This window comes from Melanotaenia boesemani, chromosome 14 (genome assembly GCF_017639745.1).
Source record: "Melanotaenia boesemani isolate fMelBoe1 chromosome 14, fMelBoe1.pri, whole genome shotgun sequence".
In the NCBI taxonomy this organism is placed as follows: Eukaryota; Metazoa; Chordata; class Actinopteri; order Atheriniformes; family Melanotaeniidae; genus Melanotaenia; species Melanotaenia boesemani.
Window position 1 is genome coordinate 27627366 of NC_055695.1, and position 236307 is coordinate 27863672.

The 236307-nt window shown below is 40.3% G+C and overlaps 11 protein-coding genes across 34 annotated transcripts; 4 read left to right on the forward strand and 7 right to left on the reverse strand.

The window, feature by feature from the left end:
* Positions 1-1362: 1362 nt before the first annotated feature.
* LOC121652491 (endochitinase A-like) lies at positions 1363-3342 on the forward strand. The gene is made up of 2 exons (XM_042005250.1): positions 1363-2881; positions 2975-3342. Exons 1-2 carry the CDS (start codon positions 1456-1458, stop codon positions 3088-3090), a joined length of 1542 nt encoding a protein of 513 aa, XP_041861184.1. The 5' UTR covers positions 1363-1455; the 3' UTR covers positions 3091-3342.
* A 1204-nt stretch (positions 3343-4546) lies between these two features.
* Positions 4547-11227, reverse strand: dcun1d4 (DCN1, defective in cullin neddylation 1, domain containing 4 (S. cerevisiae)). Of its 4 annotated transcripts, XR_006012772.1 has the most exons (12): positions 10160-10285; positions 9840-9927; positions 9713-9752; positions 9477-9564; positions 9248-9336; positions 8870-8940; positions 7521-7612; positions 7286-7394; positions 6886-6990; positions 6693-6795; positions 6458-6601; positions 4547-6256 (listed from the first exon to the last, which is right to left on the reverse strand). XR_006012772.1 is itself a non-coding variant. In XM_042006598.1 (11 exons), exons 1-11 carry the CDS (start codon positions 11173-11175, stop codon positions 6546-6548), a joined length of 843 nt encoding a protein of 280 aa, XP_041862532.1. In that variant the 5' UTR covers positions 11176-11227; the 3' UTR covers positions 4547-6545. The 4 variants fall into 4 exon arrangements, 3 of the variants coding, with proteins under 3 accessions (XP_041862532.1, XP_041862531.1, XP_041862533.1); XM_042006598.1 differs by lacking the exon at positions 10160-10285 and adding an exon at positions 11157-11227 and having other exon boundaries at positions 4547-6601; positions 9857-9927; XM_042006597.1 differs by having other exon boundaries at positions 4547-6601.
* A 5234-nt stretch (positions 11228-16461) lies between these two features.
* ociad2 (OCIA domain containing 2) lies at positions 16462-18796 on the forward strand. Its single transcript, XM_042005197.1, has 7 exons — positions 16462-16641; positions 16722-16806; positions 17845-17898; positions 18012-18059; positions 18134-18272; positions 18456-18529; positions 18700-18796. The coding sequence occupies exons 1-6, from the start codon at positions 16546-16548 to the stop codon at positions 18520-18522; spliced, it is 489 nt and encodes a 162-aa protein (XP_041861131.1). The 5' UTR covers positions 16462-16545; the 3' UTR covers positions 18523-18529; positions 18700-18796.
* Positions 18797-24732: 5936 nt separating this feature from the next.
* Positions 24733-99209, forward strand: fryl (furry homolog, like). Of its 11 annotated transcripts, none has more exons than XM_042006478.1 (64): positions 24733-24879; positions 30105-30162; positions 58306-58514; positions 58891-58944; positions 62157-62296; positions 62409-62505; positions 63249-63328; positions 63517-63597; positions 63754-63922; positions 64618-64710; positions 64801-64899; positions 64994-65095; positions 66836-66880; positions 68175-68278; positions 68408-68516; positions 68607-68693; positions 68808-68979; positions 69052-69184; positions 69282-69389; positions 69491-69728; positions 69814-69990; positions 70171-70257; positions 70344-70612; positions 70726-70933; positions 71060-71184; positions 71266-71323; positions 71410-71501; positions 71601-71773; positions 71873-72033; positions 72125-72235; positions 74746-74900; positions 74994-75093; positions 75203-75371; positions 75594-75862; positions 75956-76096; positions 76178-76346; positions 76454-76538; positions 77606-77718; positions 77811-77961; positions 78044-78147; positions 78254-78436; positions 78715-78916; positions 79270-79391; positions 79527-79714; positions 80096-80190; positions 80276-80871; positions 80969-81237; positions 81331-81471; positions 82157-82357; positions 82465-82626; positions 82766-82876; positions 83040-83216; positions 83534-83542; positions 83941-84141; positions 85129-85329; positions 87670-88091; positions 90077-90284; positions 90370-90519; positions 90634-90732; positions 91539-91607; positions 93890-93907; positions 94620-94730; positions 95595-95788; positions 97489-99209. In XM_042006478.1, the coding sequence occupies exons 3-64, from the start codon at positions 58395-58397 to the stop codon at positions 97727-97729; spliced, it is 9318 nt and encodes a 3105-aa protein (XP_041862412.1). In that variant the 5' UTR covers positions 24733-24879; positions 30105-30162; positions 58306-58394; the 3' UTR covers positions 97730-99209. The 11 variants fall into 11 exon arrangements, with proteins under 11 accessions (XP_041862412.1, XP_041862403.1, XP_041862406.1 ...); XM_042006469.1 differs by lacking the exons at positions 24733-24879; positions 30105-30162 and adding exons at positions 40651-41225; positions 45784-45849; XM_042006472.1 differs by lacking the exons at positions 24733-24879; positions 30105-30162 and adding exons at positions 40651-41225; positions 45784-45849 and having other exon boundaries at positions 83941-84102.
* Positions 99210-99349: 140 nt separating this feature from the next.
* zar1 (zygote arrest 1) lies at positions 99350-100873 on the reverse strand. The gene is made up of 4 exons (XM_042006482.1): positions 100153-100873; positions 99880-99972; positions 99727-99801; positions 99350-99648 (listed from the first exon to the last, which is right to left on the reverse strand). Exons 1-4 carry the CDS (start codon positions 100849-100851, stop codon positions 99505-99507), a joined length of 1011 nt encoding a protein of 336 aa, XP_041862416.1. The 5' UTR covers positions 100852-100873; the 3' UTR covers positions 99350-99504.
* Positions 100874-101248: 375 nt separating this feature from the next.
* Positions 101249-104527, reverse strand: slc10a4 (solute carrier family 10 member 4). The gene is made up of 3 exons (XM_042006481.1): positions 104004-104527; positions 103531-103741; positions 101249-101896 (listed from the first exon to the last, which is right to left on the reverse strand). Exons 1-3 carry the CDS (start codon positions 104525-104527, stop codon positions 101372-101374), a joined length of 1260 nt encoding a protein of 419 aa, XP_041862415.1. The 3' UTR covers positions 101249-101371.
* Positions 104528-106857: 2330 nt separating this feature from the next.
* slain2 (SLAIN motif family, member 2) lies at positions 106858-124215 on the reverse strand. 6 transcript variants are annotated; one of them, XM_042006504.1, is made up of 10 exons: positions 123495-124215; positions 121212-121354; positions 114500-114667; positions 114245-114418; positions 113819-114160; positions 113588-113740; positions 112402-112485; positions 110280-110318; positions 108471-108678; positions 106858-108395 (listed from the first exon to the last, which is right to left on the reverse strand). In XM_042006504.1, the coding sequence occupies exons 1-10, from the start codon at positions 123977-123979 to the stop codon at positions 108332-108334; spliced, it is 1860 nt and encodes a 619-aa protein (XP_041862438.1). In that variant the 5' UTR covers positions 123980-124215; the 3' UTR covers positions 106858-108331. The 6 variants fall into 6 exon arrangements, with proteins under 6 accessions (XP_041862438.1, XP_041862437.1, XP_041862442.1 ...); XM_042006503.1 differs by having other exon boundaries at positions 112402-112488; XM_042006508.1 differs by lacking the exon at positions 112402-112485 and having other exon boundaries at positions 123495-124214.
* Positions 124216-125272: 1057 nt separating this feature from the next.
* Positions 125273-134444, reverse strand: anapc4 (anaphase promoting complex subunit 4). Its single transcript, XM_042005682.1, has 28 exons — positions 134190-134444; positions 133521-133636; positions 133316-133421; positions 133105-133237; positions 132926-133000; positions 132770-132796; positions 132630-132674; positions 132443-132527; positions 132093-132200; positions 131829-131999; positions 130049-130113; positions 129849-129891; positions 129675-129751; positions 129489-129589; positions 129363-129414; positions 129221-129276; positions 129047-129093; positions 128208-128264; positions 128046-128102; positions 127861-127954; positions 127663-127760; positions 127493-127554; positions 127353-127391; positions 127160-127261; positions 126989-127066; positions 126722-126889; positions 125656-125779; positions 125273-125539 (listed from the first exon to the last, which is right to left on the reverse strand). Exons 2-28 carry the CDS (start codon positions 133626-133628, stop codon positions 125300-125302), a joined length of 2418 nt encoding a protein of 805 aa, XP_041861616.1. The 5' UTR covers positions 133629-133636; positions 134190-134444; the 3' UTR covers positions 125273-125299.
* Positions 134445-136889: 2445 nt separating this feature from the next.
* palld (palladin, cytoskeletal associated protein) lies at positions 136890-191550 on the forward strand. 5 transcript variants are annotated; one of them, XM_042005677.1, is made up of 23 exons: positions 136890-136995; positions 138621-139613; positions 156347-156522; positions 157774-157834; positions 158444-158561; positions 158642-158704; positions 162478-162619; positions 162733-162756; positions 163317-163436; positions 165042-165525; positions 167172-167207; positions 179601-180281; positions 181380-181524; positions 181816-181917; positions 182709-182747; positions 185339-185560; positions 187166-187315; positions 187610-187698; positions 188434-188566; positions 190213-190420; positions 190502-190667; positions 190754-190887; positions 191270-191550. In XM_042005677.1, exons 2-23 carry the CDS (start codon positions 138622-138624, stop codon positions 191428-191430), a joined length of 4446 nt encoding a protein of 1481 aa, XP_041861611.1. In that variant the 5' UTR covers positions 136890-136995; position 138621; the 3' UTR covers positions 191431-191550. The 5 variants fall into 5 exon arrangements, with proteins under 5 accessions (XP_041861611.1, XP_041861612.1, XP_041861613.1 ...); XM_042005678.1 differs by lacking the exon at positions 167172-167207; XM_042005679.1 differs by lacking the exon at positions 167172-167207 and having other exon boundaries at positions 165045-165525.
* Positions 191551-192085: 535 nt separating this feature from the next.
* Positions 192086-196295, reverse strand: cbr4 (carbonyl reductase 4). The gene is made up of 6 exons (XM_042005683.1): positions 196163-196295; positions 195720-195868; positions 194835-194955; positions 194627-194763; positions 194095-194229; positions 192086-194014 (listed from the first exon to the last, which is right to left on the reverse strand). Exons 2-6 carry the CDS (start codon positions 195862-195864, stop codon positions 193836-193838), a joined length of 717 nt encoding a protein of 238 aa, XP_041861617.1. The 5' UTR covers positions 195865-195868; positions 196163-196295; the 3' UTR covers positions 192086-193835.
* Positions 196296-199193: 2898 nt separating this feature from the next.
* Positions 199194-231631, reverse strand: sh3rf1 (SH3 domain containing ring finger 1). 2 transcript variants are annotated; one of them, XM_042006428.1, is made up of 12 exons: positions 231340-231631; positions 229994-230496; positions 210078-210353; positions 209416-209511; positions 207906-208211; positions 205833-205943; positions 204558-204685; positions 203626-203796; positions 202854-203137; positions 202458-202690; positions 201869-202212; positions 199194-201705 (listed from the first exon to the last, which is right to left on the reverse strand). In XM_042006428.1, exons 2-12 carry the CDS (start codon positions 230372-230374, stop codon positions 201537-201539), a joined length of 2499 nt encoding a protein of 832 aa, XP_041862362.1. In that variant the 5' UTR covers positions 230375-230496; positions 231340-231631; the 3' UTR covers positions 199194-201536. The 2 variants fall into 2 exon arrangements, with proteins under 2 accessions (XP_041862362.1, XP_041862361.1); XM_042006427.1 differs by having other exon boundaries at positions 202458-202777.
* Between the last annotated feature and the right edge of the window lie 4676 nt (positions 231632-236307).

Consider the following 236307-nt stretch of genomic DNA (forward strand, 5'->3'; position numbering starts at 1 on the left):
AAACAGGACTTAGGAGAGTTGTACATCTCAAGACCTCCAGTTAAAGACTCTCAACAGGTCAGTCAAGAGCCTGGAAACCAGTGGCCTGTCATTGATCTGAGGGAAACAACACGAATCAAGAGGCGTCTAGATATCAAAGCACCATCACCATCTTCTGATTCCTCTTCTAGCAGTGACAGTGAGGATGAAACAAAAGGCCACATCAAGAAACATGGACAAGAGCAGTTACACATGTCAAGACCTCCACTTAAAGTATCTCAAACAGTAAACCAAAAGCCTGGAAACCAGTGGCCTGTCATTGATCTGAGGGAAACAACACGAATCAAGAGGCGTCTAGATATCAAAGCACCATCACCATCTTCTGACTCATCTTCTAGTAGTGACAGTGAGGATGAAACAAGAGGCCACATTAAGAAACAGGACTTAGGAGAGTTGTACATCTCAAGACCTCCAGTTAAAGACTCTCAACAGGTCAGTCAAGAGCCTGGAAACCAGTGGCCTGTCATTGATCTGAGGGAAACAACACGAATCAAGAGGCGTCTAGATATCAAAGCACCATCACCATCTTCTGACTCATCTTCTAGTAGTGACAGTGAGGATGAAACAAGAGGCAACATTAAGAAACAGGAATACGAGGAGTTAAACAAGTCCATTCCTCCTGTTAAAGTATCTCAAACAGTAAGTCATGAGCCAGAAAACCAGTGGCCCACCATCGATCTTAAGCATTTTATACTCATAAGGAGACGCCTAGATATCAAAGCACCATTAGCAGATTTCGATTCATTTTCTAGAAGTGGCAGTGAGGATGAAACAGCCACACACATGAAGAAAACTCACAAAGACGAGTTAAACGTGTCAGTGCCTCCAATTAAAGTACCTCAAACCAGTCCTGAGCTGAAAAACCAGTGGCCTGCCATTGATCTTGGACTTGTAACCAACATAAAGAGGCGGCTGGATATCAAAACCCAATTTCCATCCCAAGAGTCAATATTAAGTGGCAGAAAAACAGACCACATGCAGCAAGGAACATTTAAAGAAGCACATAAAATCAGTTCAAGTAGCTCATCAAGTAGTTCAGACGAGGAAGAGGCAATAAAAGATTTCACCAAGCAGCCACTAACATCTGGAGCAGAACCAAGTTCAAAATGGCCAAAAGTGAGCTTTAGCAGCAACCTCAATGTAAAAAGGCGTTTGGATATCAAGGCACATTTACCCTCTCCTGAGTCATCCTCCAGCAGTGATGAGAGTGTTGGTAGGACAGAAGACTTACCTTTGGCAGAGGTGAGGGACAGAACCAATGTGAGGGATATACCCCGGATTAGTAGACGTTTAGATATCAAAGCTCCATCAGTGCAACATCATCCAGATGCCAGCAGCGTGTCTTTGGGTTCCCGACAGTCAGAATCACACTCATCCACAAGTGAGAGCGAGGAAGAGAATAAAGCTAAAGTAAAAATGGAAATAAATCCCCAATCACCATCTTTAGGAAGGAAGTTCAGAAGGCATCCAAATGCTTCTCTGATAAACTTTTCTCACAGTCCAAAGGAGGACACCAACATCAAACTAGAAAAGTACACAGTCATTACTGATGACATGTTGAACAAAGCAACAACTGACACCATCAGCACAACACCAGAGATCAGCCCAGACCTTCAGACAAGGTGGGCTATGATGAAACTTGGCATCTCCCGCACCCGACAGCGCCTTGAAATCACATCACATACCAAAGAATCACCCAGTTTAACAACATCATCACCCTCATCTGACTCCCAGTACTCCTCCAGCAGTGAAGGTGGACAAGGCAGGAGGCCAGGACTAAAGAAAAGGGTGCAAGAAAAAACCCACACAGAAAAAATGGTGAAATATCCAGATGACAAGTACAGAACTACAGTAGAAGTAGAAGAGAGAGTTAAAGAAAACTACAGCTTCCTTCAAAATGAACAAAAGTCAAAGCCAGATCCCATGGTGCTTGATTTTGGCACTTCTCAGACTAAGAGTTACCTGGATATTGGGGTGAGTGAAAAGACTCCTGTTACACCATCACAGCAAAGCTCTCATTCCTCTTCAAGCAGCAGCAGCAGCGATGATGAGACAATAGACCACAGTGTTCCTGACCTGAGAGCTGGCGTCCCTCGCATCAAAAGGCGTCTTAATATAAGAGCACCATCACCAGAGCCAAGTAGTTCCCCATCTTCCTGCAGTGAGAATGAAAGTGATGCAGTAGGATACAAATCAATACAAAGCACACATGCATCAAATATTTTAACAGAAGACAACTCTCTGATCACTTATAAACGTTCAATTATCAAAGCATCTCCGCTTTCTAGCAGCTCTTTCACCACAAGTAGCAGGAGCCAAACAAAACAAACACCTACAGTGGCTGACATGTTAACTGTTGCACAAGAGGGTGCAGGAGACAGACCTCTTGCTCTAGTAAGTGGCTCAAGAATGAGCTTTAGTAATACAATACAGAGCAGGATCGAACAGTCTAGATCCAACACAGATCTGAACCTGCCACGTGAGATAAGGTGGACCGGTGTCGGTCATCGTCTGCCTGACTCTTCAATCTCCAAACCAAGGAGTGCGTATGCCGCATTTATGTCTCTGCCGCAGGCCTCACCTGCACGTGACTTCTCCAGGAGTACAAGTGCTGCTGAAATAATGCAAGACAGTGGGAAATCAGATGTGACACTCACACATAAATACTCGTCACTTGGTGCCACAAGTGTTTCTCCTTTATCCAGTGATGCTAGTGACAAGGGTGGCAGCTCACTGAGCAGAACAAATGAGACATCGGGAGCTGTATCTGAGGACAAGAAGGAAAATAGAGGCCTTGGTGCCATAAAAAACATGGCAATGGACAGAAGAATGTGGGACATGGGTAAGGCTGTGCCTCCTTTATTTGATGACCATACTCCACAAGATGGTCCCCTGTCCCCTGTAACACAATTACGTCTTTCCACTGCTTCGGTAGATGACAGAAGGGCTGGAAGTTTGATGTATGGGATTCCCCGCTACAGGAGGCGTGACATTACACCACCACAGGATGCTCCACCTCCTGTTCCAGACACACCTCTACCGGATTACTGAGCTAGGTTCACAGAGAGGAAACATGAAGGAATCAGTGATGTTCAAATACATATGTCTGTGATGAGAGTTCATTTTTAAATGTGCTGATAACTAACAGATATCCTTAATTTTTCATGTAGAAAACTTAAAATTAAATATGAGCAAATGATTGCAAACAGCAAAGATGAAGAAACCTTGTTTATTGTTCAGATTTGTCTAGTTTCTGTAAATCCTGCATCAAAAGATTCCTTCCAATAAAAAGCTTTACAATGAGAATCCATGAAAATATAAAATCAGAGGTCAATGACAGAAAAATGTTTACTGTTTTTATTGGTATCTAATCTATTTACTAAAATAACTTGTGTTTTTATTCTTTTACGATTAGCCATTTATATCTACTTGCTGTAGGTCCACATACATGACAGCTGCCATTTTTGTGCCACCATTTTTACTGCAGTATCTCTAAATGGACAAGCAACTGTGTGTGTGATACAAGAACCCTCTGAGAATAAAAATTGCAGAACCAGCTTTGTTTGATCACCATTTGGGATAAGTGACACTTTAAAAGGACCATAGAAGAAAACAGTACACTATGTTGAAGTAGTAACCTGTAGTACATGTTTATGTCTGGAAGAGCTTTGGCCACTGGCTGGCACTGTTTAAAGTCATTGCTATGCCCTTCTTTACGACTAGATGTCAGTAACTCTTACACACAGTACCTTTAATAGATGCCATCCATAATCCAGGGATGGAACTCCCATCCTTGAGTGGCACTGTCCTACCGGTTTTGAATGTTTCCCTGCTTCAACACACCTGATTCAAATTAAATAGATACAACAGCTTTTTCTGCACAATGACCTATTAATTTGAATCAGCTGTGTTGAAATAGGGAAACATCTTAACCAGGGGTGTCAAACTCAAACACAAAGCGGGCCAAAATGAAAAAACTGGAACAAGTTGAGGGCTGGACTGGTTATATAGATATCATAGTTCATATTATGGAATCTAATCTGGCTGTCAACCTGAGACGCCACAGTATGGAACTAGATGAGTCATTTTACTGCAGCCTAAACTCTGGTTCACATTGAACATTTTTTTCCCTTAAAAAATGACTGGAGCCTAAAGGGTTGATACCTCTTCTACCATTTGGAGCCTTTGTTTCCCATCCAGTGGCAGTGCATTGTGGGACTTGTAGAATTATAGTGGTGCATGTACTCTATCAGCAGGATCTAATAGTGATTAGATATAATCATGCGGGCCAAAAATAATTAATTCATGAGCTAGATGTGACCCCTCAGGCCTTGAGTTTGACACGTGATCTAAACCCTGCAGGTCAGTGGCCTTGAGGACCAGCATTGTCCATCACCATTGTATACACATATTAAATAGCTGGAATTAAATATTTGGTTAAAGGAAAAAGAAAAGAAAAAAGGACAGCCATTTTATTAAGATAATCTACTCATTGAAGAACCCACAATAAGTTAATAAACCCTTTTATTTATGTGTATAGACATAGGTTATAGTGAAAACAGACATATAGACAGTTTACATACATATGTACAGTTTGGACAAGGCTGTTCATCCTCCTGCATTTTTTATGGAAGAATCTTAAAACACTAATCTCTGCACAGTATTTGGTAAGCTATCCAACAACTACTTCAACCTTAACGGTTTAATGCTGATTTTGATTAACGAGCGTGAAGACCATCTTCACAACTGATTTTAACTGTAGTGCAGTGCACTGCTTTAGTGCACTGTGACGGTGATAATGGGCATAACTGCAAAACAAAGCTTTTGTGTACTTAAATGAATAAACAATCCTCCACATGCTGGCTGCAGCTTGCTGTATAAAGAAAGGTAAAAATGTTGACTCTGTATAAAGACAGTTAAGATGGGATTAATGCAGGAGGGAACTCCTGTTCCGTCATGAGGTTACAGGTGTGTTCCAGGTCTAGGTCGACACAATCATGCTTTTTCATTAAAAAAAATAAAACAGTATGATTGTGTGTGTCAAACTAAGCACAAAAAACATGTGCACAAATTCCTGTACAAAAAAAAAAATGTTTGAAAAATGTTTTCAAAAAATCTCATCCATTCACAAAAGGCTCTGTTGGAGCATGCATGCAAATAGTAAATCTTCTGACAGTTCAGTATCACATCACAGCCAAAGACAAAAATTTATTCATGTGTTACAAGAACATTACAATAGGCAAACAGAACGGCATAGCATCATCACACAGTTCCAAACTTTCAGTGCCCACTGTTTTGATTACGTCCTACAGGTGGTACAGAGAAACCCTTTCAGAAAACCTACCTTACTAGCCTAAAGGACGTCATCCTCAGAAGGTCTCTGGTGTTGCACTGCAGTTATATTAACACTGTCAGTGTTGGGAGAGATGCTACTGGTAAGAGGAGACCTGAAACTACCTGTGGGCTAGGGAAGACAAAACATATGCCACAAACCAAGACAAAATGGACACCATCTAGCTCTATGTCAACTTATAACACAGCCCAAACAGTCTGAATTCATCCTGAAATAATCCCTGACCACTTGTGTGTCTGTGTGCATGTCTTAGATGCATCCTCACTTGTGTATATACATTTGGGTTTGTTGGTATGTGTGTGGGACACACAAAGAGACTTCCATATTTTGAGGCACGATAATACTCTTACCTACACAACGTAGATACATAAATTGGTCATCAAGACCAATAAATGCTGATCAGAGCACTAGTGGCTCCCCGCTGTACTGTAATAAGAGTTAATAAGCAGCAATGCTGATTTGTTTGGTGTTATGAGGTCTGAAGCCTTTGCAGAGGGAGGGAGGGGGGGCAGTAAATGATTAGCATAAGCTAAACAGCAAAATGGAGCAAAACGTAGAGGGAAAGAAATAACTGGCACATACTGAGAGTAAACAGCACAGGCATCAAACACCTGCAATCAACCCTTTGACACAGTGTGCTTCTTGAAGTACTACCAAACTAAAAAAAAATAACAATTAGTGCCACCTGTCCAGAGAAGCTCAAGTTCAAGTTCATTGCACAGGTATATAATACTTAAGTGTGCCCAGGTCCAAATGACCTTGTTTAAGACTCAAACACAAAGCAGGAATGGTCACTTCTGTTGGTTTCTCTGTGCTGAAGAGAAGTGAGAAGTGGCTCTCCACACACACCGTTTAGTTTCCATCCTAACAAAAAGAGCAATATGACATGTCACAGCAGGAATTGCTGCAAACCTATCTACTATGCAACTTCAGTAGGGAGGGTAACTCCACAATGGCAGCCCTCCGCCCCAACAGTCGGGGCAGCTAACACCCATCTCCCACCCTCGCCCACCCATAGCCCGAACCCCTCCTTTACCAGGAAGCACCCACTTGTCACTGCTTTACCATTGTTGTGTTGTTTACGTATTAGTTGTTGATACTCTAGAGTTGTTGTGGTCACAGTTGTAATATTTCTCCCATTTTCCTTCTGTAGCTATGACATCTGTCTTTCCTTGTACCATTCCACAAACTCGTCCAGCAAAACTGGCCCTGGTTTAAAGAGAGGGAAACAAAAGACCTTAATTGGTTTAACAACATAATCTCTGCTGTCATATTTATATATAAATAAGCATTAACTCACAGGCACCGTCCTCATCGTAGTTACTGAGGTCCAGGTTGATTGTCCTGCTGAACTCTAAAACATTGCACCATTGGTCTTTGTTGATGACTTTGTACTTGGATTGCTGGGGAACAAAACATACATGCCACAGATTTATGCTACACCTTGTAGATGCTCCATGTGCAATTGGCTACAACTTTCACCACATGCTTACCTCTAAAAACTGATTAAACACTGGAAACAGAGGCCATGTCTTTCCCAGAAGTAGCCCCAGCATGCACTTGGCTGTGTTCAAGTCCAAACTCCTCTGATCTTTTTCCTGTCCAATCAAAACACCAGAGACGTTAAGAAAATGATGCAAAATGTCAGCCTAGCTAGCAGTCTTTCCATCACTGCAAGCTACATGTGTGTAATGAAAAATAAGCTCATTACAAGTGCTTTTCTAGTCCAAGTCAAACTGGAAAGTGACTGGCTGACCCAAAACATCAAGTTCAGTAATAACATGACCTTACAAGAATTTCATTCTTGTGTAACTGCTTCTGACGGTTAAAATTAATTAACATTGAATGCCAAGTATGTCAGCTTGCTTGTAGAAAATAATTAGCTTGACTCACCCGAGCAAAATCAAAGGCATATCTGTAAATGAGCTTAAAACTGGTACTGTCATTTAGGACAGATCTCAGATAGTCGAGTGAGTTCCTCAGCCGTTCTGTGGAGTCGCACCTGACAACAGCAGAAAAGCATCTCAGACACACCACCACAAGCTCAGATTAAGATGCAGAGAAAAAAAACACAGTCATAAAATGATTTAAAATAAAAAGAAAAAAAAATTGTAGGAGACTGACGTACTGCAGTGAGCCCATGCCTCTAAGCCACTCCTGCAGAGTGAAATATCCCATACTCTGGGCATCCAGCTTCCAAGCAAGAACCAGCATCACCACCTGCACACAAACATAAAACAGCTACAGAAATTCTTCAAATCCAGGTTTTCATCTTATGTCGGTGTTGACTGGGATAAAGACTGACTGTACGGTGCTGCTGTGAACAGCTTTAAATTTTGTAGATTTCTAAATAAAAACCCAAATCAGAAAAAACTGAACCCATGAAATGAAGGAGAAATTTCAGATCACAGAAAAGGATGTGTAACAATCTGCAAGGTCACAAGGGAAACCATGGTTACCTCTGAGCATCTTCACACTGGTAATAACGTTCCTGGGTCCACCATAAGGAGACCACGGAACGATGATGTACGTAACTCCATTACAAGGACAAAAACCTGCTCTCACATCCTTTCACATATGAATTTGATTAATTATCCCTAGGAATAATACATTTTATGTTTAGTCTTTAGCCAAAGTGACTTGGAGTGATAAAGTGCAAAGTAAGTGCGAGTTAAGTGGGTTAGGGTGTCAAGACAGGAAGATTTCTCTGAAGAAATTAGTCCTCAAGACATTCTTCAAACCCTACTCTAATAGCATTTGGTCGCTTTTTCCACCACTGACTGTGGAACAACAAATGAGAACAGAGGTGATACTAAAAGATGGTAGTACCAGATGATGTTTCTGAGAGGAGCACAGTGGTTAAGAAGCATAAGTTTGTATGCATGAGTTTAAATAGATGAGTGCACACACTGAAGTCACTCTATCGGGATGCATGAATGACTTGAATTTGATTTGTGTTTAGTGAGTAATGGAATGACATGTGTCCTTTTTGGCTGATCAAATAGAAGACATGCAGCAGGGTTCTGGACCATTGTATAGGTTATAGAGTGCATGCTGGGAGACCTGCAAAGATAGCACTGCAGTAGTCATAGTGAGAGAAAACAACAGTCTGTACCAACAATTGTGTAGAATATCGAAGCAGCCTGAGGATACTTTTGCCATGTTTAATTTTTTTTTAATCCTCTTTTGGGACCAAAGTGAAAGCAGATTATTTCAAAGGACAAACGTGAATAAATATAAAAAAAAACTCATCTCAGATTTTCTATATTTGTAAACTTCTGTACCTAAATGGTCACCTTGAAGCAGCATAGCTGATTTTTATTTTCTTTTTTTTGTCAAAAGGGTCTTTTAGTATCATTAGAATAACATGACTGACAGCCATGATGAGAAACATTGTAAAACAAGCAAGCTGAGACCACAGAAGCGGACCAGACCGCACACCTTATCCAAGTACGAAATGACAAAAAAAAATCTTACATTCTCTGGCTCGACTCCAATGTCTTCACAAAACTTCTCCATGCCCTCTGGACCCACTACATCGTCACAACCTAGTTTAGACAAGCGTGCAGCATCAGTTTAGAACACGGGTAGGCAAGTTCGGCCCTAGAGAGCTGCAGTCCTGCAGGTTTTACATGTTTTCCAGCTCTAATACACCTGATTCAAATTAAACGGCCCAAATAAGTGGTCAGGTTCTGCTCATTCATTTGAACCATGTATGTTCAAAGAGGGAAATATCTAAAACCTGCTGGATTGTGGCTCTTGAGGACGGGAGTTGCCTACCCCTGGTTTAACACATAACGCTAAGATCATAAAACCCTGATCTGTGTTTGAATGCACAATGTGATGACAGCTCACCTGCGTATTCATAAAACCACTCCAAGCATCTTTTGCTGGAAAATGTCTCCTCCTCTCGAATTTGTGATGTTTCATGTTTTCTGAAAACACTGCAGATGCAAACAGTTTTAGTCCATTGTCCGGCAGAGACACATGTTTTCTTATTTATGCATGGATTTATTTCTACAAGCCAAAAAAAAAAAGCACAAATCAAACTCTGTATTTAGTCTTTAAAAAAGGGATCTCACACCTATCTGGGCGACTTTTTTTGGCCAACATGTCATCTCCAGAAGAAGGTCTCCTCTTTTTCCTAGGAGGCATGGCTCTGGAGCAGCAAGCTGTTGAGATATATATATATATAAATACAAAGAATAGACTCATTTTCAAGAGCAAAACTTTCAACCAGGAACAGACCACCCAGTTTAGGCTACAGCAGGGTAAAGCATCAGCCTAAATAATGACAACAATGGCCAGTTTCATTGTTACCTGATGGGTGGCTATCCTGTCCAACGTCTTCTGTCAGGTTCTACCAAAACAGATGATTGTGAGGATTATATAAAAGTGCACTACACACTTAACACATATGCATGCTAAAATATAATACACAACACACCGATAACATATATTTACCAGCCTGTGCAAGGTGTGATGAATCTTGTGGATGCTGGCTAATGTAGTCAAATGGGAATTCAGCTGAAAATCTGTTAAAAAGAGAGAGCGAGAGAGACTGAATATGACGATGACATCATCATAGCGCCATTAAGAACTTTGGGACTTAAATCCAACCAGGAATCAACAGACAGTACAGTTACATACCACTTTTACGTGCTTTCTAGATCAAGCATTTACGTTTGAGAAAACAGTATAAATTGTGTCACACGACAGAGGGAGTAACTGCCTTCAAACTCGACAATACTCAATCATTCAAACTACCTTGTCACCAAATGTCTTGTGAGCATTTCACTTCGTAGTTGTCACCAAAATACTCTTGCTTTTCATTATTTTTTATAACCTAAATCAAGACAAACACCTCAACACACTGACGAGCTGATAGCACTAGCTGCATACCTAAAATAGCAATGCAGACGCGCAACTTGCACAGAGTTTACAAAGTATCCAGAGACTTGGGCACGTGGGGTTTGTAGTCCTTCTCGGCGACGGAGGCCATTAAAAGCTCGACTAAGTTGGGGATGCCGAACTACAATTCCCAGGCCTGTACAAAACAACTATTGCTTTCAGACCCTTCTACCCCCTTACATTTTACCCTAACTGATTGAATACGTTTTTATGTTGATTAATAAATGTAAAAGTTATAAGGCTGTTGGCGCAAAGGCATTGCGCAGACGTTATGCAGCAGTTCATATAGATGACGCAAAACCCGACAGCACTGCTGCAGTAGGCAACGAAAGATGTTTTACACAACTGCGTCACAATTTTCATTCTCTCTAACTGTCCGCAGTTCGCCAGAAAATTGGCCGATTTACACAGGCATTACATCGATTCCAGGTTTAAGCCGAAACGTGGGGTAAACTGTAAGAAATTATGGATATAAATACCTCAACCCATGGATTACCTTCGAAAACCTTCAAAATTCAAGTAACCTCGGCTGCATTTAACGAAGCACTGCTAAACCAAGACGAAAAAAGAAGTTAAGATGACCTCTGCTTCTTTAATTAAATCGTGCATATCCACAGGAACTAAAATTACACTAGCTATTCTTCCTTTGTTTTCGCCCAAGACAGCACTGGCAAATACAAAGAGACCAGCAAATAACACGGGATTCATGCGCTCTCATCAAACCCCACGGAGCCACAAGACAAAAACGGGCGTAGGAACACAAATAGTCTGTTTGTGTCTCTCTGACACTCGCTGCAGATACCGAAGAGGGTCGCTATATGAATTAGAAAGCGTCTGTAACGTTTCTACTTACTTGCCGCATCAGAGTGCATTTTTATGAAACATACAACTGTCTGTGGGAAGTCCGCAGACCGGCCAATAGGCGGGCCTTGTCAACGTAAAACACGCCTGCAGACGTTGATTGGAAGTCAGCCTGATTAGTCGCCGCCTTTGTTTGCTGCCGATTGGCTAACCAAAGTGTCATGTCAAGAAAAGGCGGAAGAGGTAAATAGACCCCTCCTTAGCAGGAATGTGATTGGCCAGACTTCTCAAATCGGTCGTGGTATGAACACGTCAATCATCGGAATTTCCTCGTGCAAGCTTGAAGCCAGCCCACGATGAAATCTCATTGGCTGTTGCCTTTCTAAAATGACCTCCCATGGTCGCTGCTGGGTGGGTCGTTTAATTTCTACACAGGTTGTTAGAAGTAAGTGATAGTACGCGTGGTAAAGAAAGTTATTTTCAGTTTAAGTACACAATAGCAATAACCTGCCAGCATGACAACACTTACCCACACTGAAATTGCGGTTTCCCTGTGGCTAACCGTTGTCTGAGATCAGTAGAAGTCCACAATGTTTAAAAAAGGTCTTGCCCCAAATCATGTTACAGTTACTGTAAGTGTAGTCACAGTCAGCCCAGTGTCAGGTGACGTTAAATCATCCCTATGAAATAAACCAAATAAGTACAAATGCAGTTACCTTGCTGGCCCCAAAGTGTTTTTTCATGTTGGTAGCATTGATGTGTCTCACGTGACTGTGTAAGTGATCACTGGTAAACTGAAGGCCCACAGCATCTGTGATTGAGTAGTCATCCTGACTAGCCTGTTAAAAACGCCAACGTCTTGAATGTCAAATTTATTGAAAATTTATTTCCTCTCAAGGTGGAGCTAAGAAACTGCTTATTGGGATGAACACTGCAATGGCTCCTGTTCTACTGACTGAACCTATAATTCCTCTGAAGCCTGTATGTGGGTGTCTGCAGGATTGCGAAACTGCCATAATTTGCTGTGTATATTTTGGTTAGCCATAGCTCAGTGGTGGACTGGCAAACATTTTCAATCACTTTTCTAACAATTGAAACCTTTAATGCAATTTTAAAAACACTAACAAAAATCTGAATGTTAAATATCCAGCCAGTGCTTCTAACTGATAGGCCGACAATGGAAAATCTGAGGTCAGCAAGGTGACAGCTCAGATCCAACCCGGGAACCTACTGCAACAGTCAGACATCCATAGTAAATGGATTAAAACTGAGCTGGCACTAAAATAGCAAACTAACATGAAGGGTTATCCATATAGTCTACCATCCAAATTATGCTACTTTCAACACCCTGTTAGGGTCCGAAGGAACTGTTGATCAGAACGGGAAAATATTTTATCGTCAAGATTATTACCACTGATCTCTGACAGTGTTAAAAGAATATACTATAAATATATGATGTAAGAATATATGATGTATTTAAGTACGTATACGTATACTTAGGTACGTAATTGAGTACAATTTTTAACATGCCAAGTCATGTTGCATGTTGTTATTCTGCATCCTTTCTTGTATGGCATGCATTTTATCCTGTGCACTGTATTAGGATGATACCCTGCCCTTTACTTTAGCCCTTATCCTAACTTTTTAGCATGTAATTTCAGCAGCATAAAAAAGAAAGAAAGAAAATATGTCATAGTTTGAAAAAGTCCATAATGTATAAAATCTATTTTCTAAGTCTTGACAGGTTTAAATTTATATTTTCATTTTATTGATGTTTTTACGATTTTTAAAATGTTTTTTTTTTCACCCTATAGTAATGTCTCTACTACAGAAAAGCTGATGATCAGTGGTGAATGTGATGGATTGTGTTACATGGATAAATGGGACCTTGAGGAAGTGTACTGTGAACTGTAGAACTTCTAATGAAGTAACATATTTACTAGCTACAATAGCGTAGCTGGTATTTTTTCACTGTGCATATTTTTTAGTCCCGTTTGGGACTTGAACCTGATTCAACTTTAACCAAACTAACTTCTGGAAACTTGTGTAACTGTGGTAGAAAACTCAAAAAAAAAAAAAAAAAAGTAAAACTTTTCTAAAAATGTTCCTGTTGGCAGAGATGACCTTCTTTAGCTGTTGGTGTTGAAACAGAAACAGATGTGATGATGTGATGCCCTGGACGGCTGCATGGAAATGAATAAAATAAGGATGTGTGTGTGTACTGCAGCAGATACTACCACATGGATAGTTTTGAGAAATTTGCTAGGTGTGTATCTTGCTATCACAGCAACTGTGTGCCAAAAATAGAGCATTACAGAGATCTGCATGAAGGCACAGTTTAAAGACCTCTGGTCCAGTCGTGGTTCAGAGTACTCGTCCAATAATGTTGCATCTATTACTGAGTTCCTGTAGGTCAGAATACCAACTTGTGGTGGCCAGTGTGTTCCCATACCCATACTGTGGTTTGTCTTGCTACTTATACTTATCTGGTAAATAAAACAAGTTACTTTATCATAGTAGCACGTGAGAGCACCCCATAAGGTAATTTGAAAGTTTGCATGTCAGTCCAAGTTTAGAAGTACATGTTGTTTAAAGGGCTTAAATTAGATAAATACAAACTCGCACAAGGAACACGTGACATACACTGTCCGTCCAAAAAACATTACCACCTGGATTTAACTAAGTTAATAGATAAGGGCCTCCCATTGGATAATTACTGCATGGATGATGATGTTTCAGGTTGCAAAAAGTTGTGTAATCCTAACTGATGCACTGAGCAGCTTCTCATTCCTTAAACAACCATGTTGGTGGACACATCCTGTGGTCCTGGGAAAGATCTGTGTCAGAAGAGACAGATTATTGACATTTGCAAAGAAATCATCAAAGGAGAAACTGAAACTACTAAAATTGAGTTAATAGCTGTCCAATGCACTATTAAAACTTGGAAAGATATGAGGAAGAAATGCAGTTGGAAAAACATCTTGAATGTTGGTGATCACTTAAAAATCTGGTGAAAACAAATCTTTAAAAAAAAACACCAGTAGAACTAAGAGCTATGTTTAATAGTGAACGTAAAAACATTTCCACACACACATTGTGAAGGGAACTCAAGGGATTGGGATTGAACAGCTGTGAAACCTTAAGAAAACCACTAATCGATGAGGCTAACCAGAGAAAAATTGGTCATGTGGTCTGATGAGTCCAGATTTAACCTGTTTCAGAGTGAGGGTGAGAAGAGGGGTAGCTATCATGCCTGGTGCCAAGCCTGTAGGGAGCAGTCTATAATCTGGGGTTGCTGCAGTTGGTCAGGTCTAGGTTCAACAACGTTATGTGTCCAAAGAATGAGGTCAGATGATACCTGAATATGCTGAATGTGCAGGTTGTTCCATTTTCCATCACTGCCATATTCTAAGATGATGATACCACGGTTTATTGGGCTCAGATAGTGAAAGAGTGGTTCAGTGAGCAGAAGACATCATTTTAACACATGGACTGGTCACCATGGAGTCCAGACCTGAACCCCATTGAGAATCTTGGGGATGTGCTGGAGAAGAATTTGTGCAGTGGTTGGACTCTCTCATCATCAGTACAAGAGCTTGGAGAAAAATGAGTGCAGCTCTAGACAGAAATCAATGTTGTGACTTGGCAGAAGCTTATTTAAACAATATTACAGTGCGTGTGTGCTGTAATCAAAGCTAAAAGCACTACAATGAAGTATTAGAGTGTTACTTTGTTTTATTATTAATATTTATTTATTTTTGGACAGGCAGTGTATACCACCATTTCATTATTTATTCAACACAAACCACTCACTTTGGTCTTGTCTGTCTGAAGACATTGTTCGAGAAGTCCTGCGGCTTGCTCAGGATCAAACCATTCCAGCTTGTTCAGTCTTTTTCTAATTGTACTCTAACGAACTACACCTCGGACCGAAGAGTCCATATACGATGGGTCATCCCTTGTGTTCATGAGATCCCTTCATCATCATTCATTCATACTGTTTCTGAGATCTATTGCTTCACTTTAGGGTAAAAACTTTGCTCAGAAATCCGTTGTATACAATTTGATACTTGTCTTTTGTCCCTTAGTGGATACATTTTCATCCATCCATCCATTTTCTACCGCTTATCCGGAGTCAGGTCGTGGGGCAGCTGCCTAAGCAGGGAAACCCAGACTTCCCTCTCCACGGCCACATTCACCAGCTCGTCTGGGGGGATCCCGAGGCATTCCAAGGCCAACCTCGTGGGTCTCCTCATGGTGGGATTTGCCTAGAATACCTGGATACATTTTGTACTACTATAATTCTGACATCACACAATAATAAACTGCACAGTACAAATATAGAATAGAATAGAAATACTTTATTAATCCCTTCGGAGAGCCCTCAGGGAAATTTGGGTACCAGCAGCAATACAACACCAACAGTAAAGCAGGACAAGCACAAGACACAATATATACAGGTACAAAGCAAAATAGAGGCAAATAGAATGCAATAAATATAACAATAATAACAATAAGATAAGTTAAATAAAACAATATAAACAAGCATTGCACACAGCAGAGGTGGAACAGATTCCCAGTTCACTATTGCACGTATAAGTTATAGCAACTGTTTGTATGGGTTATTGTGCATGTGTTCTATCAGGCAGACTGCACACCTCCCTCTCCCCCCTCCTTCTCCCCCAATATGATATATAATATAAAATTGTGCATATTTTTTTTTTTTGCTTTTCTTCATATTTTGTTATTGGGCCAAATAGAGCTCCAGATTAGAAAACTGGAATGTTCTTTTTTTTTTTTTTTTTTTTTGATAACAGAAGGGAAAAAAACAGCCTTACATTCTTTTGTACCCTAGAATTAAGGATTAAGGATTAAAAATGGCTGCATCATATTGACATAATAAAGTACTTAACCCGCTCCCTCGCACCGCTCCCCTGTCCTACCTAACCCTCCCAATTTGTTTCTGAGTCTAAATCTTTGTTGGGATAATTGGAGTTATCCCACCCAAAGTTTCAAAAAGTAAAAAAAAAACAGAGCTAAAACAAACAAAATACAACAACCAAACAACACATTTGCTTGTGCACATAAGTAATATAAATTAAAGTATGTTGCGCTTAAAAGATCTGAAGTTTGATCTAAACTGGAACAAAGCAGACTAGAATGAATTCCCTTAATCTCCTCTGACAGTTCTATTATGTAAGTGCATGTCTGATTAGCCTACTGTACTGTTCTATATTGATTAATACTGAGTTAATTATTTATATTGTTTAGAAATGGCTCTGAATGAACAGTGCATGTTGTGTGTTTCTACAAGTGGGGAGGAGGTTCAAAAATAGTCGAGGGAGGAGCCTTTGTAGCCAGTCAGAGAGTAAGGAAGTACAACAGCTGAAAACACTGCGCAGCAGTTAGCTCTGAAAACAACCACCAGAAGCTTCTGCATCATGACTTCTGAAATAAGTGGACAAACTCCAACAGTGAAAACTGAGGAGGCAGCCGCTACTGTTCCTGACTCAGCTGCAGTCAAAGGAGGCTGGAAGGTGAGAGAAAGCAAGTACATGTGGCCTCGCACACATCTATAGGCAGAAACGGTACTTTACCTGTTCTTTGTTTCTTCCAGTGCCCCTTGAGTGATGCTCATGTCCACAGAGAAGATGTGAAAAGGGTTTGGAAAGAGTGCCAGGAGGAAAGCTTCTGGTACAGAGGTAATCCCTTTTAAACATTCACTAAATTTGTGTATGTTTGTCACTGATTTTATCATTGAGAGAACGCGGGAAATGGTTAAAGGTGAGAGTTTGGACCATTCATTTATGTGTGTTGCGCAAGTTTTTCCTTATAGAGGGAGTTGTGTAAGAGCTCATCAATCAATGCCTAGTCCACTTAAATGTGCGTTTACTCGTTCTTTGTTTTTTTTTTTGGCTTTATTTGTGTGTGTGTGTTTGTTTGTGTGCTCCCATTTAGTATTTGTCATTGTTTTTCAGTGAGTTGATCCAATCTCATGAAATCTGGAAAACATCTAAATGACTTTGCAATGACTTAAACTTTGTTTCAGGTTAAGGCTGGGTGGAGCGTGGCTGGGAGTGTCCTCAAGTGCCACAAACCCTACAGACCAGATTGATTCATTAAAAACTAAACAGCCTGCTCCAACAAGAGTGACTAAATTAACAAGTGATTTTAGCAACATGTCACATGTGCATACTCATATAGCTCTAATTCTACTTTAAGAAAAGACTCTACAGGTATCAAAGTAAAAGCAACTCACAAGCTGCATGGAGGGAAACTCTAGAAATACTTTAAGCTGCTGCATCCAGCTTAGCTGACCAGCCATAAAGAGTCCACAAAATGAAAATAATCTGTTTTATGTGACAACACCTCATGGACTCGATCCTCTCTCCCAATGTTTCCACTCATCGCCAGGCGTGCAGCTGCTGTTCACGTTCTCTCACCAGGCAGTAATGTAAACATGAACCGCCAACTATTACTACTTCCTGCACTCGTCCTTTCCCCCTTAAACTAGTTGGAACAATTGAGTGTCGATGCTTCACGGGTCAAAGTTCAGTCTGATTGTGGTCTAAGCGATCAAGGTGTGAGAGAATCGAATTTTGTTTGTTTGTTTGCAGTGACTTTAGATTTTAGTTTAAAAAGGAAACTAGTCTCTGGTCTGATGTTACTGAGATTTTTTTTCTATATTTCCATTGAGCTTTGACTGATCTGACCATCATTTGTCTGATTTCCATATTCAGCTCTTCCCCTCTCACTGGGCAGCATGGCTGCCACCGGGGGTCTCATCTACAATGGTACAAGCATTCAGTCTCCATTCTTCTTTTGTATCATAACAAATAAAACAACCATCTGTAATTATTCCATTTTTAACATAAGCTTTTTTTTTTTTTTTTTTTTCACCATTTAGGTATCTGGAAGTCATCAAAGAGATTTGGACCCTTTCCAAAACTAGCAGGTTTGTGTCATACGTCATATTGGACCGTTTGGATGAGATAATCGACCCCTGACCAAAATCTGCTCCCTTTGTAGTTGCTGGGATCCTCGGGTTTGCAGTGGGAAAAGCTTCCTATGTTGGAACTTGCCGAAGCAAGTTTCAGGAGCTGGGTATTAAAGATGGACCAGGATTTGGACCCTGGTCAAAGAAAGGTCACCTTGATCATGTACACAGGTGGGGAAAACACTGGCTATGCATAACTTATTATCATAATTGGCACAGTTTCTGTGAATAGAAGGATCACACAATCAGAAAAAACTCTGCTCTAACATACATTTAGTTGATATTTAACAAAGATAAAAATTTTATCTTCATATTAGTTCTAATATATCTTTTTAAATTCTGTTTCCTCTACAGACACTGCCATCATGTATGTGAAGAATGTAAGAAAAAAGCTCCAGCAGTGCCGACAGAGCAAGCATGAAGCTCAAGTAAATCAAACCAATACTGAAATGGTTATAAAAGTGAATCTCTAACCATCTCTAAAACTTACAATTGAAATGATTTTTTTTCCACAAGTCAGCTAATCATAAAGAAATGTGATACCTGCATGTTAGAATATTCCAAATGCACCACTAATCTGTTAACTATGGTTTTGCAGCATCACTGTGAATGCAGGAAGGAGAAATTGTCTGCATAGATCCGTCAGTTTCTACATTGTCATTTATCAAAACCCCATAAACACTGCTTAAAACTTTCATTCTGTCTTGTCGTCTGATCTGTCGCATTTCACTAAACATCCACCAGGGGGAGCAATTGTTGTATTAATAGGGTTGTTAAGATAGTGTTTCTGGTTTTAACTGAATAAATACTGCTTGGTGTGCAAGAGTTCAAAGTCTGTCATGGGAACTAAAAGAAGGATAAAGCAGATGTTAAGTTTAGTTATTAATAACAATGGACACATTACCTTAAATATAAAACAAATGAACAAACTAATAGATTTAATGATCTGTGTACTTCAAGAAAACGTGTCTTTTTTAAGGTGTCTTCTTTACTTCTTAAGATTAAAACTATAATTGACTCTAAAAGAACAACATTGCAGTTCATAAACACATACACTCAGCAGCCACTTTATTAGGTCCACCTATCACATGGCAGCAACTGTTTACTCATGTAGACATGGTGAAGACAACTTGCTGAAGTTCAAACTGAGCATCAGAATGAGGAAGAAAGGAGATTTAAGTTACTTTGAACATGGCATGGTTGTTGGTCTGAGTATTTTCTTGAATTTTCACACACAACCATCTCTAGGGTTTCCAGAGAATGGTCTGAGGAAGAGAAAATATCCAGTGAGCAGCAGTTGTCTGGACCAGAATGTTTTGTTGATGTCAGAGGTCAGAGGAGAATGGGCAGACTGGTTGGAGATGATAGAAAGCATCTCTGAACACACAACACGTTCAACCTTGAAGCAGATGGGCTACAGCAGCAGAAGACCACACTGGGTGCCTCCTGTCAGCTAAGAACAGGAAACTGAGGCTACAATTCACACACACTCACCAACACTGGACAACAGAAGATGGAGAAACTTTGCTGGTCTGATGAGTCTCCATTTCAGCTTCACATTCAGATAATAGTCAGAATTTCCATCCTAACTTGGATCAAAATTTCCATCCTGACTTGGATCAACAGTTCAGCTGCTGGTGATGTAATGGTTTGGGGATTGTCTTCTTGGCACACTTTGGGCCCCTAACGTGACCTGGTTTAACCAGCACAGCCTACCTGAGTATTGTTGCTGACCATGTCCATCCCTTTATGACCACAGTGTAGCATCTTCTGATGCTACTTCCAGCAGGATAATGCACCATGTCACAAAGCTCAGATCATCTCCAACTGCTTTCTAGAACATGACAATATGTTCACTGGACTCCAACGGCCTCCACAGTCACCAGATCTCAGTCCAGTAGAGCAGCTTTGGGATGTGGTGGAACGAGAGATTCTCATCATGGATGCAGCCGACAAACCTGCAGCAGCTGTGTGATGCCGTCACGTCAGTATGGAGCAAAATTTCAGGAATGTTTACTGCATTTAAATACCCATTGCATATTTTTTAAATTCTGTCTGACAGTCTATAAAAGGAGTGAAACAGCATTTAATTACCTTGAGTTAAATCAGTTACCACACATCCAAAACATGTCAAGGTTTGGTATGAACTGAGACAGAGAAGCTTCTTCACCCTTTTATGTTTTCATAGTTTGATTATCAAATAAAAAAGGAAAGTTATCAGTATCTTAGCTAATTTAAATGAGTTGAAGTTTCATACTCAGGTTGCCAGAACAGTGACCTAAGAACTTATATATACTATTTCTTTCTTTTTCCTCCCATTGCACTATAATCCTTGATCAGTCTGATTTTCTGTGTGAGTGAGAGTATTTGACGTTTGCTCTAAGTTAGAAATATATCAAATAGAATTTGGGACTATTATAGGTTATGTTGCAATACAGCTGAGTTAAAATGAAGCCAGCAAAGCTCCAGGAACCACCTCTGTTCTGCACAGTTCTCATTCCTCATATAGCAGAAGCCACTCAAAATAATATTTTTGAAATGAGTGTTTTAGACTTATCAATTAGCAGTTTCATAGATAAAACCTCAGACACTGTACATCTAAAAGCCTGAGCCAATCAAAATGAATTTGCAGTCTGGTTAGATTAGATGCTTCTGACTGCTTCTCTCTGCTTGTTCTGCAGTTTATATATGACAGGATGTCTGTTTTGCCTGACCTTTCACATCAAGTATGGTGAACATTTACAAGTAAGTTTGTCACCAGTTTACAGCAGTAAATAATGCACAGGCATCATGTCACTGATGAAAGCTAAAAATAACCAGCATGTACCAATGAATGTGGCAACAGGCTAACATCTAGTTCTTTGTAGTAAGCTGTATAACAGTGCAGTATTGAAGACAAAATAAGGTTTGGATAGCAACAGATCACATGTGATCAAGGTTACATAAATCAGAATGTAGAAATACATGAATGATTACTTAGTTAAATATTGCTTATTAACTTAGCAGAAATAATAAGGAAATCAGTAAGCTGCCAAAAATGTAGAAAGAAGCTAATGTTATACGCAAACCAGGATAGACGGCACAGTTCCGGGAAGCTACAGACCAATTCCCTTTAAGTCTAATGTTTGCAAGATTGTGAGGGGATTGAGAGGAATCATTGATAAAAATTTAAGAAAATAGGTGTTGATGGGAGGCTTTACCAATGAGTGAAGGATTTTTTGATTAGAGGGGTAATATGGATGAGGGTTGGTAAGAACTACTCTGGGAAATATGAGGTTGAAAAGGGTGCACCCCTGGGAAGTATAATCGTTGATTAATTAATATTTTCAAATATGATAAATGATGTTTTTATGGACATGGAGAGTAATGTGGACTTTTCACTTTTTGCAGATGATGGGACAATGTTGAAATGTGGGAGAAATGTAGAGTTTATAGTGGAAAAAGTTGCAAGAGGCCATTCATTAAGTAGAAGAATGATCCTACAAATGGAGCTTTAAGTTTTGTGTTGATAAAGCAAAAACAATGTACAAAAGAAAGAAAATGCCTGAACTGAAACTTAGATTATATAACTAGGTGACTGAAAGAGTAGAGCAGTTTAGGTTTTGGGGTGTATTGTTAGATGAAAAACTTACTTGGGCAGGTCATATTCAGAAGATTGTGGGGAAATGTAAAATAAAATGTAATTAGGTGTTTAGTTGGAAAAGACTGCGGTGTGGACACACAAGCTTTGAAAGCTACAGTATGTATACTGGTCTAATAAGGACTACGATAGATTGTGATTGTGTAGTGTATGGATCAGCTGCTGACACACGTCTAAAAAAGCTATATAAAATTTAGATTCAGGCACGATTAATCTCAGGTGCTGTTAAAACAACTCCAGTGGCAGTATCAGAATCTGAAGTGGGAGACATGCCATTTGAACTTACACCAGTTATCTTTAAATTATTGGGTTAATTTAAAAGGTCACAATTAACAACACCCTATATAAGCCAAATTGCAACCATGTTGAGAAGTGGAGAAGAAGAGACATAAGAGCTTCGGATGGAAAGTGTTGCAAAGAGCAGCTAAATTGGGAATAGACAGAATAAACATCAGCCCAACTGTGCCATTGTCGGTAATTCTGCCATGGATCCTTCCCAGTAGAGAAGTGGACTTTACCTTACTGGAAAAGAAGAACAGGTGCAAGGGAAGGAGTTGTGATTCAGGTTCTGTTCAGGCATATATTGACTATTATTATAGTTACATAAAAGTATATACAGACACAGCCAAGAATTCATTGGGAAGTGCAGAAGTAGTAGTCATTGTGCCAGAGTTCAGAGAGCAAGTAGGCAAGAAATTAAATGATGATTTATCAGTTTACACAGCAGAGATGTTAGCATTGCTATTAGCAGCCCAGTGGGTAGAGGGCACAAAAACCTTAAAATCACATTTCTTGGACTCAAGTTCATCCTTAGCCATTATAAAGAACAGTTATTCAGAAAGCAGACCAGATATACTAATTGAAATCCAGCAAACACTGTACAGAATTCAAATTATGGGACCAGTAGTGGCATTTCTTTGGTGCCAGCTCATATTTACGGTGGTTTTGACAAAAATTCAAAACCATCTGACAAGTTTTTTTAATGGACACAACCCACATGCTTAATTCTGCTTCTCATCCCCTGAATGCACTTTCCTTACAAATGCGACATTGTGTAAAAGTGAAATAAAATGGTTTTTCAACAGTAGATTGAAGAAACATTTTTACAACAAAGAAAAAATCCACTAAAAATAAATTAACTTAATTTTCCTACAGAGTTTATTATTCAAAATATTACAGAAAAACCTGAACTTAAGAGACAGCATGATTCAAGAGGAAAATTAAAGTTGTTAGCAAAGTTTTCATCTTGTCTCACAAGGTGAAATTCCTGGAATGTGGCTTTTGATGGACAGCAAAACCTTTCAGAGTAAACTGCATCTAGAAATATTGTTATCTGATAAAGAAAGATTATTCTCTTTCCATTCTTTTTTGTATCAGGACATGATGAAATCACCAGATTTTGAAATAAAGTATAACGTCAGATGAACTGCAATACGTGAAGATTACACCATTAGTTCTTTATTTATTTAACAAAAACTAAGCCAAAATGCAGAAGCAGTGTGGGAGGAAAAACAGAAGTACATCTCATGAATCAGTAGCTTCTAGAACCATTTTTAGCTAAAGTAATATTTTTTTTTTATATTTTATCTGTTTGTCACATGGTTTTTTGATTAATTTTGGCCTGCACTGAGCGTTGCTTCAGTTGTTTTACATTTGGAACATTTGCTCATGCACTGCTCTCTTAAGATCCTGCCAGAACATTTCAGTCAGGTTGAGGTCTGGACTTTACCTGGATCAGTGCAACATTTTGACTCTTTGACACTGCATTCTTCACATTGATCCAAACATCGTTGCAAACATAAGCTGTGCTGACATTTTCATTTATTTATTTATTTATTTTTTTTAGAGAGAGAGAGAAAGGACTTGGCGACCTTTTCAACCTAGACATACTTGTTCAGTATTTTTCTAACTATACTGTCATGAATTTTAACATTTAATAGGTGGCGTGTGAGATCTACCTCTTAGGTTTTCTGCCGCATTTCATGCTCTGATCTTGGGTTTAACTTCATGGGACATCAATTTTTTCTATCTCATCAGAGGCTTTATTTACCTAATTGAAAGACTTGTTAAAGGCTTCAACACCAGAGAATCAAAAAATAAAGTGTAGTTTTTCCGTATAGCTCACCTGTATTTCCTTTTATTTGTTTCTGTTCAATATCTGATCAATATTTTCATTTGCCAGAATATGTTCTGAGAATTATTTTGTCAAGTTTTAAATATTTGTAATTCAAAAGTAATACGATTATATTAAATTTAAAAGGAATCTGATGCACTCTTGACTTGGCATTCCATGTATTTATCAGACATTTTAATTTACAATAAAGTTATTTCAAACATGTACAACCAGATGTTGGACAATTTATAAACATGTAAAACAGCTGTTATTATAATTAACGAGATTGCAAAGATGCTTATTGGATGAAGCAGTTGTTAACAATAGGCATGGAAAATGCTTTTTTTCCCACTTATAATTACACAATAGAACCTTACTAGGCAGTTTTAAGAAAAGACTATTTATCTTGCAACGAGGAAATTTGTGTGTTACTACAGCTCAACTACAGAAAAACAGATAAACAAAAGCAGATTGAGAAAATATAAAATATAAATATTAAATACGAATACAATAAAATAAACTATATACCAAGCATACACAGTATGCTTGTACATAAATCATAATTCATATAAAATTCGGATATAAAAAAAAACAAAAAAAAACATATAATAGATACAGATTTGACAATGCCAAGTTTTCCTTACTGTATCTGCATTTCTAACAAATGCGTCCACGTTGATGCAACCTCAAAAAGACGTCATCCAATCAACAGGTCATATTCTGTAGCGGATTGTTGATTGACAGTCGAATAAACAAATAGAAAACAATAATCATGTAGGCGTACACCATCTCAGCCAATCGCAGTTAAGAAGGCAGGACAAACACGCTGTCGTCTGTTCTGACAGTGGACCCCTTCCAACGCAGTCACGGACTGCGAAAAAAAAAAAAAAAAAAAAAAAAAATCACACCACTACGCAAATCCTTCCAATGGAGGAGGGCCAGTACGTTGAAGCTTGTTCGGCAAATGAAAAGAACCTCTGCAAGCTAGCGACCTAGCTCAGTTAAAGGGAGAAGAAGCAAAAGTTGTGAGTAACGTCACCATTATGAACACTAGTGTAAATGAAGACATATGGTATTTGATATTTGATGTAGTTACGTTGACTTAAGCCAAGTTTCGTTGTTAACTTTGCCGTTGAGATTAACGTTAGCTCACCAACTATGGTACCAGAATTGGCTGTCTGTAGCATGCTAAAGAAGGAGTTTGGTTTTTCTGCTAGTGTGAATTAATCGCTTTCTTACCTTGCTAAATTGATGCTAAACACCGTTCACGTTCCTAATGACATTAGTTTAGTCGTTGCCATGAAGCTAACTTGACAGTTAATATAGAATTATGTTTGGATGTAGATTGTTAACTTAACGTTTACAACGGACTGATCAGCTAAAGCAAGTTGCTGCTGCTAGCTAGCTTCTTGCTCAACATAAGCAGTTTCTGCAAAAACCTGGCTAGCTGCTAACTGAAGGCTACCATGAACATTAGTTTGTTTTGCGTAGCCAGTTCTCTTTTAGGCTACAATCTCGTCTTCACTGCAAACGAAACGCCATAGCACAAAATCAACTAACGCGTTATGTATGTTTACTTGCAGCAGCCAAAATAGTCACGCACCTAGAATTTACCCAATGATTTTCAATGTGCTGCCTTTCGTTTGCAAACAAAGCTGCAGAATAACGGTGTTCTGTTTAGTTGATGGCTAAGAAAACTTTTTGGTCTGTGTAAGGTTAGTTGGTATGTTTGAAGGGGCTAAACTGTAACATGAACGAGCATGGTGGGTCTTTTGCACTGGCATAACAGTGAGCAAAATGTCAGCTTTGCTTACATCATTTGCACTGTGGATTTCATGTTTCATCGCCAGACTGCATCTGACTTCAGAATCACATGGATACAGACAGAGAGGAATCTGGTCAGTCTGATGTGTGGCTGAAATGAGAGATGGGGAACTATTTGAGAGGAAGGCGCAGTGACAAGAAAAGCTGGTTTGTGTGTGCTCCTGAGCCAAATCAGTATAGATGAGTGTTGGGAATTTCGTTGTGCATTTAAAAGTTAGATTAAAACATACACATGTAATATTTTAGTTGGAAGTAACACCAAATATTGGTTATTGTCACCTCACTTTTTAATCATGGGTTCTGTTATGAACTTTCCACGATGTGACTCTTCTTAGATTAAGGATTTTACACAAGATTTTGCAGGGTTGCACTAACACTGGACTAAAAGGCTATTGGTAAGGCAACTGGTTGACAACCACCCCTCCAACCCCCCTGTTCCCTGCCAGGATAAGCTTTTGATGGCAGTGCAGATGTGTGGTTTATTCTCCTGTTCATGCACCAGCTAGACAGAATCCCCCTAGATTGCAGATAGACATCTATCTGTGATTATCTAGGGCAAAATTCCAATGAATTGGTATTTATCTTAATCTGGTAAGACATTAATGGCATTGAAGAGTATAGGGATGGAAAAACCAAGCCATGTAAAACACCCCCATAGTGGCCTCTCACTAAGCTGCCCCCTGCAAGGATTAACTGTTAACTCAGCATTTCAGAGATGACTGCAAAAATAATGTACAACAAAAAACTAAACTGGTTTTCTCAGTTAAGTCTGCAACAGTGATCCGTTGCTTCCAGTTTTGAAGTGTCATAGCTAGTTAAATCTTTATAGCTTTCCCATCTCCCCGCTTGTCTCATTTAATTTTTTTAAAGATTTTTTTTTCTCCTATTTCTACTCAGCTTTCTTAGTGATTGGCATCTGGAGATAAGCCTAAAACGTCATAAGTGTCATGGCCAGTTGATTTATTTTATTTAATTATTGCTTTCTGTGCTGAGGCGGCATGGCTCAGTGGGTAGAGTGATCGTCCTGTAACCCAAGGGTTGCCGGCTCATGTCGAGGTGTCCCTGAGCAAAACATCGAACCCCTAATTGCACCTGATGGGTCGTGGTTGAGTGCCTTGCATGGCAGCATCCGCCATCAGTGTGTGAATGTGTGTGAATGGGTGAATGTGATGTATATGTAAAGCGCTTTGGGTAAAAGCGCTATATAAGCACAGACCATTTATGCCAGATGACTTCTCATATTTGCCGTAGTAAATCCTGTTGCAGCTTCTTTAAAAGTCCTAGGTTTCATTTGGCCTGATTACTCAATATGATCTCTTATCCAAAGTGAGCCTGTTTGCTAGATCCACAGATATGCATGTGTTTGACTCTGTACATGGCTAGATAATAAATAATTAGACAACTAGACAAATAACATGCTTAGGAACTGCATACATGCATGATTTAAAACCTTGCTATTTGCTTAAATACTTGATGCAAGCAGCCGACTTTGTGAGCACTTTGCCCTGTGCAATGCAAATGATATTTCCAGAGTACTTGAGGTTGAATAGATTTACTGTGCTCTGTCATTCTGTATTTAAAAAAAGTTCATACATGAAGTTCACGAAGGCTTCCTGTGACACGGAGAGGATGTTCACCAGTCTTTTAAAGAACAAAAGTAAAAAAAAACAAAACAAAAAAAAAAATAACAGCCCCAGAAGACCCACTCTTTAAAAGTGGTGTTGTTTTTTTATTTTGGATGAATAAAACATGTTATAGATTGTATAGATTGATTGTTTTGAAGCAGTTTGGATGTAAGAACTTCATCTCTATCTCTCTGATCTTCATTGAGCTAACTTCCAAAGGTCTTTTCCTAGTGCAGCGTAGATTAACACACATTATTACTAACTCTTGAGTTAGGCATTCTTTTCTTTTATTCCATTGGAAGACTTGGCATAATGTTGTGCACGATGATGACTGAGTCTAGCTAGAAATAACCTATAATTGAGCCCTGCTGAGGAAGATTATCCTTGGCCTTGGGAAAGAGGGTTTGAAGCATAATTGATGTTTGGGTCTGCCTTTGCCAAAGAAACCACCTCGTCTTTGCCCTCAAGATGGCCTCAGCTAAGTTCTCTGTTTTTCTGACATGTTGATGGTACAATAATGCTACATTTTGTGGCTGTATATATGTTCTTTGGAGGAAGATGGAAACAAGAGACTTGTCTTACGAATCTTGCAAAGACATTTGTTTATTTGCTTCCCTTCCCAGTCGGAAGAAGCCAGTAATGTTTCAGGGTAAGAGGTAGTGATTACAGCAGGCCAGGCCTGTCATTTAGTGTTGGAGGTAGCCAGATATAGCACCCCCCCTTTTTTGTCCAATTAACTGTAGCTCACTGCCTGTTTCTGAGTATGATCTGGTCCAGTTTTGGAAGGCAAGTATAATGCGTTAGACTCTCTGTAGCTGGTTCTCTAAACTAGTTGTTTGACAATAATTAATTTAAATGGGGAAATCAGCTTTATGGAAATGCTTCTGGCTACTGGAAGCTGATATGTGGTGGAATGGAAAAGGGAGCAGAGCACATTAGGACAGGACAATGTTGTCTTTGTTGGAGTTATCTCCTATTTCCTAAACGGTCTATCAGCCTCCTACTTGCAGCATCCTCCCTGTGTGCTGGACTCAGAATGTTGCAGGGCAACACTAACAGATGAACTTGAGTTAAACATTGATCTGGTCTGTGTGGTTCCACTGACCTTTAGCTCTTCTCAGAAGACACAAAAATCAGAATCTACATGTTTAAACCTAAATACAGAAGTGGGGAGCTGTACTTATTTACCATAAAAATAAAGACTTTTTGCTGAAACAGAGGGGATGATTTGGTACTTGTAGACAAAAGCATCTTTGGGTGCTTAAATATAGCGCAGAAGCTTAAGATTGTGGCTTGATATCTGCTACGGCACAGGACGTGCACATGGTTTGCTTACTTGTTATGTGGTCACATTTTTTTGAGTGTTTTGGAGTCACTGTGTTGGAACAGGAAGTCAGATGTATTCACAGGTTTTTCAGCGTGAGAAGCGAGTGATGGCGCCTGAGTCTTTTTTTTTTTTTTTTTTTTTTTACTTTACTTTAGTTTTTTTTTTTTTGTTGTTTCTGGTGGGAAGGATTATGTATGTGTGATGGTATGTCACTGTGATGTGACTTTTAGGCCATGAAGGTTTTAGTTATGTTTTGACTCACTATCTTTGCTGACCTGTTCTCACCATCTGTCCAACATGTTGATGTGCTGGGGAAGTTCTCACACTTCAACTTCTCTGTCTGGCTGCTGTGGCTAAGGCCTTGCTCTTCCTTCCTTTGTTTGACTATGGTTTGATAAAGAAGTTTCTGTCATTCTATAGTGACTCTCTATTTATATTCAATATAATTGGTTATGTTTATGAAGCCCTCTTAAAAAAAACTAACAAAAAAACTGAATAAACTTAAACATATACTAAACTCGGCTCTGAGTCAGAAACGAACAGTGACTGTATGACTGTTTGATATTACTTGACTATAAAAGGAGTTTTTTGGCCACTGAAATAATGAAAGGAAAGAAGAGTTTAGGAGGCTCTGAATGCTTACGTAACAGCCTTTTGGATGTAAACGGTAATCTTCAGATTATTACTCTGCTCAGGAGGAGGTTTTAATCCCGTCTCAATTCAGAGCAAACCGGGCTGAAGCCAACTTTAGGCTGACATATCACTTTGCCGTGATAAAGAATGAACTGTCCAGTAGCAACCCTGCCTGTGCAGCCCTATTATTAGTCTGTGGTGTATTTAAGTGCTCCTGCGCAAAATGTGTTATTAAATCCTTGAAATGTAACTTGGTCATCAGTTGAGCTTCTGTGTAAATTCAGATTATACTAATATTGACACTTAAAACTCCAGCCATTTTGTTTTTGCTATTTTTGGTCCGCTTTTTTTTTTTTTTTATTAATCTATTTTTTTTTTTTTCAAATGTAAAAATGTATGTAGAAGCTCAAGCTGTTTAAGTACAGTCAACATACAAACATGATTTTTTTTTCAGGGCAGCCTCAGTTGTCAGATTATGAGACTGAAATTATTTTCAATGAATGCATTAATAGAAATACCAAATCCATAAAGACCAACCATAAAAACAAAAAAATAAAAACTTTTCAGACAGACAGATAACTTTCTGCTCATTTGTTGATCTTTCGCTGATACTGTTTGCACATTGCTGTCAAATTAAGCTAATTGGTCGAAAGTTACACCATCATTCCTGGGAAATTGTTGACAACACAAGGGATGGGGCTCAATGGCACTGGCAATCTAGCAGAGTTTTACGGGTTAATGTGTTACTGATGTCTTAATAAGTATAAAGTAAATATTCTTGTATTTGGCAATGTTATATGGTTTAGTTTTTGTTGTTTAAAGCTGTCGTATGTTGTTTCAGGTTCCCGTGTGGCTCTCCTGCCTCTTTCCATGCCACATCCCTGCTCTATGGCCTTAAGGTAAGTTGCAGGGGTTAAGTGGGTTGCGTTCCCATGGGTGCTGTTGTGTCGCTTGCAAAGCAGCTCTTAGTTAAGCACTGTGGGAAAGGACAGGATATTTGATTAATCTGTTTGTTTTGCCTAATTCTGTATGTGGCAAAGTTGAGTTTTAGTCTTTTTCTGGCTGACATTTACTTTCTTGCGTCATTCATATGCTGTACAACGTCCATGCAGCAGGGTTGAGGTGAGGAAGACCTCATTTTACTCAGCCTGCAGTATAATGCTTCCACAAAACTAAGCGTTTTAAGCTATGTATAGGAAAGGTACAGTATTTCATAGATTATCAGTTAGGTAAAAGACTACAATGAGTAATGTACACTTCATCAGAAAATATTTGTGCAAACTTGTATACATTACCAATTTTGTAATTTCATTGCACTTGTTGCAATGACAATAAAGTTCTATTCTTTTCTTTTTACAGAGTTTTTTTTGTGAAAAGTTTGAATAATGTGCATGTCACTATTAACTGGTAAAACCAAGCACAATATAAAAGCAAAAAGCAATGTGACATTAATCAGAATGTCTTATTAAAAAATGTCTTATACTTAATGACGTCACATTATTTTAATTTTTTTTCTAAATTTAAATTTATGCAAGTAATTAAAATATAGACCTGAATACTGACAGATAAAACAGTCTATCAAACCTTAAAAGAAACTAAAAGTATCTTAAAAGAGAAAAAAATGGATTCAGATTGTTGGATTTATGAGTGGATCATCCCATAGAAAGGTCCCAAAGACTGGCCAACCAACCTTAGCAAGAAGCTGTAACTAATATGAAGAATATTTTTTTTCCCACTAAACACTGTTTGTTAAATTATGTTCTCAGATATTATTGTATCTTTTGGAAGATGAAATCTGTCTCACAGTAGGTCTGTGGATCATTTCAATGCAGGGTCTGGTTTGGTCACATTCTAACATTCCTCAGCAGTGACAACCAAACTCAATGTGTTGCCACTGTCGTTCAGGAGTGGGCAGACCCAGCTTCATCTCTATCTCTGTTTCATTGTGCTGAATGCTCTGCTTCTTGTTCCTGTTTGCAGACGGAGAAGGTTGGTTATCAGTGTAACAAATGCATACAAGGATCTGATCTGAAAATTTAAAAGTAGATGGACAAAGTAGCAATGTTCAGCGGCCATATTTAAATTTAGTGGTGTGTCGCAGTCAAGAATAGAAAGGGGAAGAATGGGTTCTGATGAAAAAGAGTTTTGCTTAACCATAGACAGTGATGTCATTTAGGTCAGGCATTGAGATTTTGTTCCTCGACATTTAAATAATCTGGGCTGAATATGGCATTCTCCCTTTTATAGAACTATTGGTGGCAAAGTCTGCCATTGTGTCCATGCCTTCACATTACACCCACGTATGCATGCCTGTCAGGTTCGTTTTGGAAAAGTTAAACTTTAAAAAAAAAAGACATTTAAAAATAAACTAAGGCATGTTTATTACTAAGATCCATCACTCTGTTTTCTGAAACCACTCTGTAATTATGAGTTAGGATCTTTGTTTTTTTGTTGTACTTGTTTCAGAAATATTTCACAAAAGAAACCGTTGCACTTTGGCTTTGTTATATCCTGCAGCGTGTTCCATTTCCACCACTAGAGGGCAGTACAGTAATGTTTTGGTGTTCAGCTTTCCTGACATGAACCTCAAACTGTTTACTCACAGCTGGAGGTGGAGTTCCAGTTCAGATTTATGCATACCCAGAATGATCACAAACCATAGTAGATTTAATGCTGACAGTGAACAGCGCAGTCCCCCTCAGCTGACTGCAGAACAAAATCTTTCTCCTGGGCCCTAGCCCACTAGTTTTCCTGTTTTCTCCGGTTTGATAGCAGATTGAGGCAGAAACGGGTGGGACCCAGAACAGCCTAGGAACGCTGCACATTGTTCCCAGAGCTTCCTCTTCCACATTCCTGGACTGATTGGGATGTGGGCCTCCTGTGCAGGGGTATTGTTCTAACTCAACAGCACCACAGACCTGGCCTCAGCAAACTCCACCGACCATTGTGGTACTCAGGCGTAGTGATGGCTATCTTTGCCTCTTCAGTGTCTCTTTCTTTCTGACTTATTTAGTAATTCTTAGTTAGATCTGCTGCCTCAGCCTCTTTGCATCTTTGCTTTGGCCTCAGTCTTGCATTATCTCTCCCTTGCTGTTAAAAGCATTTTTTTTTCTCTACAATTAATTTACTTTTTGAATACCATTATGTTTTCAGGTTGTCATTGTGTCTTTTTAGGCCATGCTGATGGTTGAGGCATCAACTAAATGTCTTCTGAAAATTATTCTCATATTGGCACAAACATTCATTGAATCTTAAGGATAAACTTGAGGTTTTGGTATTGAGAGGTTAAGAAATCAAATATCAGTTTGGATCAAGATAAACTGATTTAGAGTTTGATGGTTAATAGTTAATATTTCTGTAAATTTATAACTCAAATGTTCTGCTCTGTAGGGCAAATATTTTTGTCAATTTGTTATGACCACAATAGTCTTTTTAAATATTATCCCAGTAATTATAATAATTATTCTGTTTTGTCATCCTGGTCAGAATCCAGAGCCTTTTTTTTTCTTTTAATTACACACAGACATGTGTGAGAAGTATGTGAGAACATTTTCATGCAAAGTGTGGAATTTCCCAAATTGTACTTTTAACTTGTAAATATAGGCATAGCTGTGAACATGCTTTTATAAAGAATCTATTGGTAGAACAGGGAAGCTGAAAGCATACAATCTCAGCATCCACATATGTTCTTTATGTCCTTAAAGGTCCCATATTATACACTTTATTCCCAATCTGAGACCATTCATTAATATCTAAATGAAATATTTCCGCCATGGTATGGACAAATCGACCCTCAGTTTGAGTGCAGCGGCTTCTCTTCACCTCCCTCTTTTTAGCAGCTTCAGAAATGTGCCGTTTATGGTGGGCGGAACCCTGGTGGAGCAGCTCAGCTGTTGGCTCCGCCCATCGCATCGCCCGTCATGAGGTGATTGACAGGTTAGGCCTTAGCGGTTACTAGACGCTGATTACAGCGTAGTGAAGGATAAACAAACGCCGGAACACCGGAACCCATTCCTGAAGAAGTTCGAGCAAGAAGACTAACAGTACTGCTCTTACCTCTCCAGCTGTGTCACGGACAGTTGGTATTGAACCTGGCTTCAGCTTCAAACGGTTGGCGAAGCCTGCTTTCCATGCACCCATGTTGTGGAAACAGTCCTCTTTGAAATGCTGGCCACAGACATGCAAAACCTTTGGAAGTTTTCCGGGTACATTTCCTCCAAAAATAAAATTAATCCACTCAGTCCTCGTGGGTTCAGTGGATGGAAGTAAAAAAACGTTTTCGTGTTCATTTATGCAGCCACAAACAGAACAGTGCTTCTGTCGCTTAGCCATGTCCGCTAACGAGGGTTGCCGAAGAGGGAAAAGCACTGGGCGCTAGGTGATTTTTAGAGGGCGGGCTTTGAGAGCCGGTAGACGGGTCCATCGCTCTGTGGGGAGTGGTTATTGTCCCTTATGACGTCATAACGTACACGCTTTCAAACAAGCTCATTTCAGCGCTTACTTCCCTAGAGGTGGAGCAGGGGGGAGAGAGAGCGCCTGAAAGAGTTTCACACTTACGGGTCTCCTACACATGCGGGGGGACCAGTATGACTGTTCCAAAACCATTAAAAAGTGAATTTTGCATAATATGGGACCTTTAAAATAACAATTATTACCTCAGCCAAGGGACAGGTTATGTTATCAGTGGTCTTGGTTTGTCCGTCTGTCTGTCTGTTGGCAACATAATAAAAAAATAATAATTAATAGATTTTGATGACATTTTCAGGAAATCTCTGAAGTGGAATAAGGAATAAATGATTAGATTTTGAGGGTCATCAGAATCACTGCATGGATCCAGAAATCTTTTAGAGGATTGTTTATGGTCGCAGGGCAGGAGCAAACATCGAGGAACATCAGTGAACTTTGTCACATCCGACTGTTTGGCCGGAGAAATCAGAAGGCTGCTTAAGGATAACATCATTGTATTTTCAGCGTCGACCCTCATAGATTTTTATTTATTTTTGTAGAGTTTACTTTAAATATGCCAAAAAAGTTGTGTTGTAGTTGGCTGCCATACACATAGTTGTTCCTTTAAAACAAATAGACACAAAAGCCTGGAAAGATGTGTTAACTGGCTAGCGGTTATTAAGCGTGTCAGTGCTGACGGCCTTGGAGGCCTTTAAAATATTCGACAATTTGTTCAGATCTTTTTGTGACTGAGTAAAACATTTATTATATTACCGTTTAAAACATATGGTGTTTTAGTATAGATGCCAAAAATACCATGAATCCCGCAATCATTGGCCAAAAAAAAAAAAAAAAAAAATTACAGTGGCTTCTAATTTAATTATTAATAACGTTTAGTTAAAGCTTACAGTAGATTTCTCAGACAGGTTTTTGAAAACTTATCATTATAAAGACTTTGCAAACTGCACTCCACAATGAGCTCGTCTTCAGAGAACCTTCTGGTCTACGTCGTGTGAGCCACAGCGACTTCTGAGCAGATACCTCCCAAGGTTTATTCTGTGATTTGGGTTCCATGTTGTGGACATCTTGTTAGTGGTACAAAAACTGTTCCGGTGCAGATCCAAGTGGGGTTTTGTTCACTGTCTTGAGGTAGTAGACATTTCCCAACCGTCACTGAACTGGATTATGCCATCAGTGTTGGTGCTGTTATTTATCTGAGCCCAAAATGCCTTTACTTCCCTCGGACCAATCAACATCATGCTGTAATCAAACAGGAAGAGAAGTTGCACTAGCAACAGTGCTGGGAATGTGTGTCCAGACATGGAAGTTCTGTTATTCTATGCCCTCCTGCAGTTGCAGATCTCCTCTGTGTTTTGGTGTCGAGTTTGATATCAAACCATTTCTTTTTTAACTCCTGAGAAAGTCCTGTTCTTTGATGGGATCCTGAAGTAGGGGTGTCCAGCTCTGGTCCTTGAGAGCTGTAGTCCAGCAGGTTTTTGATGTTTCTCTGCTGCAACACTCCAGACTCAAATTAAAGGGTAACTGTGCAGAACTTCATAGGCTCTTGGATCCATTTAATTGGAATCAGGTTTGCTTGAGCAGGTAAACATTAAAAACCTGCGGGACAGCGGCCTTCGAGGACCGACTTTGGACACCCGTCCTAAATTATTAACAGCGCTCCTTTCTTTTAGGCAGCATTTAAGACTTTTACTTATTTGCACCTTTTTTATTTTTTTTAATCCAGAATATTGTATAACTTAGAACATACGCCACCCCAATGCCAAAAACCAAGGGAAACACTGATTTTTATATATATATATATATATATATATATATATAACAGCAATGTTTGGTTGCTTCAAAACCAGCAGCAAACTATTTCCTTTTCTCCCTTTCTTGGGCATTACTCCATGGAGAAACACAAGCAATTTCCATCTGATTTCTAAAGGGGTGTGTTGTTGTCATTTCTAGATAATTGAGGGCATTTCTGAATGCAGATGACCATGAACGGGCACAAGCATGATGGTTTGAAACGTGGGATTTGGTAAATGGACTGTCCTTGTGTAGCATTTTTCTGCTGTTTTTGACCACTTTTTTTTTTTTTATCACAAGCTACATTCACCCATTTGCGCACACATGTATACAGCTCTTTTTAAGTTATCTATGAAATAGTACCTATAACACAGATTCTTACACCGGTGTGCATATAGGAGGCAACATGGGGTTCAGTGATTTTTTTTTTATTCCAAGGACACTTCCACATTGTAGTCTGGGGAAGCCAGGATCAACTGTCAACCCTCCAACTTGCAGATGACCGGTCTCTCTCCTGAGCTACAGCAGGAGGCTTTATCAACACTTTCTACTTGTGGATGTTTTGATAAATAACAGGTTTTGTTAAGGGTGGAATTTAGAGATTTTCTACCAAAGGTTGCTTAAATGAGGACTCTGGTTGCTAATGTTGGTAGTTTTGCCCATATTTGTGATACTCGGTTTGTCATAACAGGGTACGCATTAAAGGGTGCCCCTCTGTTCTGCGTTATCAAAGCATTACCCGTTCACTGGCACATTTTTAAATCTGCTTTCAGATCCTGTTTTAAAGTGCCCTTCCCAGTTCTGCAACTTAAAATAGCTGCTGTAGTATCATACACTAGTCTCAGTACTGAAAGTAAGTTATTAACAATTTTACACCAAAACAAGTGTTTTTAATACGGTTTTCAATTGCAGGTACACCCACTGTATCAAGACAATCAAATCCTTTCCCATTGCCAGTAGGAGTGTTATTACTCCATGTTCTGAGGGCTATAAAGAACATAGAACAGTAACCACAACTGTGTCCCAGGGGACAAGCCTGCAACGGCTCTACTCTGAGCCCCTCCCGGATCACCGAACTTCTCTCCAAGGGAGAGCCCTGCCACCCTGCAGAGAAAACTCATTTTGGCTGCTTGTATTTGTGATCTTGTTCTGTAGGTCACTACCCACAGCTCGTGACCATCATTAATAAGACATGTCTGAGAAATGCCACAGTACAGATAATTCATCCTTATTTTGAAGAAAAAAGACTGGTGATAATTACTGTAACTTTGATTTTACCAAAGAAAATATGTCAGCCAGAATGCATAATTTATAGTGAGAAACAGCTAATGAAAGCGTAAAACCCAAGCATGGTTTCAACACGGTGTGGGCGGGGGGTCCACAGCTTTTTGGAAGTTGCATGAAAAGGGTCCTCAGCTACAATCGGTTGGGAACCACTGAAAATGATTGACAGACAGCAGCTCAGCTCACTAGCAAGATACAATGCGAGATTCACAAAGTACCTACGCCACAGAGCGGGCTTTGAGGTGGAAGATATTTCCCCTCCTGAGTGTCCTCAGCTACACATCAACAATGTGGTCCTGGACCGTATCAATCTGAGCCATTAGCGCTGTTGCGCTGACCTGTCATCAGCTCCAGCAGCTCCGGAAAGCAGGTTGTGGCATCTGCAGGAAGTGCCACTTTAAGTTGCCACTGCTGCGATTTGAGCTGCTGTCTTTTATTAGATGAGGATCAGCAGGTAAAGAATAAAGTCCTGTGTTACTTTTACCCTACTCAAAAGCACAAATCTGTCCCATTGCAGAAACTCTGAAAGAACAGAAGTCCGAAATTAGCAAATCTACACCATACAAGTTCACATCCCTTCATATGTGCTGTGGTTTTCTATGCCTGCTAAGCCAGGACCCATCTGTTTGCATCTGGATGGAGGGGCTGTGGTTTTTTTTTTTTTTTCTTCAAATTTTCTCATGACGTTGATAACCTCTCTATGTCACGAAAAACATAACCTGGTTTTACCCTGTAGAGGGTAATGGAAAAAAATGAGCCATTTTTTTTACCCACAAAATCCCGTTTTTAAAATAAACTAAAAAAAGAAGATACAAATTTTAATAACAGTATATGTGACTTTTATATGATCACAATTAAGTAATTCTGTGTTTACAGCTCAAAAACTCATTTTTTGGTGCACTACCCCTTTAATCTTGTTTTTTTCCTTTTTTTATTTCCCATCTTAGATCTTTGACTTGACTTAAAAGTGAAACTTTTCAATAATCTTGCTGACATTTTAAAACACTGCAGTAGAGGGTGATGTCATTCTAAATACGCTTCCTGGTCTAACATGCTACGTTTTTGTTCCCCCTTTTCTGCCTTTTACATTACCCTTGGAAACAAAAGTCATTTAGATAATTGAAATAATTACAGCTCAAACTGATCGGATATCTGTCAAAACATGTCTTTAAAAGTTTGCCCTAACATTCTAAACAATGTGTTAGAAAGGATCATTCAAAGATACATTCAGTCTTATGCTGTCTCTTCGGTGAAGGTGGTATTGCACCCCTTTTTATACGTCTAGACATTGCTTGCTGTTAAAACAGCATAAATAAATCCCCCCCATGTTGGCTTCAGAAGTACTACTCAGAGGGCTGATAAAACATTAGCATTTCCACCACATCCAGCAGTGTCCTCCATAACGCGCTCTGAGGCCTTTGTTCTTCAGTATAATCTGCTACTAACTGTATATTTACATGCAAACATATAAAAAGTCCTGTTAACAAGATTAGCGCTGGCCCAGCCTTGGCTGCCTCTGCTGCTGCCATGTAAACAAAGCAGTTTATGGTGGACAACGTGACACAAGGCATGCAGGTGACAGTCTGACATTGCAAGAAAAACCCCAGTTCTTGGCTGTTTTTTGTATTAATGGAAATGGCACTATAAAGGCCAAAAAAACCAAACAAAAAACAAAACTAAACAGAATTTACTTTGTAGAATAACACACAGATCAACTGTGACCAAGTCTTTTTTTCCCATCTGTATATCATTTTCTGATGTCTGGGCTTTCAGGATAAAATATATATATATATATATATATATATATATATATATATATATATATATATATATATATATATATATATATATATATATATATATATTGGTATTTAAAACACAACAGAAACTATTTACATATTTTACACTTTTGCCTCCAGACTCTTTTTTTTCTTTTTTATAATTAATTCTACTATTTACCTACTATCCTCACAAAACCTTCTCTAACTCAGCTTGCGTTTGGCACAACCATTCATCAAAACACCTTCATGGCTTTATTCCACCCATAGAGGACCATTTTTTTAATTCTTTTCACACATCAAAAGTTCTGCTCGCTTGTTGATCTTTGGCTGCTTCGGCTTGGACATTAGTTAATTTAAGCTATCTAACTGGTTGAAAGTTTGACAGAATGTTGCTTCATTATAATTTCTGGGTCAAAATATAGATCTCTTAGCAACAAAGTAGTGACAGAGATCTTTTTTTATTTATTTTTTTTATTATGATACGTGATAAATAATGGGGTTATAATGAATCACGTATTGTGGATTTACAGTATAGAGTCTGTGAATAAACACTATATTTTGTGGCTGGAATGTAGACCTCTTAAAGAGAATATAAATGCCTGGAAAACTTCAGTAGATCACTAAAAGGGTAAGCTATGAATCTCAGTTGACCTCACAGAGTTACGCACTACTGTTCCCGAAAAGCTGTTGGCAATATAAGCCAATAGCCCTTGGGGGCACCAACCATCTAGCTGAATTTTAAGGATTAGGAGAAAAAAAGTTGTTGCATTGTATATATCCATAATGAATGAATATGACAATGCTGCTATTCACTATACAATTCTTTTGAAGAGCAAACTTCATAAAGGTGCCAAAAATGTGTCCCTATTTATTTATCATTACATTATCTACAGTTGTTATATTTTTAAATGTTTTTTATTAATGCTAGACCAGTCGTAACCAGCCATGATGTTATAACTTATTACATTATTGGCAAAATATTATGTTATTGGCTCAAAAACTTTATTACATTATTGGTAAGTTATTATGTTATTGGCTGTTATTGCATCATCGGTTGCTTATACCAGGTTCGTCTTTGTTAGGAACGGATTTGGTTGCTCAGAGCTTTTAAAATGAATACACTAATGCATGTTTGAGTACTTAAAATTCACATAAACAGTAAGATTTCAGTTCCTTTCTCTCTTGCATCACCAACCCCTTAACATTTCACATACTCTGAAATATTAATATCCACAAAATGTGAAGATGATTTTTTTATGGGTTCACAAATATTTGTTTTGGTGAATAGTTAACCATTAAGCGGGAGAAAATGTGTGTGCTTGTGTGTGTAAGTTTTAAGTTTCTCACAAACCTGTGCCGTGATCATCATTAATTTTGTGGAGCACTGCAGCTTTCAGTTGATGTTGACGACTGGTTGTTTGCGCTTAGAGACTTTTTAAATTTTTGGACTCTGTACCAGCGAACAGCATATTGATGATTTCTTTAGGCAGTGAGCTTTGCTGAGAGTCAGCAAAGTGTAGCCTCTCTTCTGCAGCAAGGGTTACTTGGAAGGGTTTGAGTTTGCTGCAGGTACAAAGCTGAGCAGCCAAGCATAACGCAGCAGTCTGTCATCATTCGGTCTCACAGACTCCATGACTTTGCTCAATCTGTTTCTTTTTTCATAATAGCTCAGCACAGCCAAGCAGAAGTGAAAGCAAGGGAGAGAGGTTGTTATTAACATAATGTTGCAAGAAATCTAACAAGTATTCTCATGTGTACGAATGCTAAAGAGTGACAGCATTTTAACTTTTGATAAGAGCTATCAGTGAATGCAGAAGGGCATGGCAGCGCCATGATGAATTTCCTATTTCTTACAGCGTCTGTCAATCTTCCTCCTCCACTCTTATTCTGTTTTACTAGTGAGCAACACAGTTCAGCGGGGTGTGGCTGGTGTCGTCGCTGTTATGATTGGCTGGTGGCCCGGTTTGCGTTATCTCCTGTGGAACATGTTCAAGTCCCTCCCCAGATAGTGCCTGGCACTCGAACATAACCCTGCCTACTTGTAATTACATCACAACCCACAAAAACAATCCATGTCTTTTTGCTTTCTCTTTACGCTGTGAGCAGACAGGTAATGTTTCAGTATCGAAAGTGTCCTACTCTGATACTTTAGCTCGTTGCAGTCACACCTTTCTGAACAACTTCAGAAAGCCTTTTAGGCATTGTCTGTTCTTGTCTGTGAAGGCCCGGGTACAGGGCTTGACATTGTGTAAATGTGGAACTGTTAAATGTAGGCTGTAACACAGCACAGGCACTCTTACCCTTTTTCCTACTTCTTTGCCAATGGATTAGATGAAGCAGGAAGGTAGTTAGTGTGGCAGAATGGCATGGCACAGGCTTATGGACTTCTCACCAGACTGAAAAATCCAAAGTCTTGTTGAAAATGGAGTTTCTAAAGAGCCTGGTTCCAGCTGTCATCTCAGGAGACGGACCTGTTGAACATGGAGGAAGCTTACCCAAGGAGTCAGGTCCACGGCTCCTTCGCATGAAAAGACTGGGCCTGCTTGCCATGGGACAGACGATTGAAGAAGATCCGGTAGATCCAGTAATCAAAGTAGATACAGGAATCCGCTCCCGCAGTAACCAAGCCCGCTTCAAAGGTACTGCAGTGGTTAAATCAGCTGTTGTGTGTAAACATTTCTCGTTAACCTCTGCTAAAAATGACAAAGGTCCTTCATAGCTGCTTAAAAATGATTTATGTTTAAGTGTATGCCATTCTTTATTTACATGTAACTAAAGATTAGCTTTGCATTCTTTAAGCTTTGCATTACATCCCTTTTCACTTAGGTTAGATGATGACAATCAAACCTATAGACACTAGACAGAGAACTAGTACTGTAGGGTTTAATTATCTTATTCTGATTGTTGCACTTGATGATTCCTGCTATTTATTCTACCAAATCTCAGCTATTGCTCAGTCAGACTGCACAGTTTTAGTAGGATTAAATTCTGGCTTCTTAAAGTGTGTCGATATTTTAACTGCTCTAAGCTTGGCTTGATGCTAAATTAACACGTCAGCAACATATATCTAGTTTATCAGCATAAAATGTCATATTTTGTTATTGCATTTTAAGCTTTTATAAAACACAAAGTTTTCTTTGCAGAATGAGTCTTAAAAACAGAGCAATGTTTTTTTTTTTAAATCGGTTCATTTGATAATTACATTATATATAATTTATAATGGTTCACACTAATAACCCAGTTATTTTTGTCAAGTGTAGTTAGTCGGCAGCAGTTGAAACCGATGAATTTTAAATCCCGGGCTTCTAAAATATGAACAGAAATGCAACACCGGATGAAGGATGCTGCAGAGTTTATGACCTGTGGTATTTTTGCTCTCAATAGATGCAAATTACCTCCAGAGTTCAGTTGCTGTGCTAGTAATGATCGACCTATTTAGTCTCAATTAAAAACAAAGATATACTAGCTGTAATTTTATTAGTTTTGGTTTTAATGTCACATCTCCCATTAACCCAGTTGATCGGCGGCAGCACACTGCCTTTCTCAGCCAGAGGTCTCATTATGAATGCTGACTTACTTTTGTGATCAGGTGTTTTTACCTTAAGGATCCTTTCACACCAAACTGACAATCAGCTGTCCTGCATGTCAGAGGCATATCTTTTATATAAGTGTGTGATATTTTACAGAATCTCCAAGCAGATTCAGTGTTTTAAATTGGCATCTGGCCTGTCAGTGAGAGAGCTCAATCAGGCTTAACACGATCTCCTCTTGTGTGTCTTTTTCATTTCTGCAAAGCAAGAAATAACACTTTTTACAACAACATAACCATGAGGAGTGGGCAAACTGATCATAAACTGGTAATCATGATTCAACACAGATCAGTTTGTATGATATTCCCATTTCTCTTTTTGTACAACATATTTACTATTGCTCCCTTCTGCACTGGCAAGTTAGGTTTTCTTGTGCAGGAATAGGTCATATGCCCTGATCAGCAGTAAAAGTTGGTCTTTGCAGTGTATTTTTAAAAGCTTTGTTTTGCCCAGATGAAGTCTTATTAGTCTGGGTAAATAAAGACCCAACATGATGATAATGTCATAGAAGTGCTAATAGAAGTGCTAAGCTAAATCCAGCTGTGGATTTAGCTTAGCATCTAGCAACCTTTCCCAAACTGTAGTGTTTTACCCTGCACGTATACGTCTCATATGTCATCTTGGTATGCAAGTAATTCCTTCGTAGATGATGAGACATTTTAAAAAAGCTGTGCCCTCTCTTTTTATTTGGGACTTGTGAAGTTATACAGGTTGGATTTGTGTCATTTTTGCAATTGTTATTTAAAACTATCCAAGGAATGCTGCAACTTTGTAAAGCTTAGCTGTTCCATAGGCCAGGTATGTGCTGAACAACAGTAAATATGCAAAAAGAAATTTAAATGAAGATTTCATCACATTATATTTGCAGGTAAACACCATTAGCAGATTAGTTCTTGACCCTAACTACCTTCTCTTCAAAATGTTTTCGAGTTGGTTCTACAGTAAAGCAGAACTCCCCAACCCTGGTCCTCAAGGCCCACTATCCTGCAGGTCTCCCTCTCTGACAAGCTCTGCACAAGTCTGCTAATGAGCCATTAATCTGAATTATATGTGTTGCAGCAGGGAGACATCTAAGACTTAGAATAGAATAGAATAGAATAGAATAGAATAGAAATACTTTATTAATCCCTACAGAGAGCCCTCAGGGAAATTTGGGTACCAGTAGCAATACAACACCAACAGTAAAGCAGGACAAGCACAAGACACAATATATACAGGTACAAAGCAAAATAGAGGCAAATAGAATGCAATAAATATAACAATAATAACAATAAGATAAGTTAATAAAACAATATAAACAAGTATTGCACACAGTAGAGGTGGTACAGATTCCTGCAGGATAGTGGGCCTTGAGGACCAGGGTTGGGGACCTCTGTTCTAAAGCACAAGTTTTACTGACAGTGTTATGGGTGTTTTTTTCACGAGACCGGTTCTGTTGCTAGTTTGGAGGCAGAGTCTAACTAAAAACCAGTTATTTTTATTTTGACTGCCAAAGCACTGACGCAGCACCAAACTGGTGCTACATTTGTACCAGTTGTTTGCTTGTTAGGTAGATATATTCTGATTCCATTATATTTTTTTTGTTTGTTAGTTTTTATATCTGATACCCATTCCGATACTGATATCTGGGGTTTAGATATCTGCTGATACCAAGTACTGATCCGATACGTATTATTTTATTAAGGGGTCTATTGAATTTCTACTTTAAATAAATTATAGCTATTGTAGACTTTGTATGTATAATATTGTTGTTACTGTCATTCAATGGCCTATCATTGGTTATGTTATAACACACGAAAACAATTATTGCCACAGAACTTTTTAAATTATTGAGTAGATAAACCTAAATCAAAGAATTTCTATTAAAAAAATCTGGGCATTTGCCAGTGTTTGTTGTAAATGCTCAGATTTTTGTGTTGCTGGTGTTAAAAATGGTAGCATTCGTGTTGCCTTCTGGAAAGTTCAGCCCTGCATATCAGGTATGTCGCTATTTTGCTAGTGGGATTTTCTAATAAGTAATAATACCAAATTGCCAACATAATGCTAATGCTAAATGTTAACACAACAGCGATTCACATGGAGCTGCTTCTCCGCCTGACAACTCAAAACAATCGTCAGGCAAGATTGTGTAACTTTCTGTGTGTGATGGGGTTGGACTGGAAAAAATAACTGCGATTCCATTTCTGTGATATTGGATGGTGTTTAGACAGAAATCTTTGCCGATCTCGACCCCCTTACATTTTGCAGGATCTGCAAGTATTTTTGATGGTAATATCTGTATCGGCCCAACTCCATTGTTAGGTAAATGGCTGGGGGCAGACCAACCAAAAGGTGCAGCCACAACCTTTTGGTTGGTCTGCCCCCAGCTATGTACCTAGCCAAAAACCTAAAACAAAGAACTCAGCCAGTGTAGCTTTCTTAGAAATTAATTGAGCTGCAATGTGAACGGAAAGTCGAAAGTTGTAGGGAAAGAACGCGAGCTCTCTGGGGAAGTGGATACGGTAATTAAAGGTGCAAAAAGTGAAATCATTTCACTGTAAAGATTGCTGTTGTGTGCTGCCTGGAGACCAAAACAAAGTGTGTAATGAGCCACACCTAACCTCCACCCCCCCCCAACTTGCCACATCTGCAAATGAATGTGCAAAGTGTAAACACACTGAGCAAAGCAACATCACTATTTTTTTGGAGCTTGTTGAAGTAACTGATAACTTTTATGCTCCAAGTCAAATTGAAGCCCCTTTAGCGCTCGCAGTTCTCTCTTCTTTGAAAATGCAAGGCCAACGTTCATTTCCTCATCTGACAACTTCTTCGCCAACAACATTGTTTTTTTTTTTTTTGTTTTGTTTTTGTTTTGTTTTTTTGTTTTGTTTTTTTTTAGCGCTAGTTTTGTTCTGCCCTCCGCCATGTCACTTCAAAAATACGGGCTTCCATTGCTCGCTTGCTGAAGCTTTTTATAGGAAGGGAGGGCCAAGATCTCCCAGGCAATGAAGGAAGCAGCGATTCACATGAACGTAATTAAACACGCGGCCAGACCGGCTGGTAAACATGTGGCCAGAGACTGACACAGAGAGGTGGTCTGTGTTGTCGCGCTATACTCCAGATGAAATTACACCTCTAGTTCTTCACATTGATATTTTTTAATCACTTCAATCTAGAGATGATAAATTTCCTATTATTGTCCTTTTTAAAAGTTTAGTGGGTGTGTACACATGCATATTGTATGTTTGCAAAGAATCAGCCAGGTTGCGTCAGCAAATGAGTTGATCACCTTCCATCACCTTGCTGCTGCTTTAAAAAAAGTTGTTTTTTTATTTTTTTTATTTTGCAGTGCTACTTGTCAGATCATGTTGGCCTCAGTGTTTGCTGATGGCTAAAGCATGATTCAGCTCCCTCCTGCATTACTCACTTTACCAGTTAGCATACAAGAACAGGACTAGTCAGCTAGCCAAACTAACCCCTTAATAATAAGCTTGACTTTCGCTTGGAGTTTTTGTTAGCTGTGCAGTTAATATAAAGTTTTTTTGATAACTTAGTGCTGATTGCTTTTATAATGACTGGACTGAGCAAATTATTTGCAATTCAATTGTTTATTTTTCTTTCCAATTAGGGAACATCCGTCAAATTAGAAAAGTCTCGTTTTTACATCATGCAAGTGATGGCAGGAGTGACAATGGTGAGTTATGCAATCAAAGATATGGTGTGATTACTGCAGTAGTTAGGAATTAAGTTTCAAATCAGAGCTGAGTGCCACTCCCTTGTTGCAGACCCTCATTTGTCTTTCTTATAATGGAAAGACATCACTTAGCTGCTTCAGGTCCAGCTATGTTTTTGGAAGAAGTTTAATTAGGATAGTGTTTGTCTTATGGGTGCAGCCAGTTTCCTGTTTGTGATGAGGGAGTGTTTGGTGCACTGCTGGACTCAACTTCTGTGATGTGTATGTATAGTCCAGAGGGTGTGTATCCAGACAAACTGGCTAAACTTATTAGTCAACTGTATTGAGGAGAAATACATTGAGGGTGCTGTTCTGCCAGGTAATCCAAATAACTGAGAAGACAAATGTTGTTAATTATTATTTATTGGGGCTCTTTCTCCAAACAGCTATTCAAATAAATGCTAAAACAATGTGAACACTTTGAAAATGGCTCATTTGAAGAAGTTCTACTTTGAGATCTCTCTTTCATTCCTGTGTTAATATCTAAGGAGATGCTGAAACTACTAAAATTAGGTTAAATTTTGAGTTGGTAAAAACTGGAGGCATAGTGGGGAACCATCTTCCAGGAGGAAATGTGATCAGGAAATAAATCTTGAATGATGGCGATCACTTAAACGTTTGGAGATATCAAATCATAAAAAAAACATTAGAACTCAGGACTATGTTTAATAGTGAAAGTTAGAGCATTTCCAAAAGCACAATGTGAAAGGAACTCAAGGGTTGGGGCTAAACAGCTGTGTAGTTTTAAGAAAACCCCCGTATCAGTGAGGTTAATTGGTGGAAAAAAAGCAGATTTACCCTGTTCCAGAGTGATGGGAGCATCAGGGTAAAAAGTGAAGCAGATATAGTGATGCTGCCATCATGCCTAAATGGACTGGACTTGTACTTGTATAGCGCTTTTCCAGCCAGTTTGACCACTCAAAGCGCTTTACACTACTTATCACATTCACCCATTCACACACACATTCACACCCCGACAGGCACATCGGGAGGCAACGTGGGGTTAAGTGTCTTTTTATATCTTTTCCAGTTTATCTGTGGACAGGAGTTTGAAACAGATGTCTAAATGTGCAGTGTTTGTGTGAATCTCTCAATGAAAGTGTTACATACCTCAAACTTGTAAATTCATTCAAGTATGAAGTTGCTTGTCCCTGACACAGAGAAGCATGCAGAAGTGTGTAGCTGTGCTGCATACTCAAACTGCTGTGATGGATCTAAATGGTGTGTCCTCTGCAGCCCAGGCATCACTAGAAGAGGTCAGGGATTGAATTACAGCTCCTATCGACTATTGTTCCCCCCACTGTCCTTTAGAGGCCAGGACAGGAAATGCATCCTCCACTCTGGAGGCTCCTGGGAGGAGATGCTCTTCTATACTGTCTGCAGTCAGGAAGGCTAGCCGTCAGTCATTGCTCCCACTTTTGTGAATGGAGTGACTCTAACCTGCCTTGGTTATGCATTTAGTTGAGATTATTTGATCAGCAGGCTGCTCTTTCCAGGAAGCTGGTTATAATGTTGTTTATTTGAAGTCCTCAGTTTGCGTCAGCTGTTATAGTTCTAATGTTCTAGCTCAAAGCTTTAATGTTCCCAGGGAAATGATGTCAGTTCTGCATTCCTCAGACAATAAAGCTGGTTTACAGAAAACAATACCTGCAGAGGTCTTCATGTTTTATGTCCGCTAGTTTGCTGATAAACCTTATATGAGCTCTAGTTTTCTACTAAATACTTTAACACTCCTCTTGATGTACATAAGCTTGAGCTAAAGTAGTTCTACACATAGATGTGTTTAATTCTATTTTTAGTAATATTTTAATATTTTGGGAACGTGCTTTTTATATATGAAATTGCTCATTTATCTATTGGAAAGTATAAGCAAATTTACAAAATCCACAAGCTTGGGATCAGTGTCACTCCAAAGAAACTATGCTAATGTATCACAAGGCAGTGTTTCACAGCGAAGGACTGCATCAGTCTTGCACAAGCCAGGGCATGACAAAGCATCTGTTTGTGTTATTTGTTTGCAATGAGCTCTGCCTCATTTTGCATAACTTGTATAGTGGAGAACATGTGACGGAGGGAGAGACTGAGGGCGAGAGAGAAGTGAAGACGAAACCAGAGTAAAACAAAGAGTATTTGTGTTCTGCAGCTTTCCCACTGCTATTTCCATCAGAATATTTTGTTAACAAACTTAAATCCTGCCCTTGACTACAAATCACTTGATGTCATGTGGATCTGTTTTTAAGTCTCCCATGGTGGAAATAACTACCATCAACACAAGATTAAAATATCAGATAATCAAGTTTGGGGGGGGCAGAATGATCTGTTTTCTTGCGTGTATTTCTTTATCAGTCAATGTGTTGGCATGCTTTGAAGCTTTTAGACGAGCAGTGACGTAATGCCTCTGACTCCACTGGGTTTAAAGACTTTGCATTAGTGAATAGATGAGCTGTGATAACAATAATGACATTATATTAGATTAGAAACAGGTTGGAAGTGCCACCAAGATTATGCTTTGATCTTGTGGGTTATAAAGCTATGGCTTATTATCTCTTAAATTTGCTGAGTGCATTTGGTTTACTTTGTTTTAAACAATGAAATCATTGTACAACTAATAAGAAATGTGCTCTTTTAAAAATTATTTTAAGACAGGGGATACAGAATATATTGTGATGTTTGCACTTCCATGTTTAGTATATATTACCCTTTTCTTTCTGTTTTTTCATCCTCCCATTCTTTACTTTCCCTTGCACTGCAGTCAGGAATGACGCATCAGTATTGCTGTGGAGCTTTACAGGAAGTGTTGCTTTGATTGGCCGGTTGGGGAGGGAGCACAGTAGCAGCTCTTACATGCATATGCGTTGCTGAACCAAAGCCAGGGAACACTCGCAGCATTTTGATGACATCACCCACCCCCACACTCTGCTCCCGCCTCCCCGTGTTTTCTGTTGAATCGAGCTTTCTGAGAGAAAAGAGCAGGCATCAGTAAAAGAACAAGAGCTGGCTTGGCGGAGGAGGGGCTGCTCATGAACGAATAGAAAGGGAGAGAGCATTGGGGGAGGAGGAGGGTTTTTGACAGTGCTAGCACACAGACTGGCACACACATACACACAGGAAGAGAAGAGGAGAAGGAATATTGTTGAACATTAAGACTTTATTGTGCACTGCTGTCCTGCTGTTTTGTTTTTGTTTTGTTTGTTTTGGGTTTTTTTTTTTTAAATCAGGAGCAAAAGTTTTTTCACTTTTCTTCCTTTGCTGTACTGGATATTTTCTTTTTAAATGGGGATGAGGGACTCTGTGGATTGGCAAGTGAGCAGCAAGTGCTGGGGTGGAATATTTTTCTAACTATGTTCTCTGTCCTCTCCTTCCAGTGCATTTATACTCTACAGTAAACCGGTGCCTTGTAGTAGCTGCTTAAGCTGTTTTAGGATGCTGCCTTTAACTAGCACCTGTGGAGGGTAGTAATCGGCTCTTTTTGGAAAGGAGAGGAACTGAAGGTGTGATAATTGCAATTTTTTGGGACATGAATATTTTTAGGAAAGTTAAAATGCTCCAGTTTTGTGAAATGAAAGTGACAGGAACCCTATAAATATTGTGCCTTGTGAGCCTTAACTTGTGAGAGCCACCATGCTGAGCCTGCAGGATTCGGTTTTCTTTGAGATCAGCATCAAATCTCTTCTCAAGTCCTGGAGTAGCAGCTGTGAGTACCCCTGCCAAGCTTGCTCGCATGTTTACATACCACGCTTGCTGCATCCAGGCTTATCAACCACACGCAACCAGCAGACCCTCCGCTGCACTGTACATGCTCGAATGCTTTCAGTGCTTTGACTTTTCAGATCTCATTTGTGTATAGGAAAATGTGCATTAATGCAGTGGTCAAGATGAGTGATGATGTTTAGTCAGGCTTGCTTTAGGTATATGCAGGTGTTTTCAGCTGAGACCCCTCCTCCTGCTCATTATCAGTCCTCCTGGTGATCTAAAAGATTTTAATTCTCATGATGATGATCTATAGCTGGATAACACTGGTCGATTTTGAGTGTTCTTTTTGTCCCCAAAGAGTTTGGCTTCTTTCAACTTTCTCTTGCTTTTTACAGCTATTATTTATTTATTTATTTATCTTAATTTTGACATCCAAATTACTTTTTGGGTTTTTTCAGCAGGCCTAAACATACTAATCGTCCTTCTTCTACATCCTCCCACTTTTATAACCCTCTCTTCCTCTCCTCTGGGACCACTAATGTTTCCCTGCTATTGATCTGTCTTTTGGCTTCCTCCTATTATTAGCTTTCCAATGCAGCCTGTAATGCATCAAGAATCAAAAAGCCTTGCATCCTGAGTCTTATTGAACTACAGTGATGGTCAAAGATGGTAAACAGTGTCTGTGCTGCTGATTTATCACTTCATTGCTACTTGCAGATATTCTTTGTGTGTGTGTGTGTGTGTGTGTGTGTGTGTGTGTGTGTGTGTGTGTGTGTGTGTGTGTGTGTGTGTGTGCGCGCGCACAGAAAATGGTATAAAGCTGGCCATACATAACAATAAATACCTGGTCACACAATATTGACATTACAAAGTGCCTGTTTACATTCCTAGAAACATTGCACACAAAGGCCTGGTAGACCTAAAGATGTTTAATTGTGTTGTGACATGATCAGTGAGCACAGGTTTGGAACTACTTTTGTATTACATATGCTAATGAGAACTTTGCATTAGCTTTTCCTGAGTTTCTCTTTTGCATGTAAATACACAACAATCTTATTGCTTTACTACAAATAAATTTAGCCTTAGTTTGTAGATTTAAATTTTACATAATCAGCAAACTAATGATTTATGCATCAAATTTTGGTTTTTAATCGGATACATACGCAATTTTTTTCAAAGCCACTTCAGTCTGAACAGCCATGTTGCATATCATCTGACTTTTACATCACTGAAGTGAGACAGGTACCACTTTTCTGCACTGCACGAGGTGTAATGCAGCAAGATCAAATATAAACAATTGGATAGTTGGCGTTTATATCCATGTAAACATAGGAAATGAATGCTAACTTGTTCAGCTGTGGATTTAATGCATTTAATAAATAAGTAGGTTAGTGATGTTTCCACTAAAATGCAGTAAAAATGGTGGGCACTGGTGCATACCTGGACAATTTCACGGCATTGGAGTCATGCTGCCTCCTTCTTGGGCCGCTGTCTCGATTTCCTGTCCATGTCCGCAGATGGTCAATTGTCCACGTCTTCAGTATCATCAGATGAACAACTGAAGACGAAGTGAGCACTGAAGACCCAGTGCCAGGGCACAGCTTTCCAGGTTTCCCACATGATCGCACAAATCCAGTCTGTTTGCTGATGTTTCTTCACAAGAAACCAGTAAAGACGTATTCGCTGTTCGCGTCGCCTCTCGCCTCAACAATTTGATCAGTCAAAAACACAGCAGCTGTCTGGAGTTGCTTAAGTTTCCTCTGTAAAGACGAACACATAGCTCATTTCACTTAACGGCTTAACTTTCTGCCCTACCATTGCGATTATGCGCTTGTGTGCATGATGTATGTATAAATAATAAAGTGGTTTATATTGTATCATAATTTTTGTCCGAGGACGAAACAACCTCAAAACTGATTGACACATGCTAACGTGTAGTAACCACATTTACCTTCATAAACACAATGCGCCACGTGTGACATCTTGTCTTTCTCTGCACACGCGGGTCACTTTAGGGCCTTAAACAGTTCACACTTAAGTCTGGTGGAGGCTACATTAATTATAATGTAAACAATCACAAGTTATTTTTGCTGCTATAACTTTCTTTATGTTGTGACCTCCTCAGTGTTTAACCTGCTTCTTACTCCACAATCCAATAAAATATTGACTTTATAGCTTTACAAACAAGGTGTACATAGATTGCATTTATGGTTATCAGGGATGTTTTCCTGTAAAGACAATTATTGCCCTTATATTTCTTTAATTGTTTTCAATAAATGATTTGGAACAGTGTTTTAAACCACTGGGAATATATGATATTACAAGGCTGTAATATACACACCTGTTGATTTCTTTAATTTTCCGTTCTTTCTAACTACTTTCTCCCCAACTCTCTGATTTCCAAACTTGTGTTTGTAGAGATTTTTTTCAATGAGCTACTCAAACATACTTTCAGAAACCCCTTTCCTGTTCTTTTCCTCAACTGTTTATTTTACCTTAGTGATGCCTTTGAAAGCAGAAAATATTTTGTATTGCCAAAATATTCACTCACCCATCCAATTACCTATCCAGATAATTGAAATCAGACGTTCCAATCACTTCCATGGCCACAGGTGTATAAAAATCAAGCATTGAGGCATGCAGACTGTTTCTACAAACATTTGTGAAGGAATGGGTAGCTCTCAGGAGCTCAGTGAATTCCAGCGTGGTCCTGTGATTGGATGCAACCTATGCAACAAGTCTAATTGTGAAATTTCCTCATTCCTAAATATTCCACAGTCAACTGTCATTGGTATCATAACTAAGTGGAATCGATTGGGAACGACAGCAACTCAGCCACAAACTGATGGGCCCTTCAAATGACTGAGCGGGGTCTGCAGATGCTGAGGTGCATGGTGCGCAAAGGTCGGCAACTTTCTGCAGTCAATTGATACGGACTCCAAACTTCAGGTGGCCTTCAGATCAGCTCAAGAACAGTGCAAAGTGAGCTTGATGGGTTGGGTTTCCACGGCTGAGCTGCTGCATCCAAGCCATACAGCACGAAAAGCAATGCAAAGCATGTGATGCAGTGGTGTAGAGAACGCTGCCACTGGACTCTGGATCAGTGGAGATGCGTTCTCTGGAGTGATTAATTGCGCTTTACCATCTGGCAGTCTGATGCAAGAGTCTGGGTATGGCAGTTGCCAGCAGAACGGTACTTGTCTGACTGCATTGTGCCAAGTGTAAAGTTTGGTGGAGGGGGATTATAGTTTGGGGTTGTTTGTCAGGAGCTGGGCTTGGCCCCTTAGTTCCAATGAAATGAACTCTGAATGCTTCAGCATAACAAGAGATTTTGGACAATTCCATGTTCCCAACTTTGTTAGAACAGTTTGTGAATGGCCCTTTCGTGTTCTAACATGACTGGGCACCAGTGCACAAAGAAAGGTCCACAAAGACATGAATGATCGAGTTTGGTGTGGATGAACTTGATTGGTCCTGACCTTAACCTGAATACCTTTGGGATGAATAAAAGCGGAGGCTGAGAGCCAGACCCTCTTATCTCAGTGTCTGACCTCACGAATGCGCTTCTGGAGGAGTGGTCAAAAATTCCTATAAACACAGTCCTAAACCTTGTTGAAAACCTTCCCATAAGAGTTGAAGCTGTTATAGCTGCAAAGGGTGGGCCAATGCCATTGAACTCATTTCATTAAGAATGGGATTTCTATTAAGTTCATACAAGAGTCAAGTCAGGTGAGCCAGTACTTTTGGCAATATAGTGTAGTTCAGTCACAGTTTAGGCCTTTGTTGCCAAGTAGATTTTTGACTCATAATGCAGCATGCGTTTAGTGCACATCGCTTTCTGAACCTCTCTGTTTTGTGATGATGCCGTGTGAGCCTCTGGAAATAAATTTGCTTCGCTCTCATCAAATTTTTTATTCAGGAATAGTAGAGGTGAAGAGCAAACTGGTACTAACTTGCCAGAGACTGAGCATGTTGAGACATAATGGCAGAATTGGCTCTGGTATACTACACAAACATCGGCAGTTATTCTTTTGTCTTTAAAAAAATGGATGCGGAATTGGCCCCTACATTCCAACTGTGTGTGTGTGTGAGTGTGTGTGTGTGTGTTCGTGCTGTACCTTATAGTTGTCCAGCAAGGGAAGTGAGCAACTGTTTGGGAGGGCTTTGTTTTAACGGTGGAGTGTCTGCTATAATAGTTGCGTAATCTTGTGGGGTGCTTGATTTCTTCAGAGTACAGCTAATAGATATGACACATGAAAATGTAGTGAACATTTTGTAAAGTAGCATTTTAGTACAAGTTTGTCAGATCTTTTTGACAGAAATTTTATTAGAATATTATCCATTTTATGTGATGATGCATTGTCTTGGACAGCATGTGTAAATGGTTGACTTCATACTGTATTTGGGAGATAACTTAAGATATGAGGAGGAAGATATTAGAAGATCTTAGAAGATCAGCCTTGACGCCCTTTGCAGCTATGTTTCTTAACCCACACACACACACACACACTTTGAAAATTTTGAATGCAGTGAAAATTTTGAATGCAGCCCTGATCTCACAGTAGATCCAGCTACAATGAATAACACTGTATTTATGAGGTAATGTTGAACTAGGAAGATAATATTCCTGATCAGTCTTATACTTGGCACTTTATTTCTACATATTATTAGAAAAGCCTCCACCCTTCCTGGTTTAAATCCTGGAAAGACATTTGTTTTTCCCCCTCACAGATTTGTGATGATTTGTGCATTAGGGTGGGTTAGAGGGATCTTAGCTTGGTACCACAAATGACTGGCATTTCCTTGGGAGGGAGAAAGAAAGAAATAAATAGAGGCTGAAGGTTTGTACAGACTTAGTCCAAAATATGATGCACTGCTTTGTTTTTTTTCCATCTTTTGCTATTGACTGGAGAAGTACAGTGTTGGGTTACTCTCTCATGTGAATGAGTCAACAGTCTGGTTTGCCCATGGTGGGAAAGAAAAGAAAGATGGAGGGGGTAAAGGACACGACAGTGATTGGATATTAGGAGCTGGCTATATGACATCATTGGGCTGGTGGTGAAGCACAGTAAACAAAGAGGGAAATGCTTGAAAGGCTCTCTGTGCTGCTAGACAACATGACCACAGCGCAACTGACACTCGCTACTACCCTAACCCTGTCATCTCCCAACATTAAATTACCTAATGAAATAAAAATAAATGAATTAATATAAATATTATTAACTTATTGTAATTTGATCAGATGTGGAGATGGGACTTGTTTTAGCCAAGATGCTGGAACAAACAATGGCTGAATGATAACTTGCTTTAGGCAAGTTGCCATTAATAGAAATCAAGTAAATGCTAGGTTTAACAAATGAGTTGACTGGATTATGTGTTCTGAATCCAGTATTAATTGATTAAAAAAATAAAATATGAATCAAAACCTGTTGACGGCATAAAATTTATCTTATGGAAACAAATACATGTTTTAATGACCTTGTCATTTATTTTTATCTAACGCTGACATCATAATGTAACAAAGAGAGCAATTCTATTATAGCAGTTGCACCACATGTAGCAGTCAATGACCAGCAAATTATTTGTTCTGTGTCTGTGATTAGCTTATCATTTGCTTCAAACCAAGTTTGCAGGTCTTGACGAATGCAAACCTGTGTGCAGATAGTTACCTTACAGAAGCAATGTGTAGAATTTTGTTGGACTTTGCTATGAAGCTGTACTAACTGAATATCCTCAGCTTCATAATCCCCTTCTGAATGTGAAGGAGAAACAACAGTGGGAGCTAAAATCTGAAAGGTTATCTTGTAAATCTGGTGCCGTGATTTTATGAAATGATGTATACCAACAGTAAATTGAATGAGCTGAAAATGTAGTTAAGGCTTATTGAACAGTCCATGCAGAGCTACTTTCTCATAAGTCATCATTTTACCATAACAAGTCATGTAAACATACTTATGTTACACTTAACAGCAGTAAACAACAGTTGTTGAAAAAGCTCTTTCCATGTGTTTCTACATGCCATCTTCTTGGCTTCTCATTCAGTGGAGTTTTAGTTCACTTTGTAATAGCAACGACTTTGAGGGCTGTAAAATCTTTTTTTTTATAACATTGGTCCACTGTCTCCCAACATCCAACCACTGCTACTGTGTACGCTCATCTGTCACTGTAACTGCATGCAGCTCAGACTTTTGCCATGTTGAAAGTGGCAGACAAGGGTCCAGCTTACTAAGATTGCCATTTCAGATGATTCAAGAACAACAGGGTGCCCATTCATGTCATGATGCTGACATGTTTTATTGCCGTCTGGTTTATGGAGAGCAATGAATGGAGGTTTGACAAAAACAGTGACCATCATATCATTTGTATGTCAGTCCTGAATTGAAAAACGTTTCATTGCACTTCTGTTCTTCAGTGGTATTTGGACAGTTCAGAATGCTTGAGTTGTTTCCATGACAACCAGGAAGAAACAGAACAAGGCCTTTCCTGGGAGGGAAAGCGGTAAAGGGTCACTTTACTATTGCCTGTCTACTTGGCAGGAATGAGACCATTGAGAACTAGACTGAAAGTTGTGTTCCTGATTCTTGCATAAATCTCTAAAGCACAATTAAGTGTTTTAAAACGACACCTCCCTTGCAAGTGAGCAGTCTGAGCCTGCACTTGAACAGATGTTTTATGATGGTTAAGCTCCTTTTCAAATGAAGCATGTACTATGTTTGACAATAAAAGAAGTGTTATACATTTGCTCAACATGTTTCACCGTTACTAAGAAGTTCTGGATAAGATAACATATATGTCTATGAATGTAGATGAGATTTCTATGCAGTGTTTAGTTTGACCACCAAAGGAGTACAACCACCCTGATACTGGCTTTTCAGCCATTTCAGTAGACAGAGAAACCAAAACCCTTAAGATTTGCTTACACTATTTGAATAGGAGGAGCAAATGACCTGTACCACATGCAAATAAATGGAGCTGCAAGCTGGGACCCCTCATAAATGTGTTTCAGGAAGCCAATGTAAATGCTTCTGCTTTACAGTGTTTTCTTCTTCTACTACTATTACTACTGATCTTTTTAACTTTAGCCATTCAGGGAAAGATGTTTTAATGGCTTAATAGATGGATAGATGCTTTGTAAAACCTGACTGACACAGACACAAACACTTAAAGGACTCTTGATGTATTTCCTGCTCCATGATTAGTAACTGACTCATCAGTTTGGGTATCATACATAAAATTTCCATGATAGTCTTAATAAGTGGGATATGTTCATCTCAGCAACCTTAGAATAAGCACAGGTCAATCATGTATTTATAAACTCTGTAGCTGTAACAGAAAGCCTACCCATGACTGAAGTATAGATATGACGTATGTGATGATGACTAAATAATTTAAACATCATCTGACAGCTACAGCTGTGAAGTCACGTCACATTTCCAAACTTTATCGCGGACTAATTTTCCATAAATTAATGAAATGCTGTGACAAAAAGCATTCAGGACAGATCAAAGTTAAACTTTTGAATTGTCCTGATGAAGAACATTTTACTCAGTGGAGATGCTTTAAATTTTCTTTAATTGCAGATCTGAGATAATGTGTTGAATTAAAAACCAATACAAATGTCGGGGAAACACTGCAGTTTTGTGCACCTTGCTGGGAATTCTTATATTTGCTTTTAATGTTGTATTTATGTTTGCAAATTTGCTTGTGAATGTTAAAAACAGTTTAGTACTTAACATATTAAATACAAAAAGAAAGGAATTTTTAAGCAAGTAATGCTCGTAAATATTTAATTATTTACTGTATTACCACATGAAGGCTTTTTTATTTTTAAAGAGCCTCTATATAGAGTGAGCAGTATTAAAATCCAGAAAGGGTAAAAAAAACAAAACAAAAAAAAACAACTGAAAACACAAACATTTACCATGTTTTTTTTCTTCATCACCAGGACAATTTTCTTATTAGTTATGAGTTGCTGGCATTTAGTCTTCATACCAGGAAAAGGTCCTTTTCAGGATAAATACTTAGATCAGCTTTCATCTGTTTATTTATCTATAGCTTCAATCAGCAACACACATTGTGATATTTTGTTTTTGTACTCAGGTTTGACTTTTGAGTGTGTTCTTGTTTGTAGGTTTTACCATTCTCCGACCCCCCCCCTAATTTCATTTTAGTGTTGATAAAAGTATTGAGTATAGATAATGAATATCTAGAAGTCTGGATCCAATAGCTCTTTTAAAAAGATAAAACAGTAACTTATTAATGGCTCTAGCCTTACTTGCCTGACAAGTGGGTAGTTGGTCAGCCATGATCTCCTGCAACAATGGCAATACAAATATAGACATTTCCTGAAATGTCAAAAAGTTGAAGATATTTTCCTGTTATACTGTCATTTGTGTTTTAGTTTATTTTAAACATAAGACTTAGGAGTAATTCTGGAGGTAATTTCAGGCTGTTTGCTATTTAACCTCAGGAAATGGTTTTATAATCATTACAGATCTCAAATCGAAGGAGAATTGTATTTTTGCTGTACTCAGCTCTACGTTGTGTTTCCATTTCACGCTTCATTTCCATCAGTTTGCCTCTGTTGGAAATTTCTTCATGTGCTTGGATTAGAACAAGCAAATGACCTTGCATACTTTATAAAGGTGTTGTTCTTGGTCTGAACCTGCTGCTTTGACTCCCACTCTAATATTTCCTCACCTCCACTCTCTGACCTCCCTACAGCTTCTGCACCGGTCAGCAGCAGCGTGATTAGACGCCGTGCCCCCTCCTCGGTGACTCCCCTTTCGTGGGAGAAACACAACATTGCTGCCATGTCGAGCATTACCATCGACCCCGAGCTCAAGCCCGGGGAGTTCGTCATCAAGAGTCTGTTTGCAGAGTTTGCTGTGCTGGCAGAGAAGAAGATCGAGATGGTGATGGCTGAACCTCTGGTGAGTCCACAGGGGTTGAGAATGAGAACATGATAATGCAATACCTCATACATCACACACACCGGATTAAAAACCTCTTTTTTTCGTGCAAATTCCTGCCACATTTAACAATTTCTTGAGCGACTGAAAGATGTGAGTGGATGTTTTTGTGCTTGAGCTACTTGAACGATGAAATTATTTACTCTCTACAGACTTGATTGTTTTTGAGTCATTCATTTCCCTTACGGTCATTTATGTTTTCTAGCTCTGTTACTTTAGCGTTTTCTTTTGCTGATTGACAGTAATGTGCTATAGTGAATTTATAGACTGTTGTTACTGGATTAATAAAGTACTCATTCTTCTTCAACTCCCTCTTTCTCTTTCCATCTTTTAACAGGAGAAGCCTCTGTCCCGATCCCTCCAGAGAGGAGAAGACGCACAATTTGATCAGGTCAGTGCAGACTTAAAGTGCAATTAAGCAGTTGTACTTAAAATATGAACAGTTCACCTGCTGTGGCCTTGCTCCTGGTCTGCATAGACTTGAATTGCGCGCCTGCTTGTGCGTGATCTAATGTCTCAAGCAGGATTGCTGCAGAGGCTCTTGTCATGAGGTTTTGGACTTGTGCCTCGAACTAACGACTTGTCATGGCTGTTTTGATGTTGTCCTGGAGGCTGAAGCGGCACTCTGCTTCCACACTGAAGCCTGGAATTACAAGCACCGCTTCAGCAAGAGTTTTAAAAATCACGGGTTTCCTGATAACGCAAGCACTCACTCCAGCGGGAGGAAATCCCGCCACATTTGCTCTTTCTGCACCAGGGATTCAGCTGTACCGGTCGTGACCCGTAGTGGTGAAGCCAACAAGGTCATGCATTAAGAGAGATAATAACTAATTAATATGCTCATGCGCTACCAAGTGGTCAGGGGTGTGAGTTGCAAGCTCAAAGCTGACAGATGGCCTTCAGATTTTTCCGTCACCATTTTAAAAAACCAGTCAGCGACAAAAATAATTCTGCTAACACAACCCGACATATAAAAGAAGGACAATATCCTGATTTTCTTAAAAGTAAATCATCAGAAACAGAAAATTAGATTTCTCAATTAATCGCCCAGCCCTACCTCAGACTATCAAAGTTGGCATCTTTAGATCTGCAGAGTCGATCTAAACTGCGATGCTGCTGCTGCAGGGACAAAAATCAGCAATGTGGCATTTTCCTACAGGATTGTGCTGAGGCGTGGGGGCTTTTTGTTGGTGCTTTAGAAAACAACTGCTATGAAAGCTTTTATTCTCACATTCGCTGCTCACTTTGTTTTTAACTTCTTGCCAAACTGACAATCTCAGGTTGTATTGTGTGTCTACCTTCCACATTAAAATGGACATGAATGAGCAGGCAAAAGTTGTGTTTGGAAAAAGAAACTTCTAATTCTGTGCTACAGTAAAAGTTGTACAAACTATGATGGGGTTTGACTGTGGTATGATTCAGATAAAAAAGAAGCAGCTCCCTGATGATTTTAAAGCTTCTATCACTCAGTAAGTGTAATTTCATTGATTAAACCATCTCTCTGGCACTTTGTTTAACCCTGGGCCAGTGGTAGCAGTGGATCGGGGGAAGGACTTTTGCGTTGTAGGGGAAAGCTCCTGTGTTTGAATTTGCAGCTACAGTAAGAACCAGGAGGAGGAATCAACATCACATGCAGGTGTATAAATTTGACAACTTCATTGCCCGCACTCACGGTACTATTTGAGTGCCTATCTCTACTAAATCACTCCTCTTTCTACCCCCCTGAATGGGGTGTCTGTCCCTCATCTGTAGATGATACAGATCTTTGTACAATGGGCTTGCCTGCTGCAGAATGCTTTGTTCAGCAAAACACAAAGCCAATGAGAGTATGGTGGTATAGATCCAGCTGTCCTCCTATTGTGAGTGAGGGAGAGAATACGGGTACATAGAGCGCAAAAGTGAGTGTGTAGAATCGCTGTGTCATCCTCAGCAGTGCATCAGCATCAGGCGCTGGAGTGTGTCTGCCCAGCACCATAAGGGCAGTGGGAGCAGTTACATAACTCTTCTGCCTATCATCCATCATCCTCCTCCCTCATCTCACTGCTCCGGCCCTTTAACTCTCAAACAAGCGCATGCACTTAAAAGCAAATACATGCTTACCACCTCGACTCATGTTTAATGTATTGAGTGTAAACTATTCATGCTAATCTTGACCTATGCTCTGATTGTACTTGCTAGTAATAGGATTTGTAGCTTTCTTATAATAATTATGCAAACTTGCAACAGGATTTGTAAGTCCAGTAATGTAGAGGAAATGTACAGGTGTTCATTATCACTGATGTGATTTAAAGCATTCACAAGGTGTTTAAAGGGACAACTGGTGTTCTGTCGAAACATCCTACCGAAGGCTGAGTTTATTAGTTATATCTGTGCCACCCAATCAGAAAAGAACCCTTCTCATATTTTTTATACAGTTCATGGTTTTGTGCTATCTAAAAATAGTTTTAAGATCATATATCCACATAGGTATGGGCTTAGGAAATGTCATGGATGTTCAAAAAATGTAAATAAATTTATGAAGGTAGGATGCCTCGACAATGTAAATTACCACAGCAAAGTATCCTACTACATATGCTGTATTTAAGCATGTAGGATGCCTCCACAAGGTCAATTAATGAACCCTCTTATTATATAATAATGAAAAATTCAAAATATTTTCAATAATTTATCATATGCAGTTTCTATGAAAATACATAAAATCAAAGTTATGTATTTATTTATTTACACAGAGATACAGCTGTTTTTAAACATGGGAGCTGAAAGGTTCCATGTCTTTATGGGGCTGTCCTCAGCCCCACATAGAAAGTAGTTTTCGTGTTGTGTGCATGTGTAGAAAGTAGTGCTGTCGGTCAAATATTTCATCACAGTTAATCGCCTGAGTGTCCTCACGAGTTAACTCACGATTAATCTCGGAGGAGTTCTCTGAATCAGCTGTGTGCTGCACAGCAGGTGATATTTGAGACGCAACATACATGACTCTGCTCACATTGGCAGTAGTGTTAAAAAAATGATCTTATTGTTGTCCAGAAAACCATCTTGCAGAGCTTTAAAGCTAAACTGTTCATGTAAAAGACCCATTCTGTGTCCATTTCTGCTTCAGATCCACCACGTTATTTCTGCATCACTTCTTGAAACTACGCAGATGGTGTGTGCATTAATCATGGGATAAAAGAAATGTACTTTAACGTGACATTAACTCATTAACTTTGCCAGCCCCAGTAAAAAGCACTGGTATGATGTCTCAGTGGGTAGGATGGGATGTTAGAACACAGCTTACATATGGTTGGTGTAGTCATGTGAACTGTAAAGCCCCTCGGCCTTGTATCAGTGTTCCTGATGTGGCACCCAAAACCTATCTTTTGGCATTTCAGTAAAAAGTTAAGTCAGTAGCCACTAGCCAAGGAATTTCCCTGTCTATGGTCACCTTGCTCTGTTACCTGTTAGTCTAATACTGGATGTTTGACTTGGTATTATTCATTCCTTGTGTAGTCATTTTATTAGCCAGTTTGATTTTAAAGTATTTAACTTTCATTAGTAAAAAGATTGTGTTTTCTAGTTTTATCTGTATTAATATGACTTTTTTTTTTTTTTATTGCTTTTCAGTTAATAAGCTCTATGAGCTCAATAGCAGAACACTGTTTGCCCTCGCTACTACGCACACTGTTTGACTGGTACCGGCGGCAGAGTGGCACTGAAGACGAGTCTTACGAGTACAGGCCACGCTCTAGTACAAAGTCTAAAGGGTGAGATGGTCTTCGTTGTGTCCTGTAATATCCTTTCTTTTTAATTTATTATTGCCTGTATCTGTGGATGTGCTTGTTTACTTTTATTTATTTATTTCCTCCTTCTCTGTAGAGATGAACAGCACCGAGATAAAGATTACCTTCTGGAACGGCGGGACTTAGCCATAGATTTCATTTTTTGTTTAGTTTCAGTGGAAGTTTTAAAACAGGTGAGTGATCTGAGGGGTCTTTTATTTCGATGGCTTTTTTACCTTTTACCTTTTTTAAAAAAAATTCAGTTTGGTTGCTGTATGCTTACATGTTGAAGGGCCACTGCAGAGCATCTTTTTTTTTACATAATTTGGATTTAACTTAGCCTGGCAAGTTTTTATGTGATTATTTCTGACATGGTGATACATTAGATTATATATTTCTACTGTACTTTCTGTTTGTAGAACTGATATGTGGGATGTAATAACTGTAGATTTTTTTGCTATATTCAGATGGGCTCACTACATTTGATTTGTGTGGTATAATTTTACTTTCTTAATTGTTAAACGTTTTGCCCATTTAGATCAGATAATTTAACAATTAGCACAGTTGGGATTACTTTTTTTTCTTACCAGTAATTTGCAAACTAACTTAATTGTTTAATAGTTGTTTTATTTTTTCTTCTTCTTCTTTTTTTCTATCTGTTATAGTACAGACATTAACTCCAATTTTGTTAGAATGACTTCTTAAGTGGAACAGAGTAAATAAATGCCGTGGCAACATACCAACTCCCAGCCAAGTGTTTTCTAAAGTAGATTGTCTAAATCTAAGCACCATTCTGAGGTGAAAGCCAATCCCCAGAGACTGGAGCTGTGTTCTTTGGTTTTGCCCCTGCAGGGAGGATAATGAATGGAGGCAAAGAGAAAGAATGAAGACTTTCAATGCTGCTAATAAAACTAATGATTCCATCTTTATGTCACAGATTCCTCTTCATCCAGTGCCGGATGTTTTAGTACATGAAGTTCTAAACCTGGCATTCAAGCACTTTAAACACAAAGAGGGGTAAGTTAGCATCGGTTCCCAGACAGATAAGTGAAACAGATAAATAACACTCAAGTGTTGATTGAATTATGGTTAATTGCATCATATCATTATTTTCATTAAACACCTGCCTCTTCTTAAGCATTTTTTGCACTATTTTCAGCAATATTTCTTAAAGATATGTTCATATAATCATGAAAAATTCACAGGTACTGCGGCCCCAACACTGGCAACGTGCACATCATTGCAGACCTGTATGCTGAGGTCATAGGGGTTCTTACACAGTCAAAGTAAGTAAGCTTAAGTGTGTTTTATGAGATTATAGTGGTTATGTTGTTTACAGTTTATCACATTTCTCTTTTTTTACAACCTCTTCCTGTTGAGTTTTGTAAGTTTAGATGCATGAATGTGTGTGTGTGTGTGTGTGTGTGTGTGTGTGTCCTCAGGTTTCAGGCAGTGAGGAAGAAGTTCATCACAGAACTAAAGGAGCTTAGGCAAAAAGAGCAGAGTCCTTACGTAGTCCAGAGCATCATCAGTCTCATCATGGGCATGAAGTTTTTCCGGGTCAAAATGTATCCTGTGGAGGATTTTGAGGCTTCTTTTCAGTTCATGCAGGTAACTCATCACATTTACGCTCTTTGCCTGAGCATAGCCACAGTAAAAATGAAGAAATGTGACTGATATGTGTGCTTGCTAAATCACAACTCCCCCTCCCCAAACTGCTAACCCATTGTTCCAACTCAGCGATGGCTCATAAAGCCGGATGAGTAACGGTTGAAAGTAAAGTTTGCCAAAAAGTGACTGTGTGTGTGTGTCTCATGCCTTGCTAAGAACCATGAAAGGAGCAACTGCTTCTTCATAAATCTCTCTATATAATGACCTTTAAAAGTAAAAAAGAAAAAATAAACTTATTCTGAACAGGTTTAATAATATTGCTATGGTTTATGGTTTCCAGCACATATCTTTCTACTTTTCTTTATTGTCTGACTAATCAATTACTAATCAAAACATCATTTAGAAACGTTAATGATAGGAGATTCTAAACAGCTTTGTTTGAGTGAGTCAATATTAGTTGTTTTTATCTTTTACTGCCCCAGTGTATGAGTAGAAAACCTAACAATGACAGGATGCTGAAAAACAATGTCTCATTATGTGAACCCTAAACTCTACACACAATGAAGACATGAAGTGCTTACAAATAAAGATGAGGATGATGTTGAGATCTTTTTTTGATCTTGTAAGATGAACAACTTCAGGGCTGTTTGTATCCATATTCTCTATAATATTTACACATGTTCTCTTGGTCCTAGGAGTGTGCCCAGTATTTCCTTGAAGTCAAGGACAAAGACATAAAGCATGCTTTAGCTGGCCTTTTTGTGGAGATCCTCATTCCTGTTGCAGCTGTGAGTAACGCTGTCCCTCTGTTCTGTGTTCAGGAAAATGAAATGTTTTGTCAGCCTTATTTCCGAAATAAACGTTTTGTTCATTCTCAGGCGGTGAAAAACGAAGTCAACGTGCCGTGCCTGAAAACGTTCGTGGAGATGCTTTACCAGACAACGTTTGACCTTAGCTCCAGAAAGAAGCACTCTTTGGTAAAAAGGACCTTGAGATTTTGATGATGCTAAATTTCAACAAACCATTCAAGCTCTACGTTTTTGTGATGCCGATACCAATTTTTCTCCTCAGGCTCTGTATCCCTTGGTAACATGCCTGCTGTGCGTCAGTCAGAAGCAGTTCTTTCTTAACAACTGGCACATCTTCCTCCAGAACTGCCTTTCACACCTTAAGGTACTGCCAGCCGCAACCCTCACACCAAGTTACTTCAGAAAACATGAGCTCCACAGCTTTAAAGAGCAGAACAATGATGGTATTCTTCAGGTTGGAGCATTTTAAGGACGCCACACTAGACGTAATGTCTAATTGACTTCATCTTATGACTCTTGTTATGAAATCTAAAATGAATTCCCGATGTTTTTAGGGTTAATATAAAAAGTGACCTTGTGGGCTGAAATTCAAGCTCATAACTTTGCTTCTTTTTACATGTGAACAGATCAGCATTTCTCTCTTTTCTAAAGAAAATAAACATGGGTGTTATGACAATAAATGGCTGGTATGTGCTTAATGCAAGTGAAAGAAGAAATTGTCCTGGTTTTGAATGGTGTGCTTTGTGTTTCTGTCTAAATACCATAATGTGCTTATCCCTCCATTATCAACAAACTAGATCTGGACAGGAATAGCACTTGATTTGATGACCCATAACAAAGCTTCTGTTCAGAAAAAAATCCCCCAAAAACTATGTTTAATGCTCACAATGGGCAAAATGTAAACATATTATAGGACTGTAAGGTTCCATACATGTTTCCTAAACTCTTCTTAATGAAAACCCAACATTTTGGCTAAAACCAAACGTATCTCATCTCAAGTGCTGTTTTACCTCGGGTCTGTTATTGAGTCCTTGTAAACCAATTACAGACGGATCAAGTCTTTTTTCCTCCTTTGTCTGAGCATGGAATCCAGAAGCTGATTACCTGATCAATGCAACGAGTGTCTTTTCCATTCTTCACTGAATTACCTCTTTTTGTTACTGTCTGATCCTGTGGTGGAAAAATTTCAGTTTACCTCATAATGGTGATTTTCAATGTTTTTTCCCCCCCAAGTGATCTCATTCCAGCATTCATTATTCCATAATAAATTTCCCTGATTGTATTCAGTTTCCTGAGTGTCAGTTACGCTTTAAATCATTTGACGGGTTTGTCCAAGGGTGTAATGATGATTTGAGCTTATCCAATATTGATTTTAACCTTGTGGGTGGTCTTAAAAATGGGCCTGCTTTGATTAACAAATGGCATTAATTGAATATCCAGTGTTGAAATGAAGTATGGAGAGACAGTGTTGGCTCCATATGGAGATGATAGTGATCACTTTCACTATTCTGTGATTGATTTACTTGTCCTTAACACATTTTGTAATTTATAGTGTAATTTCTGCATCACTGTTTTTAATGTAAGACCCCCACAGGGTTAAAATGGAATAATTTGCATTTTGAAGGTGTTGGACGCTGATTTGAATGCACTGCTTAGTTGGGTGTGACTTTTCGTTGGCATAGCAGATGAGGGAAGCATCGTTGCGTTGGTTTTTAGTGTTTCTTTCCAACCTTCTCTTCCTTCCAAATCCATTCCTCTTTCTTTGTCCCTCTGTTTGATTTCCAAACCACAGCACACTTTATTTAGCCTTGCTTTTTACACCTTGAAATTAGTATAGAAAATGTAATAACATGAAATACAGATGAGCTGTTACTTTGTGTTGCTACCATGCTGGTCAGTCCACAAGTAGCATGACGACAAGTTCATTGTGTTTCATTTCAGATAGCTTTTTGTTTATGCACTCTCAGAGTGTATAAAAGTAAAACTAGTTAGAACTTCTTTTGTCATATTTGTTCTGTTTTTGTTTAACTTGCATGTGTCCCTCCCCAAACCCCTACATTCTTTGTCTCCTTTTGATCTTTTGTCTCACATTGACTTGCTCTAGATGCCGTCTAACAACAGCATCCGAAAGCAGATTGAGACACTGCAGGTGAGTTTATCTGGTGTCAGTGACCTAGCCTGGTACTCCCGTCCATGTCTGGGTCCTGATCGAGATGTAGCGTAGAGCAGTTAGTTCTACTCGCTTGGCCAAAGTGGTGAGTTGCTCTGTCGTGAAATTTAAAGTGTGGCTCAGCAAAAACGGTGACATGAACCACATGGATTACATGAAGCTTGTGATGTTCTAGTCTTTCTAGTCGAGCGGGTTTGAGTTAATGAGCTGGAGCGCTGATTTTTGTCTGATCATTACTGTGAATGAGTGTTTTTATTAAGGTGACGTAACACTGGAAGAATCACTAAAATCATTTGCCAGATGAACCTATATGGTAATATTGGATTTAAATGTGGACTTCAGTACAACCCTGGTTGACATGAAGCCAACTTTAAACCCCTCACAAAAAAAACATTGATCTGGGTCATCAAAGGGGTGAACTCTGCACAAGTCATTGCTTTTATAAATTAGAAATTATGAAAAGATAAATAACTTTATTTTAACCCTGTATTTACCATGTTTGTAATGTTTGTTTATCTTTGATGAATAAATAAAGATGCCCTCACTGAGATTTATAACCTGCGATTGTGTTTTCAGGGATTTACTGTGTGATTTGTCTCGCTACTGAAAGATTAAATATGTGGAGCACAACAAGATTTCCTCACTGTTATTTTCAGGTCCAGCCAAATCACAAAAGATTTACCATTGGATCAGACACATCTGCCACCTGCTGTTTTTATGGCTAAAACGCTTAAATTAACCCATAAAACACTGTTCCTTCTTATTTTATCTGTCTTAAGCTATAGATAGCTCTAAACCTTGTTGTTAGACTTTTACATGTAGATTTTTAAATTAAATATTTGACTTAACTTGAATTTGAAAGATATCTGTTGTCTTAAAATGCCAAAAAGTGATGCAGCTTATAGTGGGGATAAAAGCGTAACTCAAAACTTCCATCAGGATGTGAAGGTACAGCCTGCAGCTTGGAAATCCTTTACACCACGACTACATTTTAGTCTCCAAGTTCGGCTGTTCACCCTGTTAAAGTATGTCAGCAATGTGGATGTTTCATTGGTCATTTGGAAAAATATGTGTTGTACTTGCTGAAATATGTGGCATTATGAATCATGGTTAATGTGTGACCAAATGGCTGCATTTGATTGACTTGCTTGGTTGTTTTCTTGAAGTGTAATTAAATAGGAAGCTAATATTCTGTTTTTCTTTTGTGTGTGTGTGTGTGTGTGTGTGTGTGTGTGTGTGTGTGTGTGTGTCTCCACCCCCTTCACATCTGCAGAATAAAGATCCCAAAATGTCCCGCGTAGCTTTGGAGTCTCTCTACAGGCTACTCTGGGTGTACATCATCAGGATCAAGTGTGAGAGCAACACTGTCACACAGAGGTCAGTTGCAGCGCCAGCTAAAATCGATCCCTTTGCGACTCGTGCCGATCAAGCACAAGTCCTTTTCAAAACAGTCTTTGCTGTTCAGAGCCACGTGCGCCTATACAGTTTCCTGCTTTTCCTTCCTAGTCGACTACTCAGCATCGTGTCAGCACTTTTCCCCAAAGGCTCCCGCAGCGTGGTGCCGAGAGACACACCCCTCAACATCTTTGTCAAGATCATCCAGTTTATAGCCCAGGTGAGTCTGGAGTACAAACACGTGACAAAAGAACGCACCATAAAGACACCACTGTGGATAAGTGATCCTTGTTTGTTATTGTTTTTTCAGGAAAGACTGGACTTTGCTATGAAAGAGATTATCTATGACCTCTTGTGTGTGGGCAAATCTCACAAAACCTTCACCATCAATCCAGAGGTAAAGTGTAAACAATTAAAAGTGACATTATGGGAATGTAGGTGTTGTTGTTTTTTTTTTTTTTGTTTTTTTTTGTTTCCATTCTTCTTATCCTGTGCCTCTCTGTCCTGCCAGAGGATGAATATTGGTTTGCGAGCCTTTTTGGTGATAGCCGACAGCCTGCAGCAGAAAGATGGAGAGCCACCAATGCCTACTACAGGGATAATTATGCCTTCTGGGAACACCCTACGTGTAAAAAAGATCTTCCTCAACACCACCCTCACTGATGAAGAAGCAAAAGTTATAGGTGAGTTCTACACTCGGACAAGTTGCGTTTGCTAAAGAGCGTGGGGTTATAACTATGCTGGGTCGTTTGCAGGGATGTCACTCTACTACCCTCAAGTCAGAAAAGCCTTGGATAACATCCTGCGCCACCTGGACAAGGAAGTGGGACGCTCCATGAGTATGACCAGTGTACAGATGTCCAACAAAGAGCCTGAGGACATGATCACGTATGTAAACACAGTGGATGAGTACAGTAACTCCACTGCCCATGCAGGCATGTATCCCTGATGCCTGACGACCTGCTTCTCATTAATTGTCCTACAGGGGAGAGAGGAAACCAAAGATCGATCTGTTCCGAACATGCGTGGCTGCTATTCCAAGACTAATACCCGATGGCATGAGCAGACAAGACCTAATAGAGCTTCTAGCCAAGTAATTTAACCTCACTGTAATCACTTCACATGATAAATTTTGGTGGTGCATCTTCTGCCTCTTAAAACCTCTTCACCTCCTGGTTTCTTGTCATCTTTTAGATTGACCATCCACATGGATGAGGAGCTGCGGGGTCTTGCCTTTACAACTCTTCAGGCCCTGATGATGGATTTCCCAGAGTGGCGGGAGGACGTCCTCTCAGGCTTTGCGTACTTCATTGTCAGAGAGGTAACTGACGTCCACCCCACGCTGCTGGACAATGCTGTCAAGATGCTTCTGCAGCTTATCAGCCAATGGAGTAAGGCTGTGCAGAGCAGCAATAAGAGTCACGACGCACAGGTGGGTGTGCAGCTGTTTATGTTCATGTGACTTGTTGGATATGATAACTGTGTTTCATTTATGGGATATTTGTTGTTTTTAACAGAACTCAAGCAGCAGTCGCTCTCTGTCCTTGGAGCGTTCTCTTCCACTGGGTGTGCTTCATGTGGTAGAAGGTTTAGCACTGGTTGTGCTGTGTAGCTGCCGTCCTGCCACACGCAGGCTAGCTGTTAATGTCCTCAAGGAGGTCCGTGCACTGCATACTGCTTTGGGGATTGGCAAGGTAATTTATTATTATTATTATTGTTATTATTGTTATTATTATTAACAGTAATAATATTATTATTATAATAAATATTATTATTAATATTATTACTGTTGAGTTGCAGTCAAATAAGAATGAGTCTGCAGAGCAGTTGTTTATTTAAAGTGCTGTTCACTGATTTGTTGCACAATCTTTCAGGGAGATGAGGAACTGGCTATTGATGTAATGGATAGGCTAAGTGCATCGGTGTTGGAGAGCTTCATTCATCTCACTGGAGCAGACCAGGTATGAATTGTTTTCTGTGTTTCATAACCAGAAACTTGAACACGCACTGTAAAACTTGCCTCATCTTCTTCTGTTCTTCCCTTTAGACAAACCTGTTGTACTGTCCCAGTGGGATTGACCTCCAGACGTTAGCGGAGTGGAGTTCATCTCCCATCAGCCACCAGTTTGATGTGGTGAGCCCCTCACACATCTGGGTGTTTGCCCACGTTACTCAAGGTCAGGACCCCTGGGTCATTAGCTTCTCCAGCTACCTGCGGCAGGAGAACCTGCCCAAACATTGCCCCACTGCCCTCAACTATGCCTGGATGTTCGCATACACCCGCCTGCAGCTGCTGTCTCCACAAGTTGACATTAAGTATGATTTCAAGTTGTCAGTATTGCACAGTGATTTTCATGTTCTTTTTTTCTATGTGTGTTTTTTGTTTTTTTCGGTAACTCATGCGTCGTTGTCTATATGTCCACCTGTAGCAGTCCTATCAACGCCAAAAAGGTGAACAGCCTGAACAGCAGCGACTCCTACATTGGCCTTTGGAGAAACTACCTGATTCTCTGCTGCAGCTCTGCTTCTTCATCTTCCTCCATGTGTTCCTCATCCTCCACCTCTGGCTCCGTCCGCTGCTCCCCGCCTGAGACGCTGGCGTCTACGCCGGACAGCGGCTACAGTTATGATTCAAAGGTCAGAACGAGCTTCACAAAACCAAACTATTTACTTACACTTACAATGTTTAGAAATGTTACAGATGGTGTGTGGCAGTTCAGTAACACTATCATGACAAAAATGACTTTTTTTGTGTTTTGACAGATTGTTGGTACTCCGTCCCCCTCCTCACTGTTCAAACACATTGTTCCAATGATGCGCTCCGAGAGCATGGACATCACAGAGTCTCTAGTCTTGGGGCTTGGCAGGACCAACCCCGTGGCTTTCAGGTAAACAACCCATCTACATCACATACGTCTTGATAAACCCTCTTAAATTGATGAGTTACACATACTTTTTCTATCCTTCAGAGAGTTGATAGAAGAGCTAAATCCAATTATAAAAGAAGCTCTTGAAAGAAGACCTGAAGTAAGTTAAAAACTTAAAGTGCTCTCGGAGTTGTTTTTTGTATTAAAAAGTCTCGTATTTGATTAAAAATGTCCTGTTTTTTCTAGAACATGAAGCGGCGCAGGCGTCGGGACATCCTCAGGGTCCAGCTGGTCCGGATATTTGAGCTACTGGCCGATGCTGGTGTCATCAGTCAAGTGTATGTTATCCACAGGCTTTAAGACGGAAAAAAAAAAACATAATTAAGAATAAGACTGAATCTGTCCTCTCATAAAAATGTTAAACTTACTCTTTACAGAGCCAGTGGAGGGTTAGATGGAGAGAGCCACTCTCTGAACAGTACACTGCTTGAGTATGTTGATCTGACCAGGCAGTTGCTCGAGGCAGAAAATGACAAGGACTCTGACACACTGAAGGACATTCGCTGTCACTTCAGTGCACTTGTGGCCAATATCATTCAGAATGTTCCAGGTATAAACACTTTAAGCCACTATTATTGAACTAATTGTCCTTCTAAGTTAAAGGCAATTAAAACATATCTTTTGTTTTGTTGTCTTTATTTCTTTCCAGTACACCAGAGGAGAAGCATCTTTCCACAGCAGTCACTGCGACACAGTCTCTTCATGCTGTTTAGTCACTGGGCTGGACCCTTCAGCATCATGTTCACTCCTCTGGATCGCTATAGTGACAGAAATATGCAGATCAACCGCCATCAGTACTGTGCACTAAAGGTAGACACTCAATTGTGTGCAACAATATAAACCTCAAAATTTGTTTTCTGCATATAGCACAATGACACTAACATCCATTTTAATATTCCAGGCCATGTCTGCAGTGTTGTGTTGTGGACCTGTAGCTGACAATGTTGGCCTTTCCTCTGATGGCTACCTCTACAAGTGGTTGGATAACATTCTGGATTCACAGGACAAGAAGGTCTGAAACATGTTTTTGTTGCGCTTTGATTGAGTTTCTCTGCATTAGAGTTAATCATTAAAAAACTATCTACAGAGCTTAAACTATTCTGGTACTGTGCCAGATCTCTGGCGTGCGATTTTTACAGGAAAAAAAAAACAAAAAAGATAATTTAGCCACTTTAAAAACTTTTATGTGTGCATTAATTTGGGCACACAGGAACACAGTTTTCGCTGGGGAAAAGTTTAGTTAAGAGATCCAGCTACAGTCTAGTCTAGTCAGAGCCGTTGATGAAAAGCTTGTACATGTAGGCTACGAACAAGATGACAGGTGAGTTTAAAAGCCTGCCCCACCTTGGGGGACATTTAATAAAACATATTTTTGTTCATCACATAGTAGTAATCAGAACATCAGGCTGTTTTAGATTTTTAAATAATGTCAAATAGATTTTTTTATAGCTGTTCTATAGGAAAGATAATTGGAAAGTCTCCCTAATAATAATAATGGTTGGGAAGCACAAACATGGGCATGGATGGAAAAAAGGGGCAGAGATGGCAACATAACCTTGCTGAAGGATCGGCTACATTGACCATGTTAGACCAGGTCCTGCTTAATCATTACAAAGACTTAAGATATTCAAAGCTGGACTGGCATACAGACAAACAACACCGACCCACATCCATCCCTCAACAAATAAAAATTAGTCTGTTTCATACGTGTAACTTACAGGTTTAATGTTCAGAGTGTAAATGTCATCCTGAATCGTGTATCTCCCCATTGTAAAGAATCATTTAAAAAAATTCAGATCATCCCCCAAAACCTAATCACTTGTTCTTTATTCCATTTCTGAGTTTTCCTGAAAATTTCGTCAAACTCTGTCCATAACTTTTTAGTTATGTTGCTAAGAGACAGACAGACCAACCAACGGCACTGAAAACATAAACAAAACACATGGTACAGAAAACAGTTCAACTTTTTAAATGTCCTGATAAAACTGTTTCATTCAGTTGAATCTCTAAATATTCTTAAAGTTCAGATTTCAGATAAAGTTGACAATAATAAAACCTCAAAAGAATAGTGAATCGATCCATTTTAAGACGTAATACGACTCAGAAATTCCTACGATGACCTGGACTCAGCTTGTTTAGCTGCACGTGTTCCCGCGATGGACATGAAGTTCTCAGTGTAAAACCCGAGAAGGAGAAATACTCCATCTGTTCCTCTCTGGAGCAAGACTGTTTCAATCCTCACCTCCTTTGGAGAGTTAAAAAAAAAAAATTGTGTGTTATGTGTTTTTAGACACACACTCTCTGTCTAATGATGGAAGTGTGATCACCTGTATGTGCGTGCATGTGTCTTTGCGCATGGCATCAGGGCAGAACTATGACATGCTGTCATGTAAAACACATAAATAACATCAGACTGTTTAGTTTTTTTAGTCAGAAGAAAAATTTTAAACCTGTTTTAGAGGGAAAGGGAACCTGAAATTACTTCTGTTCTGAATACCACTTTATATAAACAAAATCAAAATACTTTAACTTGAACTTCTATTGGAGGCAGTGGGTCTTGTTGGGGGAGCAGGGCACCCCCCTAGTATTATGGTTGGTAAAACACTGAAAATGCTAATTTGGTTCATTTTGTTGAATTTTGGCATCTAGACCAGGTTCTGTTTAAGATCATGGCATACAGATTGAGTACTATAGCCACCTACTGACATGTCTTGGTATTACTGTCTTAAATAACTTTGCTAAATCTGTAGTCTGCCTGTCAAGGTTATCAAACGCAGTGTCCTGCAGGTTTTATGTGTTTCCCCGCTCCACAACACCTGGTTCAAATTAAATGGATCCAACAGCTTGTTGTCAAGTTCTACACAATGATCCATTAATATGAGTCAGGTGTGTTGAAATAAGGAAATGTCTAAAACCTGCAGGGCAATGACCCTAGAGCAGTGATTCCCAACCTGGGGCCCGGGACCCCACAAGGGGGTCTCCCAAAGAACACAGGGGATCCCTGTGTTGTTGACTTTATTGGTCTCGAAGGAAATTTAGGGACTCAGCCGCATAAACAACAACAACAGTACACAGATTAACATAAATAGTAAAAATAGAAATAAAGTGAAATATAGTGGGGTGAAATAAAATGAGGTAAAAAATATATATGTATGTAGGTACATAAATAAGTAAATGCATTGAAAATATGCAAGTCGGGCTGAGAGTGACAGGAACAAGTAGCATGTGTCAAGATAAAGTGGCCTGAAGGGGTGACAGTGTGTGGTCAGGATAAAATAAACTATCTGCAGTGCTGTGGTGCCCCCTCCCTCCACCCCTCCCCAGATGGCCCTGGCTGGGAAGGATTTCCTGAGGCTGTCTGTAGTAGGATGATTTATATCATGTATTGTATGAGTTGTTCTGCTGTTTATTTTTTAAAAATCTGGGCATCCTGCTTATTTTCTGCCCATATTTATTAGTAGTGCAACTAACAACAAAAATAACTGTGTGGTTCTCATGAATTCTCTGTGTGGTCTCCTATAGGTTCACCAGCTGGGTTGTGAGGCTGTGATGTTGCTGCTGGAGCTGAACCCAGAGCAGAGCAACCTCATGTTTTGGGCAGTGGATCGTTGTTACACCGGTTCACGTCGTATGGCCACTGGCTGCTTTAGGGCCATTGCTAATGTCTTTCACAACAGGTACCATGCTTAAATTTTCTTTTATGTGGTTTTTGGTTCCTGTGGAGCACAACACTTCATTTAAATACTATATGTGTGTTATGTTTCTCTCAGGGATTATCAGTTTGACACTGTGGTGCTGCTGAACCTCATTCTGTTCAAGGCAGCTGATTCTTCCAGGGATATCTATGAGGCAGCCATGCAGCTGTTACAGGTCGGTCTGTTCACATTAAAAAGTTTCAGTACAGACACTCTCAATAACACTGCAATGGAGACTTTTCTGTCAAAAATTTTATCTTATGATTCTTGTTTGTGTGAAATAGATCCTGGAGCCAAAGCTCTTCCGTTATGCCCACAAACTGGAGATCCAGCGAACAGATGGCATCTTGACACCTGCCTCACCTCTACCACACCTCTACTCTGTGTCTTACTACCAGCTGTCTGAGGAGCTTGCAAGGACTTACCCAGAGCTCACTCTACCCATCTTCTCAGGTTTGCAACCTTACAGTTTGGTGATGTTGGTAGAGTTTTTGCACAGTAGAATTTGTCTAAATATTACATAAGATCAGAGGCAACGTACAAGTGATTTAATTCTTTCATCTGAAAGTAACAGTAGTCACTGTAAAGTACTTTTGTTGGGCAGTTAGGCCAGCTTTTTTTTATTTGTGTAAATATATTCCACTGCTGTCTAATTTGCTGCTGTGTGTGGTGCAGAGGTCAGCCAGCGTATCCAGACAGCACATCCTGGTGGTCGTCAAGTGATGTTGCACTACCTCCTGCCTTGGATGAACAATGTGGAGCTGGTTGACTTCAAACCAACCCCACGGCGACCAGAGGATTGTGGCAGTGGCGAGGACGAAGAGGACACCCATGACCAGGAAATCATGATGGTCAACAGTCGGCGTTGGCTACGTGGAGAGGGGTGGGGATCCCCACGTGCAACAACGATGGTGCTAAACAACCTCATGTTTATGACTGCGAAAGTGAGGCAGATAATGGACAAACTTCACTCCAATTTATACAGATTCATGTGATTGCACAAGCAAATATATATATTTATTTAATTTTTTTTGCAGTATGGGGATGAGTTTGCTTGGTCGGAGATCGAGAATGTGTGGACAACGTTAGCAGATAGTTGGCCAAAAAACCTCAGAATCATTCTGCACTTCCTCATCAGTATGTCAGGAGTCAACAGTGACCCCAGCCTTTTGCCCTATGTAAGTTACAGCATGTTTATTTCATGTAGCTTATCTGTTGTACACCGTCTGTTTCTTGATACATCACATTTGTGTTCTCAGGTGAAAAGAGTGGTGGTATACCTAGGCAGAGATAAAACTATGCAGCTGCTGGAAGAGTTGATGTGCGAGCTTGAGTTGACTGAGCCGGTCAACTCAGCCATCACTCACATGGACAACCCCCCTTATTACCGCATCACCTCCAGTTACAAGATCCCCTCAGTCACCTCAGGTTAATGAGCAGTAGAAATGCTCCATCTGATTGCTTAGGCCATTGTTGCAGTACAGAATAATTTGTTTTCCAGTGCCAGACGGTATCTTTCATGTCTTCTCATTCAGGAACAACCTCCAGCAGCAATACCATGGTGCCAGGAAATGAAAGTCATCATGACAGCAAGGTGAAGGACTCTAATATGGATGACAGGTACGGCTTTTGTGTCAAGGTTATCATGAGCATTATAACATTATCGGGATACTTTAAGTTTTTTTGAATCATGTATGTATGTTTTCACTTCTGAATAAACTTGACAGAGTTGTGTTAGAAAGTGGATGAATAGACTGCGTTTATGTACAGCTTTAAGAGTAGTCATCGCCAACTACGAACAAACTCCTTGGGAAAAAGGTGCAAACTAACTGGTTGTCCAGCCATATGAGAGAGAAATGTAGAGAGGTCTTCAGGATTTTCTCCCAGCTCAGGGCTCCAGTCTAACTTTTTGCATTAGTTGTACTGGTGAGCCAAATTTCTTAATTTGAGTGCACCAGGAAAAACATTTAGGTGCACCCAAATTTTCCCAGCACCATATTTTAAAAAAACACATTTTTAAGAACAGCTTTCTGATCAGTACCCTAAAACACTGATGGTTATTTGAATTATTGTGAATAAAATATTGTGTTTGAGGAAAGTTTTATTTGAAGCAGAAATGTAAAAAAAAACAAAAAAAAAAACAGCATTATTGTAAGTCTCTCTTGAGTTCAGACAAAATGAATACTGATTATGCAGACAGACATTCAGAGAGATAAAAGTCCTACACCTAGACCTGAGAAAAGTTAGGAGCACCAAGAAAAAAAAGTTATTCATGCTCAGCAAAATTTTGTTCACTTGTGGCCAAAATGAAGCCCTGCAACTGGCTGTGGTATTATATTTGTTTCAAGGCCGTTGGCTTTGGGGAAGTTTTCTTAACTCAAAGCAGAAACAGTTGATCAGTCTTGTGCTCATTTATGTTAAATTTTTGATAATGTTGCTTATTTGCTGAAGGGGTTTCCAGCTCACAGAGCACACATTAGACCTTAATCATGAGAAAAGCTAAATCTTTTTATCAAAACTGAGCATCTTTTTTGCCTTTTTATATCAGCCTTGTTAAGTGCATATTTAAAAACACTGAGGAAAAATGTTTATTCTTCCTCAGTCCTTTTAAGATTAAAAAAAAAATCTAAAAAGAAAAGCTCACTACTGACCCTATCATTTTAACAAAGCATATCTGTTCCACACAGTTACACCCACCTGGATATCTACTCGGGTCTGAACAGCAACCTGAACCGCCAGCACCACCGTCTGGAATCTCGTTACAGCAGCAGCTCTGGAGGTTCCTATGAAGATGAGAAAAGTAGGAAATTGATCTATGCTCATTCCTCTTTTAGCACTAATGTAATTCTTTCCCACTGTCTGAAACTGTTTTTGCTACCATCCTGTCTCCAGGTGACTCCATGCCTCTTTATGCGAACTGGCGTTTGAAAGTGATGGAGCACAACCAGCCGGAGCCTCTCCCTCTCCCTCCATCAGGTGGCTGCTGGTCTCCTCTAGTGGACTATCTACCAGAAACAAACACACCTGCTGTTCCCCTCCACAGGTATGCTAGACACTGCCCGTCTCCTCCAAACATATAAATGCTGTGGTAAAGTAACATGCTTTTTTTGTTGTTGTTTTTTTAGATGTAATATTGCAGTCATCCTACTGACGGACCTCATTGTGGACCACGGGGTCAAAGTGGAGTGGAGTGCCTACCTGCACCTCTTGCTACATGCTGTGTTTATTGGTAATTTTAGCCTCTGTCTGTACTTTCTGAACATGTTATTTTTTTTTTCTGGATCAGTACATTTAGAAGTGTCGTAACACATTGGTTTCCTTGTGCCCCTTTCCAGGGTTTGATCACCAGCACCCAGAGGTCTACGAGCACTGCAAACGCCTGCTGCTTCATCTGCTTGTTGTCCAGAGTTCGAATAGCAGTGTTCAGTCTGTGGCCATGGTGCTTTTACGCAACAGAGACTACAATGATCCCAGGGTCCTGACTGTAAAGCCTGCAGTTCCAGAGTTCAACCTCACAGGTCCGTTCTGCTAAGAACTACATGAAAAGGATAACAAAGTGGGAGAGTATTTGTTTAACTAAAGGAATATTAATTAATTTCCTACCAGTCTTTTACTTGGTTTTTTGCTTCATACTCAGTCTTGTAATTCCAGATTCAGTCACTGGATGGCAGCAACAGTTCTGCTTCAAATAAACAAGTTTTTGTTACTTGAAAGGGTTTAATTAACATTAACTGTTCATACAAGTGTCTACAAAGCAGGTGAACATGTACAATGTTTGTGTTAATTGTTGTTACAGGAACTCAGGAGATTTTGCCAGATTTTCAACCATCACCCATGACTGACTCCGGCCTCAGCACCAGCTCCACATCCTCCAGTATGAGCCTCGGGACTGGGGGCACTGCTCTGGCCCACCTGTCTCCTACACTTCTCAGGGAGGTAGATGCCACAGTGGAACAGGACGAAAAGGCCAAAGCTCTCATCGAGTTTATTACATCAAGGTGAAAAGACCTAATTTTATTCAAATCAGAAAACATTACAGCATTTCTGCTTGTTGCTTCTTGTAATGTAGTTCCGTTGTCTCTTGTAACCAACATAGTTTTGGTTTATTATCTAGAATCTAACATGATTAGTACAAATCGTTATGTAACAATAACACACTTGGACTATTTTACTCATCCTGTGCAATGATTTGCTTTCATGCTTCCAGCAGTGTCTGAAAGGACTGGGTATTATTTTGTGTGGGTTTGGTTGGAGTTGGTGTAATTTTAGTTTCTTTGCCTGGTGTGATCGCATCAGTTATTTTTATTTAATATAGATGTAACTCCATGACATGTTTACTGTTTCCTTGTAGAAAGCGGGGTCCGCTCTGGAATCATGAGGACGTTTCTCCCAAGAACCCCAACATTAAAAGCGCTGACCAGCTGAGTGTCTTTGTGAGACATGTGTTGACCGTCTTCAAACATTCTCAGACAGGTCAGAAGTGTTATCTAATTCTACTCTCCTTATTTTATTTTATTTGACTTTATTTTATATTATTTTATTTCATTCTGCCTTACTTGCAAAACTTTGACTGTCTTTCTTCTTTGTTCCGTGTGTACATTCCTTCAGGTTTCCAGCTGGAGTCTCTGCTAAGTGAAGTAGCTTTGAGAACAGCTTTGTCTTGCTCTTCACGACATTACGCTGGTCGCTCCTTCCAGATTTTCAGGGCCCTCAAACAACCTCTGACTCTGGCCACACTGTCCGACATCCTGTCTCGGCTGGTTGAGACTATAGGAGACCCGGGAGAGGAGGCTCAGGTAGAAGATTAAAAGAAAACCGCACCTTGCTGCTATTCTGCAGTATTTAGATTCTTGAGTTGACATGTTTTTAGTTATTAAAATCCTTCTCAGTAGTGTTACTTCGTTGATAACGTTTGTAGTGTTTATGTTACTGTTTTCTTTTATTTGGGATAAATTTTTTCTGTTTATATGACAGTTACAGGACGTAGGCTAAACACTGATTTGACACATTAACATCAAGAACTGTGTGGATCCTGGCAGAAATTTAAATCAGACTTAGACAGCTCATGTTCTTTTGTGTGTTTTATTTTCTTTTTCTTTAGAAATTAAACTTGGTTTTCCTTAGTGTTCTATTATTTTAAGGCTGACTTGAATTTTTTTTTCTCTCTCACATTTTAGGGCTTTGTCATTGAGCTGCTGCTGACTTTGGAGTCGGGCATTGACACGTTGGCAGACACAGTGAAAAATTATGACCTTCTAACTGCCTTAGCACAGTGAGTCTTCTCACTACTAATTTTTCACTCCTAACATATATTACAAAAGTTGCATGAGAAATGTTGTTTGTCATTTTATTTACAGAACCTCAACCCGTGACCACCTGCTGGGGGCAAAATTTGCTGCCAACAGGAAAAGCACAGGCCAGCTCAACCTCAACAGCGCTGGCCTGTTCCATTACGTCCACACTCGTAGCAACTCTCTTCGTGCCAGCCTCATCGGTGAACGGAAAGCTGACAGACGGAGGAGCAACACCCTGGACATAGCAGACCGGCTAGGTGGTAGTCACGGAAACCTGGCACGCACACGGAGCTTATCATCGCTAGGAGGGGGAGGGGGTCCGGGAGGGGGCTCGATCCCACCTGTGGATCCCTCGAATCTGATGGCCACTGTCTTCTGGATCGCCACGTCTCTGCTGGAGTCCGACTACGAGTTTGAGTACCTGCTGGCCCTGCGGCTCCTTAACAAGCTGCTGGGCCAACTGCCTCTGGATCGTGCAGACAGCAGAGAGCGTCTGGAGACAGTCCAGGCCAAGCTCAAGTGGTACAACTACCCTGGACTGCTGCAGCTGTTCCTCAAGGGCTTCACTTCTACTTCTACACAGGAGCTCACCATCCACCTGCTCAGCAAACTTATTAGTGTCTCCAGACAAACACTGGTCGACCCTTCACAAGTGGCAGGTAACTACTGTTGGCATGATTAATAAAGGAATACTTTACTTTTAGATTAGGCATCTAATTATGTGCCATCTCTTTTCTTCCTTGGACATGTCTTCAGGTTTTCCTTTGAATATCCTGTGCCTCCTGCCGCACCTCATCCAGCACTTTGACAGCCCCACTCCTTTCTGTAAGGAGACGGCTGATAAAATAGCCAAGGTTTGCGCTGATGAGAAGTCGGCCACACTCTCCAACCTGGCCCACATGATGAGCCTGTACAGCACACACAGCTACTCCCGCGACTGCACCAACTGGATTAACGTGGTCTGTCGTTACATCCATGACGCCTTTGCTGAGAGAACCTTGAATCTAGTCACCTACCTGGCTGAGGTAGACAAGATGAAGACCAAACATAATCTGAATATTGCTCACATACTTTAAAACGGTATTGATCTCTAATGTGCTTATTTCTGTTACTGTCAGCTGCTGGAGAAGGGCCTCCCTGGCATGCAGCAGTCTCTGCTGCAGATCATCTACAGTCTGCTGAGTCATATTGACCTTTCAGCAGCCCCCGTCAAACAGTTCAACCTTGAGATCATGAAAATTATAGGCAAATATGTTCAGGTAAACCTTCATCACACATGAAAGTGTAAACAAGTATGTAAAAGTTTTTGGCTGTTATTGCTGGTTTGCCTTTCTGCCATAACCAGGCTCAAATCATTAGCTGTTGGCATGAGAAGTGTTAATTCATCACTTACGTGCAGCCAGCTGTTTGAATAATAGCTCCACATGGTTTATTTTCACATACAGCCTGGTGTGCATGAATACTGAAATGACCTGCTCTAAAAATAGTAGCATAGTTGACTAAGAGAATAACATGTCATTCAGGGTTGTAGTGTAGAGACCTCTTTGATGCACTTCCAGCTTTTTATGGAAGCCTTTTACCAACCTTGACCCATGGCACTTTCTGGTTCTTGCTCATGCTTGCCTCGGACAGCTGTAATCCCATAACTGCCTGTAGCAAATTCTGCATAGGCTCTCTGTTATTGTTGCTTTTTTATATAAGGCATTGTTCGTGTGAATGGACAGTATGTTGGTGCATGTGCACTGGTGTATAATGACCTAATTTTAAGGTTCCACAACACAGTTGTACACCATGCAGAATTCCTATACTGATCCTGCTGTGGGTAGTGGGATAGTTTGGCCCTCTTAAGGAAGATATGTCCTTTTTCATAATCATAAATTCTTTAGAAACGCCCACACAGCATGTAATCTCAATGTGAATTCATTTTGTTTCTGGATTTTCCAGAGTCCACACTGGAAAGAGGCCCAAAACATTCTGAAGCTGGTTGTGTCCCGTTCAGCCAGCCTCGTTGTGCCTGACGATGTGCAGCGCTCCTACAGCACAGAGTCGTGTGGCTCTCCAGAAATCGCCTTCACACGCATTTTCAACAACTCCTCCAAGGAACTACCTGGCAAGACACTCGACTTCCATTTCGACATCTCGGAGGTCAGAGAGCTCTCCCGGACTTTTCTGGAAAATACTTATTTGTCGGGTAGCTGTCATGTTGAGAATATGCTCTGTATCTTATTACTAACTTGTTTATGGCTCCACAGACGCCAATCATAGGGCATAAATATGGTGATCAGCGGACGGCAGCAGGCCGAAACGGAAAGCCACAGGTGATCGCTGTGACAAGGAGCACCTCCTCTACATCATCTGGTTCTAACTCCAATGGTCTGGTGCAAGTAAGCTGGAAGAGGCCTCAACTCTCTCAGGTACCTGCTCAAACAGACACATTTATTCGCTGATTTCACACTGTGTTGTGTTTGGACTAAACAGCTTGTTTTAATAATCTAACATTTTGAGATTAATCTGGTGTAAGTTTTGTCATCTTGTCCCATGTTCTTGTTACAGAGAAGAACCAGAGAGAGACTGATGAATGTCCTAACTTTATGTGGCCCAGAATCTGGCATTCCCAAAAACCCATCTGTAAGACTCCTCTCCTACTCTAAGGCCTCAGACAAGGTCTCTGTAAATTTACTGTTTTGAATACTTTAGCTGTGACTGTTGTCGTAATGTTATTTATTTCAGGTCACTCGGTTTATGTGTGAATATATTTTGATTAGACATTCAAAGTCTTTATTTTACAACCTGACAGTAACATCCTTTATTTTTTTTTTCCTATCAGGTGGTATTCTCATCCAACGAAGATCTGGACTCTGCCGACCAGCAGACAAGTCTTATACCCACAGTGGAGGAGGCGGTCAGAGAGGAGGAGGTGCCAGGAGAGGATACGGGCAGTGAACAGCAGTTTGGTGTCTTTAAGGACTTTGACTTCTTAGATGTGGAGTTGGAGGATGCTGAGGTGAGAATTTGCAGTGAAGTCTGATTATAAGATGACAAATAGAAGAAAACAGTGTGTTAATAGTGGATGGAAAGTATATTTAATTTAAAATAAACAGCCTCAGCCTTGTGCAGCTGCTTATTGTTCTAATGACCTGGCCTGCTAAGTCGCTCTTCATTCCTCGTGATATTACTTGAATTATTTGTGTGATAGATTAACATAATTTTTTGTCCAACTTTTGCCATATTTGTTGTGACTGCTCAGTACAACGAAATCTTTGTTTTGTAACCGTCTTACGGCTACTAACACACATGTTCCTTTTCGTCTCTTGCCACAAGGAGCTGCAGGTAAGTCTGTGGACCCAAAAGCTACTCAGAAATATCCGAAGTTCTTTGTGTTTTCAGCACCCTGCTGTCTCCCTCTGTTCTCATCCAATTAAGTGCGGTAGTAAACTTTGATTTAAAATCATTGCTCCTGTGATTGTCAACCCTTTTGCTTTCATAGTTTTAGAACTATGCATGATTACCATCCCAGAATGTGAAGAAAAAAAATTCACCCACTCAAGCACAAGTGTTTGTTGTCCTTATTTACATCTTGATTGCTTTTGTTGTTTTATTTAATACATTAAGTTGTGGAATGTTATTAGTCATGTGCTGTGTTTACTTATTTTACATCATTCTTTCCCTCCTATTTGCTGCCTTCATGCCCACTACATCTCACTGCTGTTTGTTTGATCATCCTGCAGGGGGAGAGCATGGACAACTTCAACTGGGGGGTACGGCGTCGCTCCCTGGAGAGCATGGACAAAGGTGACACGCCGTCTTTGCAGGAGTGCCAGTACACAGGCAGCACGCCAAGCCTCAACCTCACCAACCACGAGGACACGGACGAATCGTCTGAGGAGGAGGTACTGAGCGCTAGCCAGATTCTCACCCGCTCTGGCCTTGTAAGTCTCATTCTGATCAGCCCCCCCCAAATCACCCACCCAACTTCACCATGCTCCTCACACAGCTCACTGGCATGGTGTGTGTGTGTGTGCGTGCGCGCATACTGAGCAAGATCTGCTGCCTGCTTCTTTGCTGGTGGTAGACGCCCTCTTCAAGCTCAGCCCAGCCCCTCTGCCGCTGACTTTAAATTATTCAGAGAGAGATTATTAGGACTTATTTATTTATTATTAGGATTTATTAATTGGTAAGTACAGTGTAGGAAATTCTAGGCAAATAAATTTAAAGACATCTTTTAATTCGTACCTACCTCTTATAAAGAAAGTTACAGATATATTCTTTGATTTCTTTAAGAATCTACAAGCCTAAAATATATCAAGAATGCCATTTCAGCACATTGCTTTGCCTTTTTCCAACTCTTGTTTTTTTTTTTATTTTGCTTTGCAAGCAAGGTCTTACTGAAAGCTGCTGATAATTAAATTAATATCAATGCTTTTCCTGTGCCTAATGGGGATGTCTCTCTCCTTCATCTTCTGCTCTTCTTGATCTTGGTAGTGCACGGTGAGAGAATGAGCTTTTGCCTTTAGTGGACATGTGTCCTCCCTACACAAAGCGTTTGCTTCCATACTCTAGAAAAATGATTACAGTATGCTTGTTCCTTGCATTTACACACAAGATGTAGATCTGCCTGTGTCACTAAGATTTAAACAACTGATGGGGATGTAATTAGATATTAAGACTGAATGACCAATCGCTTCTAAATGATCTGCTCTTGTTTGGTCATTAATAATTGCATAAAAAAAGTCAGAGTGCTGTCTTCTGAAGTCATATTATCACATCAGTGTTGGGTAAAACTGCATCTCTTAAAACCAGTAACATCTGGAAATGTTTCTGAGTTTAATTCAGTCTCAGTTCTGACATGGCGACAGTCGTGGCCATCAAGCATCCATTAGCAGTGAAGCTGAGTGGTTGTTGTTTTTCTTCCCCAGCTGAACAGCGACTCTGCCACGGATGATACCGCGTCCAACCACGTGGACTCCCTGCAGCAGTCTCAAGAGTCTTCCAGCAGCGCCATGACTGAAGAGGCAACCATCCTGCGCAATCTTCCCTCCCTACCCTCCCTCCCCCGACTGGATAGCCCCAGTTTGGAGATGGCCCACTCAGACAGCACCAGCAGCCAGTTGCCTGAGGTGTGATCAATCAGGAGCAACAATGTGGTGTTTGGGTGCTTTTTAGCTTGCTTATTTTTCTTTTCTTTTTTTTCTGTTCGCCTTTTACCTGCTTTGACTGTACTTCCGGGCTTATCTGTTATCTGAAAAAGATGATCAGCTACTTTCAGAGAGTCATGATTGGGCTAAAAGTGTTGGTTCTGTAACTCTTATCTCCTGTCTGAGCCTCTCTACAACCCCTTCCTTGGTTGCTTTGCTATGGGTCTGGGTGCTAAAGGTCAGCTCTTTAACTCTTATGCCTTTTAATAGAGGTGGGAATTTGATTTTGTGATTTAGTAAAAGGGGGGGGGGGGGAAGCTCACCTCAGGTCAGCTGTAACTGCTTACCCCCCAATAACACAGCAACTGACCGTTCCAACTAAATCCAGCATTTAAAAACTTGTGAAAGCGACACCAGCTCCTTTCTCCACCGCAGACGCATGTGTGAGTATGAGACAAGTGGTGTGTTGACTTAAGAAAATTACAGTAAATTAAAAAGTGGTGCTCTAGCTGATTAAACCCCTTCAGTTTGCTACTTATTAACATGCCATTGCCCGTCTTGTGCTGTTTACTGTTACTGACACTTTTACTAACAATAGTGAGTATGTGATGTTTATGTTCTCTTTTATCCACAATGGGGGAATTTTTTTAAGTCAGAGTCTTTTATCTTTCAACACAAGAATATATGAAAAATCAAAAATCCCTTTTCAAATCAGTTTTCAAGCAGGTGCTGCTACCCGTCTACACAGAGCTGAGTGTAACTCCAGGAACTTCTTCTAGCTAAAGGTCTCAATATCATCTCAAGGACTTTTCCCCCATCATAGCCCCAGCTCTTAGTTTAATGAGCCCAAGATAAAACCATCAATACTCCTATGCTTTCCCTCCAGGATAGCCATGACCACTTCTAAAAGCTTTCCGTAATATAGATGCTGCCTCTGTGATGTACTGGCTGCCTGCCACACTCTTTGGTAATGCATTATACTTAAAAAAAAAAAAAAAAGAGAGAGAAAAGAACAGCCAGAAAAATGTTTTCTTGATTCTTGTCCTCGATGTACAAGCGTAGAGTCCACAATGTTGTTTGCATAACGTATTTCATTGTAGCTGTAGCAGTATTATTTTATTTTATTTTCCATCCATTCATTTTCTATTCTGTTTATTCAGGGTTGCGGGAAAGCTAGCGCCTATCCCAGCAATTAACAGGCAAGAGACAGGATAGAACAGGTTGCCTTTATTTTATTTTATTTTATTTTATTTTGTTTTATCTTTAGCTAATTATAACTGTATCCTCCCTTGATGTGTGCCCATAATTTATTTATTTGTTGTGTCGCTAATTCTGTCTGTTATTTATGTGCAGTAACTTAGCGGCCGGTCGTAAATCTAGTTAAGTCCATTCAGACATGCGTCACAGCAGATGGGTCTCATTCATTTGCTGTCCGGTTGACGCGCTCGCTGTCGTCCCACCACGATGCAGCTGTTAATTTGCACTGACATCAGGGTTTTAGTGGTGTTTCAGTGATGGATTATTATTGGCTCCTCCTTATAGATTCCTTTAATTTCTCACCAGAGATATTAGTGTCATTGAACATAAGAAACTGAACAACATTAGAAGTACTGACTCAACTGTACCCCCATGTATAATTGAATTAATAGTCTTGGCTACGGCAGTGTTAAATCAAGCAGTAATTTAAGTTCAAGGGTAAGCTTTTGATGTAGATTTTATGACCACCATTGTCATGACAACTACATATTTGACTTTTTCTTGAACATCATATTACGTAAAAATTTTTTAAGGCAATGAAATGTAATACATTATTTTGGAACATTAATGACCTGTGTACAGTGTTGATCTCAACATATGTACATGGAAGGTACCAGAGTTTCCACAAATATGTGGAAAAAGGCACACTGCTCAGATGAGAAATACTGGCCAATAGAGTAATGAACACCACCTCCACTGGTAAACATTTTTTTTCATCAACAGTTGAATGGATGGTGGATAGTTTTAAATACAGACACATTCATAAGCAACTATGTTTTTTCATTTTATTAGAGGATTGAGCCAAAAATGGAGGTTTACCTTTTAGCATGACAAAAGAAAGGTATTTTAAGGAAAATAATTTAGTCTTGGAGTGGCATGGTTAGTTTTGTATTTGTTTGAAAATGTAAACACTTTGAACATTAAAAGTGTTAGTTGTGTTTTCTTGATGAAATGATGCAAACCCCACAAAGCTGGATTTATTCCAGGATGTGAGGTCATAAAACAGGAAAGATGTCAGTGGGAATAAAAGTAAAACTAACTGTGTAGCTGCTGTTTGTGTTGCAGGATGCCGCAAGCATGACGGCAGCTGATGAGCTGAGTAGCAGCGTGAGTGAAGACACGGGGTTTTGTAGCGCCCCACCTCTGCCCTCTGACCCACCAGAGCTCTGTGACCTCCCAGACTCACATGAACCCCAGGAAGCTCAGGACCCCCAAGAGACTCAGGACCCTCCAGAGGACCTAGATCCAGCCCCCCCTCCTCCGCCGGCCATCGACACTCCGCCAGGGTCTCTTTGTGAGGAAGAGTCCCAGATGGTGCTGCCTCTGTATCTGCCCACACCACCACCTGAGACAAAGCCTGATCCATATCCAGATCCAAATCCAGACAGCACCTGTGGCTCCATGTGGGAAGATGATGTGACACAAGCCCTGAAGGAGCTGGATGAGCGTTGTGAGGAAGAGGAGGCAGACTTCTCTGGGATGTCGAGGTAAAGACAACTCAACTTAGACTCATCCCAGTTTCATGTTTGCTCATCCATTTGATTTGTATAAATCATCTCTTATATTTACATTTGAAATCAAATTTCCATCTTAGAGACTTAACTCATCCCATCCAAGTTTTTGGTTTCTTTTTAGTCTGTATGCTTGTGACTGTGCATGCAGACTTTTTTAATAGCTTTTATTGAGGTTCTTATTAGCTAGTTTGGATTGAACAGTCTGGGTGTATTTCCTGCATGTTAATTGAAGTCTGAGTTAGCTTAGAGTTTCCCAACTGGATGTGAAATCCAACATTTTGCATGATAGACCTTGTTAGATTGGTTAATATGATGAAACAGAAAAATGTTTCTGTATTTGGACTGGGGCGTAGGGTTTCACCTCTTTTGTGTTGTCTGAAGGTAATTTCTCTTCTGGAAAACATCAGCCAAAATAGGGAGTTTTCTCCTCCGTTTTAAACAGTGCAACACAACTTCCACCCCTTCAAATGTTTGTTTCATCGCACGTTTTCTCTTTTTCTGCTCTGTAATTCTTTTTTCAATAAAGGATTTGGTGAACTTGTAGACAACTAACTCTATGGTAGGCTGTCTGGATCTGGACCTTTTGAAAAGGGCAGAAGCGTTTTGTAGCAAATTTGAGACAGTAGGCATCAAGAGGGTAAATCTCTAAAGATCAGCATTAATGCATTGGGTTGTTGTCTTTGTAGCCTGAGAACAGCTGAGCTCAAGACATCACATGCAGCATCAGCAGGTAACGGAAGTGAACCAACAGTTTAGTATCCGGGATGCAGGGATGCTCCTTCTGAGTGACATGTCCAGGATTACATTATCTGTCGCCAGCAAGCACTGCAATCCCTTCCCCTTTACTCTTACCACTCATTCTGCAGTATAATCTGAGTGCCAGAAAAAGAGGTGTTAAAATCTATATTATGTTCCTGCTGCCATGTTTCAGTAAAACACGTAATACTGTTTTACTTAATTGAATAATTTAGACTAATTGAGCAGCATTTGCTTATGAGCATCAGGATTACAACATGTAGTCAGTCCAACTTCTGAGGGATGAAGACACTCTTGGCACAGCTTCATAAAACTATGAAGGTGGCCCAGAGCCGTCTGGCTCCGTTCCACTTCTAAAAGCCTTTTTTCACGAAGGTGGGCCAATTCTAACCAGAGGACAGTTGTAAACTGATAAAATAAAACAATTTAGAGGCTTTGCTGAACAAACATGCAGACAGTCTTGCTCACTTAGACTACTAACATTATTCTACTAAGGATGGGTGATACTTAGCTGAGGTATGCCCACACATGAGTCATGAGTAAGTGCGTGATTGTCTGAAAACTGCAAGACTCAAATTAGTTAACTGTGTTTATGGACTAATGATTAAGAGAGAACGATCAAAACAACCAGCTACATTCCACTAGTGTGAGGTTGGGAGCTGGCTTTGTGTACAAAAGTGTGTGTGTCAGTGTGTAGGTGCTTAGCTTGTATAGAGCACTCTGCAGTCCTGTGTGGGATGAGAGAGCAGTGCGCTGGTGCTGTTAGCAGTTGCAGCACATTCGTGCTGCAGACTAGGGCAGAGAGCTGGGGGAAGAGAAGCGATAGTTGGGTTGAGAATGAGGACAGAGACTGTGTCCGCGGCAGTGCTCGGCAGTGCAGGCTTTAGATACTTATATTCTGTCTGCTTCTTCAAACTGTTTGGTCCTACAGGCCTGTGAGTATCTGTATGTGTGTGTGACAGAGATGCTTGCATGATGCTAAAATGCTAATAGCTGGTGTTATTGTGAGATTTATGCAGTAAATTACAGCTTTGGATGTAATGCAGCAGGATTTACAGCGAGGTAGGCAAAAATACGACAGCATGAGGTTGTTTACTTGCAGCAAGTGATGACGGGCATGCGCATGTTTACATTTGCCCTTCAGCTGAGGAGTGCTGAACATGTTGGACTGTTGTTTACTGGCCTATGTGTGTGTGTTACAGTCAAGATGAAGGTGACGCAGATGGCTTTCCAGAGATTCAGGCCTCTCCACCTCCTTCACCCTTCCTCTCTGCCATCCTGGCAGCATTCCAGCCCGTTTCCTATGACAATGAGGAAGATGCTTGGCGTTGTCATGTCAACCAGATGTTGTCAGACACAGATGGGTCCTCTGCTGTTTACACATTCCATGTGTTCTCTCGACTCTTTGAGGTAAATTCATTTACATTTATCACATGTAATCTTGGAAAAGCTTTTTAGTATTATATCTTTTTAATTCTTCCCTCTTGTTCTTTAGAGTATTCAGAGGAAATTTGGCTCCATTACACATGCATCTGTTCGCTTTCTGGGAGAAAAGCTTCAGCGAATGGGTAACCAGTTCCTTAGCTCCCTGGAAGTCATGACGTCTTGCTCACAATGTCCCACTGTGCTGTTGGATGCAGAGACGGTGAGGCTGTTCTGCACAGTTATCTGTTATGATGTGTTAAAACTAGGCTGCAGTATATATATATAGAGAGAGAGATATTTGCTTAATTTGTGGCATCTTGTTTTGTTGTTGTAGCTGGTCTCTTGTGGATTGCTGGAGACTCTGAAGTTTAGTGTGCTGGAGTTGCAGGAGCACCTGGACACTTATAATGCCAAAAGAGAAGCAGCAGAGCTTGTAAGTCACATCTTTCTCCACATTTATCATCTACCACATCTGCTTCCTCATTCTCTTTAAACTCTTCCCCTCAGGGCAAGTTGCTTCAAATACTTCTGCTCAGAGGAGCTTCATATTTGTATTTTTAGCTGCTGTATCAAGGTGTGTAGGAGAGGAAGACAATAAGTAGCAAGAGATGAGTCTAGGGAACATGTGAAATGCCCTTCATCTCTTTGCATTCACACTATGGGAGGCAAGGGAACATAAAGACAAACAGCTGATGCAGAAGAAGATAAGCCCACTCTGTCTCATTAGCAGGGCAGACACTGAATCAGTGTTGAGTATGAGTACATTTAGCTGCCGTTAGTGTCTGCATCACCATGAGACAACCCCTGCTGGAGGGATAAAAATAACCCTCAGCACTCTTAAATCAGTTACAGAAGGCCAGGCAGGAGAAGCTGTGAGGGGTGGGCAAAGCGAGAAAGGGGGAGGGGAAGAAAGAGAAATGAGATTGCAGAGGGTTCTGGGATGCAGGGGCGCTAATTGAATGAGACGGCAATGTTCCCTGGAGGGCTAGATACCATCCCATGCTCTGGAACCGGCCATCTTTAATTCGCTAAGTACAACACTTTTATTAAATCTCCTCCTTGACCAACCTTTATTATATACACACGCAAATGTAGATGCTTACGTCGATGGGGGAAAAAAAAAACTCTTATAATGTTTTTTTACAAGTCTTGCTTTCGTCATCTTGGGCCCTATAATTCTTTACTTCCTGCTATGTTTTGTTTTCTCTCACCTTCTTCTATGTCCTCTCAACCCTATAGTGGCTGGACAACTGCAGGAAAACGTTTGGGGACAAAGACAGCAGCCAAACACCTAATACACATGCACAGGTAGGAATGAACACTCACTTTGTTAGATGGCTTTGAAGTTTGTTGATGCCCACTAGTTTTTGTATTAACTCATAAAAATACACCAGTTTTAGTTTAAAAATGTTGAAGTAGGAGTTGAAGTAATTTGCTCCTGCAGAGCTGTTCACCAGAGTGTATACTGATTACATTAGGTTCCAGGTTACTTAACCAACTAGCTGTTAGCAGCAGCGTATTAAATAACATGTTTCTGCAGATGTTTAGATGCTGTTGTGGTTCAAATGGCCTTTGCACACCAACTTTAATATTGTTACATGTTAAAAACATAATTATGTCACATTATTTTAACTTTTAGCTGTCACACTTGTCAAAACAGGTTGACTTTTTTTTATTATGTTTTTCACATTATTCACATGTCTTTTGTAGCTGTTTGACCACTCACAGCTGCCGTACATGCAAACGCCACTTTGTAAAATCATCATTTGGCAAACAGTTTCTTTTTATGTCCCTGCACCAAGAACTTTCTGGCAAGAATCTGGAGGAAATTGGACAAGAGATATGTTGCTGGCTGCATGATATCAAATGAGACCACTGACATACCACAAAAAAAAAAAAAAAATTGGAAATGACCTGCTGCTCTTTTATCAGAGTTTGAAACTCAAGATCTGATTGACGCAGTGAGCTGATGGTGAAATTAGTGCTGGGTGGTGCACCAGTTCATACTGATAACAGCTTTTTATTTTTGTGATGACATTAATTTTTATTATACTGCAAACTGCAGTTTAAACAGCATTAACAACGTTGGGAACATAGCGCAGCGGAAAACTGTTTGAGGGGGGACGTTTTTCACTGCTACACCGATAAACGTGCAACAGGGCAGCTGTGTTACTGCAGGTGTTCGGAGGTAAAAACAGACGGAGAAGGTTCAGAAAGTGAAGCTGTAGCAGTTCAAGCTGATAATCGTTTCTGTTGTCTGGAAGTACTTTGGTTTAGAAAGGCAAGACGTGGACCAAACAACTATTTCATGCAAATATTGTGGAGTTCAAGTTGTTGCCAGAGGCGGTATGAGCAACTTACCGCCTTTGCTCCAAACAAGCTTTAGAGTACCAAGAATGTCTGAAACAGACCTGGTTTTGATAAGTTCTGTGGAGAAAGACGGATTTAGGGCTATGATCAACCCGCTGTGGACAATAAACTTTTTTTTTTTTTTTTTTTTTTTTGTACAGTTCTCATAACATAGGAATAGTCCAGCCTTTCCCAAACTAGGGGTCCCTACCCCCAAAAGTGGTCTCAAGCTTGCAACACGTTATTTTGGAGGGCATGGCTCAAAAAGTTTGTGGACCACTGGAATAGTCTATTCTCAGCCAAATGACTGCTGTAATTCTTCTCTCAATCAGTGGAAAATCTAGTTAACACCCTGCCATGCAAGGGAAAAATACTGTCAAAGTGAAACCAGTCTAATTTTGGTCACTCTACCCAGCACTACGCAGAATCAGAATCATCCTCACTGCTTTACAAAATATCTGCAAAAGTTAGATAAAACATACTGGCCACTGTCTGCAAGCTTTCTGTGTAACTATGAGGCAGTAACTTTACTCCTCGGCCCTGTAAACTACACACATTCTGCCCATGACATGACCTGTGGTTTGTCATTCCCCCTCCAGCTCTTGTAAAACAGATGCAGAACATTTTTGCTTCCTTTTGATGATCAAATAAAACAAACCATAAATTTGAAGAACTCGTGAGCATAGTTTAGTTTCTGACTGCATTGAGGGATGTAATCTCAGATCAGCTGTTTTTTGTTGTGTTTTTTTTGTTTTTTTTTAGTTAGACATGCACAGGATTTAATTTCTGTTTCTGCATTACAGATTATTTACCATTTAACCCCCCAAAATGTCTTCTTACACTTTTTTAAAGTCCCATTAGTGACACATCAGGAGTTTTTTTCATCCTTTCCCTCCTCTCTATTAGCCTCTATTGTACCATAACATTTCTCTTCCTCTTTATACATGCTGTTATTCGGCTTTTGGTAGTAAACGCTTCCGTTACCGCTGAAGTGCGCTGACATGTTTGGAGCCTTCCCCGACCTGTGTGAAGGGAAGATGACAAACTCCTCCTTGCCCACCAGGTCACTGTATCTCAGCTGTTATGTTTGAGCTCACTAATTCTTGGTCTTTCTCTTCTGTTTTGTTTGTCGTTGTTGTTTTTGTGTGTGTGTGTGTGTGTGTGTGTGTGTGTGTGTGTGTGTGTGTATGTGTGTGTGTGTGTGTATGTATGTGCGTGACCCTGCTCACCTTCTTGCTTAGCAAATGGAAAATCTAGCAGTAAGTGGTTCTCATCTTATAGATTTTAATAATGACACCCGGAAACACTGACCATCTCATCTGTCTGCACATAGCTGCGCTGCTGACAGCCTCAGACTCTGCTCTGCTGCCACCACTCCCACCCACCCACCTCTTGTATCTGTTTCTGCTTTGATTTACCATGTAACCCAATTCAACTCTTTTATCCATCCAATCATAAGATATTGTGTTCTCCTGTTTGCCATATGTGCTTTTTCAGCAGCTAGTTTGCTCGATTTCAGAAGCTGATATCAAGAGAGGATGTTAGAAGAGTTTATGTTGGAAACTTGGATTCTTTTCATTTTGCATGTTCATCGTTTCATTCCTTTTTCTGTTCAAATCATTTTTCTCTCCCGTGTTTTCCTGGATTAGGGCTGAAACCTTGTATTTCTCGGATCATTCAGCTAGTCAGTCATACATAGTCACTGTGGCCCGCAGGTAGCATCACTCCAGGTGGTGATAGAAAGTTTTCTAATTGAAATCTCATGACTGATTCTAATGGGAGTTCACTCACCTCTTTCTCAATGGCCCAAACCAGATGTTAACCCTTTCATCTACTCCTATGTCTCTAACACAGGATATCCATCTGTCTAATCATTTGATCATCAGACTCGTTCTTAAGTTCAGGCAGGCCTTTTTTTTATTTATTTATTTTTTCCTAGCACATGATTGCTATGCATTTGTGTCTCTTCAGGAGCTGGAGTTGTGTCGGAGGCTTTATAAGCTTCACTTTCAGCTGCTGCTGCTGTTCCAGGCCTACTGTAAGCTCATCAGCAGGGTGGACACCATCAAGAGGGAGGCAGAGGTGAGAATATTAGATTGTATGACTGAATACTGCAGAATAAACTAAATGTGGGTGCATGTGTTTGTTTCAAACATAAGGACAAATATTTAAAGCCCCCACAAATATTCTTCAGGTCAGATTTCTCTTGTCACATCCCACTGGGTATTCTTGGTTAAATAGCTTCAAACTGATGGTACACAACTATCACACCTCTGGTTTTGTGTGGTTTTAATCAACATCAGACTAAAACTGGAAGAGTTTCTAATCTGATGTAATCCACCTAAAACAGAAATAGGGGCTAAATAGATGTGTTGCACAGTGTTCTGCTGGGAAAGAAGCTATTTGGAATCATAAAAACTTATAAGACAAATAATAACCTCAACACTTGCAATGCAGTTTAATTGGACTTTGGGATTGTTTTATCACCTAAAACTAATTTAAAAGGATTTGTTTCCCTTTTATTAGACAAAACAGGAACAGAATAACTGCAGTGCTGCTTTTCAAACGTTATTTTTTAGTGATTCTTCACTTTCTCTCATCCTACAGCTGGTTTTCATATAAACAATTTAAGTATTTACTGTTGAAGTTGTGAGTTTGCTGTAAGCTGTATGTTCAGTACAGTTTAATCCAGGGTTAAGTAAAATGTTCTTCTTATATCTGTATTGTTGTTTGTCCTTTCTGGCCTGCATCTAGATTGAGCTTTAATCAAATTGTGATACTTGATGAAATTAGATGGCTCTCATACAGATTGATGGATTGATGCTGCTAATTCAGTTAGTATTTGCTTAAGGTTTATTTTACCCCTCGTTTATTTTGCACATCTGTTTGAATTATTTAGTGTTGTGATGTTGGGATAAATGATTTTTTTATGTATTTGCTACCAAGGTGACCAACATGTCAGAAGAACTTACAATCCTGGAGAGTTGTCTGAGCGAAGCAGAAGCGGGAAATGATGGTCAGGAGGATGTGTGCATGTCGGACAATGCCCAGACCAACACAGAGACGGCCATCCAGTCACTGATTGAAACTCTCAGAACCAGAGACTTTGGCTCTGCCCTCACACAGGTCAAAATCTTTAGGTAAGATGAACAGGAACAGAGCTACAGCACAGAAACTAATCACGTTTAAGGTTTTGTTTGTTTTTTTTTAAGACTAAGGAAGGTGCAGTTTTATTTTTCATCCTGTCTTAGTCATGAGCTGCCACAATGAAATACACTACCGTCTGACCTTTATCAGGCTGCAAAGTAAGAAATCTGTGGCTGAAACAGAAGCAGCAGCTCTGGCATACAGTTAAACCCAAACTTATTTCTGACCGGAAACAACACAAACGCATCATAAAGGATGGTTAGAAAACATCCTGTTTATCAGTTCATCAGAATTCTTAGTTGTCTCCAGATCTGAGGTAGGAAGGCTTCCTCTATCACCCTTCCCATTCTAACCAGGATTCAGGTCTGGACCCTAAAATGTTCTGGACCATTATGTTTCATGTTTCAGATCAGTATCTTCTAAGAAGGATTTTCTGCAGAATGCCTGAAGTTGTCCTCTGGAGTTCAAGTAGACGCACCATTTATAAGTGAGATGGGCTCTGAATCGTTTTTAGCTTTTTTTTTTTTTTTTTTTTAAATCTAAGAAACAAATTATTTGTCCTAATTTATCATTAACACTGAGCCCATTTACTTTGCTATCAAAATATTATAACTAAGATAAATTGGATAATTGTAATAATCTGATTTGATGCATCTACGTGCACTTGTGAAAATGCATATTTGAAAAACCATGGTCTACATCGTGAGGTGACTTCCTTCTGTTTTCAAACCGTCTGGTCTTCATTGAATATGGCGCAGCCCACAGTCACAGCTTTTGCTCCTAATGTGAAAGCTAATAAGCTGCAAAATAAACTACGTCCATGTGAACGCTGTACTTTATACTCTGACTTCCCACTGATGCATGGCGTCATGTTTTTCACATTGTGACTGCATTTTTTGCAGATGTTAAATAAACAAAATAAATCAGATATATGGCTCTACTTTCACAAAGATATCGGAGTATGGGGGAGAAATTTGGGTGTGTTAATCAGATTTAAAACCTAACAGATTGTGTCGTTTACGTGATCAGTCAAGCTGATAACTCCAGTAATCAGATAATGATGAGATTTTTGGTGTGCATGTAAACCAGTTCATAGAGGCTTTGCTGTAATTTGTATACAAAACTTCTGGTTAAATTAAAAAAAGGACTTTAAATCATCATTTACTTTAATTCCAAGCATGAAACACTGTGATTCAGCCACAGTTAAGCTTAAATTTGCTTGTTTGGCATCCATCAATGTTTTAGGTGTATTTTGTTTTTTACTATCATCACTGTGCTACATGTTTGTTAGACAGTAGGTCGTAGCAGTCACTCTGCAATATGAGCATCCTACATTTCTGACAGTGTCAGACAGTTGTGCTGAATATCTTTGATCACAAGGCTGTGATAACTGCGAAGCCTTACTCAGTTGCGATTAGGTAACCCCATGATTCTTTCACGTTTGGTACTCTTTCATCTGGGACGACTATGTCTACTCTCCTTGAGATCTTAAGTGTTTTCCTGCACAAATGTGAAGATCTTAAAAACAGTGTGCTTAAAACAGCGAAGCATGCTTTGCAGATGTAAAAGCCGTCACCTGGTGTGCACAAACCTGCAACACAAAACGTATCCCACAACTAGAAATGCTCTTTGTGTTCACAGCTGTTTAGCATCTCCGTACATGTTCTCATCCCCCATTTTGATTTATCTCCAGGTCTCTGTGGCCTAATGACATCTTCGGCAATGAGGCAGATAATGCAGTTCAGACCCTTCTGCACATCTACTTCCGTCACCAGACGCTGGGCCAGACGGGCTGCTTGGCGGTGGTCGGCCCCAGCAGGGACCTGTCTCAGGCTAGCACCCGCCTCATGGAGCTCAACCTGCAGATCCGTGAGGCTCTGAGTCAAGCCCAGGCCTGCCAGCCCCACACCACCATGGTCAGCACTGGACTGTGAGCCTGTGGTTTAGCAGGCTGGGCTAGACTGGACAGAAACACCCCCCCCCCCCCCACCTGCTCTACACACACCTCACATCAGCTGTAGAGAGAGGGTAGACAGCGAGGGGAGGAGGACAAGAGAGACTCCACCTACAAAGGGCTAAAGGATGCGTGGGAATAACTGTGACTCTTAATATATTATTACATGTATGAATGCTTAAAGCTAACAGCTTTTCCCAGACTAAGCCAACTTGCAAAATTCTGTTGCAATAAGTCATGTGGTGATGTGTCTGGGGAAGAGTAAGAGAGGAATCAGTTGAATGATTATTTTATTTTTATTTTTTTCCTTTCTTTTTTTGAGCCGGATCTGACCTGAAGGTCCATCGCGGTGAGCGGGGCTTTCGTCAGGACTCGGGCTGGGAGTTGAAGCATGTAAGACAGTCCATAGGAGGTGTCATATGTGTGAGGACACACCATCAAGAAAACTCCAGAAAAATCTTGTTTAAAAAAAAAAAAAAAGGTTTCGAAATGCATGCTTGAAGGAAAGAAGCACTGCAAGAATATTTTTTTGAGAAATGTATTTTTTATTAGAACTAACATCCTATGTTGTAAATGTTAGGATATTTAACATGTAACCCTGTGGGAAATGTTTACCTTCAGGGAGTGTAAAAAGAGAAATATGTTTATTGATCTGCTCTGAGAGGAGAGTCCTCTTCAACAGATCTTCATGCAAAACTCACTCTTTAACCAAATAAGTAGATGCCTTTAGAGACTCTTGACTGTGTGATATATATTGGAACTTCTGGTATACTCACACAAATGCATTTAATTGCACACAAGTGCAGACTGGCTACAGCTCATTATAGAAACATAACTTATTTTACTCTGTATATATTTTAGAAATGTATAGTGTAAAACCAGTATTTTTCCCTTGTACTTTTGTCTAATGCACTGTTCATCCAAAATAGGATGTATAAAGCTTATGCGATGAGAGAAAGCTGAGACCAGGTTTGAGTCGTTTATGATCCACTTCATCATCCTGTGACTTCAGAATTTTCCCTGATGCTGCCTTGGTTGTCTGGCAGATGGCTCTGTTAATCCTAGGATTCAGCCACTTTCCAATCTTAAATAGCAAGATCAAATGTAGCCTCACTTTCCTGCTCGTCCTCTCCAAACCAACCACAGCCAAGGCAGACAGGCATTCCTTTTCATCAGCACCGGCTCTGCTTAAAGATCAGTTTGTTTTTCCCCCAAAGGAGGATGTGTCTCAATGCTGCATTAAACTCTTTGCTGTGACTGCAGGACTGAGACTTTAATGCTTTTTAGAAAGCTTGTCATGGCACATTGTTACAGCCACTGTATTCATCCCTCTGCTTGTCTGGTACCATTTAAATGCTGTTAATTTAAAGAGCTACCTGGAAGATGTTTTGATGTAGAGCTGCATTACATTTTTCCTTCACATACCAGCCTTCTCTGGATAATAAAAACCTAATCCTACAGCGGCATGTCTGAAATTATTTAAATGAGTATGTTGCACAATAAGGATCCATTCTAGAAAAGCCAAGATCCCAGGAAGATCCAAGTAAGGGAATACTTCAGTACAGACTGAAAGGTAGCCATTTATTACATGTAGCCTAAAGCATGTACACAGATTCAACACAAAAATATTAGAAAGAAAAAAAAAAAATCTTAATCTTCTTTCCATTCAAGATTGCTGTTACACCTGCTGTTAGACTGGGCTGAAGATATTGCAAGAACTTGTGCAGATGCGTTTACAGATGCGTTTTTTTTTTATTAGATTATGTATTTGAAGCTGAATGTGCTGTCACAGGAGAGCCGCTTGCCTTTGCACCTTCCACACAAGTCCTGTCTGTGGGGTCGTTTGGGATCAACGTGCCTTTGTGTTAGGGCACAGCAGCAGCGGGCTTTGTTGCAAGTCTGAAACACAAGAGGGCCCCCCCTCATGAGTGTGGTGGCAAGCCTTTTAAAGTTGATACAGCAAGGAAGGAGGCTTACGTGGCATGTGATGTCCTCAACACGGTATGGGTTGAAGTCCTTTTGGCATTTCCTACAGAACTGTTTGAAGTAAACCTGGAACAAAATATTTTAGTTTAAAGCAGAGGCCTCAGTCTTTTCAATTGTTTTGGTTAAATCCTGGAATATACTCACCTTGTTGGTGCCCTGAACGCACCATACATAGGCACTCTCCCATCGTAGATTGCAGTCTCTGCAGTGATAATATCCGTATTTCTGTTCCAGAAACTGAACAGAAAAAGAGGCCATTATTGTTTCATTCACACTGCAGAAAATTTTAATTTCAGCTCAGCTGAAACCACGTTTATTCCAAATAAGACCGAGAAGCGCGTCCTCCGCTTAGTGTCAATTAGCCTAGGTTAAAAAAAAAAAAAAGTACAACAGTCCCGCGTGCGCCTCCAAACTCACCTGAAAGCGCACGCGCCCCTTGCTCTTTGACTCCTCCGCAGGCTGCGCTCCTTCACGCTTCACCTGCGGCTTGGACTTCTGCTTTTTGTCATTTTCACGGCCCTTCGCCACATTTCCGTCCTCGCCACTCAGATGGTCTTCCTCCTCCTTCCCGTCGGTGTCCCCCGCGGACTCAGCCGGGTCACCGGGCGTTTGTGCGGTCTGCGCCGCCTCAGAAGACGCCTCTTTGTTGTTGTTGTCGTCAACCAAGAAGTAGGTAACGCTTCTGTATGCTATAGGTGAATACACAGCAAGCGTCCGAGGGTAGCGCACCGCGCCTCCCGCCTTGGGGCTGTCGCCACCGATTGGCGTCGCAGGCTCCGGCCTCCTCTTTCGCTGGAAGTCCCGCTTCATGGCCTGGAGGGTCCGCGGGCCGATGGAGCACTGCACCGAGGCGTCCTTCTTCGGATTGACCTGCACTGCCACATCTTTGGTGTTTGCCTTCCGAAGCCTCGGGGTGAGTTTAGGATTGATTTGAGACAAGATGGACTTGAGTTGCGCGCGCTGGTGATTGTTGAAGGCGTCAGAAGTGTCTCGATATTGAGAGAAGTAACTTTTATATTTCCACCCCGTGTCTCTGGGCCTGGAGTACCTGCCCAGGTAAGGGTTGTAAGACGAGTAGAAGTAGCTGTCGACTGGCTCCTCACCATATGTTGCCATTTTTGTTCAACCAGCCCACGCTGGGTGCTGTAACTTAAATAGATTGAACAACATGTATGCGTCGTCAGGCCTGATTAGGGTCAGGTGTGAGAATTGACTCAAATGACAACAGTCACCGAGGTATACAAGTGTAGTTTAGAATCTTTCTGTTTCTTTTTAATGCAGTTGTCTTTGATATACACAGAGTACAGTTACTCATTTGGCACAAGTTTGTTTGCAAATTTGCACATGAATAAATAATTCTGATATGTTTGTCAAATAGCTTTAGTCCTTTTCAAACACACACACACACAAAACTCTTAAACCAGACTAAAATGTTGTCTACCTTTAACTCAGCAGATAACAGCGATCTTCTTTCTTCATATAAGACATCAGTGGTTAACTTGGATGAGTTAAGCTTATGACTTTGAGCACATTTTTCAGGCTCTATGATAAATATTTATCTGCGCATTCTTTTATATATATATAATTTATTATATATATATTTTTTTTACAATAATCAGAGTGATATATCTGGACATTAAACAGGAGTTTGATCAGCAGGACAAGGGTCTAGAGTGATGACATTTGGGTCACTCACTGTAACCACACCATAAGATAAGTCCAAGTCCTCATCATTAAACCTCTGGTATGTTATGTCCGTATCATAGGCGCTCATCATGTGATCTGGTTTATGCAGGACTTCCTTCCTATACATCCTGTAGGCCAGGATGAAAATGCCTGCCTCGGCGGCTTGAAACAGTGCGTACAGAAGGGGAAACATATACATCCCTCCCATCAGCTGTGGAGGGAAGGCCAGCTTCAGGATGGCGGTGCACAGCTGGACATTCTGGCAGCCCGTTTCCATGGAGACCGCCCTGCAGCTGTTGGGAGGCAGCTCAAAGAGCAACGCCAGGCCGTAACCTGCAGCATAGCCACACAGAGGCATCAGGATGGCCACCACGTAGACAGAGGGTGGGATGGTGGATAGCAACTCTGGCCCCAGCATTGCTCCAGTCAGGATGAACAGCATCACGAGGGTGACCAGTAGAGACCACAGAGATGCCTGCAGATGCAAGATTTCAGTGATTTATTGAAACATGAAAACATAAATTGAAAGCCATTATATAGTTTTAAAGAGTTTGAAAGTCAGCCGGAACCATCTTAGACAGAGTTTCTTAACATTTCTTTTAAATTTCCAGTCTTCTTAAAGGACTTTTCAAAACTCTTCTTTGGATGTTTGCTGCCTTTTGTTCTGTTCTCTGTCAAGATGAGCCCACACTGCTTAAACAATGTTGAGGTCTGGTCTCTGGTGAGGATTCATCCCTCCATCAGACCTGTTTCCACTGATTTTCAGCCCATTTCTTGTGTTATTAATTTGGCATGCTTTCATTAAAGATGCACTACAGAACTTTTGCAGATTTTGTGAGTGACATGCCCCATATCGACAGCTCTCTCCAGACAGAAAAAGACGGTTTTATCTTGACTCTTGTCTTATCTCTTGCTCTGTCCCTTCCTCTCTTTCTTTTCCTCTCTTCCTCTGATAATGTCCTCTTGTGTTTCTTTGCTGAATCAGCCACGATGTACCTTTAAAACTAACAGTGTGTTGATATCTGCGTGACTCGTGTGTAAAGCAAAACTCGTCTGCAACATAACACAGCATCCCGGAAGAAAAAGTTGTGAAGTGTCTCGGGACACTGCTGGACAACAACGGCTCCAGGAATGCACATAGTAGATGTCACCATGCCATCAAACGGGTCCTGACTGTGGAGTTGTCAGAAAGTTATGTAGTGTGTCTTTAAGAATAGCTTCCTAACAGCCACCTTTCCATGGCGACATTTCTGAAAAGGGCTTCAGTGAACAGAAGATGGAACAGCTGAGGGTCCAGAAATTGACCAAGTTTCTTTGGGTAATAGCTCTCTGGAAATCATCTTGTTGGTGCTAAAATATGTTGAGCATGACATGCCTGTCAAACTGTGTTAACTTTAACATTCTCATACGTGCAGCTAATGAATTTAAGTTAATATAGACACAGCTCTGGTTCATCCTCTTTTTTTATGCTTTAAATATTCATGGGTCAGTTTTTTCTATTCATTCCTCTTGAAAGGACCAGATTCAGGAACTAAACTGACAGTAAGTGGAAAAAGTAAAGCTTCAGAAAGCCTCAAGAACAATAGTTCAATATCAGTTTAAAAGCTTGTAAGAAGGTCTGGTTACTTAAAGGGTAATATAAAGAAAGAAGAAATACATAACGACCTTTGCACAGCATATGGCAGCAATCTTCTGCTAAATCTCAACATAGGAACATTGTTCTTGCTCTTTCTAATATAGTTAAATATTTTTAGGTTTTCCACTTCAGAACTGTCAGCAGAAGATTAGAAACCCCCTTTAATTGATAGTCTATAATTTACTGACCCGTCAAACAGGGCTGCATCAGAGCATCTCTGTTGCTCTGAATGGTGCGTCCCTCCCTCAAAAGAGGATTTTATCAGTGACAGCAGGGAGGAGCTCTTCCTGACAGTGTCTGTGATGTCACTCCTCCTGCGGTCGGCAGCACCCCCTTTACTAATGACACGCAAAAAAAAAAAAAAAAAAAGACGCAGTGCGTTTCTATCACCAAAAGTACTGCGCGTTCTACTGGCTCTAAATCACCAAACTGGTTTCATGAGTAATAACTTTGATAAATTACTCGGATATTACCTTTAAAACAATGTCGGCCACACGCGTGTAGCGGTACCTCAACATAACTCCTAATCCAATGGGAATAAGAGTGCCGCACAGGGTCAGGACGATGGCCCCGAAAGGCAGCAGGTTGACCACAGGTGTGTTGATCCAGGCTCGACTGTAGATCCACAAGCAAAGCGGCATCAGAACGAGCGCCAGCAAAGTGGAAGATATGGTCATGATGATGCTGGGGAGAGGAGAGGAAAGGCGCGCAGTTACAAGAGGCGGACGTGGTTTTTGGTCAAAATGTGGCATCATTTAACTTATCAAACATGTAGGCTACTTATCATTGAAAGGAAGCGATTGGAACTTTAAAGTGATGCGTAAAAAGTACTAATTACAGGTGATTTCCATGCGTAAAAATTAGGGAAAATACGCACAAAATGCGATTCGGCTTTACGAACCAGTTTTACATGAAAAGTCACTTGATGTGATGACAACAAATCTACCTGAGATTCATCTCTCCGTGCACCAGCAGAGACATAATATTTGACAAGTTCCCACCAGGACAGCAGCCACAGAGCAGCACTGCCATCGCTGCCACATCATTCAGAGAGAAGGCTAAAGCCAGAAGAAAGGCCACCAAGGGCATGATAACAAACTGGCACACCAGGGCCAACAGCACTCCAATGGGTCTGCGGACATGTTCTCCAAGCTGGCTAACCTCCACCGTGCAGCCCAACCCCAACATGGTGAAGCAAAGGACCAGTCCCACAAACACATTGATTCCGTGGCTGAGCGGGGAGTCCCAGAAAGCAGGCATCAGGTGAGGGGATTCCGTTGGGGGAGCGGCCATAAACTCAGCTCCAACAGCAGTCCTTTCTTCAAGGAACACGGCCCCGCTGGAGACTCCTAATCCATCCATCACATCCACCCCAGGAGAACCCGCAAGTTCCTTCATTGTGTCAGAGATAAGAAAATCCTTTATGCCAGCGAAGTGCGCGCTGCCACCCAACAAGCTGGAGTTCTCCATGGCGCAACAGGAGGACTGCAAATCTCCACAGTCTCTATGTGCCTCTAGGTGCTCGTGCGTAAAATGATTCCCCTAGTGGCGCGCAGTCACTAATGACAAACTGCGGACTATCCAGTGACCGGGGAAAGCGATGGTGCCATGGTACTGATGGTCTTAAAGCGACTCACAGAGTCAGAATGGTGCCACAGACTGGCTCCGCGCTGGACTGTGGGAGGGGAATCTCAGTAGGCACGCGGCTTCGGAGGCTACAGTTTGCTCTGCGCTTCGTTTCTCAAGGATAATAAATAAAAATCCCCAAACACCAGTCTAAGTTAGCCTAAAAGTTGTTTCTGAGTCTCCAACATGTTCCGTGCAACGAAGATGATCTGAAACGGAGGTTTAATCGCGATGTTGAGGAATCAGTGTCTGCATGAATGAACATTGTGCTGATCTTTATATTTGCGCAGTAACCTGAAAATGCGCCTTCCCGTTTCCTCTGTTAAACGTGCTGCTTTTCTTGAAGAGGGTGCACGACGCACGAGCCCTTTTCTTAAACTTAAGTGGGGAAACAGGGCGCGTGTTTGGTTTATTATCATTAACATCAATGTCTTCAGCTGAATAGTTGAAACAAACGTGTTTGTAAATTGTTGAATAAATTCATTTTAAAAAGACGTGATTTGATGATGTTCGCCGGGTTAGCTTATTTATTTTTAACAAAATCTTTTGAGGAGATACTGAGAGCTCAGACTAAAATAACCAGTGGGGAAAAAACTGATATTATTTATTGAAGTTCGGAAAATGTCACTTTAAGCTCTGTTGTTGCCTTTTTTGGTCCTGATGGAGCTAAAGACAATAATAATTATAGGGCCATTTAGTAACTTATTTTGATGCTCAAGCAAAAAATATTTCTTTAGAAAAATTTCTAGAGAATATATGAGGATTCACCAAAATGAAATTCCAACCCAAGTAGTGTAAATTTGCATGTATAACACTGTATACATTATTTAAACAACCACAGCCTCTTTATACTGTTTCTAAAAGTCCTTAATTTTCTCAAAAAAGCTCAGAAGGTCAGACATCAGGAGCAGTAGTAGTAAAATATTTTAATTTTCTGTTGTAAACTGACTTTGTCTTATGTGTTTGCAGCCTCCCATCAGCTGCCGGTTGTGGTGTCTCAAGCTAAGAGGAAAATATTAATCCAATGACGTCACCTGTCATCAGAGCACTGAGGTTAATGTAGGATGGGACAGTTTGTAGTAGTCAGTGATTCAGGCTTTCAGTCTCCTCCTAGTTTCAAAGATACATCACAGCCCTCCCCTCCCTGTAACCATTAAGTGACTCCAGGTGTGTAATACTGTCTGTGTGCTGAATACACAGTGTAACTTTCCCTCAGCTGCTGGATGCATGACATGACACGGATAATAAACAAACTTTTTTTTAAGCAGTTTTACAGTTTACACTAATCGACCACTTCTTCAGGTCACTTGTTCAATAGTTTAACACAAATATCTAATCAGCCAATCACATGACAGCAACTCAACACACGTAGTCATGTAGACATGGTGAAGACGACCTGCTGAAGTTCAAACTGAGCATGAGAATGAGGAAGAAAGGAGATTTAAGTTACTCTAAATGTGGCATGGTTGTTGGTCTGAGTATTTACTGGGATTTAACACACAACCATCTCTAGGTTTAACAGAGAATGGTCTGAAGAAGAGAAAATGTCCACTGAACAGCAGTTTTCTGGACCAGAATGTCTTGTTGATGGTGTTGGTACCTCCCGTCAGCTAAGAACAGGAAACTGAGGCTACAATTCACACAGAATCACTAAAACTGGACAATAGAAGATGGAGAAACTTTGTCTGGTCTGATGAGTCTCCATTTCAGCTCCACGTTAAGATGCTGGGCTCAGAATTTGGTGGAAACATCATGAAAACATGGATCCAGTAGGCTGCTGGTGGTGTAATGGTGTGGGGGATATTTTCTTGTCACACTTTGGATCCCTTGGTACCAACATGACCTGGTTTAAACACAACATCCTACCTGAGTTTTGTTGCTGACCATGTCCATGCTGTCATGTCAATATGGAGCAAAATCTCTGTGGAAATTTTCCAGCATCTTGTTGAATCTATGACACAGAGATTTAAGGCAGCATCACCCAGAATTAGCAAGGTGGACCTAATAAAGTGACCGATGAGTGTATACTAATTTGATCATTCTGGAAAAGAGATGAACCTTAAGAGTCTGGATGTTAGTTCAGTGTTTTAACTATTATTCATCACCAGTAAAGTAACTGAATGCTCTCATATTTTATAAACTCTGTAAAAGTAATAAAACAAGGAAAAAAGGGAGACAATAACTTTTTAGTTTTAATCTGAAATGTGATTTTACACAGGGAAACCGAATGTTTGTGGATATAAAAGAAAGTTTGATAAAAATGTTCACACAAAATGTGTGGTATATGTCTTTTTGCAACATTCATCCTGGTTTCCCGCTGAATCTGAGCTTTGACAGAGGCACCTCTCTCCTTAATAAATAGTTTCATTTACAGAATGCGTCATTTCTCATAAATACAAAAGCGAATAAACATTTTTTTTAAAGCAATTTTAAATGTGTTGATTCAGCTACAAAAACAAAAAAAGGCAAGCATAGATATGAAACTGAAAACATTGGCAAAGTCAGAAATTGGCACAAAATGAAAATACAAACACAGTGAAACTTTAAATTATAGGCACTAGTTGAAGACACCCACCACAGCAAGTACCAGAACACCTTCCCTAACACTGGTATGCCTTTTGATTCGTATTAATAGCACAAGAGGTGAAAACCAGTTAAAACTTATTTAACTAGCCATCTGAAGCAAGACAATTTTCAACTTTCATTATTATTTTTCATGGCATGACTGGTTCACACTGACACGCTGTTATGGGAATTTAATGGTTTCCTTGGTTTCATCACCTGACTGGGTGATCAGTTCATCCTTCTTTTCAATAAATGAAGTCTGTCCAACAACAAATAAAACTCAGATTTAACGTCCTTTAACCACTGACTATGACTGGACACTTTGGGCAAAAAAAAAAAAAAAGCTTTGGAGAGTTAGCTTGAAGTTGAGGTTTAAAACGTACATTTTAAATGGCAATTAAAAAAAAATACTGATATGGATGTTTGGACATACGCTTCTTAAATAATTTGAATAAATAATTTCCAAAACAAACTTGTGCATACATTCTGGCTGATTTTACAAGGAAGAAAGATGTTTTTTCTTCTTTTTTTTTTTTTTTTTAAAGTCATACCCACACAGAGGTGCTTTCACCGTTTCAAGACATCAAAATTCTCTACACATCACAGGACAGTTCACCTGCACGGCATCATCATAGAGATCGCTTACAGACTTCTGTTAAACACAGAGCATAACGAGAGAAATGTGTGGAAACATTTCAACCTGAGGGAAGTGACAGAAGAACAGGGGACGGGGGGGAGAAGTGGACTGTTTCATAGATGACAAAAGTCAAAGCAAGGCAGATGATGTGTCCTCTGTTGGCGGAGCTGGAGTCAGTCTGGTTTCTTTGGCATTTTCTGGGTTGTCTGCACTACATGCCTGATCCCTCCACATCCAGTCCCTCACAGAGAAGCACGATGAGAGGCCCTTGTTGACACAAGTGGACTATGTCCTTTCCTTTTTTTTTTAAATTCTGAATTGTATGTTATTTGGGGGATTTAATCTGTCTCTTTGCTGTAAAAGTTACCCAAGTATATAAAGTGCCATGTTGTATTGTTGCCTCCTTGTGTTGATAATGTGACTAGAGTGCCCCCTGCTGGCTTGCCTCAGTAACAACCTTCCCTCCAGTTGTCACCTGTGCCGCTGTAGGAACGAGGAGCAGGAAGAGATCTGGAACAGAGAAAAAAATTTTTTATTGTCACAGAAATATTGTTATCTGGTCATAAATGTTCAAGATGTACATACCTTCGCACAGGCTGGGCCAGTTTGCTGCGGGGGAGAGGGATGCCTCCTCCTGCAGGGGCACTGGGTCGGGGCAGGCTGCTGCGAGGGGGGGCCAGGGAGCGGGTGGGGGTGGAGGTGGCAGAATTGGGGGTGGATGTGGCTTTTACCGGCTGCCTCAAAGTCAGAGGAGATGGTGTGGCAGGAGTACGCAGCTTACTGGGAGAGGGGACTGAAGACAGGCAGAGCAGAAACACAGTTAGATGCAACTCCAGTAATAGACTCATGTTTCAGTCTAATCAGTTTTAGCTATAACATCATGATTAACAGCACAATGATTTGAGGTTGCAATAGATACGATGCCAGCACAAACTTCTATTTGGTATGAAACACACAGTATGCAAGTCTTTTCTAATCACGTCCACTTCAAATAAAGAAATGAAGTCAAATCTGTTACAAGTCGGCCTTGCAAACTACTAAATGATCTCACAAGCAGGGATGTCACGGTTACTTCATTTCATCACAGTATTAAACACTACGATTAATTGTACGTAAAGATCCAGCAAATTGTCACTTTCCATTAAAGACTGAACTATATCAGCAGATCAGCACAACTTGGAAGGAAAACAAAGTTGCACCACATCCACGTTGTTTGTTTTTGTTCCATGCGAGTTGCAGCGGAGGCGTGTTAGAGTACGCTGGAGCAAGTTATTCCCTCCAAATAAACTGATTAAGTCCTTGTCCATGTCAGGTTTTTTTGATTTGACAAGGTGTGATTGTGAAGGATGCCTCTCCAGCCTGAAAGCATGAAATAAAAAAGTTGCAGAGAAATAAGGAAATACGTTAAATACGTTTTACCACCTACAGGATAAACATCCGCTTTTTATGCTAACGTAAAGGTAAATGCTCAGTAGTTTGGTTAAATGATGCTAATGTTTATCTAACGTAACATTGAAATGTTATTGTGTCATTACACTTTTCTAATTATTTAGGACTCTGGTTGGGTTTACAGCACCATGATGGTGTAGATGGACATTACATTATACAGATGAGAAAAAACTAAATGAGTATTTTTTTTATGGATAGTTTCACTGTTCAAACATAACCAACTTGGCATGAGGTTGATGCCTTTTAGTCATCAGTGTGCAATGGTCTGTAGAAGATCAGATATATGGCCTGGTTTCTTTATTTCCATTGTTCTAGTATAATTTATGTGGCAAACAGCAGCTATTCTGCTTACAGAGCAGCTGTCAAAGCTAGCTAGATGTTTTCTATGTTTTTGAATTCTCTACTCAGCTAACAAAGAAAACCAAAACCATTTTTATCATTTTTATAATGTAGTTCCCAAGTCCAGGTAGAGGTTCTGTAGCCTTTCCATCTGTTTTCTCAGAGAGAAATCCAGAGTTAATATTTTCGATTCATTTATTGTCTACAGAACAGAGAGGATTTAAATGGAATGAGACTTCTCAGTTATTTTATTTAGGTTCTCTATTATTTTATGTTGGTATTAAAAATAGAGGAAAAGTCCTATAAGGAGTGTTCATGGGACTTTACTCATGTAAAGTGTTAGGGATTTAATTAATGCATAATACTCAAGATTTCTTTCACAATAATCGTACAAGAAAATCTGTAAAAGTGACATCCCCACACACAAGCATGAAGAAATGGACAGAAAAGCTTAATAACAGCTGTTTACTATGATTCTTGATGCGTTGAGAGAATGAGGTGATTCACACACAGAGCATAAACAAGTGAAAATCGGCAGCACGAAATCAACGGCGCAGAATCACAATCACAATACTGAAAGGGTGGAAGCCGTCAGTGAATACTCACTGAAATCACCTTCTTCTCCAAAGCAACAGGAGAGTGGGACTAGACAGAGATGAAGACAACAGAGACAGGCCTTAATGACGAGCAGGGAGGATGAGGTTCGGTGTGGTGTCTCTGTCTGCTCATTTGGTTTTAGAGTAAACTTACTCCACTCAAACAGGAGCAACAAGCCCACTTCATATGGCATGAGCATGTTTTACGACAGCCTTGTCTGGAATGTCGAGCGATCTCTTGGGGTTATGTGTACAGTTTGGTGGTGATCCTTAATGTGACAGTAAGAGTCTGGAGGACGTTTTAACGCAATTTAGTCTTTGCATATGTGGTGTACTGTGTGGAAGCTGAGTGCATTCACTGTTTGTTTTTCTGAATTAATGAGATTATTTAAAAAGAAAAAAAATCCATTTGAGTTTTCTAAATTCATGAGATCTTTTTTAAAATTGACGAGATTCTTTTAAGTTCTGCAGCCATAAACTCACCTGAAGGAAGACAGAATAATTAGCAAAAAGGATGTCATTTAGTATTTGACTGGATGATCCTTCAGCTACACTCGTTACCCTTTCACTGCAGACCAGGCCTCGTCATCTGTAGTCTGCAGGTTTCCTACTTTAACACACATCACTCAAATTAAATGATCATTAACAGGCTTGTGTAGAACCTGACAGCATCTAAAACCTTAGGATGCACTTTTTCAACGTCACGTCTGACACTTTCCGTGATGCCACTAAGACGCAGGGTTAACATTCTCTTACAGTAAATAGCGTGAACTCTTTATCACGTGTACTTAGGGCTGGATATCACCACTAATGTCCTGAATCGAATTTTGATTCATTTACAGATATTTATGTAACAGCAGCAATTTTCTTTGAAAATTAAAGACACATAACTATTTCTATAAAACACAAGCCGATTTACATGGCCATCTAAATGAGATATCTTGGAGTAATCAGATTACTGTAATAATATGATGTCATGCATTTCTGAAATACAGTGTTCAAATCACAGTTTGCTAGTTTTACTGGTCCATTATCAGATTTTTTTTCTGAGTATATACATGCGTTGTGATGTCACTTCCTGTTATTTCCAAAACATTTGTGTTTGTTGAGCATGGAGTGAACGGTCTTAGCGTTAGCTGCTAATGTGAGAAGTAATTAGCTGCTGAATGGTTTATATGTCAGTGATGGAGGAAAAAAATCTGAATTTGGCATCATGTCAATGAGAGAGAGAAGCTGATTTGGGGCATGTAAGTCCAGTCACAGCTGTGAACAAAAGCCACCAAAACCCATTAAAACTCCTTATTTATGAAGTTTCCAGCCTTAATTTTAGAATTTTTAACACCGGGTGTCCAGAAACAAAATTATTATGAGGCTATTTTAAAAACCCCAGTAATCACACTATTACTCGCAAAGGACAGGGATCATCCATGAAGGTGTACAGATGTTTAAAAACTGAATTTAAACAAACTTTTGGTATAAAAACAAGAAGGACAGAGTTATGCTGCACTGTGAGACAGGAAAGTAATGACATTAATGACATAGTCTAACAGATAGCTTCAGATTATATAAGTATGAAGAATAACAGAGATATGAATTAAAAAGTCAACACAGCCAAGTAAGGCAATGCTCTTTAAAACTGAGGAAAAAAGAAACATACTAGTAATTACATACTGGTGCTGTAAAGTAATCATGTGACTCTTTCCAGCATCTTTTTGCCTTCCTGAAACAACTGAGCAGCCCTCAAGCGAATCAACCTCTCCTCAGCTTGTGACTGTTTAATCCTTGAAGTATGTGTGTGGACAACCTGAGCGGGAGTTTTAAGATCACACTCGTCTCTGTCAACAACTTCCGTACTCAACCAGCTTCATTCCTTAATCCTCACAAAAAATAGCAACATACTGTAAACAGGATTTCAACCTGCACTCAGTGTTACCTTACAGCCCGGGAACGAGTGCATTAATGCACTTAGCTCACATCCGTTTCAGCTCCACAAACATAGCATCATCATTTACACCCATCGATAGGCTATGCCTTCAGTAAACGTGCAGCTGACCGGAGTGTGTCATAAATTGTGCATATGTCTGTGTGTGAGATCAATCTCACAGCCTCCAGCTGGACTAGGAGCATGTTACCTCTCAGAGCAGATGGGCTTTGGAGGAGCAGTTTGGGTTTCGGGGATGAGCGAGAAGGGGTGGAGTATCTCGGGAGACGAGCTGCTGCTGGAAAACAGGGACATATCAATATGGGAGTCTTCTTTTTGACTTCATTTTGCCTGAGAGTCACAGTTTTACTGGAGAATGATGGGGCTGTTGAGGCATTGAAGGAAATTCAAGCCTGAGATGCAGTTTGTGGCCACTAGGGGGCTCAACACACAAACATCTCAAAGAAGGAGCAGCAGAGAGTCATTGCTGCTGTGAGGTTTAATAACCAATCTGAGCACAGATAGAAGAGATGAGGCTGGTTTGGGTTACACATGCTTTACAGTGAGGAGGAGAAGTTGAATAGGCAGAAATTAAGGTGTCCCACATGCCAAGGCTCAGAGAACACCACAGTGGAGTGTGCATACAAGAAATCCCCAAAAACTCATAGGAAGACAGAATCTATAATCTTATATATAGGAGCCAAAAGCTCAGGCCACATAAACAATGTCCTCTGTCTCACAGAAGACTGGCTGAGATTGAATAACGGCAGCCAAAACACGTTTACACAGCTGAAACCTGCCCTTTGACCACTCTGCTATCTGCCTCTAGTAAGACAGAGGGATTAGAGTTACTGAATTAAGGACGACACCATTACCTTTCTCTCACATTACAGGATTACATCAAGTGGAAAGTCTTAAAGCTATTCAAGAACATAAAACAATTAAAGTTGAAATGTAAATGTTAGTGTCAGAGACTGAGCAGCTCTCGACCCTCTGTGTTCCCAGTCATGCTTTTTTTCTGCAGGAGTAAATTTCTTTCAAGTGAAAGTTTCACCGAAGCAATAAAAGAAGGAATGTGTGTGAAAAAGATTTTACAATGAAAAAATGATCAAAGACAAAGAGGATCCCTGAACAACAAAGCCATGTCATTACAAAGCAGCCCAGTCCTTACAGCGAAGGTGCAGCCAGGAGTAAAACAATCCCCACCCACACAGCCTGTCCTGTTGCTGAACTCTCAGAGCAAAACAAGTGCTGATATAAAGTCAGCAGACAATAAAGACACTTCAACACTGAGTCTAGAAGCACTGATTGATGATTTGTGTGCAGCTGTGGAGGGTTTCTGTATTTTGCAGTCAGATCAAATGACATGTAACGATGCTGTCTGTGACAATGCTCACTTGCAGACTGGCTCTGGTGTCGAGGAGAGCCACCGTTTGGCACTTGCAGGTTGGATTCGCAGCTGCGGCTGCTCTTCACAGGTTCTGGCGTCTGTGCTGCAGCCACCGCCGCTGACGAGCGTGTGAGGTTGGGAAGACTACGACGCAGTTTTTCTGCAACAGCAGCACATGGGGGAGTTAGCTCATCCTGAACGACAGGGCCTGAAAATGTTTAAAAGTTGCTCCGTTTACCTTCATTTTTCACCACGTTGGTCTGCAGGTCGTGGCCCTGCAGGGAGTGACGAGGCTGCTGCAGGCGGCTGATGATGGGCTGCGGCGAACCGCGGCTATATTCAATGGAACGAGCTGGGGAGCGTGAACGGGGAGAATTCCTGGGTGAGGCGCGCGGGGAGTGGCGAGGGGAGGGGCTAAAGCGGTTGGATGGCAAGGCAAAGGACAGGTGCACCGCCTCCTCCTCGTCCTCCAGACTGTGCGCATCTAAATCCTGGTCACTGAGAGTGCTGCGTCGCAGTGAGTGGCAGGACGAGCCAGAGCTCCGTCTGGAAGCCGTCGCAGCATACTCCTGCCTCAAACCTGTCAACAAACAAACACTGTAAAATAAACAGCTCAACAAAACCAGAGAAGACCGCTGGAGGTGAAGCTGTTCCGGGTTCATACTTTCTTCCTGCATGCGCGCCATTATCTGGACATCAGTGACATCATTGAGTTTGTAGGTAGTCGAGGAGCCCACTGAGTCTTCGTCCATCTCCGATGTGCTTAGCTCGCTGTCCACTGATGACTGTGGACTAATAGCTGGAGGATTCCTGTCTGCTGCTGCATTTCGCTGGTGTACTGGTGGAGAAATCGTTAGTGAACATCTCAGTCTCCTATTAAGCAAATAACTCGTAAAAAACTGAACAAAGGGACCCATACCTGCGTTAGTGGGCATTAGCTGCTGTCTGACAATGGGCACTCTGCAGGGGGTTGAGGAGGGGGAGTTGAAGCCACTGCTGTAAGGGCTGTTAGCGGCATTTGAGCTATAGGGGCTCCCATAACCCTGCTGGAGGTAGGGACTTCCATACAGGCTCCTGTGCTTGTTGGCTGCAGAGTCAGAACACAAATAAAGCACAATGTCACATGAGATTATCCGTAGTTTAATTTAAAAACTGAGTCCAGTCTTTGCTGTCAACATTTTTAGATTATTTTTGTTTTATGCAAATGTCCAGTCATTCTTTGACATCACCCAGCATTAGGAGAGAGAATTATTTAATTTAATCTGATGATACACTGACTAGACAATAATCTAAATTGATTCTCACAATAATATCAGGTTCTTTCACATCCTAATTTACAAGTAAAAAGCCAAAAAAAAGACGTGACAATGAAAAACATTTAGCTTTTTTTTTATTATTATTTATATGATACTACTGTGCAGTTACTCTGTGGTTACACCCAGTCAGCCTGAGTCTAACTTTTTATCTGCTCAATGCAAAGGCAGGACTATAAAATATTTGATGGTAAGTAGGGCTGGGCGATATGGCCTAAAAATAAAATCTCAGATTTTTTTATAACCAAATCCGATTTCCGATTTTAATCGATTTTTTTTCTTTTCTTTGACAAAACATAAATAAACTTATTAAAAACACTTATTTGTTTTCTATAGATGAATGCCAGCAAAAATAAAGCATATAATGTCATAGCTTTTCCATCATATAAATGACTTCATATCTAACATAGAAATATGCGACACAATGCATCCGTGATCTCTTTCCATCTGGATCCTTATCATACAGGATCCACTGCAGGAATTATTCCCCTGATGAAGGTTGTCTCTTAACTAGGGTTTGTGGGTTAAGTTGATTTCTGCATCTCATAGAGAGCAGCATTTCTCACCGCAGTTTTATGCACAGCTAAATCCCAGGCGTGAGTGAAGGGTCACTTCACTGAAAATCTGTCAGACAAACACCGTTCTGGTGTGAACGGAGGGCTAAGTCTGCTGCTAACTAACTATGGAAAAAAAAATCCCGATTTTCATAAAAATAAATCTCCAGAAATGGAAAATTCGATTTATCGATTTTATCGATTAATCGCCCAGCCCTCATGGTAAGGCCATGGTGGGGCACAGACTTGAAATAAGCAGCTTAACGTAAATGACACCTTGTAATATTACAAGCAGAAAGTAGAAATCTTTTGCTTGTTCATTATGCCATCACAATGTTTCTAGTTAATGCCTCCGATTCAGCCAGTCTCTCGGTGTTTAACTACAGTGTGCCTGAACCGAGTCAGTCGCCACTATGAAAGCTCTGCACTGTGCAGTCATTCTGGTCGAGTCTCTTACACCATATGCTGAATGTGGGCCTGATAGAGTTCCTGCATCATTAGCTGAGGAAAAACAAGAGACAATATGCAGTATTCAACCATGCACACAGCACAATGCAATTCTCTGTGAAACCCTGCAAAGCAGTTGTCAAGAGGCTCCAGTCAAGAGCTCCACGGTCTCAGTCATGAGATCAGACTCAGGCTGCTGGTCACTGGGAAACTTCTGGTGGTTTGGATGATGAGTGTGTCTGAGATCAACACTTTTCCCATCCCTGTTTTTCTTCACATCTAATTGTATGTTTTTTGTTTTGTTTTTTGTGTTTTTCAAACAGCTCTGCGGTGACTGGAAAGCAGCTTCCTCCTTTCACTTTCTCGCTTAAGCTCTGCACTCTGTCTTCGTGCATTATTTAGAAAATACAACCATGTCCAGTCTGCTGCCATCTTCACAGATCAGCTACTGAGAAATGTCAACAACACCGCAACATGTAAGTCTGTAATGCTGCACACAATAAAACAGCAGATGCTTTGTTTTCTGTACGTACACATCTAAATAGTTCACCTGATGACTATCCTATCAGACACAGTTTAGATCAGGGATACTTAATTTGGTCTTAATTTAGCAGGTGTTCAGTTTATCCCTGCTCCAATACACATGACTCAAATTAAATAGATCCAACAGCCTATGAAGTTCTGCACAATGACTCGTTAATTTGAGTCAGGTGTGTTGGAGCAGGGACACATTGTAGGACCGAATTGAGTAGCCCTGGTTTAGAGTATGCAGCTACACAAAAATATGAGGCTTACAGTAAAAACATGACTCAAGACATGACGAAACCACAAAACACTAGAGGCTCTGCAGCCAATTTGGACCTTGCCAGAGGCTGAGTGTCAGAGGACTTGGGGGTAGAAATAGGTAATGTATTCATCACAGCAGCTCTAGTAGCAGACTTATTACACAGTGAAGCAGACCAATCTAAAGGGATCCGTTGCCCAGGGACCAACAAAAATAGTGTGCCCTCAAATTCTCATATCCAAAAATAAAAAAGCAAAGACAGAATAAAGGAAAGGAAATGCTGCTCTGACCTGCTGTGATTAATGTTACTTTGGTTTACTTTGATTTGAAGCTTTCCTTTTCAGATGTAGAAACCTGAAGGTTGTTTTCACAGGGAAAATTAGAGGAACACCAAATGAGCCAGCACATATCAAGTTGCTTAAGGCCAAGTGGGCTTAAATGTTTGAAGAAACAGAAGACAAATTGTGGCATTGAAGTCTATTCAATACAAAAAAAAAAGTAAAAAACAAACAAAAAAAAAAAAACTGCAGAGCTGCAAATGTATCACAAGAGAAGAACAAACAGAAGCTTGTGTTGAGGGAGATAAACACCACAAAGGAGAGAAGGGATAAATCTGGACAAGAAGGAGATGAACAAACTGTTCAGACTCAGAGGTCTTTGAAAAGTCAAAGCCTCTGTAAGCAGTAAACATGGCAGGTCAGCTATGTGGCTGGGATCTCTCCACCAAACTACAGCTGTCAAACCACAGAACTGTGTTTGATTGTTTAGCTACTGCCATGAAATTCTTTCATTGCTCATCGGGGTTGCCTGACATGGGGAAAGTTGTGTCTGACTTGAAGCGCTAACTCAGGGAAGTATCTCCCAGGCCTGTCCTCCCTGTTATGTAACTTAGACACATCATCTGGAGTTTTGATTTTAACTGGGTGTGCTCTCACAAAAGACTTGGTCACCATTTTCAAACAAAACCTAAAGTCATGTTTAAATGTGTGACTGTCTTGTATGAGCGTGTACTTGTAGCATAAGAGAGCAAAGGCAAATGGTTTCTCTGATGCTAACATTGACTCAAGCAAGCAACACCATGGCAACAGGATTTCCACGCTCTTGTTAGAGACTGGGTGAGAAGACAAGTAGCTGGGAGGCACATGGGTGTGTCTACTGAGTTTCTCACACACAAATATTCTCAGAACATAGTGTGCAGGGAAAAAAAATCCATGACTGCCAAGTGAAGAGTGAAGTGAAGATGGGATAGAGTAGGATCAGCAGCAGGGGGGTGGGTGGGTGGTTATGTTAAGGCCAGACTTGAATGGCATTCTCACGCATCCACATGTACAGAGATGATATCGCCACTAATAAGCAGAATTCTCTAAACTCCTAACAAGTGGAAAGCTGACTGCTCTCAACATACCAGATTTAATCATTTACAACTTCTACCTGAAGCAAAATTATCCACAAGGGAACTATTTTAGGAGTCTCTATTTAACAAATGACAATATCCCTAGAAGAGGAAGTGTGTTTGTGCTGGTGTTGTCTCTTGCACAACAGACCAGGGAGAATCACATCTATCCCAGTGAACAACCTTCAGTGGCCTATTGCTCAACATGATCTGTCACATGGGCATACCACTGTCAAAATGGAAATGACCCTTCTCAGTTTAGCAGCAAGGATTTAAAGCCTGTCCTCCCTGAAGCACTGACTATAATTATGGGCGGTCAAAAACTCAAGAAAAGGAAACTGCACAGGCAGTAAACGGGAGCGGCATCGTATATATCCTGCATCGTGGATATACTGCATCATGGATATACTGCATCGTGGATATACTGCAGTTGAATTAGGTTTAGTAATGTTGTGTTTGTGTGTATTTTACACTCAACTGAGCGAGTGAGTCTGCCATTCTAGACAAGATAAATCCAGCTGCTTTGTGCTGGTTCACGTTCGTTCTGTTGCTTGGACCAGTTTAGGACGGCTTTCATTTCTGTATATATTAACAAGTAAATACCTTTTATGTCTGAAGCACACAAAACAGGTGCAATCACAGTATCTATAATCTACAATACTGTCTTTTCCATGGTCTACTATAATTTCCTGATATTCCTCAATAAAAACTGCAAGAAAAAAGCTTATTTTTCAACATCACTCTTCTGCCTGCCTGCTTTTATTGGATGGAAACAGCAGAGCGATTGCTCAAGGTAGTTATGGCCATGAGATAAGCGTCCAAATTCTACCAAGTCATTGTACCTCTTTTCCTTTCACTTTAATGGAAAATAAAGCCTAAACCAATCAGATGACTTGTAAGACAATCTAGTGACTTCAAATCACAATTAATCTGTCAGCTGTTGATCTTGATTTTCCTGTTGGATAAGAAAAGCTGAACTACACAAGCCAACATATGTGATGGTTCAGCTGTGTTTGTTGTTTTCTTTTTAATGGTAGGGGATATTTATAGGTTAAAAAAATAAAGAGTGATATTTACTTTTTCCCCTTTTATGTTTCAAAAGCATTGACATTGTAAAATTATGACAAATATTAAAACTTTCAGTAAAGTTAGCAATAAGCTCATGTATGCTACTCAGGCAGAAAAGAAATTGCTTTAACTATATTTAATCCATCCATCAATTCTCCACCACATATATAAAGTTGAGTCACAGGGGCAGTAGCCTAAGCAGACAGACCCACTTCTTTAAGCTCCCCCGGTGTATACTGAGGTGTTCTCAGGCCACCCAAGAGGCATAGTCCCTCCAACTTGTTCTGGGTCTTCTTCTGCGTTTCTCCCCAGTAGGATGTGCTTGGAAAACCTCCTCAGGAAGGTATCCAAAATATCCTAACCAGATATCCAAAGCACCTCATCTGGCTCCTCTGTGGAAGAGCACTGGGTCTACTCCAAGCACCTCTCAGAAGACTGACCCCTCATTTCCACCAGGTGCCTGCACCGGGTGCATGTGCGCCGCATTACGGCTGCGTCGCGCTATTGTTCCGACCTACGTTGCGCGTCAATCCACACCAGAAGCATGTCTGGTGCAGAGCACCCGCGAGTTAAGTTCACTTAACTGGATCTGAAAATCACAGGAGAATTGGAGAATCTCGTGACCCTGCCCAATTAATGATGTAATGTTTACATGGTTCACCGAGCACAGATCTGCACAGGGGCTTTTATTTAAAAAATTCCCAGAAACTTTTACACTGCTCCCGTGTCTGATTTCCTGTCTGCCCCTATATGAGCTGCTGAGTTTGACAGGTTCTGGACGTGTGCTAAGTCAAAAATAGACTTGGCACGTATGTTTAGTGGAAAGCTGCAACAAGGCGCTTCTGGGACGCTTCTGACACAGACCGTGGTGCGCCCGGTGTGAACCAAACCATGACTAAAATGGCCACGAATAGCTGCGAAGGCCGTGGCGCAGCCGTAACCTGGCCCACACGTACCCGGTGGAAACTAGGGGTAAACTTCTTACCCTATCCAAGAGACAGCCCAGCCACCAAGCAGAGGACACTTACTTAGGCTGCTTGTTTTCGCAATCTCACTCTTTCGGTCTCTACCCAACTCGCATAACCACAGGTGAGCGTAAGAATGTAGTTTCACTGCGTTTCAGCAATAAAACTAATGCAAAGTCCTCATCACTGCTAATGCCATACTAATGCACCCGGTGATCTCCCACTCCATTCTTCTTTGCCCATGAACAAGACCCCAAGATACTTGAACTCTTTCTTATGAAGCAGGACTTCATTTCTGACCTGAAGCAAACACTTTTCCAGTTGAGTAACATGGTCTCAGATTTGAAGGTGCTGATTGGCATCCCAGCTGCTTTACACTCGGCTGTTCGGCGCTCCATTCGGAGTTAGAGATCACAGCCTGATAAAGCTAACAGAACCACATCATCTGCAAAAAGCATAGGCCCAGAATCTGTGACAAAGGCCAGCACAGAGTCCAGCTCTCACCAGAAACAAATCAGACTTACTGGCAGAAATGCAGTAAGTCAGCATTTCTGCACTGATCCAGATAGGTCAATATCTTTTACTTTCCCTTACTTTCTCTTCAACTTAAGTTACATGTGAGTTAAAATTCAAACCGAACATTTATAAATAAACTGGTTGGCAATCAGATTTGCTTTGTGAATGCAAAGTGAAAAAAATGGAAACACAATGTGCACACTGCAACTGCAAGTGGAAGGTCTTCTTACTTCTCCATGCTTATTTGCTTTAAACAATAAAAATAAGATAGATTTAATTTCACCACGGTGAGAAATAAAGTACCAACAGAAGCTAAAAAATGCTCCTGACCAGGGAACCTTTGTTAGCTAAAATACTGATCAACTTCACCAAAATTTCATACTGAGACTGGATCCATCCTAATCAATACAAGAATGTTTTTCTATAAGAAATGTAAATGCAAAAAGTCAGTTTTTTAATGAAATACCAAACAAAGCCAGAATTTGTAACGGACCTCTAACATGCTCAAAGAAAACAAAGTGCATCCCTGCTGTTTGGTACTTTCAACATCTCCTGCCGTTTATCAAGCAGCCAGCTCATGTTTCTGTTTACCTGACATGGTGAGGTCCAGTCTGTGGATGAGGGAGCGCTTGGCCGACTCCATCTCAGGGCTAGGGTTGTCCAAAGCTTGACGGCACCACACAATAGGACTCAAGGATTTTTGCAGGGGACTGTTCAATTTTGCCTCATATAACCTGGAAATGGAAAACACAGTTGACTTAAATTAACATAAATTGTGGCTTCTTCCTCTATATGTACACCAGCTGTGACAGCTAACACCTGCCAAACCTCATATATGATAATCCTGGGCTCCAGTTTTACTCATTTTATTACATCTTTTATTCATCCTTTTAAGTTATATGAGTAATATAAATGTGTGTTTACAGAGGAGAATAGTAAAGAAGAGTTTTCAGTCAGGAGGAATGCGAGTCAGCAGCTGTCAGCACAGTTTCAGCCTTTCATGATGAAAACAAAGACATTACAGGCAAATTAAAGCATGTGCAGGGAAATACAAGCTTGAAATTGGGACTGCACATTTCATTGTTTATCAGCACAATGACAGCCATTCACATGTGGCACGGACCCTTGTAAATCGACGTCATCATATTCCCAGCTGTGAAACAATCATATGTGTCACTAACGCAAAGTTAAAATGAATGTAATGTCTATTGAAAGGCAGAGTGCTGCAGCAGCAGGGAGCATTTTAAATCCTCTCTGATGCTAATTCATTGGATTACAGGAGTCTGTGACAGGAGCTGGCAAGAGCTGGGCACTACGGGGTAATCCCAGATAGCAATCTGATGCAGAGGCCAGACAAAACAGGCTGGGCATAATGAGACCGGCTCTGTTGAGCATGAGTGAGCAATGTCTGAAAGTAGTCTGATATCGAGGGAATCTGTTGCTGGCACAGACGTACTGCAGCAAGCAGCATACAAAAACAGGAGTTTGCTCTGCTGATTTGGACAATGGGTACCTCAAGTAATTACAATGAAAAAAGGGCTTATCTTTAACAACAAGCTAAATGTTTTTTTATCTTCTTCTAGTGTGCATAAAATATTCCTGTGGGTCAGATGGAGTATGTCAGTGTAGGTGCATGCTCATTATTTCCAAAACCACTCAGCACATTTACAGCCTTGACACAGAAGATATAGCCCTTGTTGTCGCAGCTTTAGCATCCGTCAATAGGTTGCATCAAGAGCTATGCTCTAATGTTGCCTATTACAGTATCATTACTACAACAGAAACCTCTCCCAGGCATGCTAAATAACCATTATCCAAGGAAGGGCCATCACTACATTCATGTCAACAGTTTCCTTATGAATAGCTACTCCAGTTCTGTCACAAATCTTCTCTTAAAGCGTGCTACTCATATCTACATGTCTGACAACAGAGTGCATACTCTGCCAGTTTAAACCAGTGTGGAGCATTTTTACAATTAGTTGTTTTATACAGAGACACATTTTTAAAATGTAATAAACAATACAAACACGGTGCAAGGGAGAGGATTAAGAAAAGTTATGGACTTGTGGGCTGAGATTAATTCTGACAACAAGCAGGACACATTGCCAAATCGTAATCACTGTCTGCAAGACACTGATATGACCTGCTTATTTTATATTAAACAGACATTGTTTCTGATCCCTGCAAATGCAATGCTCCTGATCAACAGTTAGTATGGATAAGCCATAACTTTTACTTCTGCATGATAAGTAAACCACCCTATTTCACATTTTCTCAGTTAGTGCTGCACACTGCACAGCACTTGTAACTGTGGGCCAAATGCTGTCCTGAGGGGAATTCAGAGGAGGAATATAGCCATGGCTACATCTCCCACATGGCTGCTGAGCAGGAAAACAACTTTGATTTTTACAGTACACACTGATTTCCTGCTACAATGACAAGCCAAGCAATCTCCCACAACACCAAAACGGTCCAAAAGATCATTTGGGACCTCAGGGTCGTGGCGCCTGACAGATGAGAGCATGTGCCTCTGAGGCCTAATAATGTTTCTCTTAAACAAGTGCAGCAAGGTAGGAAATAGCAAAGTGATATGAAAATGGCTGTGATTGTGACAACACAATCTGGTCAGGCGGTCAAAGTGGTGGCTTGACATCGCCGATATGAGTTTTCAAACAATATCCTTTAGTCAGTGATCCCACAATGGGGCTCCTTCAGATTTCACAGAAGCTGCTGAGACGATTGTTTATGCCAGACGTTTGTCATGGCAGCTAATGTGTTGAGCAGCTGTGCCCAAGCAATTAAAGTCACCCAACCCAAAAGACACAAATACTGCTGTTTAGGCAAGTTACCTCCCAAGACAAACCTGTCACTCACCAGCTGTCCTCGTCTTCTTGTAGGCAATCCATGTCTTCGAGATCTAAGATTTCCACTTCATCTAGGATTGAGGTTTCCCCCTCAGCCATAAATCCGCCGGTGGTGTCTGAGTAAAGTGAGTTCATACTTGGCATAGAGGTGACAGCAGATGCCCCTTCACATTCATACGGCCTCCTGAAACTGATGCCGTCGTAAGACAGTCTGGGGCTCAAACAACGGTTATTTTCCAAAACCCCACCGTAGCCGCCCGTACCGACGAACCCCACCCCAGGGAAGCCGGCCAGACCGGCTGCCATTCCCATTGACAGGGACGACGGGTCGTATCCGGCGCTGAGGGGTCTGTGGTTCCCTGACATCGCTCCGGACGAGGACAACATCGTAGACCTACTCCGAAGCTGTTCGTTTTGTTGCTCGAGTTTTTTCACCAAGTCCTGGAGCTTCCGCACCTCCAAGTCGGCGTTGATATTAGAGTTGATATCCTCCATGGTGGCTCCTCAGACCAACGAAAATATGCAGTGGTCTGGGGTATTTTTTGGCGTTTCTTTGCCAAGTCTCTCTCCTTTAGTTAACTTCACTATTTTCTACGTGTTCAAAGAAGACACTTGGGTGCTGAACTGACTCAGCGTCGTCATCTTCTCTGGATATTCGCGCTTACGGGAAGGGTCGAGGCCATTTTCATAATACTCGTCACCAACTGTGAAAGACCAACAGGCGGCGGATATCATACGTCATGGCGTTGGTATCGAGAGGGTGCACGTAACCAACACCTATTTGCGCGTTCATGTACATAACCACGTCGGTAAAAAAAAGTCCTAACTTTAAAAAAATAAACAAAAACTCGTAGTTACACAAATGAATCAACAAATAGTATTTTATTAATCTTAGGTACTAATCTGATTTATTAAAATGTAAATTTATTACATTTGATATGGTCTTAATATTAAGTCATGAATTAACCTAAAGTGATTAAAAGTAATCTAATTTCTACAGGAAACATGCAAAAAAAAAAATCTTTTTTTTTTCAGTGTGAGTGTTTTTTTTTTAAAACTTGTCCTATCCAGCATCTACTCAAGCAGAATGATGGTCTGGCTGCGGTGAGCTTTAAGGGTATAATGTTCCTCTTCATAATATAGTTTATTTATTTATTTTAATATTCTTTATTTATTTTGAATTGTGGAATTTATGTAATCTTAATGGACCTCACTGGAGGGGACAGGAAAAAAAGGAGAATAGTGAAGAAAAGTAAAAAGGAAAGTAGAAAAAGAAAGACAAAGATACAACAGACAGAAGGCAATGACCCTTCAATCCAAACTAACACCAGACAACTAACTGCTACACCTGTACAGAAACACAACAGAGGATTTCCTTTGGCTTTTACAGAAAAAAACAAAGCTGACAATCAAGAGTTCTGGAAAAAAAAAAAAACATGTATCACAACATCAACCAAGTACCAGAAATACACACACACACACACAAACTTATTCAAAAGTAGCTCTTAGTCTATAAACCCACTGAACAACTGATCAGTTTGTGCAAACACGATCACACCTCTACAGAGGCTAGAGGAAGACTAGGGAGGCCCAGAGACCCAGGTGATCAGCAGCAATCCTGGAGCACAAATCCAAGCCACCCCTCCATGAAGACCACCCCGGACCCACCCAGAGGGCGGCAGAGGAGGCCCCAGCAAGCAAAGATCGGCAGCTGCTGACTCCACCAGCCAAGAAAAAAAAATGTATATAAAAATATCTAAACCTTTTGCAATAAACGATTGAGTCAAGTGCTTTTTCCTCTTTTTATTTTGGATTTTACAGGAGTTCTGGGGCTTCTTCAGACTCAAGCTGCTCCTCAATTTTTTTAAATGCATCTCCTTCCTGCTCTCCAGCTTCACCCTCAGTCTCTAAGCTCTCCTCTCCCGGGTTCTGGCTGGTTACGGTAGTTTCCAGCCCGTCCTGGTCAGCGCTCACATTCTGGGAGTCCGCTCCTTCGTCATCCTCATCTTCTACATCCATCTCAAAAACACGTATGTGCCTCAGGTTGGCACTCAGCTGGTAGGAAAGAAAAAGCAGATGTTTGGCAACAGCATACTAACATTGTGCTGGGAGAGAAAAAATGGTTAATCACTTAAATGAATTCAGAGAATGATTCTGCATATTTAACATACCACACAGGCCACTTTGCGGATTCCATTGACAGCAAGAAACTGTGCCTTCATGTTTTCCAGTTCACGCCACTGATTCCCCAACACCAGACCCTGGGACGGGATGTTACTGCTCTGCTGGTCCAATCTGATGATACAGGTGACATCCGCTATGTTCAGGTTGTGGTTGCGTTCCTTCATCTTTATACAATGTTTTGACCATATTTTAAAAGAAATGAAAAAAGCTTTCTACAGGTGCAGCAAATGCTTGAAAATATTTAAATTTTAATGTGGCGTGTAAGATTTAAAAAGTCCCTGATATCTGGATCAAGTGCTTTGAAATTAGCGCTTGTGATAAATTATTAGCTGGCATAACGTTTTTCAGATTTAGACTTATTTTTTCCCTCATCTGCATCTGTGGCTGCTGTTATCTGCCAGGATGTTGCTGTTTAAATGAGCACTGACCTGTAAACAACAAATAAAAACTAAACAAACTAAACAAACGTAATTAGCCTGAAGTTTGTTTAAGTTCGCTAAAACCTTTGCAGGCAAACTGATAATTGATGTTCAGGTGATCGAGGGTGACACATATGGTGGTTTAAGGATTTTATTTTGCCAGTTATACAATATTAAAACTGAATTGCAGCAAGACACTTTTACTGAATGTGTTACATCATACTGCAGAGTTAATTTTAGACCATTGCATCATTAGCTCATGGCTATCTTAATTTGGTTTTATGCAGCTGTAACATGGCCAAGTTGTTTTTCTCCTATCATTTATTCATCTATTGACAAATATTATTAAAACTTGCTAAATATTCAAGCACTTTGATTATGCATGTCACACTCGTCTTCAAGTATATTCCAATGGGAAAAAAAAATCACTAAAATGCCCTTATGTCTATGGCGTAATCATTACAGTTAATAACTCTGTCATCAAAATAAAGGTATTTTAGTTATTTTTGAAGGAGAGTTTCTTGGAGTTTTTGTACCATCTACTCTACTCTCTCCAAAGAGCACCTCATACAAGAACGGATGAATACAAGAAGTGCTTCTATATTTTTATATGTATGAAAAGGCATAAACACACCTCAGGTTGGGCTCCCAGCTGAATTCAGTCTCACATGTTAAGTTGGAGGCAAGAGGAAGCTGAGCCAGGACACGCCTGCTGTTCTGCTCCCCCGATCCTTGCAAAACCACTGTTAGCATTTCATCGTCATAGAAACGAGCATCCAGGCAGCTGTAAGCACAGTGAGACCTGAAAAAGAAGCCAATGATAAATAACAAAGCAAGTGACACTTTCACCAGCCGAGGTGTTAAATGAACTCGGGCAATTAACGATGTAAGAGATGCTCACTGGGCTTCAGGACTGTCGTCGTCTGCATTGTCAAGATGATGGCTGAGGTCAATTGACGTTACAATGTTTGGTATGTGTCTGCACAAGAAAAAAAAAAAACAACAACACTGTGTTACAAGCAGAAATTAAATATCATGTACAAGGAAACTCAATCTCTCATCAGTCCTGCACCTGTTTGGGTCGGTTCCTTTCCGTAGCAGGTAGAGTTTGTATGGTGAAATCTCTGGCATGCAGAACACAACACAGTGCATTTTGGCCTTTTTGTCATTCCACCTATGAACAACCAAGAAATATCACTGACATGAACTCTGATCTTGTTGTCACACATATTAAATGCTGATGATGATGATTGCGTCTCACGTACAAAGATGGAAGTTCAAAAAGTCGTGGAGTGTTTTCTGAACTAGAGACAAATAAAAGTGTAATCACATTAATTACATTTCATTTAAATTTAACTGCATCATTTTAGACATAATTATCAAAAGCAGACACATGAGATTATACCTCTCTGGCACGGTGTACAGAGGCAAAAAGACAGCCTGCTTTACAGACTTCCCAATTACTTCCTGCAAGCATGTATACATAATTAAATCTGATCAACAGGAGATGTGACCAGGCACTGAAAGCCAAGACATGATAAAAAAAAAAAAACTTCATTGTGCTGATGAACTCACTGCAGGTTTCTGTAAACAGTGCTCAATCACATTCTCCATCATCCTCTTGACAAAGTGTAAAGATTTTTGTGGAAACGACGGGAACAGCAAAGGGCTCTCTAAAGTAGCAAATCAAATATATCATCAGATAGTTACTGCAGTGGAATTTATAGTTAAAATTTCTCAAACAGTCAAATGCAAATTCAAATCATTATAAACCTTTCAGGTGTGTGCTCTCCTGTAAAAACTTCAGCCACTGGTTCCCCTTAGTACTGGGCGGAGACACAAGGTCCTCATCCTCATCTTTTAGGTACTGTAAATGTCCACATAAAATATGATTCAGCGAACTTAGACAGCACTTCTATTAAAAAACACTTGCAGCTGTTAGGTACAATCCCACTTACCTGACCAACTCGTTCCACGTTGAAGTACTTCCCTTTACGATCAAAGAGTTCCTCATTCTATTAAAACACAAAGCCATAAAATAGAATTGTCCAAAAAAAAAAAGTCCAAAACAACGTTGACATATTTCTTAATTTATCAGAGTGATCTTGTGCTTGTCTCACCTCACTAAAATGCTCAGACAAAAAGTCAGCAACAAAGGCAATGTCCTTCTGAGTCATCTGAGGAATTAAATATAATTGCAAAATTACACCAGGAAAACAATAAGTTTATAATTTGTCTACAATACCAATTTAAAAAAAATGGGTTTCTGTGTAAAAAGTAAATGACAACTTGGAAAACATTATTCTCAAATAGAGCATAAACAACAAGGATGTTTAAAATAAGATTTGTCATTTGATGGAAAATATTAGCTCATTTTGAGTTTGATGGCAGCAACACCACTTGAAGCAGGGGCAACAAAAGGCTGCAAAAGTAATTGGTACAAATCAAAAACAACTGGAGGAGCATTTAACAACTATTTAGGTTAATTAGCAACAGATTAGTAATGTGACTGGATATAAAAGGAGCATTTCAGAGAGGCAGAGCCTCTCAGATGTAAAGATGGACAGACCTTCACCAATCTGAGACAAACTGGATTTAAAATGTATGAAACAATTTAAGAAAAATGTTCTTCAATGTAAAACTGTGAAGACTTTAAAGATCCCACCATCTACAGTGTATGATATCATTAAAATATTCAGAGAATCAAAAGGAATCTCTGTGCACACGTGACAAGGCTGAAGGTTAAAACTGGATGCTGATGATGCAGACATCTCTTTCAGGGAAGGCCTTGCAGGTTTCAGCAAGACAATGCTGAACCACATCCTGCATCCATCACAGCAGCATGGCTTCACAGGAGAAGAGTCCAGATGCTGAACTGGCCTGCCTTCCACCAATAGAAAACATTTGGAGCATCATGAAAGCAAAAATCTAGCAACAAAGGTCCAGGACTGTAGCTTACCTTGTTCAGCTCTGGTGGTACATGTTCCTCACACATTCTCAACATGGCTGTAGTGAAATAAACAATTAAACCTCTTAAGAATTTAGTCTTAGAAGATAATGCATGTCATATTTCATGCCTTATGCTCACACTAATGAATCAACAAGCGACAGCTGACACAAGACTAACTCTTACCTACATACAGCCACCGAAAAAAGGCTTTGAAGTTTTTCATACTCTTGTCAATCACCCTAGATGATAAAGTAAAAGGAAGAAACACAGGAGAAAACAAAAGGACATACAAAGAAATGATTTATGTGTCTAGTTAGAAACTTACTGCAGAAGTTCGTTGGCTTTGAGAGAGAAGGAGCCCACAGCAGTGATAGCACCTACAAACACAAAACAAACGTGTTTACTTATGAGAACGAGATTCATTTCAGTCATTGCATGTATAAACTGGTACCTTCTATAGCAGAGGAATCCAGACCAAGGGGCTCAAACTTCTGTTTCCATAAGGACATTCCTCTCACCTCACTGAGGTGATACAGCAGAGCCTCAGAGCCACTGCAGTGAGCCGAAGGTAGGAAAAGATTTTACATCAGAGGGGCTCGGGCAGCAGGAAGCATTGATGAGAAATAAAAGAAAATACCTCTGCAGGTGGCTGATCACTAGCTTCTGGATACTGGAGTAAGAAGACTCAATGGACTGGCCAAGCTTTTTCAGACCCTAGGACAGAATTGTAATGAACACACGTGAAAAGACACAAAATAATAATGTCATTTATCTTAAAAACCGTTTCTGTTTTGATTCCTCTTCGTCTCACCTTGACAGTCAGCTGGTTCATGAGAAGAGCCTGAAGTTCAGGGCTGAAAACAAAGAGCCAAATTAAAGAAAATTATACAGACTAGCATCAAATCAAATCCTCCAAAAAGAAGTTTAACCAGCTCAAAATCAGTTGCTACCATCTACAGGAGACTCCAGACGCTACAACATAACAATGATGAAAAGTCCTTGTTTTCCCACCTTGACTGTCCCCACAGCAGAAGCTCCAGGAACTCATCTTGAACTTGGGTGCTTGTGTTTTTTTCCTGCACAGACAGACGACAAGACTGCTATTTATTCCAAGTGCAAACAGTATATTTTCTCTGAGAAATGACATCTTTTTCACAATTTGCTGCATTTTCGTTCAACTGCACCAAGAGTTTCATGTTGAAACTATCTGGACTTTTCAGGCGCAGATTGCTTGTTGTCGCTCTATTTTAGGAAATCCCTGATAGGAGCAGAATTCTCTTCTTCTAAATCAGAAAATGGAGATAAAACAGCTCTGACCCTGTCTGCTTTTCAAAAGCTGTACCCATAAGTAGAGATGTCATGATTACTTGATTTAACAATTCATCCCTGTATTAAACACCACGATTAATATATTGTAAAGATCCCTCAATGTCAATGTCACTTTCCATAAAAGATTATGCCTGAATTATATCAGCAGATCAGCTCAACTCAGATCGAAATCAAAGTTATGCAACATCCGCGAGTAACAGCTTGTGTTGCTTTGTTTTTGTTCCATGTCAGTTGCAGAAGAGGAGTCTTAGCGTGGGAGAGTATGTCACCCATGTCAGATTTCTGTAGTCACAGAAAAAAGGAAAAGACCAGCTCACCAGCCTATAAAACATGACATGAATAGTTTCAGTGAAAGGAGGAAATGCATCCAGTATGTTTCACCACAGCCCTGCGATTGACTGGCGACCTATCCAGGTGTACCATGCTTCTTAGCCATTAGATGCTGGAACAGGCTCCAGTCCCCCATGTCCGTGCATTGGAATAAGATAGATGATGGATGGATGTTTCACCACTTAATAATAACAACCATTTAATAAGCAGCTTTCATTGAACGGTGCATTTCACAGGTGGAAAAAAAACCAACAAAAAAACAAAACAACTTTTTTTGATGGATGGTTTTATTGTACAAACTTCAACTCGGTGTGAAGTTAATGCCTTTTTTTAGTTGTCAGTGTAAAATGTCCTGAAGAGGAAATTGTATTTAATTACAAATATGGTCTTCTTTATCTATTTTCACGGTTCTGGTTATACTTACTTAATCACCTATTTAATTACATACTTTTTTTTAAACCTAATTCTTTTTTTTTTTACCTGTCATCTTTCTAATCTTTCACTTTATTTCCATTATTTGTGTTGATTTCTGTCTTTGTTTTTTTATTCTTATGTTGCTGAGTCCAGCCATATCCTGGTTGGTTGGTTGGTTAGTGGGCTGGCACTCGCCGTCTCTTTCTCAGCAGTTTTTCTGCTAAAGGACAGCTTGAAGTCAAAGCTAATCAGATGTTTTTTTATGTGATTTCTAAATTCTCTACTCTGTTTCAAAAGAAATGTTCAAAAATATTTTAATGTAGTTTACAAAAAGAAACCTCCCAAACCCAGGCTGAGGTCCTGTAGCCTTTATCATCTGAATTCTCCAAGAGAAATTCAGAGGTAATATATGGCAATTTTTTTATGTTTACAGAGCTGAGGGGCTTTTTGTTAACTTTAGAGCTACATTATATTGTTCTGTTGGAATCAAAAGATATACATAAATAAAACAGACCTGTAATGAGTGTTCATGTGATTTTAAACATTTATAGTGTTGTGAAATTAATTAATACATTATAATCTTGATAATCATTAAATCATGATTTCTCTGACAATAATTGTACCTGAAATTTTAAAACTGTGACATCCTTACTCATATCAGATAGAAATGTGTGCTTGTTAATTTCTGCCATGGAAAAAGTGTCTTGAGGCAACAAACCTGTACAAACTTAGTGAGACGAAGGTCCATCTGCATGAGGATGTCGTCCCACGCTTCACACATACAGGTAAGTGAGAGGTGCAGGTACTGCAGCAGGGTGGAGATGTGGGTGAACTTGCGTGCCATTCTGGTAACCTCAGGGAGACAGTCTGACAACAATCCTGTGTCCAGCTAGAGGACGAACACAGCAGTTAAAACAAACAGCAAAATGCAGCTTGGAGCAGAGAGAAGGCCTGGAAGTAAAAATAAAGTCATCAATCTCACCTGAATGTAACAGATCTCTGGGTTGTTGTCAACAGACCTGACCTCCGTAATGATCGACAGAGATTTGAGATCACTGGACAGACTCAGACTGCGACACATCCCAGAAATCTGTAGAATTTTTTTCAGTTCATTTATTGATGAGTTTGCAGTACTGTATTATCTGTAATACCAAATATTGTTCAAATGCTGTCATTTTTTATTAACAATTGCTTCTATATTTACGTTAAAGTCATTATCACAAAACATGCAATGCAGTGCAACCGTTGTGTTTGTGTCTTTTAAGTTTTAATAATTTGTCATAATTAATTTGAGTCATGGACAATCCTCATGACTCAGCAAAACAGACTTACGCTGCCTAGAGTAGCTATCTTGTACATCCCATATGCGTAAAGCTCCACAAGGCCGTTATCTCCTCCAAGAGCAAGAACGTTCAGTCTGCATGGAAACAACACGTTGGTGGAAAGATTTCCCATCTAAAGTTATAAAATCTTGATTTCTGTGTTTGGATGTGCGGATTTAAGAGTAAGCATAATTTACCTGACTTCTCCCAGAAGATTAAGTATCTCATCAGACTTTTCCTCACTGTGATACAGACAGATAATATATTCGCCTGCTAATTATTTGCTAAATAACTCTTATAAGCGACTAATGAATAAATCATTAAAATGCACTCCCACCTGAAGATCTTTGAAGTTGTGCTGTAGCTGAGGAGGAAAAGTTTGGACAAATGTTATTCAACCACAACATGTCTTCTTACCAGCTGATAGATAGACATATACTTTATTCATCCCCATTGGGGAAATTCATAATTGTTGCACAATTGCTACTATTACCTCTTTGGGAGTGTTGGTAATTTAGGAAGAAAAAGTTTGGATTCATCCTCTGAGTTATAAAAGGAGCTAAGGACACTGAAAAATATTTTAAAACAAACAAACACAACAAAAAAAAGTCATTTACATATTTTCTGACTAATTAAACACTATATGGTTGGTTTCTTCAACCTCAAGCATACCTGCTCTCCTCCATCACCTCCATCCAGTGCATGCAAGTTACAGGACTTTGCACTGGAAACACATGGAGGATCTCCGCTTTCTCAACACCACAGAGGACCACCTGCTTTGTGTCTCCAAGACTGAAGGCCAATACTAAGGTTTAAAGACAGAATAAAGGTAAATTATTCCCATAATTCCATCCGACACATTAAAAGTTAAGTTATTTCTTACTTTTGCCATCTGGTCTCCAGGCGAGTGCAGCGATTTCCCTCCCAGTATATTCACTGGGTGGTAAGCTCCAAACACGCTGGAAGCTAGCCAAGCGATGTAGCAGCAACTTTGGAAAGACACAAGTCAGAAAACTTACACACACAAAAGGAAAAAAAATAAATACAAAAACATGTTACTTTGAGAGTTTTTGGAGTTTTAGACCCACCTCTCCAGTTGTATTGGCCAAAGCAATGAGATCCCTCTTTGGAGACCACGCCATACATAGAACAGGGTTTGGGAGTTGTTTCTCTCCCACTTGTCGGAAGGCAGGCATGTTGTGGACTAAAAAGAATGAGAAAAGTTCAGGTAGAATTCTGTATAAGAGCTAGATAAATAGATATAAATAAAAACCTAGCCTTGTGATCCCCTGATTTAATCTGGAAGGTTTCAGAAAAACAGTTTTCTTTACTTATTACATAAAGCTGTACTTACTGTTGTTCATTTTTACCTTATCAATTAGTGAATCAACTATGGGACCTCCATAAATAAACCATGAGCTATATATATATATATATATATATATATATATATATATATATATATATATATATATATATATATTTGCTGGTGTTTTTTTTTTGTCTTTTAGTTGGATTACATGAAACATACAGCAATCAATACATGAGTATAAGCTGTGAACCCTTTCAAATGAGATGTTTATAGGCAGATTAAATCGTATTACGTTTTTAAAAAACAGACGTTATAAAAAGTTGACTGACTCCTCAAGGTCCCTATTAAAAATAGATACCAACGAGTATCAACACTGTTAAGTGTGTTTTACCTAAAAATCACTCAACAGACAATGTTTGTGCTCATTAGCTGGGGCTTCACTCACTGTGAAAAGCTGTCAGATGAAAATCTTCCTCCAGTCAAAATGTTATGCTAGCAAGTTTGTTAGCAAGCACGCTAAGCTAATGCGAAAAGAAACTCATTATTATTTTTCACTGTATCGTAACTTATAGCAGCCTAAGTGAAAACTATACAACACAATACCTAGACCTAATATCCACTACAAATATGTAAAATGTAAGCTTTGTTCCCTGCTGTTTTCGCAACTACGTGAAGACCGCCATATTTTATTTTCGACCAATTATTGAGGAGCAACGGTAAGCGCTAAGAGACAAAACTCCTCAGAAGAGAAAAGCAAGTTGTAAATGTTTGAGAATACTGAAATGGTAATATTTAAAATAAAACTGTTCAAACAGCACTTTAAAATATTTTAAAACATGTTTAACCAGCTTTAAATTGGTTTAGTATTCAGCAAGGTGTGAGGATGTTTGAACTTTTTTATGTTATTATGCATGTTATACTCTTATTAGTGTCTTCATTGTGCATTCTATAAGTTTTAAATGATAAAAATGAATAGATATAGGCTACATATTTTGTTCTATATTCATGGAAAAACACTCAAATTACAGCGTGTAATAAAATCAAAGGTCAATGACAGAAACATTTAATATTGATCGTGATCTTATTGGAATTTAATGACTTAAGTAATAAAATTACTGTTATGCATTTATATATATTTTATTATAGAATGAGTCATTTATATCTACTTACTGAGTCTACATGGCAGCAGCCACATTTTTACCACGGTGTCCCTGAATGGACAGACAACTTTGTGTGAAATGAGAACCTGCTGAGCTTTAAAACTGCAGTACGGCTTTTATTCACAGGTGGAAAAACACAGTTTGGGATAAATAATGCCATAAAAGGCACATAGAAGAAGACAGTACACATGTTCACAATGTTGAAGTAGTTACCTGTAGTGCAGTCATCCTGCACCTGATCGTATCACAGATGAAAACATATTTAAGTCTGTAAGACTTCTGACGGCCACTGTCCATTCACAGCTGTGTTTGGCATCAGAAGTAATTTTCTATGGCCAGCTTTATTATAGCTTTCAGAAATTCATACACACTGTGGCTTTAAAAATGTCCTCATCAAATACATGAACATGGACTTCAAAAATACTTTTACTCACATAAAATTTATGAGCCCCAAATTATGACATGGGGAGTCACTTCAAATCTGAGCTTTAAGAAAATGTTAGTCACAGCTAACACATAATAGGGTCGGTCAAGCATCTTTATGTCAATTTAGTAAGCAATCAGAGCAGACCAAACCTTTTGAGTTGGATAACAAGACCAGAAGCTCAATCAAAGTATTCCAAGCAGAAGGTGACAAGATGAGGGTTAACAACATACTGGAACAGAAAAATAGCTGGGGTTTTAAAGTTTTTGAATCGAGACAAGTAGACCTTCAAAATAAAATGTCAAAATGTAAATAACATAGATTTTTTAAAAAATGATTAAATGATTCCCATGATAACTGTGTTGATAATTATGGTATATTACACTGAATATACACTGCATACTGTAGTTCATGATGTTAGGACTTGGTGGTTGCGTTGTGCACATACAATATAAGTAATGCTGGAAATGTTCCAGTTCTGCTCTTATTTTTTTTTATTTAGATTACAAACAGAAACAAGTCTGAATCATTCAGTTAGTTTTAAATGAAAACTTAATGATTGCTTTTGGGGGACAAGTAAGTACAATTTCAGGTTGTTTGCTGCCTATGTTTGTGTGTCTATGTGTGTGCATACTTGGTAGTTATGACAGTGGACATTCCTTGTGGACTTATCACTAGCCCTTAACTGTAATCAGTAGATTGATGAAGAACCAGAATAGCTCTGAGGGCACAAAATGTGATAGTAGCCTAGAAATAGACCAAGTAGGCTCTCAACTATCTGTGTCTGTCTAACTTAATGTTTTAGTCTGAACCATCTTTCTCTGATATTCTTAGTAAGAAATCAGAAGATGATTAAAAATAAGTCTTTTACTGTCTGGTTATACAGCTGAAAATGTTTAGCATATTTAGACCTTTCACTTTCATATGTGAAGCACTGAACTTGACCAAATAGGTCCTGAACCTTGAACTCAACACCACATTTGCGCTAAATCCTCCCAGCACCATTTTTAGTTGTTGTACCTAAGGGTAAAACAGATCAGTGGGTAGTATTAGGTCATGGGGGTCAACTCAGCTGGGCACAATGGCAACACTGCTGTCATTTTTAATGTCTTAACAAGACAAATTTTGACTTAGCCAAAGTGATTTACACAAAAAGATGCCAACCATTCAACATCATTACACAGATCTAGGGTTTAAAGTGGAGCCAGTGCAGGTGGAGTCACTAAATGTTGCATCAATCCCACCTCCACAGGCTTATAACAGCATAACATGGGTGTGATGTTCTAAATATCACAACAGCCTGCGCTTACTGTGTTTAATTAACAAATGGCAGTTCAGTATAAAAATGTCCCCACCACCTTCTGTTCCCCAGGTCCACCTCAGCACTCGCCTCTTGCCAGTAGTCTGGCTGTGTAACCTGAGCCAGGGGCCAAATATAGCCCCACACAGTGAGCAGTTAGGGACCAGCACAGATGGGACAGCAGGCCACTGCAGAGGCAGTACGCAATTGGACGCTGAACCTGAGAGATCCGGCTGACTGTCTAACCAATAAGGCTGCTCTTGTGGAGAGACGCAAAGCTTCTTTTTGTCTCTTTCTTACGAAAACAAGACAACCCTGGAACCACTAAACCAGGAGAGAGCATTTGGACAAACAGCCCTACTTGAAGGTATGTTTATCGTTGCTGTCAAAAGTCTGTATTTTATAGTTTAGCTTCCTTATTTTTTCATCAAGAGTATGACCTGAGTCATATCATATAATGGTAACAGTAGAAATACAGTTGTTTTAAACAATATTTTAATATGAATGTCAAATTCATGGATGTCACACAGTGTCTTCTTTACTAATTTACCTTGAGGATTTAAACGCTTATCATTTAGACACAGTTCTTTGTAAATATATATATATTTGAATAACTCTCTGAATATATCAAATATAAAAGAAAAAAAATGTGGGAATTTTAACAGTGTTGGTATTTATCAATATTTTGTCATTATTCACATCCCAGATTTTCATATTCAGTCAGTGATGCATAATAATTCAGACAGCTGGGGATTTTAGGGACATGGTCTGGGTTTGTTTTCTTGTTTTTATCTTGTGACCGTCAGTGAATGTTTGTGCAACTTGTCCATTTATACCTGTGAGTGTGTTTAAAGGTAGCAACCTCTCTCCTTCGTTCAGGGTGGGTGGGGCTGCGGCGCTGCTGTGAAACATAGCCCAGGGGATTAAAAATAACAACAGCTGGTCTTCAGGACGCCATGAGGCGCTGAGTGTCACACTACATCATGCATATACAGTATCTACACCAGCAGCTCTTAACATATTTTACGTTGAACTCAACTCCTTGGGATATCAGAGCTGAAAACATGCTTTTTACTTACATGGCATGTTAAAAATGTAGATGTTTTACATTTAATCCATAGATTTAAATAAAAGTTTAGACACCAATTTTGTCAGTAACTCAAATGTAAAAATACATCAAGGAGCTGAAATGTAGATTACTTAGTGTATGTGTGTGTATTTTTCCCTTTTTTGTTGGATTATGGTTAAAAAAGATTCTTCTTCACTTGTGCACAAATTGGTATTTTACACAAAGTGAATTTCACCTTAATTTAAAATATTTGAGGAGTATAAATAACTAGTATTAATTGTTAGAAGACAGTGAAAATCCACATGGACCTCAGAGTAAAATGGAAATGAAATCAAATATGTTGGATAAATTATCATGTGATGGGATTAAGTTTAATTTTAGCTTCCATTGTCAGGTAATGATCAATTTAAGGGGAAATGATGGCTTATTTTTATCATATGATGCTAGCTCAAATCAAATCTACTTTAAATTAATCATATTAACAGATTAGCTTTACTTTATTTTACTAAAATAAAACAAAAACTTTGGCATAATATTATTGATTTGAGCTGCTTTTTCCATCTATAGACAAATTTAGTAAATATTCAGATTTGTACAACCTTAAATTCAGCTCATGTGGAATAAACATAACAAAGTGATGGAGTTAAATGTTCTGATAAACAAATGGAGGGTAAGAAATGTCAGTTATGTTCACTATGACCTCAGTAAAGGCCTTTGTTAATACCCACCAACTGTGTCCAGACAGCACAGGCCTGAGTCATCCCGTCAGCTACGTCTGTGAGAACAAATGATACAGTGCTGTAAAGTCTTTATTTTAAACTTCTCTTCTGTCATTTCCCTTTTTTTAGAGGAGTGCCTCATGAGGGATATAACCTGTGCCTGCAGTATAAAAATGTCTAGTTGATTTTTGATGTTCATTGCAGGATGCAGGACGGGAGTTGGAATCAACCACTCCCCATTTCTGTGCTGCTAAAGGACCCAGCAGCAGGTGGGACTTTGGAGGGCGATGGGGGGGTGTTTTCTGAGGCCTCTTCAGATGGGGAGCTTTACCTGGACTCAGTGACAGAGCTGGATTCTGGAGATGGAGACTTTCCAGATCTTACTGCCTTCTTGAGTGCAGAAGAGATCAATCGTAGCCTGGACCTGGCCCGGGAGGCTTTTGGTGAGGCACATGAATCAGAAGATCCAGGCCCTTCTAGTCTTACACAACAGGAGCAGGCTCTCCAGTTTGTCCCTTCTCTTCCAGTTCCCCCTCAAACTAATGAAAACCTCAACACAACCCCAATCTTGCACCACCAGACCAAAGTCCCCTTACCAGATGACAGTGCAGCGGTTCCTGTTTCCTCCAGCCAGAACGCCCCCCTCAGCAAACCTTTACACCTGTCCTGTGAGGCTCCATCCTCTGCTGAGAAGGTTGTCCGCCACAAACCCATCCAGCCAGTGTATAAACAGGATAAACCCAGGCTGGTTCATGAAGGGTTGGAGCTGAATGACCGCACTTCTTCAGCTACAGAGTTCTGTAGCAGAGCTGCCACTTTCATTGAGGAGCTGTCCTCCATCTTCAAAGGTTCTGCTCATTTGGAGCAACAGGTAGAGGAGGATTCTTCTTCTCCTGATAGTGGCTATCTGTCTCCAAGAAGCCGGCGGCCAGTTCCTCAGGGCTCAGCATCTGCTCCCTCCCTGCCTCCTGGCCAGCAAGGGGACATACAGAATAGCCAACCGGAGATGGGCCCACAATCAGGGGGCCCAGTGGAAGAGGCCATTTCTAAAAGGCAACAACACTCTGGAGCTTCAACAATCTCTGGACCACTGTCTCCCCCGAACTTCCTCCAGAAGCTGAAGAGTCAGGAAGTAGCAGAGGGGACCCCCATTTGTCTGGAATGCAGAGTGATGGGAAACCCCCTGCCACTCGTTAGGTAGGTGTCCCCCTAATTTATATGAATTTGTTTGGCAGGTTGGATTTGATGACCTCATGTTTGACATTATAACATGTAATGATGAAACATTTGTTGAAGATAAATACATGCTACAGGTTTCCATGAGTACAGAAATATCTTAAACTATCTCAGTGTATAAGTGGTAGTGTTATTTTATTCATCAATTTAGAAATGGAGCTGAAATCCAGAAAAATATGCTTCCAAAATGTATAAAGTTGGAAAATACATGTTCCTATTATGACAACAGATAAAAAAATAAACAAAAATCTGTCAAAAGGAATAAAATGTTTTAAAATCGGTGACTGTTTTGACACTAGCCAATATTGACACTATTTAAGTGGATTATTTGTTTGTTTAGTCCAGCAAAACAGACTGGTTTCAGTGTTAAAGGGCCCATTACCTTTCATATATCCACACATCACATCAGCTTTTTCAGGGGGAATTACATATCACTGTAAATAAGATGAAAAACATGACTTTCCCATTAATAATTTGATGTTGGGGTGTTGAATAGATTCAAGAATCCACTGACCTGAGCCTTACATCTCAGTGTCAGTGATGTTGACCACAACAAGTGTCAGGATTCAGCCTCGCTGGCCTGGCTGTTACAGATAAGGAGAGCGAAGTGGGAAGTGTCCAGAAGGTGCGAGTTAGCCCTGTGTTGACAAGCGGAGCACCTGGTTTTTTAAGTTGAGGGAACTTCCACTCTGTGTAAGCACATTTGTCAGCTGGTACCTGAGCCAGCTGAAGCAAGGACGCTGCCTAATTCATGCCTGGATGAATGGTTATTTACTCCATGAGAACAGCACCCCCTACCTCTTGTTATTTGCACCAGTTCATCTGCAAACCAAAAATACACTCCTCTCTTGTTTCTGGATGTGTCAACCTCTCAGCTCTGTCACCGTGCTTTGCACTTGTCATCTTCTGATCAGCTCGTCTGACTAAATTTCAGTGATTCCTTTTAACTGATTTATGTCTCAGTTTGTCCTTGTTTAACCTGAGAATTAGCAATGATATAATGATGCAACTTATGATGAGAAGTTCAATTTTAGGAAGTTTTGAGTCAGTTATTATTATTATTATTTAATTGATCTATTCTTCATTTTGGGATCTTTGTGTATTCAGAAGGTAAAAAACCAGAAGCTCAGGATCTCCCCACTAGGTTGTGAAGGGCCTCTTGTGAGGCTGTATAAATAGTCTTCAGGCCAGCAGGAGCCAAGCACAGGAATGCAGGCATTTCAATGACAAGGCGTTTTCAGCCACGTCTCCACATCTCCCCACACCTTCTTGGGTGATATGAAGGTAGTGTGTAGCATGTTTATCCATGGGAAACAGGAGAGTCTGGACTCAAATGCAACACTTGCTTTATATAAGAAAGAATGAATAGAGAGCTGAGAGCTGAGAGGTGTGAAGTGGAAATATACAGACGTGCTCCAGTTTCCCCCACAAGGGTCTCAGAAAGGTTATGCTGGTTTTTGTTAGAGATGGAAGCATGTCGGAAATCTGTGCAGTTTGGTGAAACAGGTTTTGTTAATGGATTTTCTGTTATGATCTTTTACTCATTTGTACCGTCACTTCACTTTGTTGTTGACATTCTGAGGACACTAGATGGCAGCAAATTGCTTACAATGTCAAAACTAATCATTCCTTGTGGAAGCAGCTTTCAAATGTAAAAGTTATCCATCAGACTTTAAAAGCCAAAGATGTTCAGGTTAAGCTTTCCTGCTGCATCGTCAGCAGTATCCAATAAATGTCCAGGACAGAACAAACTAGGCAGCAAAATAATAAAAAAACCAACATTTTATATATTCCAACACTTTTTGATTGGGCATCCTTACAAATATGCATGCTGTTTGTGTATTTTAAATTCAGGTACCCTCTCCTTCAGTTTTGAGTTCATTTCCCACGGGTAGCATCTTTGATGCTGTTGCCAAAGCGAGCAGGTGATGCACCTCCTCACCTTTTCAGACTCTAATGAGCAATGGCTGAGCTGATGCCAGCTTTTTGCTCAGTCAGTGAAAGAGGCATTCCTGGTGGCTGGATGCTAGGCGCGGTCTTCCGTGGTCAACCACAATTTGTCTCAGCCAGAGTCTTATGGTGGCTGAAGGCCTGGTATTCTTCAGCAAAGCCCTCATTCCCCTCACACACAATGCTGAATGCAATGCTCCATTTATAGTGATGCATTTCTCGTACTAGGATGCGTGTGAGTAAAATCTTGTTGGGAACCTGTGCATTTTTTCACAATGAAGTAATCTGGCCCAATTTTACTTCCTCGGGGCTGGTTTTTGAGGAATAAGGGAATAAGGAATTTGTTCAGTCAGTGCAACAGCCCTTTGTGGCTGTCTGTGCTACTAAAGATAGCATTTCTAAACAAGATTGTTTGTGTGAGGTCTCACTGTACAGGGCACCATACATGCTACTTAAGTGCACTGCAAATCAGTCAGAGAAAATCTCCAATTGTGGCATGCTATGCCTTGCATATGTTTGATGCTCTTCCATGTCATTTCCCTAACTGCCTCCTGTGCAAATGAGGCCTTTCAAATCTTGACTTGTTGATTGAGGAGTAGTTAGCAGAAAGCCACCTTGGCTTCCTGGTTTCAGTCAAAAACACTAAACCACAGGGGGAGCAATCAGAAGATGAGGCTATGAAGAATTTTCCAAAGACATCAGAGTACAGTGCCATCTCTAACAACTAGACATGGGTACATTCCATAGATTGAGGAATTTGGAATCAAATAAACATCATGATCCATGTCGGAGTTAAACATACGACCCTGTTTGAGCTGACATCAATCAACAGGACCACAGACGTCAGGAACATCCTGTGAAAGTAAATCTACACAAACATCTCTAAGTGTTTATTTTGCTGAGTGAATTTTCACACCTTAATCTCTGAAATTGATCAAGACATCTCTGTCTGTTTTCCTTTTATAATTGAGGAATGTTGATCTGATCTAGAACAAACTTGGCAGGTCACAAAACCTGTATTGACATTAATATTTTCCTCCGGATTTTAGAGCTGTTTCTTCCCAAATTTTCATCATTTCTACGATCAGTACAATAATTTTTCTATTCCTTTCACTTACAGGCAAAGCATCAATGATATCACTGTCAATGATAATTTTAGTATTTCATATTAGGAGATTTTTACCTGTGCTGGAAAAACAAGATACCCAGAGTTAAGCTAGCTACAGGACAAAAAAACTAGAAATGTTGGGCTGGACATCACTCATAATTTATGATTGAGTGGACAAAACATCAATATTATGACAACTTGATCTGATGAATCAGCATTATTACCAACAAAATAGTAACTAGAAGTACAAGTCACTTCTACTACAGATATCGGGACAAAACTTGTAATAATAGTTTTATGTATGCAGCATCTCTTTTATGCAACCTAAACTGTGTGAAGTATTATGTGGAATTCATTAAACTTGGCAAAGATGGGTCTGTGAAATCTGCACACTCCATTGTTTCAACACTTACCTGCTGTTTCTATTTATATCTCTGTATTTATTTATTTCTTTTTAAATTATTTTAATGGTAGTAAAACAGTTGATCATATAACACATTTTTGCTACGACTTAGGCACAGCTTCGAGAACAATGACCTTTTCTCTTAAAACACTGTTACCTTCACCACTCATCTTTTTTTTCCTTTCACCAATTTGCAGAAATTATGAAAGAATGTCTTTTTTTTTTTTTTACATGACATTCAACCCCAAAAAATCTATTTAAGATTCAAGAATCTTTATATGTCACTAACATTTATACAAGTACAACACACAGTGAAATGTGCCTGATTGTCTCCAGAGACTGTGCAAGTTTAAAAGTACGTGGGATACTTGATTGTTAAAATATACAAATGTCAGATATAAAGGGAATAGCAAGAGTAGCAATAGCTACGTTTACACGAAGCACTTTTAATCCAATCGGACATCCAATCAGAATAAAAGTGCATCATGTAAACGTGTCAGCTTTCCTCGATTGGAAAGAACTTTAGATTCAAGAGGGGTAGTTTAAACCTTTTCATAATCGGATTAGCAAGAAAAAATAAACACGTGTACACTCATTCCGATCGTTTTATGATGTATGTTTCTGTGCATGCTTGAACCACGTGGGGTTTCAGGGAAGACTTGAAAAACAAAACGGGACTGTGGTGGATACAACGTTCTTGTTAGAAATCGAACGAGTTAAGGATTATTGAGCATTTCATTGGTCAAAAGGTTAAAAAACAAACACATTTCTTCTTTTTAATTAGTAAGCACTGTGCATGTTATGCATTATGATTGTATTAAATCTGTCTATCATGTAAATACAACTGATAGGATCACTCTATCCAGTGTGCATGTAAACATGTCAGCTGGAATCTCCGGACAGATTGATTTCAATCAGATAGATAAAATATTTGTCGATGTCAACATACCCAGTGAGTCACTAATTTCTTGGAGTACTGAACTGTCTGATTATAACTTGCTTGTTCATTCACAAGTCTTATAGTCTAAAGGTAAATTCTCTTTCTAAATGTTTGTTTTTGCTTTAATACTCCTGAGGCATTGGCCTGATTTAGGTAGGATGAACGAACAGTTATAGGGATGAGACAGACCTCTTATTATCCTGATAGGGCTGGTCCTGTATCTCCGAAGTGTAAATGTCCTTCAGACAAAAAGGAGCGAATCTGGTTCAGCGATCCACAGTTTGGTTCACCTTCTGTGATACATTAATATCCTGGACCTACCAGTTACAAAATGAGGAAGTGATTTTCTGTGTCACTACACTTTCCACATTATTACAGTGGAAAGTTCATAGAATCACCTTGGCAACCTGAAACTCAGCTGTCTCAGATAATGCAAGCACTGCTTTGCTGTTTTGGACAAGGCTTGTACATGCACAGTCAATATTAGGTCCTTGGCGATGTGAACACTATAGTTGAAGCTGAACCCTTTCCATCGCAGATCTGTTGATACAGAGAGGAGCGTGGGACTGTTCCTGCCTTGTACTGAAGCCCAACACTCACTGATGATCAGTTTAAAACAGTTCTCTTAAAACCACAGTGTCAGATACTTTATGTCCTGTCTGTAAACTGTCTCATCATTGTTGATGAGTCCCAGCACTACAGTGTCACCAGCAGTGATGATAGAATAAAAACGGTATGTGGCCACCCAGTCACATGTGTAGAGTGGAGCAGAGGGTTAGGCAGACATCTTTGAGGTGCTCCTGTGTGAAGTGTGATGGTGCTGGAGGTGTTCAGCCTAAGCTCACCACCCGTAGTTTGCTTTTGAAAAAACTGAAGGTACAGAGAAGGCAGACAAGAGAGAACTTTGAAGCTTCACATTATCCTAGTGAAGCCAGTTCTCTGTCTAACAAGTAGCTCCCACCCAAGGAATCCTAACATCTGGTTTTCTTGAGAGCTAGCCAAGGCTCTCTGGAGCTAGCTGAGCTAAACTGAAATCTTTGTTTGGAACCGTGGTGTCCCAAAGATACCCAAACTAGCTCTTTTAAGATAACAAACTCATGTGTGTTTTGTTGCCAGTGGTAAAATGAGCTGGGACCCCCAAGCTAAGTGTTAACTAGCAAGCTAGTCAAGTACGTTGGCTAAGTCTGAGCTGAGTGCTCTCTGCTGTGGTGCTTATGGATCACAGCATTAGCTGGAAGCTCACAGACTGTAGCTCCTGGCTAGCAGGAAGGCTTATACCATTATGGTACTTCCACTTGTGTGTTATCTCGTAGAATTTTGTTTCATCCTCTTGAGAACTGCTCTCTTTTTCAAACATACAGCTAAATTAACCCAATATTAGAAATGCTAAAAAGAGCAAAGCATAAAGAGTCAGAGTAAAAATGAAGGCTGATGGAAAGAAACGTGGGCAATGTCAATTAGCATATTTATAGATCCTCATTCATTGAATGAGGAAATAGTGAAGTCAGATCTAAGTCATGTTCTGGAACTAACTGGTTGTGGTCATTTGAAAGCCAATGTTTTTAAATGTCAAAGGACACCATGATATATTTCTGTGTCTAATGTATTCAAGTGTGTTTTCTGTTTTGCAAATAAAGGGTTTACAAGCTCTTGCAGGTTAACCAGTTAGCAGTTCCAGTTGTCCTTCCTTTCACATTTTATGAAACAGTCTTCATATGAGGTCATGGCAGATGACCCACAGTTAACACATGACATATCCAGACTGTAATGCTGACTCTTTTGCCTGTTTCTGAAAGGGCCATAATTTTAAAGTCTCCCCTGTGGACTCATTTGATCTCTGCAGGAGGGGTGGGAAAGGAAAAGCAAAGGTATTTTTATACCTGCCTTCCTTAAAAATGTTGCAAGCATGATGTAATTTCTTATTTAAGCTCCAAATAGTGAGAGAGCTTGGAATGACTGTTGAGCTGCACATTAGCTCTAACTTAAGGAGACTTAAAGATTGTTAAAACCTAACATTCCTTAGAAATGAAAACATGTAAGAGGGTGGAGCTATAGTTATCCTGAATGGAGATTTTGCAGCTTAGTGTGAGATAGCCAGTTTGACGTATTACTTAGTTCTCACCATGCTGACAACTGAACTGTGTTCACCACATGTGTTTAAGGTGCGAGTACATTTGAGCTTGTTCATTGCTTGCTGCCAGAGAGCTTCATGAGGCAGCCATAAATGGACAAAGCAACTTTCGTGTAATCTGCATCACCACTGAGCAGACTGTACACAAACCTCTACCAGTATTGCACATTACGCATGTGTACATGTCATAAAGATATCAGCAGTAAAGCACTCAGATGGACGCATGTCAGTGGTATTTTTCACCGGTACGTTAAACGGCTGTTGTGATGAATAGAGCTGCCCAGTCTGAGCCTCAGCAGTGGCCTCAGTTCTCTGCTGGCCTGGATACAGGGTGTGAAGTTTCACCCAACGAAGTGAGACATTTTCTGCTCATCTTGCAGCCCTGGTGCCTAGGAGGGTTCTGACCCTGACTGCTGATGACACGTAGTCACAAAATCATATAATCCTCTTATCTGGTTACACATGCTTGCTTCCATCATGTGCAGTCAGTGTAGCGCCACATAAGTTTGATTGTGGAATGTGACTACATGTTTCTGGCTTTTAAATGTGAAAATAAAAAACATTGCTGCCTTTTAGAGTAAAACAAGGAAATTCAGATAATTTTATTTATAGGTAAATAGGTTGGACACAATTTTTTTTCTCAAAAAGAGGGTTTGTTTATGCATTCTTTGGGGGACCCAAATGCAATAAGGCATGTTATTTGTCTGCCTCTATTATAAATGGGCAGCCAAGACAGGCTTAATATGCCTCTACAGAACAACAGAATAAACTAAGAAGGGGTTAGGTATGAAATGAGACTTGAGGGAAAGGAGATTCAAAGGTAGTTATGTAAGTGGATCAGTGATAGTTGAAGTGGTGGAATACCAGCTTTAATATGGAGCATGTCTGTTGTGGACAATGGTAACAGTCATGCACGGCAGACAAGAATGGTAATCCAAGACAAGTTCAGCAGGAGGATGGGCAGTGGAGCCTCAGTAAATTGTAACTCTGCTCTGAAGCCTCTCACACACTCATACTGTTAAATTCATCAAGTCTGCCATTGTCAGTGACACGTGACCGCTCTCTGACAATCAGTCATAATGTCCCGCAGTCGCCTGGAGGTGGGAAACATGACAGTCTCATACTGTTACACCTGCACCAGGTTCCACACTGGATCACATATCGTCCACACCCTTCCAGCCAATCAATCACAGCATACTAATCATTCACACCTGTTTCCAGTCTACTCACACTGCCACATACACTCCAGCCATGCGCCACATCAGTCAATCCCCGGATTGCTAATCATCCACACATGCACCCAATCTCAACACCCGGCTATATACACATTCCCTGTTGGCCCTTGTCATTGCATCATGTATGTACCTATCTTTCCGTTGCCAGTTCAGTGTCTCCAGGATAATCTGTCAACTCCACCTTTTGTCTTCTAGTCGTAAGATCATTGTTGTTGTTCACTTGATTCAATAAAAGCCTTGTTAACCATCATCTGTCTCCAAGTCTCCTTCGTAACAAAAACCAAACACTAAAACAATACACAGAATATGACAGAAAATGCAACTGATAAAACACAACAAGAGCAGTTCAGGTCTACATCCGTCCGCTAAGGCTAAATGAAAAAATGTATCTGGGAAAATTAATTATTTAAACTGGGCCCAGCAAATCCATCCATAACACTGAGTAATTATGTACACAAACAAACTAATACATACAGCATCACACACTGTCCATGTATATCAGATGAGTTAAAAAGCTGCCTGTCTTTGAATGGTTTGTTGTTTAGAGTCATCGGGTCTGTGGAGTCTGTTCCACAGCTGGACTTTGAACAGTAAGCACCGGGTTGCATTCTTCTGTTCACCTGTTAAATGACTTTCTTCTGTTCATCATGCTTGATAAGGCATGGCCATTAGATTGAGCTTACAGTAATCTGGCTTTTGATGAGATATTTCAGGCTGTTGTTTTTCCTGGATGTTGGATTCCTGTGTTACTGCCAAAGAGCTGTGTTTGAAGTTGAGCTGGACTCAGTTATGTATCTCTGACAATATTGAAGCAGTGGAATTTGGTTTGTGTGTCTTGACTGTTACTGCCTGTATATAAATACCAGCAGACTGTTGTCCCTTAAAACAGTTTTTTTTTTAAATACAGAGCTGTAAGTTGTGTGTTGTGCTAAAATCAGAGTCTGCAGAAGGATACTTGTTTTAACGATCAGACGAGAGGTCAAATGGGACTCATAAAAACAAGCTCAAGTCTTCCTTCCCATGTACATGTGACAGCATAACAGCTGTGCGAATGTTAAACTGCTGTGCACAGAAACTCAAGATGTGCATCTCTGTTTCTCTTTTGTCCATGGCCTGATAAAATATCCCTGCTGTTTAGTGTTAAGGCTCATGACACAGTGGGGAGCAGCAGTTGGAGTGGGGGGTCTGTAGGTTTGGCTTTCATACAAAAAGAAGAGAGGAAGACATTTAATGTTGCGCTTATGTGTGTCTGATCAGAGCTCAGACCTATGATCATCGATTCAGAGGGAAGATGAGAGGTCACAGAGTTCAAATCCTGACAGCAGCAATCTCAGACTGGTGCAGCACATGATCTCCTCAAGTAGCATTTTGTTCTTTTGGCATGAAACGTTCTTGTGTTTTCAGATTTCGGTACTGCAGGATCACGGTCTTTGTTCAGGACTGAGTAATGTGCATCCAGTTTGTGACGTATACAACTGTACATCCGCCCTTAGAAGTCTCAGACTGCCTAAGTGTATTCAAGAACTGAAAACAAACAAAAATTTAGGTGTACTTGGTGGTGTATTTTGAATGTGTGGGCCAACTCTTTAAGATGTCTCCAGGCATAATCATAAATGTGACCACAGGTGAGATTTAGCTCTTTGCATTAACTAAATCCAACTGCCTTTCCCAGAAAGTCATGATACATACTTAAAATCAGCGCTGGCGCAGGCTGCTGGGTGGTTTCTCTTCAGCTGACATTGCTCAGTGTCAGAAAGATCGATGGTTGTGGTTATGGAGAAACTTGAATGTGTAAATTGATTAAAAGCTGCTGACATGCAGTATTCAAAGGAAGAACTCCTGTATGTATAAAAAGAGAAAAAAAGAAAGCCCCAAACACATATAAGCTCAACAAGATGAACCAGTTGGTCAGCATTTCTTTTTCTGTTAGTGGAGGTTTTATGCTGCTGTTTAAAAATGTGCACTTATTTGTTTAACATGGCTGATATGTTTAATTTTAGGCTCTTCTGGATTTTGCTTTTGTTGGTTTTCACACTAGATTTATTTGACAATTCTTAGAAAATATTGTCCTCACAGAGTGACATCATTAGAGGACATAGCCTCTGTTTTTGTTAGTATCATTTGGTCTCCTTGGAGCACAAACAGAAGTTACCATGACTACACACCCCCACTTTGTCACGCCAACTGACCCCTATTGAACCTTTTCAAACAGAGAGATGTTATGTATTACATTCTGATTAATATGCATGTTTGGTTATTTGTAGTGGGACTGAGAAGCCGCTTTGCCTCTGTATGTGTATATATAGAAAGTTTATAGACGATTGAAAGTTTAGCTTAACTTAAATAATAATGCATTTTTCTAGAACATGCTTAGCACATCTGATGCTGCTGCTCTAATGGATGGCTGCAAAGTCGCTAAAAGAGTGCACTCTCCACCACAGATGTTTAGATGATAAGGTGCTCTATTGGAGTGGAATCTGGTGACTGTGGACCACTGGAGTACAGATGATTTGACCTTTGTGACATGGTGCATTATCCTGCTGGAAGAAGCCATCAGAAGATAGTACACTGGTCATGAAGGGGTGGACATGGTCAGTAGCAATACTCAGGTAGGCTGTGGTGGTTAAACCAGGCCACGTTGGTATTAAGGGGCCCAATGTGGGTCATGAAAATCCCCCTCAAACCATTACACCACCAGCAAACCTGAACTATTGATACAAGGCAGGATGGATTTGTGCTTTTGTGTTTTTCTAGCAAAATTTTGACCCTATTATCTGAATGTGGAGCTGAGACTCATCCAACCAGGCAATGTTTTTCCAGTCTTCTATTATCTTCAATATCTACTCCAATGAGTCTGTGTGAGTTGTAGCCTCAGTTTCCTGTTCTTAGCTGACAGGAGGCACCTGGTGTGGTCTTCTGCTGCTGTAGCCCATCTGCTTCAAGGTTGGACATGATGTGTGTTCAGAGATAATATTCAGCATACCTTGGTTGTAACCAGTGCTTATTTGAGTTATTGTTGTCCATGTGTGTCACAGTAACAGCCTCTGCCCAATTTCCTGGTTTGACCTAATAAGGTGGCCCGTCAGTGAAAAGCATAGGTCAAATTAGGAAGTGTGCAAAATTTCTTATAGTCAATAAAACTCTTAGTTGGATAAATTTCAAATAATCTCAAAATGTGGAGAACTCCAAAGGCTTTGAAAAGTACTTTATGTCTAATAACAATTTGTGTACATGTGCATTGTATATTAAAACAGATCATTGCTTTAGTTAAGGGAAAATTTAAGGGAAATTTTTTAAATAAACAGGACTAAATTCCTGTTTGCCAAGAACAGAGACATGGAAATGTATGCAATCAGCATTGAAAGCTGTTGGATGTGAGCATTTATGTTCATGCCACTGAGTACAATCTTGTGAAGATACACAGAGAGCAGACCCTCTAAGTAATGAACACTACAAATAACCCCACCTGCCATGTCCCAGGGGAAGGCTGTTAGGGACTCTGCTGACACCGACCAAAATATCACCAGTACTGCTTCTGGTAAAGCTTGAATGGTGAGGATCTCCTGCAGAGAGTGAAACACACCACACCCTTTCATTCTGCTGCAGACTGTGCATCAGCCATCTACCATTTGGCTCTAAGCAAACCACAAATAATGATTTATGCTTCGTGACTTATATGAATTTGAAGTTAGGAGTGATCGAAACTATTATGTGCTTACTTTGTGTGCATACATGTGACATACACACACTTCTCACAGCAGCCACAGCCATCTGTCTCATTCTTGCCAGGTGCTGCCAACACAAAGTGGTCTATTTAGATCCTGACTTATGCAAGCTATTTTTGGTTGGGCCATACTGGGCTTTTCAAGTGGCCTACTTAGTTCTGGCATGTGGGATTTATCAAGTTTGGACCTGTATATTTAATGTTTTCTCTTTTTTGATCATACCATTGTATGTACTGTAGCACTGTCATCTTTTATTAACATAATATCCCTCTTCCTGCCATTACAGATCAGAGCACTAGAGGTTTCCATGGTGACAGGGTTGACTGGCTTAAACCCAGAGCTCTCTGTGGTGCTTTTGATGGTCAGCAGACTGTATCCAGGACAAAAAAAGCTAGTTTTGATTTTTGTTTTGGAGACAGATGCACCAAATTCACATCCAAACACTAAATATGTTACGTTTGAGAGGAAGATTACCTGCTGTTTAAGTTGTTGCCTTGTGAGTAGGATTTATCCTGTAAGGAAATAGAAAACATGGAGACATTTCCACCAACCACTGGAATTATATGAATGAATTCAGAACAGACAGCTGTGAAACAGCTTTTGTCTTTTAAATGACTCTTAAATGTATTTTTTTTTTCTACACTTCTGTCTTGTGTGGAATTTGGCAGCTCTGGGCTGTTCCCTCCCTCCCAGCCCTCTGCTCAGTCTGAGAATTGTGTGTATGTTTGAATGACCGTGTGGCTCAGAGTGGCTGTCCTGGTGTGAGTGTCAGTGGCTCAGTGTGTGTGTCACACTGTCAGAAGGAGACGCTTCATGTGCAATCCTACATCAAGGCAATCATCAGGGACTTTATCTAACTGGGAAGTAAGAAACTCAGCAGCTCAGGTAAGTCATGAGCAACCATTTTGGTTTGCAATGACTAGAAATTAAGCTGATTCGATTAAGCTACTGTAGGCCTTCTAGGATAGTTGTTTTTTGAGAAAAAAATATTAAGTTAGTCCTTGAAACAAGTGTATTTTGTCTTTGAATGAATTAACCTATCATACGTTGATATTCCTGCAAATTAGTTGGGTATATAAGTATTTGTAAACATTTAATTGTCATCTCTTTGGGTACTGATGTTAATAAATTTGTTTCTCAGCTGCTTAAGCAAATTTTCTGTCATTTTCTAACATTCAAGTGTGCATACAATCCATTAAAAAGAATCCATTCACACACTAAAAACTCCTCAGGATTCAATGTAAGTACTTATATATTCCCTCTTACCTCAGTATGTTTTTTTCATGTTTTATATGAATGCTCATGATGAGTCACTCTAAACCATTTGCCTGTTTGGCACAGTGACACTGAGGTCTGCTCTCTCACAATGTGTGAGTGGACAATGGCCATTGATGGACTTGGCTAAAATTCCTTTAGTCGCTTCTAGTCAGAGCTTCATCTGTCAGCTGCAGCTGTCTGTTGTCCAGTTTATTCTACTGAACTCTGACCCATCATCCTGTGCCACCATTAACCAAGCTCCATCATCATAGACCCTGTGCTTCCTTATATAAGCAGAATTCCTGCATTTTTCATCTTTGAGGCATCTATTTGTGCATGTACTTCATGCACTTAGCAGAAGACTTAAACTGAACTCAGCGTTGAATTTGTAATGTGTTTTCTTTCTCTCTAGTTGACAGTTTTCAAGTACACTGCAATTTAGATCATGTTCATTATTTTCCATTTGTCTATACATTTGTGGAAATATCTAGATATATGCTGCATTCATTCCTAGTTTCGGTCAGCATTCGTGGGAAAGAGGAAACCCAATATGCTTTCAGTCTTGTGTTAGCATAAATTAGGAGATAATAAAGCCAACATTGCTTGTTATAGGGTTTGGGCGGTTTCAGTCGACCTCTATTGTAGTTTGTAATTAGGGATAAAGACAGCCTTGATGCCGCTCATGTTGTCCAGTAGAACCTCGGTTGAATTTTGTGGTCCAAAGGCTTGAAACTCAAAGCTAAGAGCCAACTTGGAAGGAAGAAGAAAAACAAACATTTCTCTAGGAGACGTTGTCTACCCATGCTTTATACCTCATATTGATTGTTGATTGGCTTGTGGGTGCATTGCTTGAAAGCTGGTCACTCCCACATCTTGTCATGGTCATTATTGTAACTCAAACCTTCCCTTTCCCCCCTTCCCTCTCCTTTCTGGCCTGCACTCATTTGGGTTTGTGGTGAAACTGAGCTTTACTTCATAAAATTTTCCATCAACAGCAGCAAATAACAACAGGGTCAGATGAGGAGAGTGCGGCCTTCAACAAGCACTATGGAGGCCAGGGCAACAGGCTTTGGTTTGGCCTGTCCCTGTGGAATGCTCTCTTCTTCTGGACTAGGTTAGCGTGGAAAGAGCACAGCGCTATCTGAGGCTTCATCTGGCCTCAATTGTCTTAACTGAGCTGAGTATAATTGCTTTCTAACATGCTATTATTGTTCAGAGAGCTGGTGACAGGCTGTTTGATGGTGATGGTGGGATGTTTATTCACCTTCTTGGCTGGGTGTTGAATGAATGAAGAGGTAAGGGGTTACTGATGAAGCAGCTACTTTGTATGCATATTCTGAATAGTTGTGTTTTATAATGGTATTGTGTCAAGAGGAAATGGGTGGTAAAGCTACACCCTGCCAAAAAATTTATACCTTCATTCAGTTTTCTCAGAGCACTGAGTGAGTGCTGTGTTAACACACCCTCATTCCCTTCAAAATGAGTCCATTGATGGTTCAATTCCTTTTTCTGCCTTCTGCAATGAATCTGACTTAACAAAGTCTCGATTCCCCTCCCTGGAGAAAGCACACCATGCTGTTTGGGTCTATTATTATGTTCAGCACATTCCACAGAAATAGAGAAGGAGATTAAATAAGCATTACCGTCTGTCTCTAAATGAGTTTACGCAGTAATTATGCTTAATAGTAGATCATTAAGGTTGATTAATAAGAGGTTTTTATTGTTGTGCTTGTTGGGAATGGTTTGTGCTTCCTAGTTTATGCTCAGTCAACCCTCAGAGGAGCTGATGAGTTGTGTGCCCTGCTTTGTGTTTGGTGTAATTGTAAGCCCAAACAAATTTACATTTCCTTTAAATTTCTACTGATCACATGGCATGAGTTTTAAATTACTTTGTCCCAAAACCCAAGTGGAAAATTTCTGACACATTTAATAATAGGGGGAAAAAAAACTAAATAAGACCACTAATAAATGTTTTTTTACACATTTGCTCACACATGTTGCTCTGTCTGGATAGATTCTATATAAATCCAGGCCAGAATAAAGAAAAACATCCCTCTGCTGTGTGCTGGCCTTTGTTTTATCTATACTAACATCCATGTGCAAAACCGTCTACTTTCAGCAGGACCATTAACAGCCTTTACATCCTTCAACACACACACACACACACACAAAACCAGGAGTCTTTAATGTAATGATGTCATGTGTTATATTAAGTCCTTCTCTGCAATTCTCTTCAAAAAATGTCTCCTATATTAAAGCCTTGCAAAGTCTGCTGCGAAGCATTTTTTATTACAATGATGAGTGACTCAAAAGAAAGTAGTGACATGTAACTGATAAAAGAAACCAGAGTTTTTGATCAAATCCCTAACAGATGTGGCAGTGAGCTCAAACAAGTTGTTTTCACATTTCTCCACCTGGTTGTAATACAGAAAAAATAAGATTTAAAAACCACCCAGATGTACTAAAAAGAAAAAGAAAAAAAAGAAAGACAAAGAAAGAAATTTTAATTTTGAAGGCGGCTGCTCTAAATTTTTAACCCCAGAATTTGGTTTGTGTCACTTAATCATGTCATGCTGCACATCATCCTGCTGGTCTCAGCCTTTCCTCTGTCTGGTTCATGTGTTTGCAGCACAGGCAGCTGCTGAGTTCTCTTAAGCATGAAAGATATTCTGGGTTTTTGTTGCTTTGAGGAATGATGTTTCCCTGCTTGTGCTGTGAGATACTCTTCATCATTGTCCAGTCCTAATCTGTTTCTGATCATTTAGCACACTGACGCCTGGCTGATACCAGACAAGCTTCACATTCAGCTATCAGCAGTGATGGAGAAAACAGAAGCTGAAAGTCTGCACTGCTCCACCTGTCACTGATACTGACAAATAACTCAGTGTGATCTGTCTCAGTAATGACAGAACGCATCATTTTTCTGTCTAACCTGGCCTGACTCACGCTCATTCACCTCCTGTTTCTGTACCTGCCCTCCATTCACTCACTTTCTCCGTCTCGCTTTGAGCTCCCACGCCCACCCTGTCAGATGTAGTATGAAGTGCTGTCTGGATATTTGGGCTGATTGATTGCTTTCTGGAAGAAGAGTCAGCCTGCTGTTTGACTGACACACCAGAATGTATTTTAAAAAAAGACACGTAATAGCCATGCAGTGGGATGTTGGGAATTTTTATGCAGCTGTCCAAGATAGCAGGAATGTCCTCAGGTCAGGGCTCAGTGCAGGCAGAACAGCTGTGCTTCCGGCTTTTTGGGAATTCCCTCCTCTTCTTCTTTCAGTGCAGGGATTGAGAGATGAACAGGACTTATCTCTTCTACTGTTGATCATGTGTGTGGTGTGTAATTAATGCTTTCTTTTAAATTAGTAAGATATTAATGCTTAACTTCCTTAAATCAGGAACTTTTGAAGGCTTGTGTGTCTACAGAAGGAGGATAGGGGAGATTTGACCCCTGCTGTCTGATCTTGTTCTTGATGTGGTTGCATGGTCCTGGTAGGTCTGCTTTAATCATAACCCTGTGAAGAAAGATGAGACACAAGAAGCTTGGCTGAGTTCTAGACTCTCTCATCCCAGATCAGTGTGTTAGCACACCCCAGGGAGGTGGCACAGGCGCCTGCCCAGACACACAGCCCTCTGATTGGAAAGAGGGGAAAGGGTGTTTCGGCTTCCCGTAACACATCTTGTGAGTTCCTCAGGGTGACTGATGTTTGGCAGATAAGGAAACTCAGACATGCCTAGAGGGTGTGTGTGTGCGTGTGGATAAGTACTCATTTGAAGTTGATTGGCAGGCTCCTATAATATTTAGAAGATTGGTATTTGAATTCATGGATTCTTTTAAAAGAAAAGTGACAGCTTTTCCTTCTTAGACAAGATTTTATTGAAACAAGCATTTATTAAATGTTTTCCTCAGTAACAATTTTTAAGTAAAATATACCTCCTCTGGCAGGTGGTTCTGTGAAGGTCGTGAGCTGCAAAATTCCCCTGACATACAAATCTGGAGGGAGGGCGACCTGCACACGCTGGTGATTGCTGAAGCCTTTGAGGACGACACGGGACGTTACACCTGCATAGCTTCCAACAGCCTCGGAGCAGACAACACCTCAGCTGAGGTTTACATTGAAGGTCAGAAAATTAAAGCACCATTTTAACAACAACTGTGAATATTTGTCGAGATGCTACAAATATTTACAAATCTTGTTAAAATGGTGCTGGAGGAACATGGGGAAGTTTAAATGCATGAATTTTGTGAAAATTTCAATAATTTCTTTAAACTTTGAGGCAGAATAATTAAAAACGAGACATCTTTTACTCTAACTGGTGCTCAACATTTTATTTGTGATGAATGCAGGATCATAAATGAGCCAAATTCTCAACCTCAGATCAGACTATTATGAGCTAAAATCCAGTGTATCTGGCATTGCCATTGACCAAGAGGCTGCTGTCAAAACTAAGAAGCCCCTACCCACAATTGCCCATTTTGAGCACAACTTAAGTTAGCAGCTCACCACAGGGTCAAAAAAAAAAAAAACCTTCTGGAATTTTATGATCATACACAACAATGACCAGATGCATGTTTGAAGGTGTGAAAATTTTACTCCAAGCACAGTGTTCTAGCTGTTAATGATGGTAGTTGTAGCATCACGCTCTGAGACAGAACAATAAGGAAGAAGGATTACCTCCAAACCCTTCAGCATGGCCTCAAACCATCAGCTAAACTATTGAAACTTGGACACAGTCTGGTATTCCAACAAAGCTGTGACCCCAAAAACACATCAAGGCCAGTTGTTGAATGGGTAAAACAGACTAACATCAATCTTTTGGAATAGCTTCATGAAAGTCTTGAACTAAACACTGTTGAAAATATGTGGACAAGGTTCAGCTTGCCAAGGGTCATTTGCTTATATATGATGTTGTGTTTAATGATTACCGAGTCTTGATTTGACAGAAGCCACAATAAAATCCAACTTCTTCTTTTAATCATTATCAAAGACACAGTGTCAGTGGTACTATCTTTGTACCACAAAATGAAGAGTTCAAAGACATAATTGAAATTCCTAACCTGACCACGATGACTGTACAGTATGTAAATGTCTATTAATATCGACCATTCTGGATTAATGTCCTACAGCACAAAAGGAATGGTCCTTTGTGATGCAAAACTGGTACAATGTTTTTTTAGTGCAATGATCTCAAAGGGCCTCTGTCCTGCAGGTTTTAGGTACTTCCTTGCTCCAACACACCTGATTCAAATTAAATGGATCCAACAACAGTATATTTTTGTAATCTGCTGTTAATCTGTCTTAAATCCAACAGTTTATATAACACTAATGCAAAATATAAAAACACTTTTTTACTGGTTTTGTCCACTTTCAGGGGCTTCATCATCAGACTCAGACGGAGACGGAGCAAAGTCCAGATCAGGAACCATGCCTCAGTATGTGTCTTTCTGCATTGCCTCATGTGACCCCCATGACCTAGTAAACCTTGAACCCATGAACAGTTTAACTGAGCCCTGCAGCAGCTAATCAAGTGTACAGCCTGTTTCTTTTTAAGAGATTTTTAAGGGCCTAGTTAAAGAGCCATAAGCCTGATTCAGAACATAGGAACCAATCCAAATAATGAAAAGTGCAAAAGGTTAATGTGGGAAATTACTTTGTCAAGTTTGTCTTCTGGACTTCTAAATTTTAAAGTTTTTTAGAGTCTCCAATTTAAATCTGCTACATATTAACTTTTCTATCACCAAATTTGCTGGGCATTCTTTCTGCGCTCATCCAGCAGTGTCTGCACTGAATGCTTCCTAGTTTTCTAAAACTTTCTGATCATTATCTCTGGAATAAATCTGCATCCATCTGAAGTGCTTCCTGATTTCTGTTTCTGTTTCCCCATTTTGTTTACACATCGAAGACCGAGATCACTGATATGATCTTAATTGCAGAGAAGACCATTTCTCTTTCAAGTATAATGTTTTAACTAAAAGCATAAAGAGACAAGAATTTCCTCTTTCTTTTGCTATTGCTATTTATGCTTTGCCATTTTTTATTAGAGGGCAGAAAAAGAGTACTTCAATGTCCCTAACAATACGATCATCATCACCCAAAACCACTGAGGTTCTTCCTCATCGCTCCACTCTGGTCCAGTCCATGTCAAAGCCCCCACAGAGGGTAAGCCTCCAAGACAGAGGACAGTGAAACCAGATATGTTTGTGAAGCAGTGAACTCCACCTGTGTATTTTATATTTTAGATGCAGAGCCCGGTGGCATCACTGTATGGCGGTGAGGTGTCAGGCCCTCCTCTCTTTACCAAGGTAAATCTGGATGTATAACATAATATACAAATGAGAGAATAATTTCTAGGCTACCATCATTAACATCCTGCTATTACAGCATCCACTTCTCTGGTTAAGATTTTGGCACCTGACTGCAGGGATTTGGTCCCAATTAATCATAACAGGATCAACCACTTGGTGTTTTAATTTTCTCTGATCTTTCTCCATCTGGTGGATCAAAAATCTTTTCCTCAAGCCAAACTGTTGCCACAAATTTGCCTGCTATTGTTTAAAATTCTTGGTATAGCATCAAGATTCCTCTCAAATTGAACAAACAGGACTAGAATCCAAACAATAAAAAAGACACCATCATGCATAAAATGCATGCACGCATTCATCCACAGGGGTTGACATACATGCCTTCATACTTCCCATAATAACAGTTTGCGGTGCTGTGGCTTTTAGCAGTGGGGGTCAGATAAAACATACTTTGATGAGAGCTCCTCCTTCTCCAGTTCAGACTCTTCAACACTCCCCCAATAGCCCTCAATTCCCACTCCCCCCTGATCCTGTGGGTCTTGTGATGGGTGGACCGAGACAGGCTGAGGCAGTGCTTCAAACGGCTCTGCCAAACCCACACGGGTCAGGTCTCCTTCACTCTCATCCAGCCTAACAGGCCCTAAATCTTTCTCCACTTCATTAGGAAAAGACATTTGTTTTTCTTCACCACTATATCCTCCTCTTTTTTTAAAATTCTTGCAGGCTTTACTCATCTCAGTGAGATGACATTCACCTCTGGTAAAGTGAACGCTCTGATGCCACACATGGCCAGATCCATGATGCATGTACCAGCCCTGGTATTCCTAAATATGTAAATCCTGAAAACATGTAGTGAGAGGTTCACGGGCAATTCAGGGCCTGTTCAGTGGGTGAATGGTTAATATCACTGCAGGCTCTGTGGACTTAAATCTGCTTTCACATGGAAGAGTTTCTGCAATCTGGAGGTTGAGAGGTCCTCCCTACATCCTATATGAGTACATGAGGGCAGCAAAATGCAGAAAAACAGGATTATCTGTGAAAAGAGTGCTCAGGATGTCAGGTTGGAGCAAAAAGCCACATTTTAACAAGACTGTGATCAAAATTAAATTACTTGTAATGCATGCACGCAACTGTAAAAGTTCTGGTATGACTCAGCCAAAGTTTGGACCAGGTGCTTCCTTTATATATAAAAAAAGAACTCCAAACAGTTTGACTCCAGCAAAACAACATGTCTTTGATGTGGAGAAGATATTATCTCCAAGCAAAGTAAAGCAAGTGATTTTCCAGCTGCTTTAATTAAGAAATCACAGTTTGGGATGAATTTATGTAGACTGATGTAGACTTTGCATGAGTTCCATGTGGGAGAATACACTCACTGGCCATTTTATTAGGGCCACTTCTTTAACTGTTTGTTAACACAAACAGCTAATCTATTCTGCACATCCAAAACTCTAATCATGGATGCAGCAGACAAATCTGCAGAAACTGTATGATGCTGTCATGTCACTATGGAGCAAAATCTCTGAAGAATTTTTTCCAACACCTTGTTGAATCTATGACACGAAGAATTAAGGCAGTTCTGGAGGAAAAGGGGGTCCAACCCGGTACTAGCAAGGCATACCTAATAAAATGGCCAGTGAGTGTATATTATTTAACAGTTTGAGGAATTAATTACAGACACAAAGCTTTTCCTTTAGCAATTCTCTGCTTTTATTGTTTAAGATCAGCTCATTTCTTTTTACTGTCAGCCATAGCTGGCTCTACGACACCTCATTCACTGCATCAGCAACACACACCCAAGCTGCGTGTTTGGATGGTTTGTCAGCCTACTATTTAGTCCACAGAATAGAACATGTTGTTTGGCTTTAGTCTCTTCCACCATCACTATTATCTTGTCTGACAAAAAAAAAAAAGAACTTGCCTCTTTTGGTTTCTGGTTATATTCTGCACCATCATTTGTCCTGGCTTTTCCCAGAGGGGGGAATTCCAGGCTGGATGTGTTAATTAAGTTTTATCCAAAATTAAACCACAAGCATGTGAGTTAGAAACTGGATTCTTAAAGCCTGTGTTAGCAAGACTCTTTTTGTGTGTGTGAGTTGGCATCTTGAATGTTTCTGCCAAGAAAAATAGGTGAAAAAATGTTGAAAGCAGAGGTGTGCCAAGCATGTGGGACCATTCCCAAGAAGGCATAAAACTTTAATCCAGAACAAAGTGAAAGGTCTGAACACTTAACAAAATAGGATATTTCAGTTTTTCATCTCTAGTAGATTAACATGTTATATGGTCAAAAACAAGTTTCTGCTGCTGTTTTTTATTTTTATTTAGAAAATTTACACAAAAAGAGATAAATGGAAATGTAAGAAAAAGAGGGAAAAAATATGCCACTAACCCACAATAAAAGCTTAAAAGTTTTTATAAGTGGGGTTTTTTTGTCTGGAATTATGTCTGACTCTCGCTTAGATTACAGAAATGTGACTCAGCAGCTATTGCTGGTCTGAGGTGACAACAGCAACAACTCCAGTTAGGGGAACTACTTCTTCTACTGAATTACACCACCATCTTCTGGTAACACAACCAGCCTTGTTTATTTTCTTCAAGCCACTCAGAGGAAAAGTGTCTGATTCACATTTATTTGTGTTGCAAAACAAAATCATCTCAAGGATCTTCCACAGACACAGCCCAAATGCAGTCCAGTTCACCATAGTCCAACTATAATCCAATTAAGACAAATCTATATGATGAGCCCAATTTATAATAACTGTGTTCATATGTCAATTCATAAAATAATAATTACCTAGGCAAGACATGGTCATAAATTGTTTCTGACATGGGCACCAAAACATGGCAGCCCACTGCTTTCTAGTAGATCGAGAAATTGGTGAGATTTCCCCAAATTTCGGGATTAATAAAGTAAACAAATGAAATTAAATGAAATTAAATTAAATTAAGGAAGTAAAATCCTCCAGCAGAACCACAACCAGGAAGGCGGCCATCTGTCTTGACTGGTTAGGGGTGAAAAGGATGGGACAGAGGGGTCAACAAGCACCATAACTCTAAACCAGGAATACCTGCTGAGAAAGAAAAAAAAAGCACAAGTTATTGACAGCAATGTCACATATCTATACATGGAGGGTAGAAAGAGAGAAATGTGGCGGGAAGAAGTCAGTGCATTGTTGAATGTCCCCCAGCATAACTATAGGGGTGGCTAAGAGTCAACAAGCCAGTCCTAACTATAAATTTTATCAAAAAAGAAAGTTCCAAGCAGACTGTCATAGACAGAGACTGTGTCTGCCCCCTGAACCCAAATGGGAGCTGGTTCCAAAAGACAGGGCCTAATAACTGAAGGTTTCTGCCTCCTATTCTACTTTTTAGAGACTCCAGGAACCACAAGGAAACCTGCAGTCTGAGAGTGAAGTGCTCTGCTGGGAAAATATTAACCTGTGAGATCTTCAATATACAATGGAGCCATTAATGAGAATTGATTCTCTTCATTGATTCAGAATTTATTCAGATTTGCAGGTGAATGGAAAGCTAGATTGTTAAAAAAAAAAAAAAATCAAAATTAAACAGCAAAATGTGGAAAACTTCAGCTGGTCTGAAAACTTTCCATATAAGTATTAGCTTTTGATGGCCTATTAGTAACTTTTGATTTTATAACCTTCATCCTCACTGTCTTCATCTGTCTTTATTTCATGTCTCGTCTCATGTCTCATCCATCTCATTTGCTTCTTCTTCTCATCTCTTTTCTATCCATCAATCCCTCCTTCATGTAGCTCTTGCAGGATGCTCAGGCATCAGAGGGCCAGGTGGTGGTTCTGGAGTGTAGGGTTCGTGGAAGCCCTCCCCTGCAGGTCGGATGGTACCGCCAAGGAAACGAGATCCTGGACTCCCCTGATTTTCGCATTCTCCAAAAAAGTAAAACACTGACACTTTGTTGAAGCTGAATAATTTTCAGTGATAAGCAATGAATTGACAACACATATGTGCTTACAAAGTATTTTCTTCCCCCTCTCTGTGTCTCTAATCAGAGCCTCGATCTGCAGCTGAGTCAGGTATGTTGCCTCAGGTCCATGTAGTATGATTATTATTATAACAGCGTTTTCATGTTCCTACCTGCAGTCAGTGGGTAAAATTAGTAAAAGGACAAGAAGCTTTGTCTGGAGACTTACATCAAACTCTAGCTTTAGTCATCACTACATCAGATTGCATGTTAATGATTCTGTGTCTCAAAAGACGCTCATTACTTCATCTACTAGTCAGAGGGAGTCCCAGAGAGAGTCCCTGAGGAATCCAACACATAGACACACATATGATGAGATAAACAATGGCACAGGTGCTAATTTATATCAGATATTTCCCACCTGTGTGACTGAGGTCAGGTTGTGAGTCACTCAGACATCCCCGAACATCTGCATGTGTGTTTATTCTTCATGCTCGTTCGTCTTCTCCCTGCTCCCAGAGCGTCTGCACACTGACTCATCCGTCTGCTTGACATATCCATCATCTTTAGGCTTCTGTGTACAAAACATGTCCTCTTCTTGACCTGATTTGTCCATTTTCTCCCAGTACAAACAAACCTACTGACAGTGATGATGCTGTCTTTTGTAATTAGAGGAAATATGTACCCTGGTGATAGCTGAGGCCTTTCCAGAGGATGGAGGTTTGTTCTGCTGCACAGCGTCCAACCCCTACGGCTCCATCAGCAGCACAGCCCAACTCATCGTTACTCCAGGTGCGTCCAACACAAACTAAGACAGCATGCAGGGCCAAATGCTGCGAGGGCATTAACAATTATACCAGAAGATGTGGTGTTTGTATCTTTTTTTATTTGTGGATATCATATGACAACATGCATTTACAGTTATATTAATTTAGTTATTGAATGAGAAACTTTGAAGATGAAACTTTTTGGTTGAAGTTTCAGGTTGTAGGTCTGACTGTGGTGGACTTGATGTGTTCAGGCTTTAATAACAGATCTTCACCCATTATCCATACCTGCGTATTCCAATGTTTGTCTGGAGCCTGTCCTGGCTGCTGCTAGGTGAGAGGAGGGGTAAACCCTGGACATGCAATAGAAAGACAAATAACTACTCACAATCTTGCCCCGGGAAAATTTGGAAACACCAATTAACCTAATAGTTTTTGGACTGTGTGAAGAAGCCAGAGTGCTCATAGGAAACCCATGTAAGTATGGGGAGAACATGAAAACTCCGTTCAAAGAGGCCCCAGATGTGATTTTAACTAGGAATCGTCTTGCTGTGAAGAGACAGTGCAGATTACCACATCAACCTGCAGCCCTTCCTGCAGGCCACAAGCCCACACAGAAAGGTCCCCAATGAGGTTTGAATCAGGAACCTGTGAAGCAGGTTGCTGTGAAGCAACAGTGCTAACACCACCATGCACCCCACCACCGCACAGCTCCACCTGACCACTAATTAAAGAAAAGGACAGTTTTTCTGAACGTGAGCCCAAGACACTCCTGCAACCAGTGAACTCATGAAAAAGAAACTGAAACTGAAAAAGAAACAGTAAAATCAACTCTAAGTTCAGACCAAAGGAAAGACTTTCTTCAGGGCTGAGAAATTACAGAACTGAACACATTGCCCATATATTGGATTTTGCAGCCATGCATGGAAAAATTATGTAGTATGTTTTGCTGTTTGTTTTCTTTAAGAGGTTGAAGTGACATATGAGCTAATAACTGTAGCACGTTGTCCCAGAACATCAGAACAATTGAATTATCATTCACTTCTTAAAGTTTCATGAGTAAACCATCAGTGATAAACAGTCATGCAAGTGTTTATACCACCCACATTTAGAGAAAAGTATGTTATAAAACTTGAAAACAAAATCAGATAAAAACTCCATTATTCACATTACTCGGTTAGAAGATAAATGGCATCTTTTCCCAGAACAAAAGTGAGTGCAAATGAATCAGGGCTTGGTCAGTGATTAAACATCTTATAATTCAATAACTCTCAGGAGGTCTGTGGTTAACATGACTACACAAGAGGATCCTTTTGTTTTGTGTATTAGTGTTAACTCTGCATGATAGAAAGGTGAGAGTTCAACATCAGCTGCAGACTGTGTATTTAAGACAGAACTGTGTATGTCCAGTACAGGACTCACCACACAGTTTAAAGGAAAGGCTTAATAAACAGGAATTGCATCACACTGACTGGAACCAGCTGATGCTTCAGCTCATATCAGCTGTGACAGTGTGTGTGTGTGTGTGTGTGTGCATTTAATCTTCAAGCTGTGAGGTATGTGGCAGCATGAAGAAAACTAAACATTAAAGTAAAAAATGTTCCACTGTCCTCTTGTTTGTTTCCCTCAGCAGCTGAGGACTCATCCAGTAATGGCGTGTCTGGTGATAGCTCAGGGTTTGAGGATCCAGCATCCTTCCCTCCTCCCCCCCCACCACCCACTGAGATCAGCCTCCTGGAGCTGCCACCTAAGATGCTGCCTCAGCCCAGTTCGGAAGCGTTCCATATCAAAGAGCTGGAGATCTGGCCTAGTGTGTCAGCTCTGCCTCCGGTGCAGATTAGCTCTGAGGTGGAGAACAAGGACAAAGGGCAAGAATCTCTACAGAACGGTCAACCCCCAAATCCCCCCTCACCTCCAAACCTAACTAGAGAAAGCGCACTTCCACCACCACCTCCACCTCCATCTCTGCTGCCATTTGACACCATAACAGATGTCCCAGTCAGGCACCCAAGTCCTGCCCACATAGCACCAGACTCACCTCCACCCCCAGGGAAGCTGTCTCCATCCCCTGGGAAAGACGGGCCTCCGTTGCCTACCAAGCCCAAACCAAAGCTGTGAGTTCCTGTCGTGTCCCCTTGTGTCTGTGCCCCGGGGGCAGGCTACAGTCTGCAGGAGGAGGTGGGGGAGGGGGGTGGTACATGGTGGGGAGACAGACTGGGAGGACTGTCTAAGGTGTTCTGGAAGTGATGGTGTTGTGTCTTAGCTTTTCAACAAGATTAAACAGGGAATCCCAGACTTTTCTAAAAACAGAAGCATTCCCATGCCTTTCTGCTGGTCCCAGTGTGGCGTTCTGTGTGCCAGGACGGGTCTGCCAGCTTCTGTCTGTCTGCGCTGTAAACAGATCTGTGTGGCTTTTGCTGGATGGCTCTTATTGTCTCTGTCTGACCTCTTGCTGCATGCCCAGCCCAGGACAGAGCCATTGTGGGTTTTTTTGTTTTGTTTTTTTCCCCTGATCACCTTTCTGACAGCTTTATGGAGATCAGGTAGGATGTTGCTGTTATTAGATAAAAACCAGGCATTGAATGGTTTTGTTTTCAACAATCCTGTGTTTTGTGATACCTTCAGTGAATGGGCATTGTGTGCATGGATTTTTTCTTTATCCTACTTGTAAATGCAGTTGAAACGAAATAAGGAAGGAGTGAGAAAAGGCATGAAAAAAAAGAGGCTGGCGTCCAACAAAGCATTCAGACTAAAACCCAGGATGTTGTCATTATGTGGTTAGCAAGTTAATCCCTCAGGTTTCCGGGGACGTCTCGCTGATTCATGCCTGAATATTTGAATATTTTTTTCACACTCATGGTTAGTTTTGAGGGTTTGTCTGCCGGACAGTCAGTTAGTCTTGTCCGCCACTTTTGGTAGAACTTGAAATATCTAAGAAACAATTAAATGAACAGTCATTCTGTTATGCTCAGAAATTCATGATTCCCAGAGGATGAAGCCTTATGTTTTTGCTGATCCCCCGGTTCTTCCTGCATTACCTCTGAGGTTGATATTTGTGGTTTAGCATAATAGATATCTATTGATATATATTCTTGTCCCACCCCAGGACAAACTTTAATAACGTAGGGATTAATCCCTTCATCTTTATCCCAGCAGTTCTTACCAGAGGACCAGCCAAACCATCTTGGATGGATGGATTTCTGTGAAACCTTGTTCAGTATTTCATTGCAGCCTGAGGATGTATTTATCTATTCACGTCATTGGATTAATCACTCATTCATTCCCATTTTTGTCTTATTTAGGATTGAGAGACAAGCAGTTATGCATGCTCACCCCTACGGTCAATTTAGAATAACCAGTTAACCTTATATACATGTAACTGGGGCAGATTTAAAAATCTTCTATGAGGCAACAAACCAGCAGATCTTAGAAGGCTTTAGTTTAATTGATCATTTGCTATACCTAACATTAAAAAAAGAATAGAAACCATTCAAACATTATCAGTGTTAGCATTTAGCGTGATGTGCCGTATAGTACGCCTGTATACTTTCTTTTCCTGCTGGTCAGGATTTATTTTCTCTTTTTTTTGCCATGGCTTGCATCAGGCTGCATGCAGGCTTTGGTTAAAGTGCAGTAAAGCTCAGCTCTTGCACTGCACAGACCAGTTTCTTTGCATGTGCACTTGATTTGATTCCTGCTAATGGGTGCTACCTATCTGTTAAAATATGTGTGTTGTGACTTGTTAATTCTGTGCTTCCAGAGCTGAGAGTATAGAGGAGAAGACAGAAAATTTCAGGTAAATATTTGGCTGTAAGGGCGATGCTCTGGATTTAGTGCCACGTTTGCTTTAGTTCTTATTGGTTTCAGTTATGGAGGCTAATACAGAATTCATGATTGAGTTTGTATTGAACAACATATGAGTCATTGAACTTTACCTGTCAACATAATGACAGTGTGGGTTAATAATTCATCAGTGACACGTTGTAAAGACCAAGCTTGTTGACGGGACGGAGCAGAGGCTCTGTCTCATTTATTACTTTTTTCAACTAAAAATTATAGATTTGACTTGTTTTTCTTTGTTACAGAGCAAAAATACAGTTTTTGTTAAAAATTTTTCCTCGTGGAATTTAAAAAAAAAGTTTTTTTATTTTACTTGCTTGTTTTTCCACATCATGAATGAGTCACTAGAAACAATCAACTTCCAACTGTGAAGCAATTAGAAAGCACGAGCCGCCCCTCTCCTGCCCTCACCCCTTTAAATTCTGTAATTACACAGTAAACCCCAGCAGCCCTGCCATTATCCAAAGGTCATGCTTCTGCCAGACTGAACTCAGTTTCCTTGAGTAGCCTGCGAGAACAGAAGCTGACCGTGCTCAACTTGAAGCCCCCTTGTTTGTCATGCAGTTCATTTTGATCGTGCTGGTGTTTCTTCTCCGTTCATATTACGCTGTGAAGCAGTAATGTTAATAACCAAGGAGTAATTTAGCCAGATTACTATTAATTTACCTAAAGGAGTGGAAACTATGATCCTCATGTCTTGGTTATTTAAATAAGCACGCTTTTGTTTTACAGCATTTAAATAAAGGCAGTGGAAACTGTTTAATTATCTGTCTGAGTAATTCACTCAGCTTAAGGAAGGTTTGTCAAGGCTTTAATACAGATTTCAAGTCTAAAGACTGAAGCTTTCTGGAGTTTTGTACCTGTTTTCACAGCTTTTGGTTTCATTTATAAAGGGACAGATGCATCAGATAAAATTATACTCTTAACACCGGTGTTTACATTGATTAGAGAGATGTGTTCATGATTACAGATCTAGAATAAATTGTTTTAGATTATAGGAAAAATAGCCTGAAAGCATGCGTCAGAGATGATTTAGCCTTGGTTAATACGGAGTTGATGAGATGAAGGAAGTCGTTGTGTGACTTGGCAGGAAGGGATGGACGGCAGGAGACCTGAGCTGTGAAAACAAACCTGCTGTTTTTCTGGGCTGAAGAAAGAGAGAGCAGGGTTGGTAGGTATTTGGGTTTGTTGACCGACCTTGATGCCAGACATCAGCACAAGAAACGACGGAAATTCTCAGGGGAGAGGCTCAGATTGTCTGCTTGGATATAAACCAAGTTGAGGGTTTGGAGAGAAAGCAATTTCTTTTACCACATGTGAAGGGACAGAAGGCAAACTGGAAGTATCTTACAGTTTAAAATTAGTCATAGTAAGAAAAAATGGCTTTTTTTTATCAGGACATAATAAATCATCTGGTCTTTACCAGGTATTGAAATTAGGGAAATATAGCATAACATAACAACACAACATATTTAACTGTATGGTTAAAAAATAAAAAAAGCCAACATTTAGCATCAGTGTCTGAAAAATTAAATTTCCTTTTTAAAGTCACAGCACAGTTCATTCTGTTACAGGTATGCTGCTATGTTTGGGATCATTGTCATGTTGTATGTTCATACATACAACACTGTTTTAGCTCTCAGACACATGGTCTAACATTTGACTAGAATACTTAGGTATACAGAGGAGTTCATGGTCAACTTAAATGATTGCAAAGTGTCCAGGCCGTGTGGTTAAAAAAGAGAGTTTTGTTTCAATATGATGTGTTTGATTTTCTTTGGATTATGGCCAAACATCTCCACTTTGATGTCATCTATCTGCAGGACATTGTTCCAGAAATATTGTGGTTTGTACAGATGCTAATCTAAGCCATGCTACTATGTTCTTTTTAGAAAGAAGAGGCTTTCTGGCAGCCTTTCAAAGTCAAACTTACTTTTTCAGTTCTTATCTAATTTGACTGTCATGAAGCCTGTAGAGTCTGAGATGTACCTCCTTGTGTTTTATGCAGTTTCTATGATCTTGGGGTAAACTTGTTGAGAGGTCCACTCCTGGGAAGATTGTCAGTTATAAATGTTTTTGAATAATCTTTCTATGTGTAGAATCACAGACTCTACATAGTTTAGAAATGGTCTTACAACCCGTGCTTCTCTATGATCATTGCTGATATCTTTACTCCTGGGCTTGGGTTAACACACCTGAATGCTCAAGACCAGCAAATGGACAAAATTTACCTATAATCAGTTAATCAAACACATATAATGCATTTTATCCTCTTAATTCTAATGGAAGCTTTAAGGGTGGACTTAATGTGAGTGTAACATGTCATGTGGAGTTCATATGAGGTTGTATTTGTATTTGTGAGTTGGTGTGTTATTTTTAGACTACTGTTTTTACAGGATAAAACTAACAGCCACATGCAGACAGTGTTTTTACCATCCTCTCAGAAACTGCCTCAGGGACTAAATACACAAAATGAAAATGTTATATTATCATGACCTATTGCTTGGAGCCCATGTTTTGTAAGGCAATCAGCTGAAGCTGATTTGATTGTGTGAACTGGGCAGGAAAATAAACCAAGGTTCCTGCAAAAGGCTCTAAGAAAAGACCAGAAACAATTTATGACCACTGCATGGCAATAACAAAGAGAAGAGGGCAGTTGGAGCCAAACCATAATTAATATGTTGAATAGGGAGCTTAGTTAGGTTGAATGTGGACAATTATGGTCTCTCCTGATTCAAAAAGACAAGTTATATCAGTTCAAGGTTTAACTGAGCACACATGACGGTCTATAAAAACTGATAAAACATGGAGCTTGTGAATCTCATGCACATGCAGGCTTCTTGGTTTAGGGAAGAGTTGTCATGCTGATGGTGCACATTGCTAGATTTTCTGCTCTGATACACAGGTTCATGCTCACATAGTCTAACAGGAGTACTTTGGACTGCTTATTGGGATGACACATTATTGCTATTTAAAGAGAACAAAGCAGCCTTCGGTTGCTGATTGTCACTGTTTCATTTCCATTGTTGCATGATAAAGTCTACACATTATGTTGTATCACAGTAAATGCATTTAATCAGAAAATGACTTTGCAGACTAAAAAAGACTATACTTAGACAAATTGAAACACATTTAAATGTTGCAAAGTGAAGGTGTGACCACAAAGATGCTGACCGTGATAATAAGGGCAGAGCATTATATTACAGGTTCGTACGATGTCTGGTTGGGCGTCACCACAAACAGAAGTACACAAGGCAACAATTATCCATTTGACAGCTTAAACCTCCATTCATAGAAAAAAAAGAAATCATTGCTGACACTTTAAATTGATCTATTGCATGGATTTATTTCCACAAAGTTCCTAAATAGAAATGCAACTGTAATATTTTATTCTTTTTTTAAATGCAGCTCTACTGTATGTTTAGTTTTAGTCAGAATGATGAAAAACAGGCACACTTTGGCATGTAACAGGACCCCAATTTAGCCCTTTTCACTACACTGATCTTAATTTTTCTGCAATAATTCTGTTGGTTAGGTTAAGAAATGCTGTAATAATAATTCCCTGTAATCTGCAGTACGTGGGTGGCTTCCATTAAGCTGGAGTAGGAGGGTGAAAAAAAAGAGACAGAAGCTTGGTGTGTTGCAACTGAAACAGACCAGAAACATGCTTTACGTACAGTAAGCAAGGCCTGCGCTTGATTATAAATAGTTTTGAGGTGATATTTTTAAGTGGATGCAGAAGCAGCATGAATAAGGAAAGAAAAGATTAACCTGCATCTGCCTCTGCAAAAGCAGAAGGTGGAAACTTGTTGGATTTTGATGGAATTTCATGACAAATACACTTTACAGTTACAGATCAATCCCATTGGAATACAGCAACTCCCAACACACCCAAATACATGAATACTGCAGTGATTAAAAGCAAGAGTCCACTTTAACGGGGCCTGCATCTCCTGCAACTTGACCTTATACTTTCCAATCCATCCCTGCCGACATAACGGCCATACCGCAGAGATTATATGATTTCTGCAGAGGTTTCAGAGCTCTTTTACCTTTGTGAAGTTGTTGTCAGGGCAACAGGATACACACTGAAAGCAACAAACAACTCCCCAGCAGCAGTCATTAGTCTCCCACTGTCTCACCCACCCACACACTGAACTTCACTCTGTTTGCAGTGTGAAGTCGCAGCAGCTTGTCGTCCATCTCTGAACACTTTTTCTCAGAGTTGTCCTGTTTTGGAACTTGTTGTGTTGTATTTAAAAGCAGGATCTGCTGTATATTCCCTCTACGCTTCATTGCTGAGCAAGGAGCTCCGACTGCCAGGATTTGTCGCATATCTGTGCTGTGACTCAGAGCTTCCTCTCAGCAGTGTGTTTGTGTTTACGAGGTGCAAGTCATGAACTCTCTAATGAAGTATTAACAATCACTTTCTTGTTGAGGTGTTGCTTGCGGGTTTATAGAAAGCGGGAAACATGCATGTTAAAGAACCACATATAGAGCTGTTTGCACATTGGGAGCTTTACTTGTGGCTCATCGTCATCATATGTCTAATTAGAAATTAAAGTAAACCACTGAGGGAGTCAGCTCCCTGATGGATACCTTTGCAGGCCACAGCTGGGTTTTTGATTACAAATAAATGGAAAAAGCCAGAGACAGGAAGTTGGTTCTCTTTTGGGAGATTAGGGAGGTTCGTGCAATCGAATAAAAAGCAAAATGAAGTCACGGGAGAGCAGGAAAGAAGATAATTTGACATGGGCCTCCGCAGCCAGAGATGGGCAGTCCTTAAAAGGACATGGGAGACACGGGATTGGCTGAGACGCCAGACCACCAAACCACTGGATTGGTCAGAGGGGCTGCAGTGACCTGTGTGGAATGGAGAAACTTTCCAAATAAGGAAGAGAGTTGTGGGAGCTGACCTTCATAACATAGACAGAGAGCTGGAAGAAAGAAGGGAGAGCCGAGGGAGAGGGAGTGATGAAAAGATGAACAGAGGGAAAAGGGACCAGGCAGGGTGTATGCTTGGGAGTTGACAGCATGGAAACTGACTGGCCTTAGTGATCCCCTCACAGGCAGCAGCCTGCTGTGTTAAACACAGAAATTCACAGATAAACAGACACTACCCTACATACACACACATTCAGAGGAAGACATTGTTTCCGGATGAGATCAATCAGCCTGTGATTAGATGTTCACTACAGCAGTTGGTGTAAGTGGTGAGTGCGGCTGCTGGTGTGACATTCATGGTATCTCCCTTTAGACACACTATCAATAAAGCCAACCACACTCAGCCCACTTGTGGATGTTAATTAGAGAGTGTAATAATGTGTACACACTCTACTCTCATGACACTGCTGTCACCAAGAGAGATCTTTGAGCGCAGATTGGACTCACTCTGTCTCGTCTCTTAGTGCCAGTGAGTCAGCCTACACCGAATGACTCGCACCATCGCCTAATGGCTGTCTGACCTTTCCCCAATAATCACAGCAACACTTACAAAACACCCGGCTGCAGCAGATCCCCTGCCTCCTACCGTCCATGCCATGACTCATCAAACCCGGTTGGAATGCAGACTTCAAAAATAGAGGCATAACATACAAAAATAGAAATGATAAATTCCCTAAAAGAAAGGTTTACCTCATCCCACAAAAATGAGGGAAAAATACTCCTGTGAATGAAATGCTTGTGATGATCTGAGTGATTTCAAACGGACTGAGAGACCCAGAGTTTGCGTATTACTTTAATAATGCCATCAGTCCAACACAGTACATGTTACATAAAGCTATTGTTTTCCATATGCTTCTCATGGAGATAATAGCTTCCTCCTGTGCTTTGTTAACACATGACTGATTGATAATGTGGTCATAGAGAGTTTCCAGTCAGCTTGGCTTCAGATGTTACCTTACAATGGACAAGTTTTATTTCAGTCACCTGAAACTGATTTCCAGCCAAGTGATGAATTTATTTCTTTTGTCCGGTATTTTTCTCTCTACAGTTTTAAAGTATAAAAGTTTAGCATGAAAGCAAGAACATCTCCTCATTTTCTCATCCTATACATCCTTTCTTATGGATGTTTTCTTTATCAGCTTTTTAAATACAGAAAGTGGAAAATTCTTGGTCAGGAAAATACAAACCTATTTAAAAAAAAAAAGTTAGTATGCTGTAAAAATGTTAATAAAAACAGAATGCAATGATGTGCACATCTCATCAACCCATATTTTATTCTAAACAGAACATACACAACATACCAGATGTTAAAACTAAGAAACTTTACCATTTCATGGAAGATATGGGCTCATTTTGAATCTGATGGCAGCAAACATCTTTATAAAAGTAGTTCCAGGGTGATGTGTAGCATCATCTCTTACATTTCTGTTAACATCTAGGAAGAGAGGAGACCAGTTGCTGGAGTTTTAGGAGACGAATGCTGTCCCATTCTGGTCTGATGCAGAATTCTAGCTGCTCAACAGTCTTGGACCTTCGTTGTTGAATTGTCTTGTACATGAAATGTGCTATACAAAAAAAATGTGCCTTGCCTTGCTGGAGTTTTGGTTTCTTGATGCTCCAAATGTTATTATATTTTAGTTTTCCTGTGTGTGATGCTGTCATCAATTTAAAAAAGAGAAAAACAAACAATTTCCATGAAATAGTAAAATGTCTCACTTTCAGCATCTGATATTTTGTTTATGTTCTATTAGGAATAAAATCTGACTTTATGAAATCTGTAGATCATTGCATTCTGTTTGTAGTTCCCATCTTTATTTCTGGAGTTGAGATTGTAGATGAATGAGGTTTTACTTTGAAAGAGGTTGCTCTTTGGTGGACTTTTAATGTGAAGAGGAGGAGACTGACTCATGCGAAGCCGAGAGAAACTCAGTCTGTCACCGTCTGCCTGCTCAGAGCGGCAGTATATATATGCTCATCGTACCTGGCAGGGCAGCACAGAGACGCAGCTCACTCTCCTGCTGGGATATATCTGCTGCAACGATCAGAAAACCAAAGGTAAAACTTTATATTTTTCTCTCTTTTAAACTCACAGCTTATTTTAATTAAACCACAAACTGACATGAAAAAAAGAATTAAAGGTAAAAAAAAAACAAAACAAAAAAAAAACCAGATTTTCTTAAACTTTCAGAATGAAAAGAAAATTTACAATTTTAATTTACATTTTATTGTTTTTTTTTTATTATTTATTTTAATTGAGGAGCTGGAGTTAAATCATTATATTTATATGACAGAATAAGATGAACAAGATGATGAACATTTAAAGTAAAATATTAAGAATTGCTTTAATTCTCTCATGCTTTACTAGCTCGGCATGTTAATGCTTAAATCATATGTTTCGGGTGTTTGTTTTCCTGGAGTGTGTGATACCCATTCATTTGCTCGAGGCTCAAGAAAGGTAGCGAGTTCAGACTGCAGAGGGAAGCAGTATCACTCTGAGAAACTTTACCCCCAAAAAAGTTTGTTAGTTTTTTTGTCCAGAGTTGTGTCTGTGACACAAACTGACTGTGTTTATGTGGCAGGCAGGGAAGGGAGGGGGGGTTCATTTGTTTGTAGAGCGCCTCAGTGGAGTCAGATGGATTAGTTAACACAATAGGTTCTCCAGTGAGAAAGCTTGCGTCTTACTCAGTTGTGACTCCTCCGCTGACTGATTCCTTTACTTTCAGCTTTTCTTTTTCCTCTCTGGCTCTTCTTCTCCCATCCTCCTCCTCCTCCTCCTCTTCTCCCTGCTCTCCTGCTGCTAATCCCATTTGATGGCGATGTCTTTCCCACTCCAATCCAGAAAAGAATGTCTTCAACATTCCTGCTACAGAGAGAGGAAAAAAACACTTTCTGTCTCACTTGGACAGAGGCAGAGGAGTGGGGAGAGGAGGGATGGGTAGATGGATGGAGGTACACAGAGAAAAGCAGGAGTCACTGATAGTGTAAAAAGCACTTTTCACTCCTTGCTTGGATGTGAAATATGAGCCAAGATAGAGAGTTATAGGGAGGAAACTACAGTAATAGTGTAAGAGGAAAGAAAGAAAGTAGGGCAGGGAGAAAGTGGGTGATCGGAGCAGCCGTAAGCTGTTGGTGTGGCGAGAATAAGAAAAACGCTCTGTGCTACGCTTTAAAGTAAGAGGGGGGAAAGGAAAACAGTCTGGTTCTATTTTATGTGGTGTGTGTGTGTGTGTGTGTGTGTGTGTAATTAGAGCCAGAGAAAAAGAGGAGGAGGGGAGGATGGGATGGCGGCAACAGGGAAGGAGCAGGGCTGAAAATAAGTTGACATCAGGGGAAACAAAGGCAAAAGTTTAAATATATAAGTGGATATTGAAGCGGTAGATGGTGAGCAAAGTGTGTTCATTGCTGCTGCAACCTGACGATGAACAGGACTTTGAGTTTGTGTGCAATGCATCAACTTCTTCTCTTGAATTCCTTCATGTTCCAATCTGAATAATTTTACATTTCTTAATGTTATTCCCTGAAAATGAATGATTTTAATCGGTGAATCAGTCAATCTATGCTGCATCTCTGCAATGCTGCAGTTTCACAACAGATGTGTCATAAATTAATCAGAATCTTTTTAGTAAATGTAGACAATGTGACGCATTTCAAGGGATAGATGACACAAAGAAATCGAACGTCACCAGACTGACAGTCTCACTAATAGTCGGTCAGTTTGAGAATGATTCAAACTTGAGCTTCAGACTGATTCATTCCTGCTTGAGGGCTTCAGACAAGTTTATTCTGACACACTGTAGTGATGATGCAATGCCTGCTAGTGCATGCAAGGTAGCATGAACCAGGTGTGTGTTGTCCCAACTAAACAGACAATGGTGATTTAATCTTCGTGTATATTGTCACAAAGTTCTGATAAAGTTTTGTTTGTAATGATCTCATATACATTCTCTGGGTTGTGTTTGCATTGAAGGTGTGATACTGCAGCTCAGTTTTACTGTTAATCATTTACAAGTGAAGGTCATACTGTTACTAAGCCACAGGTGTTTGCAGAAACAAATATTCAGAGGTATAATGCGAACACATATTTGGTTCATAACCTGAAAGCAGAACTCCCACTTCAGGCTTTCTTTGTTTATTTTGTTGCACAACCTTGAAGATGCCTTGTCCTGTGCTTCAGATTGCACTTCTGCTCACACGCATCAACAACATTTTAAAGAGAACAGGCACCATCTCAGTTCCTCCACTTGTTGTCGTTTACAAAAGGAAAGCCCTCATTACTGCCGATGAACACTCAACAACTTCCTGCAAGCTTCCTGTTATTAGCTGGCGAGCCTAATAAAGCAGCTCCATCTTTTACAGCCAGCTGCAGAGCCAACAAGATAGGCAGCAGATAAAGCCATGAGAGGCTCCCGAGTTTGCTTCAGCATTGGAATGAGGATGAGTTTCAAACGCACAGCAGGCTGCTGCAGTTCAGGAAGCACAAGCAGGCGACACAGAGCAAACATGGACATTTACAATGCTGTGGTCTCCATTTATCAAAGCAACATGCTGTTGGTAAAGACCCACTGCATCTGGCACATCTCACTGTTGAGTACACTGAAACATCACAGGGCTGTAAAACACTCCTTAAATTATGTTGCTGTCAGGCTCTGGGGTCTGTTTATTGGGCTTTTTAGAAACTTGTGAGGCAACGTTCCTCTTTGTCTTTTCAACTTTTTCTCTTTTCTCCTGTAAGTTAAAAACATTTACAAACAGGATCTGGCCTAAACATGAAAACATGGAAGATAAAAAGGGTTTTGCCTATTTATACTAAAAGTGCATGGAGGTAAAAAAAAGAAAAAAAAAAAAAAAAAAAAAAAAAAAGGGAGAGGCCGTGCATGTGAAACATAAGATTAATAACATCTTACAGTTGGACCGACACAGAGGAGCAGGAGCGTTTTCTCTCTGAAGCGCAGCACTTTGTGGGCCAGTTGGCTCAGAACAGAACAGCAAAACACTGGCCGTCGGCATGACGACTGAAGAACACTTCCCTCTTAATTCAGGCCTGCTCCACCACAAGGACGAAGAATAAGAAAGAGAGAGAGCGAGAGAGAGAGAGAGCAAGCTCTGGTAGCTTTAGGAAGCTTAGCGGTGCAGCAGAACACAGACGGGGCAAACTCATGTATTTTGTGGTCCCAGTGATGTAGAGGACTAGAGCCTGGATGACCTCTGGTCCTCCTGAAGTGAGCCATGAAACCATTCATGCAGCTGGAGGTAATGCAAGCTGACCTTTTCATGCACTTTTAAATGCGAACAAATGTCTGCACAACAGTTTAGAGGCCAATCTAATCCAGCCAGTTAGACCCCTGTGATATTTGTTGGAAGTCGACCCCCTTATGAGTACATTTTAATGTTGATTCACTTTGGTTCATGTGCAATAGATGGATTTCTTTACATTATGACACATATTTTGTGCAATAACTAACAATGCTGTTACAATCATTGCTTAATCTGGGAATTAGGACACCTTTTAAGGAAAGTGAGTAATATTAATCCAAGCCGCATTAATATTACCCCTACTTTTATCTTTCTGTTTCTACTCCAACAACAGTAACACAAGAGGGTGTCAAAAAACATGCGTAAAAGCAGAAGAGACCTCTGAGATCTTTCCTACTGGGCCAGTAAAGCAGCATTTGAAGGACAGAGGAATGAGGCAGTGAGGAAATTAAGTGTGCTTCCTTTCTGCTGGAGCAGACGGACAGGGTGCTTCTGCCTCCGAGAGCACAGCCAAAAAAGGAATCAAACCGCTGCAGAGCGCTGCGAGCCTCCCCAGCTGCCAAACTATTCCTGTAAAAGCACTCTTTTGGTAGAGACCTGAGCAGGAGACCTTTTGGGAATGTAAAGGAAAATGTATACAGAGAGGGGGGAGGAGGCGGGGGGCATGTTGAATTGATTAAACACCCTTGCAGTCATTGATTCCTGTAAAGTGAGCACCAGGTGGGAATGAATAGAATAAGTGTGATGGATGCTTTTAGCATTGATGGCTATTTATTTGGTTGAAGTTGCCTCTGGAAGGGAGCATATGGCCAACATGACTGAGACAAACCAATCCATCATGTTGCTGCTGGTTTGTTGTGTGGGTTTCTTACTTGATGCTAGTTTTGTCATTTATTTACTGGCATTGTTTGGAATGGGAGTTTCACTGCATTTAAACAGTCAAAACACTCAACTGATTATTCAACATCTGGAAGAGATTTTTGGATATGAACTCGGTTGACACTGGACAACATGCACCACTAGGATATTCAGTATATTCTTGCAAAGATTTATATGTCTTCAAGCTTTTCGAAAGACCCACAGCTGCTACTTGATCCTCTCAGAAAGTTTCTTACACTGCATTTGTGTTCTCTGGTTGGAAAGAACCCACATTATGCTCATTTACAAGTCCAAAACTTTTATTTTTGAGGTCCAGAGTTCAAAAATGTTTTTCCCATGGTGGGTTGCTAAAGTGTCTCTTCTCACCTTTTGCTTGAAACACACAGTTTTGTAGCTTTACAAATCTTTAACACGTACAGAAAATGCTGTAAACACTAAAGGAAAGGATGGAAAACCCAAACCAGGTTAGCATATGTAAAGTTTGTGTCACCAATGACAGCCAATGACATTGTCAGATTTAACCTCTTTATCCTCCACAATGACATGGCAACACAGTGAATCAACCGAGCTGGGGGCGAGACTGGACAGCCCACCTCTGAATAAACACAGTACTTCATCATCAGCATCCATCTGTTTCAAAACGACACACCAAGCCATTTACATGGAAGAGGCCACTCCTAACCATGTGGTTCACTTTTCTTATTTTACAGATATGCAAACCTCATATCCGAGCACCGCCTCTGCACCAGACCAGTTTACAGTCTGTCAGGTTAAACTGCAGAGTTGTTTTTCTCACTATTATCCCTCTGGTCCGACTCCTGCAACACATCTGAAGTTGTCAGCAGTCTGGCTTTCCAACAAGTCTTTATTAAAGGCGAGAGGCTGATAAACTATCAGTTCATGTGGCTCATGCAATGGTTTCCTCCCCAGAAGATGTGCATATTCTACTTGTTTGCCCAAACAGGCTGTCACAGTTTTCCTCAGAATGCTTTGTGTCTTTAGTAATATTTCCTCCTGTTGTGTTTCTGGACCACTCAGCTGCCACAACACTGATAAGCTCCATTGATTATGCTCACATCTGTTGTCCGACTTCAGCCAGCTGGATAAAAACTTTTTGCTAATGTACCTTACTTCTTGTTATAAGTTCACTCCACCTAGTGGCAAACGAAAAAGATACTGATTTGACTGATTGATTAATTGATTGATTAATTGATTGATTGATTGATTAATTGATTGATTGATCCATGTGACTGAGGCTTGTGGTTCTTCTCAGGAACGCAGCCCAGCTGAAACAGCTGCAGGATCAGATTCTATTGGAGCAGCAGGAAGCAGTCATCTGGCAGCGAACACAACAGGAGCAGCAAAACCAGGAAATCCCACCTCCACCTCAACAGCCACTCCAGGAAGTGCCTCCACCTGCTCCATCTCCGCCTCTGCCCCCACCTCCCTCCTTCCAGGAGCTGGAGAGCAGCACAGCCATGCAGGCCAGCACTTTCAACTACGCTCGGCCCAAGCAGTTCATCGCTGCTCAGAGCCCCGGCGGGGCGGGCTACCTCGCCCAGTCCTCTGGCTCCTCTGGATCCAGCCTGTCCTCCCCCCTTTCCCCTCCCATCTCACACAAGCCCTTCAGTAGAGTCACCCTGCCCCCCTTTACCAAAGCTGGCAGCGTCGAATCTCCAAGCTCCCCTTCCTTCCCACCGCCACCTCCGCCCTTCCTCAGCTCCAGCAACTTGTCCTCTCCATCAGGCCCGGCCCAAGACTTTCCCCCACCTCCACCTCCTCCCCCTCCACCTGTCTCAATGTCTCCAGCCCAATCAGATATGTCCTCACCGTTCTCCTCAGTTCCCCCATCTCCTGCCTCCAGCTTTCTGACCTCAGTGTTGCCCTCGACACCATCCACACCCGGCAGTCCGACAGTCAACGCCCTGGGTCTTCCCAGGGGTAATGGGACTGTGTAAGTGTCACATAAACATTTACACACACAAGCTAGATAAGTTGTGCAAACTCTTCATACATACAGTAGAGCATCAAACCAGAGCAGTGTGTCCCAAGCGAGTGGAGCTCTCCTTCACATAAACCCGCTGGCAACTGGGGGCAGAACATCCTCAGCTGAATAGAAAATGACATGTTTACATTCTTATACAGCATGTTTACAGGGAAATGCTAACTAGAGAGGCCATGCAATCCCACACACACAAGGGCAGAAAAACTTCCTGAAATTAAAAGCCCCCATATGGCAAGAAAACATACACCATGACCTCAGAGTGAGAGGTGATTCCAAATCAAATAAACACTCACACATATTAGCATATGTTAAACCACGTTGGCTTCTCTCTGTCAAAATCCATTAACATCCAGCTTATTTTGTAGTTTCCTTTTAACTCATAAGAGCCTGACATGACATGTTTGTCAGAGTTTCTGAGAAATTTTGCTTCAATTTATGGTATAAACTTTGCTCAAAATCCTGTTGAACACAATCTGATACTTGTCGTCTGTCCACTAATAGATACCCAGAAGCAAAAACCATATTATAATATTTTTAATATATCACATAGTAATAAATGGTATTACTTACCCCCCCCCCAAAAAATGTAAATTTTTTTGTTACATTTTGATAAAGGGCCAAATAAAGACCTCATATTTAAAAATTTGGACTTTTCTTACCATTTTTTCATGGGTCGGGCCTTAATGGGTTAAGTTTGTTGATAACAATCTTTTGCATCAGTAATCCTCTTTTTGTGGCTGCCCTTGAAGGAGAAATTGACTTATTTGCCTCCAACAAGGACATTCTACCTTCAGCCCTTTGCCAATTATTTTTCATCAGCCCCTCACTCACTCCTGCACTCCCCCTTATTGCCCTGGCATTCCTGCCGCAGTCGTAGAGAAGATAAGAAGACATGTTGTGGAATGCAATAGCTGGATATGTCCAGATAAGCATGGAGGGAGATAACCAGAGAGAGCGCAATGGAGGAAAGAAAATTTGAGATAATGTGTGTGCTTGCAAAGCAAAGAAGCAAGGAGCCATGACTTTAAGGTTTGATTTATTTTTCAGCAAAGCATTCCCCAGGAAGTCCTCGGTCACTAAGACACCTCGTATCGCCTCTGACTCAGACATCCAGGGATCCAAAGACGCAGTCATCCAGGATTTGGAGAGAAAATTGCGCTTTAAAGAGGAGCGCATAAGCAATGGTCAACAGGTGAATGCTTGTCTGTCTTTCCCCGTCTAACTCAGTTATTGGGGGTGTGATCAGGGAATGAGCGTGTTCAGTAACACGTCATTAACACAGATTAACAAGCAGCTCGATTAAGTCATTCATGAAAGAAAAGTGCTTCCTAAAAGCACATTTGAACAAGCATTTGTTTGATGCACCCTTAAATAATTCAAAATGTTTCAACACGAGGAAGCAAGGTGTTGGTGTGTTAAAGGGTGTGTTTTTTGTGCAACTGACACACTAACCTGCGTTGACCCCATTAATCCCTGCTTCCAGAGGTTAACCTATGAGGAGAAGATGGCTCGCAGACTGCTGGGAGCTGACAACGCTGCCACAGTCTTAAACACACAGGAGACAGAGGAGGAGCCCGTCACACAGGTACGGCTGCTCTTCATCAGGATCCACACACCTGAAGTGAGGGAATATCCTGCATTCAGATCTGAAATCACACAAGCATGGAAACATTTAACCTACATGTTCACACCAGCAGTGTTGTTCTTTTTTTAATCCCTTTGTTGCATGTAAAGCACATGACACAAGCACCTTGCTGTTTTTGTCCACCGACACACCACTGATGTCATTCCTATCTCATGATCACTGGCTTTCCTTTGTGTCGCACTGAGTGCAACCCCACCCTGAGTCACTGTAAACACTGCTGAAGCGCACACTATGAAAGTAAGGTGTAAACACAGCTAAGTCCTCCAGGGCTCTCCATAAAAAGCTCTGTTTATGCAAACAGCTAGAAACATGCTGAAGAGCAACACTGAGCATCCATGTGGTCGTTTGTCTGCATGTGAGCAACGCAGTTCTGTGGAAGCGCACGAAAATAGCACATCTTCCCAGAATCTGATCTCTCTAGAAAAGCTTAAATTTGTATTAATATTATTGTTTAATCACTAAGTGCACCAGAATTGGACAGTAAACAGAGGCTGGACTGGCTCTGAACAACACAGCATCATCCAGAAGTCAGGCTGCACAATCCATAAACATCACCAGATGCTGATACCTTTTTGCATGACCAACCCTGTTACTATCTGGAAATTTGAGCACAACTCAAAATCAGTGAATGCGTTAGCACCAATGTGTCTTGCCACCATGTGATTACCATGGTGAGTGATGCACAGCAGCAGAAAAGACAAATAAAACACCCCTTGTTTCCTTCCCCACAGGAAAACAAGTCAGCCGAGACAGAATCTTGTCCTCAAAAGGTTATTTTTCTCCTTCTAATACCTGTTGGTTTTTAATTCACTTTAAATAAAACGTCACTTTGTCACTGTGCACACAAAGTTACACTAAAAGTCCCAGATGGGAATGTGTTTTTCCAAATCCACTGGTGGCTGTATGTGTTCACTCACAGGTTTCTGAAAATCATAAAATAAGTACAGAGGAGTGTATGTGTGTCTGAAGCATGTTTTTCTGCAAGCTTCCATCTATTAGCACTGTTGCACTGCCTTTAAGAATAAAATATCTCTACAACCAATTAACAAGTGAACACCAGGACCAGCCTAAGCCTTTATTAACCTCCAAGCAGAATTTGATTTAAGGGCTCCCCTAGACCACCTCAGCACCACAGATGCTTAACTTTTACTTGTGCTCAATCGTTTCATACAATGTACATGCAACATCCCCATTCATGTGCATTATTTGTAGTATGCTTACAACAAACTGGTGTCATTTAAGCTGTGGTTTGTTAACCCTAATAGGGCAGAAAATTCAGAAACATGATTCAGTATTAATTTGGACTTTTTTACATGCAGCCTTGTGTATGTGTGTGGCATACTAAACTTGAATAAAATCAAGAGAAAAAGATTAGCAGACGAGACAAGACACGTTAGAATAAACTAGTTAATTACTTCTTTTTTTAATTTGGAAAGGGGGCATAAAAGTGCAAAAAATGTCATCTTCCACTATAATATAGCTTAAAACTGTAGCCAACTTGCCCTTCACTGCTTATGTACGTGAACTTTAAAGACTGTGGGGAGAAAAAAAACATGAATGCATCATAGGCAGAGACAGCAGGAACTGATTAAACTGATATTACAATGAAATTTTCACGGTTGGCATGCTGCCATAATAAAAATAGTCTAAATTGAGTTTTTATTTTTATTGCCGTTTTTATCAGAACTATTCAATGATATATTTGTGTTTTGTTTTCTTATTTACAGCGCTTTTCAGTTGTATAAGTCGTACAAGTCACATCAGTCACAGTGCTTGATAAAAAGGAAAAAACATATAAATGGCACTGGACTATTAGTCGCATTCATTTAAGAATGTATTTCACAAAGTCTAAGACCAAGAACAGACATTTAATCTGGAAAGACAAGTTAATCAACTACACAATAGAACACAGAACAACTGAGAGGTGTCCGGTATGTTCGCCTACCACCAGGGTGGCCTCCAGGATTTGCACATAAAGAACCCGCCGCGTGCAGGAATTCCCGCCCTGTCGCGATGAAGCTTCTTGCGAGTAGCTTGACAAGACCGAAGCGAACTTTTTTACATGGCCTTCAACAAAGTTCTTGCTTCTCTTGGAGTACGTAACAAACTTACTCTCCTCTGTCACCTCTTTGCCGTCACTCTCGAGCCTGACAGATGGTTGAGACTCCAGGGTTTTTTTTATTATTATTTATTTTTTTTATTAAATTATTTGCAGAGGCACATTTCCTGAGTACACTTTCACACTCTAATGATGGTCCGCAAATGTCTGAAAGAAAAAGTCACATGTCACGTTTTATTTTGTCGTGACGGTGCGCCACAGTCATTTACTGTAGCAGAAACCCCAAAGACATCAGTTATTCAGCTTCCCAACAGCATAAAAATCTACCCGGGAGGCTGAATAGGCTAATAACAAGCCAGCGATCTCAACAAGCAAGTTACCGAAAATCCAGTTCACCAAGCGCCAAATCTCATTTCACATCACTGATTCCATTGAATTCTTCATCCTCTGAACAACTCCACCAACTGCTGCTCGATTACCGTTTTCAGCTGCGTATTTTACTACCTGCAGTTTGAAATCTGCTGAATAGGATTATCTTTTTGCATGCATTTTGTTTGTTTTCAGTCGTTCTCAGTTATCTTTAAGTTAATATTTCTTTTTTTCAGTGATACAGGAGCAGTTTATAACTCTGCCTAGAGCTTATAACAAGCCTTGAGCGCCCTCTCGCGGCTGGAGACGGTATTTTTACTCTTTGGTTCATTTCAGTAATAAACATTTACATGTTAAATTATATAAAAGTTGCATCTCCCAATAAGTCGCAGGACCAGCCAAAGTATGAAAAAAGTGTGACATATAGTCTGGAAAATATATTTACTTTTTAAAATCAAGATGTCTTGTCTCCTAGGATTTATCTCAAAATTTCGTTCTGCTTGCATAATGACAATAAAGATCTTGAATCAGTAATTCAGAATGGTCTTTGACTGCTGTATTTCTGAGCAGTTCAGGAGGATAAACGCTGGCTTTGCAGCTGTGCCCGAGGCCTGTCATTATCTATGTGATGTGTCATCAGACCAGGCTGCTCAGCAGATGTTCCTCTCTGCCTCTGCACGGTGACGAGAGATTGATGGAGGTGGTGGGGAGGAGGAGTGCCTCATCTCGGGAAAGAAAATTAGGAAATTGGAGGAAAGCTTCTAGTTTAGGTTGCAAAGAAGACAATTAATGGGTCTGTAAAAGCTAGAAGGCTCTGCACGGTTTTTTAAATGCGCTTTCCATGACGGCGTGATCAGGCACACCCACTCTGTCACTGGTGGAGTTGTTCGGCCTCGGCTTTCCTCTAAATCTGTCTCCTTCTCTGGCCCCCAGGAGTACAAGGTTTCCAGCTTTGAGCAGCGCTTGATCAGTGAGATTGAATTCCGTCTGGAGCGCTCTCCGGTGGAGGAGTCGGATGACGACGTGCAGCATGATGAAGACTCCGCCGGACGAGGAGTGGCACCATCCTTCGACCAGAAGCTCAAACATTACAAAGTATTTGAAGGAATGCCAGTCACATTCTCCTGCAAGGTTAAAGGAGACCCTAAGCCAAAGGTGAGCGGGTTTACTGGAGGCATGTCAACGCCCCGAATGATTAAAGCTGGTGATTGTTGGTATTAGATAAGTATTATGTAATTTCAAAAGCATTTGTGATGGCTCAGCTTTGCTTGGGGAGCTGCTGATGTGTTATGTTGATGATGGAAGGTGTAGATAGTGTACATATGCTCAGTGTAGTGATAAGGAGAGGCCCTTTGCAAAAGCACACACCAGGCAGGACTGGCTGTCTGGCTTGGCATGCATTTATGACATGGTGATGACAGGCTTCACCGTGGAGAATTATGAGATGAGATAAATGCAAAAGAGTCAAAGCATAACACAGCTAAATTATTTTTAGTATAAAGACTGTTTAATATTTCATTATCTAGTCAGTAACAGGGACGGAGCAAGGGGGAAGTGGCCAGGATGATGCCGGCCACCTCTGAAATCTGATTGGGCACCCAGGTGATTGACAGGTCACTGGAGGAGAATAGAAACATATTTCCAGACATGCATGGATCAGCAGTATCAGTACCAGTTTGAAGTAAATTTTAAAGTAGTTTCCTAATTAGTTGTTCTTTCAAAATATTTACTTGTGGTCGCATGTTTATTGAAGATATTTTGTCCCTGTGCAACTACAACTACTAATGTGTATTAACTAGTTAGCATAAAGCTACAAAGCAGTGCTAATCTTGTAGCGTGCAATTTTTTTTAGCAGTGCTAGTTTTTTAATGTAATCTGGGGAAAACCTCATATTTCAATATCAATGGGTGTACTACACATAAACTCAGTTAATCAAGATTTTTTTGGAGCTGAAAATAAACCATAACAATGTTTATAGTTAATATCCACATTACTTAGCGCTGACTAAGCTAGTACCATACCATACCAACTTTATTTATAAAGCACTTTAAAACAACCACAGCTGAACAAAGTACCATCCACAAGTTAATTCAGTGCTTCATGGTCTACCCAAACTTAAACAAGAGGCTTGCAAGGCTGCTAGTTGATTTTAATGTAAGCCCAAAATGTGGACAAATATAGCCTGGAACAAGTCTTAACTTGTATTGGAAGATATAAAAATAAAGAAAAAGGGAGATATTTCTCACTTTTTTGTATGGAGGAAGGACACAGATGAAGCCAAGACAGACCCCAGCCCAAACAGCCCCTCATGTAGCATTAGCCACACAAGTCATTGTGGTCAGACACAAGGATTCATCTACAAGCACCTGACAGTAAACCAGAACTACTAAAGGGAGAATCCATTGATCATTCTACTACCACGTCAAGCTCCACATAACGCACGCCAAAACAACCGACTTACCTTTCTATGGACCTTTTTGAACTTGTTGCAGATATTTCCACTTGGTGATCCAGATTATTAATGCAAAAATAATTTATTTCTCATGGCTCTCTAATGTGACCACAGTTATCACAGCAGTGTATGTGAGTATGAGTGTAACTGAGAGGAACACAATAATTTCCTTTCTTACTAAACGGCTTCCTGATAACATCTTGTCCACCCTCTGGCCACTGCATTATAAAAGTCTAGTTCTGCCACTAGTCAGTTTGTTTAATAACTTTGCCTGTAGCTTTAATGTCTTTACACATTTTGTACCACAGGTCTACTGGTTTAAAGATGGCAAACAGATCTCTAAGAGGAGCGAGCACTACAGGATCAGCAGAGACCCCGATGGGACCTGCTCTCTGCACACAGCTGCAGCCTCACTGGATGATGATGGCAACTACACCATCTTGGCAGGAAACCCAGAGGTACGATTTAAAATAAATAAATAAATAAAGCACACATGGACATTTGAGAGTCTGCAGGAGACAGCTGTGCTCATTACCAGGAGAATAATGTGTACTTAGATAATGCTCTCCAGCCTGAAGAGGAAGAGGGCATCCAATGAGGCAGGAAATCACTAAAGCCCCTCAGAAGGGTCAAGAGTTCACGTTGCAGAGTCTGCTCAGCAGCTCTAACGCTTACAATTTCTTTCCTGCCACATGTGGCGTGTCATCACCTCGTACACTGACAGTCTGCCCTCTTTTGTCTTCCTCTCACAGGGCAGGGTGAGCTGCACAGGCAGGATGATGGTCCAGGCGGTGAACCAGCGAGGCCGCAGTCAGCGATCAGCACCTGGACACATGCGCAGGTGAGGCTTTGCTGACTGGCAGCAGACAGAGAGAGGACAAATTCAGGACCTCCAGCTGCCGGCTGGCACATGTGTTGCAGGCTGCTCGCCATCTGCTCGACTTCTGCGGTCGTTCACATTTCCGCACAGATTCCAAACGGAAAATGTTCCAAGAGGCTTCTATTTATCCAAATGTTTGCCGTGAGCTGATTCATGCTCTGTTCTTTGTTTAACTGTCTGGTTAAGTAAGAAAAGCAGAGTGTTAATGAGAGGGAACACCTGTTTTCCTCTGTTCTGTTTTTCATTGCTCTAATGACCTTGTATATATAGCATGCGTTCATGCAAGGCCAGACAGAGAAAAATCCAGATGATCACATTCACTTTGATAGCAGCTCAAAGGTTGAATTGACCACATGTAAGCAGTTCAAGATGAACACTCCCTGATTAGATAAAAGCTCTGAGATGTTTTGAGTGAAAAGAGAAATTGAGATAGCAATCAATGTCTCCTTCCAACCTTGGCTGATGTGCAGGTGTGGTGGTGATGTCATGGTTGTTCTAGGAAAGATTTACCAAACCTGGTCATATATATATATATATATATATATATATATATATATATATATAAAATTGTATGTATAATTTGCCACACTGTCCCAATTTGAAGACGTAAAAACACTTCCAACGAATGAAAAAAGCCCTGAAATCCAGAATTTAAATTCTCATCCCACATACTGTTGTTGTCACGCTCTCTTTCAGGCCCAGGTCCAGGTCTAGAGACAGTGGCGATGAGAACGACAACATCCAAGAGCGTCACTTCCGCCCCCACTTCCTGCAGGCACCCGGTGACCTTATTGTCCAGGAGGGCCGCCTGTGCCGGATGGACTGCAAGGTAAATACATACCTCGGGTGCAACCTGCACTAACAAGGTGTGTGTTGGTGATAGAAGGGAAGGAACGTCACAGTGATGCTCTGTGGCTGCTGCGTTTACACAGGCTGGTTTTTAAACAGCTGTTATGCATCGATAGGGGTTAAAGCAGTGGTTCTCAACCAATTTTCTTGAAAACCCCCTTCATGCAACAACTAAAAAGCTGTGGATCTCCCCTCTAAACATTAGAAATGCATCATTTGTGGCTTATCACAAAAAATGATGAATTCTGGTCCTTTGATGAAAGGCAACTACCAACATAAAGCCTAAATCATCTGCATAGTGGCATTTCTCACATGAACATGAGCTCCACCAGCTCACTAAACCACAGTACATGGATGAAAAATGATTGAATGAACATGTCGCCTAATAAGTACCCTTTTTATTTTTGACTAATAATATTGTAAAGCAGATTTTGATGGCCACAGAATGTCCAAATCATAAAATTGTTAAGTGAACACAAGCTCTGTACAATCAAGGCCTAGCGGACCCCATGTGTTGTTTGAGGTCAGGAACCCCAGGTTGGGACTACTGGATTTTGGAATTCTGAAGGTAGTGGTTGACAGACTTTTAATGGTTGTTGATTACTTATAGAAAGCATATAGAAAGCATTATATACAAGCAGTGAAAAGTATATAGCCCATTAAGATAAAGTAAAGAAGCTGGGATGCTCTAAAATAACTAAAACATGACTGGAAAGGAATCAGCCCTCACCAAAGAGAATATGTTAATCATAGTAATACAAAAAGCCATTTCAGATCCGCCCTTTAATTCCGTGTCTGGACTAAGGCTCCATGTCAGTGCTGCCAAAGACACATTTCCCTCTCCGAGCATTCCAGTTTCTGTAGGGAATCTAAAAAAACTGGCAGAGACAAGATGTTTCATCACTTTGTGCCATTATGAATAGCTTGCAGCAGACAGAGAGAATACAGAGGTGTCATTTTTCAGGACTTAAGTAGGATCAGGTTTGTTACGATTATCTGCCTTCATACCACTCAAGCTCATTTTCTTCCTTCGCTCGCTGTCTTCACCTCACCTCCCCTGCAGCACTTAGAAACTGCTTTAACACTGGTACATGTCATAAAATAAAAACAGACCCTCAATTTACTCACTATAAAAAGACAGTCTTTTTATGTCAGTCAGAAATAGACAGAGCTTCCATTCCTATGGAGCCTGTAAAGTCAATGATATTTATAGCAAATATTTATTTACAGGTCATCTGTGGCTCTCTGAACTTTCCATTCTTAAAACATCTCGACTTATAAACATATATTGAGCTTCTTCCAGAACTACTTATCACTACTTAGTCAAGATTACTTTCTGTGAACACAGCTGTTCGTTTGTAATTATAATACAAACATATGGAGGTCCACAGTGGCACATTTTCCAGGTGGGCAGGGTGCATCAGAGCAGGTGTTGGGTTTCTGCAAAGGGAGACAAGTTTTTCCTTGTTGTAGTTTATTCCCATGACAAAGCATGCAGGCAACCAGGCTCCTCCAGACAAACAAACAGATTAACCAGACACTCCTGTTTTCATTCTTCCTATAATCACACACATCCCCCAGAGAACACAAGCACATGAAATGCTAACCCCCCCTCCCAACTTGCAGGTGAGTGGCCTGCCTACTCCTGATCTCATCTGGCAGCTGAATGGAGAGACCATCCGCCCCGACTCTGCCCACAAGATGCTGGTGAGAGAGAACGGCGTGCACTCACTGGTCATCGAGCCTGTGACCAGCCGTGATGCTGGCATCTACACCTGCATCGCCAGCAACAGAGCCGGACAGAACTCCTTTAACCTGGAGCTCATTGTTGCAGGTACATGAAATGGAAGCACATGCACCGGTGGCAACAACTTAATCTCACACTGCAGCTCAGTAACAAACTCTCCCTCCGTAGCCAAAGAGATGCACAAAGCCCCTTCGTTTGTGGAGAAGCTGCAGAACACAAGTGTTGCTGAGGGTCATCCTGTTCGACTGGAGTGCCGAGTGACAGGGGTTCCCTACCCACAGATCTTCTGGAAGAGGGAGAACGAGTCATTCACTCACAACACAGACAGAATCAGGTAAAATATACTTATTTTAACATTGTGATGCTTTCATCACCCATATTTGCACCAGGTGGTTGCCTAACTAAAATGCTCTTTTCCAGCATGCACCAGGACAACTGCGGCTACCTGTGTATGATCATCCAGCCGGCTTTGAAAGAAGACGCCGGCTGGTACACTGTGTCAGCCAAGAACGATGCCGGCATTGTATCTAGCACTGCACGTCTTGACGTCCACAGTACGTTTAACTTCTTCTTCATGAGGCCTATTTTTCTGCCTTCTGTCTGAAATGACATACCATATCTTCTACTACAAGGGATGATAATAATAATCTTGTTCTAATAAGAAAGTTGAGACATGAAATTACTACAGAAGTTTTAGAATCAGGATATGTGTTACTGTGTTCATACAGTTCATCTAGGAATTAGTAGAGTAATGTCTGATGAGGGTTGTTAGGATTAGAACTTCCTATTTTGTGCAAAGATCTCATGTATTGAACATATCTCATGCTCCCCCCTGTACAGGGAGCTCTAGTCAAGAAGATGCTCATTTTATCAAACATTTCCTGGGTGTTTTTCTTCTTTGCACAAAACATTTAACTGTCTTTATTCTTTCTCCAGCTCAGTGGCAGCAGCCTAATCTCCCCAAACCCAAGAAAGTGCGCCCCTCTACCAGCCGCTACGCTGCGCTGACAGAGAGAGGGCTGGACGTCAAGGCCGCCTTCTTCCCAGACTCCAGCCCGCTGCAGCCTGGCGGTCTGGTGGAAAGTGACGACCTATAAAGACCGCAGAGATGCAGGAGGATTTACCAAGTCAACCCCCAAAAAAAAGAAAAGTAAAAAAAAAAAAAAAAACTGAAAAGCTGTCCTTGATCCCAGCACTCCTGAGACACACACTTAAAAGAAGGCAAGGAAGGGACAGAGCAAAATCTCCTCCACCACCACTGAACTGCAGACACAGAAGCAAAAAGCGTCGGTGGGCAGAGAGAGACGGTGCAGCTGTGGTTCTCATATGTTTTTATAGATCCATCATACAACCTAACATAGTACAGGATTCATGGAGTTGTCCCGGAAGGTGATTGAAGTGATTCCCACATTAAAAGGACTGCTCCTAAATGTGTTCACTGATAAACTGTTGCAAATGGTTGCCCAATAAAGTGCCTCTCATTTCTTAAAGATACAAAGCAGGTTTGACAGTAAAACAGATTTGCTATGCATACTGAAGCCGTGCTATATGCAGAGCAGCCTTTAATATCTGCCTGTAGGTAGCACTTACTAGTGATGTGTAGAGGTTTGATTTAGAGATCGTAGACTTTAACTATGTGAGCTCATGAAGCCCAGTTTGGAGTTGGAGCATCATGCAGTTTCTGTGCTGTCACGTTGTAGACTAGAAATACTGGAAGAGGCCGGGCCTTAAAAACTGTATATCTATGTTTTGTTTTTAAAAAGAAATCAACTTAGTAAAAAAAAAAAAAAGAGAGAGAGAAGGTTTATGAGTGGCTGAAGTTAGAAAAGATGGATCTAACCGGAGGGTTGAAAGGGGGGGAAGCAGGTTGTCGAGGGATGTGAGTGACCAGTAAAGATGAAGAACGTCAGATATGATCATAGCAAATGGAAAACAAGAAAAACTTCATTTTTTTTCTGTTTCTTTGATGGTTTGTTTTTAGAAGAGTGAACTGAACTGTTCTCACTGATGAGAGGGTGCTGTGAAAGGTTTCAGTCTATTTCTCACACACATCACAGATTGTCCATTTTATTTTTGTATGTAAAAAAAAAAAAAAACTAGTTTCCCAACAATCATGACTTAAATTATATCTGCAGCTTTCTGTTCACTGATAAAACTGCCTGGATTATGAAGTTTTATAAATATATTTACTGCCTTACATCACTTAAAGAAAACACCATTTCTTTGCATGTTATTTTTTGGACACTTATATAGTGCCAAACGGCTTTTATCAGGATGTATAAACACACAACATTTTCTCTTTTTTTCAGTATTCAGGGGTATTAATTAATAAAAAAAAAAGGTATATTTATATCTAGCATTTTTGTCTCTTCTGCAACACTTCACAAAGTGGACATTTCTCTGTTCAGACTTCGCATCAGCTGGCGCTTACAGTGTTTGCACATTTCTATGCCAATCAATGCCTGTATACTGATTGTTGTCCTCATATTATCTTAGATTATGAACATTAATAAAATCCAAACTCTTCAGAGGCAGCGTGAAATGTTTTTATACTGTGGCAGCCTCGAAATATAACATGAAAAGAATGCCAGTAAACACGTCATGAATCCCACTGGAAACGGCGTTCTTGCAGCCCTTCAGTTGAACTTGCACTTACACTGTTAAGGACCCAAATGCACATAAAGAGAAAGCACATTTAAAGTCAATTATTCCATTTATCAATGGCAGCAGCATGTTTTAATGAAAGGGAAGACCAGCACAGCTTTTCAGATGTTATCAAGGGGTATTACAGCCACCTCCAACCCCATCCGTGCACATTGCAGGTCCAGAGCTGTAACCAGACACTCAAAACATTCCCAAAGCTAAAAATACCCCCCCCCACCTCCACCACCACCTCTAATTTCCTCCAGCTGCAGCTCAACATGCTGGCTCCCTGGACAAGCCCCACCAGAGGTGGGATCAGGGGGCCATAGGTGGGGGTGGAGTGGGCAAGATGTGCCGGCTGCGAGGGGGTCTCCCGAGGGAAGTGCGAGGGGGAACAAAACATGAGCGTTACAATCAGCGATGAGTGCTTTACAGTCATGGAAAAAAAAACAGCGTTAAATCTGCTGATTAAATTTAGGACCTCAGGGCATGAAGGTCTGGACTGGGCCAGACACTCTGGAGTCAGCAGCATTACTCATGACAGACTGTCACACACTTTAAGCCCTGCCCACTGTGGCAGCACAGAGTGACTCAGCAGAAAGCCAGAGAGCAGCAGGACAGATGTGAGTTTTTATCTTCTGAAGTGCGCTAAAGGACTGGTTAATGTCTTTGAACAACTTTAAACTTCTCAAAAGATTTTCTCAGACTGATTTTCTCAGTCAGATGCTTCAGTCATTATTACACAAACTCACCTTTGCTACCCGTCCACATCCATGTCTAAAACAACATAATTAGTACTCAAAAACAGAAGGTGTTGAGCTCCTTTGAGTAGTCTGATGGCTCTAGAAGCTGTCACTCCCTACATAGCCAGCTGCAGTCCTCCATCCACCACCAGCACCTGTCCTGTAATGTAGGGAGACTCTAAAAGGAAGAGGACAGCCTGGGCTGCTTCCTCTGGCGTGCCAAATCTCCCCAGAGGGATGGAGTGTGCTCCATCCTTCTCCCTCAGCCCTGCGGTCATGTCAGTGTGGATGAAACCTAGAAGCAATAAGACAACAAGGACAAAGAAGATGATAAAGGATAGAGAGCAAACATTGAGATAATCATAAGAAAGTTACCTGGAGCCAACAGGTTAACCCTGATATTACGTGAAGCTACTTCTTTAGCAAGCGAGCGAGTGAAACCTTCCAAGCCAGCTTTACTGGCACTGTAGACACACTGGCCTGCATTCCCTTTTAGGCCAACCACAGAGCCTGAAAACATGGAGCACAAATCCATTAACACTACTTGGTATGGCAGAAAGGTATCAAAAGAACACAATATTGTCTTTTTCCCACCCATCTAACCAAATTACAGATTAGGTTTCATGTTCTGTCTGGGCGAAAAAGGCGCTTCCTTCCTCTGAGTCTGAAACAAATTTTAATTAATGCTTGTACAACTAGAAGCACTCAGGGACAATGACTGTGGGCATTATTTTTGAGTTGGTGTAGACCCTTTATTCTGAAATTCTGAAATTTTTCTTTACCAGTAAAATAAAAAAGTTACACTGCTCAGTTAAAGTGAAACTCAGGTAAAACTTTTAAAAAGTTAAACTAATATCTACTGCCACCTAGTGACTGAACCGTCAACATACACTGAAGCAGTCAGTACCTATATTAACAATGGCTGCTTCCTTGGTCTGCAGCATGCTGCGCAGCGCTGCCCTGCAGGTCAGCATGCAGCCCAACAGGTTGGTGTGAAGCAGAGCCACCATGTCTTCCGGCTTGGTCCTCAGTAACAGAGAATCCCTGAGCAAAGTAACAATAACAGTATGTCCATTAACATCCAATATACACCCCCACCCAGCTCTGTTGCTCACCTGTTGATGCCAGCAGCATTCACAAGATATGAGATGTTTCCACAGGTCCTCTGGATTATTTCAAAGGTTTTCTGCACCTCTTGCTCTTTCGAGATGTCACAGCTGAGAGCCACATGGTCAGCTACAGAGCACACACACCTGAGTTTATTTACTGTTACAGCACTGCAGTAAGTTAATAAAAGCTACAGATCCTGCAAGTCAAGACTACCAACTACGTTTCCAGCAAAGATTACAATTATGTTCAGTCATTTCAACCCATGTGTAACTGAAAATAGCACAAAAACACCACGTTAAATGTTGAAACAGAGAATGGCAAATCCTTCTTATCCAATACATTATTATACTAATTTTAGATTTGATGCCAGCACCATGTTTCTGAAAGTTAGGATAGAGGCAACAAAAGGCTGAAATAGTTGTATAACACTTCAAAATGCTTTGGGGGATTTCTCACCACTAATTAGGTTCATTTGCAATGGGTCAGCAACATGATTGGGTATAAATAGTTTCCACAAAATACCACTGCCCGCTCTGGGATAGAGCTCATTTAAAATTGACTGAGTGGAAAACTGTCCTGTGGTCTGACATACCAAAACAGGGACCACAGAGGAGACGGACTGACTTGTTATCAGTGTATTAGATTAGTGCGTGTAGCATGAGTAATCAAAGCATCCCTGAAGAGATTATTCATTTAAATAATACATGCAGGTTTTGTACGAACTTGTGTTGCAATCCAGACGTATGCTTATTTGCTTTTATTTTATTATAACAAAATAACTTAAGAGTAAGTAAAAGAGTATTGATGTTGTGAGTTGAAAATAGATTAAAAGAGAAAGGGGGAAATAGTGTAATGCTTATTGTTTAGGGATCATTCAATGTAGTACATACATCCATGTAGAGTCGCTACGGTGGCCCGGGCGGCATCTTCGTTCCTCGACACCACAGCTAACCTGCAGCCCCTCTCAGACAGTAGGCGGGATACAGCTTTCCCAATACCTCTGGAGCCCCCACACACCACCGCCAGCCTGGACATGACCCTGTAGAACACAACAACACAGCAACAAGCAGGTGACAGTGAGTTTAACAGGAAAGCTCAACGACTCCTAAATTACACACTGTAGATGAGTGTTGTTGATTAAATTTAAAGTGATATCTGGCTCAACCCCAAATTTTACAAGTATACCAAAGAAAATTTCTAAAAATGTAACGTGTTCGTTTTTATTAAAGCATGTCAATAACTAAAAGATGCGGTTACTTTAAGAACCACCGTTAAAAAAAAAGAAATAGAAATTAAGAGCATGATATTTTAAATTACAAAATGTTTTTCTTACCCAATTTCGTTCGTCACGGCTTGCCTGACAAACGTTATTTGCGCGCAAACGAGTTTATAGACTGAACAAAGAGCGATTGTCAGATGAGTTTGCGTTTACGGACGCCGCCATGTTTGTTTGCATTGTAGTTGCGTTGCTCCACTTTAACCGGTAGAGGGCGCCGCCGACACGCGCTGGTTTTTACCTACAGAGAATTGATGCTAAAACCATAGAACAACTAACATAAAACATGAATAATACAAATGGTTTTTTTTTTTTTTACAAAGCCTATTGTCCAGTATAGTTTATTTATTTATTTATTAGATAACTGAATCACATTTGGAAGCCAAAAAAAAAAAAAAAACATAATTTGTTTTTCGCGAAAATCAGTTTTAAATATACAACGTATTCATCCTAGAGCCTTCGCATTAAAAGGAAAAAAGCCACACGAATTTGTAATTGCAGCTTTTAATTTTCTTTTTCATTTTATGCATCATTGTTCACCATGGAAATACACTCCTCCAGGAAATTATGCAACATGGTCGAGCTGCACTTAAAATGAGACCTGATGAGAGTGGGTGGCCTTAGCGTGGACACCTGGACCATCCATCAGACTGAGACACTCACAAACTAATTTCCTGAGGTTAAATAACATTCACAACTTTTGCTAGAGAGGCTTTCTGGCCCTAAGCCCTGTGAACCACATCCACCGTGCACGAGATAAATACCACCATCACAAACAACACAGCAGGCTTTAAATGTAATCACTGTTTACCTCAGCAATAATTATTAACTGTGCCCATACCTTAGAAGAAGAAAAATAAGTGACTTTGTATTCAGATTGTCTTCTTTCCCTTTCTCACACCTAAGTGATCTAATTCTATTTGCCAACAGAGCTGTATTGCTTTGTCATGCACAAACACTCTTGGTTCAGTCTTGCATAACAAGAGCATTTTATGTTTTGTTTTGTTTTTTATTATTGATTTCCTGGAACTCTTTTCTTTGGTTTTGGGGGACCATATTTGCCCTCTATATGTCCTCTACAAACACATTGACTGATATTAAATACCCACCTTGAGAATCTATAAACAGAGCATGTGGTTTGTCTGTTCTGTTGGTGCAATAAAGGGCTCATGAGGGACATGGCCAACAGTCTTCTCACTTTAGTCACTTGATGGCTCACGCTGTGTGCTTAAACATTATTGAAAAGTCTTGACCTCGAGGCTCCATTTCTGAACTCTGCATTGCCCTTGCAGCTATGAATTTTCCCCTACATTCTGTACACAGAGCCTTTCCTATTTTTAAACACCTGCCAAACCTGCAACTGTGTCATACTGCAGCAAATTTACGATTCTGTCACCGCAAAACAGGTCAAACGAATTCTTACATCATAAAACCGAATGTGATCAAGCCAGACAAAATGATTAAAACATATATGTTCTTTGCAAACACACTTAGGTTTTTTTTCTTATTTAATATAGTCCCACGCTTATATGTTGGAATTACTTATTTCCATGGCAACCTGTCCTCTGCAGGGAACTGTGTGCAGCACAATGACCTCTCTGGGTGCTTGTCAGTTCCTGTCAGTGTTTCCCAGCTGAGCACACTGGGGAGGCTCACCTCTGTTTGCAAGACTCTTACTGGAGACACTAATGACCACATGTACCATGACTCACCCAAAGTACAATTACTAAAAGACAACTGTCTCATTTCTGCTGTTGAAATATGCAAATACAGAGGCTACTTAAAAACTCAAAGTCTGCACATATAAGTAAATTAAAAAACAAAACAATTGGGATACTGAGTAAAAAGTCAATGAAACAGAATACAATGATTAGCAAATTACACAAATCACTGTTTTATTCCTAATAAAATCTGGAAATCAAGAAAAGTATTAGCTTTTCTTAAATGTTATGGTAGCAACATGTCTCAAAAAGGTCAGGTATGGCCATGTTTACCACTGTGTGCTCGTCTTTTAACAACAGTGAAAATGTGTTAAAACTGAGGAGACTAGCTGGATTTTTGGAAGAGTAATTGTTTCCCATTCTTGTCTGATATGGGAATCTAGTTGCCTAACAGTCCTGTTTGGTGTGTTATGGTGTGCCAAAGCTCTAGACTGCAGGTAGGTCAGCCCAGCACCCAGACTCCTCCACTGTGCTGCTGTAATAGATGCCGTATGCTGTTTAGCATTGTCTTGTTGAAATATGCAAGGCCTTCCCTGAAAAATCTGGATGGGAGAATATTTTGCTTTCAGCGTTGATGGTGTCTTTGCAAACAAGCTGCCAGTTCCATCAGCGATAATGTACCCCACTACCACCAGGGATACAGGTTTTTATACAGAACACTGATAAGTCAAATGGTCCCTGTACTTTTTAGTCTACAGCCTGTTGCATCGACGATTTCCCAAAACATAAACATCTAAAACTTTAATTTGTCCACAAAACAGTTTTCCCACTTTGCCTCAGTTTCTTTTAAATAAGCTTTAGTCCAGAGAAGACAAGAGCATTCCCGTTGCTGACATCACATTCCCATATGGCTTCATTTTAGCATAATAAAGCTTTAAACCTGCATTTGTGGTTGGTACAGCTAACCGGGACAATGATTTCTGGAAGTGTCCCTAAGGTTTTGTATTGATGTCATGACAGAATCATATTGATTGTTAATGTAGTGCCACCTGAGGGCCAGAACATCATGGGCATGCAATACTTATTTTTGGCCGTGTCCTTTACATAAAGATGGTTCCAGATTCTCTTAAAATTATACCCTGTATATCAGGGCTCTTTAATTCTGATCTGTCCTGCAGGTTTTAGATGTTTTCCTACGTAGACATGCCAACAGTGATTCTTAAAATTTTTCTGTGTTCTAGTGTATTTTGTTTTCCTATTTCATACAATGCCCAAACTTTTTCTTTCTTTAAATGTGGGTATATGCTCAATAATACTATCCAAGCTTTGTAATACTCAGTCCTGGCAACAACACTTCAAGTCAGCTCTGCTCAGTTTGCAAAGGGCCAACACTGCATGTCACTGGAGAAAAGAAAACAGCAAAGAGAAAAGATGGAAACCATTTGCTTTTATTGTTATATTTTTTTTATTACAAAATGCGCGATTCCCTCAAATGCTTCCAAATGTTTTTCACATAACAGACTTGTGCCAAATAGTTTGATTTCAGTTTCACAATTTCTAGACTTAAAATGGACTAACTACACACAAAAAGAAAAAGAATCAAGTAAGTCACCTTGGCATATAGAAAATATGTTAAGCTGAAACAAGCAATCCTAAGTTGCCATTCGTTCTGATAAATGTAAGGAAAGACTTGCAATTATTTCAAGAAATGTTTCATGTTTTGAAAGTGTGCAGCCTATGCATGAAAAAACACGGTCAGGAAGTCAGTAAGATTAAAAATGGAGACGGTGCATACATCAGTATGAATGTTTGCATCTGTGTTGTTATAAGTCTGTCGTGCGATAATAAAGGCTTACTAGTGTAATGAAGACACTCGAGAGGAAGTTTAAGCAAAAAGCCTGAGGTTTGTGTGGTGATTGCCAAGACAACAATGCAAAATCAGATTAATTCAATTCAGTTCAAATCAAAAAGAAAAAACAAAAAACCCTAACAGTGATTTGTACCATCATTCTCCATAACTTCTCCAAATTTCAAACAAACTACACATTCCAGCAGTTACACAGTGGTCCCCATCAATGATCAACCAAAGGCAGAAGAATTACAAAAGTAACCAAAAATAAATTGTGCTTCAAGCTTTGAGCTCCAATTCTAAAAGCCAAATATGGCACGAGTCAATGATTGCCTCAAGAAAACCCCATCGGGAGAATCAGAGACATTAACTGCTGCAAGATCATCGAGGCAGGAGGTCAAAGTATAATAATACCTGTTAATATCTTCATTCTGAGGGATTGCCTTAGTTTTCCTAATGTTTTTTGAGATTACTTACAAATAAAAAGGACCTGCTTTATTTTCCCTCCCATCACAATTAAATCTTATAATTCAAGTCAGTACAACATTTAACAAAAACTCCACAGAATTAAAATAAAACAAAAATCAAGGGCTCAAAGTGATTGATTTCAATAAAAATTGAGATTCCACACACCTCTTCCGGTGGAGTGATGCATTAATAGGCTACTTTATGCAAACATTTGGTGCTTTAGTTTGCAATGTGTTATATTGCCATGAGTCACATTAGAAGTGAGTTATACTGTCCAAAATCTGCGAGCCCACAAAGGGCTTTCTCTGTCAGGTTAGTTAAAATGTCACAAACTCTCCGAGCAGCAGGCATCAGCCTCTGTGAAATGTCTTATAAACATAAATATACACTGAAAAGAATCTGCATTGTAACTGAAATGTTATGTTGCTCTAATGGTGCAGAGCTCTGTCTGGGTTTGGCTTTTGCCGAGGGGTTAGGAGAGCAGCTACTCTGGTCAGTAAATACAAACAAGGTACAAATGAAGCAATAATTGACAGCAAAGTCTATTTTGGAGTGTTTTTGTTTTTAGAATATCAAAAGGCGTAGCTAAACAGTCCAGCAACCCCCCATCACCACTGTGTCTCCTGGTGATGGCTTTGCTAATCACATGCAAATATTTGATCACTGCAGGTAACAGCTCATAATGCTGCAACCTTACATTTTAAAGAATAAAAAGAAAAAAATATTAAGTCATGTGCAGCGTAAACAAGGCTGCGATTTGTAGCTTCTTGAGTATTCGAGTGTGCAATACAGCAGATCTCACTTCTGGTCCTCCGGTTCAGGTAATGCCTTCAGAGCAGGGGGAACGACTCTTCTTCTATTCTCTCTCACTATGCAGCACAAGTGATTTGTTCTGGTCAGTTCCATCTGATATGTCTCCTTCCTGCTGATGCTTTAAAATAACGATAAAACCTTTATCAGCAGTCTAGTAGACAAAAGTGTAACTAATATGTATTTCAATTACTATATAAGGCATGTGCTCTACTTAACCCCTTAATGTGTGGCACTACAAAAAAAAAAAGGACAATATGAAATAAGTTAACATGTGTAACATACAGTTAAACAGTTCATATTGGTTGTTTTAGGACTAATTATATTTGTGTCCTTATGTACAATAAAGTGGGGAACAGTACAAGGCACACAATTAACAGCTGGATTGTTACAAAGATATAAATAACGAACAAAAAAGAAAAAGTTCATGAGTAGTGTGCTCTCCTCAAACTCTGTCCACTGTGCTTTCATTGACAACAAATCCTGTTTCTCTCTGCAGCTCTTTCTCATATGCCTGTAGCATCTTTTTTTTTTTTTTTTTTTTTGGACATAAATTGTCAATATGAGGGTCCTGTTCCTGCACGCGGCGGTCAGCTGTGTTGAAACGGTGACGAACTGGGTTCAGGTGCAGCATTTGTGTGACCTAAATGCTGTCCACAAAGCTACCAGGGAACAACCCGGTCCTGCCGTTCCTCTGCAGCGTGCCTTTAAACCAGCCATCCTCCCTCTTCTTGTGAACAAACACAATGTCACCCTCCTTAAGTTCCAGCTCAGCCTCGCTCTGTGGAGGATATGATACCACCACCCTGTACCTGGGGAGGACAGCCAGAGGTACAGTAAGCGACTGGAACATGCAGCATCAAAGACAACTGATATGTTTGGACACCTGTGATATAACGTTACACTTTTTGTGTACAGGATGGACAAGGACAGCCTGAAACTATACCAAGAAACTGCAGTTTCACATGAGCATACCTCTCACATATGATGGGACGTGCGTCATGATGTTGTGATGAAAGAGAGGAGCAGGGCTGGCGAGGGGGAGGAGCGATGGGAACGCATCCGTCGAGAGGACTGCTCTTCCGATGGGAGGATTCTGGGACTAAGGGGGAGGAGGAGGATGACGAGGCAGCAGCAGCAGGTTCGGACTCGAGGCAGCTGACTGAACCAGCAGGTGGGGAGGTGTCGGGGCCCACGGCACCATGCAGCACCTCACCAGCAGCAGCCTGTTCTGCCTCGAGGGTTGGGGAGGAGGGGGGCGAAGGACGAGACTTCTTCTTATTGGAGGACAAGAGCTTTAGAAGACTTTTCTTCTCTCTCTGCAAAAAGAGTACAGCATTGATTTTAACGACAGAAAACCGCAGTGATTCCTGAAGAAATCTCAGACCACAGTCTATATTTTGTGTGGAGCTGCTTGTTTCTCATTTAACACACATGGTGTGGTATATTTTTCAAGCTAGAGGTGTGGAAAAAATACAAAAACCTTCGCCATGAACTCACATGCAGAAACAAATGCATTGGTGGCTCAATTGTGCTCACAAAATCTCTGACAGAAACATCTCACCTTGCCATCCTTGTCCAGTCTGCAGGCGAGAGCTGCGTTGTTAGACGTGGGATTAAGGGCACCGTTGTTCCCAGGACCTCCAGACAAAGCGAGGACAGGCACAGGTCTCAGAACATCACACTCCAGAGATGCAGCGCTCATATTGGGTGGTGTGAGGGAGACAGCAGCGCACCCCATTGCCACTCCCACACGGGTACAACCTTGGGCAGCACTGGACGAAGGCTGTGGGCAAACTGCAAGGTGGGGGATATAGGTCACGGGTGTCACAGACTGGATGGGTGTCACAGCTGCTGTGGGCCTGTCTTGACTGTGGCAAGCAGCTGCAAGGATAATACAAGATAATATTTAAAATCTAACTTCCCTATCATTTACCGGGGCAACGTTTTGGGTATTTACCTGTTCTGACTGCATTGCGAGCCTGATTTACGGTCATCTGGGAGCCGACGTGCATGGAGACTTTTGGCTGTTGGCCCGTGGCTGTCTGAGCTGCTGTGACCACCACTGTAGGCTGGGTGCCGGCAGATACAGCGCTGGAGCACACAGTGAGAGGTTTGTTGAAATCAGGCCCTGGAACAATGGCCCCAAGGGGAGCAGAGGAAGGGCTGACGATGGTGACTCCTCTGCCAGCCTGAGTACAAAGACTCATGGGCACTTTGGACTGCGCGCTCCCAGACGCCGTCCTGAGGGGAGAGGACATTAAAAGGAGTCAGACCCAGTTTTCCAAATGAACAGGGGAACATTACACAAAGGCATGCATTCTCCTTCATAAAACTCTTAATAAACCGAGTTGTAATTGTTCTTAATCATTTAACAAACACAGGAGACTTTTATGGTTATACAATTTGTAAATAAAATAATTAGAATTTAGGGATGAGGTCTACCATAAAGAATAACTTTCTGTGTTGACAGATTGTGAAAGCTGAAATCAAAAAATTAATTAGTAACACATTTTAAAAAGAAATGTATGAAGCAATCAAAAGCTGCTCTTTATAGGAATTCTTTTAAAAGCAGGAATGCATCTGCGGTCCAGCAAATTCCACAGCTAAAACCATTTAAAGTAAACTTGCAGGTAACTCTTTAAATAAAACATTAGAAATAAAACAAACTTTAAAAAGAAACTGGAGGAGTAATGGCATGAACAGTAATCAAGTGGGAATTAATGACTGACCTGCTGACTGGGCTCATGTAGTTCCCAGGAAAGACGCCAATCTTGCCCGTGTGCATGGAGGTGCCTTTGAACCAGCCATCCTGACAGCGTTCCAGCACCAGAAACATCTCTCCTTTCCTCAGCTCCAGCTCGTCATCCTTACGGGGAGTATAGGGGAACATTGCCACATAGCTAGATCAAAACACGAGACAAACATGAGACATTTATCTGGCAGCATGGATGAACAGCTTTCCTGCCTTATAGGAGAGGAAAAATAAAACACAACAAACAAACAACAACAAAAAAAAAAGATATTTTTGCATTTGAATTGGATTTATCCAGCGGTCTGGTTGTACATCTGTCATCATCTACGCTATGGGAGCCTCCTGCAGGGAGGGTGCCCCTCGACCCAGAGAAAATCAGCACAGGGGGACAAAGTAATTTGCAGGTCATCCTTATACAAAAAGACAAGACCAGGCCTGTAATGGCAGCCAGGTAAGATAGGAGGCTGATTTCAGTGTTGTCAGGGGAGGAGAACATAAATACCTCAGTCTGACATGCATGCACTGGCAGACCCAGATGACGTTAGGAGAGGGGGGCATGTGTGGATTTAATGCTTATCAGGTGTGCAGGTTGTCTTGGGGGAGTAATGAGGGTAAAGGTGAAGGGGTCAAAAGTCAGGGGTGATAGAAAAGATCTCCCAAAGGGACCCTGGAGACTGTCACCCACAAGTTTTGACCCTTTCACCTGTGGACAAGCTCACACTTTGCAGGCCCACACTGACAGCTGAAAGAGGAGTGGGTGGCGGTCAAAGGCATGCGTGAATTTACTCCTCATCAACCGAACACGTGCACCAAGACCCCGGGCCATCAGAGCAAACAAGCCACTGCACCATTTCACTGCACATTTAAGGCGACTGCATCTTTTTTAACAAGACTGTTTTTATAACTCACACTGTGGGTCTTTGTCTGCCACTTTGGTCGCTGATGCTGGGGGAGGGTCTCTGTCCGGCAGCTAGAGAATATGCCGCTCCGCTAACAGAGGCCTGCGGGGGAGGCGGTGGCGGTGGTGGGAGAGCATCCTGCAACAATAGGAACAGAAAATCATGTCAGCGGTGGGATAAGATCAATTACAATTTCACAACAATCCATCATTTCTCTGTTTAATACCAAAGCAAAACAAAACAAGGAGCAACGTGAGCCACAATGAGAGAGTTACGTAAGCAGAGAAGCCAGTTCGTTTATGAGCAACAAAGAAAACGAGGTGTCATCTGTCTTTGGGGTTATTGCCTCTGGCTTGCCATCACTAGGGGAGAGTGGTTTGGCAGACACTGTAGTGTTGTTCTCGACCTCCCTTTGCAGCAGAGAATCTCCTGTTCTGCTTGTTTGTTTGTTGCTAGGAGACCACATGGCTCAATGTTAACTGCTGCAGTGTTTAATTGGGAACATATGAAATGAAAAACATGTCTGTAAGTACACCCTTAAAGAGTGGATTCATCTTGACTTAACTAAAGTTAAATGAAATTCAGGCTTTAAGATTAAATAAAGCAGCACATAAAAACAACAGTACACATTTTTCTTTTATGAAAGCTTAAAAAACTAAAGGCCCAGTTGAGCTGTCAGTGTCATAATGATGCTGAAGTCAACTCCGCTGCTCAGGAGCTTCCTAAGCTCAAACACTGGCAGCAGTGAGCAGCAGAGTAATAGCTTCCATGACACACTGGGGGAGGAGAGTAGCACTCAGACAGCCCTGTGGTATGTGTGTACAGGCCCATGTGTATTTGTGAGTGTCAATGTGCTTCAGTTCGCTGCTGACGCTTGAGCTGAGATAATTAGGTGCCTCCAGGCTAGAGAAATCATCTGTACAAAAACATCATGTAGGGCTCCCAAGTGAAGCAGAGAGCGCAACCTTTTGTGTACACATTCCTTCTCATTCAAAAACTCCACATACCAGAGCATACACATAGACAGACAGGAAGTGTGCATGCCAGGTTGTGTGGGCTGGAGGGATTTCTTGAAACTTTTAGATGTACTCATTTTTTTTATTTTCTTGCCCCCACCACTTTTGGTTTGCACAAATTCAAGAGAAAAGTATGACGTATGAATACTTATTGATGTGACAGTTCTTCCATGAATAATGACAACATTTCCAACTTTTATACACAAGTGCTCCAATAATCATGAACTAATTTGTTGGTATTTATTAGACCTGTGCAGGATTTCACCTACCAAAGAGATAGATGTGTAGCTCGTCTCTGAGGGAAATGTGAAGACCGTTGCTGTAGTAACGGGACTACTAGGGGGTGGGGTCACGATTAGTCCAGTTGTGCAAATATGTACCTGTTAAAAGGGAAATGTAGACCATTTAATGCAATGATCTGAATCCCATGAAGTGGACAACAGAAACATTTTTCAATAAAAGCCAAATGATAACAACATTTCAAGTGAAAAAACACCCTCCCATCACACTTTGTATAAAAGACTCAAGTAGTGCACACATGTGGCTTTGTGTCCAGTTCATGTTCACAATGTTGGCCTCATGATTTGATTGGCTGAAAGGAATCAGGTGACAACAGGGGAGGACATTTCATTGGGTATGTTAAGGGAGGGGGCTTCCCCAATCAGTCATCCACGTGAGTCATGATGGTGTCTTGGTAACAAGGCCATACTGTTGGATACACAATATCTCCCTGTAGCTTACTGACTCCACGGATGGCTGCTTCAGAGTGATCCGCCTCCAAAAGGTGAAACTTTCAGAGAGCAGAGGGAACCAAAAGCAACAAGTGTTCAAAAGTGACCACAGAGCACAAGGCAGATATGTCATATTATATTAAATTAATGAATTCACTAAACCGCATGGACAGAATGCTTGAAACATCAGCTGCTTTTATTTCCTTGAGTATTTCTCCTCATTACATTGTAGACTGAGAGTTAATTTCCAAGACGAACTAGACAGGCCTCTGGACAGTTTGGGGCTTAACTTAGCTGGTTTTTGTCTGAAAGGGAAAGTGCAGGTGAAGACAAAAGAGGCTAAATGTGCAGAGTCTGAAGAGCCATTCTGGTTTTTATTAATTTATTTTATGAAACTATGGGCTTAAAATCAAGCACATTGATATTCCTGCTGTAAGTGGTGAGAATATTTTTACAGGGGCAAACCTTTTTTTTTTTTTTTTTAACTCTAGAAGGTATTCTAATAGCGACTGCTGAGATTTCGTGATGCACAACTCGTATAAAAAAATAAGATTTAGAAGATGAACTTCACTGCACAAAAGTACTCTTCTTGTCTCCCCTGACAGAAAAACAGATATAAACTCACACTGTACATCAAAGTTTAATGACTGAGCTTAATAGTGGGTTTTGGAACATAATATTTATGAAATTCTACAGCATCTGCAACTAAGAACATATAATCAAGCGCAAAAAAATACACAAAAAGACAGTAACAGAAATAAGTGAGTTGGCTGCAAACTCACTTGAAGCTGGAAGTGGAACATCTTTGTGCGGAAAACAAAACCTATCCAAGTTACTTTTGAAGATAAATAAAGCTGGAAGAGGTTTTTTTTCTTTCTAGAATAAAGAAAAATAATCAAATACTATTAAACACCTCCAAAATTCAAATAATATTTATAATTCATGTATTTTAAAATCACCGCTCCTAGTTTAAATCACAGGCCTCAGACTAAGGATGTGTCTTGTTTATCTGCAAGTCTGTTCTCATGAATGTCTAGCAGCAAGTAGGAACTCAACCTCAAGTGGTTGGCAACCACAAAGCAGCTGTGAATTGCTCCCATGTCAGGATTGGTGTGGAAACCTCAGGGCTAAGCTGGAGTCACTTTTATGGATGAGTCAAGTCACGCATCCATGATTTCAGATGCTTGAGTGCGGCAGTAGTCTATATGGTAAGATGGTGGAAAGGGAAGTCAGCATAATTGCTGACAGGAGAGTGGAGCTTTTACAGACAACACAAACACAAAGAGGAGAAGACGAATTCTGTTCCTGAACTGTGCACTATATCATTTTTAAAGTTACACAATTAAACAATTTGGCTGGTTAAGAAAGTTGTCTGAACTGATCACTAGTCGTTAATAAAATGTTTTCAGGGCTGTGTGTTCAAGATCCACCTCTTTCTACTTACCATACGGCCAAAGAGAACTTCTTATAAAAGAATAAATGGCATCTATTTATAAAACCGAACACAGAAAGTGAGCTTTCTATTTTTAGACTAAACGCTGAGTGCAGCGTCGAAGGTAAAAAAACTAAATTGCTGTACTTCATCTTCTGCCTTCTTGTGGATGATTTTACCTGTGAAGGTGCGCTGCAGGAAAGGCCCCCACTAATTTCTCCAATTCGGGCAGCTGCTGTGGGGTTGCTGGAGCTGATGAGGACCGGCCCGCTGATCTCCATAGAGTGGCGCTGGGGTGGGGGAGCCAGCATGGGTTTGTGGGACATGGTGAGAGAGGTGAAGGAATGTCGTTTCTTGGTGTTCTTCTTCTCCCCTGCCCGCTGGGCACCGTTGCTCTGAGGCCCCAAAGAGCCCCCCTCGCCAGAGTCTCCGCTGGAGTCTGGCGGCTTGTCCAACTCTATAAGCTGACGTGCTGCCGAGTTAAACTATGAGGGAGGAAGAGACGGGGGAACGATGAGAGAGGCACGCATGACGATTTAACAGAGCTGACTGACCCTCATTTTAAAGCAGTTTTTATTCTGGATTGTTACATGAACTGAAGATATTTGTGTACTCAAACAACAGCCGCCCGTAAATAAACACACAAGGAGAGCTGCTCATGCTTTCTACATAGACACAAACTTCACTCTGAGGGAGATGATCATTTGTAAGCCAGCTGTAAAACTAGCAGCTCTGTAACCTTTTCAGGCAGCGTGTATGATAAAAATCAAAGCAACAGTTTCAGTTAATCACAGGGCTTTCATACATGCCCCAAGCAGCTTCTTTTTACTCAGGACATAAAATATTTCACCCCAGGTCTGCAGAGAGCTTGTGTAGGTTAGTCTCCGAAATGTCACCACATTAAAGCAGACATGTAATATTAGTAGTAGAACACCAGGGGAAGGGCCTGCACCTCAATGGATTACAGACAGCTCCACATCACTGCATACAATCACAAAACTGAAAGCAATGAAAAAACATAACAACCTAAATATTCACTGGAAATGCAAAGGAAAACGAGAATTTTAAGTTGCTGCTATGTGTTTGATGGTACTGCATCTGTTCAGGAAACAAAGGTGACTGCTATCTGGTTAGAAAACAAAATGTTTTATTCTGCTACAGCCACCGTCATGACTCAAAAACAGCCTGATGTGCAGCACCGCAAACATATTGCATTTGATTTCTGCAAACCTCTAGCTCGGTGTGTGAAGTTGTAATAGAAAAATGAACATTATAATTATATTAAAAAAGTAAAGTAAGAACTAAAGAAAAAGAGCTCGTTCATAGACCAATTTCAACATTCTTGCTCAAGGCTTCAATGCAGAGATGAACACTAATAAGAGACGCCACTATTTGTTCTGCTTGTTAACAATAGTCAGAAGAAGGGACATCATACTGTCCCTGACAGCTGTATGAAATAATTTAATTTTCTATTAGGGGCACAGATTTGCTTCAATCAATCTAAATTGTTCCTACAGATTTTAAGTGAGACTTGCAGAGAAAATGTGGCTAAGCCTTCACAGAGATGATTAGCAGGTGTATAAAACATACCAACATACACATTTGTTTAGATGAAAAAGGAGGAATGGATTGTGTTCAAAAGATCTTGCACCTCTGCTACTCATCAACAATAGTGAGCTGCTTTCTTACCTCAACATATGAAATTGGAAATATTCCAATTTTATCTCCTAGCATTCCTTCTGCCCAGTTTTCATCCACTCTGCGGATCACAGTCAAGATATCGTCCTAAAATTTCAAAACAGAAGGAGATGCGTGACTAAAAGCAGATACAAGGACAGTAATAATGTTAAGAGTTCTGATTATCTCTGAGTAACAAACTCTGAACAGAAATAATGAGTTTGGGACAGAGGTTTGTGGAATGGTACATAGCCGGAGGTAAAAGAACCCCTAAGATATATGTAATGGCACTCTGTTTGGATAACTACTTAGTAAGCTTGTTTCTGTTTTTGCTCATGTGGCATATAAACTGATGACAAAATGCAGAAACATCAAAGTATGACCCAACAGCTGGACAGACACAACAGCTTAATTACTGTAGTTGAGCTGTGCCTTGCTGTATATGGCATTCATTCTCTCCAGTCTAATTTCAACTGCTCATCAAGAGGCCTGGCTCAAAGTCGAAAACCATTGCTGTGGGCGTTTGAGTTAAAAACCCTGACATTCAAACACACATACAACTTGAGAAAATGAATGCTTAGAAGACAGAGTGTCACTGTAATGAAAGGTATTTTTGTTTTACTATGCTGACCATGTGGCAGAGGAATAGGCGTTGCAGTGCTACGGCATTTCACCTTAGAGAAGGGCAGACAGTCCTTGTCGGCCTCTTTGTCTTTGAGCTCGAAGTCATAGAGAGCTTTGCACTGAGGGGGGGGCTGCGGCAGCGGTTTGATGACCTGGACGAAGTTGGTGGGGAAGAAGCCATGGACCCCACCCATCTCCCCGTGGAACCAGTTTTCATCCACTTGCCGGCGCAGGATGATGATGTCGCCCTTACTGAATTTGAGGTCTCCTGGTTCCTTGCCATCATAGTTGTACAGCGCCTTGGCACAAGGGAGCTGTGGTACACCCTGAAGACAGAAAGTGAGTGAGAGCCTTGTCAATACTGAATGAACAAGACAACAGACCTTATTAGTAAATGCAACATTTGTGTTTTCCCCCACTGCAAACAACAAAAGATGGTGGAAAAGTTTATGTTGTGAGTTCACAGTGTGTGAACTTGGCTGGTTGAGAGTACCTGACTAAAGGCTTAAGAGGACCCAGGGCCCTAGCCCATTAACTAGCAGAGGAAGGTTTTGTATCTCAGCCTGCCAGCCTGGAATCCTGAAAGGCTCATTCAGGGAATGACAATCCAGGGAAAGAGGGACAGCAAGTGAGGGGGAGCAGCACGATAGAGAAGCATCAATGTTCTCCATTCAGTGTGGGTGTCCATGAGGAAGGCTTCAGTCCAAAACAACCCCCACATTACTGATCCCACTGCTGTAAGACTCAGCTTGCAGTGATCTGAATCACAAACACTACTAACTGGCTGGATCTGAACTCTGAAACTGCAGGATCAACATAGAAAGGGGAAAATTTGACAAACGCAAGCAGATCCTGATGGAGCCATGAAGTGAGATGGACAGTGAGGGGTTAAAGCAGAGTTTGGAGTAGGTTTTGCAGTCGTGTTAAAGACTAATGAACCGTTTAAAGGCCCAGAGGAGAATAAAAGTACAGAATGAGCTGTGATGGTGAACCAGGGTGACATTACCCCGCTGCAGAGAATCACACAGCCTGAAGCACAGAGCCAATCACTCTCTGGCTCTGCTGCTCTAGCCTGTGGAGAGAGCAAAAACAGGAGGAGGGGTACTGCAGCCCCCTAGACACTGCACTGGAGCTGGGCCTCCTTCTTTTCAGGGAGAAACAGGGCTTTTGAGCCCACCAAGGCTTGGCAGGGAGTTTTGTGATGAAAATGCAAATCAATGTGGAAGCTCTGACATTTTGGTTTCAAATGACACAACAGGTTCAAGCTATACAAAACAAATGCTATCTAATTACATGGTAAAAAAATAAAATGCTTGTCCCGTTGAAACTGTGACATTTGAAAGCACTTGTTTGTACACCAAGGCCAAGGTGTAAAAAAAAATCTTACGAGGCAGCAGTGTCCAAAGTCAACATTATGCAATTACTCTAGCACATGGTAAAAGTGCCTGCAGTCGTATAATCTGTTTATAAAAAAAGTCCTCCATGTAAAAATACAGACGTTGAACAACACACTATTGTTTTATGAGATACACTGGTGAGGTTAGAGTGAAGGAAAATCTAAATTTTCCCACTGATTTATTTCTAATGCATTGTGTGTGTTTAAATGGAGTGCCATACAGGACAACAGTGAGCAAACCCACACATGGGTTGCAAGATTTAGTTCCGCAATTTTACTGCCCATTTCTTAGCTAGTTTTTGATCTTCCCATCTGGACTCATAAAAGAGATGTTGTCAGCACTGCTAATTTTTTGGTTTGACAAACTTTGAGCAAGAATGGGACGAAAAAAGAAAAAAAAAATCAACAGTCTAAATGAGAAGGGTCTGGGTGCACAAGATGCTGGAGGGAGGAAAAGGTAAAACTGTGGTTGGGTCACTGGGGGGAGTTTAATGGCCACTGTGCATCTATGGAGACAGTGTTGTGTTTACTGTAGACCTACATTAAGCCCCAGCAGTACAGACCAAACATTCCATGCTGAACATGGCAAGACGTCCTTCTTGAAAAAACATAGAAGGAAGCTGATGAGCTTTTATCACACGAATGCCATAAAAAAACAAAAGACCTAAATGTACACTTTGCAAACAAGTGCACGCACAAAGCTAGTCCTTAGCTTTATTACTTTTAGCCCCACCCCAGGGGCAGAAAGAAACGGCAATAATGCACATCTCTGCAAGAATCTCAGCCATAGAAAAAAAGGCTCTGTACTGATTTTACGCTCCACGACCACAGAGACACTAGAACAGACACCAACAACAGGTAATTTTTTTCATTAACAAGAAGGAAAGCTGTCATTTTGTTATTCTTCATTCTCCAACGACAAATCAGCTGTGAAAGTTCGTTGTAGTAATTATCCAGCAGTAGAAGTTCATGTTAGTCTGCTTTATAAGACTGGTGCTACTTAACAAGAGTATGCAAGAAACGTCAAATGACTTCTAGACTCCTTAAAGATTTATAATCCACGATTACCCACAACAGCCACATCCCGCTTTGGCCTGGGGAAAACAAAATGCAATGTGAAGGCTACAATAGGCTTATGCTTCTCTAAACATTTTTCCCACTTATACTGACAGTGCAATAAAAAATATCATATCCATCTCAAACTGACCATTTGTATATAACCACGTAAGATAATATAAAAATTAATTTGATTAAACAAACATTTTTTGTTCAGAGGCAATAGTATGATGCAGAATACAGGGAACAAAGTCAGTATTCGACACTTTAAAACCCTGAGAGAAACTTTCCTCCTCTTTCATTATTCAATTTTGGCTTCCAGTACAGAGTGTGAAAACTGTTAACTTATCCATGTGTGCATGCGTGAGAGGGACAGGGAGACAAATGAAAAGAAAAACAGACTAGATCCCAAGTGCAGAGTATCAGCTGGTGTTTGCAATTACTCTTGCATTGCAGATAATGCAATTAGACTTGTGTGCGAAAGGGATTTCACTATTACACTGTTCTCTTCCACAGGACTGGATTATAACCAAATTACACAAGTGTTCTGCTCTGCAGTGCAGCCAAATGTCAACAACCAGTGAGCAGACAGGCATAAAAACAGAATGCAAGCATGCAGTGCTACGGTTGGTGAGACTAGGTCAAATGGAGATAATTATGTTAACAGCTTGGTTTTTAAACGTTTACATGCACCATATTAAGGACAAAAAATAGTCCTTGTGTAAGAATTTTAACAAGTTATTATCAGCCGACTAAATAAAAATCTTTAAATTACATGTAATGCATCAGCATGATCAAATCTAACATATAATGTTGCTTTCCTTTTACAATAGCTTCTATTTACAACTATTGTAGTAAAGATGCAGGTAACTTTTGTTCCATCAGCAGTTTAAAGGTTGTGTGAAACCACAGCAGACAGAAACCTTTACCCCCTGCATGCAAGTGCCAGACGTAACTCCACTCCCATATGGGCACATCCAGACTCTCGGCAGGGGGTGAAGAATGAACCGAGGATACTACTGCCAAAACGTGTGCAGTGGAGTTAGACTGTCTGGCTTGTCCTACAAACTAATTGAGGCTTGTCAGACGTTCGATGAGGGACAGAACAAGCTGCATCTGCTACATTGACCGGGTGGCCATCGGACATTTGTGATTCATTACAAAGCTGCAGATTACTGAAGATTTGCCACAAGAACTGTGCTGGAGCACATGCACCAACACATGACAGGAGGGGAAAATTCTCAAGACACAAACCATCTTGATTCCATTAGAGATACATTATTTAAATGGGTTCCTAATGGCCTTTATAATGGCCACTGGAGAGCAGTCTTTTTTTGTAACCACCTTACAGCCTGAAAACATAATTATTTGTTGGTTTATAACAGAGGAACAGACTAAGAGAAAAACAAAAGTAGTCTAACCAAACTTAAGAAACCGTTTGAGATTGTATAATTTGCCCCTTAAAATCCATCATCTTTTTGTATATCTTAACACTATATACTCATAGGCCACTTAATTAGGTCCACCTTGCTAGTACCAGGTTGGACCCCGTTCTCCCTTTACAACTCCCTTACTTATTGTTATCATAGATTCAACAAGGTGTTGGAAACACTCCTTGGGGATTTTGCTCCATGTTGACATGACAGCTTCACACAGTTGCTGCAGATTTATCAGCCACACATCCATGATGAGAATCTTCCATTCCACAGCATCCCAAAGCTGCTCTACTGGATGGAGATCTGGTGACTGTGGAGGCCGTAGAGTGAAATAACTGTCATGTTCTAGAAAGCAGTTGGAGATGATTTAAATTTTGTGACATTGTGCATTATCCTGCTGAAGTAGCCATCAGAAGATGCTACACTGTGGTCATAAAGGGATGGACATGGTCAGCAACAATACTCACTGTGGTGGTTAAACTATGTTGGTACAAAATGTGACAAGAAAATATCTGCCACATGATAAAACCACCAGCAGCAGCCTGAATCTTTGATCCAAGACAGGATGGATCCATGTTTTCATGTTGTTTTCACCAAATTCTGAGCCTCCCATCTGAATATGAAGCTGAAATGGAGACTCATCAGACCAGCAACGTTTCTCCATCTTCTATTGTCCAGTGTTGGTGAGTGTGTGTGAACTGTAGCCTCAGTTTCCTGTTCTTAGCTGACAGGAGGCACCCGGTGTGGTCTTCTGCTGCTGTAGCCCATCTGCTTCAAGGCTGGATGTGTTGTGTGTTCAGAGATAATATTCCGCAGACCTTGGTTGGAACCAGTGTGTAGTTGACTTCCTGTTGCTTTTCTATCATCTCCAACCAGTCTGCCCATTCTCCTCTGACCTCTGACATCAACAAGACATTCTGGTCCAGACAACTGCTGCTCACTGGATATTTTCTCTTCTTCAGACCATTCTCTGTAAACCCTAGAGATGATTGTGTGTGAAAATCCCAGTAGATCAGCATTTTCTGAAATACTCAGACCAACAACCATGCCACGTTCAAAGTCACGTATATTTCCTTTCTTCCTTATTCTGACGCTCAGTTTGACCCTCATCAAGTCGTCTTCACCATGTCTACATGACTATACGTACTCAGTTGCTGCCATGTGATAGTAATTGACAAGCAAATGAAACAGGTGTATCTAATGCAGTGACTGATGTGATGGGTTTATTTGCTTTTGTACTTATCAAACATTAATGGCCTGTTTTAACTTATAGGACAGATCTTATAATCACTGACAGTCCCATCTGAAAAGATGATACACAGTTTGTGTAGGAAGTAAACACAATGAATCATGAAGAATATGATTCATTCAAGAAAATAAAGGGTAAAAAAAAGAAGAAGAATGTGCCTAACATTTCCGGACTGACATTACAGTGATAATTTCACAGAAGGGATCCATGAACAAAAAGTTGTCACAGCAGAACGTCATGACACGACTGCTATCTCCCACTCAGGCTGAGACAAAAGGAAAACTTCCATTCTGGGGTTTCTATGGAAACTCCACACAGGAGCACTTTTTCCCACTATTTATGAGTCTCTTGACACTGCAGTGAATCTTATAAAAGACCGTCACTCAAAATCCAACCAGTGTTTAACTGGGAACAGACTGCAGTAACGGGGCCTGGGACAGAGCTGTACGCACCTCGAAGAAATACTCGAGTTTTTGGAAGTCTTTTGGGGAAATTCATGCCAAGATTCATATAAGATCAATAACACTTATCTCTGTGCACCAAGTATAAGATCACAACAGTCAAAAACGCAAACAAAGGAGGCATTTCTGATGTTATGAAAGTTTTGATGTAGTTTGGTAAAGTATATGCCAATGAAGCAATAATGGAAACTAATCAACCAATGCGTGTGTCTAATATAAAGGATAATGGGAATTTTACTGTCAGATTTTGTTGATAAATGGAAAATTATTATTTTTTTAATGCTTATTTCTCAATCACGGACTTCTGAATCAAACTTAAAAACATATTTCCATTTGGATTGAAGATGGATCAAAAACAAAAAAAAAGCTAAAACTTCCGAAAGTGATATTCTGTCATGTGGGAATTCTTTCCCGACTTGATTTACATTTTGTAAGGCGGCAAACAGGCAATAAAACCTTCAGGCTTACCAAAGCTTTACTCACTGTGCTTGTTTGTTTCCCTCACTACATACCAAATGAGGTCCCACACATTAGTCTACAGGCATGAAAACACAGAGCAGTCTGGAGGCCAGATGGAAGCTTGGATTGCATGTAAGAAGAACAGGGAGTTTCAAACACTCTTGGAAACTCTCCTACTGTTCTTCCTCATGCTTCTCTATGTTCCTAGGTCAGAAAAAGTATTTGTCAGTTTGCCTAACACTTAATTACCGGGAATAACAAGGTTTCTACTCCCCCAAAGCTAAAACACACATCTCAGGGTTGACCACTCAGTGAACTCAACAATCTACTGTTTACTGCCACTTCCTGACTCCTCGGCTGTACCCTGCGGGTTCATGGGAATCAGAGCTCCTTTCTGGAATTGATACAGATTCCATAAGGTCTAAATGTGTAAATTTGAAAAACTTTATTGAGATTTCTGTATTGACATTGAGGTAATGGTGGAGGAGTCCATTAAAAACACTCAACACATGGACAGAACCAGGAAGTTTCTGTGTTGAGTTCACTTTGTAAGCTACAGATTAGTCATCAGAGGGAAAGCATTTTAGCAGGAAGGGAATATGGATTTATGAGAGAACATTTGCACACAGTGTAGAGGTGTCACACATGTGGTTTTCATGAAGTCCTCGCATGTTTGGGTGTGAGTGTGGATTCTACTGTGAAAGTTCAATTAGACCAAACTGCTTGCACATGAACTAGTATTTTCTGTACCTGCCTGGCCTCAGATGAGGAGGAACCAGGCTGGTTCTGGGTGGCCTTGGAATCACCCAGTCTGCTTTGTGTGACTAAAAACTAAGCGAACAGAACTCTTTAACTCTGTGCCAGTTCATACACTGGGCTTAACTGTTGCTCTCACAGGAACCCACTCACATTTCAAAGCAGACAGACCATGTGAGGAGGTAAAATACAGAAAGCTAGAGACATAGCCAGAGGAACAGTGTGAGATCAAAGACAGAAAAGAAAATGAGGCAGGGAGAGGAAGGAAGGCTTGCCCTCCTGAACCTTTAAAACATTTCTGTGTAGCTTCGCAGACATTGATCAGCAGCCCTGACTAATTCAGCAAAGCTACAAAAACTGACGACAAAGCACTGGGGGACAGAAGTGATGGGCCTCTGATGGCAAACTTCATATCATTTTAAATCTTTGTGGAAAACAAGATGGCAAAAAAGGCTAAAATGCATGAGCATGCTACTAGACACAGTTTATAAAATGTAATTATAACCTCTGTATAACTAAATGCACTGGTCTGAAAGGAATTAATGTCACAGGCACCAGCAATGGGAAAACTTCGGAAGTACTTCACTAATCACTAAAATGCTTGGATTAATAGCATTAATTATTACAATCAGCAATAAAATTATCTGATCGGTGATTTTTTTGTCATGTACTTAAAATGCTTGGATTAATAGCATTAATTATTACAATCAGCAATAAAATTATCTGATCGGTGATTTTTTTGTCATGTACTTAATAAATTTAATAACCTTGATAAGTTGTGTGAAATGTGTCACAGACGGTAAGCTAACTTATATCAAAGCAACGGAAGGATTAGTTCACAAATGTCACCGTATCTGTGTTTTGAATGCTAGTCAATATGAGATGAATACTAAGCATTTCCTCACATTACTCTCCACTGTTCTGCTGAAAGCATGCAGTGTCTGCACCCTTTTGTCCCTCTCAGTCATTCAGTGTGAGCCACCTGCTCTGCTCTGCTTCTGCTGACTCCGATTTGCAGAGAAATGCAAGTTAAAGAAAGATCTGACGAAGAACTGGACAACTAGCTACTTTATTGATTGTTTAATCAGAACTCAATCCTGCTTCTGCTACACAAGTTTTCTTAAATGTCTCTTTATTGCGTACACAATAGTTAACTTGCCAAGTTATGTGTCAATATAGTGGACAACTGAATAAAATTTGCTTGTATTGGCTGGAATTTGAACGCCTCTACAGTGGACAAAACAAAGCTAGGATATTGACACAGTCCTGGCAGAGGGCCAGTGGACAAACACTGAATCTCTAACTCAAGAGGCAGCACTGTTTTTCACTCTCTTAAGAAACTCTGTGTGTTTGCTCATTCTGCCCTTGACTGAGTCCAGATGTAACATGTAACTGTTATCTTTTCTTTTTCTCCATTAAATAATATGTAAGGAATCATGTACTAGAGTACTACGGGTCAAATATGAGGAACTCTTAAATAATCCCTCAGTAGTTCTGTGTTTTTCTGCAAAGACGTGCACAAGAAGGTACTTCTGGCTAATGTTTGCTCAAGAATATAGTAGCAGATGAGATGGGGCACATGCTGCAGCAATAGGAAATTTTAAACTCTTTTTTTTCTAATGAGGCCCGACTTCATCAGAACACAGTGGATAAACTGTGCTCCACATCAACGGAGCAGGGAACTTGGATAAGATGAGTAGAGGAGGATTCTGTGTTTTACATTAATGACGCTCTGTGCCTTGGTGGGGGCAGTCAGGGTGGATGGATGGTGTGTGCCAGATGTTGAGCTTTAAAAACGCTGAGCTGTCAAACCAGCTGAAGCTGCAATAACTCTCAGAAGCTGGTCTGGTCAGGACTGTTTTGAGTGCACAGACTGGTAAACCCAAGTTTGCCTTATCACGCCTAAAGACAACTGAATCAGCCCTCAACACACCACTAAGACAAGGATTTAATCTCGGTGGCTAGTTTACTCATTCACACAATTTAGTGTTGTATAATAACTGATAAGTTCAATCTGAAAGGGATTAACCACACTGGACTATATTATTTCAACAATTGGTCAGTCTCCAGAATTTACACCCATGTCATTTAGGTATGCTCTATGCCATAAAAAATGCTGGCAACCCCGAGTGCTATCACTTCTATTGTCAACAATTTTTCAGAAACACTAGTGTGTAACTCTCTGGGGTAAGGTGATGGATAGCTTTCCCTTAGTTGATCTGCAGATGGTTTCCAGCAGACATTTATATACCATCCGGAAGGTTTACAATTCAACCGCAAAATGTAGCATTAATTCTGAGACTATTTGGTAAATCCGCAATTAGTGATGCATGGTAACACCAATATTTATCGCATTTTCGAAACAAAAAAATTTCACCATAACTACCATATTGCTAAGAGACCTCTATTTTGACTTTGAAGTAATAATAAACCATTAATGAAACCACTTCCTGTCAAACATCAGCTAATTGGATAGCTTAGGCTCATGGTAATGTCCAATCAGAAGCAGCCAAAGATCAAAAAGTGAGTAGAAAGTTCTATATCTGTCTGAAAAGAACAAAAATAATGGTCCTGTATGGCTGGCATATATGGTAAATGGACTGTATCTATACAGTATATATACTATATAACCTTTGAGTTGAGTGTTCTTTTGAGTGTTGCCCTCTCAAAGGTTCAGTGTCTTGCCCAAGACAGGGGAAGCCTGGAATCGATCCACCGACTTTCAGATTGCCAAACAACTGCTCTTCCTCCCGAGCTAAACCCAAGAAGACATTTTTGATGCACGGTGGTGCCAAAAACCAGCTGAGTTGGAGTTGGTTTTGTAAGGATAGTAGGTAAACAGTAGCATAAATAAATGTAAATAATAAAATCTAACTGGAGGAAGAAGTGTAAATATGCTAATAGTTTTTGTTGTGTTTGTTTCAATGGCAATATTTTTTCCCCTGAAAACACAAGACTCGAGAGAATGATATGCAGATGAGAAAAGGCTTAATCACTATTGATCTGTGAGTAATTTCTACAAAATACTGTTAGTAATAAATGCTGTTTTGTTGTTTTGGTTGGCCTTTATGGTGCTATATCTGCTGATACGTTCATTTTACATAAATTTGACCTCATAATCTGACAAATGTGGCTGTCCCGAAAAAAATATGTTTGTTAAGATCCTGCTCCCCCCACCCCATATTTTCAGCACTAATATTATAAACAATAAATCAAAAATGGTGTCCATAGCCATGTTGTTCATAAGAAGAAAACACACTGGCAAAATCACTGGACATTAAATTATGAGGCAGCTTTGGGGGTCTAGGGTTGCTTTAGGTTAATTATTCCACAGCAATATGTTCAAAAAGTGGGAAGAAAACAAAGACAGACGCTGGAACCTGTTAAACTAATCAAGATTTCCAGAAACAAAGAAGCTAACTAATATGAATTTCACGGCGATCCACCAGCAATACAGACTGAAAACCTTAAACTCACACTGACGTTTCAACAGTGTTGTCAAATGTGTTGTTTATGTAGTGACTACACACCTGTGTTTTTGTGGGTATAATCACCCCTTGTAGAGCTAAAATAAAGTCTGACTCATTAAAACAAACATTGCCCTTGTTTATAGAGGCCAAAGTCAGGAAAGACTAGGTGTGTGTGTGTGTGTGTGTGTGTGTGTGTGTTTCTGGGCTCAAAGTACATTTGTAATCAGAGAAGTTTATGATGGAATAGTATGGTGAATGGATTCAGCAGTCGATACGTGTGGCAGGATGTGTGTGCAGAAAGCAAGTTATGGCTAAAAGCCAAACCAACACAAGTTTTTGTTGATGCTTCTCTCTTTTTGAAGCTCTCTTCAATAATTAATCAAACTGTCAGGGAGAGAGATCCCACACATGTGAAGTGAATGAGAACACAGGCTTCCAGTAGCCTGATTTTTACAATAATGTGTCACTTTCTCTTTAGTAAGATAGATTACTCCCATATTCAATATAAAAAACAAATATCTCAAATACTCCTTAAAGGGGTAGTGTACACAAAATGTTTTTTGAGCTGTAAACAACACAGTCTTGCTTTATTGTGATAAAACCACCTATAATTTTTTTTTAATTTATTTAAAAAAACAGAATTTTGTGGGTAAAAAATGGCTCATAATGCCTACTACAGGGTAAAACCAGGTTTTGTTTTTCATGATGTAAAGCCATACTGGCACTTCTCTACCTCACAAGAACATTTTAAAAACCTGACATCCCCCTCCCTCCAGACGCAGAGGTCCTCGCCTTGGGGGCATAGAAAACCGCACCCACCAACGTATATAAATGGTGAAATGGTGTAGATTTGCTAGTTCCAGACTTCTATTCTTTCACCAAGTTTCTGATGAAATATTCCTGCAATAGGACGGATTTGTGCTTTTGAGGAGTGTAAAAGTAACACCGGACTTTATTCTTTATCTGCTGATCCTCATCCGGCAACAAACAGCAGCTCAAATCGTAGCAGCGGCAACTTCAGACGGATTTAAACTCGCTGCATCTGTGCCACCGCCGTGAACCTTATTGGACACCATTGTTGTTTTAAAACAGAAAATAAGTACTGGAACTGAAGTGAACCATCAAAAGAACTTCGACCTGGTGAGTTTACCAGCCGATACCACCCCTGCTGCCACCTTCAGATTAGGAGGAGAAACTGCAACATGACACCAAAACGACGTGTAGCCCCTACGCTCGAGTGAGAGAGCAAACTCACCAGCATCAACTCAGCTGTAGTCGACCGCATGCAGACGCCGCGTGAGCATAAATCCGCAATGGCACTTCCGGCAGCTGTCACAACCTGCCGCGAGTCCCCACAGCTTTCCAGATCCTGCGGGACCTGTTGAAAGGCCAGCGCAACAGCCTTAACGACTGATACGGTTCAGGACCACCTTGCTCTTGTGTAGCTGAGAAGATTCAGGAGGAGAAAAGTCTTCCAACTCAAAGACCGCTCTGTGGGGTAGGTGCTTTGTGGATCTAGCTTTCTATTTATCTAGTGGAGTTACTCAAAAAAGTAGGGGGTGTAGTTACACTTTAAAGAATTAAAGATGACACCTAATTATAACAAAAAGGGAAAAAACGCCTTATTTCATAACGCCAAATGACTTATCAGTTCAATTAAATGAAAAAAAAAAATTAGGAGTTCGATAAGGATCTATTAGATTTAAATGTTTGTTTTTTTTCTTTTAGTAAAGGGGTTCCAATAAAACTATTCTCTTAAAAAATATACACAGTCACGTATTGTAGTTTCTCATATACCATATGAACAGCAGCATTAATAATATCCTTACAAAAGCTTCAGATAAGTTGAAAATCACTTTAAACTGACAAAATTAATACTTAATCCTTGGATTTACCACTGGATAACCAGTCTCTAAACCAGCTAACACAAAGATGTCACTCATGAGACGTCAACAGATTAACTGTAATTCTGGGTCTCAAAGAAAACAGGAAACTTAACAATACAACATATTCTATTAAAACCATTCATTCAACCATATCAACTAAGAAGAAGAAAGTTTGGGATCAACAATCTCTTCCTCCCCGGCAAGGAGAGCTAAAGACAGACAGTGCTGCCTAAAGTCAGGGGTCAACTGAAAATGAAACTCACAACTAAACACAATTATGCCTCAGGGAAGAGAACTAAACACTTAAGATACCAACAGTCTAACGGTGCATGGATGACCACTCCAGCCCCACCACTCACAACACAGGGTGAGAGGTCAAACTGCTCTGTTAAGTCCAGGCAGGTATTAAAGCTACCTCGGGAATAATGGGTGAGGGGTACAATTCAACACATGCTGATAAGAAAAACATAAAAATGATCAAATCAACATCCAACATTTGTAACACTTTTTGTGCAAATACATTGCAAACTAAATGAGTCAAGCACAAAGTGGCCCGTAAAACAAGCAGTTGTTGGTTCATACAATATGTTCTCAAGGAGAATTGGCTACTAGACCACACACACAAAACAGGCTCTAAAGAAAGGCTTTTGTCAGCATCCACAGGTGTGATGGGTCTCTGGATAAAAAGGTCATGGATGCTTCCTTTACTATGTCATGCTGAGAGATGTGACAGAAGATGTGACATGAATGGAGGAAATAAGGGGGGTGGTGTGGGCCATTAGCAAATGTGGCATTTTGGTTTGTGGACCACCCAGACAGTAGAGCTAAAAGCACTATAATAAAGAAGAACTGCAAACAATAACACATCCTTGCATTCAATTTATTTTTTTTTTTTGCAATTACATTAATGTAATCAAAGGCTCACAAAGGGAGGCACAATGCCCAAACTATCATCAAATGACGGCCAGGTGGCGAGTACTTTGACAGTGTTGCAACAAGATACAACTGCAGCAGCAGAGTCTGCCTGGAGGCTTTCAGGTGCAGAGGCACACCTCTGCTTGCATGATGATCAACAGAACTAGAGTCCTTATTAATTATATGACAGACCACAAACGCAGCGTTAACCTGTTGTCAAAGAAGTTCATTAAATGTCTAAAAACAGCTAGACCACACAAATGTGTGCCGAGACTGACTGGGGGAAGGTAAATGAGAGCTGGCAAGCAGGACGAGACGAGACAAGCCCACTGTTTGGAAAAGAAACAGTGACCTGCAACTGTTCGTGGCATTCCTCAAAGACACTAACACAAAACATCCCACTCTGTCTGGGAAAAGAGATTGAACAAAAAGTCTGGAAATTCTTGAGAGCCCAAAAAGACAAAGACAGGCACAGTCTTCATTAGAACAGCAGTGAAACCCTACAATGACGATGCTATGACTGCCCATTAATCACATGACTGGGTCTTTTGAACTTCCCTTTGGGTATTAAGTAAACTAGCACTGTAGATGGAGAGCAGTTATTTCACAGAAAAAAAAATCCACGTTCTTTTTTGCTTTATCTGTTCCAAAACATGGCAAGACATATGCAAGAGTGAGATTTTATGTTATTTTGTCACATCATCTGTATAATGGACTGGCAATGTGTCCACCTGTCCTCATACCCAATGTATGATAGGACAGAATTTTGCAATAGGGATGTCAATATTATAGATTTTTGCTTTGGTACGATTATTAAGAAAAATAATCACGTTATGACAATTATCACAATTATGTGTTAACATTAGACACGTGTAAAATTGCATCAACACTGTATATGTATTTACATTTACAATTTGTTTTAATGCCAACAAAATAAAACAGCAACAAAGTAAATTAAGCAAAAAGTCTCATTCCAACTAAATCCCCTCTGCTCTGTAAACAATAAATAAATATTATACTAACTCCGGATTGCTCTCAGAGAAAACAGATGGTAAAGAAGCTGGACTTGGGATGTTTGTTTCCATAAACCACTTTTCAAAAGTACAAAATACATGAACTGAGAATTCGGGGAAAAACATCTACCTGGCTTTGACTTCCAGCTGTCCTTTAGATTAGCTGCCATTTGAAACATAAATACTGTAATAAAGAAAAGGAAAAAAGGAACAAGACCATGTTTCTGAAATGAAAAAGAGCTTTTTCTAACCCATTGCACACCAACTTAAAAAGCTAAATTAACCTCACGCCAAATCAATCATGTTGTAACAGTCCAACTAGCCATCAAATACGTTTTGTAGACTTTTTTTTTTTTTGCATCTGTTTAAAGTAACATTAAGTAAAAGTAACTCGTCAGGTTGCGCTGTAAGTCCAACTCAAGTCATACAATATGACAAAACTGCAGATGACACGGTAACATCTTATTTTTAATGTTACGTTAGTTACACATTTAACCCAGTTCGTGAGCCTTTACCTTTAATTATGGATGGACAATATGATACCATTACTTTATGGTACTATTTTACTGATACTGATAATAATACTTCTTGGCCCTTAAAGGAAAATAATGATTTTACAGTGGGCATTAATATCTTTATTGCAAGGGCAGTATGAAATGATAAATTCAAAAACATCAGTATTTAATCAGTACAACAATAATTATACTGTTGAGTAAATCAAACAAAATAAGATAAATAAATCTTTTTAAAATAATAAAATAGTTAAACTACAGCTCAGTAATAATAAAAATAATGAATTAGATTTTATTAATTCATATCCAAAATTCATACACCAGCTATGCAAACACTGCAGGCAAGGAGGGTGAAGTGTCTTGTCCAAGTACACAGCAACAGACGACTGGGGGAGAGGGAATCGAACCGCCAACCTTCCAATTATTGGACGACCCGCTCTACCATTGCCGTCCCCAATATAAGATAATTAAAATTTAATAAATGCAAATTAAAACATATATATGTAATAGTAATGTGATAAATATAATAAAATATAATGTACAATAACATGAATTAAGCCAGGAAAATATAAAAACATAACCTCATCATCACTAACAGTAGCAGCATGATCATTAAGACATCTGATAGGCTACCATAATCAGGTGACACAGAAGGACTACACTGTGTTTGGGCTTGACAGGCAATTTTATTGCCTAAAACAGTGATCAGTGGTCGCTTGTCCCACTTCCGTCCCTGGTCCTCAAGGCCCATTATTCTGCTGGAATTAGACGTCTACCTCTTCCAACAGACCTGATTCAAATAAATGGTTCTCTGACAAGCTCTACACAAGTGTAATAAGCCATTACTTTGAGTTAGGTGTGTTGAAGCATCAAATGTCTGCAGGACAGTGGGCCTTGACGACCAGAGTTGGGGATCCTTGTCCTAAAACTCTCAGAAGTGAAAACAAATGGCATGTTTTGCATCATCAAAGCGGTGTCTCGATACGCAAAAAAAGTATTGAATCCGATATTTTGACTGGCTGATTTCGAAGTATCGACTCCAGAGTATCGATCAGCCCATCCCTACCTTTAATTCAGGTGGGGAAACATGTCGGATATTCCCGCTTTTCACAGCAACTTTTTTATTGCTGCATTATCGGCTGGTGATCAGTCCTCCACAATGACACCTTAGTCTTTTTTTCTATAGACAAAAAAATCCAACATGGGCGACTTCGAAGAGAATAACTCTTCCTCTGCCAACGTGTCCCACTCGGAAGTGCCTCTTCTGCAACTCACACAAAACGAAAACAAAGCAACACAAGTGGCAACATGAGGATGTTGTGCAACTTTGTTTTTGTTTCATCTGTGAGTTCGGCTGATCTGCCGATATGGGTCAGACGTAATCCTTTTTGCAAGGTGATACTGAGGGATATTTACGCTTAATTAACTGTAGATTTTTAATACTACGATTGTGAAATCAATCATCCCTGAATTTGCAACAGTTTTTGGTAGAGTCCAATTCCTTTAGTAGTGGCCATTTCTTTATATTAAGATAAGTAGAAGACAACAAAGGCTACCGGAGCTGCAGACACACAGGTTGCCCCACAAATAGCAAGTGTTTTGTTTCCTCAGAATTAAAGTCAGCAGTGAGCAGTGAGAGGAGAAAGGGGAGCAGTGCCGACCCAGTGTCTAATAAACTCTAATCTCATTAGACCTTTAACAGGCTCCAGGATGGATATAGACAAGAAAGAGGGAGGAGGTACACAACAGAAATATGGAGGGAAAATAAAAAGGCAGCTTGTGTCAGTGGCTCATAAGAGAAAATTACAGGTGGCTCCCAAGTCCCTGAATGCACTGTCCAGAAGGTCACAGCTACTTTGTAGACCTCTGAGGGAAATAAAAAGGAGGCAGAAGAAAAGTGTGAGCATGTTGAGAGAGTTAGGATGAATAGGCTGAAGCCCTCTTGACAAAACTCCCAGTGGAAAGCTGTAAGTATATGTTTGCCAGTATGTGGGCAGCATGAGGGTGTAATGACGGGGTTGTGTCGAGCAGGCAGAGGTCAGGCAGCCAGGCAAAAACAAAAACTTCAACAACAATATGATGTCATCAAAGAGAGCCGGCATTACTCATCGACCTCAGAGACAGGAGGTACACAGGAATTTTAATGTGAGCTCTCTACATAAGTAATGAACAAAGAAAATTATTTTTCTCTCAAGGAATTCAAGAATACTCAAATGTTATTCCAAAAATAACTAGGGGATATAACCTACTAAAGTTTAGTGAAAACAGCACAACTTCCACTAATCAGCAGAAAGTAAAACCAAATGAGAACGCTGTATTTTGTTCCCTGTTTGTTTAGAGTCAATTATGTTGATGTGTAAGTAATGAGTAATGATGCCAGGAGGAAAAGGATTTCAAATAGCAAAAATCCTATAAAAAGAAAGAAAAGAAGCGAGAAAAAAAGCTGCCCTCATATTAAGCTCTCATTACTAAAGAAGAGACAATGACCTAATTACATGCCCAAGAGGTTAGGAAAGAATAGTGTCTCATTTCACATCAACTAAGCACAAACACATAGGTCACCGCACTCAAATCTTCATCCCATGAGCAATATTGTACATGTTTTATTCCTAAATGTAGCCTAAACTGTGGATGATCCACAACAACATTTAAAAAAAACACTCAATGTTTTATAACAAAGGCAGAAATTATCATTACAGAAAGTCTATTTTTGTACTGTGGGAATGGAGGCTCAATTCTCCAGAGAACCACAATGAAAACTGAAGACATCCACTTGAATCTCCAATTCCTGTCTCCTCTCCCCAGTTGGTTGTGACCCTTGCCTACCATGACTCCCAAACTCCAACCTTTGACTTCCCCAACAGCTCAAACGACTTTACTTGCTCTCACGCAAAAATACCACTGAGCTATCTGTTCCCAATCAGTGTGAACAAAATACTATGTTTTATGAGTCAACCCGGTCCAGAGGAAGACAAAACATCTAGTAAAGAGAGCACCACGGAGTTGAGTCACAGACTACCGCAGCGCTACAGTCAAGGCAACCCTCTTCTTCATTCCTTCATGAAAGCAATGCCAGGGTGCCGTGTCAAACAACCCTAGAGTTCTTCAGAGGAGGGGCAGAAAGCCGACTGGGCAAGGTTACTGACTAAACATTTGTCCCTTTTGGTCCCGACGCCTTCACTTAACACTCATCAGTTTCTGTTACTCGTGGGCTTCCACACAAACAGACTCTCTCTTGGCCATTCTACACGTGTCGGTTAGTCAGTAGGATCAGAGGGGACCCGAAACAAAACCCTGTTGTGCATCTGTCAGGCAGTCCCCACCGTTCTGCCCTCCCAGCCATTATCTGGCCATAGAAGAATCGGAGGTGGAGCTCTGCTTTAACAGGGGAACCGTACCACAAGAACAGCTTCAATATTTAAACCAACCCCTCCACTAACACACACACACACTCGAAACTCAAAAAAGAAGAAAGAAAAAGAGGACAGATGACGAACAAAAAAGAAATGGGACTGAGGGTGTCAACCAGGAGCAGTGAAGCGTTTAGTCCCTGTGAAGAACTGGCCAGAGATCAGGCTGAACAATCTGGGAGAGCTTTGATCTCTGCCTTTTATGTTCCGAAACTTTTACACCTGCATAGCCATGTCTTTTTGTGTCGTCTGCTTAAAAAACAGCAAAATAACCTTTAGACCATTGTCCAAAACACAACAGTGTACATAATCATTAAAAATACAAGGGAAATAGTTAATAACTCTTGAATGGATTTTAGATTATTATAAGCACTACTTGTTTTTATCAATATATCTATAACAAAGACACATTTAATAATTTACAAAAATACTTTACTCTACATATATATATATTATATTAGGAAACTAGCCTCTGTATTTCAACCATCTCCAGATTATTAGAGAGCAGTGGGGTGCCATATTTTGGCACCCGGGGAGCAGCTGAGGGGTTAAGGACCTTGCTCAGGGGCCCACAATGGTTTTGCCAGTTTAAGGATGGATGCACTTAACAGACAGACCGAAGGAACAAATAGTGGCTGCTGTCGGCTGCAGCTAATAGGGATCCAAATAAACATAAACAAATAAATGAATGGACAATTTTACACTTATTCCACTGACTTCAGAGAGTGTATGCATGTATACCCTCCATGCGCACACAGAGGAATCAACGTGAAAGATGAGATAATGACCTAGCTTTAAATGGCAACCTCTTTATTTACAAGAAACAGCCTTCTCAGAACCAGGAATGAAGGCGACGGGAATTTGAAAATGCACAAACAGCTTTGAAATGAGCCCTAATTCTCTAAAGTGATACTTTGGCAAATGAGGCGGGTCCCCCGGCAGCAATTTACTGCAAGGTCTCTGATCTTCATACCTGCATGGTTAGGCAGATACATTATCAGCGCTTTGACATTCCAGTGATTCTACACAGGACCTTGACATCTTTTCATCTACTTTATCCTCCCCTGGAAAAGACCGGTGCAGCTCAAAGAGGGGCCCACAACCCCCCCCTTCTCTTCGCTCACATTTTCTGAAACCATCCTAAGAGTAATTTGGGTATAATTACACCTTGAAATGTTAAGAAACTTGATATTTCAAGTATTAAGCCATTTTAATTTACTTTTTTTTTTTTTAAGAAAATGCTATTCTGTTACATATCCTATATTTTATGCAAAATAGTCTCGTTTACTTATGCAAAAGAAGGACTGCAGTGACATCTTTCTGCTTTGAATCTGGTTTCACCTTACGCGTTCATACAACTATAAAGGAAAAGAAACTGTAATTAACTTTTTTTTTTTAAATCCCCACTGGGCTGATAAATAGAAAAACCTTGCATGCTGTTTTTCTCTGTCTCATCGGCAGTCTTTATATAAAATAAAAAGGAGCATAAACTCCCAGGCAGGCATTTAACAATTTTCTCCTGGTTCTTTAAGTATAATTTACAAGTTTTATTGGTAAAGCAATCACCCCCTGGTGCTGAAATTCACACAAACATTTACATCAACAGTGAAGCAAAATCTCAATGCAGGACAGACTTTACAACATTGTCAGCATTTAAGAGACAGTTAATGATGAAAAAGGTCTGTCTAGTACTGACACAAAGCGGAATTATTTGGTGACTAAACTATTGACTGCTGTAAAGCTCTGTCTGTATTAAGGCTGGGCTGCCAGTCAACTGGCTGGCTTTAATATCATCATGATTACAAATAATCCACAGCAAAGATTAGAGAGCTAACATGCTGTTTTTAATCCACACAGATTTTGTCTATTTTGTTTCAGCTTGACCCTAACAATGGGAAACACAGATTGGAGCTCACTAATGCAAGTTCAGTCAGTCAGCATACTAACCCGGACAATGGTGCTCTTAGCCTGAGCTCGCTGGGGTTGAGCTCCCGCTGTGCCCTGGTCCCTCGTCCCACTTCCGTGCACCCTGGCCATGGCTCCTGACGTACCATTTGTGCAGACTCCAGCCCCAGAGCCAGCCCTCCGTGGCCTCTGCTTGATGCCATCCAACAGCCGCACGAGGAGGATGTTGCTTGGGAGTTCATCCACGGCACACTCCACCAACGTCCGGCACTCTGGGCAGCGCAACTCCCCGCGTGAACCTAGGATGCCTTGGAGGCATCTGCGGCAGAAGGTGTGCTGACAGGGAAGAACCTTTGCAGAAGCATCCAGGCGCTCCAGACAAACGGGGCACTCAAGCAAATCCAGCAATACTGACTCGTCCATTCTTTGTGTATTTTGCCTCTACTTCAGCAAAGCATGATCCTGAAAAGGTTTTTGTTCAACAGCAGATCAAGGACTGTCACGTCACTCCCATGCCTCGGCTATGGCCATGGCATTCGCATCAGCTAGGAAAAAAAAGGTAAACAGATGCAAATTAATCAACTGCATACAGAAGAAATAGGTCATATTATCCATATAGCAGACGTGACATATGGCTGAAGCTGTATTATCTTTGTTTTATCGGCTGAGCATGAAGATGTTAAACACAATGTTCCATGCCACATTTAATAAGTTGATAACACTTATAAAATCATTAAAACACTGTCTTATCTTTTACTAGTTTAATGATTAGGGGATCAAAGTTAATCTAATCTACTTTAGAAGGCATAATTACACCTGGAAACTGTGATCTTGGAGCTTTAAACAAACAAAAAAGAAATTACAGTGGCAGTGCAATAGTGAAATACTTTGATTTGTCTTTAAAAAAGGTAAAACAGAGGAATATCAAAGACAACAGGTCTGGTAAATGATTTAAACATACATACACACACAACCAACATACGCTTTAAATTCCCACAACGTATAAATAAATTTCAATGACAGTAATAAAATCTTTTAAGTTTGTACAGCAATATAATGATATTATTCAGGGGAATCTCATTATTACATAACACTTAACCAATAAAAATGCGTAGTGATAGTTTTTAACGGTGGTATGAGTCTAAGTAGTAGAGTCTTCTTTGCTGTGTAAGTATTAAAAACTCTTACAAAGCTCATTTAATCATGTTTGCTGGTAACTACAGTTGCCAACAATAGTAATTTAACGCTGCCACCATGTAAACAAGTACATAGTGGAGTTTTATCACATTCGCACTTGAGAAAAAATAAATAAACTGTTTCAATAAGTCAATACGACGAGGATCAGTCCATATCCACCAATTTTAAGAACTTAAAGCAATTCAATTTACCTTTTCCGAAACAGGACTCCTCCTCTTGTTGCTCCCTATCTCCCAATTTTCTGCCTTCTTGCTAACGTTAAGTTAGCAACCCACCCAAAATATAGTCGCCACTTATCTCTTAAGTTTTAAACAAATACTACCGTTTTTATGAGATGTGTTTTTTTCTTTACAGGCATGTAACTTATACAGTAAACATGCCTTTGTCAGAGACTTGAGTAAAACCTAACATGAAATAGATACAGACGAAACAACGGAACTCCTACCGCACGGAGCGCCATGCTAGTACTTCTGTTCTGCGGGACTGTTGCTGGAACAAGGGGAGAAGGGGGAGGGAGTATGAGGCGTTCAATTGTAATGGTAAAGTAGAATACTATGTGAATGCGGGTAAAAAACACAATTGATTTACACGAAATGCAACATTTGGAGATACGAAGTAAATGGCTATACAGATTTATCAAACAGCTATGACATCAAAAGCCAAACTACATGAAATTTATTTATTTATTTATTTATTTGTTTGTTTGTTTGTTTGTTTGTATATTAAAGAAAGGACTGTAAATGAACATCAGCTCATTGTAATGGAAACTATGCATGTTATATTTATAAATGCAGTTATATTTTGTAGACATTTTGTACCCTTACTAGACTGATCTTGACTGACTAACTGGTTACAGGAAAGAAGACCAGGGGGACCTTCTTGTCTCAAAGTTATATGTTACATTTATAATAGTTGTTATCTGCATGTGTTTGTTTTAAATTAAAGTTTAATTTGTGAACATGTGGCAATTTGAGGATCGAATCATACTGACAACAGTGTAAAGCTGAAATTTCCGAGGTGCTCCAGAAGGCCGCCTATTGCCTTGTAAAAAGGGCGTGAACTGAAACCTTTTCTTTTAGTGACCTGGAATATTATGTCAAAAAGTAGCATCCCTTTACAGACGTAGTGGAAAATTACTTATTTTCTAATCTTTCAGCCACAAATACGGAAGTTAAGCTGTATTTCTAAAGCCACTTCAGATTAACGACTTCACACCTTAACCCCATCAACGTCCCCTCTCTGCCTAGATCTATCTTTTTCGACCTAGGAACCTAGGTGGTTCAGGTCTAGTTTTCTAACTCTAATATAATATAAAATGATACACACACACACACACACACACACACACACATATATATATATATATATATATATATATAAACAACATGTGAGAACATGATAGTTCCCAGTAATAAACGAAAACCCCACTTTTTGCAATTTTTGTACCAAATTAAGTCCTGCAGAGGTAAATAGGGACATCTGGTGGTCACATTATCCACTATTTTCATGCAATAGTAAACAGATTTTCCATACTTTCACGCATTCCTGAGCAATAAATACTTCCTAGTGTACACGATGTTGATACTAAAGTCATTTTTCCACAACACAAGGATGATATTATCCAATATATTCTCATAAGGCCGAAGTGAAATAAATATTGGACGTGTCTTTGGCTAACATGAAATAACCAAAAGATCCAAAGTGAGAAGGAGATCACTTAATCAAAGGGCCTGATTTTGTTGCAAAATATGAATTTAAAGTGCACCATGGACTGCAAAGAAACCTTCACCACACAAGCACAGCGCTACATCAGAGGGAGGATGGCTGGTGAGACGCAGCCAAACAATAAATGTGATTTATTTTGATCTCATTCAGAGGACACTGCATTTTGAGCAAGAGGGAAGGATGAAGGAGAACACGAGAAGAGCAATAAAGAAGGAGATTTATTTGAAGGTCGCCTTCTCTGTCACATGTGATCCCAGGAGAGCTGGCAGGAGCCCTCAGGTCATATTTTCTCTGAGTGAAAAGGCAGTACGCCATCCCCCCTCCACTTCCACCTCCACTTCCACACAATGGCTTCTGCCCTCCTTTCCAGCTTGACCCCTTTGTATCACCACCCACTTACACTCTGCAGATACTCAGTGATTTTTTTTCTCTCTGTAAAAAACTAAAGCAGACATTATTTTGATGTTATTCAGAGGGGCAACAGGAATGATTTGTTCACTCTGAAATGCAATAATCTTTCATAATGACTGCACCTGAGAGTAGAAAAAAAGAGATCAAGGCACATACACACACAGACGTGGAGATGATGGAAGTGACAGCTGTGTTACTGCTTACAAAGGGAGAATGAGGAGAGCAGGGGAGAACCTGACAAGACATATGCTCCAATTTCCATGAAAGGATAGACCTTGACAAAAAGATTGCTCTCTCCGGTACAACTCATAGATATTCAAGATTGAAGGCATTGAAACAAATTAAACACAACAGACGGAAGCCTTTTTAATTTAGATTACAGAGCTACAACGATGTCTACAAGTTTAAATTTAAATTTCTTTCTGTAATGTGAAAGCAGACCAAATATCTTGGCCTATATATCCTCCTCAGATAATCACCTTGACATCCACTGATCTTCATTTTGATAAAACTTTTAAAATTACTCAAGCTTAGCTCAAGGCATTCTGCTTTTAAATTAAATTTGGGACCATAACTGAATTTCAAATAATACTGCCTGATATCTGCTGAGTGTCTATATTTCTACCAGGAGTGATTTTCTCCACTTCAGTGCTAGTGATCAGGCCAAACACCGGCCTGCTGGAAAATGCCAACCAAAATCAAATTCATTACATCCTACTTGTGAGATAATAGGGAGTCAGTGGCACCGTATAGGTCATATCCTAGAATGTATTGTTGTTTTCCTTACTGCTTTGTCTAAATTTAGTCCAGCTGTGATATTTAACATAGTTCAGGAGCTAATAAAATTTGTTAAAAACGGCATGCAGAGATGAAACCAGCTAACTTTAAAGCAACAATGTTATAAAAGATGCCCGTTTACAACCAGCATAGTAGCAGAAAAGCTGTATTATTACACTCTATGCTAAATAAGGCAAATAAACATTTTGTCAAAATCTCTTATGCTACTATTCTGGTCCAGGATATTCCTCGTTTTTCAGCTTTCACTTACCACTTCTTCTTAAGAGAAAGACAAGGATTATAAAACCAATAACCGGACAATCATGGAGGAAACAGTGATGTGTGTTGGTGTAAGAAGTTATTTGGTGTTGTGAAAAGACAACTAGGCATTTTTGTTTAAATCTCTTATGCTATTTTTCTGGTCTAGTTTATTCCTGCTGACGTTTGCATATCTTCATGTACCATTTAAGCCTCATGACAAGTAAAATGCAAATCACTACAGAAATAAAGCAGCCGCCCATACATAGTAAGCAACATAGCATGACTTAAAACAGAATTACTGGATCAGACATGGATCAAGCCAGAACAAAGCTATCATGCAGCATTAATATTTAATGAGGGTTTATGAGAGCAATAAGCGCTCTTCCTTTCTGGTTCTGGACAGGCAGCTTGAATAAGTAGAAAATGGATAGTATGGAAGCTTAAACCTGCAGAGCATACATGAATGTTTCATGTTTTCCATAATTTGTATTGGATGCAATGTGCTGGCTCAGCTTTAAAATACATGCGGGTGTGTGTGTGTGTGTGTGTGTGGTGGGGGGGTACTACCAGCAGCTCACCTTCTTCTCTTACTGAACATTTCATTTTCACTCCAACTTCATTTTTAGTCAGTAACGGACAGCGCTGGACAAAAAAAAAAAAAGTTAAGCTCATGATGCCACTCACCACAGATTCTCCAGTCTCACTGAATCAGACGCAGGGTTAAAAACCACAAGGCCTGAGCGACACAATTCCACAAGGTATGCGACAACATATGAATTGTGCATGCTGACAGAAGGGTGAGTGTTCTGCTGAAGGTTGAAGATGAAAATAGTCTTATGTGCTCACACGTGACACCGCAGCCTTGAGATGTGTGAAAAGCAGAATAATTTCCCTTGAATCTTTTCTAGGACTGTTTTTCTAATCAAATGATTACAAAAGCTTTCATTGATAACCCCAATTCCATAAAAGTTGGGACAATATGTAAAATGTAAATGAAAAAAAGCAATAATAATAATAATTAAACAAAATTCACAAACCAATATTTTTATCACCACCATCATCTACCTGCCTCAGAGACTCTCGTCCGGACACATTAGGCTGCAGGATGAGGATCATGTTCTTTGATTTCTCAAGTGTTTTTAATAGCTGCTCTGTTATTTGAGAAGCTCAATAAATTCCAGGTGGATACCTCCACAACCACCTGGATTTATGACTACCTAACAAACAGACCACAGTTTGTGAGACTGAAAGGTTGTGTGTCTGAGATGGTGGTCAGCAACATAGGAGCGTCATAAAGGTGGGCAGAGGTTCACTCTACTACAAACTGAGTCTAAAATTGTGGAACAATTTAAGCCCCGCCATCTACAAAGTGTGATATCATCTAAAGATTGAGAGGATCAGAAGGAATCTCTGTGCACATGTGACAAGGCTGAAACTGAATGCTGGTGGTGATCTTGGGGCCCTCAGCTTTTTACTGCATTAAAACCAGACACGACTCTTTACTGGAAATCACTGCATGGACTCAGGAACACTTCCAGAAATCACTGTCTGTGAACACAGCTCACCCTGAAATCCACAAATTCAGGTTAAAGCTCTATCCTGCAAAGAAGCCATACGTGAACATGATCCAGAAACACTGCTGTTTTCTCTGGACCAAAGCTCATTTAAAATGGTCTGAGCCAAAGTGGAAAACTGCTCCGTGGTCAGATTGGTTAAATGTGAAATTCTTTCTGGAAACTATGGACACCTTTACCTGCAGACTAAAGAGGAGAGGGAGCATTCAGCTTGTTATCAGTGGACAGGTGAAAAGCTGCATCTCTGATGGGATGGGGCTGCATTAGTGCCTTTGGCGTGGGCAGCTTCCACATCTGTGAAGCTCCATCAATGCTGAAGAGTACACAGAGATTTTAGAGCAACCTCTGCTCCCATCCAGACGTCTCTTTCAGGGAAGGTCTTGCAGATTTCAGCAAGACAATGCTGAACCA

Excerpts from the sequence above, each read along its gene's own strand:
- LOC121652491 (XM_042005250.1), top strand. The coding sequence starts at position 1,456 with ATGGAAATAAATCCCCAATCACCATCTTTAGGAAGGAAGTTCAGAAGG. Across the intron at positions 2,882-2,974 it reads CAGAAGAATGTGGGACATGG|ATGACAGAAGGGCTGGAAGT; the intron begins GTAAGGCTGTGC and ends CTGCTTCGGTAG.
- dcun1d4 (XM_042006597.1), bottom strand. The coding sequence starts at position 10,185 with ATGCTCACAAGACATTTGGTGACAAG. Across the intron at positions 7,613-8,869 it reads TTGGAGTCGAGCCAGAGAAT|GTGGTGATGCTGGTTCTTGC; the intron begins GTAAGATTTTTT and ends GTTTGTGTGCAG. Across the intron at positions 6,991-7,285 it reads ATGCCTTTGATTTTGCTCGG|GAAAAAGATCAGAGGAGTTT; the intron begins GTGAGTCAAGCT and ends TTGATTGGACAG.
- ociad2 (XM_042005197.1), top strand. The coding sequence starts at position 16,546 with ATGACTTCTGAAATAAGTGGACAAACTCCAACAGTGAAAACTGAGGAG. Across the intron at positions 18,060-18,133 it reads ACCCTTTCCAAAACTAGCAG|TTGCTGGGATCCTCGGGTTT; the intron begins GTTTGTGTCATA and ends CTCCCTTTGTAG. Across the intron at positions 18,273-18,455 it reads CACCTTGATCATGTACACAG|ACACTGCCATCATGTATGTG; the intron begins GTGGGGAAAACA and ends TTTCCTCTACAG.
- fryl (XM_042006469.1), top strand. The coding sequence starts at position 41,009 with ATGGAGTTTCTAAAGAGCCTGGTTCCAGCTGTCATCTCAGGAGACGGA. Across the intron at positions 76,347-76,453 it reads GATCCCCTCAGTCACCTCAG|GAACAACCTCCAGCAGCAAT; the intron begins GTTAATGAGCAG and ends CTTCTCATTCAG. Across the intron at positions 77,719-77,810 it reads TTCCTATGAAGATGAGAAAA|GTGACTCCATGCCTCTTTAT; the intron begins GTAGGAAATTGA and ends TCCTGTCTCCAG.
- zar1 (XM_042006482.1), bottom strand. The coding sequence starts at position 100,851 with ATGGCAACATATGGTGAGGAGCCAGTCGACAGCTACTTCTACTCGTCT. Across the intron at positions 99,802-99,879 it reads GCGTTCAGGGCACCAACAAG|GTTTACTTCAAACAGTTCTG; the intron begins GTGAGTATATTC and ends ATTTTGTTCCAG. Across the intron at positions 99,649-99,726 it reads TTGAGGACATCACATGCCAC|ACTTGCAACAAAGCCCGCTG; the intron begins GTAAGCCTCCTT and ends CTTGTGTTTCAG.
- slc10a4 (XM_042006481.1), bottom strand. The coding sequence starts at position 104,527 with ATGGAGAACTCCAGCTTGTTGGGTGGCAGCGCGCACTTCGCTGGCATA. Across the intron at positions 103,742-104,003 it reads CACGGAGAGATGAATCTCAG|CATCATCATGACCATATCTT; the intron begins GTAGATTTGTTG and ends TCCTCTCCCCAG. Across the intron at positions 101,897-103,530 it reads TGGCCGACATTGTTTTAAAG|GCATCTCTGTGGTCTCTACT; the intron begins GTAATATCCGAG and ends TTGCATCTGCAG.
- slain2 (XM_042006503.1), bottom strand. The coding sequence starts at position 123,979 with ATGGAGGATATCAACTCTAATATCAACGCCGACTTGGAGGTGCGGAAG. Across the intron at positions 112,489-113,587 it reads ACACCAGAGCCAGTCTGCAA|CAGCAGCTCGTCTCCCGAGA; the intron begins GTGAGCATTGTC and ends CCTGTTTTCCAG. Across the intron at positions 108,679-110,279 it reads TGGAGAAGAAGGTGATTTCA|TCCCCTCTCCCAGTAAGCTG; the intron begins GTGAGTATTCAC and ends GCCTGTCTTCAG.
- anapc4 (XM_042005682.1), bottom strand. The coding sequence starts at position 133,628 with ATGCCTGCCTTCCGACAAGTGGGAGAGAAACAACTCCCAAACCCTGTT. Across the intron at positions 129,590-129,674 it reads GTGATCAGCCACCTGCAGAG|TGGCTCTGAGGCTCTGCTGT; the intron begins GTATTTTCTTTT and ends GGCTCACTGCAG. Across the intron at positions 127,067-127,159 it reads AAAGGAACCGACCCAAACAG|ACACATACCAAACATTGTAA; the intron begins GTGCAGGACTGA and ends TTTCTTGTGCAG.
- palld (XM_042005677.1), top strand. The coding sequence starts at position 138,622 with ATGCAGGACGGGAGTTGGAATCAACCACTCCCCATTTCTGTGCTGCTA. Across the intron at positions 139,614-156,346 it reads AACCCCCTGCCACTCGTTAG|GTGGTTCTGTGAAGGTCGTG; the intron begins GTAGGTGTCCCC and ends CTCCTCTGGCAG. Across the intron at positions 181,525-181,815 it reads GCATAAGCAATGGTCAACAG|AGGTTAACCTATGAGGAGAA; the intron begins GTGAATGCTTGT and ends CCCTGCTTCCAG.
- cbr4 (XM_042005683.1), bottom strand. The coding sequence starts at position 195,864 with ATGTCCAGGCTGGCGGTGGTGTGTGGGGGCTCCAGAGGTATTGGGAAA. Across the intron at positions 194,764-194,834 it reads AATGCTGCTGGCATCAACAG|GGATTCTCTGTTACTGAGGA; the intron begins GTGAGCAACAGA and ends TACTTTGCTCAG. Across the intron at positions 194,230-194,626 it reads AGCAGCCATTGTTAATATAG|GCTCTGTGGTTGGCCTAAAA; the intron begins GTACTGACTGCT and ends CCATGTTTTCAG.
- sh3rf1 (XM_042006427.1), bottom strand. The coding sequence starts at position 230,374 with ATGGACGAGTCAGTATTGCTGGATTTGCTTGAGTGCCCCGTTTGTCTG. Across the intron at positions 205,944-207,905 it reads CCTGCAGCGCACCTTCACAG|GTACATATTTGCACAACTGG; the intron begins GTAAAATCATCC and ends CCCTTTTAACAG. Across the intron at positions 204,686-205,832 it reads GCTACACATCTATCTCTTTG|GATGCTCTCCCACCACCGCC; the intron begins GTAGGTGAAATC and ends CTATTGTTGCAG.